Genomic DNA, 288,358 nt, shown 5'->3' with positions numbered 1-288,358 from the left:
TGTACCTTTCAATGCGCATGGAGACCTAGTGGATGTGTTTAAAAAGTATGTGAGGATGATGTTATTGAGCATGTGGAGTCATCTTTGTGGTTGTCTCCCTTGGTTATAGCCTGCTAGAAGAATGGCCAGCTGAGGGTATGTAAAGATCTCAGGGGTTTGAATAAAGTGGCTTCACTACTGCAGGCATATCTTATACTTTGTGGGTATTAAACCGTTTATTGTGAACCAGAAAGGCACCACAGCTTCCTAGGTTACTGAAATAAACAAACCCTTGTCATTTACTGAGGACAATACTACTTCAAACAGCCATATTGGAGTCAGATGGGGCTCAAGCAGATTTGATGTGAGTGGTCATCTTGGGCTGGGCTGGGCTGGGCTGGGCAGGGCTTGAGCTTGCACAACCCTTAGAGAAATAATATTTTGCCATCATTCAGTTTGCAGCCCAGAGTATGGGTAAAACATGTGGAGTTCAAAGGGGAAAGCTGCCTTTCCCTCCTCATACTACTATGAACGGCTCCACAGTTTACTCTTACACTAGAAATGCCCCCATGTTGGAGTTGGGTGACATAGAACACTATTGTTCGAGTGAACCAAAGGGGGAATGAACCAAAGGCAGAAAGGGCAAGAGGAGAACCATCTAGAAGGCTATTGGCTGATAGTGAGAGAGGGGAATCAGAGAGAGCAAAGAAGCAACACACTCTACGAAAGATAACACAAGAGCAGGAGAAGAAACAAGAAAGGGCATGAGTGAGTTCAGAGGTAGGACATGTAGGCAGCGAGTGAACTGAGAGGGGTCTAGACATCTTTGAATATCAACAAAAAAGTATGTGAAGAAGGTGGAAACAGGGCCTTGGAGAATGTCATTCACTGGTCAATCCATTGCTACGACAAGAGACTACAAGAGAGTTTCAGAACCAGCTACTCAGTCAAGAGACTACAAGGGAGCTTCACAGCTACTCAGTAATGAGACTACAAGAAAGCTTCAGCCTCAACTACTAAGTAATACGGCTACAAGAGAACTTCACAGCTACTCAGTAATTAGACTTCAAGAGAGCATCAACATCATCTACTCAGTAATGAGACCACAAGAGAGCTTCACAGCTACTCAGTAATGAGACTGCAAGAAAGCTTCAGCCTCAACTACTAAGTAATACGGCTACAAGAGAACTTCACAGCTACTCAGTAATTAGACTTCAAGAGAGCATCAACATCATCTACTCAGTAATGAGACCACAAGAGAGCTTCACAGCTACTCAGTAATGAGACTGCAAGAGAGCTTCAGAGATACTCAGCAATGAGACCACAAGAGAGCTTCATAATCAGATACTCAGTAATGAGACTACAAGAAAACTTCACAGCTACGCATCCAAGAAACTACAAGAGAGCTTCATCTCTACTTAGTTACAAGAGTGCAAGAGAGCTTCAAAATCAGCTACTCAACCAGGAGACTACAAGAGAGCGTCACAATCACTTACTCGACCAGGAGACCACAAGGTAGATTTATAATCACCTACTTAGTCAGAGTACAAGACAGCTTTACAGCTACTCCACAAGCACCACGTCAACCTCGTAAAACAGGGGAGTATTGTGCTCACTACACCCTGCTGCATCGCAAATGGTGATGCAGCGTGCGCCATGTAATTCGTTTTATTTATTTAGTTAGTTACTTAACTCTGTTCGGCCGTATGCCGTAGTTTACTACCCCCCACTCTGTCCCTCCCCTGCCCAGCTACACGGCCCCTCAGCACTCCCTCCAGGAACCGCTACTGATAAATTCGAAACAGTACAAGGGGGAGGTTGCTACTCTCTTGATCTGCACAATTACAAACAAGCAGAGGAAAGGCTTTTGTTGCAGAGTAACAAGTGCAAGCTGGACTTCACTCGACACACTCCTAGTTAGAGACAAGGGTCTCATTTAGAGCATGACGCACAGTCTGCAGGTCCACCATGACAGTGAAGGGCTGCTCTCCGCTGATCTCAAAGACGACCAACCGCCGAGCTTCCGCTTTGCCGAAGATATTGAAGAATTGCAGAGTGGACATCATGTTTAATGTGCCTGCTCAGCAAAAGATTTTGATTTTCAAAAACAAACTCTGAAAGTGGGAGCTATTGAAAAAACAAAGAGATGTTCCCTACATGCTGGAAATTCTTCCCATATGTCAGGGTCATTTCTTTGGCTTCCTGTTTGAGACCACCAGCTTTTTCCTGTCAGTGATGAACAGAAAAAATGTTGAACAGAAACAAAATGTATAGCGTAACAGCCGCATTAAATAGGTTGGGCGTTCCATCTATGGTGGTTGTCTGATGCCAACCTGTAGATGAGACCCAAGTCCTTTCGCTATATGAGAAACTCACAAGATGGTTCGGCAAGCAGCTCTTATGATGGACATCGGCAGAGACAATCCATGACTGGATGCAACCAGTGCAACAGTGCGCTTACAGCACCCAGCAGGCGTAGACCACTGTATTGACAATGTGGAGGGTCTCACTGCTGGGTCTCATGCCATGTATTGCCCCACATTTTCTCTGACCAGCTTTCATGGTCAAGGCTGCGTTTTTATCCTTTAATCATCACTCGGAGCAGTGCAAATCTCCTCCAGTTTTTGAGGTCTCCTCCCACTACTAAGGCGTGGATGACCCGACCATCCACTTGCCTTAAAGAGCAATTTGGGGTATATTTACAAGCCATGTGGTGCAAGAGCGACACAGCTCAAAAAGGAGATTCATGAAGCCGCGTGAGGCCACCTTGTGTGGCCCTGAGTTGGCTTCACAAATCTCGAGTAGGGAATTACTGCTCAAATCGCTGTGCTGCATTACTGAGCGCCAAGAAGGTGTTCTATGGGTGGAGCGTGGGTGTTTCCACACAACATCCATGGATTTTGATGCATTCCCAGATTTACCAGAAGAGGTAGGCCTGCAGCACACGTAGAAAGAGGAAAATGCCTCAGGGGGTTGTTTTTGTGCAGGAAGGCGCCCCTTCCTGCACAAAAACAACCCACCTTATGGCACACGCACCCGTGCACCATGGTACAAGAGTGCCTGCAATGGTGCTAGGCAGCCAAAATGGCACCAGTGCAGAGAATGGGAGGAATGTGTCCTATTCTTTTAAGTACAGCGCATTCCTGACCTTTCCCTGTCACGCAGTGCTGCTGCGCTGTACTGTGGGACAAACTCATAAATATGCCCCTTTGTCGCTCAGCCGTAATTCACTTAGGTGTAGTGTGACCAAGCACAGGCAGCAGTGGGGCATGGGGGTGTCTGCCTCTCACTACATTGTGAAATGTAGTATGGTGGCAGCAGTAGGCCCACGCCCCCTCTCTTGCATGCGGGGACACCCTGGGCCAGTCCTCGTCTCATACATGGGCTTTATCTCTGTAACCACATGGTCTCCCAGCCCCTCACACAGTGATATTCTAACACCAGTCCCAGGTCTCATCCTTACTGCACACTCAGCACTGATGACACAACTCATCATATCCTGGAGGGAGGGAGTGAAAGAGAACAACTGGCAGGAGCACAGAGGGAAATTCAATGTGAAAGGCAATAATAGTGTCTAGAATTGTAAAAGAAAGGATTCCACGGGTAACTTCACTCTTTCCGTTTTGCTAATATTCACACTCCTTGAACTCTCTCTTCCTATTCCATTTTGTATATGTTCTTCACTCAATGTGTCAGTCTCTCGCTCTGTGTCTCTCGATTTCTCTCACTGTATCTGTCTCTCTCTGTCTCTCTATCTCATACTCTGTCCCTTTCTCTGTCTCCCTTTGCCTATCTCTCAATGCCTGTGCCTCCCTGTCTCTCTCTCATCCTCACTTCTTGTCTTTGTGTCTCTTTACCTGTCTCTGGCTGTGTCTGTCTCGATTTGTGCTTGACTGTCTCTCTTTCTCCTTGTTTCTTCCTGTCCCTTTCCTTTTCTCTTTCAGTGTCTGACTCCCTGTCTCAAACTCTAGGTTCCTCGTTCTAGCTCTTTGTGTCTCACTGCCAGTGTGTCTGCCCCTCTCTGTCTCTCTATTTGCCTGTCCCTCAGTGGCTATGCCTTTGTGTCTCTCACTCTCCCTCACTCTCTGTGTCTCTTTATCTATTTCTGTCTATCTCTGCTGTTATCGGCTTCTCCCCCTCTTTCATGCTTTGTCTCTATATCGATCGATCGATCTTTAAATCTGTGTGTGTCTCCATAGCTGTCAGTACCTGGCTTTGAGCCTTATTAGAACTCAGTGGATAAGTCGCTCCCTCACAACGATGACGGACATCCAGTCCGCAGAAATGTAAATCCCATAGGATGTAATGGGATTTTTATTTTGCCGGACGAGATATCGTCACCGTTGTGACAGAGCGACCCGTCCGCCAAGTTTTAATCAGGCTCTCTATCTCTCTATCCCCCACTGCCTGCGTCTCTCTGCCTTTGTTTCTCTATTGCTGTTACTTTGCGGCTCTCTCACTCAAGCTTTCTTCTTCTCTCTTTTTCACTCTCTCTCCCTCTGTTCTTTTCTTTCCTCGCTTTCCTTCTCTTTTCCTCTTTCTCTCTATCTATCTATCTATCTATCTATCTATCTATCTATCTATCTATCTCGTATACAGACAAAATATCGACTCAAAAATATAGAATAGCACTAATATCGAAGTGAAAATATAGAATGGACAAAATATCGAATGGACAGAATATAGTCAACAAAAAAATCGAATTTAAGGTTAGTAATTTAATATCGATTTTCATAAATATAGAAAGTCAAAATATTGAAGAATATAATATAGGTATTAAATATATCGAATTTTTAATAATATTGAATTTTTTAAAGTGTTTTGTATGTTAGTATATGGGTGAAAAGTGTATATTTATTTTATAATTTATTTTAAGTAATGAATTTTATGGTATTTTATTTTTTGCGTAATTTAATTCTGTAGCGGGTTGTGGTTTTATAGGGGAATAGGGTGGGAAGTAATTAAATTATAATTAATTACATATTTAATTTTATTTATTGGTATTTATTTTGAATTACTTGTTAATTCATTTTCAATTGGTAAATATTCAATTTTAATTGGCAATTAATTTGACTTAATTGATTAATTGATAATTATGTTAATTTTATTAATTTATTTTCCGTAGTGGGTTGTGGGTTATAGGGGAATAGGGTGGGAAGTAATTTAATTATAATTAATTAAATATTTTAATTTATTTATTGGTATTTATCTTGAATTAATTGTTAAATAATTTTTAATTGGTAATTAATTAAATTTAAATTTGAAATGAATTTTTATTACTTGATTAATTGATAACTATGTTAATTTTATAAATTTATTTCCTGTAGCGGGTTGTGGGTTTATAGGGGAATAGGGTGGGAAGTAATTTAATTGTAATTAATTAAATATTTTAATTCATTTATTGGTATTTATTTTGAATTCATTGTTAATTCATTTTTAATGGCTAATTAATTGTTAATTGATAATTAATTTCTATTAATAGGTAATGAATGTTAATAATTAATTTTTATTTATATTTTTAATTCATTAATTATTATATTATATTAAGTTGGTAATTACTTTTAATTAATTTTTTATTGGTATTAATATTTAATTTATATTTATTAATATATGAAGTATTTACTTTCCCTACTGTTGCACTCGCTGGAGTGGGAATAGTAATTTTTACCCCTACGCTATCCAACGCTTTCCCTACTGTTGCACTCTCTGCAGTGGGAATAGATATTTTCACCCCCACACTATCCAACTCTTTCCCTACTGTTGCACTCACTGGAGTGGGAATAGTAATTTTTACCCCTACGCTATCCAACGCTTTCCCTACTGTTGCACTCTCTGGAGTGGGAATAGTAATTTTTTCCCCTACGCTATCCAACGCTTTCCCTACTGTTGCACTCTCTGGAGTGAGAATAGTAATTTTTATCCCTATGCTATCCAACGCTTTCCCTACTGTTGCACTCTCTGGAGTGGGAATAGTAATTTTTACCCCTACGCTATCCAATGCTTTCCCTACTGTTGCACTCATTGGAGTGGGAATAGTCATTTTTACCCCTACGCTATCCAACGCTTTCCCTACTGTTGCACTCACTGGAGTGGGAATAGTAATTTTTACCCCTACGCTATCCAACGTTTTCCCTACTGTTGCTGGAGTGGTAATAGTAAATGTTACCCTCCCGCTAACCTACAGTAAAAATATGGTATGTATATATATATATATGTATATATATATATATATATATATATATATATATATATATATATATATATATATGTGTGTGTTAAAAAATTAAATTGTATGTTTATTTTTTAAGTTAAATTAATTATTTAATACTTTTGAAGTTATTTATGTATTTTAAGTATGTTTTTTAGTTAATTATAGTTATTATTTCATTAATTTTAAATTACTGTTAAGACATTTAAAAAAATTCGATATTTTGACTAACTATATCTTTTTTTCTCGATATTTTTTATTCAATATTTTTGTACTTACCTGTTTGTAGACAGGACTTCGATTTTTTTGCTTTCTATATTTTTACTTCGATATTTTTAGTATTCTATATTTTTGCATTCTATATTTTGTCAGTGATCCGTCTATCTATCTATCTATCTATCTATCTATCTATCTATCTATCTATCTATCTATCTATCTATCTATCTATCTGTCTATCTGTCTATCTATCTATCGATCTATCTATCCATCTTCAATAAAAAAACAATGTTTAGAGCTTAGTTATAGTTAGTAAAACTTTTTTTTACCTATGAAAGCAAACTTAAACTACTCAAACCTTACAAATTCTAAAATTATATTTACAGCTTTCATTTGCAATTTATTCACCATCTTCAAATTATTATAAGTTGTGCAACTCATTACAGAAAGTTTTCAGCTCACTTACCAGACAACACTAACTATAACTCGCCACTCTACCATGCTGTCGCGATTGCTGGCCGGCAGAGAGGTAGAAGAGTAGGCAGATATCACACACACACCACTTTCTGCTCTGTTGTGAATGCGCACTTAAAACACTGCATAAACACCTGCAGGACTACAAATCCCAGAAGGCTTGGAGGTGCAGTACCGATATCAAACAGTGAGTGATTAACCTGAGAGCCTTTCTATAAAGCTCCGCCCCGAAGGGAAAATGGCGCTTGACAAACTTGTGAGTTCCTGACAAGCGGATGGTGCTTCCCCGCTGGAGGGAGTGTATTCGTGTTTCCTGGAGTTTCCTTACTTCACAAGCCTGCTGCAAGTACAGAGGATTACAGGGACGATTTCTTCGCCGTAACAGGTATTTCCCGAGCTGTCCCGAGAGTGGAAGACCGCTCCTGGAGGAGCTCTCCTCTCAGAGACAGCATCCAGTTACCTTGTTAGAGACCGCGGATAAGCCGGAGGAACGGGCTTCCGCGGCTCCTTGACTTCCGCATTTTTTGTGTTTATTGAATTAGCCGGGTATCAAACGGCTCTCGTAGCGCGCTACAAACCTTCCCCCAGGACTTTTGCAGGTTAGCGCAATACCGCTGGGTATCAGCGTATATTCGGGGTAGCGGAAGACGCTGCTCCCGCTGGGTACACTGACCCGGGAATTTTTGTTTATTATTAAAGCGACAGGCAGACGCTTACCGAACTTCCACATCTCTGATTATAGTGGTTTATTGATACCAGTTTCTGTACCTGATTTAGCCTCTCAACGGAACACTTTACTCCCTTTGGGACTTCACCAGAGGGCTGGTGTCCATTTAAGCTTGCCGAGTAGTACATTTGGGTTCGCAGGAGGAAAGGCTTTTATTTAAGTCTGACTCTTGGTGTTCTGTTCTATTGTTTTCAGTGTGCCTGTGTTATATGTTCTTTATACTCTTTTCTGCTCTACCTTATACATACAGATCGCCCGTGTAACGTCAGAACTCCTGACCAGACCTGTGACTCAACAGGATCATCTTTTTTATTTTATCCACTCCCCTTTTCCCTTGGGTACTCCCCATTACCCACAGTGTGTACTTTCATTGTGGGGTGGATAGTGTCTAGGGTAAGAGAGGGGCTTCTCTTCACGGCATCGTTCTTGCTGGCTGTTGTAGACAGGTTAGTGGCGTGCATCTTCTCTTGTGCTACTGACAATCCACGACAGTTTGTCAAGCACAAGTAAGACGTCCAGCCCGAACGATGGATACTAACGTAGTCTTGAATTCGTTGTTGGAGAGCATTACCGCTCTGCAGCAAGAGGTACAGACCTCACGCCTAGAAAACCAGGAACTAAGGAAGGAAATGGGCACCTTAAGACGAGAGGTAGCCGGTATCTCTAGACAGGGTAGGGGTTCCTATATAAAAGAAGCGACCTTGCCTCCCCCTACATTCGCTAAACACCCTTCACCTCCTGCTTCCACGGGGGGGTTTTTTGCACCTACTTACGCTCCTCCTTCACTGAGCGAAACGGTACCCACAGTACATGTTCTCCAAAACACTGGAATACCCCTGGCTCCGCCTGAGCGCTTCTATGGGGACCCTAAGAAATTCGAGACATTTCTGAATCAATGCCGATTGCACTTTCTCTGCAAACCCGCTGTATTTCAGGACAATGCAGCCAAAACTGCATTCATGATGTCATATATGGGAGGAAATGCGGCCAGTTGGACCATTCCCTTAATGGAACGCAACGACCCCGTTCTGCACAATTCTACAGACTTTTGCCTAGAAATGAGAAAATTGTTTGACGGTAAGTCTCACATGCTGACATTGGATCGTGAACTAATGACTTTACAGCAAGGTTCTCAAGACCTACTCACCTACATAACGACCTTCAATCGTTTGATAGTAGAAACCGACTGGCCCCAGGAAAAAAGGGCTTTGCTGTTTTACCAAGGCTTGAGGGGGGAACTGAAAGATACCCTATCTCCAGTGGTTCACTTGCCCCAAACAAGCAAAGAGCTCATAGATCTGACGGTTCAACTGGACCACAGGATCCAAGAAAGAAAAGGAGACCGAACCAAGGGAAAAAAACGTTATTTCCTCCCTAGACCCAAGCCGCAGACTGACGAAGGGTCACGGCATCTTGATAAACCTGAGCCCATGCAAATAGGAGGCATCAGAGGACCCATTACCCCGGAGGAAAGGGACAAAAGAAGGAAGCTGAAGCAGTGCCTTTATTGCGGCAAAGGGGGTCATTTTCTCCGAGAATGTCGTGCTCGTGCTCAGCTGCCAGAACGGAGTAATGTTGCAAGGGGACAAGCGTCCTTAGGATCCATAGAGCCGTCGGAAAACTGACAGGCCTGAGTCAGAAAGGGATCACTGGTTCATTAGGCTCTAGATCTACGATCTCATCATTACTTGCCAACACTCTCCAGGCCGCAGTCGCTCATATCACAGTCTGTGTTCGCTTACACCTGAGTGATGATCGAAGCATCACCGTGGCTGCCTTGCTGAACTCCGGGGCAACAGGAAACTTTATCGATCTTGCTTATTCCAAAGCCATAGGTATCGCATGGGAAAAGAAAAAGGCACCAACGAATGTGTGTGCTGTTGATGGAACGACTCTGACTTCTGGGCCGGTGCACTACCATACGGTCCCCCTTTGCATGCAATTCGGTGATGATCATTATGAACAGATACACTTCGATGTCATAGATGCACCCCAATTTCGCCTTATACTCGAAAGGCCTTGGCTTACCCTGCATGATCCTGTAGTTGGATGGGCGGATCGTACCGTGGTATTGGATTCACAGTACTGCAGGGATCATTGCACCAAGCAGGAAGTAGCCTCTACGTCTGTAATGGAGGAATCACAGGTCTATCTGATGGTGACAGCCAGTGCTACTCCTGAGTATTGCTGCTTAACCACGTTACCCTGTGAATACACAGAATACCAAAACCTTTTTGACAAACAAGAGGCCACTCAACTACCGCCTCATCGCGTCTACGACTGCCGTATCGAGTTACTTCCTGGAGCAGAAATCCCTTGCAGTCGGGTGTATGCCTTAACGGAACCAGAAGCACACTACTTACGGAACTATCTGGACGAAAACCTGGCTTCTGGTTTTATACGCCATTCGTCGTCCCCAGCGTCCTCGGCCCTCTTCTTTATCTCAAAAAAGGATTGTGACGAATCACGCACATGTATCGATTATAGAGCGATTAACCGGATAACCATAAAAAATCGCTACCCTTTGCCTTTGATACCTGTTTTACTAGATCAGTTAAAAGGGGCTCGTTATTACACCAAGTTGGACCTACGAGGAGCTTACCATTTGGTACGAGTAAAACAGGGCGACGAGTGGAAGACCGCTTTTCGTACGAAATATGGCCTCTTCGAGTACCGTATGATGCCTTTCGGGCTATGCAATGCCCCTGCTGCATTTCAGTACTTCATGGACTAAGTACTCCGGGGATTGCTAGAGACGATCTGTATCGTCTATATAGACGATATTCTAGTATATTCTTCCAGTCTACAGGAGCATATCACCCACGTGAAAACCGTTCTGGAACGACTTCGGCGTCATTCTCTATATGCTAAATTGGAAAAGTGCTTGTTCCATGTTCAGGAAGTGGCGTTCTTAGGATACATTATAAACGCCCAGGGATTCCAGATGGAAACAGGAAAAGTGGAGGCGATCACTCAATGGAAAACACCGCACAACGTGAAAACCATCCAAAGTTTCTTGGGATTCCCCAATTATTATAGGCGCTTTATCAAGGATTTTTCAAGAATCATTCACCCCATTTCCAGCTTGTTGCGAAAGAACACTCCCTTTCAGTGGGGTACTGAGGCGGAGAAGTCGTTTGCTGAACTCAAGGACCGATTTACAAAAGCCCCTATTTTACGACATCCGGATCCACAACTACCATTTATCATGAAAACCGATGCCTCACAACTCGCGCTGGGAGGAGTGTTGTCTCAACACCATCCTACTACGGGACAAATACACCCCGTGGCTTATTACTCCAAAAAGCTCACCCCTAGTGAAGTGAATTATTCAATCACCGATAAAGAACTCCTGGCAATTAAAAGAGGCTGCGAGGAATGGAGACATTATCTTCTGGGAGCACAGCATGTCATCGAAATATATACAGACCATCGTAATTTACTGTTTCTAAAAACAGCAAAGGCGTTGACACCCCGTCAGCTGAGATGGACTCTCTTCTTTTCAGACTATGACTTTGTCATAAAATACAAGCCAGGACCCCAGAACGGCAAAGCCGACGCCTTATTCCGCTTTTGTGATTCCGAAATCTCACCACCACCTGAAGATCCTGATCCCCCATCTATCCTTCCTCGTTCTTGTTTTCTTGATTCTTCTTTAGCCTTGATCGCCTCCCCAGACTTCCTTGAGAATCTGAAAGTGTCTTTGACAGGGATCGACACTCACACCTGGATCCAGGAGATGCCGCACTGTCGGTCTGAAAACGAGGACTTATTGTACCATTACCATGCGTTATATCTCCCTAACAGCAACCTCCAAAACCAGGTGTTGGGATGGGCGCATGACTCTACCCTGGGAGGACACTTGGGCCAGTACAAAAACATAGCCAACATCGAACGGTCCGTCTGGTGGCCTACGTTGAGAAAGGACACTTCCACGTACTTGAAGACCTGCGCTGTTTGTGCTCAAGGAAAGGCCAACCACCGCAAACCCTCGGGCTTTCTACAACCACTACCGATACCCCCAAAACCATGGCACACGCTGTCAATGGATTTCATCGTGGAAATGCCTCCTTGTAAGGGATATACCACTATCTTAGTAATCATTGACCATCTCTCCAAGATGGGACACTTCATACCTTTGAAACGGTTACCCACGTCAGCGGAATTGGCATTAGTGTTTTTACAGAACGTAATCAGGCTACATGGAATACCGAACATTCTCATCACAGACCGCGGATCACAGTTCATATCACGTTTCTGGAAGGTACTGTGTGACACCATGCACATCGATGCTCGCTTATCCAGCAGCTACCACCCTCAAACAGATGGGAAAACAGAACGGTTAAACCAAACCTTAGAACAATACCTTCGCTGTTTCACTCTCCAGAACACGACTGATTGGTATTCCTTGTTATGGACCGCTGAATTCACCTACAACAATTCAGAACATACTACACTAGGGTGTTCCCCTTTCTTTTGCATACATGGTTTCCATCCCAACATGCCCCCCTTTGAGTGGCCAGTTCGCACGAAGCTACCAAGCATCCAAGAACATCATGCTCACCTTAAGGCAGTCCTAGTAGATGCCAAAAAACACCTTATCACAGCACAACACACACAAAAACAATATGCCGACAAAAAGAGAACCCCAGAACCCAGGTATCAGGTGGGAGATAAAGTTTGGTTAGCCACCAAAAACATACGACTAAAAGGGGTGACTAAACTCAAGCCTAGATACATTGGTCCCTACAGCATTGAAGAAGTCATCAACCCTGTAGCGATGAGGTTGTCCTTACCAGAGGCATGGCATATACATCCTGTATTCCATGTATCACTGTTACAGCCCTGTCCACCCAGTATGAGGATCCCGGCACGACCCTCCCTGTGGAGATAAAGGGCCACGAAGAATACGAGGTTCAGGAGATACTCGATTCTAGATTAGTGAGAGGAACTGTGCACTATCTCGTGGGGTGGAAAGGCTATGGGGTTGAGGATAGGACATGGGAACCTGTACAGAACCTTCATTGTCCAGACTTGGTAGAACAGTTCCACCTTCGCCATCCGGGAAAACCGGGTCACCCGCCGAGTCGGCGGTCCTTGCGAGGGGTACTGTTGCGATTGCTGGCTGGCAGAGAGGTAGAAGAGTAGGCAGATATCACACACACACCACTTTCTGCTCTGTTGTGAATGCGCACTCAAAACACTGCATAAACACCTGCAGGACTACAAATCCCAGAAGGCTTGGAGGTGCAGTACCGATATCAAACAGTGAGTGATTAACCTGAGAGCCTTTCTATAAAGCTCCGCCCCGAAGGGAAAATGGCGCTTGACAAACTTGTGAGTTCCTGACAAGCGGATGGTGCTTCCCCGCTGGAGGGAGTGTCTTTGTGTTTCCTGTAGTTTCCTTACTTCACAAGCCTGCTGCAAGTACAGAGGATTACAGGGACGATTCCTTCGCCGTAACAGGTAGTTCCCGAGCTGTCCCGAGAGTGGAAGACCGCTCCTGGAGGAGCTCTCCTCTCAGAGACATCATCCAGTTACCTTGTTAGAGACCGCGGATAAGCCGGAGGAACGGGTTTCCACGGCTCCTTGACTTCCGCATTTTTTGTGTTTATTGAATTAGCCGCGTATCAAACGGCTCTCGCAGCGCGCTACGAACCTTCCCCCAGGACTTTTGCAGGTTAGCGCAATACCGCTGGGTTTCAGCGTATATTTGGGGTAGCGGAAGACGCTGCTCCCGCTGGGTACACTGAACCGGGACAGGCAGACGCTTACCGAACTTCCACATCTCTGATTATAGTGGTTTATTGATACCAGTTTCTGTACCTGATTTAGCCTCTCAACGGAACACTTTACTCCCTTTGGAACTTCACCAGAGGGCTGGTGTCCATTTAAGCTTGCCGAGTAGTACATTTGGGTTCGCAGGAGGAGAGGCTTTTATGTAAGTCTGACTCTTGGTGTTCTGTTCTATTGTTTTCAGTGTGCCTGTGTTATATGTTCTTTATACTCTTTTCTGCTCTACCTTATACATACAGATCGCCCGTGTAACGTCAGAACTCCTGACCAGACCTGTGACTCAACAGGATCATCTTTTTTATTTTATCCACTCCCCTTTTCCCTTGGGTACTCCCCATTACCCACAGTGTGTACTTTCATTGTGGGGTGGATAGTGTCTAGGGTAAGAGGGGGGCTTCTCTTCACAGCATCGTTCCTGCTGGCTGTTGTAGACAGGTAAGTGGCGTACATCTTCTCTTGTGCTACTGACAAGCCACGACACATGCACTGTGTTCTCACTAATAATGACACTCCAATGCACAACACTACAATTCACAAGACTCTCCACCAATCTACTGCACAACACTGCACCAGACAACATTGACCTGTATGACACGTTACTCTACTGGAGAGGTGTAGAGTGGAGTAGCGCACTGAGAAGTGACATAGTGTGGAATAGCGTGGATGGAGTGGCATACAGTGGAGTGGCATAGAGTGGAGTGTGGTGCAGTGGAGTGGGATAGAGTTTAGTAGCATACAAAGGAGTTGCGTAAAGTGGAGAAACAATCAATGGAATAATGTCGAATGGAGCGGCATAGAGTGGAGTGGCATAGAGTGGAGTTTTATAGAGTGGTGTTGGATAGAGTTTAGTAGCATACACTGGAGTGGGGTGAAGTGGTGTAGAGTGGAGCGGTGTATAGTAGAGCGGGATAGAGTTTAGTAGCGTACACAGGAGTGGCGTACAATGGAGTGACTTACAGTGCAGGGGCGCCCAATGAAATATTGTAGAATGGAGCGGCATAGAGTGTAGTGGCATAGTGTGTTGTGGCATAGAGTGAAGTGTTGTACAGTGGAGTGGGATAGAGTTTAGTAGCATACACTGGAGTGGGGTGGAGTGGTGTACTGTGGAGTGGGATAGAGCTTAGTAGCATACACTTTGTGTACACCTGAGGCGGAAAGCCGGGTGTTAGGCTACCTGTGTAACATTTTAAACTTTCATTTGGAAATGTTATTAAATACCTGATTTGCGCCGTGTTTTACCCATAATCCTGCAATCCCCTCGCATTGGAAAACAACTCCCACTGACCCCTGAATGAAGAGTGGTTTGTGGCGGCCATATTGGTGGAACAAGTAAGTCCCAGCGCTCTAGCGCTGTAGACTATAAAAGGAGGCAACGCGATAGCTCGCGAGACTTTGTGTACACCTGAGGTGGAAAGGCTACCTGTGTAACATTTTAAACTTTCATTTGGAAACGTTATTAAATACCTGATTTGCGCCGTGTTTTACCCATAATCCTGCAATCCCCTCGCATTGGGAAACAACTCCCACTGACACCTGAATGAAGAGTGGTTTGTGGCGGCCATATTGGTGGAACAAGTAAGTCCCAGCGCTCTAGCGCTGTAGACTATAAAAGGAGATGGCCAACTCTCCGCCCATCGGACGCGTGCAGCGGCGCCGAAAGCGCGCCGAAGTCGAGCCAAAGTCCTGCCCGTCTGCGCCCGTCCTTGCTAAGGACGAGCTTAGGGCCCAACACCCTACTCCATTAATTGTTTGGTCAAGAGAGGAGCTATTATCCCTGAATACCCACTCCAAATATTGCCAGCATACCATCAATGCGGACTCCTGGCAAGAACCGATAAGCTGTTCGAAGTGTAAGTCAACATTACTACCATTCTGCAAACCTAAATGTAATGCTAAATCCATATCTATAAAAGGTGGGCTAATAAATGCACGTTCAATGTGCAAAAATGCACTCCATATCTATGACCTTATCACAGAACACGCCTTGGACTGCCTATTTATCACAGAGACATGGCTACGCGAATGGTCGAATCCCGATATAGCCCATGCCCTTCCCACCGGCTATTCAATTCAGAGACAGGACAAGCCAGTCCACCATGGCGGTGGTTTGGCAATTATACATAGGGATCCGTTCAAATGCACTATAACAGAGCTGACTGATATTTCAGGTGCAGAAAGCCTAAGTTTTTGTATTACAATAGGAGACTTTTTTTCCTTTGCGGGTGTATTACTGTATAGGCCTCCAGGATATGCCAAGCAATTTCTGGAAACTATAGGGGAAGTACTAAGCGGTCAAACTCTCAGGTTTGCGAACTTTACTGTATTGGGAGATCTAAACCTCCATATGGACGACCCCAACGATAAACATGCCACAGATTTCAAAGAAATCATGCAGGTTTTAGGTCTGATGATGCACATCTCGGAACCTACTCATTCGGCAGGACATATACTTGACTGTGTTGGCACCAACATTGAGATGATGAATGTAAAACCCCTATTACAACAAACATGGACGGACCACAAATTTATTGAATTTAACTTTAGCACTAATGATACTGAGAGAAGGAAGAAAGTCTGGAATATCAAGGATAAACAGGTCCCTTGCTGGGGCAAAATCATTGAACACCCTGACCTGCTAAAATGGACTAATGATACCAAACCTATCCTTACAGGAAATATACACACCGACAATCAGAAATTCGAGGGTTGGATGAATATGATAGGAAATAAAATCACTTCCATAGGAGCAAGCCCCAAATCCAACAAAAAAAAGCTTTCGGCACCATGGTTCTCAGGCCAGCTTAAAGATATGTTAACCAATGTGAAAATCTTAGAGAGAAAGTGGCGACGCTACTATAAAATAGAGGATCAAAGAATTTATAAGACAGAGCGGAAACAATACCATACCGCCATAAAAAACGCTAAAACAGCGTATTATACGGCACAGATTGAAGCGACAGGAAATAAACAAAAAGAAATATTCAATATTGTGAACAGCTTAAGAAACCCTAAGGCATTAACGCAAGATATTCCACCGTCTCAGGATTTATGCGATAAGATAGCTGACTACTTCTCCCAGAAAATTGAAACTATTACAAAAGATTTTCCAATCTTTCAGCAACACAAATTTGACAGAGAGATCAATTTAAGCTCACAAAAATCTGGCTGGTCCACCTTTGATCCCATCAGTCTGGAAGACACGTATAAAGCAATATTAACTATGAAATCTGGGTCACCCTTTGATCCATGCCCTCCCACACTGCTGCAAGCAATAGTAAATGCAATTAATCCCGGAATAAATTCCATTATCAATGCCTCCCTCTCCTCAGGTGAGATCCCTTCTAACTGGAAAGTAGCAGCAGTGAGACCCCTACAAAAGAAAGCTATTAAAGATCCTACCACTCTTACCAACCTACGTCCCATCTCACTCCTCCCAACCCTATGTAAACTTACTGAATCCTGTGTAAATAAACAACTGATGACTTTTCTGGAAGAGAATGAAGTCCTACACCCATGCCAAGCGGGTTTCAGGAAACACCATTCGACTGAAACAGCATTACTTTCCACCACTGAAACCATTCGAGCTGCACTGGATCAGGGCAAGAAGGCGGTCCTGATCCTTTTAGATCTCTCTGCAGCTTTCGACACGGTATCCCATGCTATCCTTTTACAACGCCTAGCTAATGCAGGTATAGCAGAAACCGTGCTCGAATGGTTCAGAAATTTTCTGGCACATAGGCGGCAGGTCATTATGCTAGGTCAATTCCGCTCTAAGGAGAAAATGCTGAGTACAGGGGTTCCACAGGGCTCAAGCTTGAGCCCCACTCTATTCAATCTTTATATGGTTCCCCTGATCCATCTTATCTCCTCGTTTGGTATTGACTCTATAGCTTACGCTGACGATACCCAGTTAATTTTGACATTGGATAAAAATGTGGCGAATGCCGAAATCACCATCAAAGAATGCCTCTCGGCAGTATTTGCATGGATGACTAGTAATCATCTTAAATGTAACTCTGCCAAAACAGAAATAATACCTTTTGGCACCAATAACTGTTTTTCCCCTCAATCCTGGTGGCCAAAGAAGCAGAAGCGCCACCCAATACTATCAATGCAGCAAGAAATCTAGGGGTTAAATTTGACAACACATTGTCCTTTAACCAACAAACTAGAGAAGTAGCTGGTAACTGCTTTAATATTATCGGATCACTGACATATTATCGAAAGACACATTATCATGATACTAAAATATCGACACAAATATATCGGAAGCATTAATATCGACATCCTATACTTAACTATACATATACCAAAATATCGGAAACATAATATCGATATACATAAACACCGATGTCAAAATTATCGACTACATACATATCGAAGATCATAAATATCGATCACATTAAAATGTATACACAAGTACTAAAATATCGATTTCACTAATATCGCCAACAATAATATCGTAATTTAAAATATATCGATAATATTAAATATGTATATAAACATAATTGCTATCGCCAAAAATTATTATTTTCTATAAAATAAACACCTCTCATTTATTTATACATTTTAAATAATTTTTTTAATTCAACAACATATAATAATTATTATTTATATTTCCAAAATATTTAAAAATATTTATTTTATTTACTTGTAATCATAAATAAATTACATTAACCTTATCTAACAACATGAAAATCCTAACCGAAATTCAAATCTACTAACTAACCAATAAACACACAGAAATACAAAATAAACCAATAGCAAACTAATTGCTAATTACAATACTCTATATAAACAATTATCCATTAAACACAAACCACATGCTAAAAAAAACGAAAGGAGACACATCTATGGATGAATTGCACTACAACGACAAGAACATCAAAATTAGAAGAATTGATTCATGACTTTCAAGTAAGTAAATCAAATAATATAAATATATTTTACTACTAAAATGTAAATTAATTACTAAATATGCACTTTTCCATTTCTCAATTAACTACAGATTAGTATACTAAGATATACCACACAACTGATTTATAATTAAATAAAACGCTAACATTTGTAAATATATTGTCTATATTTAAAACACATTTAAATTTTTTTAATAACATACAAACCATATTATTAAAATCCTATACTTGTTTATTTCTCTTCTAACGCTGCAGATAACTATCCTAACAAATACAAGAATACAGAACTCAAACATAAAGATACAACTAAGAAAGTAAGTATAATGACTCACTAAATTAAAAGCTAAAATCCAAATAAATGAGGACATTTTGTAACTAATTATACATATCTCCTTTCTATGTTTTACTACCACTACAGACAATTCGACAGACAACAAACAGAGAAAAATACTCAGAGAACGAAAGATACACAAAGCTAAGTAAGTATATTCAACATCTTCATTAACTAGTAACATGTTTAAAATGAAACACTGGTTTACATTTCTAAAACATAGGAAAATTTGTATTTCAGAAACGACTACATAAGACTATACTACAAAAGAACAAACAACAACATTATACAATCAAAAAGAACACTTACAAAGTAAGTACCTCAAAATACAAAACTAAGAGTTAAAACGCCAAAAACAGCACATGTTCTAATTAATAACAAATGTCTACTTTTTTCCCTCCTAAAACTACAGAAAACTCTACTGTCAAAAACAAGAAAATAAATTACCAATTCACAAAGATATAACAAAGTAAGTGTGTATATATAATAACGAAAGTAACAGATAAAATGTTAAAAACCTAAAGACATGCTAACATTTCTAATAAATCTTTTTTTTTTCCAGATACTACTACAGAATACTCTACTAAGAAATAACAGACAACTCTACTCCAACGTCCTATCTAAAAGTAACAAAGTAAGTATATTCACACATTTTTTTAATATCCTAAAGTTATTAGCAGCCAATTTTATTGAAAAATTGGCCCTGAAACTCTAAAAATCTACAAAAGCAAATCATTAAAATTACTCTTATTTTTACCTTACAGTTCAGAGACAAACAGAAAACACAGTCAACAACCGAAGAATAAAGCATATCAAAATATTTCACAGATTTGAACAAATTGTAAGTATATACTAAAGTATTGTTTAATTAATTATTTTTATACACAAACATTACCATTTACATAACTAATAAATATATCTCTTGTAGATTTACAAACAACAAAATGACTGAGGGAGCAGAATTTGTGACCAGCCAGAAAGGAAAGCTATTACTCTGCTACATGGGTTACACTTATACCCAGGAGAAACAATATGGGTTGAAAGTAAATTGGAAATGTTGCAAATATTATTCTAACAAGTGTTATGGAAGGGCAACAACTAGAGAAGCAACTGTACTTTATACAAGGGAACACAACCACCCACCAAACATAACAGAAATAGAAGTTAGAACAGCATTAGAAAACATAAAAGAAGCAAGCACAGGTTCCCAAAAACCAACCAGTGTCATATTAAAAGAAGAAATTCCCAAAATTCCTAAAACAGCAACAACACAGATGCCAAATGTTCGTGCACTAAAAAGAACTATAGCATGAACAAAAAAAAGTACTACTACTACCACAACACCTCCAAGAACATATAGTGATATAAGTTTAAATCCCAACCAAACCATAACTCTAAACAAACAACCATTTATCATTTACGACAATGAAAGCAACGATAAAAGACTTATAATTTTTGGAACAAATCTTAACTTAATAAAACTTCAGCAAACTCAATATTGGATGATGGACGGGACTTTTAACATTTGTCCCAAACCATTTTTCCAATTATACACCATACATGGCCTATATAATAACTGCAACATACCTCTTCTTTATGCACTACTACCAAATAAAACTAATTCCACATATATGGAATTATTAAATATAATCAAACAAAAAACTAATGACTATTCCCCAGAAAAAATAATCCTAGATTTTGAACAAGCAATGCTTTCAAGCATATTGAAATTACACCCCCATACCTGCATTCAAGGCTGCTACTACCATTTAAACCAGTGTATATGGAGGCATCTACAAAAGACAACCTTAAGTATAGAATATGCAACAAACTCATCTTTTGCATATCAAATAAAAAAACTCATTGCACTAGCTTATGTCCCAGAAACAGACGTAGCAGAACACTACAACATTTTAATAGATAGCCCCTTTTATAAACAAAATGAAGCAAAACTGAGTCCATTTTTGGACTACTTTGAAGACACCTGGGTAGGCAGACTCCATAGATCTGGCCACAGAAGAAATCCTAAATTCCTAATACCCTGGTGGAACGTTTACAAAAGCACCTTAAACTGAGAATCTAAAACAAATAACGCAGTGGAAGGTTGGCACAATGCCTTTATAAAATCAACTGGCAGAACTAAACCAAGTTTAGAAACATTCATTAAATGCCTTCAAAAAGAACAAAGCTACCAGGAGTTTAGAATGTAACAATCCATTACTGAACTAGTCCCTAAAACATCTAAACAAACCAAACAAATGCACAAATACCTAGAACAACAAGTAAAGTTATACCCTAATACTAAAGGAATTGAATACCTAAACTTAATTGCCAAAACACTACTCTAAATAAATAATACCACCAAACAAGTACATAAAAATGGAACCTAAGCAATTAAAACAACATCAAAATCTTTATTTTCAAAACTCTTAAATGTATGCAATATATTTCATATTTTTTGACATAAATATGCACACATTACTTACAATGCATTACTATAACACAGAACCAAATGTATAAATACATTACCCACCCACAAAATATTAAAAAAAATAATAACTCACCATGCATGTCGACAATCCAGGAAATCCTTCTCCCCCAAAATAATCCAGGTAGTGTAAAATGTTCCCCAAAAAAAATGCAAAATTGCAAATGTACCAAAAATCGATAATCCATCCAACTAAGATCCTTTGGAAAACCATAAAAATCCCGAAAATTGTTCAAAAATAAAATAAACGCTCCAGGAAAACCAAAAAGTTTGAAGAAGTGTTAGAAATGCAGTAGTTAATAAAACTAAGAAATACTTCCTTAAAAAAAACGCTCCTTCCGAAATGGCAAACACCTAGAACAGAAATATATAAAACATACATTCCCACCCACATAAAACTACACATAAACAACTACTAACATTAGTATTAACATTATATTCCTAATACTTATACTTTAAACATCTATATAGTAACTCTCCAAACAAGCCTAAAAAACGGTAAAACTACGTGTACCTACCACACGTAAATAAACAATAATAAATCCTGTAATACCACTCACTTAAATCTAACAACAATAAATATCACCACACTAGTCTCAAAAATAACATTAAATACACATAAAACATATAAAACAAACCTTACCTTAAGCGACCTTAAGTTTCTCCCAACCGCGAGCTGCTCTCCATCCAAATGACACAAAACGACCTAAACCGGTTGTGAGAAGTTGGCCTGGTAGGGGATGTTTCCAATTCTGGAACCACCTACTACCTGACCAAACAATCCCCTTATGGTGTCTGGTTGTAAGTCAACCTTATTAGACAAGCTATCCTAGGGGTAGCATGGACTAAGCAGCCTAAAGGCTTAACTTAAGAGGTCGTGTTAAGCGAGCTGTTTTACCACATACAATCCTGTAATACCAAATGAAAGGACACCACACAAGTATATATTATAAAAATATATGTGTTTATTACTAAAAACAATCCCCAGTATTCTTTATGAATAAAGGGGCACAAGCGTTAAATTAAAAGCACTGTTTAAACATACAAGTTGCACAATTATGGATGAGGGCGGGTGGCCACTCAAACCATATACTAAACAAGTGGTATAAGAGATGCCACTCGAGCAGTGGTTAGGCCTAGGGCCTAGGGAATCGCTGGGAGCAGTCAGGACAAGCAATGCTGAAGTCGGGAATGGCCCTCGGGATTCGGGAGATGTGCGGAAAGCGCACGCATGCACCAATGTTAACCAATGGTGCGTAAAAGTCAAAGAGTTAAAGTTTAAGGACACTTCCGCTGAACCTAGAGGAACAAAACTTAACACACAGACCCTAGAGGTGTGCACCAGTGTGGGAACACCGGCGGAGCAAAGTTACCTCACCCACAGGAAGTGGGTGCACAGGGTCGAAGTGGCGTCGGGTTTTGACACGCAGGCTCTTGGTGCTTGAAGCTGAAAGGGCTGCAGGCAGGGTGAAGACGAAGTGTCCGGTGGAGTCCAAGGGTGGACTCAAGTTGTAGAGTACCTGAAAGCAGAGGGGACAGAGTCTGGGTCACTCAGCAGTGACCAGGGTGGAACCAGGACGGAACCAGGCAATGTCGGGCGCAATCAGGTGGTCGTCGAGGAGCTTCTCTCCGCTGTCACGTGGGCTCTGGGGCATCTGCGACGTCCAGGAGCAGGTCACGATCTGTCCCACGCAGGCTTCCACCGTTGGTGCAGTCGGCTTCGGGTTTGGAGCAAACAAGCCTTGGTAAGAGCAATCCACGCAGGATCAGAAGATTGCTTCTCACTCGGACCAGGAAGGTCAGAGTCGGGGCTCCTTTTCAGGGGAGCTGGTGTGGATCTGGAGCAACCAGAATCACAAGTCTTTTTAGGTAGTTCGTCGGCACAGGGACCACAAGCCAGCTGGCAAGTGACCGGGCCAACGCGTTGAGCCAAATCGTGCCAAAGGGCCCCACGCAGCACTCGTCGAGTGTGGAGGGCTGAACTTCGGCTCAGGAGTAGCTCAGGGTGGGGGCTTCTCAAACCCCGGTGTACAGCTTCGAGGGTCACTCGTGGGCTGCACGGTCAGCGTCTCGTGGTCACTTCAAGATGGCGTGCCCCACGCTTCCGGTCGCCTCCACGGGTCTCAGCTTTGCAGGGACTGTGGATCGGGCTGTTAGAAGCTGGGCAGGCTTGATCTCGTCGATCTCAGTCGCTCGAGTTCCGGCGGGAACTGCAACTAAGTAGACGTCGAGGGCTGGATGGTGCCTGCTGCTGCAGGGTGGTCACTCCTTGACCACAAGGGAGATTCTTCGGGCTTCCACGTTGAGATGGAGGGCGAAGGGTCCAGAATATCGTTTCAAATGTTTCTTCCAGGAAATCTGATGTGCATTGGCACTGCTCCCACTCTTATTCGAATCTGGTGGGCGTGATTACCTGCTAGGTCCCCTCCTATGGGTGGGACCCAGGAAGTGGGTGGATACACCCCCTTCCTTTGATCCAGGCCGCCCTGGCACGAGGGCTGGAGTGCCCCAGAACCGGTTTGGCCGGATTATGCAAGGGGCAGCCTGGTGCGCCCCAGGCAGTGTCTGGTTTCTTTCAAACCTCCCTGCTACAATACACTATCTCCTGTCTGGAGGGCGGTGACACCCTCCTGTGACAGGAAACCCTTTGTCCAGGACCCCCTTGACTGAGTTTCGGTCAGCTCCAGGGGTCCAGACATTTGTCTGTGGCAGAGGCATCCATTTTGTGGATCTTAAGGCCTTTGGAGAAATCAACCGCATTAAAGTGAAGTAACATGTCTTACCCCTCTAGAGGGGTGGAATGCCATCCCCGTCGCCAGAACTGGCGAGGGGATGGTATTCCAAAGCGTATGACACCTTACACGACATGTTTTGATAAAGCCAAACCAAAGTTGCTAAATAACCGCGAGGATTATAAGGCACTTAATAGTATATGGTATGGCATTATCCTGAAACAGCTTAGGGATTTGTTCCCGACGGCTGCAGACAGGCTCAGCTCATGCTAGAGCTCCATCTCACATAAAACCATGCACCCAGCCTCCAGGATTGGTGAGGCCTGACTATAGGAGTGGCTCACAGGTTTACATGGGTCCAGATATAGGTTTTAGACATAGGTATACTATATCTAAGCAAGGGGTGTGTACACCACCTTACCCCAGCTGAGTGATCAGCCAGTTGTGTCAATTTAAGAACCAGCCAGGGGTGGCAAAAGATATGCTGCAGCCCCTGGTAGGCCTTAGTGGCTCCTGTGCCCTGTGCACCTATAGTGCATTCTACAGGGGCTGACAAGGAGTCCATTTCCAATTGGTATGTGCCTATAGCACATGTGTCATTAATTTAGTGAGAGAACAGCAGGCTGGGGGTCTGATCAGCAGGCCCACAGCCTCAGTAGTCGAAAACCAGTGAAGCAAAAAGCAAAAATTTGGGGTGACCATAGGATAGCAGACCCTACTCTCCTACACAACCCCCCCCCAAACGCAGGGACATTAAACTAACCTTGACCAGATAAGTCTTCATGTTCTAAGTGGAAGTACCTGGAGAGACCATCTGCATTACCATGGTCAGTCCCTGGGCGGTGCTCCACTGTAAAGTCCATCCCCTGTAGGGAAATGGACCACCTGAGCAGTTTGGGATTTTCACCCTTCATCTGATTAAGCCATAAGAGGGGCTTATGGTCTGTTTGCACCAGGAAGTGAGTTCCAAACAAGTAGGACCTCAACTTCTTTAATGCCCAAACCACAGCAAAGGCCTCCCTCTCAATGGCTGACCAACGTTTTTCTCTTGGGGTTAGCCTCCTGCTAATGAAAGCAATTGGCTGGTCTTGACCATCTTGATTAAGTTGTGAGAGTACAGCTCCCACCCCCAACTCAGAAGCATCTGTCTGAACAATGAACTGTTTGGAGTAGTCAGGACTCTTTAGGATAGGTGCAGAGCACATGGCCTTCTTCAGGTCTTCAAATGCCTTCTGACAGCTAACTGTCCACTGAACCTTTTTTGGCATCTTCTTGGATGTCAAGTCATTTAATGGTGTCACTATAGACCCATAGTTTTTCACAAACTTTCTGTAATACCCAGTCAGGCCCAAGAAGGCTCTGACTTGTGTCTGGGTAACTGGAGGAGCCCAGTCCTGTATGGCCTGGATTTTGCTTTCCAGTGGCTGAACCTGGCCTCCACCTACTAGGTGGCCCAGGTATACAACCTTACTCTGCCCTATCTGGCACTTGGTGGCCTTGATAGTTAGGCCTGCCTTTTGCAGGGCCTCCAAAACTTTCTTCAGGTGGATCAGGTGATCCTCCCAGGTGGAGCTAAAGACAGCAATATCATCCAGATAAGCTGCACAAAAGTCATCCAACCCAGTAAGGACTTGGTTCACCAACCTTTGGAAAGTGGCAGGTGCATTCTTTAAACCAAAGGGCATTACCACAAACTGATAATGTCCACTAGGGGTAGAGAATGCTGTCTTGGCTTTTGACTCCTCAGCTAGTCTGATTTGCCAGTAGCCAGCTGTCAGATCAAATGTGCTCAGAAACTTGGCAGAAGCCAATCTGTCAATGAGCTCATCTGCTCTTGGAATGGGGTGAGCATCTGTCCTAGTGACAGCATTGAGACCCCTGTAATCCAGGCAAAACCTCATTTCTCTCTTACCATCTTGGGTATGAGGTTTTGGCACCAGGACTACTGGGCTGGCCCATGGGCTCTCTGATGGCTCAATCACTCCAAGCTCCAACATCTTTTGCACCTCAGCCCTGATGCAATCCCTGACATGATCAGGTTGCCTGTAGATCTTATTCTTGACAGGCAGACTGTCACCAGTGTCCACAACATGGGTACACCAGTCAGTTTGGCTGGGTGTGAGTGAAAACATTTGCCTGTGAGCCTGCAAAACTTGTCTGCAGTCCCTCTGTTGCTGGTCAGTGAGGCTGCCTGCCAAGGCTACTCCATCAACTGAACCATCATCAGGGTTCTGAGAAAGCAGGTCTGGGAGAGGGTCACTCTCTTCCTCCTGTTCCCCATCTGTGGCCATGAGCAAGCTCATGTCCTCCCTGTCTACAAATGCTTTCAAGCGATTCACATGGATTACCCTGTGAGGGCTCCTGGGTGTTCCAAAGTCTACCAAGTAGGTGACTTCCCCTTTCTTCTCAATAATAGGATAGGGTCCACTCCACTTGTCTTGGAGTGCTGCTGGAGCCACTGGCTCCAGTACCCATACCTTCTGTCCTGGTTGGAACTCTACCAGCACAGCCTTTTGGTCATGCCAAGCTTTCTGCAATTCTTGGCTGGCCTCCAGGTTTTTGGATGCTCTTTCCATGTACTCAGCCATCCTGGAGCGGAGACCAAGTACATAGTCCACTATGTCTAGTTTGGGCTTTTTGAGAGGTAACTCCCATCCTTCCTTCACCAAACACAATGGACCTCTCACAGGGTGGCCAAACAAAAGTTCAAAAGGGCTGTAGCCAACCCCCTTCTGTGGGACCTCTCTGTAAGCAAAGAGCAGGCAGGGTAAAAGAATGTCCCATTTCCGCCTGAGCTTCTCTGGTAATCCTTTTATCATGCCTTTAAGGGTCTTGTTAAATCTCTCCACAAGCCCATTGCATTGTGGATGATATGGGGTGGTAAACTTATAGTTTACTCCACATTCCTTCCACATTGCTTTTAGATAGCTGGACATAAAATTTGTCCCTCTATCTGATAGTACCTCCTTAGGAAAGCCCACTCTTGAGAAAACTGCAATGAGGGCTTTTGCCACCACAGGTGCTGTGGTGGTCCTTAGGGGAATAGCCTCTGGGTACCTGGTGGCATGATCCACTACCACCAGTATGAATCTGTTCCCAGATGCTGTTTGGGGGTCCATTGGACCCACAATATCAATTCCAACTCTCTCAAAGGGGACCCCCACCACAGGTAGTGGTATTAGGGGGGCCTTTGTTGTGCCACCTGACTTACCACTGGCTTGGCAAGTGACACAGGAGCGACAAAACTCCTTGACATCCTCTGACATGTGAGGCCAGTGAAAGTGTGGAACAAGCCTGTCCCACGTCTTGTTCTGGCCTAAGTGTCCTGCAAGGGGAATATCATGGGCCAAGGTAAGGAGGAATCCCCTAAACTGCAGAGGTATCACCAACCTCCTGGTCATGCCAGGCTTGGGGGCTCTAGCCTCTGAGTAAAGGAGTCCCTCATCCCAATACACAGTATGGGTACCTTGGGCATCCCCAGCAGCCTCAGCAGCAGCCTGCTGTCTGAGGGGTTCAAGGGAAGGGCAATCTAATTGAGCCTGCCTCAGGTCTGCCCTTGAGGGTCCCCCTGTCCCCAGAAACTCAACCTGGTCAGGTTCAAGCTCCTCAGAGACAGTCTCCTCTTGGACTGCAGAATCAGTTTCCTCTGAAACCTGATCCTCAACCTGGGGCAAGGTGGAAGGCGAGGCCTTTCCTCTCTTGCTCCTTCTCTTGGGCTGTGGCTGGTCTATTGTCTCAAGATCCACCACTGGTTCAGGAAGGCACTTCTTAGCCTGAGCCCTTGTCATGGCAAGGACATGCTCTGAAATCCCTAGCATTTCTGCATGAGTCCTGTACTCCACTTCTGACCATGCTGAGCTTTCAAGGTCATTGCCTAACAGACAGTCTACTGGTAGGTCTGCACTCACCACAACTTTCTTTAGGCCATCAACCCCTCCCCAGGAGAAGTTCACAACTGCCACACTATGGGAGGTAGTGGAGTTGCTTGCATTGGTTACTAGGTAGCTCTCTCCTAGTACAATCTGTCCAGGGTCCACAAAGCCAGGGGTCACCATGGTGACACTAGCACATGTGTCCCTGTAAGCTTGAGCCAGTTTCTCATTTATTAAGGGAGTCTGCCTGTATTTGCCCAGGTTAGTGGGGCTTACTGCAGTGGGCAACTCAATGTCCACATCATACAGGAGAACTGCCTGTGTAGGGACTCTGACTAGGCCAGATCCTACTTCAATACCCAGGGTCAACCCAGCTACACCCTTGGACTGTGTTCCACCACTGCTTACTGTACTTGGGGTTGCAGTTGCTTTAGGAGCTGTAGTGGTGGGAACTGGATTTGCCTTGGTGCACTCACTGCCCCAGTGTGAAACTGATTTGCAGGTATTGCACCAAGGTGTCTTTGGACCTTTGTTCTTCTTCTTCTTGTTACCGGTTTGGGAACCACCCTCCTTACTATTAGTTTGGGGGCCTGAAGACTTCTGGTCTTTTTCTTTATCTTTCTGATTCTGATTACCACCCTTCTGGTCTGTTTTCTTCTGGTCACCACCTTGGTTCTGGGGTTTCTGCTTAATCCTTGTTCTGACCCATTTGTCTGCCTTCTTTCCCAATTCTTGGGGAGAGGTCAGATCAGAGTCAATAAGGTATTGATGCAACAGCTGGTTTGTACAGTTATTAAGGATCTGTTCTCTCATCATAAGATTGTACAATCCTGTATAGTCTGAAACTTTACTTCCCTGCAACCAACCCTCCAAAGCCTTAGTGGCACACTCCACAAAATCAGTCCAGTCTTGAGTCTGTGCTTTCTGGGTGTCTCTGAACAACAACCTGTATTGCTCAGTGGTTAGGCCATACCCTTCAATGAGAGCACTCTTCAAAACAGAGTAGTTTTTGGCATCCTCAGGTCTAACTGTGAGGAGCCTGTCCCTCCCTTTCTCAGAAAAGGAGTACCACAAAATTGCAGCCCACTGATTCTCAGGAACCTGCTGTACCATGCAGGCTCTCTCAAGAGCAGTCATCCATTTGTGGATGTCATCCCCTTCTTTAAAGGGGGGCACCATTTTGGTCAGGTTTCTATTGTCATAGGCCCTGTCTTTTTCTCTTGGAAAATTGCTGCCACCAGTGACATCTAAGCCACTTAATTTCTGCTCTCTTGCCAAGGCAAGTCTAGCTTGAGCCAAGGCTACCTCCTCCCTCTCTATCTGGAGTTTGACAGCCCTCATTCTGGCCCTATGCTCTAACTTTTGAGAAGCATTCATGCCTCTCTGTGATTCTCTGGAGGCACTAGAAAGATGAGAGTCCCCTGAGGGAGATCTCACTCTTCTGTTGCCTGGGAGAATCATATGTTGGGTTCTGGGGAGGTGCTGGCCCTCTCCATTCCCCAGTAGGTCCAAGTTGGCCTGGCTAAGCCTACCAACTGGAACCTGGCTACCCTGATCCTGTACTCCTAAGTCCTCAACCTCTGAGTCCTCATCCAAGTCATCATCATCCTCCTCTTCAAGGGGATCAACTGCAGGGGGGTTCCCTCCAGTTCCTGTATCTAGGGAAGCTGCTTTTGCCTTCTCTAAGTCATCCTGTTCTAGGATTTCTACTAGGATTAGGCAGGTGGGGCTTCTGCCCCTTTTTAACCCTCTTGCTTTGCACAAGGCAATCAAGTCTCTGCGGGTTAGTTTGTCATATCCAAAAGTTGCCTGGGTAGGGTCAACTGTCACAGGACTAGACCCTGAGGCCTTTCCTGTGTCAGACATGGTTACTAGTGAGGTGTAAGTGGTGCACTTACCTACACTAAGTGTTTTCCTACTGGACCTTGCTAGTGAGTTGTAGTCAGGGGTGTGCTACTCCCTTCAACCTACAACTACTAAGTTCAGTAGAACTTAATATGCTAAGCTTTTGATTTTATATGTACCTAGAGGTACTTGATGTGATCTTTCAATTTGATATAAAGATTGCAATGGTAAAACAACAGCAAGCTCAAATCCGCACCGCTGCTCACCAATGTGAGAAGTTGGCCTGGTAGGGGATGTTTCCAATTCTGGAACCACCTACTACCTGACCAAACAATCCCCTTATGGTGTCTGGTTGTAAGTCAACCTTATTAGACAAGCTATCCTAGGGGTAGCATGGACTAAGCAGCCTAAAGGCTTAACTTAAGAGGTCGTGTTAAGCGAGCTGTTTTACCACATACAATCCTGTAATACCAAATGAAAGGACACCACACAAGTATATATTATAAAAATATATGTGTTTATTACTAAAAACAATCCCCAGTATTCTTTATGAATAAAGGGGCACAAGCGTTAAATCAAAAGCACTGTTTAAACATACAAGTTGCACAATTATGGATGAGGGCGGGTGGCCACTCAAACCATATACTAAACAAGTGGTATAAGAGATGCCACTCGAGCAGTGGTTAGGCCTAGGGCCTAGGGAATCGCTGGGAGCAGTCAGGACAAGCAATGCTGAAGTCGGGAATGGCCCTCGGGATTCGGGAGATGTGCGGAAAGCGCACGCATGCACCAATGTTAACCAATGGTGCGTAAAAGTCAAAGAGTTAAAGTTTAAGGACACTTCCGCTGAACCTAGAGGAACAAAACTTAACACACAGACCCTAGAGGTGTGCACCAGTGTGGGAACACCAGCGGAGCAAAGTTACCTCACCCACAGGAAGTGGGTGCACAGGGTCGAAGTGGTGTCGGGTTTTGACACGCAGGCTCTTGGTGCTTGAAGCTGAAAGGGCTGCAGGCAGGGTGAAGACGAAGTGTCCGGTGGAGTCCAAGGGTGGACTCAAGTTGTAGAGTACCTGAAAGCAGAGGGGACAGAGTCTGGGTCACTCAGCAGTGACCAGGGTGGAACCAGGACGGAACCAGGCAATGTCGGGCGCAATCAGGTGGTCGTCGAGGAGCTTCTCTCCGCTGTCACGTGGGCTCTGGGGCATCTGCGACGTCCAGGAGCAGGTCACGATCTGTCCCACGCAGGCTCTCACCGTCGGTGCAGTCGGCTTCGGGTTTGGAGCAAACAAGCCTTGGTAAGAGCAATCCACGCAGGATTGGAAGATTGCTTCTCACTCGGACCAGGAAGGTCAGAGTCGGGGCTCCTTTTCAGGGGAGCTGGTGTGGATCTGGAGCAACCAGAATCACAAGTCTTTTTAGGTAGTTCGTCGGCACAGGGACCACAAGCCAGCTGGCAAGTGACCGGGCCAACGCGTTGAGCCAAATCGTGCCAAAGGGCCCCACGCAGCACTCGTCGAGTGTGGAGGGCTGAACTTCGGCTCAGGAGTAGCTCAGGGTGGGGGCTTCTCAAACCCCGGTGTACAGCTTCGAGGGTCACTCGTAGGCTGCACGGTCAGCGTCTCGTGGTCACTTCAAGATGGCGTGTCCCACGCTTCCGGTCGCCTCCACGGGTCTCAGCTTTGCAGGGACTGTGGATCGGGCTGTTAGAAGCTGGGCAGGCTTGATCTCGTTGATCTCAGTCGCTCGAGTTCCGGCGGGAACTGCAACTAAGTAGACGTCGAGGGCTGGATGGTGCCTGCTGCTGCAGGGTGGTCACTCCTTGACCACAAGGGAGATTCTTCGGGCTTCCACGTTGAGATGGAGGGCGAAGGGTCCAGAATATCATTTCAAATGTTTCTTCCAGGAAATCTGATGTGCATTGGCACTGCTCCCACTCTTATTCGAATCTGGTGGGCGTGATTACCTGCTAGGTCCCCTCCTATGGGTGGGACCCAGGAAGTGGGTGGATACACCCCCTTCCTTTGATCCAGGCCGCCCTGGCACGAGGGCTGGAGTGCCCCAGAACCGGTTTGGCCGGATTATGCAAGGGGCAGCCTGGTGCGCCCCAGGCAGTGTCTGGTTTCTTTCAAACCTCCCTGCTACAATACACTATCTCCTGTCTGGAGGGCGGTGACACCCTCCTGTGACAGGAAACCCTTTGTCCAGGACCCCCTTGACTGAGTTTCGGTCAGCTCCAGGGGTCCAGACATTTGTCTGTGGCAGAGGCATCCATTTTGTGGATCTTAAGGCCTTTGGAGAAATCAACCGCATTAAAGTGAAGTAACATGTCTTACCCCTCTAGAGGGGTGGAATGCCATCCCCGTCGCCAGAACTGGTGAGGGGATGGTATTCCAAAGCGTATGACACCTTACACGACATGTTTTGATAAAGCCAAACCAAAGTTGCTAAATAACCGCGAGGATTATAAGGCACTTAATAGTATATGGTATGGCATTATCCTGAAACAGCTTAGGGATTTGTTCCCGACGGCTGCAGACAGGCTCAGCTCATGCTAGAGCTCCATCTCACATAAAACCATGCACCCAGCCTCCAGGATTGGTGAGGCCTGACTATAGGAGTGGCTCACAGGTTTACATGGGTCCAGATATAGGTTTTAGACATAGGTATACTATATCTAAGCAAGGGGTGTGTACACCACCTTACCCCAGCTGAGTGATCAGCCAGTTGTGTCAATTTAAGAACCAGCCAGGGGTGGCAAAAGATATGCTGCAGCCCCTGGTAGGCCTTAGTGGCTCCTGTGCCCTGTGCACCTATAGTGCATTCTACAGGGGCTGACAAGGAGTCCATTTCCAATTGGTATGTGCCTATAGCACATGTGTCATTAATTTAGTGAGAGAACAGCAGGCTGGGGGTCTGATCAGCAGGCCCACAGCCTCAGTAGTCGAAAACCAGTGAAGCAAAAAGCAAAAATTTGGGGTGACCATAGGATAGCAGACCCTACTCTCCTACACCGGTTACAAAATAAAAGACCCAAAAGCAACAAAATAGTCCATAATGACAAATATATTAATTAATCTGTGTAAAATGACCTTCAATATTTGCAAAATTAGTACAATATTTAACACAATGTTTTTTTTCTCCTTATATTAAATAATTGTGAAATATGTAGTAAAACTGTAAAAATAAATATAATAACAAAATGTTTAATATTAATTTAAACTATTTGAAAAATTTAATGTAATGTTACAAAATTTTGTTATGACAATTTTCAAAATGTATATAAAGAAACCTATGTTAAAAATAAAATGTATCGAAATACATTGTTTAAATAATTAATATTAATATATTAAATATTTATATTAATCCAATAATTGCATTTACTAAGAACATATGTAACACTATAAAAATGTGATATGGCATTAAACAATACTATGTTTTATTTTTCTCATATAATATGTTATTTTACATTTATATAATGTTTTTGTTTCAAAAATATAAATTTTTCACAAATGTCAATAATATATGTTGAAAATAATTTACTCAGCAAATTATACAATACCTAATAAATTTATGTTGTTTGAAAACATTTATTAAGTGTGTGTTTACTATTAATATCATAAAAATGTTTTTTTTCCCATACACAAAAATTATATATATTATTTTATTATACATAAATCAACAACTCTTCCCAAATTAATCCACATATATATCAATTAGTTACTGGACACTAAATAAATATAATTTACTATTCCCACTCCAGTCTACATTAAATTGAAGTAGGTGCTGGACACTAATTAAATATAATTTACTATTCCCACTCCAGTCTACATTAAATTGAAGTAGGTGCTGGACACTAATTAAATATAATTTACTATTCCCACTCCAGTCTACATAAAATAGAAGTATGTGCTGGACACTAATTAAATATAAGTTACTATTCCCACTCAAAACTGACCCAGAACCCTAAAAATACCCCTTTACCCAAAAACTGACCCTGAACCCTAAAAAGACCCCTATACCCAAAAACTGAAAACTGACCCTGAACCCTAAAAATAGCCCTTTACCCAAAAACTGAAAACTGACCCTGAAAATAGCCCTTTACCCAAAAACTGAAAACTGACCCTGAACCCTAAAAATAGCCCTTTACCCAAAAACTGAAAACTGACCCTGAACACAAAAACATACCCCTTTACCCGAAAAACTGAAAACTGACCCTGAACCCTAAAAATACCCCTTTACCCAAAAACAGAAAACTGACCCTGAACACTAAAAATACCCCTTTACCCAAAAACTGAAAACTGACCCTGAACCCTAAAAATACCCCTTTACCCAAAAACTGAAAATTGACCCTGAACACTAAAAATACCCCTTTATCCAAAAACTGAAAACTGACCCTGAACCCTAAAAATACCCCTTTACCCAAAAACAGAAAACTGACCCTGAACCCTAAAAATAGCCCTTTACCCAAAAACTGAAAACTGACCCTGAACACAAAAACATACCCCTTTACCCAAAAACTGAAAACTGACCCTGAACCCTAAAAATACCCCTTTACCCAAAAACAGAAAACTGACCCTGAACACTAAAAATACCCCTTTACCCAAAAACTGAAAACTGACCCTGAACCCTAAAAATACCCCTTTACCCAAAAACTGAAAACTGACCCTGAACACTAAAAATACCCCTTTACCCAAAAACTGAAAACTGACCCTGAACCCTAAAAATACCCCTTTACCCAAAAACTGAAAACTGACCCTGAACACAAAAACATACCCCTTTACCCAAAAACTGAAAACTGACCCTGAACCCTAAAAATACCCCTTTACCCAAAAACAGAAAACTGACCCTGAACACTAAAAATACCCCTTTACCCAAAAACTGAAAACTGACCATGAACCCTAAAAATACCCCTTTACCCAAAAACTGAAAACTGACCCTGAACCCTAAAAATACCCCTTTACCCAAAAACTGAAAATTGACCCTGAACACTAAAAATACCCCTTTATCCAAAAACTGAAAACTGACCCTGAACCCTAAAAATACCCCTTTACCCAAAAACAGAAAACTGACCGTGAACCCTAAAAATAGCCCTTTACCCAAAAACTGAAAACTGACCCTGAACACAAAAACATACCCCTTTACCCAAAAACTGAAAACTGACCCTGAACCCTAAAAATACCCCTTTACCCAAAAACAGAAAACTGACCCTGAACACTAAAAATACCCCTTTACCCAAAAACTGAAAACTGACCCTGAACCCTAAAAATACCCCTTTACCCAAAAACTGAAAACTGACCCTGAACACTAAAAATACCCCTTTACCCAAAAACTGAAAACTGACCCTGAACCCTAAAAATACCCCTTTACCCAAAAACTGAAAACTGACCCTGAACCCTAAAAATACCCCTTTACCCAAAAACTGAAAATTGACCCTGAACACTAAAAATACCCCTTTATCCAAAAACTGAAAACTGACCCTGAACCCGAAAAATAGCCCTTTACCCAAAAACTGAAAACTGACCCTGAACCCTAAAAATAGCCCTTTACCCAAAAACTGAAAACTGACCCTGAACACAAAAACATACCCCTTTACCCAAAAACTGAAAACTGACCCTGAACCCTAAAAATACCCCTTACCCAAAAACAGAAAACTGACCCTGAACACTAAAAATACCCTTTTACCCAAAAACTGAAAACTGACCCTGAACCCTAAAAATACCCATTTACCCAAAAACTGAAAACTGACCCTGAACACTAAAAATACCCCTTTACCCAAAAACAGAAAACTGACCCTGAACACTAAAAATACCCCTTTACCCAAAAACTGAAAACTGACCCTGAACCCTAAAAATACCCCTTTACCCAAAAACTGAAAACTGACCCTGAACACTAAAAATACCCCTTTACCCAAAAACTGAAAACTGACCCTGAACCCTAAAAATACCCCTTTACCCAAAAACTGAAAACTGACCCTGAACACAAAAACATACCCCTTTACCCAAAAACTGAAAACTGACCCTGAACCCTAAAAATACCCCTTTACCCAAAAACAGAAAACTGACCCTGAACACTAAAAATACCCCTTTACCCAAAAACTGAAAACTGACCATGAACCCTAAAAATACCCCTTTACCCAAAAACTGAAAACTGACCCTGAACCCTAAAAATACCCCTTTACCCAAAAACTGAAAATTGACCCTGAACACTAAAAATACCCCTTTATCCAAAAACTGAAAACTGACCCTGAACCCTAAAAATACCCCTTTACCCAAAAACAGAAAACTGACCCTGAACCCTAAAAATAGCCCTTTACCCAAAAACTGAAAACTGACCCTGAACACAAAAACATACCCCTTTACCCAAAAACTGAAAACTGACCCTGAACCCTAAAAATACCCCTTTACCCAAAAACAGAAAACTGACCCTGAACACTAAAAATACCCCTTTACCCAAAAACTGAAAACTGACCCTGAACCCTAAAAATACCCCTTTACCCAAAAACTGAAAACTGACCCTGAACACTAAAAATACCCCTTTACCCAAAAACTGAAAACTGACCCTGAACCCTAAAAATACCCCTTTACCCAAAAACTGAAAACTGACCCTGAACCCTAAAAATACCCCTTTACCCAAAAACTGAAAATTGACCCTGAACACTAAAAATACCCCTTTATCCAAAAACTGAAAACTGACCCTGAACCCGAAAAATAGCCCTTTACCCAAAAACTGAAAACTGACCCTGAACCCTAAAAATAGCCCTTTACCCAAAAACTGAAAACTGACCCTGAACACAAAAACATACCCCTTTACCCAAAAACTGAAAACTGACCCTGAACCCTAAAAATACCCCTTACCCAAAAACAGAAAACTGACCCTGAACACTAAAAATACCCTTTTACCCAAAAACTGAAAACTGACCCTGAACCCTAAAAATACCCATTTACCCAAAAACTGAAAACTGACCCTGAACACTAAAAATACCCCTTTACCCAAAAACTGAAAACTGACCCTGAACCCTAAAAATACCCCTTTACCCAAAAACTGAAAACTGACCCTGAACCCTAAAAATACCCCTTAAAAAAACAAAACCATATAATTTACTATTCCCACTCCAGTCTACATTAAATTGAAGTAGGTGCTGGACACTAATTACATATAATTTACTATTCCTACTCCAGTGTACATAAAATTGAAATAGGTGCTGGACACAAATTAAATATAATTTACTATTCCCACTCCAGTCTACATAAAATTGAAGTAGGTGCTGGACATAAATATAGGAAATGTTTAATTGTTATATATGAAAAAACTTCTAATATTATAACAGTTTTAAATTAAAACTAAAAGACTATAAAACAAAAAGATTTTTTAAAAATATTATATAAAATATATATATATATTTTAGCATTTTTATACAAATCTAAATATTTAATGTAGAAATTTAAAATTTACAATTCAAATATCAAAATGCGAAATTTAAAATTTTAAAAATAAAATTTAATAATATTTATAATTATTAATACATATATTTGTAAAATTGTTATATTTATTTAATAAAAATATATATATACATTTTTTTTAGATTTTTTAATTTGTTATATATTGTATTATATTTCTAATGATTATATATTTATTAATAAATATATAATCTATATTTTGGAAATTTTATGAATACATATATTTTTCAAAATCTTTACATATTTTATTTAAATTTCTAAATTCTAATTTGGATTTTTTATTTGTATTTTGTAAAATTAAAAAAAAATTATATTAATTATATAAATATTTAAATTATATAATAAATATTTAGCAATTTTTTTTAATACATATAATTTTCCAAATTTGTTAAATATTTTATTTAAATTTCGAATTTCTAAAATCGAAAACTTTTTAAAAATTTTAATATGGTTTTTTTTAAATTTTATGATCATTATATAAATATATAAATATTTAAATTATATAATCAATATTTCGAATTTTTTTTATACATATATTTTTCCAAATTAGTTAAATATTTTATTTAAATTTCGAATTTCTAAAATCGAAAAGAAATTTACATTTTTAAATTGTTTTTTTTAATTTTATTATCATGATATTAATATTTATAAAAATATATCATATTTTAGAAATAAATTTTTTTTTAAACATATATTTTTAAAACACTCCCCACCCTTATCCCCTATAAACCCAATAACCCGCTCCTAAAAATATATATGTATTTCTAATTATTATAATATTATCAATATTTCGAAAAAAAATTTAATACATATATTTTTCCAAATTTGTTAAATTATTTATTTAAATTTCGAATTTCTAAATTCGAAAATTTTTCCAAATTTGTTACATTTTTTATTTACATTTCGATTTTCTAAATTCGAAAAAATGTAAAAATTTAAAAATTGTTTTTTTAAATTTTATAATCATTATATTAATATTTAAAAATATATATCATATTTTAGAAATATAATTTTATTTAAACATATATTTTTAAAACACTCCCCACCCTTATCCCCTATAAACCCAATAACCCGCTCCTAAAAATATATATGTATTTATAATTATTATAAGATAAAAAAAATTTAAAATATTTTTTGTTCAATAACATTAACTGATTTCAATAAAATATTAACTTAATATGCATATTTTTTACTATTATTTACTATTATACGATATTGTTTTTTATTCGATATTTTTTCTTCCGATATAATTACTTTCGATATTATGATAAACATACTATTTACGATATTTTTGTATACGATATTTTTTAGTTCGATATTTTTGACCTACGATATTTAATGTTCGATATTATGTCGGTACGATATAATAATTTCAATATTATGTCTGATTACCAATATTATCAGAGGCTTGAGGACATTTTTCAAACTCCTCCCTCTGAATGCCAGACAGACTGTTGCAGTGGCACTTAATACATCGCGGTTAGACTACTGCAATGGTCTGTATGCTGGGCTAAATAAAGCTGCCCTCCACAAACTGCAGATGGTACAACATGCCGCAGCCAGGCTTGTTCTGGGTTGGACAAGAAGATCTTCAGCCTCTGCCGCGCTAAACGCATTACACTGGCTCCCAATACAAAAGCGTATTTTGTTCAAAGTTTTGACAATTTCCTTTAAAGCCTTTCACCATCAAAGCCCAGCCTACTTACAAAAATACTTTAAACAATACCATCCTGTACGTGAACTGAGATCTTCATCATCTAATCTGCTTATCGTCCCTAAATTCAGGCTGCTAACGAAAGGTGGCAAATCCTTATATGTGATCAGCACTAAAGCATGGAACAAACTTCCTCAATCCCTTCGTGCCGCTAACACAGAAGTTAGTTTCAGAAAACAACTAAAAACATGGATTTACTGATTACCAGACAAAGTATGCCAAACCTTAATATGATCCTTTCCCCTTTCTTGTACGGTCTAATTTTTCATCTGTTAGACTCAGGAAGTCTCAGCGCCAAGATACTCTTCGGAGTGATAGTGCGCTATACAAGAACCCATAACATGAACATGAACATGGGGTGGAGTGGGGTAGAGTGGAGTGGGGTACTATGGAGCGGGATAGAGCTTAGTAGCATACACCAGAGAGGGGTAGAGTGGAGTGGCATAGAGTGGAGCGTTGTACTGTGGAGTGGGATAGAGCTTAGTAGCATACACTGGAGTGGGGTAGAGCGGAGTGGGGTACTGTGAAGTGGGATAGAGCTTAGTAGCATACGGTGGAGTGGAGTGGCATAGAGTGTAGTGTTGTAGAGTGGAGTGGGATAGAGTTTAGTAGCATACCGCGGAGTGGCGTACAGTCAAGTGACGTCCAATGGAATAATGTAGAATGAAGTGGCATACAGTGGAGAGACGTCCAATCGAATGATGTAGAATGAAGTGGCATACAGTGGAGTGACGTCCAATGGAATGATGTAGAATGAAGTGCATACAGTGGAGTGCCGTCCAATGGAATGATGTAGATTGGAGTGTCATAGAGTGGAGTGACGTCCAATGGAATGATGTAGAATGAAGTGGCATATAGTGGAGTGACGTCCAATGGAATGGTGTAGAATGGAGTGGCATACAGTGGAGTGCCGTCCAATGGAATGATGTAGAATGAAGTGGCATACAGTGGAGTGACGTCCAATGTAATGATGTAGATTGGAGTGGCATACAGTGGAGTGACGTCCAATGGAATGATGTAGAATGGAGTGGCATTCAGTGGAGTGACGTCCAATGGAATGATGTAGATTGGAGTGGCATACAGTGAAGTGACGTCCAATGGAATGATGTAGATTGGAGTGGCATACGGTGGAGTGACGTCCAATGGAATGATGTAGAATGGAGTGGCATAGGGTGGAGTGACGTCCAATGGAATGATGTAGAATGGAGTGGCATACAGTGGAGGGACGTCCAATGGAATGATGTAGAATGGTTTGGCATACAGTGGAGTGATGTCCAACAGAATGATGTAGAATGGAGTGGCATACAGTGGAGTGACGTCCAATGAAATTATGTAGATTGGAGTGGCATACAGATGTCATACACTGGAGTGCCATAGAGTAGAATAGCATACTGTGTAGGGGCATACAGTGGAGTGCTGTACAGTGAAGTGGTATACAGTGGAATAGCCACTGTATGCCACTCTGAGAATAGGGCGATGCACAGTTGCATGGCGTAGAGTGGAATAGCATATAGTGGAGTAGCATAGACTAGAGTGGCATATACTGAAGTGGCATAGAATGGAGTTGTGTAAACTGTAATAGCATAGAGTGCAGCATTGTTCAGTGGTGTGGAGTAGCTTGTTTAGAAGTCGAATTGTGGGTGGTGGAGTAAAAGAATACAGGTCCAGGGCTGACCCTTGAAAGACTCCAGCAGGTTGGAGTGTAGATGACAATAATGTAGTTTCCCAGGCTTCTGGGAAGGAGTGGTCAAAGAAATATAGAGAGAACCAGTTGAGGGCAAAGACAATTGCAACTTGGTACTTACAGGATGCAGGTAAGAAACAGTGATATGAATGAAGACAAGTCGTGAAAGAAAGGACAGTGAGACTTGTGGCGGTAGCTGGAAGGCAAGGAAGGGTCAGCATAAGGTTAGTTTGTTTTAGAAAAGAAATGTCTCAACCTAATAACTTCCAGACACGAGGGAGTGGTTGAAGAGACAAGTTACGGATCCTTACATAAGCTCTGCAGGTTATGGGGTACTGGAAAGCGAAAGTAGCACAGATTGTAGTCGTGAGGGTAAGTAAGAAGCTAAATTATTAGCTGATGAGGGGTGTGTAACTAGCAATATGTAGTGCAAGGGCATGGTGGGAAGAGCAGGAGCTGTGTGTGTGTGTGTGTGAATCTATAACCCACGCTGTGAGGACCGGATTAGTACTCAGAGTCTGGGTAAGCCCTGACAGAAGGAGGCAAACATTATCTTTATAAGGACCAGAGTATTAGAAGGACCGGTTCCAGTAGTGTGTATAGGTACCTTTTAGAGAGTGCATCAAAAATCGAAAAGAGCAGTTAGATTTTCCTCGGTCTGCTTTATAACCTACCCTACTATTAAAGTGCATATGGAGTTAGAGTAGTAAATAAACACCTCATCAAACACCTCATCGCGGTCAATCGCCAGTCTTCATTATTGTAGGTATGTTATGATGTGTGTGTGTGTGGGCTGGCATTAACTACTCTGCCTGTAGATACACATTCCAGGGGTGTGGGCTGCCATTAGTAACTCTGCCTGTAGGTACACATTCCAATAGTGTGTGCTGGCATTATTAACTCTGCCTGTACATGCACATTCCAATAGTGTGGTCTGGCATTAGTAACTCTTCCTGTAGGTACACATTCCAATAGTGTGGGCTGGCATTAGTAACTGCCTGTAGATACACATTCCAATATAGTGGGCTGGCATTAGTAACTCTTCCTGTAGGTACACATTCCAATAGTGTGGGCTCGCATTAGTAACTCTGCCTGTATGCACATTCCAATAGTGTGGACTGGCATTATTTACTTTACCTGTACATACATGGTACAATAGTGTGGGCTGACATTAATTACTTTAACTAGACATACACATTCTGATAGTGTGGACTGGCATTATTAACTCTGCCTGGACATACACATGCCAATCGTGTGGACTGGCATTATTAACTCTGCCTGGACGTACACTTTCCACTCGCGTGGACTGGCATTGATAACGCTGCCTGTAGGTACATATTCCAATATTGTGGGCTGGCATTAGTAACTCTGCCGCAGGTACACAATCCGATAGTGTGAACTGGCATTAGTAACTCTGCCTATAGGTACATATTCCAATAGTGTGGACTGGCATTAGTAACTCTGCCTGTGGGTACACATTCCAATAGTGTGGGCTGGCATTAGAAACTCTGCCTGGACATTCACATTCCGATAGTGTGGGCTGGCATTAGTAGCTCTGCCTGAACACACACATTCTGATAGTGTGGGCTGGCATTAGTAACACTGCCTATAGGTACACATTCCAATAGTGTGGACTGGCATTAGTAACTCTGCCTGGACATACACATTCCAAAAGTGAGGGCTTACATTAGTAACTCTGCCTGTATATACATTCCAATAGTGTGGGCTGGCATTAGTAACTCTGCCTGTAGGTACACATTCCAATAGTGTGGGCTGGCATTAGTAACTCTGCCTGTAGGTACACATTCCAATAGTGTGGGCTGGCATTAGTAACTCTGCCTGGACATACACATTCCGATATTGTGGACTGGCTTTAGTAACTCTGCCTGTGGGTACACATTTCAATAGTGTGGACTGGCATTAGTAACTCTGCTGTAGGTACACATTCCAATAGTGTGGTCTGGCTTTAGTAACTGTGCCATAGGTACACATTCCAATAGTGTGGGTTGGCATTAGTAACTCTGCCTGCAGGTACACATTCCAAATATTGTGGGCTGACATTAGTAACTCTGCCTGTAGGAACACATTCCGATAGTGTGGGCTGGCATTAGTAACTATACCTCTATGTACACATTCCAATAGTGTGGGCTGGCATTAGTAACTCTGAATGGACATACACATTCCGGTAGTGTGGGCTGGCATTAGTAACTCTGCATGGACATACACATTCCGGTAGTGTGGGCTGGCATTAGTAACTCTGCTTGTAGGTACACATTCCAATATTGTGGGTTGGCAATAGTAACTATACCTGTAGGTACACATTCCAATAGTGTGGGCTGGCATTAGTAACTCTGCCTGTAGGAACACATTCCGATAGTGAGGGCTGGCATTGGTAACTCTGCCTGTAGGAACACATTCCGATAGTGTGGGCTGGCATTAGTAACTCTGCCTGTAGGTACACATTCCAAAATTGTGGGCTAGCATTAGTAACAATACCTGTAGGTACACATTCCAATAATGTGGGCTGGTATTAATAACTCTACCTTCCATGCACATTTCAATAGTGTTGGCTGGCATTAGTAACTCTGCCTGTACATGCACATTCCAATAGTGTGGGCTGGCATTAGTAACTCTGCCTGTAGTTACACATTCCAATAGTGAGGGCTGGCATTAGTAACTCTGCCTGTAGGTACACATTCCAATAGTGTGGGCTGGCATTAGTAACTCTGCCTGTACATTCACATTCAAACAGTGTGGGTTGGCATTAGTAACTCTGCCTGCAAATTCACATTCAAATAGTGTGGGCTGGCATTAGTAACTCTGCCTGTACATGCACATTCCAATAGTGTGGTCTGACATTAGTAACTCTGCCTGTAGGTACACATTCCTATAGTGTGTGCTGGCATTAGTAACACTGCCTGTACATGCACATTCCAATAGTGTGGTCTGGCATTAGTAACTCTGCCTGTAGGTACACATTCCAATAGTGTGGGCTGGCATTAGTAGCTCTGCCTGAACACACACATTCTGATAGTTTGGGCTGGCATTAGTAACTCTGCCTGTAGGTACACATTCCAATAGTGTGGGCTGGCATTAGTAACTCTGCCTGTAGGTACACACTCCAATAGTGTGGGCTGGCATTAGTATCTCTGCCTGGACATACACATTCCGATATTGTGGACTGGCTTTAGTAACTCGGCCTGTGGGTTCACATTCCAATAGTGTGGACTGGCATTAGTAACTCTGCTGTAGGTACACATTCCAATAGTGTGGGCTGGCTTTAGTAACTGTGCCATAGGTACACATTCCAATAGTGTGGGTTGGCATTAGTAACTCTGCCTGCAGGTACACATTCCAAATATTGTGGGCTGACATTAGTAAATCTGCATGTAGGAACACATTCCGATAGTGTGGGCTGACATTAGTAACTCTGCTTGCAGGTACACATTCCAATATTGTGGGTTGGCAATAGTAACTATACCTGTAGGTACACATTCCAATAGTGTGGGCTGGCATTAGTAACTCTGCCTGTAGGAACACATTCCGATAGTGAGGGCTGGCATTAGTAACTATACCTCTAGGTACACATTCCAATAGTGTGGGCTGGCATTAGTAACTCTGCATGGACATACACATTCCGATAGTGTGGGCTGGCATTAGTAACTCTGCCTGTAGGTACACATTCTAAATAGTGTGGGCTGACATTAGTAACTCTGCCTGTAGGAACACATTCCGATAGTGTGGGCTGACATTAGTAACTCTGCTTGCAGGTACACATTCCAATATTGTGGGTTGGCAATAGTAACTATACCTGTAGGTACACATTCCAACGGTGTGGGCTGGCATTAGTAACTCTGCCTGTAGGAACACAGTCCGATAGTGAGGGCTGGCATTAGTAACTCTGCCTGTAGGAACACATTCCGATAGTGTGGGCTGGCATTGGTAACTCTGCCTGTAGGTACACATTCCAAAATTGTGGGCTAGCATTAGTAACAATACCTGTAGGTACACATTCCAATAATGTGGGCAGGCATTAATAACTCTACCTTTCCATGCACATTTCAATAGTGTTAGCTGGCATTAGTAACTCTGCCTGTACATGCACATTCCAATAGTGTGGGCTGGCATTAGTAACTCTGCCTGTAGTTACACATTCCAATAGTGTGGGCTGGCATTAGTAACTCTGCCTGTAGGTACACATTCCAATAGTGTGAGCTGGCATTAGTAACTCTGCCTGTACATTCACATTCAAATAGTGTGGGCTTGCATTAATAACTCTGCCTGCACATTCACAATAAAATAGTGTGGGTTGGCATTAGTAACTCTGCCTGTACATGCGCATTCCAATAGTGTTGTCTGACATTAGTAACTCTGCCTCTAGGTACACATTCCTATAGTGTGTGCTGGCATTAGTAACACTGCCTGTACATGCACATTCCAATAGTGTGGTCTGGCATTAGTAACTCTGCCTGTAGGTACATATTCCAATAGTGTGGGCTGGCATTAGTAACTCTGCCTGTAGGTACACATTCCAATAGTGTGGGCTGGCATTAGTAACTCTGCCTGTACATTCACAATCCAATAGTGTGGGCCGGCATTAGTAACTCTGCCTGTACATTCACATTCCAATAGTGTGGGCTGGGATTAGTAACTCTGCCTGTAGGTACATATTCCAATAGTGTGGGCTGGCATTAGTAACTCTGCCTGTACATGCACATTCCAATAGTGTGGGCCGGCATTAGTAACTCTGCCTGTACATGCACATTCCAATAGTGTGGGCTGGCATTAGTAACTCTGCCTGCAGGTACATATTCCAATAGTGTGGGCTGGCATTAGCAACTCTGCCTGTACATGCACAATCGAATAGTGTGGGCCAGCATTAGCAACTCTGCCTGTGCATGCACATTCCAATAGTGTGGGCCGTCATTAGTAACTCTGCCTGCACATGCACATTCCAATAGTGTGGGCTGGCATTAGTAACTCTGCCTGTAGGTACATATTTCAATAGTGTGGGCTGGCATTCTGCCTGTACATGCACATTCCAATAGTGTTGGCTGGCATTAGTAACTCTGCCTGTACATGCACATTCCAATAGTGTGGGCTGGCATTAGTAACTCTGCCTGTAGGTACATATTCCAATAGTGTGGGCCGGCATTAGTAACTCTGCCTGTACAAGCACATTCCAATAGTGTGCGCCGGGATTAGTAACTCTGCCTGTACATACACATTCCAATAGTGTGGGCTAGCATTAGTAACTCTGCCTGTACATGCACATTCCAATAGTGTGGGCTGGCATTAGTAACTCTGCCTGTAGGTACATATTCCAATAGTGTGGGCCGGCATTAGTAACTCTGCCTGTACATGCACATTCCAATAGTGTGGGCCGGCATTAGTAACTCTGCCTGTACTTGCACATTCCAACAGTGTGGGCTGGCATTAGTAACTCTGCCTGTAGGTACATATTCCAATAGTGTGGGCCGGCATTAGTAACTCTGCCTGTACATGCACATTCCAATAGTGTGGGCCGGCATTAGTAACTCTGCATGTACATGCACATTCCAATAGTGTGGGCTGGCATTAGTAACTCTGCCTGTAGGTACATATTCCAATAGTGTGGGCCGGCATTAGTAACTCTGCCTGTACATGCACATTCCAATAGTGTGGGCCGGCATTAGTTACTCTGCCTGTACATGCACATTCAATAGTGTGGGCCGGCATTAGTAACTCTGCCTGTGCTTGCACATTCCAATAGTGTGGGCTGGCATTAGTAACTCTGCCTGTACTTGCACATTCCAATAGTGTGGGCTGGCATTAGTAACTCTGCCTGTAGGCACATATTCCAATAGTGTGGGCCGGCATTAGTAACTATACCTGTGGGTACACATTCCAATAGTGTGGGCTGGCATTAGTAACTCTGCCTGTAGGTACACATTCCAATAGTGTGGGCTGGCATTAGTAACTCTGCCTATAGGTACAAATACCAATAGTGTGCACTGGCATTAGTTTCTCTGCCTGTAGGTACACTTTCCAATAGTGTGGGCTGGCATTAGTAACTCTGCCTGTAGGTACACATTCCAATAGTGTGGTCTGGCATTAGTAACTCTGCCTGTACATTCACGTTCAAATAGTGTGGGCTGGCATTAGTAACTCTGCCTGCACATTCACATTCACATTCAAATAGTGTGGACTGGCATTAGTTACTCTGCCTGTGCATGCACATTCCAATAGTGTGGCCTGGCATTAGTAACTCTGCCTGTAGGAACACATTCCTATAGTGTGTGCTGGCATTAGTAACACTGCCTGTACATGCACATTCCAATAGTGTGTGCTGGCATTAGTAACTCTGCCTGTACATGCACATTCCAATAGTGTGGGCTGGCATTAGTAACTCTGCCTGTAGGTACACATTCCTATAGTGTGTGCTGGCATTAGTAACACTGCCTGTACATGCACATTCCAATAGTGTGGTCTGGCATTAGTAACTCTGCCTGTAGGTACACATTCCTATAGTGTGTGCTGGCATTAGTAACACTGCCTGTACATGCACATTCCAATAGTGTGGGCTGGCATTAGTAACTCTGCCTGTACATGCACATTCCAATAGTGTGGGCTGGCATTAGTAACTCTGCCTGTAGGTGCACATTCCAATAGTGTGGGCTGGCATTAGTAACTCTGCCTGTAGGTACACATTCCAATAGTGTGGGCTGGCATTAGTAACTCTGCCTATAGGTACACATTCCAATCGTGTGGGCTGGCATTAGTAACTCTGCCTGTACATTCACATTCCAATAGTGTGGGCCGGCATTCGTAACTCTGCCTGTACATTCACATTCCAATAGTGTGGGCTGGCATTAGTAACTCTGCCTGTAGGTATATATTCCAATAGTGTGGGCCGGCATTAGTAACTCTGCCTGTACATGCACATTCCAATAGTGTGGGCCGGCATTAGTAACTCTGCCTGTACATGCACATTCCAATAGTGTTGGCTGGCATTAGTAACTCTGCCTGTAGGTACATATTCCAATAGTGTGGGCCGGCATTAGTAACTCTGCATGTACATGCACCTTCCAATAGTGTGGGCCGGCATTATTAACTCTGCCTGTACATGCACATTCCAATAGTGTGGGCCGGCATTAGTAACTCTGCCTGTACATGTGATGGAGCAAGGATTCGCATATTACGCGACTTGCTTGGATTCATGAACCTCGAATAATTTATAACAATATAATTCAACCTGTTTGTCTTACTAATTTCCCTTTATTCAGACATTTGGGGTGTCCTAGAGACGCTTGCATATGTGTTTACTAACTCAATAACGTTTGTATCTAAAATGGCCGCTGCTTGGCGGGGTTCTTTCTGCGCATGCGTTAGTCACACTCACGTGACGTGACGTACTTGCAGTTCTGGTGGGAAACTTTGCGCTTGCGCACTTGCTTTTAAGATGGCTGTCTGTGTTCTCACATGGTGAAGCTTGCGCTAATGTTTTATGTTATTGTCTGTTTGCATTAATCTCTAACGCAATAGTATATTTTTGAGTAAAGGGATATAGAATAGCTCGTCATGGTACACAGTGTATTCATTTGTTTTCTGTGTTTAATTTGTTTTCGCTTACTTTTCATGTACCGCAATATCAAGGGTCTGATGGGATGCTCGAGACTCCATATTAAGATGCTTTACTGCGCATGACAGACTTTGGCCGGTGACATTGAACGACTGCCAACCAGAGGTGGCGGCCAAGATGTGCCTGGGAAGATGGACCTTCACCCAGCCGAGAAAGTCGAAATGTTCTACATTTGAAACATTTGTATATCTTTCTTTGTATTCTGTAGAATAGATCATGGGAACCCTAAAATCAATAGGCGGTCCCAGAATATGTAAAATCCGGCTAGTAGAAGTCAAATGTGATTGGTGTGTTGACCTATCCTACTTGGAGACCAATCGAAATTGGGGATTCTGACACTTGCAACATTTGGGGGGTGGTACACTGACCCGAAAACAGTATAACTAGCCTAGGTTTAGCTAGAGAAATTGTCCGACTTGCCCGAATAGCTGACCTGTCACTGACCCAACGCACTCAATAGGTGACTGAATACAGAGCGCTGCGGAGCACTCTGTCCGAAATATCCATAGACTCAGAGGTTTTACTAAACCTTAAGTGCTGGCGGAGCACTTTGCTGGAGAATTCGCTAACCCAATCGGGGTTCTGGCCGATAGCTGCAGAGAGGGTGGAGCGCAGGCGTTGCTTCCAATCTGTGGGTGCTGGTCGTTCCTTGGTGGTCCTGTCCTGATCCTAATCTGGGTTTCCTGTCCTGTCCTGGGGTGTCCATTCTGCACCTGCTGTCCCATTGATGACTGTCTTTCCTTGGGGTATTTTCTGTCCTTGACTGATCCGTGGCCAGGATTGGTCTTCACACCATTCTAGGTAAATATATAGTGCTGAAACTCTATACTGCACCTTCTATTTTCTGTCTTTTGCTTTAATAAAGACATACCTTTGCATATGTTGATTTTCCATGCTTTTGCAAAACTACTGAATAAAAGCTCATACGTTATTGCTGTTTCCTAGCATGTTCCTATGTTACCCTTCCTTTAAGTATAACTTTTCATACCGTTTATGAAATAATAGATGTGGTTTATAATCTTCCCTTTCCGAGTTGATTGAAGTAAGATTGTTAGAACTATAGCATGTACCCTGTTTTCCCTTTCCTATAGATGTATAGGATTTCCCAAACTCGTATCTAAACTTTGGAGTATTTCCCAGTAGTGAAATTCTAGTTAGTGTCTAAGATTGCCCATCTATAGTTAGTCAATCTCACATTTTCATCCCTGAAAGTTTGATTAAGCATGTTTCTTGTTCCTATCTTTCATTAAACTCATACATGGTTGCCCTGATATATTTCCTATATGGATATGTGCTCTTTGTTATCTTGATTATTGATTGCTTATTAGTTATAAACTGTATGCTTTCTGAATCTGAATTCTAGATAAAACCTTTAAAACTTCTTGAGTTTGTGGTCATTTACGAATACAAAGAAATATAAATGTTGGTATTTGGTTGTCTGCCTTCCTTTCACAGCTAGCTCCCTGATCCATTGTGGTCATAGGTACCCGTAACGGTGGATTGGTAAGTCGGGTACGCGAGAAATAAATAGGAAAGGAACCAGGGTTACTGGTAGTAGAGTGTAAGGCCACCTGATTAACGTATATAATAAAATTTGGTTATGGGCCCGATACGTATATGGTGAAATTGTTGGCCGGGTGACCTGCGCGCTCTATCAGTAATTTTCTGGTAGCAGAGCTATGGTTAGGGACTAGTTAAAGTTAGGTAGGACTAGTTAAGGTAGCTAGGTAGATCGGATTGCGCTATAAAAATAATTTGCTGCTAAAATTGTGAACATATTGTTGATAAGAATTTGATCGATCACGTGAAATGTTTTTGCTTTAAAAATTATTAAATGTTTTAAATTGTTTTTCTTATTGTTATATTGATAAATGTATTAACCCACTCGTTAGTAATTGTTTAGTGTTTGTCTGGAATTCCCCGGGGAATTGAATAGCGGGTGGTGAAGAGAATCCACGCCGTAGTGAGGTCACTTACTCTAGGAAAATTGGTGCAGGTTAGGTAGAACTGGAAGCACTAATTAGGGTTTTTCTGAATAGATACTTGTATAAATGATAGCAAAGAGTTCGCTGGCAAAACTTCCACTGTGGCATAACCTAGTGAGGGTCACACGGAAGGAGTAGCAAGTTCATCTGAGCTTGGGTGACAGCAAAGGGGTTCGCTAGTGAAACTTTAGACTTAGTATATATCCCGAAAAGAAGTGGATGAATCAAAGAAGTAGCAGGTTCCCTAATGCTTGAGTGAAGGGTAGGCAGAAGAGATCTATCCGTAGTGAATGAAAAGTAGACAGAGGAGGTTTACTTGCAGTGAAACATAATCTTTTCTTTCTAGACACTCGAGTACAGTGGCGAATGTGTTTTCGTTGTTAAATAACTAAAGCACTTGCACTTTAAGAGAGAAATTAAGTTTCCGTTACCTTGTGAGGGAGGGAGTCAGTCGCGGAGCTGCTCTGACGTCACTCTGTGCCGCGCTGGTATTGGTCGAAACAGCGGGTGTGTAGCGGAGCTAGAATTGTAAAGGAGGGGTGTGTGCCGAAGCGTGAGAACCTGTCTCGCGAAAGGCCGCGCACCCATTGGTCGAAATTTTTTAGCTCGTGCATTCTATTGGTTGCACGAAAATAAAAAGCGGTTTTGGATTGGGAGTGATTTGTAAACAAAGTCGCTCGCACAAATCGTATGTGGCACACGTATAGACCGAATACTAGACCTGATCCACGACATTTAGGGGTTGAAAACGATCAGTGGAAAGGGCATAACACCAGCATTATGTACGGGAACAAGAGAAAATTGTCCCTTGTAAATAAGGTGAAGAATTATTTCAAAAAGGACAAACCTATCAAAACTAGAGAAGGTGTTGTCATACCGCCACCTAATACCCCTGCATCGTTCATGATGTTTGATAAAGGGTACCACTCATGTGTATGGTTGGAAAATTGGGCGGAATACACAAAAGATGACGGAATTTTGGCTTTCCCGTTAGAAGGAACATTTAATGGCAGAATTCTATTTAATTTGAGAACCCGAATGAATGATTTACATCCCAGACCTAGATTAACGCAGTACGAAGCATTAGAGGAATGGGAGATCGAGGCTTTTGAGAGGGGGGACATCACTTACAACGAATTTTTTACAACGCACTACCATTACATCGCAACCATTACAACGCAAACCATTACAACGCAATGCGCTGGGGGGCGCTCTAGGATAGGGAATGTATTTAATATACTATCCAACACCTTCCCTGCTATCCACGGGGACTGGAGTTGGAATAGTAAATTAAATAATTCACTATCCAGCGCCTAAAAGCATTATGCGTTGTAATGGTATGCGATGTAAAAACCGCGTTGTAAAGGCATGCGATGTAAAAGCATGCGTTGTAGTGACACCAATCCTTTGAGAGAGACAAGCCCCACTTGGATAAAGGATTAACAAAATGTTATCCGAAATTAAAGCAGGAAACCCGAGATAAAAAAATGAAACAGTGGAGTCAGAATATGATTGTAGAAGGACTGTTTCCAATGATGCCAATGGGTGGTCCTACGGGAGAGAAAAAGACAGAAAAGTGCAAACATTGGGTGCCCCCTGGGGATTCGGATGATGATTTATTAGATGACATGTTTATGAAAAGTCCGCCTCCTTATAATGAAGGTCCCAGATCATCCAGTGTAGAGGATGCTTCCCAACGACCTCCGTGTCAGGAAGGGAATAGATCTGTAAACCCAAGAGATAGCTGTCAAATACCTTCCTATAGCGAGGGCCTAGGACTCATAGGTGCCGGAGACACCTGTCTAAGACCGCCATTTAGTGGAGAATCAAGATATTCAGGTGACAGAGATTTCGGTTCAAGACCTCCTTATGAGGGAGGACCGAGAGCCTTAAATACAGGAAGCTGTTTCCCAAAACCTAATTATGGTGAAGGACCAAGTATGACGCATCCAACTTCCCCAACTTTAAGTCCGCAAATAGTACCTGAAATAAGCCTGGAAAGAATGCTGCAGCAAAAAGAGCGAGAGGCTCTAGCCAAACAGAGAACTGAAATAATTCAGAAACTCTCCCAGTTAAATACAAGCCCCGAAGCCTTGACAATCCCAGTAACTATTGGACCCGTTGTTCCTTTGTATGGGAATAGACAAGTGAGTCCACAAGCCCCAATTATTACCCCGACTGTAGTACAGCCCCGAAGAGAGCCCTTAATTGTAGATGATCAGATGAGTGAATGTGAATCTGAAGCTTCTTTAATGGATTTACCAATTAGGAACTCAGGAAGGAGTCTGCAGAAGAGACATAATCCTTTCAATACGAGAGAGATGCAAATGGAATCAACTTCAGGTACCAAAAGTGTCACATTGGTAACACCTGAAGAAATTGAGAGATGGAGTCGAGAATTAGAGAAACAAACTCCTCAGACAAAACCATTGGATATTTATAAATTAAGAATTGAAATGGAAGAACTGACGGCTGGAAATGTGGGGTTAGACAGATTAAATACCTTTTCCGAGGAAGAGCTGCTGTTTATCTGCAAGAGTCTTACCCGTAATACCATAGTGCTCCATGAGAAACTAACAGACACTGCAGCCAGTATGGGAATAGATATTTCAAAATCAAAGCCATTACAAAAACCCTACAGAGCAGATTTCTCAGACAAAGATCTAGAGAATATGAATGTGTCAGGAAAGAAGGTTCAGATCAAAGAATTGTTGACCGTGTTGCAGAAATAGGAAGATGTAGACAAGTGGAAAGCCAGGTGGGCAAAGAAAAAGGAAGAGGTTAGGTCCAGACAGACGACTTCAGAGTTTGCTTTAAGGGAAGCAGACAAGCCCGAACAGTTATACCCCATGCGAGAGATGCCAGGTGGGAAGTACGTGCACGTTCCATGGTCCAGACAGGATATTGTGTCCTTTACCAATGACTTTCCAAAGTTGCGAGAAAAGCCCGTGGAGTGGTACAGACAGGTAGAAAGGTTTGTAAAAGTGCAAAAATGCCTATGGAAAGACCTGGATGGGTTTTTCGACATAGTGGTGCCTGTGGATTTATGGACCGAATGTAAAATCGCCGTTGATTGGCCTAATAAGGAATATACAAGGGACCCTGCTACAGGAGCTCCCTCTGATGAGGTGATGAGAAAATACGACCAGGTTATGTTACACCTAAAGAAAAAGGTGCCTGCAAAGGAAACTGATTGGACCAAGATAGATAGAACCACGCAGGAAAGGGATGAGACTGTGCACTCTTTTTAAGAAAGACTGTTACAGGTGTTTAAAACGTACAGTGGAATAGATAATATCGAGATGAAGGATATGACCCACTTCATTTACAGGTTTGTAAACGGTTTAAGACCTGAAATTTGTCAGTGGATCAAAGACAATAAAATCTGTTGGCAGTCTAAGAAAATAGACGAAGTCTTGCGATACGCAAAGTATTGCGAAGACGAGATGGCAGACAAGCGAAAGGCTCTGAAGGAAAAGGTTATGTGGGCACAAGTAAAACTAGCGGAACAGCAGGAAAAACAATTAGGTAAAATGAATAAAATTTCCCAAAATCAAGGTTCTGGGGGAGGAGGGAAGCCCAGAGTGAAAATGAGTCGAGAGGAAGCCAAAAAGAAATTTCCCTGTCACCAGTGCGGTGAGGTAGGGCACTGGAGAGACGAGTGTCCATATGCACAGCATAATAAACCTCAAAACCCTGATTTAAATCCACAGACGCAGAATGAAAGGCCAAGAAAGACCCAGCAACAGGTAACGGCAAGTCAGTTGCCCCGTGCACCTAAACCGAGTTATAAGGGAAAAACACCGCAGGGTGATGACATAGAGATCTGGGGAGGAAACGAAGATAGAAATGCAGCAACTTCGCAATTTCTGTTGAATGACACTTTTCTCTGTGATGAACCTTACTGACGGGGCCTGAGAGGGGAGGACGAGGGGTGCGTACTTGGCACCTCCTTGCCGGTAGACCAGTCAGGGCCATACATTGAAGGAAAGGTTGAAGGCAATGATGTCACCTTTCTGTTGGACACTGGTGCTACTCGTTCTACTGTGAGAACAGCGGATGTTCCAAACCTACCCCTCTCGGGAGAAGCAATCCAAGTAGTGGGTGTATCAAATCAATTGATTAGTACCCCAGTTACTGAGCCCATGGAGATTACAATAGGGAACTTCAAAGAAATGCATAGATTTATAGTTTGTGATACCAGTCCTGTAAACTTATTAGGACGTGATTTGTTGTGTAAAATGAACTGCACCATCTTTTGCACACCAAAAGGCGTCGAAATTCAGACCCCAGATGAAGATGGAATATACAAATTAATGTTAATCAAACCTGACTCAAAAATTAAACAATTGACTATACAAGACTTACCCGAAGAACTCCAAAAGACAGTGAATCCAGAAGTTCGGGACTTGCCATTGAAATAAAAAGATTATTAGAAGCAAACATCATACAGGAAGTGATGAGTAGCCCGTGTAACTCACCAATAATTGGAATCAAGAAACCTAGTGGCAAGTATAGGGTAGTACAGGACCTGAGAAAGGTAAACAAAATTGTCGTTCCCTGCTGTCCTATTGTTCCAAACCCAGCAGTGATCCTGTATCAGATCCCCTGGGATGCTGAGTGGTTCACTGTGATTGACCTATGTCACGCATTCTTTTCGATCCCTTTGCATCCAGAGAGCAAATTTATTTTCTCATTTGCTTTCGACAGTCACTTGCTTGTTTGGAATCGCGTCCCCCAAGGGTACACAGAAAGCCCCTCAATATTTAATCAGATTCTGAAAAAGTGCCTTGAATCTTTAGTCTTACCTGGAAGCTCAGTTTTGGTGCAATATATAGACGACCTCTTGGTGGCATCTAAGAGTCAGAAAGACTGTGTTGTTGACACCATTGCCCTACTGAACCATCTGGGTGAAGGAGGACATAAAGTGTCACCTGACAAACTGCAGTTCTGTACCAAATCAGTAAAATATCTGGGGCACCAGATAGAGAAAGGCATCAGGAAAGTTACTTCAGAAAGAATTAGGATAATTCAAAACATGCAGTTACCCAATACTCAGAAAGAAGTCAGAATGTTCCTTGGAGTTGTAGGTTACTGCAGGCAATGGATTGTGGGATTTGCAGTCCTAGCAAAACCTTTGATCAAAATGACAAAGAAAGGAGCAAAAGACCCAGTGGAATGGGATGAGGAAAGCGTGACAGCCTTTACAAAATTACGAGAATGTCTGTGTACAGCCCCTGCATTGGGGATGCCGGATTATTCAAAGGAGTTTGCACTGTTTTGTGATACACGAGACAATTGTGCACTGTCAGTCTTAACCCAAGCCCATGGGTTGACTAGACATCCAGTGGCATATTTTTCTGCCCCTTTGGATCCAGTGGCTGCTGGATTACCTGGATGTCTGAAAGCTGTAGTTGCAACCTGCACGAGTCTTGAACAAAGCGAGGCCATTATTATGGAACATCCTGTAACTGTGTATGTTCCACATGCAGTGGTAATCCTACTGACCAGAACGAAGACCCAGTATCTCACACCTAGTCGGCTGAGAGGATACTTGTAGGTGCTGCAAATGTGGTCATTGCTCGGTGTAACATACTGAATCCAGCTACCCTATTGCCAGACTCAATAATTGCAGAAGCAAAGGGAGAGGTCGAACATGATTGCATTGACCTGACAGAATTCTGTACTAAACCACGCCCAGACATCAAGGAAGTACCCCTGCCGGTAGAAGATAGTGAGCTGTTTGTGGATGGCTCATGTCTGAGACACGAACTTGTAGGCCTAAGTGCTGCTTATGCTGTAGTCACGGTAAAACGCACTATAGAAGCATCCTGTTTATTTGGAGTGAAGTCTGCACAAGTAGCCGAATTGATTGCATTGACAAGAGCCTGTAAAATTGGGAAAAATAAAAGAATAACAGTATATACTGACAGTCAATACTGTTATGGGGTTGTGCATGACTTCGGCCAATTGTGGCTACAAAGAGAGTTCCTGACTTCTTCAGGTACTCCTATCAGAAATGGAAAGGTTGTAGAAGAATTACTGGATGCAATCCAGTTACCAAAAGAATTGGCAGTGGTCAAATGTGCTGCTCACAAATCTGGCACCGATCATGCGACAGTAGGAAATCGATATGCTGACGAAGTGGCCCAACATTGTGCCAGACATCGAATGTCTGTTAATATTAAATTAGGGGGATATGGAAACAGCTGCCAACTTATGGTGTTTGAGGAGGTGCCTACATGGGAGGAATTGAGAGATTGGCAGTATGCTGCACCAACAAAGGAAAAGGAAAAATGGAGAAAGCTTGGTTGTCGACAGAGAAGTGAGGATGGTATCATTGTGGGCCCTGACAGTATGCCTGTGTTGCCTAGACGCTTGCTTGCTTCTATGGCCAGATTGATGCATGGAGATGCACACGTTGGCAAGGATGCCATGGTTCGGGTTTTCCAACAAACATAGTACAACCCGAAGTTCAGGAAGGTAGCAGAGTCACTCTGCCAGAGGTGCTTAACATGTCAGCAGTTCAATGCTGGGAAAGGAACTGTAGTCGAATTGGGAAAAATTGGGAAGTCAGGAGGTCCCTTTGTAAGATTGCAGGTAGACTTCATTCAATTGCCCCTTTGTAAAGGAATGAGATACGTCCTTGTCATTGTCTGCCTGTTTTCAAAATGGGTGGAAGCTTACCCAGCCAAAAAGAATGACGCCATGACTGTAGCCAAATTGTTACTGCGAGAGCTAATACCTAGGTACGGGGTTCCAGTCACATTTGAATCAGATAGAGGTGGGCATTTCCAGAATGAGGTAATCGATCAGCTCTGTAAAGCATTCAAGATTACACAAAAGCTGCACTGTGCATATCGTCCAGAGGCTTCTGGAGTAGTGGAACAAATAAATGGCACTATCAAGTCAATATTAGGGAAGATGTGTGAATCTACGGGCATGAACTGGATAGAGGCTTTACCTTTTGTTCTGATGGGAATCCGAAGTATTCCAGACCGAAAAACAGGCCTGAGTCCCCATGAAATCCTGATGGGAAGAGTGATGAGACAAGCATGGGTACCAGGATACAAACTGATAAGCATTTCTGATAATTTGGTACTTGAGTACTGCAAGCAACTGGGTGACCAAGTGCGTTCTATCTCTCGCCAGATTGGGGAAGATGCCGTCGCCAGTCCAACAACTCCAGTCCATAAATTGGTTCCAGGCGACTGAGTTGTACTCAAGAAGCATACTCGTTCAAATTGCCTTGCACCGAAGTGGGGAAAACAACGCCAAGTGATACTGGTAACCACGACAGCGGTGAAGTGTGCCGGCGTACCAAAGTGGATCCATGCCAGCCATACCAAGAAGGTGATCAGAGACGAGAAAACTGACGCTGAAGGTTGTCCAGCTGAGGGGTCTCCAGACGTTGGTCCTGAAGTAGCTGATGACGAACAGCCGAGCACCAGTCAAGATGAGTGGATACCCATAATCGACCTGACTGATGATCCAATCAGAACAAGAAGCCAAACCTACGCAGACAGAGAGTGGAATAGTGAGGATGAGACAGGAATAGGAGAAGAAAGTCAGATTATTGAAATCCATGTAAAATCTGAAGACGAAGAAAATCAGATAGGGACAGAACAGGTGATCGACACACCTCCAAGAACACCTGAAATCGAAAAGGGACAGACAGATATTAGGGCAAAAGTTCAAGCGGAAGAAAATCAAAGGTTCGAAGTGCTTGAACAGGATCAGATAGAAATAGACGAACGTGTTCAAGACACCGAAATTGAAACGCCCAAAAGTCAAATCCAGTATATCCCTGAACAAGGCCAGCTTAGTAACCAGGAAGAAGAAACAGATATAAGACCTGGGACTAGTCAGACAAGAAGAGAAGAAGCAGAAGCAGAAGTGCCACAAACAAGTGAGAATAAAAGAGCATTAGAAGAAAGCCAAACAACAGTGCCAGCTAAAAGACTCAAGAAAAAGAAAAATACTGAACCAAGGTTTATTAAAAGACTGAGACTGAGACTAAAAACAGTAGAAGAAAAACTTGAGCAAAGAAGACATAGTTCCCGTATAGCAGAGCAAGCTGGAAAAAGCTCCAAAAGAAGAAGTGATCGAATAAAAAGACTGAACGAAAAATACCAAGATCCTGAATGGACTTATTTGATATTGGAGGATTTTGAGGATCTTGATATAACTGACGAAAGTGACGAAGAACAGACAGCTGATCAGTCTGTCGAAGAAGACGAACCAACCTGAAGTTGCACAGTGTAAGCTACCTTTGCAAAGTTACAAAGAGGGGTTGAGAACTTCTTCTAAGCAAAAAAATGTCTGATTCGAATGTGAATGGAAGGCCTAGACGTAATTGTTGTAAAACATGCTGCAAAGTATGTATATGTAGTGTAGCTATAGTATTAATATTATGGATAGGACTAACAGTTTTTATTCCTTATATGGTGAGCAAAAATACTAATATTGACCCTACACAGACTGTGACAAAAGACATTGAAGAACTGACAACACGAAGTGTAGAAAGACGTGAGAAAACACTTAGCCTCAGACAAACAAAACGGGACTTAGAAGCATCAGATGAGGAAGGACTACATTATCACGGAGTTAAAAACCAGAGTCATTTAAATGTATTCGCAAACTTGTTAGTGCATTACGTAGAAACAATGGAAATAGAAGATTGCTATGTCTGCATGAAGCTACCTACTTCTGTGGCTGAAGGCGTGACTTATCATCACATGCCCTTGACGTATGGAATTTCCTGTAGTATTTTAGCTAGTTTGTTTTACAAAAGAGGACCGTTACAGTACTATTACTCAAACTCAGACGTGATATTTTCTGAACTCCCTATACGTGGAAATCTGAATCCTGTACATACTAAAAGTGACGTTACACGTTATATGGGAGAATACTTTCTGACTATAGGTACAATAGACTTAGGTGAAGCACACAGAGATAACTTGACCTGTTTATTACATGAACAGGAGAAAATGTTTTTAAACATTGCAGAGAAGAGAAGGGAAAGTTTCCAAAGAAAGGCAAATGATAAAAGACAGAAAACTCCTAAATGGGCTGAAAACATGGAAAGCACCTCAAATGGTGGGAGTGGTCCTGCTTTGTTGCTGGATTTCGAGAGGAAGGGAAAACTTTGTCTTCACCGCGAAAAGACTAGTTATTATAATAACATTTTCATTTGTTCCAGTCAATGTGAACACAATTACAAGGTAATTGGAGGTTGGGGTTTCAAAAATGGGTCAGCACCTGTGTTTCCCGGAATTTATTATATATGTGGAAACAAGGCTTATTTCAAATTGCCGGATCACTGGTATGGAAGCTGCTACTTTGGCATTGTCTTCCCGAAAATATACCATGTGAATGAAATTGCTGGAAGCAATGAAAACACTAATGGCTTAATGCGTAGTAAAAGAGAAAGCGTAGGTGAAATAATGGGTAGTATTTTTAGTGCACCGATACCTGGAGTGGGAGTGGTTCTGAACACACACAGAATTTGCAAATTGTCAACAATAGTGGATCTGTTGTCTACTGACACAGCTCATGGATTTCTGTTGGTCAATACCAAAATGGTTGCGATCAGATCTATGGTTTTGCAGAACAGACTTGCTCTTGACACCTTATTAGCAAAAGAGGGCGGAGTCTGCCGGATGTTGAAAGCGCAACATTGTTGCACTTACATACCGGACAAAAGTGTACAAATCAAAAAGTATGTAAGGAACATTACAAATTTGGAAAAGGAACTCAAACCACTGGAGGTTGATAGTGCCTGGAAGAGACTTACTGATGGTCTCTCCGCTGTAGGTCATTGATTTTCTAATTTAGGTAAAAGTTTCTTGTTTAAGGTTCTGATGCCAATTGGAGTAATAGGCTTCATCATATTCCTCATATTTGTCTGTTGCAAATGTCGCAAACACTAAAGTACACTGTGAATAAAAGAGGTGTGAAAAGGAGTGTGGATGAACTGGAATTAGAGGAACTAAATAATCAGATTTACAAAAGGGTGAAAAATTCTCACCCTAACAAAGAAGTTAAGGAAAAACTGAATTGAATGTTGGAAGAGATTGAAATGAACAAAGTGTGAAAAAGTTGGCATTTGATTTCATTAGTTATGATGAGAGTAAATATCATCAAAGAGTGGATTGATGGAGCAAGGATTCGCATATTACGCGACTTGCTTGGATTCATGAACCTCGAATAATTTATAACAATATAATTCAACCTGTTTGTCTTACTAATTTCCCTTTATTCAGACATTTGGGGTGTCCTAGAGACGCTTGCATATGTGTTTACTAACTCAATAACGTTTGTATCTAAAATGGCCGCTGCTTGGCGGGGTTCTTTCTGCGCATGAGTTAGTCACACTCACGTGACGTGATGTATTTGCAGTTCTGGTGGGAAACTTTGCGCTTGCGCACTTGCTTTTAAGATGGCTGTCTGTGTTCCCACATGGTGAAGCTTGCGCTAATGTTTTATGTTATTGTCTGTTTGCATTAATCTCTAACGCAATAGTATATTTTTAAGTAAAGGGGTATAGAATAGCTATTCATGGTATACAGTGTATTCATTTGTTTTCTGTGTTTAATTTGTTTTCGCTTACTTTTCATGCACCGCAATATCGAGGGTCTGATGGGATTCTCGAGACTCCATATTAAGATGCTTTTCTGCGCATGACAGACTTTGGCCAGTGACATTGAACGACTGCCAACCAGAGGTGGCGGCCAAGATGTGCCTGGGAAGATGCACCTTCACCCAGCCGAGAAAGTCGAAATGTTCTACATTTGAAACATTTGTATATCTTTCTTTGTATTCTGTAGAATAGATCATGGGAACCCTAAAATCAATAGGCGGTCCCAGAATATGTAAAATCCGGCTAGTAGAAGTCAAATGTGATTGGTGTGTTGACCTATCCTACTTGGGGACCAATCGAAATTGGGGATTCTGACACTTGCAACATTTGGGGGGTGGTACACTGACCCGAAAACAGTATAACTAGCCTAGGTTTAGCTAGAGAAATTGTCCGACTTGTCCGAATAGCTGACCTGTCACTGACCCAACGCACTCAATAGGTGACTGAATACAGAGCGCTGCTGAGCACTCTGTCCGAAATATCCATAGACTCAGAGGTTTTACTAAACCTTAAGTGCTGGTGGAGCACTTTGCTGGAGAATTCGCTAACCCAATCGGGGTTCTGGCCGATAGCTGCAGAGAGGGTGGAGCGCAGGCGTTGCTTCCAATCTGTGGGTGCTGGTCGTTCCTTGGTGGTCCTGTCCTGATCCTAATCTGGGTTTCCTGTCCTGTCCTGGGGTGTCCATTCTGCACCTGCTGTCCCATTGATGACTGTCTTTCCTTGGGGTATTTTCTGTCCTTGACTGATCCGTGGCCAGGATTGGTCTTCACACCATTCTAGGTAAATATATAGTGCTGAAACTCTATACTGCACCTTCTATTTTCTGTCTTTTGCTTTAATAAAGACATACCTTTGCATATGTTGATTTTCCATGCTTTAGCAAAACTACTGAATAAAAGCTCATACGTTATTGCTGTTTCCTAGCATGTTCCTATGATACCCTTCCTTTAAGTATAACTCTTCATACCGTTTATGAAATAATAGATGTGGTTTATAATCTTCCCTTTCCGAGTTGATTGAAGTAAGATTGTTAGAACTATAGCATGTACCCTGTTTTCCCTTTCCTATAGATGTATAGGATTTCCCAAACTCGTATCCAAACTTTGGAGTATTTCCCAGTAGTGAAATTCTAGTTAGTGTCTAAGATTGCCCATCTATAGTTAGTCAATCTCACATTTTCATCCCTGAAAGTTTGATTAAGCATGTTTCTTGTTCTTATCTTTCATTAAACTCATAAATGGTTGCCCTGATATATTTCCTATATGGATATGTACTCTCTGTTATCTTGATTATTGATTGCTTATTAGTTATAAACTGTATGCTTTCTGAATCTGAATTCTAGATAAAACCTTTAAAACTTCTTGAGTTTGTGGTCATTTACGAATACCAAGAAATATGAATGTTGGTATTTGGTTGTCTGCCTTCCTTTCACAGCTAGCTCCCTGATCCATTGTGGTCATAGGTACCCGTAACGGTGGATTGGTAAGTCGGGTACGCGAGAAATAAATAGGAAAGGAACCAGGGTTACTGGTAGTAGAGTGTAAGGTCACCTGATTAACGTATTTAATAAAATTTGGTTATGGGCCCGATACGTATATGGTGAAATTGTTGGCCGGGTGACCTGCGCGCTCTATCACATGCACATTCCAATAGTGTGGGCCAGCATTAGTAACTCTGGCTGTGCATGCACATTCCAATAGTGTGGGCTGGCATTAGTAACTCTGCCTGTAGATACATATTCCAATAGTGTGGGCCGGCATTAGTAACTCTGCCTGTACATGCACATTCCAATAGTGTGGGCTGGCATTAGTAACTCTGCCTGTAGGTACATATTCCAATAGTGTGGGCCGGCATTAGTAACTCTGCCTGTACATGCACATTCCAATAGTGTGGGCCGGCATTAGTAACTCTGCCTGTACATGCACATTCCAATAGTGTGGGCTGGCATTAGTAACTCTGCCTATAGGTACATATTCCAATAATGTGGGCCGGCATTAGTAACTCTGCCTGTACATGCACATTCCAATAGTGTGGTCTGACATTAGTAACTCTGCCTGTAAGTACACATTCCTATAGTGTGTGCTGGCATTAGTAACTCTGCCTGTACATGCACATTCCAATAGTGTGGGCTGGCATTAGTAACTCTGCCTGTAGGTACATATTCCAATAGTGTGGGCCGGCATTAATAACTCTGCCTGTACTTGCACATTCCAATAGTGTGGGCCGGCATTAGTAACTCTGCCTGTACATTCACATTCCAATAGTGTGGGCTGGCATTAGTAACTCTGCCTGTAGGTACACATTCCCATACTGTGGGCTGGCATTAGTAACTCTGCCTGTAGGTACATGTTCCAATAGTGTGGGCTGGCATTAGTAACTCTGCCTGTACTTGCACATTCCAATAGTGTGGGCCGGCATTTTGTAACTCTGCCTGTACTTGCACATTCCAATAGTGTGGGCCGGCATTAGTAACTCTATCTGTACTTGCACATTCCAATAGTGTGGGCTGGCATTAGTAACTCTGCCTGAAGGCACATATTCCAATAGTGTGGGCCGGCATTAGTAACTCTGCCTGTAGGTACATATTCCAATAGTGTGGGCCGGCATTAGTAACTCTGCCTGTACTTGCACATTCCAATAGTGCGGGCCGGCATTTTGTAACTCTGCCTGTACTTGCACATTCCAATAGTGTGGGCCGGCATTAGTAACTCTATCTGTACTTGCACATTCCAATAGTGTGGGCTGGCATTAGTAACTCTGCCTGTACTTGCACATTCCAATAGTGTGGGCTGGCATTAGTAACTCTGCCTGTACTTTCACATTCCAATAGTGTGGGCTGGCATTAGTAACTCTGCCTGTACTTGCACATTCCAATAGTGTGGGCTGGCATTAGTAACTCTGCCTGTACTTTCACATTCCAATAGTGTGAGCTGGCATTAGTAACTCTGCCTGTACTTTCACATTCCAATAGTGTGAGCTGGCATTAGTAACTCTGCCTGCAGCCATATAATACACAACATCTATGACTGGCATTAGTACTCCTGCCTGCAGATACATATTACATTGATGTGTATGGTTTGCACTAAAGTGCCAGCCCCAATCCTCTAAGACTGGTATTAATGCACACACATATTTTGGCACTGCTTGCCTCCTTCAGAGAAAGGGAAGCTGGGGTCAGATTTCCGTCAAGAGTGAAACAATGAAAGGAAACTCACATTAATACACAGCACAGAGCCCAGGTAGGCCCCTCCCCCCTGCCACTTCCTGCTGAGTGGTCAGACAGCAGGGGTGTCTGTCAGCATCACAGTGGAGGAGGGGGGGCTCAGTGCCAGGAAGGAGGGGACCCCTGCAGGAGAGGGAAGGAGTGAGGGAGTAATGGGAGGGGGTCTGTCTGTACTCGAGGGGGGAGAGTCTAAGGAGAGAAGCAGTGACTCTCTGGCAGGGCGGTGAGAATGATTTACACCAGCACAGGACTGGCTTTACAAGTGCAAGGCATTCACATGAGGTGACCTTGGATTGGTAAATGCATTTACTCCTGTACAATGTTACCCTACAATGGTGTGATTTTAAATGCGTACAACCTACTTCAGGGATGTTGAGTGGTAAAGCAGGAGTACACTATTGGGCGGTGAGTGGGTGAATCCATTTACTCCTGTATAATATTACCCAACAATGAGTACATCCTAATCCAGGGGTAGTGAGTGGGCAAAACCCTTTACGCCTGTACAAAATTATCCTGCTATGGTGTTATTTTACACATGAGTTCATCCTACTTCAGGGGTGGTGATGAGTTGGTAAAGGCAGGAGTACAATATTACCGTATGATTAGTACATCCTACTCCAGGGGGGTAAACGTTGTTTACAATGCGGTGTTTACACCGCACGACCTTTACCACGCTGCCATTACAACGCAAGTCGTTACTACGACTTACGCTAGATGGCGCTGTTGGTTAAGGAATATTGTAATTTTATATTCCAACACCTTCCCTACTGTTACGTGGACTGGTGTTGGAATATAAAATTATAAAAATCCACAATCCGCGCCCTCCATCGCAAGTCGTTGTAACGACTTGCGTTGTAAAATCCGCGATGTAAAGTACCGCGATCAAAATGATCGCATTGTGCTATCATACCCCCCTCCAGGGGTGGTGATGAGTTGGTAAAGGCAGGAGTACAATATTACCCTACGATGAGTAAATCCTACTCCAGGGGCTCTGAGTCGGTAAATGAATCCATTTACTCCTGTACAATATTACTCTCCGATGAGTGCACACGAGCAGCTCCAGACTTTTCCACAAGCTCAATTGTGCAGTGTTCACAGACACGTGGGCATGCCAAGGCACAGCCACACATTGAAATTGAGAAATGCTTCCCTGGTATCCTGGCAGAGGCGTTTCCAACCCCCTGCATTAGCGGCCAGAGCGTGGTGGGATCTTTATTAGCCTCTTCTATCTGCAACTCGTAGAATGAGTAGGTGGATGTTATGTTATGTTATGTTAAGTTAAATCATTTTATATAGAGGGAGGCTGCCTCAGCGCAGAGGCGTCCCAGCGCTAGAAACAATATAAATGAAGAAATACGGGATTAGGCCATGGGAAAAAGAAAGGTCTTGGCAGCCTTACGGAAACACACCAAGATATGCAGACAACGAATCTGTGTAGGCAGGGAATTCCACAATTTCGCTGCCAAACAGCGAAAAGATCGTCCACCAGCTTGGAGAAGCTTCACTCGAGGGACCATAGCTAGGTATTGCCCAGTTGATCATAGTTGGCGTGTAGTTACGTAGGGTACCAGTAAATTGGACAGGATCTCAGGGGAAGAAAATTTTAAGATTTTAAAAGTCAGGCACAGGGTTTTTGATTTCGATCCTTTTAGTCAAAGGCAGCCAATGCAGGCGACGGATCTCCCCAGTCGCAGAACAAGTTCTAGGAAGCCTCAGCCAGACACAAGCTGCTGCATTCTGAACACGCTGCAGATGATTAATTTCTGGCTAAAATAGGGAGACTAAATGACAGGATAGCATGAAACTCCTCCAGTTTCAATGTATGCCCCTGTTGTCGATAGGAAGCTGTTGAACCAACTGTGTACACAGGCTCGTGCAGCGGAACTGACATGGCGACCAAGAAATGTTCGGACCAGCACACTGGGCTGGGAGACTTGGCAGTAAGGAACGGGATGTTAGAAAGCACGGGATCAAGCAGGTGAACAGCACTATGGGTAGGGCCCACCACAAGCTGATTTAATTGACAAGCAGTGAAGTTAGCAAGTAGATTGTTGATTTCCGAGTCAGCAGGACAGTCAAAATGTAGATTTAAATCGCCTATGACACTAAAATTAGCGGCCGTCAAGGCCAGAGAGCCTACAACCTCAAGGATAGCAGTTTTAAACTCCGTGGCTGGCCCGGGGGGGGCGATATATTAACAGCCCTGTTAATAGACCTGGCACCATTGGCGTGGGTTTTCCTTCCATTTTTGCTGTTGCCTCATGTGTTTTTGCAGGTGTTAGATGCTTTGGGCACTGTGCCACTGCTGTACAGTGCCACAGTGCAAGCGCTCCCTACTGTAAATTAATGTATTGATTTGTGATTCCATGATTGGCTGATTTGGTTTACTTGTCAGACCCTAGTATAGTGCACTGAGTGTGCACATGGCGTGTAAATCCAAATGCTGCTGGTGGGCCTGCAGCACTGGTTGTGCCACCCACAGAAGCAGCCTTGTAAAATGTGTCTAAGGTCTGCCATTGCAGAGCCTGCCTGCAGTCTGGTACTGTCATGCTGACTGGGCAAGTGCACCCACTTGCGAGTCCCTAAACCCTCCCTTTTCTTCATATCAGACACCCCTATGGTAGGCCCAAAGGCAGAGTGCATTGTAAGTATAAGGTAGGACAAGCTCTGATGTTTGTGGCATGTCCTGATAGTGAATTACAACCGTTTTCGTTTTTCACTATTGCAAGGCTACCTTTTGTCCATAGGCCAGAATGGGCAGTTAGATTATTACATTCTTATAATCCTAACTGACTCAGAGAACTTGGTAGAAATTCGAGTTTAGTATGCCGGAACTCAGAATGATAAAATACATATTTTAGTGAAGTTGGTTTCAACATTCTGTGTTTGAAAATACCACTTTTAGAAAGTAGGTATTTTCTTGTCTAACTATCCAAAGCCTGCCTCTGCTAGGTTGTGTATTCCTTGTCTGGAGTTTTGAGTGACAGGGCTGGGGCATTCCAAGAGACAGAATGAGTCAACCCAGTGGTGAATAGAGAGATTTGCACCTAAATGGGTGGGAGGAGTTGCACCTGGGACCTGAATAGGGCTGTGCCTGCCTTCCACAATGCTGGCTCCACCTCCTTTGGTGTGTCTGATGTCTCTGCCCTGCACAGTGAACGAAGAGAAGGAATCATGTCAACAAAGTGCTCCAGGGCTGTGCTTTCTCTCCACAATGCTGGTTCCACCTCCTGTGGGGCGTCTGATGTTTCTGCTCTGCATTGTGAAAGGAAAGAAGGAATCTTGTGAACAGAGTGCTTCAGAACTGGTTTGGACTAGGCAAAGGCCCCTCTGCCCTCAGAGGACAAAGGATTTTGGGGTATAAATATTGGGACCCTAATCCCAAGAAATTAGATCACTTTTGGAATACAAGAAGAAAGCTCTGCTGAGGAGAGGAGCCTGAAGAAACGGAGTAGAGACTATTCCTAAGCTGAAGTGCTGCTTAGGGGATTGGCCTGCAGTGGTTGCCTGACTGCCAAAGAGAGTAGAAAGAACTTCGTCTACGCCTGATGTTGCTTTGGCGGAGTTCCCCTCTGTTTCCCCCGACGCTTCCTTTTCGCTTCTGGCCAGTCTCAAATCTGGCTCGCCACTAGACCCATGTCCGGCCAAATTTTTGGCCAGGATGGCGTCGGTGATGAACCCATGGGTGAATCCTCTCTTGAACTTGTCTTTGAGGGAGGGGAGGGTCCCGCGGTCCTGGAAAAGGGCCATGGTGATCCCTCTCCTCAAGAAGCCTGGTTTGGATGCTGAGGTCCTGGCCAACTATAGGTCAATTTCCCTTCTCCCGGCCCTGGCGAAGCTCACGGAGAAGCATGTGCATGGCGTTCTTTCTAGTTTCCTAGAATCTAATGACCTACTGCACCCCTCGCAATCCGGATTCCGGCCTAACCTAAGTACGGAGACGGCACTCCTCGAGGTGTCAGGGGTTATTCGGGAGACACTGGACGCAGGAGGTAAAGCCATGCTTGTCATGCTCGACCTGTCGGCGGCCTTCGACACCGTCCCCCATGAGGCGCTTCTCGCCAGACTCTACGACATCGGTCTAAGGGGGACGGTGCTCAAATGGTTTACATCTTTCCTTGAGGACCGCCGACAAACGGTCTGGGCCTCCACGAGCTCCGCTGAGATGCCGCCTTTGGGAGTCGGAGTTCCACAGGGCTCTGTGTTGAGTCCGACTCTTTTTAACATCTTTATGACCCCACTGGCGGCACTGGTGGAGGCTTTCGGGGCCCAGATCGTGTCTTACGCGGATGACACGCAACTGCTCTTCACGTGCAGGAAAGATCAGGCATTTGATGGAGAGAGTATCCGGGGGTGCCTGGGGATGGTCTTTGACTGGTTCCAGCGGAGCAGTCTTAAGGCCAACTCCAACAAATCGGAGGTTCTGCTCTTCGGCTGCGCCTCGGACCCGGATTGGCGAGAGTGGTGGCCATCGGACATGTGTCCTCCTGCTCAGGCATCGTTGGTGGCTAAAAACTTGGGAGTCAAGTTCGACAACAACCTCACGCTCAGATCGCACATTCTTGGTCTGACGGGTACCTGTTTTGGTATTTTAAAGATGCTCCGGAAGTTCCTACCTCTGCTTTCAGAGGAGCATAGAAAGGTCACTGTTCAAGCCTTAATAGGCTCTAGACTGGACTATGCCAATGCTCTATATTTAGGGCTCCCGGACTATCTTGTCCAGTGGCTGCAAGTGGTGCAGAACTCCGCGGCTCGTGCCATCTTTGGCCTTCATAGGCGAGCGAGAACATCCGGGTTGATGCAGTCGCTCCACTGGCTGCCCATCCGAAAGCGGATTATGTTTAAAACTCTGACCCTGGTGCATAAAGCACTTTCTGGCTCGGGAGCAAGGTATCTGCTGCGTAGGCTTGCCTTTTATCGCCCGGCCTCACTGCGGTCGGAATCTTTGTTCATGGCCGTGGTCCCTCGAGTGAGGACGGCCCGCACTGGGGGGCGCTCTTTCAGTTTCAGGGCCTCCAAGCTGTGGAACTCCTTGCCTCTCGCCCTTCGCAGTATTCCTAGTCTGCTCCTGTTTAGGAAGAGCCTTAAGACCTGGCTCTTTAACCTCTAGGGTGTTCCTTTTTTTTCCTCTATCTCTATCGTTGTTATGTTTTTTAATTGCTGAGCTGCCTACATAAAGCGCCGGGACACTCTTTTAGAGTAGCCGTGCGCTATATAAATAAAAGTATAACATAACATAACATAACATAACTTTGTGTGCTTTACTTTCAACTTGTGAAGGATCTCCAAGGGCTTGAAAAAGAGCTTGCCTCCTGCTAAAGTCTCAGAGACAACAGACTTCACCCCCCCCCAGCTCCCCGGAGTTCTTCGGAAGTGTCTGCTGCTGTTTTGGGCCATCTGAGGGACTGCGTGTCGCAAGGAGCTGGAAGCGCGACTCAATAAGGAAGAAGCGTGTCGCCGTCGCTGCTGCTGCCATCGCATCGTGAATGTCGCCGCTGTAGCTGTCGTATTGCACTGCATCAAGAGAAGTGTCTCGCAACGAGGAAGAAGCATATCGCCGTCGCTGTTGCTGCTGTCGCATCCTGAATGTCGGCGCTGTACCTGACGTATTGCAACGCATCGAGGAAAGCGCCTCGCATCCCCGGAGAAGCGCGCCACCATTGGAGCTGCTGCCGTCGCATCTTGGATGTTGCTTCTGTAGTTGTCGCATCGTGTGGAAGCTTCTCGCAACGTCGGAGAAGAGTGTCGCAGCCGAAGCTGTTGCCGTCATATCGTGGAACAAGGGTGTCGCCGCTGCAGCTGACGCATCAAACCGAGACTTCTCCCATCATCGGAGAAGCGTGCCGCATCTGAAGATCTTCACGTCTTTATTTCTTTGCACCGGAACTTTGCAACATTTCCATTGCTGCAACATTGCTAGTTGTGGAAGCGCAACGTATCGTACGGGACATTGACGCAAAGTGTCGCATCTTAAGAACTGAACTGAACTAAGCCGCAAGGGTCTTGTTCGCGCTATACAAAACTGTCAAAATAAAAATAAATAAAATACCATTTTTAAGTACAGTATTGTGGATTTTTGTTGTTTGTGGTCTTGTGTTAAGTCTATTTAAATAATACTTATTTTTAATATACATCTGTGTGGTGTCCATCTGTAGTGGTGTCACTGGGTTACTGTATGTGGTCACAAATGCTTTACACACTGCCTCTGATATAAGCCTGTCTGCTTGTGCCAAGCTACCAAGGGGGTGAGCAGGGGTTATTTTAGGAGTGTACTCCTTACCCTGACTAGAGGCAAGGGTCCCTATTTGTCACAAGTTCCTACCTGTGCCAACTAGAGACCCCCATATCTAATACCAGGATTAAGAGACCAAAGATCATCTGCTGATAGTTGTGACCTGCATTCTTTGAAGTACTGGCTGTGTGGTCCGCTGCAGTTATAAGCACTTATATCCAACCATAACAAGGACTGAAGGCTGCCAGCTCTCGCCTGTCTCAGCTTATGACAGAGGTATGAAAGGACCCCATGCTTTGCAAAGTATAGGTTGGGAGGCCAGGCTCCAATCAGATCTAGGAAGCAGACGAACTACTTGGCAGCCGAAGCACCGTTTTGTAGATTTTAATCGTATATTGATTGAGGATGGTAACGGCCGGACTGGCCATAGCGGGCACCGGGCAATCCCCCGGTGCGCCGCACGGGTGGGGGGCCGGTTTTGGGCCCCTGGAGGCCGTTTTTGTTTCAGGGCGTTTTTTCAGCATAGCTGGAAAATCGGCCCTGTAACAAAATCGTCCGAAAACCGGCCCCGGCAAAGTGCTCGGCGGCACCTCCAACCCCCCCCCCCCCCGAGTGGGGAGGGGCCGGCCGAGCACTTTGCCTGGGCCGGTTGTGGTTCCCAGTCCGGCCCTGGATGGTAATGAACTTGCCGAGAGAGATCTCAAAACCGTACAACAGGGTGGTTCCTATCTTGGCTCGCAAGACTTCCAACATTGCAGCTAGATTCGGGCCAGTCAGTTTTTTTGAGAGCTTGGAGAGGCTAATCTGAAGAGCCGTGGCTTTAATAACAATTTCGTGGCGGTGTTTCCTTAGAGTGCCCCTTGAGTCGATATGGAGCCCCAGGCACCCGTAGGTTTTGCCAGCAGTGATTTGAGTGTTGTCGTACATCCAGCCGCCACTTCTGTACTGCTACCTTCCAATAAGGCCACTTGGGTTTTCTTAAGATTTACCTCCAATTTCTTGTGATGGCGTGCACACGCAGGAAGTTAAACAACGTAGCAATCCAACTCTTGTGGGACTACAAAGAGCAAGGTCGTCAGTGTATAAGAGATTGCTGGTCTGTGCGCCGCCAATCCCGGGGGGGACGGCTATTTGTTGAGTCCAAGTCTGCTGAGAGATCGGCTAGGAAAAGATTAAAAAGCAGCGGGGCTAGCACACATCCCTGTTTCACTCCCCTTGTCGTCTGAATGTTTCCAGAGCGGTGCAGTCCAATGCTAATTTTGACTTGGATCCTGGTGTTAGTGCAGCTGCAGAAGTGGCTTCAATTATTTAGCCGGTATCCCCAGCTGTACAGCTGAGCCCAAAAAGACTCCCTTGGAACATGATTAAACGCGGCCTTAAAGTCCACAAAGCAGCAAAACGCTGTCGAGGCGGATCCGATAGCTTTGTCAGTGAGGATGGATACAGCTGAAAGGTTGGTCAATGTGCCTGAGTTTGCCACAAACCCGGTTTGGTTCTTAGGTAACAGCCCTCTTGCATCATTGTCCAAAAGCGCCATCAGACTAAAGCTACTTGGGACTGATTTCAGGCCAGCTTTGTGGATTGGCTGCACGATGGCGCCGCGCCAAGAATCTGGAATGGTTGACCTCCGTGAGGAATGATCGAACTATACCTGCTTGGACCAGAGGGGCACCTGTTTGAACAGGGCCTGGGGCAAGCCGTGTGGGCGCGGAGCTTCGTCCGGACTAGCTTCAGATGGAATCTGTGCCAGCTTTGAGGGGGGGGGGGGGCACCTCTTCCATCGATGCTTCCTGCACACCTTGTATTGTCGCTGGTGATGCTTTCCACTCCTCCACCTGGAAGTGACCGCGGGAAAGGTGCTCAGTCACTCTCAGCGAGGTTTGCGCTTCCCAGGCCGCGGTTTACATTGCATAGATCGTAGACTCAGTGTCAGGGTGTCTTGGCGCTATACACTGCCAGGTATAATACATAACCTGGTGTTCAGCGGTGTGCTTTGCTGTGCTTTGCTATGTATTTGCAGAGCACACCTCACAGACTCTAGTATACAGGGTGTCTTGGCGCTTTTTACTGACATAGACAATACATATGACTAGTTGTGCGGTGGCGTAGTTTGCTGTCCCTTGTTATCCTATTTGCATATATCAGCTTCTGGATTGCAGAGCGCAGGATCTCTTGGCGCTATTCATTGGCAGACTGAATGCATAACCAGATGTGGCGCAGAAGTGTGCCCTGCTGTCTTACGCTGTCTATAGAGTGCAGCTCGTAGACTGCAGTGCCAGGGTGTCTAGGCGCTGCCAGGTATAATGCATAACCTAGTGTTCAGCGGTGTGCTTTGCTGTGCTCTGCTATGTATATACAGAGCATAGCTCGTAGACTGCAGTGTGCAGGGTGTCTAGGCGCTATAAAGCAGAAAATAAACCACAGAGGGCTCGAACACACAGAATGAACTTAAGACTCAATCCTAAACGTACTACTATTTTGGTATTCACAGAATGAACCTACTACTTTTGGTATTCACAGAAGTTAGGATTTTGTCTTAAGTTTGTCTTAGACTTAAGACAGACTTAAGACAAAATCCTAACTTAAGTCTGTCTTAAGTTTGTCTTAAGACAAACTTAAGACAAAATCCTAACTTCTGTGAATACCAAAAGTAGTAAGTGCATTCTGCGAATGCCAAAAGTAGTAAGTTCATTCTGTGAATACCAAAAGTAGTAAGTGCATTCTGCGAATGCCAAAAGTAGTAAGTGCATTCTGTGAATAGCAAAATAGTAGTAAGTTTAGGATTGAGTCTTAAATTCATTCTGTGAATCGGGCCTACCGCTAGGTGTAGTAGAGTGGTGTGCATTGCTGTGCTATGTTATAATGTTTGTAAACAGTAGTCTGCAGTGCTTGTGGACTCTAGGCGCTACAGGCCGACAGTCTTGGGCAGGAGTCTTGTTTTCAGAGATGTCCTGAGCTCTCTGGTCACCCCTGCACCCTCGCAGCTGAGCCCGGCCCAGTGTGAGCTCGTGTGAGTGCGTCATGGGCAGAGGGGCACAGGTGGCATAATATAGGAGCTGTTTGCCAACAGGAAGATGCCAGCCCCGCAAACACCATTCACAGCCAGCGGGTACGTCTACGGCTGCCCCTGACTGACACAATGATGTATGGATTAATAACAGCGGGTGCCAGCCTCCCTGGCACCGGGCATTGGCACTGCTGACATTCATAGCACCTCGGGGTCTGTGAGGCTCTGGCAAGCACGGCTCCGGGCAGGTACCTCTATCAAGAGAGGTCCTTCCACGCTCCATCCAAACCTCTGCTGGTGACTCCTGTTTCCCCACAGTGCTTGTTGCTATGGTAATGGACCAGTGCGTTACAGAACAGCTGAATGGGCTCAGATTCACACTTTTGTTACTTCAACAAAGACCCAGGGATGTGGACAAAATAGTTGCACGCAATGAGCAATTCTCCAATGCATAAGGTTGCAGACAGAAATTTAAACAAGCATTGGCAAAGCCAAAAAGGTCTCCTCGGATTTGAGACTATTGCCTCTGCCATTGCCTTTTTGTTCATGCTGTACAGCATGGGCACTGCCGACTTTGGCAATGGTTTGCAGCGATTTAGGTAATCGCAATTTTAGCGATTACTTAAATAGCGATTTCTGCATTTGGGATAATGCATCCCAGATGCAAAAATTGTGGTCACAAAGGGGCAGATTCTGCGGATCTGCCCCATTGAGACCGCAATTTACAATGATGCACGAGGCCCATACAGCCTGATTCATCATTCTCCCGTTTTGCGAGCCCTTAATAGCGATTCATAAGGAATCGCTATTAAGGACTTGCAAAACAGGATTCATGTAGAAATTGCATGAAGAAATGCGATTCCTACACATTCCTTATTTGCGATTAGCAAATTGCTAATCGCAAATAAGGAATAACTCCCCATTCATTCCTATGGGCCAAAAGGCCCATAGGAATGAATGGGGAGTATTCCTTATTTGCGAATAGCAATTAGCTAATCGCAAATAAGATAGCGATTTAAAGGGTGCCAGGGGTGTCCAAAGGACACCCTGTAGCACCCCTTAAATGCAAATTGAAACAGGTGTTGCGCACACACATGTCCAAAGGACATGTGTGTGTGCAACATGCAACTTAGAAAAATGCTTTTAAAAGCATTTTTCTAAGTTTTCGCTATTTACCACGAGGTTTGACCTCGCGGTAAATAGCGGGCCGAAATTGCGAATTCGCAATTTTTAAATGGATGATGAATTGCATTTAAGGAATCTCAAATAGAGATTCCTTAAATGTAATTCCTCGCAAAATAGCGAAATCGCCATTACCGATTTTTGCATTTGGGATGATGAATCCCAAATGCAAAAATAGCGCTCGCAAAGGGCAAGATTCTCAGAATCTGGCACGTTGCGAGCCGATTTCGGCTTGATGAATCAGGCTGTTAGTCTCTTAATATTGAAGTGCCTTTATCTATTTAGCTAAAGGGAAGTTCATTAGACACTGGGATCGGATTTATTTATTTCGTTTCTGTTTACTTGTTAGAATTTCAAAAGTAGAGTCTAAATATGGACACTGATCTTGCAGGTTTGTTTTGTGTTATATACAGTACACGCTTAATGTTTGAAATAATTTTGTTTAATTCATGAATAATCGCTCTGCTCCCCCAGTACTGTTTAATTGGACATTAAACCACTATCCGTTTTATTTATAGAACTGCCCACAAAATCCTTCCAACCAATAAATACGAAAATTCTTTTTGGCGAGACGAAGGGTATCACCGCTGGCAAACTGGTGCATGTTTTTTGGTGGGTCCCCTCTCGGAACTAAAGCCGATAGGTATTTATCACTGAAATCTGTATGAAAGAATTACATTTTTTTAATTTCTAGGATAAAAGGTATATGTTGCTGCAACAAAGTCCATATAGTTGAGCCACCAACCAAGCGGGTCGCACCAAAGCAGCCGGAATATCACTTGTACCCGCCTGTTAAAGTGGCACATCCCAGGAGAGGTAATTGCAGACTAAACGGTTGACTCCTCTCTGCTTTCCTAGTTTGTAGGCAAAAGTCAGGGGTCACGTGCTTGTAGTAAGTCGCTGTCTTCAAGCGTTGACCATATACTATTTGAAATGTTGTTATTAAAACCTTCAACCCATATCAGATAAAAAATGTATTTTCTCTGCTCGCTGATTTCTTTACCAATTTCATTAAATAAGTAGTCATTTTGTCTCAGATGGCTGGTACATATTACATTAGCTCCTAATTTATCTGGCATAATGATAAAACTTTCCGGGATGTAATTTGGATTTAGTAGAGTAAACAATGTACCCACAAAAAATCGGATCTCATATGAAGCGGCCACCACCCCTCGGCCCTCCTTAGAAGGAACAGCTGATTTGTGAATGATGTAAAAGAAAGAGCAAAATTAACCTCTCGGCCACACCGTCACCAGGACCATGAATGGTTCTGAACCCATTTTTCCCTCGTCAAAATGAATGTTGGAGTTATTTCTCTGTTTTCAGCTGCTCTGAGCTGAGGAATTGAATGAAATTGTAGGGTAACCTTGACAGATTAAAATGCACATTGAATCTCTGAAAAGTTTTTGAAATTCTAGGCTGATAGAAAGTTTTGTGCTGACACAATAGGTTTTGCCTATGCTTGTTTAGAAAATAATAGGAGTGCAGCGTGCTGCACTCCACGCTGTTATGGGAATATTTGATGATCTATGTGTTTATAAATGACCTGTGGTGACTTGTGTTTTATTCTATCATCTGTTGCATTTCATGCCCTGATGTAGGAATGTATATCATTTTGATTCTTGTACTCTCAGGACTGGCATAGTATGCACAGTATTTATGATTCATGTTCTTTTGGTTTATAGTTGTTTATGCATAATATAAAATATATATATTGATATCATTCTGTTTGTGGTGCATTCATTGTGTCACTGCTGTGAGTGTGTTGCAGAAGTGCCTTAGACATTGCCGCTGATGATAAGGCTGCCTGCTCTGCGCCAAGCTACCAGAGGGTGAGCACAGATTATCTTTGGGTTTTAACTCCCTTGCCCTGACAAGACTGATGGGTTCTGCATGGCCTAGGTGCATACCCTAGCCAACCATAAACCCTATTTCTAACACAGGTGACTGGAAATTGTGCTAAGCGAGGCAAGCTTTTAAAATAAAGCTGACTAGTTCGTGCATTCTCCGTCTGGCTTTTTGAAGACATTGTTTTTATTCTTTCTGGAAAGACTTTTTGAGCTATACTACTTTATGAATCAGATTTCCTAGACATTGCTATCAACTTCATTATCAATATTGTAAGAAATTAGACAGTCAGGGGTAGTAAGTGCTATATGAATACAATTAAAATTAAGGCTCCCAGTTTTCAGTTTTACTGATTTTTACATATAAATACAGACAGGATGCAATGTGTTTCTATGTGTATTTTTTTTAAAAGCGGAAAAATACTGAATATTGTGCTTCTGTTTTTTGACTCACCATGCTGTTTTTCGTGAATTTTAGGCCAACAGCCGAGCAGGCAGACACCAGGGGCAGTTAGTAAACAGGATGAAATTTGCTTAAATACAAGCATATGGGGCGTGGCCAAGATGGCGGAGTGAGCGGACGTGTCTCGCCAAAGCTCCTGCCAACGGCCTGATCTCAGCACCGGTTCCGGCGCCTTTTCCGACCGAAGTCGGTGCCCAAGGCTGTCGGAACCGTCCTAGCAACAGAGCGGACCCGCTGGGGGCGTCTGATGGCGCCGCGGACGGCGGTGGCGGACTGTAGCGGCCCGGAGGCACGAGGTGCCCATCCCCCCTCCGACCTGGAAGCGAGGCCGACGTGGAGAAGCGGACGCGGCCGAGCAGAGCGGCCCTGACGCGGCGCCTTTGCTTGGCCTGGGACGGGACTCGCCCGCGAGCGCTTGTCGGCTGCCCCGAGGTGCCTGGAGTCCGGCGGATAGCCGGTCCGACGGGCGGAGGAGGCACACGAAGGCGCCGCGAGGCGCAGATGACAACGGAGGCCGCCATCGGAGAGACAGGAGGTGAGGGCGGCGGACCTCTCGGCGGGCACACCGGCCCGGGGTAGGTCGCGCCCTGCATGCCTGCCTCTATTGAATTGCCTAAGCCCGTGCTGGGGGCCTAGCGGGAAGGTGTCCCCAACCCCCTCCAGCAGAGACTGCAGCCAAAGAGGTCGACCAGGCCACCTCCCTCCCTGCGAAATAGGTGGCATCCACCGAGGGACAGCGTTTGGGGGCCCTCCCAGACACAAGGGGTGTCCACGTCCAAAGCTGCCGTGCCCCTTCTGGTCCCAGGGAGCTGAAGACGGCCGTCGTGGGGCCGCGAAACCTGACCGCGCTACACGGTCCCCAAACCCCGTGGCCTACGAACCCACCCGACGGCGCACCGGCCCAGAACCCGGCGGACCACAGAACGCCGACGGTGGCGTGCAGTGACAGTGATCGTCGCCCCTCACAGGCACGGATTTCTCCACACTCCGAAGCCCCTGACTCCCACAGCTTGGACACTGCGAAAGGCGCACTACAACCAGTTGAACGTGGGGTGAGAGGGACGCGCTGCCATTCCAGTCCAGGATCCCCAGGGGGGCACTCGTGAAGGGGAGGCCTGGAGCGTGCATTGGCCGCGGTGGGGCCCTTCACCCGTTGGCAAGCTCACTGAGACGCACGACCGGTCGCCCGAAAGGAGGCCACTGAGGTGGGAGTGCTCGGGCCGCCGGGGCAGAGGGATGTCCGCGGGCAGGCCACCCCGAGGCAAAACCGTGAAGGAGATGTTTGCTAAGTCGCACTCCCCTACGCAGAAGGACGTGACAGAGGAAGTAATACAGAGAGAGAGGAAGACAGAGGGAGTAAGACAGAGAGGGAGGGAGACAGAGGGAGTAAGACAGCGAGAGAGGGAGACAGAGGGAGCTAGAGGGAGTAATACAGAGAGAGAGGGAGACAGAGGGAGTAAGACAGAGAGAGAGGGAGACAGAGGGAGCTAGAGGGAGTAATACAAAGAGAGAGGGAGACAGAGGGAGTAAGACAGAGAGAATGGGAGACAGAGGGAGCTAGAGGGAGTAATACAGAGAGAGAGGGAGACAGAGGGAGTAAGACATAGAGAGAGGGAGACAGAGGGAGCTAGAGGGAGTAGTACAGAGAGAGAGGGAGACAGAGGGAGTAAGACAGCGAGAGAGGGAGACAGAGGGAGCTAGAGGGAGTAAGACAGAGAGAGTGGGAGACAGAGGGAGCTAGAGGGAGTAAGACAGAGAGAGAGGGAGCTAGACAGAGAGAGGGGGCTAGAGGGAGTAAGACACAGAGAGAGGGAGCTAGAGGAAGTAAGACATAGAGAGAGGGAGCTAGAGGGAGCAAGACAGTACCTAGCGCCGTACATTTCCGACAGAGGTGGTCCATGTGGTAAGTCGTGAGGGGGTGACACCATGAGTTACTCGCACCGGGTGACACCAACCCCAGTGACGCCACTGTGCCACTGCGCTGAAGTATAAAAACGCCTCTCTTTTTTACTATCAATGTTACAGTTATCATTAATATGAATTTTACTGCCAACATATATCCTCGACAGGGAAATGACCCTACGCAGACCATGAATGTAAAAGCGCCCCCAGGCTTCAGCAAAATAGATCAAAACCTACAGTAAACGTGTCGTAGCATTACTACACATGGTTATAACACAATTATCAATATCTCCCTTTTGTGTTCAGAATGTCACAAGCATTGAAACAAAACCTTTTCATCAAAGCGCGCTCGAGGAAACAAGGATACAACGGAAGAGCAGCTGTTCACGCCAAACACACGCTCAATGTACACAAAGCAGCGCCGTGAGTCACTGAAGCAAAGTGCAGCGCCAACGAGGCGCCTCGCGGAGGAAACGACAATGCGCAGCACTTCAGAGCAGGGCTCGACGAGCACTTCACGCTTTTCCTACTGTGAACACATTTAGAGCACGCCACTTAAGTGGTACTTGTCCCCTTCACACACACCTTTCCTTCTGCCTTCTTCTGTTGTCTAGAGCTTTGGCCCCTCACACACCTGTGTCCCTTTTATTACCCTGATGCCACACCCACTGGGCACATTCGGCCATAGTGAGGCGCGAGCCTGCAATGCGCAGCACAGCGCCTCGGGAGGGGCGGTTTCAATCGCAGCCCATTAAAAATAAGGTGAACCTTCTTAGTAATAATGTAAAGACTAATTAAAGAGGCTTCTTTTTATGATATGCTAATTCGTCAGTTCTTGATTGTAAACATTATAACAGAGAGGGCTTTAACTGGGATGGAAAAACTGGGAGGGGGGTCCCATTAAGGGGCGTGGCCAATGTAATTAAGGGCGTGGCATAAAACACATACGTTATAAATCTGTGTTTAGCAAAGTGTGCCGCCCGACTTGTATTTTGCTGTTTCTGTCATTGTATCCAAATATATGATACAGCATGTAGCATCATACCTACAATAAGTCAGAACTATTGGCTTTGTCAGTGGTTGTTAGTTGCATAAGATAAATAAGCAGCACCTATGGCTTCTTATATACAATATTGAAAAAGCTTGTAGTTGAAGCCCTGGTGACACCACGACAATGTTGCTGCTCCTGAGTTTCAAAAAGAGAAGGAAATCCAGAGAGAAAATGACTCTTTAAAGGATTTCCCTTTCCCAACAGGGCTCACCTGGCATGACGTCATGCCGTAACTTCTCCACTAGTGAGAAGTGAGCAGTGTGAGCAGCGAGCATCCATGAGCCTGCTGTCACTGCAGTCCAGAAAAAAACGCACTGCCTGTGCCAGGGCACAAAACAGAGCCCGGTAGAGACGCGTTTCGAGGCTCCCTTTACAAGATTGCCAGTGCTCAGATCCGGTGAGACCCGGCCCACTTAAAGCCCTGGTTACAGACTTGATCCAACACACCGTTCCTAAATTTAGCAGCTGAGACCAGAAATTACCCCACAGTTAATGGGTAAGAGGAGTGCCGTGAGTAAGAGGATTGCCGTGCATCCGTGCTGGTGATAAAAGATGCAGAAAAGCTGGCCTGGAGCAGAATCTACAGAAAATAATAATTCACAGTGGTACCTGGTGTGACATTTCGAGCTCAACTGTTCTTTTTGGAACCAAGGCTGACTTGCAAATGGTAGCTCTCAATGGAGAGTCGCATAGTGTGTGAAAAACAATGGAATGGAATGTGGCCTAAACAATTACCAGTGGGTGAGATTTATTCAAGAATCCCTTCCATCACTTTGTTCTGGGTAATATTCCCAGGAAAATGTGAGGATAGACTTGACACTCTCTGAGAAAGAGGCTGAATCCTATGACCTCATGAAGGGTACCCTGATTGAGAGATTTGGATTTACTACTGAGGAATATAGAATCGGGTTCGGGGGGCTCAAAAACCCAGAGCCAGTCCTGGATTGATTTTGTGGAGTACTCAGTGAAATCACTAGGAGGCGGGATAGAAGGTAACTACATGACTTTGAAGAGCTGTATCATTTGATAATGAAGGAGCATCTTTTAAATAATTGTCATCAGGGGAAACTACATCAATTCCTGGTAGACCTCCGTCTACTTTCTCCTCAAAAATTGGGGAAGAAGGCAGACCACTGGGTCAACACAAGGGTGACCAAGACTACCGCTGGTGGGGGAGATCAAAAAAAGAGGCCAAGGGAAAGAGGGTAACTTTTAAAACAAGGATTCTTCTTAAGCCCCCCAAAAAACCTGTTCTGGAGGGTGGGCCCAGAGACTCTTCACAGCCAAAGAGTTGGTACCAGGGACCAAACTGGGATCCCAAGAAGTCTTGGTGCCATGACTGTGGGTCACTAGGACACCGAACTGGAGATTATGGTTGTAAAAACAAGAAAAATGCCTCTAGCACACCTGCAGTAAATGCAGTGTCCAGTCTTCAGATGGGATCTCAGGAGAGCTCTGGCCATGCCAAAGAGCTCACTGACTCTAGGAGGGAAGAGGACTTAGCCACCTTAGCTGCTGACCCACTAACATGCAAAAATGCAGACAGCATCCTTTTATTAATGGGGTTAGGGTGGAGGCGTTGAGGGATATAGGTGCAGGCATCACCATGATGGCTGAGCAGGTGATGACCTGGGAACAGTATCTGCTGGAGTGGCCTATCTAGTCACCAATGTTACAAAAACCCTTTTGACATGGGCGGGATTGCTTGAAATAAAGAAGTAGCAGTTGCGTCATCCATAGCAGTTGATTGTTTGCCTGGCAATGATTAGGAGTCTTCAGCCTGGGCTGAGGCTGAACTGAGCATCAATATAGAAATGCTTGGAATCCCACACTGTGTGTGTGTAAAAACCAAAGCACAGAGCATGGCCCAGGATGAAAAAGAGGAGCTGGAGTCTATAATAATGGCTCAGCCCTCCAAGAGAAAAGGCAGGAAAACTCGGGAACCAGCTTCCAATCAGAAACCAGGCCCTTCTCCTCAGGAGGATGAAGAGTCAGCCCCAGAGGGAACTGGGCCTCAGGAGCTGAAGCCTTACCAAGCTGAGGTTTTGGGCCCTGGGGGAACAGACTCTCTAGGGAAGAGCTGTGCCAGGGGCAGAAAACCTGTTTTACTCTTGGAAACCTGGGACAGCAAGCTGCTGCACTGGAAGGATGTGATGTTAGTGGTTCCCACGAGACCTACTAGGAGGAGGGAATCCGTCACACTTAGGCCAGAGACCCCAAATCTGGGACCACCAGGAGAGCGGTAGTGCCTGAGGCGTTTAGGGAGTTCCTCCTCAGTTTGGCCCATCACATCCCCCTAGCTGGACATCTTGGCCAGACCAAAACTTGGAGTAGACTAGTTAGCCACTAATACTGGCCATGGATGTATCAGAAGGGAAGAGATGTGGCGCAGCGGCCAGGGCGACTGACGACGGATGCTGGGGATCACGGTTCGATCCCTGCACCGGCGGCAGGGGTCTGCCCAGCACCATGTGACTCTGGGCAATAGCTCGCTTAATCTTCCCAACAGCCCCCAGCACCGGGATGCCTACGGGTAACTGTGCACTTTACAAATACTGGATTTACGTTTTAGAAGGTGAAGGAGTTTTGTTACTCCTGTCCCACCTGTCAAGCCAGTGGCAAGACAGGTGGGCATCGAAAGACCTCCTTAATACCACTTTCATGGTGGGGTTCCCTGTGAAAGGGTATGGATCAACATTGTTGGTCTCCTTAACCCTCCTACAGCATCAGGAAACAGGTATATTCTGGGGGTAGTAGATCATGCCCCTAGGTATCCTGAGCTATTTCCCTTAGTGCTACCACTGCCCCTGCAGTGGCTAAGACCCTCGTTGGTAGCGTTACCAGGGTGTGCTTCACTAAGGAGGTGGTGTCACACAGAGGTACACACTTCATGTCTGGCTACCTGAAACACATGTGGAGGGAGTGTGGAGTGACTTACTGGTTCACTACCCCCTACCACCCACAGAGTAATGGCCTTGTGGAAAGATTCAACAAGACCATGAACGGCATGATTGGTAGACTACCTGAAAAATTCAACAGGAGATGGTATGTCTTACTTCCATGCCTGTTTTTTTGCCCACAGAGAAGTGCCCCAGAAGGGAGAGGGGTTCTCCCACTTGGAACCTCTGTTTCGTCAGCCTGTCAGGGGACCACTGTGCTTTGTGAAGGAGAAATTGGAGAAACTGAGGAGCGACCAGCACGGATCAGTGGCTTGGGGGCACGGGGTAGAGGAGGAAAGGGGGGGTGTAAATAGAAGAAGAAAAAAAATACTCCTTTGCCTCGCCTCTCCTCCATCCTCCCACCGCTGTGTCTCCCGGCCAGTGCTACAGGAACAGAAAGCACACAGGCTGAGGCTCCCCAGAGCCAATCACAACACTACAATGCAGCTTTGTGATTAGACTGAGTTTCTTGGTTCAGCGCTCAATGAAAGAATGGGATCCTGGGCACGTTCTCTCCTCAGGCTGTAATGCAATCTGAGTGGAAAACATGCAAAGTGTGCATGACTGTTTGGCCGGCCCAAGATGGCCGGCCAAACATTCATGTGCACTTAGGGAGCGCAACCCACATCTCCCCTGCTCTGTCAGCAGAGCAGCCCCACCCACAAAGCTGCTCAATCAGGAGAAAAAATAAAATGATAATAACCTCGAGTTATTATCATTTTATTTTTCCTTTATTTCACTGCTGTAAAGCAGTAGGGCGATGTTACTCCGCCTTAGCCGAGGAGCCACCACCGGAGAAACCTCTCACTTAACCTAAGTCGGATATAGTGGACTATGTGTTGGGTCTCCCATCCAGGATGGCTGAATACATGGAAAAAGCATTTGAGGCCAGCCAGAAGCTCTAGAAACAAGGTTATGACAAAAAGGTGCACATGGTTGAGTGCCAACCAGGGCAGAAGGTGTGGGTTTTGGAACCTGTGGCTTCTGGGGCTTTCCAAGAGAAGTGGAGTGGAACCTGCCCTATCCTAGTGTGGTAAATAAAAACTAATTATTTACGCTGTCGGAATTTCTATAATTACCCAAGAAATGGTAATACATAAAATGAGGAGCAGAGTCCGTGGTCTTCGAGTTGAAAGGGTTTTATTCCAGAACTCGAGTTAAGGGAGAGCTCCTTCACCAAGCGGGTTCAGGAGTAGTCTGCTTTACTTGGAACATAACAGCACTTATATACATTATGAGTACAATCAAAAGAAGGAGTTCCCCCGGACTTGATTCAATCATTCATGATGTAATCATACGGAAGACATAGCATGCTTGTTCTCGTTTAAAGAATAACTTGGATTACATTTACACATAGACAAACATATTGCATTGGAGTGATTGTGGTGACAAGTTACAGAGTTACTAGTGTCTGGGGACAGAGAATCGAGGCATTGTTACAGGGTCGTTTCTGTCGGAAAGGTAAAGAGGATGAGGCATTGTGCGTTCTTTACTTCTTACACAAGGGCGGTGATGTCTCACAATGGTATAGCTGGGAGGAAGGAGAATGGGCTGTGGTTAACTATTCTTCTTCATGGCTGTCTCATGTGCTTGATCAGGTTTTCCCTTGATTGTTGACCCAACCCGTGGCTGCCCCCACAAGCTGAGAGATCATTGACGAGCGAGAGCTGCTCGTTCTGTGACAGAGTTGGAGAGGGGGAGGTTTTGGCGAGCCAACCATCTTAACTGACTCCGTTCTGGTCTAAGGGAAAATATCGAACGGGACGGAAACCCGTAAGATACACGATGGCTGGCCATTATTTTCTTTGCATGTGCCAGTACAACGAAGAGAAAAATAGGCAAGAGGGGGTATAACAGGATCTGTGCTTGAAGTAGGAAAATCGGCTTGCCTGGTCGGTGTTAGGGTGAATAGGGTGCATGATGGGACACCAGGCGGAAAAGGGAGTTTTTAGTCAACTTCCACATTCCCTCCTTGTCCCATAGAAACCCTATTACAGAAATTCTTAATCAATTTCTATATTCATTAGGTCGTATACTTGTTCTTGCAACATGATCTTTTCATTTTTCTTTCCTCTGTTTCGTGGACGAGGAGTACAGGAAGTGGCACTCAGTCCACAAAGGGCGGGGCCACACTGGACACAGAGGCAGCAGGTGAAAATAGTGGCTAAGAGTAACTGATATTTTCGTGATCTTCGGCCCTCCCCCAGGTTACAGTAAGACCCACCATTTTAGAAACAGCCTTTACTATTTTAGTCTTTACTTCGTTCCAATTACTCTAGTTTTTCAATTTTGTCGGGGGGATGTTTCTGACTGAGGCAGAAAATATCATGGCTAATGCATAGGCGGACCCTGAATAACCGAACGGGAGAGAGAAAAAGGGCATTCCCTTATGTACGGAATGTGGCATCAAGCCACAAACCCAACAGTTCGTCTTGTTGACTATGAGTTGGTGTTTATGGAGGGTGGAAATGAAGGTATTATTTATAAACTCCTTTCTTCTGTCCTCGAGGTGTGGGGGAAGATCAACATGGGAATGCATAGTGGTATTCTTTACCAGTGTGGAAGAATGCGGAGGGAAAACTGTACATAAGATCCAACCCAGACAAGCTGCTACACAGCAAACAAGTAACATTATCAGTAGGAAAATCGAGAACCTGTTATGCAGTAATTTTACATAATTAGTCTTTTTCCATTTGCGCATCATGTCATTTCTCCTCATTATGTCTATGAATTTAATATCAAAATGTCTCTGTACACGAGATCAAAACGTCTCCCAGCAGCCGCTTCACCAAGAGCTTGTTCCTGGGCTTAATTAGCTACCGGTGCGTTACGATCAGGTGTAATGTCTTTAGTCTATTTTTGGTGAGATCGCAGCCGCGATCTGTATTCCTTTTGAGGAGTGAGTTCTGGAAGTGGGGAAATTATATCCGGGGCGTTTATAGCCGTTGAACAGGGCACAGTGTCTGTTGGTCCAAAAAATTTTCTGCAGTGGCTAGCGTGGAGCCATCCCTTGCGTCCTTCTACTTTGACGGCCGTCCTCGTAGTCAAGAGTACTAATTTCGGAGCCGTCCACCTTTTCTCCAGGGGGCTGGTATGATCGAAGTTTCGTACAAGTATCCAATCTCCGGGCTTTATGGAGTGTTCCTCAGGCGTGGTGTGGTCTGGAAAAGCTGCTGCAACCTGCGAACGACAAGATTGGAGTGCAGACATCAAGGAAGCCAGGTAATCTGTCAACATGTTAGAATCAATTTCAGTCAGTTTCCTAGGAGAAGGGACACCCCAGATGTTAGGAGGTCTCCCGAATGTTATTTCGAAAGGGGACAGTCCCGTCCGGGAATGTGCCACCATCCGCATGTAAAAGAGAGCGACCGGGAGGGCAGTGACCCAGTCTATCCCTTTTTCTGCACATACTTTGGCTAGTTTCGTTTTCAAGGTCTGGTTGTGTCGCTCTACCAGGCCCGCTGCTTAAGGGTGTCGGACACAATGAAATCTCCAGGAATATCCCAGTAGTAGAGAAACAGCCTCCATTAGTTTGGAAGAGAAAGGCTGTCCATTGTCTGAATAGATGACCCTTGGTAACCCATACCTGGGGAAGAATTCTCTCACTAGTTGCTTAGCGGTTGTCTGGGCACCATAGTATGGGACGGGGTATGCTTCAGTCCATCGTGTCAGTGTACACACTACCACCAGTACATATTTGTACCCTCTACATCTGTCCATCTGGATATAATCCATTTGGAGGACTTCGAAAGGATGATCAGGAGGCTGGAATCCACCCTGTTCTACTGGTACTCCTTTACCAGGGTTAAATTGGCAACATATCATACAAGTTTTTACCTTTTGTTTGGCTGCAGCTCTTAGGTGTTTGTTAAACCAGATGTTCCGTAAACTATCCAGCATACCTTTCTCGCCTAGGTGGGCGGGGCTATGGACTGTGTCAATTATGACCTGTACCATGGAGTCAGGGAGAAACCACACTGTTCGGTTTTTGGTCATCCAACCCTGATCAGTCTGGACCCCTCCTTGTTCAGTCCATTTCTTTATTTCATCTGCGGTGGCATGTGTCTGTATGTCTTGCACATCTTTCAAGGGGTCCCTCACTATCATAGTGACAGTCTGTGTGGGTAACTGAGAGTCTGTGGTATTCGCTGGATTCTGGGCTGTCTGTTTAGCAGTCCGGTCCGCTAAGTCATTTCCTTTAGATATAGAGTCTGTAGCTTTGGTATGTGCTTTGCACTTCAGAATAGCTATGGCTGTAGGCAGGTGTATGGCATCTAGTAAGGCTTGAATCAGGGGACCATGTTGTATTTTGGCCCCATGTGAGGTAAGAAAACCTCTTTCTCGCCACAACACTCCAAAATTATGAACTACACCAAATGCATATTGGGAATCGGTGCAGATGTTCACTTTCAATTGTTTTGCCCATATGCAGGCCTGTGTCAGGGCGATGAGCTCTGCTGCTTGGGCTGACAGGATGTCTATTCTTTGGGTCTCTATAATTTTACAGTCCGTTGTTACTGCATAGGCTGCCACTAACTCTCCAGCGCTTGTCCTCATGCACGATCCATCCACATAAAGTGTTACATCAGGATCTGGGAGTGCAACATCTGTTAGGTCTTGTCTTGGTTTTGTCACTACATCGATCATCTCCACACAGTCATGTTGTGTCGTGTCACCTGAGCTTGAGGGCAAAAGGGTAGCGGGGTTCAATATATTGCACCGTCTGATTTCTATGTGTGGCTGAAAGAGCGTTAGTTCGTATCCTGTCAGTCTTGCTACAGTCAGGTGTTGAGTCTGCGTTCTGTTTAGAAGGACTTCCACAGCATGTGGCACTTGTACTATCAGGGGATGTCCTAACACTATTGAATCGCTTTGTCTTATGGCCAGGGCTGTAGCCGCAACGGATTTCAGACATGCAGGCAAAGCTTGTGCTACGGGGTCCAATGTGCTAGAGAAATAAGCACAGGGTCTATTTCTTCCTGCTTGGTCTTGTGTGAGGACAGATAGTGCTGTTCCGTCACGTTCTGTCATGAACAGGGTAAAATGCTTGCTGTAATTCGGGGTGGCCAAAACTGGTGCTTGACACAGAGCTAGTTTCAGAGCTTCAAATGCTTGGGAGTGTTCTGATGTCCAAGGGAGAGTTGTATGAGTGGCTGCTTCCACTGTAGTTAACTGTATGAGTGGCTTAACTATGTGGGCATACTGAGGGATCCATTGTCTGCAATATGAAGTGAGACCAATGAATGCACGCACTTCTTTTTGTGACTTTGGCTGTGAAATTGTCGAGATCAATTGGATTCGTTCTTGTGTCAGTTGCCTACCCTCCTTGGACAGCAAATGTCCTAAGTAAGCCACTTGCTGTGCGCAGAACTGCAATTTTGAGGGAGACACCGTGTGACCTTTGTCTGTTAGGAAGTGTAGAACGGTGAGAGATGCTTTTTCACAGTCTGGTTCTGTCCTTGCTGTGATGAGAATGTCATCTACATACTGTATTAATGCTGTGTTGGTAGGCATATTGATACTGTCAAGTTGTCTTTTTAGTGCTTGGCTGTAGATGCTTGGACTTTCTGTATAGCCTTGGGGAGCTCTAGTGAACCTGAAACTTCGTCCTTTTAAACTGAATCCGAATAGATATTGACTGTCGGGATGTATAGGAATGCTGAAAAACGCATTCTTCAAGTCGATGACTGTGAAAAATGCAGCTTCGGGGTCTATGGCAGTCAGTAGTGAGGAAATATCTGGGACCACTGGATATTGTGGGATCACACATTTGTTCAGTTCTCGAAGATCAACCACCAGTCGGTAGACCGGGGGTGCCTGAGGGTCAGTCCTTTTGAGGACTGGAAGAACTGGAGAATTGCAAACATTTGAATCCGTCTCTATCACCACTCCAAGTTCTATGAGTTCTTGGATTATCTTGAGTAAGGCTTGTTCAGCCTCGGGTGGAATCTTATATTGTCGTATACGGGGTAGGACTACACCCTCCTTGAGTGTGACTTGATGTGGGGTGATATCCATGTATCCGACATCAGTCGAGTTTTTGCCCACAAATGTTGTGGGATGTCATTTAGTCTGGGGTCGAATTCTTTGACTGTGAAATGTCCTTTGAAATCTCGTAGAAACAATTTTACTCCTTCCGGTGAACAGCATATTACTGCTCCTCGTTCTTTGAGTGTCTTGATTCCTAGTAAATTCTCTGGGCACGTTTCCATAAGGACTAGATCAGTAGTACGTGTCAGAGGACCTACTCCTAAACAAGACTTGTTCAGACACTTTGTTTATGATCGGTTTTCCTGAAAAGCCCAGAGATATATTATGTGAGCCAGAGAGAGGAACCTCTGGGACTTCCTTATGACTTATGGTAGTCCTACTCGCCCCCGTGTCTATGAGGAATTTTCTGTCTTGTCCCAGTAAGTGAGCTTGTACATATGGACCTTTCTGATCCACTGGAACTGGGATAAGGGGCAAGTCACTTTCTCTCTCTAGTCTGTCTCATGCATATGGTTCAAACTCCGGGTAATCTGACTGTGCGTACTGGTACATCTGTGTGGCAGCAGCAGCAGGCGTCTGAACCTGTGGAGGGGTAATGGTCTGAGGCTGCTGAGTGTTACCTGGTCTGGGAGTGTGAGGGCGTTCTTTTGTCTTTCCTGTCGCTATGTTATGTTTCAGGACTGGGCATTCCCTCACAAAATGGCCTGGTTGCTTGCAGTAGTTGCAAGTACCTTTATTGGCCCCCACATTACCTTTGGGGTCCGTGTTTACTGGTGCCGTCTGTGCAACCAGTACCTTCATTTTTGTGTCTTTTACTCGTTTCTTTTCTTGTTCCTGTTCTTCCCTTATTCTGTTGTGGTGGTACTGTAACATTTGTAACATTTGTGAAGGACTATTTGCTTGCCAGGTACTCTCAATTTTCAACACTCTATTTCTGATGGGGGGTAAGGCGTTGTCCACCAATTTGGACACAAAAAGATGAGGATATGCCTCGCTACTATGTGCGAGTCCACTATTTATAGAGAAACATTTCTCCAATCTGGTGTAATAATCACCCGTATCCTCGTCTGGCTTTTGTTTACAGGCAGAAATGGCATCCCAATCTTCCTTTTTTTGTTGCCAATAACTGAGGCAAGACCTGTATGAGGAAACTGGGTAATTCCTTTACACATTCACCTAGACCTTCACCTGGTTTTCGGTCTGTCTCTTCTTTTTCTAGGGCAGTCCACGTAATCTTTTTACCACCCACCTCCCAGTCCTTTTCCTTCAATTTGTCAAATATGCCTGTAGTAGAATTACTTTAAGTAGTATGATTATATCTGGATATGTAAAACTACCCATTTGGAGGATATCCTTCAACTCTCTATGAAATCCTCCGGGATCTTTTTCGTGAGAGGGCACCATCTTTTTCATTTCCAATATTTCTAACTTGGTAAGGGGAGTATACACATGTACTCGTTGCAGTGTACCATCTGGCTGGGGTATGGGGTGGACTTCTCGTAAGGGGTATTGGCCTATACTGTAAGGTTCATGGTCTGATGAAGCTAAGGTAAGTTGGAGGTAACGGAGGCGCAGGTCCAGAATGGTATTGATCAATTCCGGTCCCCGAGACCTCCATCTTTCTGTCACTACTTCTTGTAACAGTTTGTATAGCTTATCTGATCGGTGGAAGTTATTCTCGTATAAGGTAGCCAGGTGTTGGATCATATAAATACCTGCTAGCCGTTGTTCTGCTCAGGGAAGAGCCAGAAACATTTGTGCTACTATATCTGGGCCGTATACCCGGTGCTGTGATATCCAATGGGTGGCAGACCGGGCCAATTCCTTTTCTTGTTGAGTAAGGGGAGGCTTATTGTCCATCCATTCATCTAGGGCTCTTTCTGTGGACTGAAAAAGGTCTTCCGGAGAAGGATCTAATCTTTTAACTTTCCGCGACACTCGCGGGGTTCGCCACTTGGAGCCAGGACAATGTCGCGCTACACCCAGGAAATTTATTCTACCTAGTGTCGGACCCTCATCTTCCTCTGAGTCGTCCTCCTGTGTGACTTTCTCAGAGTGGATGGTGACAATTTTCTTAACCAGTCTTTTAGTTATTTTGTCGATCTGATGTCCCAGATCGTGTGCTCCCCTGTGTACCTGATCACTAAGGTCTATTAACTCAGAGTCTACGCTTCCATTACCCGGGTCTTGTTCCCGGATCAGACAATTTATGATGAACCGCAGGAGCAGTCCTCTGATGGGAACTTTTCTATTTTTCATGACCTGGACCAGAGTATCCGGACCTTCACCTGTTCGTATGAACTCATAAACTCTATCCAAATTCTTCGTTATATCAGGGACCTTCTGGAGTTGACCCAGGGCTTGTCTTAATCTCTCTGACATCGTGGCCATTGGGCCACTACCGGGTTCGGGGTCGTAAGGACACTCAAGAGGCGGGACATCGTCTTTATCCTCAGCCCCGTTCCCGGACACTCCTAAATCAGAGGTGGAACCACCGGCTACTAGTTCAGGAGCACGTGTAGACGGGCGTGTTCTAGGCATGTTAACATAAGCGGGGGTGGTTCCGACAGATAGGCAGGGAGAAAATTGTCGGGAGCAGTGGGAATTACTTTCACTGGGGATTTGGGATGTTCTTCTATAATTTCTTCTGACAAAACGGGATAAATGCCAGTAACAAGGGCGCTTCTTTCTCTATCTGCCTGTTCAGCTAAAACCTTCTCACCTTCTTCCTGTAATTGCTTTTCTTTAGCCTGTTCCGACATTCTCTTACTTTTCTCGACTTTCCCTAGTTCTTTCTGGGCCCTCGTATGTGCTTCCTTACGCCATAACTCAATGGCTTCTGTCTGTGAGGGCCTGCCTTTCGTTTCCATAACTCTTCTTCTACTCTCATAATACATTCTATGTCCCAGGTACCTGCGGCGGGCCATCTATGCACCATTTCTAATTTTTCGGTATAGTCTACCCAAAGGTCTAAGAATAATATGGCACTCAATCCATGTTTGTTATACATGAAATGTCCAGGTGTCTCTCTAGGCGGGATTTTAACTGGTTTCTCTAATAGATTCTTTTTGGTGCCGATCGTACGTAATTTGGAAAACAGAGGCATTCTTAAACTCAACTAATTACGGTTAAAAAGACTTGGAATATACAAAAACAAAACAAACACTTTATACACTAGAATATAGTGCAACTGTACCGGTCTCACGAATGAGACACGTCTTTACCGTTTTCCAAAAATGGAAGCCGTCTTTATACCTTCCCAGTGGTACTCAAAAAGAAGCAAAACTTGAAGACCTGGTCATCGGACTCTTGACGCTTGCGCAGGAATATCGGGGCTCCAAAGACCTCGGACTCGGCGTTCTCACTGGTCGGGCTCTGGGTTGGGACGCTCCGCTATCTTCTTCACCGCCTCGTGTGGATGATCAGTCGCAGTCTGTCTCCTCCTTGTCTCGAGGGAGTTAGCGGGAACACCCCGCTGTTGTGCACTTGAAGTCCGTCGAAAGTATGGAAGGGACAAGGACCCGACTTACATCGCCGGCGCGTAGGGAAGAGGGAGCGATCCTGTTCGGGCGCCAATTAATGTGGTAAATAAAAACTAATTATTTACGCTGTCGGAATTTCTATAATTACCCAAGAAATGGTAATAGATAAAATGAGGAGCAGAGTCCGTGGTCTTCGAGTTGAAAGGGTTTTATTCCAGAACTCGAGTTAAGGGAGAGCTCCTTCACCAAGCGGGTTCAGGAGTAGTCTGCTTTACTTGGAACATAACAGCACTTGTTATGTTATGTTATGTTATGTTACATTTTATTTGTATAGCGCACAGCGACTCAGAAAAAGAGTATCCTGGCGCTTTCACAGCGAGACCTACAGAAAGTAACACAACACGACAATAAAACAGCAAGGGAATGTAATAAACAAAAGAAAAAACCTATAAAGTAAACAACCAGGTCTTAAGACCTTTCCTGAAAGCCAGCAGGCTAGTGGCGCCACGAAGTGTCAACGGCAAAGCATTCCACAACTGGGGGGCACGCAAACCAAAGGAGCGACCCCCAATGCGGGCTTTTTGAACACGCGGCACAACAGCCAAAAACTGTGACTCTGATCTAAGCGCCCGGGCCGGATGATAAAAGGACACTCTCCTTTGGAGGTACTTTGCACCTCCAGAGTGTAGGGCCTTATAGGTCAGAGTCAGCGTCTTAAAGATAATGCGCTTACGAATAGGCAGCCAGTGCAGGGCCTGCAAGAGGCCCGACACCCTAGCTCGCCTATTAAGGCCGTAGATGGCTCTCGCCGCCGCGTTCTGTGTCACCTGAAGGCGCTGTAGCAGATACTCCGGCAGGCCCAGGTATAGGACGTTAGCATAGTCCAACCTGGACCCGATCAGAGCCTGCACAGTCAGTTTCCGATGTTCTTCCGACAACAGGGGTAGAAACTTTCTTAACACCTTCAGGAGACCGAAGCAGGTGCCCGTCACTCCCAGAATCTGGGCTCTCATCGACAGACCCTTGTCCATCTTGACACCCAGATTCTTGGCAACTGCAGATGGAACGGAAGGGGGAGACATGTCCATAGGCCACCAGCCATGCCAGTCAGGGTCAGACGCACACCCAAAGAAGAGCACCTCAGACTTCTCGGGGTTGCACTTGAGGCCACTCAAATGAAACCATCTGAAAACAGCCCCAAGGCAATCCCGGATGCTCTCCCCATTAAAATCTCCTCCCCTCTCACAGGAGAAGAGGAGCTGAGTGTCGTCTGCATAGGACACGATCCGGGCCCCGCAAGACTCCGCCAGAGCCGCCAAAGGGGTCATAAAGATGTTAAAGAGGGCCGGGCTCAAAATGGAGCCCTGAGGGACCCCAACACCCAGTGGCGGCATCACAGCAGAATCCGGCGTGGTCCAGACCGTTTGTCGGCGGTCGGCTAGAAATGAAGAAAACCAGCTGAGCACCGTCCCCCTGAGGCCTATCTCGAAAAGTCTCGAGAGCAGGCGATCTTGGGGGACGGTGTCAAATGCCGCCGACAAGTCCAACATGACCAGCATGGCCCTGCCTCCGGAGTCCAAAACTCCTTTGATGTCTTCTGACACCTCCAGAAGTGCAGTCTCAGTACTGAGATTAGGGCGGAAGCCTGATTGGGAGGGATGCAGAAGCTCATGCCCTTCCAAAAAATTGGAGAGCACCATTTGAATGTGCTTCTCCAGAATTTTCATCAAGGCAGGCAAGAGAGAAATTGGTCTATAATTGACCAACGCCTCCGGGTCAAGGCCAGGCTTTTTCAATAAAGGGATCACCATAGCCTGTTTCCAGGCTAGTGGGACCAAGCCCTGGCTCAATGAAACGTTGAGCAGAGGGTTGACCAAAGGATTTAAGACTTCCGCCATTCTAGCAAGAAACTTTGCCGGACAGGGGTCCAGAGGCGAGCCAGACTTAAGAGCGCCCATGAGTCCTAACGACTCAGCGGCCGACAGGGGAGGAAAAGCTGCCAGCAATGGGCCAGATGTGGCGGCGAGGTGGAGGTCCTCCCTTATCCAGGTTACACCCGCAGGCACCACCAGGTGGAGAGAGTCTTGGATAAGCTTAATCTTGTCCGTGAAGAACTTGGCAAGGTCCGCCGCCCAGGACTTTGAGGGCATATCGTGGGCGACATTCGAGCGAGGAGCTGTAATTTCCTTCACTATGGAAAAGATTTCCTTGCAGGAGTTAGAGGCAGCCTCTATTCTCCCGGCAAGGTAAACCCTTTTCCCAGAACGAATGTCCCGTTGGTAGGCCTTCACCGCAGATCTATACAGCAGTTTAGCCTCAGGATCGTATTGGGCACGCCAAGCTCTTTCCGCCGCCCTGCACGACTGCCGGGCCGACGCCAGTGTCGCCGTAAACCACGGGGCCGAGACCCGTTTCATCGCAGAACGGGGGGCCATCACTGGGGCAAGATCATTAAGTCTATCCACTAACCAGCCCTGCAGAGCTTCCAGGTCCTTCTCAAGATCCCCCGTGCAAAGGCACGGGTGCTCAAGAGCAGCCTGCGCGAGCATTGCCGGTGTTACGGAGTGGTAAGCCCGGAGGGCGCGTCGCTGTTGCTGAGACCCCATGTTAACAGGTCTCATCACGCCTTTGACCAAAAATTTGGCCAACCAATGATCAGACCACAACACCGGAATTATCTCCTTCACCTCAAGGGGAAAGGTAGAAAAAACCTGATCCAGGGTATGCCCCTTCACATGGGTGGGCCCCACGAGAAACGGCGTTAAACCCAAGGGGGCGGTGGCCTCCAAGAGTTTGATGGTATCTGAGTCTGATGGAATATCCATGTGAAGATTGAAGTCTCCAGCCACAATACACTGAGCCGCTTTCAACGCCAACCCAGATAGGACAGACTCAAAGTCTTCAAAAAAAGTGCCCAAAGGGCCAGGTGGTCTGTACACCAGCAAACCCTTAAAGGATTGGTGAGGGGCCAGGGAGATGGAGAAAGCAAGGGACTCAGAGCCCCGGATGTCATCAATCGGCAAGATGGAGCAAACCACGCTTTCCTGCACCACCAGGGCCACTCCTCCGCCCCTACCCCTGGGTCTATCCTGCCTGTAGATACTGTAGCCAGGAGGGATAGCCGCCGCCACATCAGGGTTGGAAAACTCCCCCAACCAAGTCTCAGTTAACATGAGACAGAGGGGCCTTTCCAGCTCTAAAAGGTCAAAAATCTCCTGCGCATGTCTGGTGAGAGATCTGGTGTTAAGCAGCATGCAAAGGTGGCCAGCATGCGTGATTGGTTTAATGGAGGAAGAAGAAACAGCACGGCTCGGACGCCAGCCGCATCCAGGGCAACAGCACTTACCCCAGAACCGACCAGGATAAACGGTGCGGCAGCCCCCTTGAGGGGGGGGGAATGGGCGAAGCGAGCGTAGCTCCCCAGATGTATAGTGAAGCCAAAACGACTCCCTACCGGAGTCAGATGGTGGAAGAGTCCCGTCCGCCGCCCCGCCCGCCTCCGGGACGCTGACGGGCGCAGACGGGCTGGACTCTGGCGTGACTCCGGCGGTGATCCGGCGTACCCGCTGCGCGTAACCGCTGCGCGTAAGCATGACTACCTTATATACATTATGAGTACAATCAAAAGAAGGAGTTCCCCCGGACTTGATTCAATCATTCATGATGTAATCATACGGAAGACATAGCATGCTTGTTCTCGTTTAAAGAATAACTTGGATTACATTTACACATAGACAAACATATTGCATTGGAGTGATTGTGGTGACAAGTTACAGAGTTACTAGTGTCTGGGGACAGAGAATCGAGGCATTGTTACAGGGTCGTTTCTGTCGGAAAGGTAAAGAGGACGAGGCATTGTGCGTTCTTTACTTCTTACACAAGGGCGGTGATGTCTCACAATGGTATAGCTGGGAGGAAGGAGAATGGGCTGTGGTTAACTATTCTTCTTCATGGCAGTCTCATGTGCTTGATCAGGTTTTCCCTTGATTGTTGACCCAACCCGTGGCTGCCCCCGCAAGCTGAGAGATCATTGACGAGCGAGAGCTGCTCGTTCTGTGACAGAGTTGGAGAGGGGGGGGGGTTTGGCGAGCCAACCATCTTAACTGACTCCGTTCTGGTCTAAGGGAAAATATCGAACGGGACGGAAACCCGTAAGATACACGATGGCTGGCCATTATTTTCTTTGCATGTGCCAGTACAACGAAGAGAAAAATAGGCAAGAGGGGGTATAACAGGATCTGTGCTTGAAGTAGGAAAATCGGCTTGCCTGGTCGGTATTAGGGTGAATAGGGTGCATGATGGGACACCAGGCGGAAAAGAGAGTTTTTAGTCAACTTCCACACTAGAAAGAAAAGAGGAGGTCAACTATCTGGTGGACGTTGGCTCTGACAGGAATCCCAAGAGGGTCATCCATGTCAACTGCCTTAAACCCTGTTATGACAGGGCAGATGTGACCATTATCATGGTTACAGATAAGGATAAGGCAGTAAAGAGTGAATCTCTCCCTAACCTCTGTCCAACATTCCAAAAGATGGGTCAGTGGAAGGGGTAGTCTTGTCAGACACCCTCACTGCCCAACAGCAGACTGATTGCAGGAATGTCCTAATTCAGTTTGCTGAACTCTTCTTTTCGACCCCTGCTCAAACTAGCTGGTGTGTACCCATGATGTGGGTGCTGGTAAAGGCATAAGAATAAAATGTACAGGCAGTCTGATCATGTGAAAGAGAGCATCAAAGCTGAAGTAAGCAAGATGCTGGAATTGGGAGTCCTAGAGCCCCCTGAAAGCCCCTGGGCCAGCCCAGTTGTCTTAGTCCCTGAACCTCATACCCAGGATGGTAAAAAAGAAAGGAAGTTTTGTGTGGACTATATGGGCCTCAATGCAGTGACCAAAACTGATTGACAGGTTGGGAGCAGCCAAATATCTGAGTACTGTTGATCTCACATCTGGGTACCAGCAGATAGGTCTGACCCCAGCAAAAGAAAGATCTCCATTGTCAATCCCAGATGGGCATTATCAGTTCACTGTGATGCCCTTTGGTGTGAAGAATGCACCTGACACTTTTAAAAGGTTGGTGAACAAAGTCCTAACAGGCCTGGAAGAATATAGAGCAGCATATCTAGATGATATTGCTGTCTTTAGCTCCACCTGGCAGGATTAACTGATCCACCTTAGGAAAGTACTTGAGGCTCTAAGACGTGCAGGCTTCACTATCAAGGCAAGCAAGTGCAGATAGGGCAGAGAAAGGTTGTATACTTGGACCAAGTTCAAGCCGTACAACCGAAGATCCAAACCATTCTGGACTGGGTGGCTCCAACAATCCAGACTCACGTCAGGGCCTTCCTTGACTTAAATTAAATAAACCCATATTTATAAAGCACAAACATATCACCCCTTAGGGTTTCAAGGTGTTGGTGGCCCTCAGGAGATTAAGTGAGCTATTGTCCAGAGTCACATGGTCCTGAGCTGAGCTGCTGCAAAGGATCGAACTGTGAGTCCTGTGCTCCAGAGTCAGCCGCTTTGGCCGCTGCGCCACACCTCTCCTACCTCCCCTGTTTTGACTGAGTACTACAGGAGGTTTGTGAAGCATTATGGTACCAATGTGACACCCCTTACAGAAGTGACCTACACATGACTGCCCAAAAAGGTGAACTAGACAGTGGGCTGTCAAAGTGTTTTTGACACTCTGAAGAAAGCAATGTATTCTGCACCTGTTCTGAAAGCTCCAAAATATGCCAAGCAGTTCATTATGCAGACTGAAGCCTCTGAACATGGGATAGCAGTGGTCCTATCTCTAATAAATGACCAAGGTTAAGACCAGCCAGTGGCTTTCATCAATAGAAGACTACCCCCCAGGCAACATTTTGAAGTGTTTTTGAGAGGGAAGCATTTGCTGTGGTTTGGTCCTGTAAGAAGCTGAGGCCATGCCTATTTGGTTCTCACTTTATTGTTCAAACCGACCACGGGCCTCTCTGATGGTTAATGCAAATGAAAGGTGAAATTCCCGAACTGCTAAGGTGGTCCATCTCCCTACAGGGAATGGACTTAAGTCGAACACTGACCTGGGACTGCCCATGCCAATGCAGGTGACCTTCCCAGGTTTTTCCACTTAGACAAGGAAGACTCTCTAGGGAAAGGTTAGTCTCATCCTCTTTCGTTTGGGGTGGCGGGCAATGTATGAAAGTGCCTCTTTTGGACATGGTTAGCCCCCACTTTTTTTCCTGGAAAATTTTGACTGGGAGTTCATGCGAACCAGGCTCCCTGTGCCAAAGCTTCTTCCTTAAACTATGCCTTTTCTTTTCCCAATTGTCACCACTCAGTACCCTTTGTAAGTCCCTACTAAATGACACCCCTTGTACCTAGAGCATTGGCACTGAAGAGGGACCCTAAGGCTAGCAGCACAAATTGAGTCAACATAGGGTCCTTTCCCTAAGGCCCTGCACTCTGCCATTTCAGACTGCATGCAGACAAAACCGTAGGGTCTACATGGCGCAAATCCCTGTGTGCCACGCCCACAGACACTGAATAAGATAAAGGTAAGACACCCCTGTGCGATGGTCTTAGACCTAAGGCAGGGTGCACTTATCTCCTGTGAGGGCATATCTGCATGAGCAGGTATGCCCCTGCAATGTCCTTGTTGATTCCTGGGTTTGTAAGTGACCGGGGAAGCCATAGTAAGTGCATGGGCTGGACACTCATCATTACGAGTTCCCTAGCTCCATGATGGCATCACTGAAGTATATGATGTTTGGGACCAAATATCTCATGATAATAAACCTGTACTGGTTCCAGAGGCAGACTTATTAAAAGTTGCACACAGATGACCCCTTAGAGGGGTCCCCTGAAACCTACCAACACTTATTGTGGTCACTGACTGGCCTAAGCCAGCCTGCTACCACCAGACAGTGTTCTGTCCTCATAAAGAGGGTGCCTGTGCACTCTAAGACGAGAACAATGCCTTTCCCAGGTGGAGGTGTTCACACCTATCCCTGGTCAGGAAGACTCGTCTGTGGCAAGGAGCTTCAAAGGCCTTGCTGCCTTTGTAATGTGACCTTAGCCTTTTTTGTGGGAGGACAGGACGGAAAGCTTAATAAGAATAGGAGGTGTGCCCCAGACCCCTTTACCAATCCCCCTTTCAGGTGTTGAATGCGGTGGGACTTATCAAATCCAGGCTAGGGCAATGTTCCCCTTTCACAGGAGGTGGGTATAATAGAGAGTGTACAAGCCCAAGGTAAGGGGCCCATTGGCCACGACCTGTCACTACCTTGTAACACCCCTAAATCTAGTATTAGGTGGCATCCCAGACCCAGAACTTCAGCTCCTGGTGATGTAAGAAGAGCCGGACACTACAGAGTCGCACCAGGAGAGAACACTGCAGAGAACTATTGACTTGGCCCGCGCCCTACCAGCCTGTCTAAAGCCCTCAATGATCCTGTGCCAAAAGACGTTTCATCCTGCAGCCTAGTGACCTCTAAAACCTTGGAAGGACTGCCTGCCTTTGACAAAGATCAAGATCTCCTGAGAACAGCGGATCTGTTCACCAGCAACTACTTCTAAGTAAAGGCATCTGTGACCTAAAGATCCGCAAAAACCTGCTCCCTGTTCCACCTCTGCACCCGACGCCTCCGGCCCGAGTCCAAGTGGCCCTCTAGTCCCAGTGAGATTCTCCAGAGCTCCAGACCAAGGGTCGGTAGACCCCATAACTGCGACCTGCTACTGTAAGTAGTTTCTGATGCACAAAGCCAACCCTGCACCCGCTCACCTTGGGCCTTGGTGAAGAAGATCAAAGGTATCTCTATGTCCCTGAGCATTGCAACTTACCTCTCCAGATGTTGGTTGCTTCGACCGGCCTCCTGGCCTGAGCCTGCAGCCCTTTTCCAATTTGACCTTTCTCTATTGCTTTTCAGTGCGCACCTGCTGCTGTGTTGATGCCCTGCACCCGGCCGCCCCTGTGCTGCTGGTGGTGGTGTGCTGTTGCTGCTGCTTCGGACCCTGCCCAGTGCTTGCTTCAATTACTGGAAACTGGTCCACCAAGTCATTGCTACTTACCTGTAAGCAGTCTCTGTCTGAAGGCCCATTCTTCATTGAGTTGCATTCAGTGGCGGCTCCTCTGCTAAGGTGGCAGGGCGTCGCCCCACTGCGAGGAACTGCAAAGAAAGGAAGTGGTAGACACTCCTGTGCTCAGCGACAGTTTGGACGGCCCTCTTGGGCAGCCCAAACCAGTCATGCGCACTTCCCTGTTTTCCATGCAGGCTCCATCACAGCCTGCATGGAGAACATGCCCACCCCTATAGCATGGCTGAGCGCCTTGACAACGCTCCATTGGAGCATTGTGATTGGCTTAGGGGTGGGAGACTGGCTGCCTGCTTCCTGGTCCTACCTGTAGTCGGACACAGGTGAGCAGGAGAGAAGATGCAGGACCCGGTGGCGGCAAGGTAAGGATTTTTTAATAATTTTTTTTTATAAAGTAGCCCGTGAGCAAACCTTTACCCCCCGCACTCAACCCCCACCCCACCCGCGAATCATGCTGGCTGCCCCTAGTTGCATTGGGCTCCCGACCTTGCACTCTGCACCCAGCCATCCCTTTGCCTGTGGGTGGTGTACTGTTGGTGCTGAACTTGACCATGTTCAATATTGACCGTAACGCTGAAAGACTGGTCTTGTAAGTCGATGTTACCTATACGTATGCTGAAGGGTTTCTTCCTCCTATAGATTAACATTGCAAAGTCTGAAAATTGCACTAAGTGTCCACTTTTGATATTTAACAGTATTTCTATTACAAAACTTATTTACCTAAGATGAAGTTCTGTGGTTCTGCAAAATAAACATAATCAAGTATTATTTTTATAAATGGATCTCATATTTTTTTATGCAGTGTGTCTCATTTCTTGCCTGAGTGCGTACAACAAATGGTCAGTACTACTCTCTGATAAACCTAACAGCTCGCCCACACTACCACAAATAGAGCATTAGTGTCATCTATTTGAGCCTCTGTAAGCCTCTGGGGATCCAACAAACTCTGCACACTAAACCTCTTTTTGGTATACTATATAGAGAGCCAGCTTTCTACAATATGGTCGTGGTGCCTGTACATCATAATACTGATGATCTAACACAGAATACTTCAAAGCCCGATAAGAAATATTCTGCCTGTCATAGTTCAAATATTGCTGCATCAAGTGTGCCCGTAGCCCGGGGCACAGCGCCAGATCTCTCTCCGGCAAGGACAATGCTGAAGATGACGGACTTCCCATAAAATGTAAAATTCGGCAGGACCCCTGAACATATTTTGATGTGGTCAAAGGTTCCAGACTCCGGGTGGCCTCCAGCTATCTTTTATGTTATGTTATGTTACAATAATTTGTAGAGCGCACATACACCGAACTGTTTCTTGGCGATTCTCCGAATACCCAAGCCAGGGGTTGTAGGTAAGTTGATCCTCACAGCTCCTGAAGGCGACTGGTAGGTGCACCTACGCTTCGGTGCGGACGGCCAGGGACCAAGACACTTCATCCTGAGCAGCACAGCGGCGGCGCTCTTCTCCAGGGCCCGGGTGGGGATGGCCGGTGGATGAGGGAACCTCATGCTCCAGATGTGGCCCTCCACCACAACAGCCCTCACTGTTATCCTTGGTACAGCAGGGCCTGGCAGGCAAACCCTTCTCCTGAAAATTAGTATTTAATTGTCTTCTTCCTCCCAAAGACGATCAAAGCAGCATTTCTTCTTGAGTGTCTTGGGTGGAAGATGATTCCCAGAAAGGAAGGCAGCCAATAGGAAAGCGCCGTCTCTGGAACACAAGACTTCTCTGCTAAACTGGTGTGGGCCTCCGCCCTGGAGTAGGGTCTCCTGGTGCAGGTCACAAGGGTGGATCCTCGAGTGGAGATCTGCATGGACATCATTTATGGGTCTCCAGGGGTCACCCCTGCGACCCGTGACTTGCTCTTTACAACCTCTGGGACTGCCTTTGCGATCCCTGGGACTGCCTTTGCGACGCCTGGGACTGCCTTTGCGACGCCTGGGACTGCCTTTGCGATCCCTGGGACTGCCTTTGCGACCCCTGAGACTGTTTTTGCGATCCCTGGGACTGCCTTTGCGACCCCTGCAACTACCTTTGCGACCCCTGGGACTGCCTTTGCGACCCCTGTGACTGCCTTTGCGACCCCTGAGACTGCCTTTGTGACCCCTGGGACTGCCTTTGCGACCCCTGGGACTGCCTTTGTGACCCCTGGGACTGCCTTTGCGACCCCTGCGACTGCCTTTGCGATCACTGGGTCTGCCTTTGGAACCCGTGCGACTGCCTTTGCGACCCCTGGGACAGCCTTGGAGAACCCTGGGACTGCCTTTGCGACCCCTGGGACTGCCTTTACGACCCCTGGGTCTGCCTTTGCGACCCCTGGGACTGCCTTTGCGACCCCTGGGTCTGCCTTTGGAACCCCTGGGACTGCCTTTGGAACCCCTGGGACTGCCTTTGCGACCACTGGTCTTAAAAGTATCAAAAGCAGTCAATGTTGGCCCCATGGTAGGGTGGCACACACACGCCCCTGGTCTCAGGAGGTTTTAGTGCACTTTCTATTTTTAAATCATCTAAATTGCAATATTTTGCCTTTCAAGCACAGCAGCAAGAAGGCAGAATTAGCTATAATCCTTCAGAGCGCTATGAAGCCAGACAGCGCCTCATTTCAGGTTATGGTCGTAATCACGTAAAGCATGACGTCATCCATTATATAGCTTCTAACATTGAATCATGACCAGACAAGTAAAATACTTTGTTTTCACTTTTGTCTTTAATATGTTTAATGTTTTCGCTTTTGCTAGAGGCTGTTGTGAGTGACAGCAGGGGAGGAGCCAGAACATTAAAGTAGCCCCCACTCTATCCATACGTCAGATGCGCAGTGAGTAGGCCCTACACACCTTAGATGAGGTCCCTTCATCCCACCTTCCGTCCATCTATCTTACCAACTTTTAAACCTTCCATGCAACAATCCATCCATCCATCATTTCATGCTTCCATCCATCCATCCATCATTTCATTCTTCCATCCATCCATCTGTCCGTCCATCAATCCATCCATTCATCCATCCATCCATCCATCCATCCATCCATCTATCTATCTATCTATCCACCCATCCATCCATCGTTTCATGCTTCCATCCATCCATCGTTTCATGCTTCCATCCATCCATCCATCTTTTCATTCTTCCATCCATCCATCCATCTTTTCATTCTTCCATCCTTCCATCCGTCCATCTGTCCATCCATCCATCTATTCATCGTTTCATGCTTCCATACATCCATCTATCCATCTTTTCATTCTTCCATCCATCCACCCGTCCGTCCATCCATCGATTCATCCATTTATTTATTTATGCACTTTATAAAGCGCACAAATACCCGAAGGTGTCTCGGCGTTGCAGAACAACAAAAGCAGAGGGGACAAGATGGATCATTGATTAAAGAGCCAAGTCTTTATCTGTTTCCTGAAAACGAGCAGGGAAGGGCTAGTTTTAATGTTAGACGGAAGCCTGTTCCAAAGTTTGGTGGTGGCGTGTAGGAACGATCTGTCACCCCATGAAGCCTTTTTTGTACGTGGAACAATAAGAAGATTGGTGCTGGATGATCGTAGTTGTCTGGGGGGAATATAGGGGCAGAGAGACTGCTTGAGAAAGTTGTGGCCAGTTGTGTGGATGGATTTATAGGCAATGCAGAGCGCCTTGAACTTGGCTCTGCTTCTAATCGGTAGCCAGTGAAGTTGGCGAACTACTTTGGAAATAGGTTTAAATTTGGGGGTGCCTGTCAGGAGTCTAGCTGCCGCGTTTTGAATTAGCTGGAGTTTATTGAGAGCTTTTTCTTGTGCATTGACCAAGAGTCCATTTCAGTAATCTACTTTGGACATTACTAATGTGCTGATCTGTATTTTGGCAGCTGAGGCTGGGAGGTATGGACGAAGCTTTTTTATGATTTTGATAGAATGAAATGCGGATGAGACTACCGAGTTGGCATGGTGCATAAAGGAAAGTTTGGTGTCGAAGATGACTCCTAGATTTCTTACTTTAGTAACTGGGAGAGGGGTGTTCCCAGATCGGGTGGCCACCAAAGAGCTGACCAGGCCGGGGTCAGATTACCGAAAATCAAGACCTCTGTCTTACTAGAGGTCAGCCTCAAGGAATTATCCGCCATCCAGGAGCTTATAGCAAGCATTTCTTTCTGAAAGTTGGCTGCAACCCTGGCACCATCGTTGTGTATAGCTAACACAAGCTGGGTGTCGTCAGCATAGGAGGTAAGGCCCAGATTGTAGGATTTGATGACCCTCGCCAAGTCCAACACATAGATATTGAATAGAGTTGGACTTAGTGAGGATCCTTGAGGGACCCCACATGGAAATGAGAATGGGGGAGATGTGAAAGTGCCTAGCATAACAGATTGTGAGCGATTGGCCAGGAAAGACGCTAGCAGGGCCCTGGCCATATGTTCGATTCCTAAGGCAGTAACACGGTCGATCAAAGTAGCATGATCGACCGTGTCAAATGCTGCTGAAAGGTCAAGCAAGCCAAGAACCTCCATTATCCATTATTTTTCAAATCTCATTGAGGCTTTGATAAGGGCGGTTTCTGTACCATGTCCCTTTCTGAAACCGAATTGCGTATCATCAAGTAAATGATGTTGTTCATCACCTTCTCAGCAATTGTTGCTGGGAGGAGCAGAGAGGCAATGGGTCTATAGCTAGCTGTTGCAGCTGGATCCTAGTTAGGTTTTTTGATGAGAGGATTGATAATTGTCTTTTTCCATACAGTAGGGAAAAGTCCAGTCTTGAACATAGAGTTGATTATGGTAGCCAGATTGGCTCCAATAATATCCGGGTTAAGTTTGAGGATAGCAGGGGGCAAGGATCCTCAAGTGATCCTGATTTTGATGATTATATGAGGGGTAGGATGATGTCGGCGGAAACTGAGGTAAATTCATCAAAGGTCGGAGTTTGGAAAGCCAGCGGGGTGATATCCCTTTAATAGACAGAAGATGTGGCAGGATCACTAGAATCCACTGAGGATATGGAAGAGGGCTTGGTATTTGCAAAATCATTGTAGATGGAACATACTTTCTCTTGGAAATATATAGCTTGAGAGTTGCAGAGTTTCTGCGTAGCGATGGTAGGCGGTGTTGAACCCTGCCCTGCAAGTTTAGATGCCACTTGGTATAGTTGTTTAGCAGAATTTTGTGCAGAGTTAATTTGGTGACAGTAGAATTGACTTTTAGCTGTGATTAAAAGACATTTGTAGATGACAGGAGATTGTTTGTAGATTGATTTCTTGGAGGGGGTCATAATTTAAACGCCAGCTGCGTTCAAGGTTTTGACGTTTTTGCTTTTCACACCTAAAGGAATCATTAAACCATGGCGCAGAAGGCGTGATTCTGTTATTAGATCTGTGTTTAATGGGTATCGCCTTATTGACTGCATCTTTTATCCAATTAGTATATGAAATGGCTGCTAAGTCAGGGTCAATAGGGGAACGGTCAGGTTGATTAGTGAGTAACGAGGTGTGGAATTCAAGGGAATCAATGTTGCTGCATGCTTTAAACTGTTTAGGGAGTGGGGTGATAGGGCAGGCAGCCTGATTACTTTTATAATAGATGTAAAAAAATACTGCATGATGGTCAGTCAAGGGTAGAGGTATAATATTTCCTACAGTCAGATTTTAGTTATTAGAGAAAATTCCATCAAGAATTTCTGATTTAAGGGAGTAGCTATTCCAGTATATTATGGCAAGGCCTCCACCTTGTTTCCCTTGTCTGTCGTGTCTATAAACTGAGGATCCGTCGGGGTTGCTGTATGAAAATCAGGGGCAGCAGTTGCATCGCCCAAAGTTTTGGTTATCATAAGAATATCGAGTTTGTAGCTCTCAATAAAATCCTGAATGTCGTATTTATGTTTAGGAAGGGAGCGGGCATTTATCAGAGCAGCATGTATGTTGTTTCCTAAGGAATAGGATGATTTATGATTAACTGTGTGAACATAGCAGTTGGAATGGCAGGGCGTGAATGGATAGCTAAGAGTTCTACGGTCTAAGGTGTGGTAGTTGGTAGGCAAATTACCGTAGGCTCGAATGTTCTTGAGTTGAGCAGGAGAGTATACCAGTGGCTTGTCGCCACCTATTTGGCCGGGGGGACCATGGGGGTGGGCCTAGGCTTGGTTCAGGCGCGGACGGGTGCAGACGGTAGCCCGCAGCGCCTTTGGAAAATCATCCTTTTTTAGGTTTTTGCCTAGCCAATGCGTACGAAGTACGCATGCGCTAGCAAAATCTTATGTTTTTCTCTGTGGGGTCGGGTATCCGCCCCCTCCTCCCATTGGCTAGCTCCATAAATGGAGGCTAGCCATTGGGAGAAGGCTCTGTCCGTCAATCTCGGACCAGATTCGGGGGCGTTCCCGAGAATTTTTCCCTTTTGGCTACGTCACGCTACGTCAGCCGAAAGCCGATTCTCGGGAACGCCCCTGAATCTGGTCCGGCATTGCCGGCAACTGCCTTCTGTTACTAGATCCCTTGTTTTAATGGGAGTTGTGCTTGTCTTTTTTTAAAGACCTGGCAACTAGACAGCTACAACGAAAACCAGCCTCAGCCACAAACAAATATAATGTAAATTCTATAATTAAAAATGAGCCACAAAGAAAACAACAAAAAATGAACCAGTGGCAGCAAGGATCGAACCAAGAAAGCCTCGAAGATTGGGCAGAAGCGTTGTTCTTGAACTCACAGCGATATAACAGCGACCACTGTAAAACTGATTTGTCCATGAGCATGGCGCTCAATTTAGCACATATAAATGATAAATTCCGCATTCTAGTTTTTTGTCAGAACTCTGTGGGCGTGACCAACCGCCCATTGATGTACAAGCATGTTTAATTGTTTCTAGAGATTTCCGAAAGCACCTAAGGCAGGAGCACGACAGAGAGCGCAGACACTGAAAAGGGACACTCTGCATTGTTTACGTGGTGGCCCTCTTAGAAAGACTGTTCTCTTTCACAACCTACGCTGTCCGGGAGGAAATACCGAATTAATTCAGTTGAATCTCGCTCATAATTTTAAAGGGAAGTTGCGAGGACCAAATTAGGTTGATTGAAGGGAAAATTTTAAATTCTAAGAACAAAAAGTAATGACATTTGAAAATGGTTCGTAGTGAAAATAATAAATCACGGCCCTTTTGATTGTTGCCTGAAGGAAACACGGTCATGTTATCGACAAAGAGTGGTGTCTTTCTGTTAATTCCATGTTGAAAACGTATTTTTTTTACAAAAACGTTTAATATAATACTTCGTGTTTTAATGTTTTTTAAAATTTATTTTACACATTTCTAGGTTTGTTTGGCGTTGGGCTTGTTTGGTAGACCACTCACTTGTTTTGGGCTTCTTTTCTCGGCGGATTGTGCGTGTTTTTTACTTCAGACGTAACAACTAGAGCCCCGGGAGGAGAAGGAGGGGGGTGGGAGCTGCCATCGCCACCGCGAGTCTGTGTTGAAAAAAAAAAGAAAATAATGTGACTGTCCCCAGCCTTCGGGCCTCGGAGGACGGTACCAAAAAAAGAGCATTTCCGTTTGTTTTTTTCTAATCTGTATCCCCCGGAGCGCGGGCGGCCATCGCGGCCATGGCTTTTGAGAGCCTGTTCTCCAGCCCCCCCAACCCCGCGCTAGACAAGCGCAGCCCCGGCTCTGAGCGCGATGCAGGGGAGGACGAAAGGTCGAGTAACATTCTTCTATCAGCTTGTAATGTGTGTGGGGACCGAGGGGGAGGGTAGAGGGAGATCCCCCATGTTTATGACTGCAAACGCAACTTTCACGTGAAAAAAAGATGAACGCCCCGACCTTTTGTAATCCTGTAGTTTGAGGGTGGGAGTCTATAGGTATAAATGTGTGTATCAGTTTATACTGTAACAGTAAGATTGCATGCATGAAGGGTGCCACAAAAAACCCTCATCGGAAATCACTGGTCAAACGCAGACGTCCTTTCATTAATCCATTATCCCTTTCCCATGGCCTACTTAAGAAAGATCTCGCTGTACGGTGACAGTGTTGCTAAATGAGCACCGAATAGGAAAACTTTTGGAAATGAAGTTAATTCGGTGTAGTGAAATAATATTTCACTGGGCATATATGCCTGTAAGGTATGTTAATTAGACCTTACGTTACAACCCCCGCCCCTCAGTTCTGCTTATTTTTTATAATGGGGGTATTCAAATTATCTAACTACTTTCGTTGTTGACATCTTCACAGACCTTACGTTACAACCCCCGCCCCTCAGTTCGGCTTATTTTTATAATGGGGGTATTCAAATTATCTAACTACTTTCGTTGTTGACATCTTCACCCCACAAAGCAAAAACGTAAATAAAAAATATTATTCGTACATATTAACTGTAATGTATTTACATTTTTAAGTTAATTTCAAAACATCGTTTAGTTGTAACACATCTACACCTTCACATCAGTTATGTTTGTATTTATGTTTTAGAACTTCTGTGGTGTGAACCAAGCTAACAAGTGATTGAATGGTGTAAATAGCCCAGTACTCACATAAAACCCTCTTTAGTTTGATGGCCCGTGTGTGGGGGTGCTCGCAGTGTGTGGGGGGGGGGCTCTGTGTGGGTGTGTGTTGGGGGGCTCTCTGTAGGTGTTTGTGGGTGTCATTTGCGAAAGATAAAGCTAGTGGCATTGCAAATGACAATGCCATTTATTTATGTCAAAAAAAATATATAAAAATAATGTCAAGAGCATTGCCAATAGCTCAAACTTTAACAAAGGCAAAACCATTGCATTGTAAATGCTTGTTATACTTAGGTAACCAACTAACCTGCCCGCCGAAATGAGGCGGAATCACTTCCGGGGCGTGCTGCAGATCCGTCTTCCCTCCACAACAATCTGACAGAGTCAGCGGTGGACCGGGGAAGCGGAGAAAATAGGTGAGAATGTGCAATTTAAAAGCAGATTTAAAATACAGAAAACAATGCTCCCAAATAAACTAATAAAGCCCTTCGCTCGGCGCTTAGGTAATTAGCGCTACGAAAAAACGTCTACCTTGCTTTGTGGATCAATCCATCCATCCATTCATTCATCCATCCATCCATTTATCCTTTCACCATTACATCTATCCTTCATTTACCATTCCGTCTATCCTCCTTTCATCATTACACTCTTCCCATCCATCCTTCCATCTTTCCACTCACATGTCCAGCAATTTACTCCATCCATGCATCAATTCTTTTTCATCCGTCATTGCACCCTCCTTTTCTCAATTTAAACATTCACCCATTCGTCCAGGCTTTCACCATTCCAGCCGTGATTTCTTTCACCCACTCCTACAAATGTTTTTACGTTCCATCCATTCAGTCATTTCAACCTTGCAACCATGTCTTCGTGCTTTTTGGCACTTTCATCTTGTCACTGTTTCTTTTTTCTTTTCATATGTCTTTCTTTTCACTCTTTCTTCCAGCCCCCCCCCCTCTTAAACACTTTTTAAGGTCTTTGACCATTTAAGATAAAATAGTGAGCTGTGGTGAAGATCCTTTCCCTCCCCTCAGTGTGAATAAGTGAACAGACCCCTCAGCGTCCTCAAGTGACATTGTGTACCCTACCCTATAAAAAAGAAAAAAATTGTTTCTACCCTATAAAAAAGACGAAATGAGCGACATAACAATAAAACGGGGTACTTCGGGGAGGGGAGGGGGTGCTAGACGATGTGTCCAAAGCAGGTCTGTTGGGGTGAACGAGGAAGTTTCAAGGTTTAACCCGGAAATAAAAGGAACAACGGAGACAAATATCATCAAAAAAGGCAACGGGCTCTTGGTACCCGAGTTGAGAATTTTTTTTTCAAAACTGGCTTTCATGACCAAAATGAGGTCTGAACGATAAATATCTGACGAAAAGAATATCCGGATTTTTTTTGCAATAAAGGCAGACTCTGAAGGAGTCTATCATCATGACATATTCGATCAAGGATACACAGCTCGAAGACGAGTCGGAAGACTGAAGAATTTATCCCCAGTCCTCTTAGGGTTCAAAAAACGTAACCACAGTCCTCTTAGGGTTCAAAAAACGTATCCCCAGTCCTCTTAAGGTTCAAAGAATTTAACCACAGTCCTCTTGGTTCAAAGAATTTAACCACAGTCCTGATAGGGTTCAAAGAATTTAACCACAGTCCTCTTAGGATTCAAAGAATTTAACCACAGTCCTCTAAGTGTTCAAAGAACGTAACCACAGTCCTCTTAGGGTTCAAATAACGTAACCACAGTCCTCTTAGGGTTCAAAGAACTTAACCACAGTCCTCTAAGTGTTCAAAGAATTTAACCACAGTCCTCTTAGGGTTCAAAGAACTTAACCACAGTCCTCTTAGGGTTCAAAGAACTTAACCACAGTCTTCCAAGTGTTCAAAGAACCTAACCACAGTCCTCTTAGGGTAAAGGAACCTATCCACAGTCCTCTTAGAGTTCAAAGACTTAACCACAGTACTCTTAGTGTTCCAAGAACTTAACAACAGTCCTCTAAGTGTTCAAAGAACGTAACCACACAGTTCTCTTAGGGTTCAAAGAACTTAATCATAGCCCTCCAAGTGTTCAAAGAACCTAATCACAGTCCTCTTAGGTTAAAGGAACCTATCCACAGTCCTCTTAGGGTTCAAAGACTTAGCAATGTTCCTCTTAGTGTTCCAAGAACTTAACCAAAGTCCTGTAAGTGTTCAAAGAACGTAACCACAGTCCTCTTAGGGTTCAAAGAACTTCACCACAGTCCTCTTTGTGTTCAAAGAACTTAACCAAAGTCCTCTTAGTGTTCAAATAACTTAACAAAAGTCCTCTAAGTGTTCACAGAACGTAACCTCAGTCCTCTTGGGGTTCAAATAACTTATCCCCAGTCCTCTTAGGGCTCAAAGAACTTAACCACAGTCCTCTCAGGCAGTGGCGGCTGGTGGAATTTTAAACTGGTGTGTGTTATGAAGTAGGAATGAACGTACGGGAGCGAGCCCGACAGCAGTAAGGCGGGTTCGGGGGGGTTCTCCCCCGTGAAGACATTTTTTAAAAATTGCAATTTTTTGGTGCAATTTTCAGCACTATTTCTGTGATAAATGGACTGAAAAATCAGTTCTTCTAGGCATTCATAAAAGAAAACTCATACATTATTTCAGAGAATTTCTGTGTTGCCAAGCAAGTCTGACTTCTGAAGAGGGCTAGGGTACTAAGCAAGACTGCTTTGTCTCTACCCATTCCAATAGAAAACACCTAACATAGGTGCATAAACATTCACAAAGAAACACACTTGTAATTCTTTGGGCTAGATGTAGGTAAATCATTTTTACCAATTCTAAAATACCGAATTTTACCGATTCGGTATTTTAGAATCGGTAAATCTGATGTAGGTACATTTTCGCTATTTTTTACCGAATCGGTCAGATTGGGTAATTGCCGAATTGGTATTTACCGATTCGGTAATTGCCATTCATTCCTATGGGCCTGGAGGCCCATAGGAATGAATGTCAATTACCGAATCGGTAATTACCGATTCGGTAAATACCGAATCATTCAAGAGTGACAGGGTGTCACTTTGACACCCTGTTGCACCCCCTGATTAGGGCTTGTGTGCCATGTGGCACACATACATGCCCTTAGGGGCATGTATGTGTGCCCTTAGCGCATGTATGTGTGCCACATGGCACAGGTGTACATGCACAGATTTGCATATACACAGGTATTCGTTATTTACCACCAACTAACAGTTGGTGGTAAATAACGAATCCTTGAAGCCCTGTGACACTGTTTACAGTGCCACCTACATCTTAAAATACAGATTCGGTAATTTTACAGAATCGGTAATTTTACCGATTCGGTAAAATTACCGATTCGGTAAAATTACCGAATCTGTATTTTAAGATGCCCTACATCTCAGTATCCAGTATCCAAATACCGGTCGGTAACGGCTGAAAATTGGTATTTTCGGCCGTTACTGACCGGTATTTGGATACCTACATCTGGCCCAATGTTCCTACCAGAAATGAAGGCTGCCCACTTCCTTTTCTGCATCAGCTATTCAATGTTGATTGCCCAGTAATCTTCATGACATATTAAATAGCTACAAGTATAAGAAATATCCATTCGAAACAAACATTTCATTTTTAGGACGTCAGCAAAAGCTTTGCATTTTTGAGCAAGGCAATTTTGCAAAATAAAAAATGAAGTAAATATTGTACTTAAAATAGTTCATATAGGGCTCTGAAGCCCTTGGGTCCATCAGTATTTTAGAAAACCACTAAATAATACTACGTTATGAAGCATTGCTTAAAATATAAGAAATATCCATTAAAAATCTTTCATTTATTTTAAAAAGAAACAACAACAATTTTATATATAGAAGCAGGCTAGGTAAAAACATTTGACTTTATTTTTAAATACTTTGCATGCCACTCTCACGCCCTTGTGCCTGTCAGTACAGTAGAAAATGGCTACATAAAAATAGAATATGAAAATAAATAAATGTATATTTATATATGTATATCCCTTCAAAACCAATATGATATTTGTAAACACAAACAAAATTATTTTAAATAATACTATGTAAATACTTTGCATGCCACTCTTAGGTCCTTGTGACCTTCATCCAGCACAGCAGAAAAAGTGCAACAAAAAGAAATTATGGAAATAAATAAATGTACATTTTAACAACTTTCAAAACCAATATGATATTTTTAAACACAATTTAAAAAATAGTATTTAAATACTTTACATGTCAATCTCAGGTAGACTTCCGTCTGCCGCGGAACCATTGTGATTCCCACCGCCATCCGAATTTGGCGGTGGGAATTTTCAGTATGATGGCAGTCCTTCAGCCATCATAATGAGCCCCTAAGTCCTCATCCAGGAATCCATCCCTCAGTGCTGCCACCCCCTCTGCCTGGGACGAGCCTGGTGGCCCAGGCAGATGGAGCCTACAGCACTTGGAACTGCCGCTCCTATCCACTGACTACATGCAAAACCTTGGCATCTTCCTGGACTCCTCGCTCTCAATAAACCACCAAATCAACGCTGTTTCAGCCTCCTATTTCCACATGCTTCAGCTACTTCATAAGATCTTGCAGTGCATCCCCACCATGATGCAGAGATCCAGGACAAGGCCCTCTCCGGCAGAACTCAGTGGGTCAGACTAACACCCTTCCTCTCTGACCCTACACCAACCACCTGCAGAGTCCCCCAGAGGTCCTCCCTCAGCCCCAGGTTCTTCAACGTTTACATGGCACCACTCGCCCCATCGTCAGAACCCATGGACTCAACATTGTTTCATACGCAGACAACACCCAACTCATTCTCTCCCTATCCAGTGAACCCAATGCAGCCAAACACAACTTTCAAGAAGGCATGGAAGCTGTCTCAAAATGGATGAAAAGCAGCTGCCCACAGCTCAACACTGAAAAAACAGAAGTACTCATCATGGGCCCATACCTCAATGCCTGGAACGACACCTGGTGGCCCCGCATTCAACCTTGGTATCATCCTGGACTCCGAGCTCAGAATGGACTGCCAGATCAACTCCGTCGCATCCTCCTGCTTTCACACCCTCTGCCTCCTACGTAAGACCTTCAAATGGATCCCCCTCGAACAAAGAAAGACCGACACTCACACCCTTGTCACCAGCAAACTCTACTACGGCAACGCACTCTACACTGGAATAAACAAAAACCTTACCCGCAAGCTATAAAACATCCAGAACGCCGCTGCACGATTGCTCCTCAACCTTCCAAGACACTGCCATATCTCCCAGCAGCTGCGCACACTCCACTGTCTCCCCAATGAGGCTAGAATCACCCTCAAGATTCTCACCCACGCACACAAAGCCCGCCACAACACCGGGCCAGCATACCTAAACAGCCGACTCCAATTCCACACACTCCAAAGGTCCCTATGATCAGCCCAGATCTAATACGCCATGATCCCCTGCACCAGGAAGTCCAGATCGGAGGCCGCTCCTTCTCCTTCCTCACTACCAGAGCCTGGAACACCCTACCGCTCCACCTCAGACAGACAACATCACTCCCCATCTTCACGCAAAACCTCAAAACTTAGCTTTTCGACAGACCCCCTCCATGATGGACTGGAACCTGCACTTCCCCTCCTCCCCAGCGCCTTGAGACCCTTACGGGTGAGTAGTCGCGCTTAACAAACACATGATTGATTGATACCTCACCACCACTTCTCCTTCTACACGTACACCAGACAGCTCCACTCCGTTCAACTGGCCCAGGCCACCATCCCATGTATCAGCAAGACCACTGCTGGAGAAAGATCCTTCTCCTAACTCCTGGACCTCCCTGCCTCTCCACCTCAGGCAATCACCATTACGTCCACATTTCAGGAAGGACCTCAAGACCTGGCTCTTCGACTGAACTGCAGATCCCCTCACCCGCTCCCCTCACCCCCACATTGCTTGAAACCCTTACGGATAAGGAGTTGCGCTTTATAAAAATGAGTGTGTAACTTAATGTTCAGGTTGTGTTACATAAGTAAGTGAGGGATACAAGGTGTAAGAGTTGCATGTTGTTTATAGCTCACTGTGCTATATTAGAACTATCTCTGTGTTCAAAGCAGTGACCCACTTATCTGGCTACATAAAGTAAAAATATTGTCATCTGCATATTACATGATCTGCTTTGCATCAGACATATTAGAGTGCATTTAAAAAAACTTGCAAGGGTTAATATCATATTAACCCATGCAAAAAAAAGTTATGCACTCATGAGGCATTATACTAGACCTGATAAACCAACTTGGCAATATGCTAAAATAATTTTAAAGCAGCATATTTAACAACAAATTGCACAAAAAATTAAAAGTACAATTTATTATTTCACACTTACCTTATCGGGCAGCTGCTTCTGTCTTAGTCAGCTAGTTGATGGCCTCGATGCTGGTTGCTGTGTGCTTTGTGCTTCTCCTGAAGTCTCCCGACCTGCCCCTGCCACCTTTAATTCAGAGATGCTGCTGGTTCAGAGGAGCTGAAAGGGAAAGCTCTACTCTGTGCAGCATGTAGCATGTGACTCCACCTTACAGGGTCATGAGTTAAGTCTCATAACTCTGTAACATAAGGAAATGTGTGTGGATTTTTTTTATTCTGAGTCTGTAAAGTTATTACAATAATGCTTGAAATCATTACTGTAATAACGGGAAAAAAACCCTACCTTTCCCAACTCGCCATAGATATTGGTTGGGGTCAGTTATGCTTGACCCCACACCTTCTTGTGACGACTGGTGAAAGGGAGGGATGAGGCAGGGCAGTGTGGTGGTTTAATGCAGCCTCGGGCTTATACAGTACCCACCCGAGGCTGCCCTAGAATATTGAGGCTTCCTGGCGTCATAATTGGGCGGGCCCTAACAGGGCTTTCAACTTAACTACCGGGCTGACACCATGTCCGCCCGGTAGATCTAAAGTTTCTGTAGTAATTACATCCGTAATATAGTTGAGGTTGAAACAGGATGTGTTTATTTCTTTGGCACAAGGGCTGCGCAGCAGCCAACAGCAAGTACAGCAACTGTAAAACACTCCTTCAAAACCAGGTTCCATTCAGAACACTAAGGTGGAACCCACAAGGAACATTCCAAAAACACTAGAACACTACATTATCCCCTCCCTTCCAATACAACAACATAAAGAGGCGGAAAACAGATACAAAGAAGAAAAGGAGCAATAAAAAGAGTAAAAGAAAGAAAAGGGAACCAGGAAAGGAAGAAGAGGAAGAACAGAGACATAAACTAGAAAGACGTAACACCAGAAACAAACATCAATAATATCTTGCAGGAACACGACACTGACGCGTACTCCTGCGCAAACCATTGGCAGAATGCGGCTCAACATTTCGAGAAGAAGAAGAAGATGAAACCCCCCCAGTACCAGGACCAGGAAAACAGGAAAAATCCTTCTCAGCAAAAATAGAATCAACAGGTTGCCTATTGACCTTAACAACTCTTGAGACATTCCACCAGTTCTTACCATCCACTCTCACAGCATTCCCACATACCTTGTCCACCACAAAAACTTCAGAAAATTTAAAATCACCTTTGCTTCTATGAGTAGGTATCTTAATGCGAACCTTATCCCCCACAAAAAACTGTTGTGAAATAGCTCTTTTTCTAGAGTCAAAAACCAATTTCTGTTTGAACTGTGCCTGAGACACATCGTGCCTCACTTCTTCATCCATATTCTCTAAGGAATTAGTTTTCACCCAATGCGACATCCATCCCGGACAAATTTTTAAACACGGTTTTCTCCCACGAAGAAGCTCATACGGAGAAACTTTAGTTGAGGAATGTGGTGTGGTGCGATAGAACCATAACATGGATCTGACTGCATTTTGAATATTACATTTCTGAGACAAGGCCCATTGCACACAGTTGTTGAGCACCCTATTCATTCGCTCAACCAAACCATTGGTTTGGGGATGGTAAAGAGCACTTCTGAGGTGATTAATGCCACCTTGTTTTAAAAATAAACTGAACTCATGACTCACAAACTGCACCCCATTATCACTCACCAAGGAAGAAGGAAAACCCTCACGCAAAAGCAAATCTTTCAGAAAGTCTATCACATTCTTAGAATTGGGTTCACCAATGAACCGTACCTCTGGCCACTTTGAATAATAGTCAATAGCCACAATGGCATATCTAGAGGTAGAAGGCAATGCATACAATGGACCAACCAAATCAACACCTAACTTCTACCAGGGTCTTGTAGGAAGAGGAATAGGTTGCAGTGGCGGAGACCGTATCTTAAAATTTTTCTCTGCACTTGAACACACCACACATTCATCAATGAGCAGATCAATGTCTTTATCCATTTGCGGCCACCAGAAATACTCACGGACCCTTCTCTTGGTTAAAGTTTTACCCAAATGCCCTTCATGTGCACCTTTCACAATCCTTGTTCTAAGCACATCCGGAGGTATCAACTTGTCACTACGAACTAAAAGTCCGCCCTCAACTGAAAGTTCATCTCCAACCTTCACAAAAGTTTGAAGAGAATAATGGACACTATTCTCCCTTGGCCAGCCATGCCTAATGCAATTGATAACCTCACTAAGAAGAACATTCTTCGAGAGAGCTTCTCTCCATTCATCTTCACTGATAGCACACATGTCATCCAAACCTAAGTATGCTACAAAACAATCCTCATCTTCATAGTCTTCTACACGGTCATTTTCAGACTCAGAAGATAGTGGATGCCTTGAAAGATAGTCAGCCCTAACATTCTCTTTGCCAGGGATATACACTATGTCAAAGTCATATTGTAACAACTTCGTGGAAATACGAGCAATTCTGGGAGTGTGCTCTTTCACCTTGTTGCCAGAAAGGATTGAAACTAAAGGGCTGTGATCAGTTCTTAACTGAAAATGATTTCCCCAAATGTATGGGCTGAACTTCCTTATAGCCCACCAGCATGCTAAGAGTTCCCTCTCAATAACGGCAAAATTGAACTCCGCACCACGCAAAACTCTTGAAGCATAGCCCAACGTATGCTCAACCCCATTGACCTTCTGTGTGAGCACAGCTCCCAACCAACCCCACTTGCATCAACAGTAATAGTGCACATAGCATTCGGAACAAAAGGTTTAAGTACTCTCGAACCAACAAGTTGCTCTTTAAACCAATTGAAAACAGAGTGACACTTCTCATCCCAAAGAAACGGAACATCCCTTTTGAGCATATTAGAAAGGGGTTGCACTTTTGATGCGTAATTAGGTATAAACCGTGAATAAAATTCACACAACCGAATAAAAGATTTAAGTCCGACTTTGTCTATTGGAGAAGAACTGTCCACAATAGCTTTAACCAGTCCTGGTCTCGGTTTCACACCCTGCTCCGACAAAATATGACCAAGATACTCCACTTTCCGAACTCTAAAAACACATTTCTCTTTTTTTAAGAACAACGCCCCCATCATGCAATGCCTCCATGACCTTTAGCATAGTATAATCATGTGATTCGCAGGAGGAACCATGAATCAAAACATCACCTTGAAAGACAACGACCCCCTTGATATTTCTTAACAAGTTAGACATAATCCTTTGAAAGACTGCTGCCGCAGAGGCCAATCCAAATGGCATGCGGCAGTACTGAAAGGACCCAAGAGGAGAAATGAAAGCTGTGAGATGCCTAGAAGACGGATCAAGAACAACCTGATGGTAGGCTGAGGCTAAATCTAATTTACTAAACCACTTGGAACCATTTATCAAGGACAACATGTCAGGGAATTTCGGCAGGGGATGCGAGTCCACCCAGGATATTTTTATTTAGACAACGCAGGTGCACACAAACGCGAATATCGCCATTTTTCTTTTTCGCGACGACAAGTGGCGAAAGCCAAAGAGAAGACTCAATTGGCTCAATGATGCCCTTCTTACACAAGCCATTAAGCTCCTCTTCCAGCTGACTCCTAACACTGAAAGGTACATTCCTAAGCCTATGCTTAATAGGAATAGCATTATCCTTAACCTTTATGGTATGCATGAATCCTTTAACTTGTCCAAGTTCATCACCAAAGACAGATGGAAACTGATCAACCAATTTGTCAACAAAGTCATCAGTTTGAACAATAGAAATAGGATCTTTAGTTCCGGGCCTAAGCACCATCTTGAACAAACCCTGATAGAACCATCCAAGAATATTCAATCCTTTGATGGATACATAAATCTTACCAAATATTTTCCTCCCTCTGAACTCTAACGTGTCCTCAAAATAGCCTACGTGCTCAATTTTCCTACCCTCGTAGGAGACAGGAGATCTATCAGGTGGTTGCAATTCACGACCACTCCAAACTTCATCAAATAATTCTTGAGTCAACATCGTAATTCTCGCCCCAGAGTCAACCAATAAACACACAACCTTATCACCTGTACCTATGTTGGTATACGGATCCACACATTCTGTAGACAAGTCAGAGCCACCATGCAAATCCCCGACAACAACAACCATGTCTCGCAAATCATCTTGAATATTACCTAATTCCTCTTGTTTGTAGTCAGTCACACTCACATTTGCCACAGCAGTAGAAGAAGAAGAAGAAGGGGAACCCTGTTTGTTGTCTTGAAAGTAAGAAACATTTCGCTTCACATTCTGACACACCTTAGCAAAATGTCCTACCCTCCCGCATGACCTACATGTCACATTTTTAGCCGGACAAGGACGTCCAGACTTCACATGTGGATAATATCCACACTTGAAACAGATATTTGTTTGCCTAAAAAACTTGTTCTCCGTGCGTATGGGCACACTATTTTTAATTTCTCTAAATGTGACAACATTCACACTATCTTCCTTAGTAGTGGCAGAAGGAAGCTTTTCTTCCAACTCTTTCACAGAAAGCTTAGAGATTTCAATGCTCTTTGCAACACGCACTGTTTCCTCAAGAGTGGGATTTCCTAAAGAAAGCAATTTTTGTTGTATACTTTTGTCAACACATTTACAGATATACTGATCTCTGATCATTTGATCTCTAAAATTCTCAAACTGGCATTCTGCACTCAACATGCGTAGTGCAGAAATAAAATCTTCAACTTTTTCCCCATGCCTCTGCTCTCTTTTAAAGAACTTGTGTCTGATAACAACCAAACTCGGTTGAACAGTTTCCACAAATTCATCAATGTCCTCCTCTTCTTGAGCACGCACTAAAGGGAGAAGATGTTTGAAAATGAAGCGTCCCTCAAACCCAAGTGTATTTAACAACAGACATTTCTTCCTTTCCGCTCTGTAACGAGAAGCTCCAATCGCCCCAAGATAATTAGTGAAAGCATCATACCACTTCTTCCAAGTAATGGGGGGTTCTCCTGGTACTTCTAAAAAAGGTGGTGGAGGAGTAACAGATTGCATACTTCCTGTATAATGTATAGTGAAGAATAAAGAAACCACCCTAAAAGTCTTACTATAATTCCTATGGTGTTAACTCTAAAATAAAAAATTAAAATAAAAAAACTATATATATATATATATATTCACTGAAAAAACCATAGGTTATAGACCATATATAGTTAGGAATTAGCATTTAAAAAACCTTATTTTACTCACACAAAACCATTGAAATTCCATATATAGTTAGTTGCACTAACTATATATTGCGCACCCGCAATCCACTGCTGATCATGTCACATATTACATCATTCATGACATGGTCAGTGACATCACTGATGACATCACTGATGACAACATCCAGTGATTATGTGTTTCTGTAAAGTTTAAATATGTTTTACATATTGAAGAATGAGTGGATGTATAAGTGTCTGAATGAAGGTTTTAGTAGGTGCGTGATTGACTGTATGAGTGAGTGATTAAATGCGTCTTACTGAATGCACGGGTTAGTGACTAAACTGTCTGAAAGTGTGCATCAGTATGTCTGTTGTTGTGCAAGCTGCTTCATGTGTTGATCAGTAGCTATATAAGTAGCTATATGGGTTATTGATTGGTTGCACAAGTATTTGTATGGGAGACTGAGTGTGTGTATGGCTGGCTGGGAGGTGTGTGACTCTGTGCAGATCAATGTGTACTTGTATCAGTGATTCTATAAGAGAGTAAGTATGTGTTAGTATATGTTTAAAAAATGTAAGGTGTTCTGTGTTTAACTGTATAGATGAGAAAATGGAAGTGTGATTGATTCTTTTCAGGACTGACTAGGTGTGTGAGTAACTCCATGGATGAGTGGCAGAGTGTGAGTGTCTGTATAGGTGTATGAGTGCATATGATAGTGTTGTCAAGATGAGTGATTGTATGTATGAATGATTGTATGAGTGAATGTGTGTGTAGACATAGGAATCAGTGAGTGCGTATGTAGTAACTAGTATTGGTGTGTCAATGGTTTCAAAAATTATACTCTGTATTTAACACTGGGTGTAACGGAGGTTATATTAGAGTGTGAGGAGATGCATTGTATTATCACATGAATGATATCATCAGTGATGTGATCATTGATGTCAAGTGAGATGTCATCAGTGATGTCATTTGAGATGTCATCAGTGATGTCATCAGTGATGTCACTGACCATGTCATGAATGATGTAATATGTGACATGATCAGCAGTGGATTGCGGGTGCGCAATATATAGTTAGTGCAACTAACTATATATGGAATTTCAATGGTTTTGTGTGAGTAAAATAAGGTTTTTTAAATGCTAATTCCTAACTATATATGGTCTATAACCTATGGTTTTTTCAGTGAATTTTCAAGGTTTTGTAAATGCTAATTCCTAACTATATATGGTCTATAACCTATGGTTTTTTCAGTGAATTTCAATGGTTTTTTAATAGCAAATATCATAAGCTGTCGAATGTCAAGTACGTGGTAAGTGAAAACATTTTCGTGTTTATGCACACTGATCTGCTTTGAATGGTGCCCCCCCCCCTCATTTCTATTAGGAGTACTCTCTCTTTGCAGATAGTGAAAGGTAGTTAACGCAGGCCTTTGCCCCCGTTGTAATCCGTCGTGCCTGCTTCTCTCTCCATTTGATTGATTGTTATCCAAGTATTTACTGTTTTAGAATTAGTTCTCTTTGGTTCATTCTCTATTTACAAACAAACACAGAGTCGCAATACTCTGTTTAGTCTTTGCAGATAACGAAAAATCGTGTAAAAAAAAAGAAAAGGAATCGAGCAAAATCAGTAGGCCACTAATGGGATCTCTTTTTGACCTCGCTAAAATAGAAACATTAGGAACAACCCCTCATGACAAATACAAAACTAGTGAGATGAACTGAACTCCACACAATGATGGCTGCAAAACAGCTCGGCTCCGCCACCCACCCCGCCCAAAATAACGATAAAGAGCGGCTGCCATGATTGGTTGCGGAATGGCCACGACGGAGCTACGAAATGATGCTGCTCTCATGCTAACCCCAGCTTCAGTCTGAAACATCCAGAAACACTGTAGACTACCAATTCGATCAGTTCCGGTAGCGCCCCAATGTAACCCGGTAGAGAAGAACTAGCCCTCCCCTCTTTCACTGATGGTTCTTGTTGCCTGTCCCTTCTGTTCTCATTTAACAGAACTATTTAGCCTGCTGAAAGGGGTTGTGTTCCGACCGCTGGTTGGTGGAGACATTTTGACTATATTCTGGACCTGCGTTGTCGCGTAATGCGTCATATGACGCGCCGCGTTAGCGCATCCGGAAGTCATCCGGGGCGCGCAGCGCGTAACGTAAGCATAACAAGTCATGTGACTTGTTAATAAAACTTTTCATTGGTTCATTTTACTTTTCTTATTGTAATGATGAAAGGCTTGGTCATATGACCTAAAAATTACGCTTTTCATTACTTCCGAACATTATTTTTTCTTAAATATATGTTATAATGTTCCAGGCTAATGTACTTTCCCGGAAATTTTACAACTGTCCTGCAAGTAAAATATATTCTTTTTTCGAGAAAAAGAGCGTTTCTTCGTCCCATGATGGAGCCGTTGAGCAAAAGAGGGTCGACCTGCTGTCTTAGTCGCCGATACGCCTGAATATGAGATTCTTATCGATCACTTTATGTTGCAGGAATAGAAAACACAACAGCCCTTGACCATTTATCTTTACTGCGTTCCTTCGTATTATACCTTTTACCCTTCATGTAATTGGTCTGCTTTATTTCACTTGCCTTTTAATGATTCTAAAACAGTGACTATTATTACAAACTTTACCAATGTATATACTACTACCATGTTTTCTTTTAAAAACCTTTATTGTGAAAATTTCATTATACAAATACGAGCCTATAACCACGTGGGCCGGCCACGGAGCAAACTGTAATCGTATGTGATGAGTAGACATTTACACTGTAGAGGAACGTAACGGGCGGGCCATTAGGTTGCAAGAACTAAGGTGTCTAACAGTTACGGAATCGGTGGACGTACATTTTATAATTAAAATACGACAGGGCCAGTTACAATAAAATTATCTAGATATACATTTGCGGGCAAGTACCATGGGTGACGTTAATTCGAACTTTCAACAGTACAGTAATCAATAACACATCAGAACTTAATATCAATAGGGATGTCGAAATATTCAATCAATTCTCGTCCCCGCCCGCCATGTGCTTCAAAACTGCATACGTATCTCGTGATTTCAAGGTTCTGCAACCAGTACACAACAAGGAGTTACGAGTCCCATTTATTCCGGCGCCATTTTGGGCGAGGACGGGCAGGTCCAGGATATAGTCAAAATGTCTCTACCAACCATCGACTATGATGATGTTCATATGCTGTATTTATTAGAGTAACACTCATCTGTCCACATGAAATTAATTTGCCACAATCTAAACATGTCATTTTAATCTTTCCAAAGTTCTTCTAAATATTTGGGACCGTTTCCCTTGCCTCTGAAGCTCTCAGTGCCACTTCTTTGATGAATGTACTAGCAGGTCAGGGGTTCTCCTCCAAATCTCTCTTTTATGCAGCACTATAATTAATTGGTGCCACCTCTCCATATGACGATGCATGGTATAGTTACCACAACTATATTTTTTTTCGGTTCCTCTGGAGAGTTCATCGTGGCAGATGAAGCGTGTAACGTACCGGGCATTTACCTTTTTTTGCATGTACAGGAAAGGAAAAAAAAATCGAGCGTCCGAGTTCTAAGGTGTCCCAGGGCCATTTTAGTGGAGGACATGATACAGCGATAATGCCCTGGATAAGGACACTTCCTTCGGGCACCCCACGCCGTCTTTCGGCGCAGCATTGTAGGATGGCCACACCAGTGCGGCAACTTGCTAGACACCACCTCGGTGCCATCCGGATCTCGGCGCCCCACTGCAGATGAACTGCCTCCACATGGAGAAGAGGGAGAGGCTCGTTTGCGCCGCCTCCCCCCCCCCCCTTCGGGCACCCCACGCCGACTTTCGGCGCAGCATTGTAGGATGGCCACACCAGTGCGGCAACTTGCTGGACACCACCTCGGTGCCAACCGAATCTCAGCGCCTTGTGTTGTCTTCCATTCCGAAAATATTGTTGGCAGCATTTTGAAAGGAAAGACAAACAGCCGTTTGTGGCCCTCACTACACCGTTCTCCTAGTGAGTCTCACATTGTTACATTTAGGAAGAATGTTGAAGAGTAGTATGTTGAAAATCTGAAGCCATTGTTATACAAACTCTCAACCAGCCTTGGATGGAAAAATCCTGAAGAATGTACAAACTGAAAACCAGTTTTTCTCTGTATAGCATCAGCAGCAACGCTTGAGTCAGCTTTGTGTGAAGCCGCCATTTTGATTCAATCAATAGCGTCCCCCTGCACACATTCAGGGACCTGGTCGTGTCTTCAGGTCAAACGGATTGTGGGACAAGATGCACAAAGGAAAAGGAAAAAAGTTCCGCCGGACCCCGGGAGGTGGCCGCCTATGTCATGGGCGATCTTAGGCCACACCAGGGCAATAGTGAAGCTGCAGCAGGTGCAAATAAGCTTCAGACAGTGTTACAAGCGCTGCTCAGAACTCTCAACTATGACACCACCTCGGTGCCATCCGGATCTTGGCGCCTTGTGCTGGTTCCGGCCTATTCACACATCGGTCCGCTACTGACGCCACCTCACAGGCCAACGGGGCACCCCACGCCGACTTTCGGCGCAGCATTGTAGGATGGCCACACCAGTGCGGCAAATTGCTGGACAACACCTCGGTGCCATCCAGATCTCGGCGCGTTGTGCTGCCTTCGGCCTATTCGCCACAAGTGCGCACGCAACTCAGCTGCATAGCGAGTGAAACACCAAGGGGCGCCCCACTGCAGCCGAGGAACCTCCATCTTGGGGGCGACGCACAGCATCACATTGCTTTCCAATGCAGTCAGATCCTCAAACAGCCCCCACTGACTGACGCGAACTCACAGGCCAACGGGGCGCCCCACGCCGACTTTCGGCGCAGCATTGTAGGATGGCCACACCAGTGCGGCAAGTTGCTGGACACCACCTCGGTGCCATCCGGATCTTGGCGCGTTGTGCTGCCTTTGGCCCCATTCGCACATCAGTCCGCTACTGACGCCATCTCACAGGCTAATGGGGCACCCCACGCCGACTTTCAGCATTGTAGGATGACCACACCAGTACAGCAACTTGCTAGACATCACCTCGGTGCCATCCGGATCTCGGCGCCCCACTGCAGATGAAGTGCCTCTCAACTATGAAACCACCACTGTGACATCCGGATCTTGGCGCGTTGTGCTGCCTTCAGCCTATTCGCACATCGGTCCGCTACTGACGCCATCTCACAGGCTAATGGGGCGACCCACGCCGAGTTTCAGCATTGTAGGATGACCACACCAGTGCAGCAACTTGCTAGACATCACCTCGGTGCCATCCGAATCTTGGCATCTCAACGCCTAGTGGTATCTTCCATACAGAAAATATTGTTACGCTACCTTTGGCCCCATTCGCACATCAGTCCGCAACTTAGACATCACCTCGGTGCCATCCGGATCTTGGCATCTCAGCGCCTTGTGGTGTCAGTCAGAAAATATTGTTGCGCTGCCTTTGGCCCCATTCGCACATCAGTCCGCTACTGACACCATCTCACAGGCCAACAGGGCGCCCCACGCCGACTTTCAGCATTGTAGGATGGCCACACCAGTGCGGCAACTTACTAGACACCACCTCGGTGCCATCCGGATCTTGGCGCGTTGTGCTGCCTTCGGCCTATTCGCACATCGGTCCGCTACTGACGCAAACTCACAGGCCAACGGGGCGCCCCACGCCGACTTTCAACATTGTAGGATGGCCACACCAGTGCTGCAACTTGCTGGACACCACCTCGGTGCCATCCGGATCTTGGCGCGCTGTGTTGCCTTCGGCCTATTCGCACATCGGTCCGCTACTGACGCCGCCTCACGTGCCAACGTATTTTCTCCGCATTTTATACCCTATGCCGCATAACAGGTCATGTGACTTGTTTATAAAACTTTTCATTGGTTCATTTTACTTTTGGTTTCCTAATGATGGAAGGCTTGATCATATGATCTAAAAACAACACTTTTCATTGGATGAAAATTTTTTTTTTTTCCAAACGATGAAAGCCCCACCTTGTTTCTGGATGTTTCAGACTGAAGCTGGCGTCAGCATGAGAGCACCACCATCTCGTAGCTCCGTCGTAGTCATTCCGCGAGCAATCATGGCAGCCGCTCCCCACCAGAAGCCTGCAGGAGTCGGGGCCCCCAAAACTTTTGATGAATTCTCAAGGCGGAGGGGACGCTTTCGAGAATGGGGTCCAAGACCTAGCAGACAAGCGTCCGATTTCCAAGGTGTCCCAGGGCCATTTCAGTGGACCAGGCCCAAAAAGGAAAGAGCCTGCCGCCATTTTGAGAGTCCTGTGACAGCCGCCTATCGCTGCACCGCAAGAGTGGGCGCAACTCAGCTGAATTGCGGCTTTTGACACAGTGGACCAAAAACGGACGGAATGGCAACTGAAACGGTAAAGGGGCGCCCCACTACAACAGATGACACTCCACCTGGAGAGGCCCGTTCACGCCGCCTCCCCCGGGGCGCCCCACGCCGTTATTCGGAGCAGCATTGTAGGATACCAAAACCAGTGCGGCAACTTACTGGACATCACCTTGGTGCCATCGTTCTGCTGCCTTGGAACTATTCGCACAACAGTTTGCTACTGAAGACCCACCCCCCGCGACGCCCCACACCGTTATTTGCTGGGTGGCAACTTACTAGACATCACTTTCGTGTCATCTAGATTTCAGCGCGTTCTGCTGCCTTGGAACTATTCGCACAACAGTTTGCTACTGATGACCCGCCCCACGCCGGAAATCTGGACGTTGTGCTGCGTTGGGACTATTCGCACAGCCGACCGCTACTTCGTTGTTTTTCCCTAAAAATGTTTATATGTTATTACTATTTTTGTTTTCTTGTATATATTTATAAATTATTAAAGTTTTATAATCTTACTACTTTGTCGGAGTGCTATATATTTTTAATGTGACACATAATTGTAAAAACTTTGATGTACAAAGAGTCATCCCTGGAATCTTCCGCTTCACGCTCGGTCCCCTCCCCAATCACAATACAGGATAGTTTTCAGATAATAGCAACGCTTCTGCTGTGACGGATCTCATCGAGTGTGGGCCTTGATCTACTATAACTCCTTTGAAGAGGGGTGAATCTTTACAGCTGTGGCCATAAACTACATCTGCAGGGCTAGCTGATACCCTAGGACCAGCCTGGACAATCGGACACAGAGGAAAAGGAGTGTCAGAGGGTGCAGTAGTGAATAGGGCGAAAGGGAGGTGTCGGGCGGGCACAGGGTGTGATTCTCAGGAAAGAGCAGCGCAGATGGGGGGAGGTTTATTACCCATGCATAAGACAGAGAGCGGGGGTGACCACTGCCTGGGGGAGATGCTTGCGAGGGTGGGGAGCCATGCTAAGGATCGACAGCGTGCACAGAGTGGGTCTGGTCAAGGCATCTAAAATGGCTGCCGTGCACGACAAAAGTGTGGCATTTGAAAAAAGACAAGATGGCGCAGACAATGTTTTTCAACACTTCCTGATTTCCTTCGAATCGAACGTTAACAGACGTTGGGGCATATTACCAAAGTTAAGCGATATTTATCCCTAACGATGCATTGCAAAGATTTTTTTACCGTCAGAAATTATCGCAGATAAACCTTGCTATTATCAAAGTTTATCGCAAATACGATAAAAACCGACCGCAATGCATTAATATCGCTGAAAACTCAGCGATATTCATGCATTACCGAGCTAATCCTCTTAGCCATGTTATCCACCTCCCATAGGATAACATGGCTAAGAACTGCTCAGGGCAGCTGTTACTTTTTGGAGATATTCGCGCTTATCTCGAATATTTCCAAAAGTTGATAATAGGAGATAGCGATGTTAGCGACTGTTTCCAGTCGCTAACATCTTGGCATGCCCACTTTGCATGTCATTAGTGATAAATATCACTCACATGCAAAGTGGGGCCCAAGATGGTCGCTATCTCCTACTAGCCGTCGCTAACTGGTGTTAGCAACAGCTAGGTAATACAGATATAATTTTATCTCCGCGAAGCGGAGCGCTGTTACAGATATATATCTTGTTTTTGAACGTTAATTTCTCAAAATGCACTGAAGCACATATATTGAGACCTAGCAAAGGCACATCGGGCTACCAGTCCCTAATATTTTACCAAGTTTCGTGCAAATCCATTCAGCCGTTCGATTATTATTATTATTTATTTTTTTTGCCCCGCGGGGCCCTTTTAAAACCTCCACATCAAACCTAGGGGATCAGCGAGGATCTACTATGCCCCCTTATGGTCATTTGCCCCTTCGCTTTGGCCTCCTCTTGTCTCTCGATCCTACCGAGAGACAAGATGGCGGCCGCTACGGACTGTTTGGAATGTTTACAGACACCGGAGAGCCAATCAGCTTCGCTTCGCAAAGCTCCGTAACGCGAAAAGTACGCGAAGCGGTGCGCTGTTACAGATATATATCTTTTTTTGAACGTTAATTTCTCAAAATCCACTGAAGCACATATATTGAGACCTAGCAAAGGCACATCGGGCTACCAGTCCCTACAATTTTGCCAAGTTTCGTGCAAATCCATTCAGCCGTAAGATTATTATTATAATTTTTTTTTTTTGCCCCGCGGGGCCCTTTTAAAACCTCCACATCAAACCTAGGGGGTCAGCGAGGATCTACTATTCCCCCTTATGGTCATTTGCCCCTTCGCTTTCGCCTCCCCTTGTCTCTCGATCCTACCGAGAGACAAGATGGCGGCCGCTACGGACTGTTTGGAATGTTGACAGACGCCGGAGAACCAATCAGCTTCGCTTCACAAAGCTCCGTTGCGCGAAAAGTACGCGTCCTAGGCCGCTGCCCGGTCCGCGCTTACAGATATATATCTTTTTTTAAACGTTAATTTCTCAAAATCCACTGGAGCACATATATTGAGACCTACAAAAGGCACATCGGGCTACCAGTCCCTACAATTTTGCCAAGTTTCGTGCAAATCCATTCAGCCGTTCGGGCTAAAAGTGAGGCCAACCGCCCTATGGAAATTAACATGGGAAAAACGCGTTTTGGGACCCCCCTTTTTTCTCGGCCCCCCCTTGACGAACCCCCCCCAAATTTTCAAAGGCTGCTCAGAAACAAAATGTGCCATTTTCCTGAAAATTGCAGCCAATTCCGTCCACAAACGGCAAAGTTATTAGACATAGAATTTTCAAAAATCCCATAGAGAAAAAATCCTAACTATATATACCTACTGGCGACCGCCAGTAGGTAATATATATATATATATATGTATTAACACAACTTATTGCCAATCAACATAAAATGAATTGTCTCTGGTGTGCACATCACCGTTGAAACGCATCAGCTCTGTGTTGCTTCGACATGCACTTCACCGTAAATAAGTAAGAATAGGTGTTGTTTTCACTCTTCACTCTTCGATTCTTACTTCATATTTGTCTTGTTCTCCAAGGAGAGGCAAAAATTACTTCGTTACAGGTGTGCGTGTCACCGTGTACACGCTCCGTCTCTGCGTCATTTGCCAAAACGTCTCATTCCAATTAAATAATCATCATCCTCGCGTTGTGTCCTTCGTTAATGCGGCTTTTTTTTTTTTTTACACAAGATGGCATCCACGTTAAGTACGTCATACGTACTTGCGTAATGCCGCTCTGACTAGTCTCTTTTTTGTACTAAGTACACACAAGATGGCGCCCTCGTCCAATGCGTCACACGCGCGTTGCGTAGATCCACTTGCAAGACGCCAATAACTACTTCAAATATGTCCGCGGGTGGAAGACTGGTGTGCTGACTTTTATGTTGCGCGCGCAGCAATTACAGTCTTTTCCTTTTCAACGGTTGCGCTGCTGCTAGTCCTGCTGCCGCGAAAATCTTAAATATTTTTCCACAGTACCTTGCTTTTTATTCATCTGCCATTTCTGCAACTTCTCCGTCGTCCACCTCAATTTCCAACGACGTCGTCGCAGATTTCTGCTCGTAGAAACAGGTAACCTCTTCTCTCTCTATTTCGTGGGTTCAGCAGACACTTGTGCCCTCGTATCGTCGCCACGTATTTTTGTCGTAATTACATCCGTAATATAGTTGAGGTTGAAACAGGATGTGTTTATTTCTTTGGCACAAGTGCTGCGCAGCAGCCAACAGCAAGTAAAGCAACTGTAAAACACTCCTTCAAAACCAGGTTCCATTCAGAACACTAAGGTGGAACCCACAAGGAACATTCCAAAACCACTAGAACACTACAGTTTCCTTTTGTAACACATGCGCAAAGCGTATTTGTCACAGACTTGCCCTCAAACTGCCTTCCTTTGTGCCTTCCCTGCCTGGCCTGCGTGACTTAATGACGCTGGAGTCTGACTCCGAACGTTGCAGGCAGGCAGCAGTAGCAGGCTCATGATAGCGAGTCAGCGCTCGTCTTAAGCAAATAAATAATGCAAGGTGAGGCTGGGCGCCGCATTTGATTAAAATTGCTGTTACTTATCATTTTAAATCCAAATCGTGTGCGGCTGTGCGCGGCTCGGCTGCAGTCAGTGGGTGATGGCATGCATACACTGCATACCGAGGCTGAGCGAGGTGAGCAGCGGCGGACAGCAAAGGGAGGGCGCCGCCCATTGCGGAAAACCAACGTGTGTACATGTAAAAGGTCATAACCAAGGAGCAAGCTTCCCTTGATGGCGCAGGTCTTGTGACACACACACAATACAGCACACTTTCGTTGGGGCTGTCCGATGTACAGGACACTGGTGCGGCTGTGGAGTGTGCTGTACCAGTTTCTTTTGTACCTTTTGTGGCATCTTGAGTTACCATGATTCCTCTTGTGTTGCTTCTTGTGTTGCCTCTTGATGTAGCGTCGTTTCGTAGTTGTCTGCGCTAGTAAGACCTGTGGCTCCTTCTCAGCCTGTGGACTGGTTAAAGATGTCATCTTCTGCTTCCTTGACCAATTGTGGAGATCAGTAGGCAAGTGGGAAAATCTCCAACTCGTCACTCGTCGCCAAAAATATGTTGTTCTTCGTGGCACAAGTAAACGCTGGTAGCCAAGTAGAGTACATGTGTACCTTTATTTAGTAGCTGGTCCAAGTACATCAAGATGGTATACAAGTACATCAGATAGGTAGTCCAGGTAAACAGGTGATGAGGATGTAGGTTAGCCTGTAGTCAGCCCTTAGTCCGATGTAACAGCAACCCCACCAGGAGCAGCCTGCCTGCTGCTCAGCCCATCTCTATCTGTCGTTCCTCACTCACACAGGCACCCAACATTCCGTGCATCACTGAATTCCCAACATTCTACACTACACACACTGAGCAGCAGGAAGATTGGCAAACCAAAAGATATAAGTAAACTATGCAGGGTATGACAAATACATTTAATAAAATTTTTAATAAAATATAAGAAATAACCTTAATACAAAAATAAACACACAAATATAATAATGTATATGTATATATTTACTTTAAAACAATTAATAAACTATTATTTGTAATTTATGTAAAAATTTAGAATAATATAAAAAACTAAAATATACATTAATGATTTAAAATATATATTTTTTAAATCTATTAGAAACATATTTAAACTTACATTTCACAATACAATCAGTGCAACAGTAGGGAAGTTATTGGATAGCAAAAGGGTAAAAAAAACTATTCCCTCTCCAGAGAGTGCAAAATAAGGGTACGTTTTTGATAGCGGAGGAATTACATTTACTATTCAAACTAAAATGTGTGCAACAGCAGGGACAGTGTTGGATAGCGGAGGGAAAACATGACTATTCCCACTCCAGTGAGTGCAACATTCGGAAAAGTGTTGGATAGTGGAGGGGTAAAAATTAATATTCCCACTCCAGTGAGTGCAACAGTACTGAAAGTGCTGGATAGCTGAGGGGTAAAAATTACTATTCCCAGACCAGAGAGTGCGGAGGAATTACATTTACTATTCCAACTAAAATGTGTGCAACAGCAGGGAAAGTGTTGAATAGCGGAGGGGTACAAATTACAATTCCACTCCAGTAAGAGCAATAGTAGGGAAAGTGTTCGATAGCTGAGGGGGAAAAAACGGCTATTCCCACTCCAGTGAGTGCAACAGTAGAAAAAGTGCTGGATAGCGGAGGGGTAAAAATTACTATTCCCACTCCAGTGAGTGCAACAGTACTGAAAGTGCTGGATAGCAGAGGGGTAAAAATTACTATTCCAACTCCAGTGAGTGCAACAGTAGGTAAAGTGCTGGATAGCAGAGGGGTAAAAATTATTATTCCAACTCCAGTGAGTGCAACAGTAGGTAAAGTGCTGGATAGCAGAGGGGTAAAAATTATTACTCCAAATCCAGTGAGTGCAACAGTAGGGAAATTGTTGGATAGCGGAGAAGTAAAAATTCCTATTCCCACCCCAGTGAGTGCAACATTAGAGAAAGTGTTGGATGGCTGAGGGGTAAAAATTAATAATCCCACACCAGAAAGTGCAACAGTACTGAAAGTGCTGGATAGCAGAGGGGTAAAAATTACGATTCCAACTCCAGTGAGTGCAACAATAGGGAAAGTGTTGGATAGCGGAGGAGTACATTTTTATTCTCACTCTGATGAGTGCAACAGTAGGGAAAGTATTGGATAGCTGAGGGGTAAAAATTACTATTACCAGACCAGAGAGTGCAACAGCAGGGAAAGTGTTGGATAGCAGAGAGGTAAAAATTACTATTGCAACTCCAGTGAGTGCAACAGTAGGGAAGTTGTTGGATAGCAAAAGGGTAAAAAAAACTATTCCCACTCCAGAGAGTGCAAAAGAAGCGTACGTTTTTGATATTGGAGGAATTACATGTACAAATTACAATTCCACTCCAGTAGGAGCAATAGCAGGGAAAGTGTTCTATAGCTGAGGGGAAAAAAACGACTATTCCCAGTCCAGTGAGTGCAACAGTAGGAAAAGTGCCTGATAGCGGAGGGGTAAAAATTACTATTCCCACTCCAGTGAGTGCAACAGTACTGAAAGTGCTGGATAGCAGAGGGGTAAAAATTACTATTCCAACTCCAGTGAGTGCAATAGTAGGGAAAGTGTTCGATAGAGGAGGAGTACATTTTTTATATCAAACTCTGATGAGTGCAACAGTAGGGAAAGTATTGGATAGCTGAGGGGTAAACATTATATTCCCAGACCAGAGAGTGCAACTTTAGGGAAAGTGTTGGCTAGCAGAGAGGTAAAAATTACTATTCGCACTCCAGTGAGTGCAACAGTAGGGAAAGTGCTGGATAGCAGCGGGGTAAAAATTATAATTCCAACTCCAGTGAGTGCAACAGTAGGGAAATTGTTGGATAGAGGAGAAGTAAAAATTCCTATTTCCACTCCAGTGAGTACAACAGTAGGGAAAGTGTTGGAAAGCAGAGAGGTAAAAAAAATCCTATTCCACTCCAGTGAGTGCAACATTAGGGAAAGTGTTGGATAGAGGAGAAACAAAAATTACTATTCACACTCAAACAGTAAAAAAAAAAAATATATATAAAACATTTGAAAAAATCATAAAATTAAATAAACAATATTTAAAAAATAAAAAGTCAATTATATTAAGCATATACAAAAACATATTATAATATTATTTACATGTAACAAAAACCTAGAAATATTATATAAAATAAAATAATAAATACATTTATTAAGAATAATTCTTTTAAACTAAAAATATTTACAAACAAAAAAGTTAATGAAACATAAATTCATTTATTTTATTTCCTACCCTATAACACACCACCAGTAACAAAACCCTTCAGCATTTTTAATTACATTTATTTCCATAATTAACATAATTACTAATCAACAAAAAAATATTATTGATAAATAAAAACTAATAAACATTAATTGACTACACACACTTTAACGCTATAATATCCACAACACTCATCTAATTTAAATTATAAAATAATAAAACACAATTAAAACTTATTTTTAAATTAAAAACTATTACTATTATATTAACAACTAATAATTAAATAAATGTATTTAATAGCCACCCTTTATCCCTTTAAAAGTAAAAACAACACACACAAAATAAACGATTACCCAAAATAAATATCAAACAATTAACATTAATTAACAACTATATATCAATTAATTAAACACAAATTACTTCCCACCCTTTGCTCCTATTACACCACAAAACACACCTATAATTAATTACACAATTAACATAATTAATTACCAATTAACTAATTAAAATGAATTGACAACCAATTATAAATTCATAAATTAAAAATAAATTACTTCCCACCCTTTACACCTATAAACACACAACATACACCTAAAATTAATTACATAATTACCTAATTAATTAATTAAAATTAATTAAAACCAATTATTAATTAATACATAATAAATTACTTTACACATGCAAGACTTAACATCTTTATTAAACAATATTATTAAATAAAAAATAATCAATACATTTTATATAAATAAATTACTTCCCACCTTATTCCCCTATAAACCCACAACCCACTACGGAACTAAAAACGCAAAATCCAAAGATTTTTTTTTATAACTACTAAAAATGTATTACATATATTAAAAATACAAAAAATTCTTATACAAAAACATACATCACATACATATACAATATATACTAAAATACATACCATTAATTAAAAAAGATGCTTTTAACAACTACATTGTTGCAAACGTTATTGAACACTTCAATATTTTTAAAATCTATATTACATACCTTATTCTTGGCCACGATATTAATGACTCGATATTTGTGCAACTTGATATTTTTTACTCAATATTCTGTCCCTGCACCCTTAGGGTTCAAAGAACTTAACCACAGACCTCTTAGGGTTCAAAGAACTTAACCACAGACCTCTTAGGGTTCAAATAACTTAACCACAGTCCTCTTAGGGTAAAATAACTTATTCACAGTCCTCTTAAGGTTCAAATAACTTATCCACAGTCCTCCTAGGGTTCCAAGAACTTAACTACAGTCTTCTAAGTGTTCAAAGAACTTATCCATAGTCCTCTTGGGTTTAAAAGAACATAACCACAGTTCTCTAAGGTTTAAAAGAACTTTCCCGCAGTCCTCCTAGGGTTCAAAGAAATTAACCACAGTCCTCTTAGGTTTAAAAGAACGTAACCACAGTCCTCTTAGGTTTAAAAGAACATAACCTCAGTCCTCTTAGGTTTAAAATAACATACCTACAGACCTCTTAGGTTTAAAAGAACATAACCACAGTCCTCTTAGGTTTAAAAGAACTTTCCCGCAGCCCTCCTAGGGTTCAAAGAAATTACCCACAGTCCTCTTAGGTTTAAAAGAACATAACCACAGTCCTCTTAGGTTTAAAAGAACTTTCCCGCAGTCCTCCTAGGGTTCAAAGAAATTAACCACAGTCCTCTTAGGTTTAAAAGAACGTAACCACCGTCCTCTTAGGTTTAAAAGAACATAACCACAGTCCTCTTAGGTTTAAAAGAACATAACCACAGTCTTAGGTTTAAAAGAACGTAACCACAGTCCTCTTAGGGTTAAACAAACGTAACCACAGTCCTCTTAGTGTTAAAAGAACATAACCACAGTCCTCTTAGGGCTCAAATAACTTAACCACTGTCCTCCAAGTGTTCAAGGAACTTAACCACAGTCCTCTAAGTGTTCAAATAACTTAACCACAGTCCTCTTAGGTTTAAAAGAAGATAACCACAGTCCTCTTAGGGTTAAAAGAACGTAACCACAGTCCTCTTAGGGTTAAAAGAACATAACCACAGTCCTCTTAGGGCTCAAATAACTTAACCACTGTCCTCCAAGTGTTCATAGAAATTAACCACAGTCCTCTAAGTGTTCAAAGAACTTAACCACAGTCCTCTTAGGTTTAAAAGAACATAACCACCGTCCTCTTAGGTTTAAAAGAACATAACCACAGTTCTCTAAGGTTTAAAAGAACTTTCCCGCAGTCCTCCTAGGGTTCAAAGAAATTAACCACAGTCCTCTTAGGTTTAAAAGAACGTAACCACAGTCCTCTTAGGTTTAAAAGAACATAACCTCAGTCCTCTTAGGTTTAAAATAACATACCTACAGACCTCTTAGGTTTAAAAGAACATAACCACAGTCCTCTTAGGTTTAAAAGAACTTTCCCGCAGTCCTCCTAGGGTTCAAAGAAATTACCCACAGTCCTCTTAGGTTTAAAAGAACATAACCACAGTCCTCTTAGGTTTAAAAGAACTTTCCCGCAGTCCTCCTAGGGTTCAAAGAAATTAACCACAGTCCTCTTAGGTTTAAAAGAACGTAACCACAGTCCTCTTAGGTTTAAAAGAACATAACCACAGTCCTCTTAGGTTTAAAAGAACATAACCACAGTCTTAGGTTTAAAAGAACGTAACCACAGTCCTCTTAGGGTTAAACGAACGTAACCACAGTCCTCTTAGGGCTCAAATAACTTAACCACTGTCCTCCAAGTGTTCAAGGAACTTAACCACAGTCCTCTAAGTGTTCAAATAACTTAACCACAGTCCTCTTAGGTTTAAAAGAAGATAACCACAGTCCTCTTAGGGTTAAAAGAACGTAACCACAGTCCTCTTAGGGTTAAAAGAACATAACCACAGTCCTCTTAGGGCTCAAATAACTTAACCACTGTCCTCCAAGTGTTCATAGAAATTAACCACAGTCCTCTAAGTGTTCAAAGAACTTAACCACAGTCCTCTTAGGTTTAAAAGAACATAACCACAGTCCTCTTAGGTTTAAAAGAACATAACCACAGTCTTCTTAGGTTTCAAAAGAACTTTCCCGCAGTCCTCCTAGGGTTCAACAAAATTAACCACAGTCCTCTTAGGTTTAAAAGAACTTTCCCGCAGTCCTCCTAGGGTTCAAAGAAATTAACCACAGTCCTCTTAGATTTAAAAGAACGTAACCACAGTTCTCTTAGGTTTAAAAGAACGAAACCACAGTCCTCTTAGGGTTACAAGAACGTAACCACAGTCCTCTTAGGGTTAAAATAACATAACCACAGTCCTCTTAGGGTTAAAAGAACATAACCACAGTCCTCTTAGGATTAAAAGAGCATAACCACAGTCCTCTTAGGTTTAAAAGAACATAACCACAGTCCTCTTAGGTTTAAAGAACTTTCCCGCAGTCCTCCTAGGGTTCAAAGAAATTAACCACAGTCCTCTAAGGTTTAAAAGATCCTAACCACAGTCCTCTTAGGATTAAAAGAGCATAACCACAGTCCTCTTAGGTTTAAAAGAACATAACCACAGTCCTCTTAGGTTTAAAGAACTTTCCCGCAGTCCTCCTAGGGTTCAAAGAAATTAACCACAGTCCTCTAAGGTTTAAAAGATCCTAACCACAGTCCTCTTAGGGTTAAAGTTTAGATGAGTTTAACACTGACCACCGCTCAGCAGGTAATTGCAGAGTGGATAGGATCAGGTCTTTTCCCCTCATCGTATCAGCATGAGCTGGTGTCACCCTAGAGGTTGTAAGAGGTCAGCATGTAAGCCCACATAAGGCCTGCAATAAGTTCAATATGGCTATTAAAAACAAGGCAACAGAAGTGACCCTAGCGGGTTACCATAGCAACCAACTGCTCAACAGTGTGCTGGGCCGCCATCGCATTCGATTTGGCACTCCTGTAGGAAGCTGGCTCTCTATGTAGTGTTCTCAAATGAAGGACACTGTGCAGAGAGTCAAGTGAGTCTCAGATTGGTTTATAGAGGCTAAAGTAGATAATACTGATGCTCTATTTGTGATAGTGTGGGGCGAGCAGTTAGATTTATTAAAGGGTAGTGCTAAGCATTTGTTGTACTCACAGAGGCAATAAATGAGACACACTCAAGAATAAATCTGAGACCACTTTGAAAAAATAACCTTTATTTGTATATATATTTTCAAACCAAGAACTTAATTCACAGGTAAGTACTTATTTTCTTATGAATTATTAAAGTTCGAAAAATAGATCACTATCGTCCACAATTACAATGAATTCCTTTGGGAGAAATTTCAAAAATGCCTATTTAATCGTACAGTGAGCTCTAGGGACAGACCACGCACGGAACTTAGGCATCATACTGGACTCTTCACTCTCAATGAATAGACAAGTCAGCGCCGTATCCTCTTCCTGCTTCAACATTCTTCGCATGCTGAGAAAAACATTTCGCTGGATCCCCACCGAAACAAGGAAAACAGTCACCCATGCTCTGGTCACGAGCCGACTAGACTACGGAAACACCCTCTACGCAGGCATTACCGCCAAACTCCAGAAGAAACTCCAACGAATCCAAAACGCCTCAGCCAGGATCATATTAGACCTCCCACGCAACGAACACATCTCCGGTCACCTTAAAGACCTCCACTGGCTACCCGTCAATAAGAGGATCACTTTCCGACTGCTAACCCACGCACACAAATCACTCTACGACATCGGACCAGAATGCCTCAACTCACGACTGTCCTTCTACACCCCCTCCCGCCAACTACGCTCTTCCAGCCAAGCCCTCGCCACTGTACCTCGCATCAACAAGACCACCATGGGCGGCAGATCCTTCTCATACCTGGCTGCTAAAACATGGAACTCACTCCCCGCTTACATTCGACTCACCCAGAACCACCTAGCATTCAGAAAGCAGCTTAAAACGTGGATATTTGACAAGTAATCTTCCTCCCCTCTCTAAGCGCCTTGGGACCCTCTGGGTATGTAGTGCGCTATATAAATTCTCTGACTTGACTTGACTTGACTAGGGGTTCATCTTCTAAGTTTGGGGTAGCAGCAGGCCAAGATCCAATGTTCCACCAGCAGATCATCAGGAGCGTCCCGAATTTGTCTGGGCGCAGGGCGCTGAAGTCTTTGGTAGCTGGTGCGCTATGAAGAAGGGGGTTCATCTAGAAACACGCTGCCCAGGGGGACCTGTAGACAAGTCTGATGGCTCTCAAGCAGGGCCTTACGTAGCAAGGGCCACAGGAGCACAGCTGGATCATCGAAATCCAGTCTGGGCTGGCTGAATGCAGAGCAGGGTGGTCAGCCGGGGTCTCTACCTCCAGATGGTCATCGTGGTCAGGAGCAAAAAGATTGCAGGGACAGTTGCAGGACAGCTGGGCCACTCACGAAGTGGGTCTTAGGAGTTTTGTTGTCCCTCGATGGGTGCTTGCTTCCTGGGCAGCTGGAGTCTGGAGTGGACTCTCATGGTCGGTGTTTGTCTCAGGTGGTCCGGTAGCCCAGGGATTGGTACGGCTCAGGTAGGTTCTAGTTTCTTCACACTCGGTGGGGAGACAGATGTGATGCCCCAGAGCATGAGTACCTCTTCCTGGGTGGCCGCAGTGCCGATCAGGCTGGGAAGCTGCAAGTAGACAATCTCGACTTTGTGGGTTTGATGCCTGTAGTCTGCAGGGGAGTAGATCCTCTACTCCAAGGGAGTTATTGGGCAAATTTCGAAGGTCTGGAGATGCTCTGGGTTCCTAGAGCCCTCACAGTGGCAAAATGAGACAGCTCACCATGATGGTTAGGTCTGGCAGCAGCAGGCAAGGTTTTGCACCTAAAGACCACTTCAGGTACTCGGTTCTCAGGTTTCCACAGCTGTTCTTTGTCCATTTTCTGCTTAGGTCCATCAAATCTGAAGTTCTGGGTCAAGGGGTGCCACTGAAATACCAAATTTAGAAGCAATAAAGGGAGTGCCAGGTAGTAGCCAATGGGCTACCAACCTTTAGGGTGACTACACCCTCATATGGCCACTTCCGTTGGGAAGTGGGCATAGACCTCACCCTGGGTGACTAATTCTCTCCAACACAAGATGGAGGAATATGAAAAGTGGGGTCGACATCACCTGCCCCACCTTAGCTGGGGTGCTGGCTTAATCTGGGCACACCTCCTAATTTAACTAATCTTAGTTTGACCAGACTTCTTTTTCTCTGTCTGGATAGAATGTGTTTTACTGATCCCTCTTTTGTATAAAGTTCTGCTGTTCTGGGAGCCCCAGACCTTTACACTGACAAGCTGTGTGTGTCGAGTGTGTTTATGTGCAGTGGGTGTGTGATGAGTGCATGACAGTAGGACCGTGTGTCATGAGAGCCTGAGTACTAGTACCAGTGGGATTGATCTCGGATGCTCCCTGTAATGCGTATAAATATTGAATACAAACAACTCCACTTTGTTCCAGCTCCAGGTTCTTCATGACCAAAGAAGAGCACTCAAAGGACAGTTGTGTGGCCAGGGCTGGTATTTGCATGACACCCAGTCTCCTAGAAGGACAGGGACATTGCCTGAAATCACACTTTCTGTTTGAGAAGATGAGGATATGCGTAGAGCGTAAAGCCAACCTGCCTGCTGAGAGAGGGGAATAGCATGCCAGGCCCTTCAGGGTTCAGACTGTCCAGGAGAAAAAGCCCAATGCATTTCCAATATGAGGGACTATCAGAGAAGGCGAGCAATGATGAGGGAGCAAAGCCATGAGGGACCTGTGTGTGGTGGGGTTCCTTGTTTCTCTGAGCGGTTCTTGCCATTTCCTGCATAAGATTTCTAACAAGCGCCAAGTGTTGTGTGGGTGGAAGCCTGCTGTGTGGCTCAGAATCAGGCATCTCATTGCCAAGGGGGGACCCTTGAATAGCCTGGAGGCTGCAACTGCTGAAGACACGTACATGGCCAAGATCAGCCTGCATGCCACACGTATTAGACCTATTGGCTGCGTTCGACACCATCAATAATACGGTGTTTAATGGCCTTCTCGAGCAACTAGGGATTAGAAACATGGCAATGGGTTTGGTAACCTCTTTTCTCTGAGATGGAAAACAATCTGTTTCCTTGAATACTTTGACTTCTAAGACCTTTCTCTCCCGCATGGAGTTCCGCAGGGTTCTTCCCTCATCCCCACCTCATTTAACATGTATGTCACGCCACTAGCCAAGCTCATTTGATCCGAAGGAAACGTAGCGAGCAAGTTTCACCACTGTGTGGTGGTAATCGGAAGGTGAATGAAAAGCAATTGTTTAAAACTGAATGCTGAGAGGCCAGAGGTTTTACTGTGCGGCAGTAATACCTCCTTCTGGACTCCTTCATGGTAGCCGCAGCAGATTGGGCATTCTTCGTACCCCTACCAAAAAGGCAAGGACTTTGGATGAGCCACTGGGTGATAAACCTACTTTTTCTGATCAAATCAATCAGGTAACTCCCTCATGCTTCCACATTTTAAGAATACTTTAAAAAATATTTCCTTTTATTCCGTCCTATTAGTGGCCTTGATTCTATCACAGATGACCTACTGCAACGCCTTATATCTGAATCTTCACAAATAATCTCTGAACAAAATTCAAATCTTGCAAAATGCAGCAACCCATCTGCTTCTTAATATTCCTAAATATCAGTCTGTTTCCCAGGCTTTACCCACATGGGCTTGGCATCTTATAATGATAATGGGTATCATCTTCACAGCCTTGTGCTAGACACAAGGCTGTGAAGACGCGACCCCTCATCAGAGCTTTATCTACAGCTAGACCATCGGAGCTAAGCTTCGGTGGTATACACACCTCAGATCATCTTTGGGCAGTAATCGAGTGGTCCCCTGAGTGAAACTTTCTTCTTAGGGCGGTAGGAGCAGCGCTTGTCGTGAAGCAGAGAAACCACTACCAGGATTTGTTGAATTTGCAAATCTAGCAGAGCAGGCAAAAACCAAAAGACACCCAAAAGGCAGCTTATCAACCTACATAACAACTAGCAAAATCTTTAACATCAATCAACTGAATCTGAAGACCAACCACATGCTGGCAATCATTCTCACAAACTCGAGCTTAGGATCGCAGGCAACTTCGCTCATGATAGTTAACATCTACATCAATCCTAACCATGCAAAGAAACATAACCTAATTAAATCTACAGAAAACAAACTATTAGAATTACAAGCTACCCACAGGGAAATACCAAGGATCATTACAGGGGACTTCAATCTAACCATGGCAAACCACTTCAAGAGAAGCACTCGAGAACAGTCCGATACACGAGGTTGGAAATTGCAAATGTAGGTATCACAATTTACGAACATCGACAAAAGCGATCACATCCTCCTGTGAGCCATAGAGGCTCTTGGTCTGTGGGCCCTCAATGGTGGAACCCCAGCCGACTGACCAATGGCAGTGACACACAAGTCAAGGAATTCTGAGGCCACCTTGGACGATCCCTTCATATCTTTCACGACACGCGAAAGCGACCACCATCCTCAATCAGGAAAATATCAAGCAACAACCAGCTCATCCACCAGAAGAAAACTCTCTGTGCAGAAGAGCCAGGTAGCCACCGGTGGAGAATAAGATGGACCAACTTAAACTTGAAAAACAAGGAGAAATGCAAGGCAAGCTTACCAACTGAGCAAGAGGAGGAACCAGACTCAATCACTCAAAGGAAAACTATGCAGGAATCACTAAAAACAGCTGGGTCCTCGACAACGTGGGGCCTGGTTTACACAAAAAAGAAATGGAACACCCAGGACTTAAGGCAACAGAGGCAGCAAATTAACAGAGCAGCCAGAATTCTGAAGTCTCAACATTTGGTAGGTGCCTATCCTAAAACTTTCCATGAAATAAGAAAAGCACACAAGAAGGTAGTATGGGAAGCCAAGCATGCCCAAATTGACCAGGAGAGCATAGGATTTGTGAAGGCCTGCAAGGCATAAAAAAGCAAGCCACTATGGTCTATCATTAGACAGGTCAAGCCTAGGGCCACAGGAGCACTAGGAAACACAGTGCCCGAAAAAAAGTGGGTAGAGCTCATCTCCAAATACATCTGAACCCGGGGGCATATTAGCAAGAACCTTGGTACAATTATCGCCGTTTTAGCAGCAAGAAACTGCTGATGAAACGGCGATACTGGGCTTGCTAATATGCGTTATAAAATTCCAAAAGAAGCCCAGGTTAGCTGTCCTGCACATCTAACCAGGGTTTCTTTTGGATTAATTATCGTCCAGCACATCCAGTGTTGCTCACCACCTAAACTTTACAGAGCAAAAGATAGAATCTAGAATAGAGCCCTGCAGAAGCAACGGGCTCCAGGCACAAATGGCCGGCCCGCAGTACTATTAAAAAATGATCGGGTGTTTTGGAGCAGCCATCAAGGAGGAAAAATCAATTCCTGCCTATGGTAAAATAGGGTTCCACACTCGGGGATTGAGGCTAAAAATACATCCCATCCACAAGAAAGCCCCTTGTGGGAACCCTGATAGTCACCATATGATCGAACTCCTCGATACTGATGCAAAGATATTTGCAAGCCTACTGCTTGAGGAACTTGAATCCTGGGCAACAAAATTAAAGTTAATACCCCTAAACCAAACAGATTTACAACCACCATCAACAATTTGACAGCCTTCAACATGTAGGCAGAAAAAGATATCTTCTGCCGTGATCTGTTGTTCTAGATCATTTCTGGCTTTTGCTGTGATCTGTTGTTCTAGAATATCTCTGGGTGATGTAGTGCTCTTGTTCTAGGACATGTCTTGGTGGTACAGTGAGTAACCAAAAGATGTACAAAGTTCCCCAAGGGGTTAGTATGGCTGAATGGTCTCTCTCTCTCTCTGAGTGAAGGTGTATATAAGCGTCAGGGAAAAAAAGTCCCTTGTCGGAACTAGGGATGCCTCACACAACTTACTAGCTTCATGACCGCTGTCATTTTGCCAGAAGGTTGTCTCGTCTCATCATCGGCTTCCTGCTCCGGCGTCAGGCCGGCGCTGCAATGCCTGACGGGTAGCACTGAGTGCTACGCTTTTGTGGAGTTCTTTTGTTCCTGGCCGTTGATCGAGTGTGTGTGAGGGGCCTAAGTGGTGGAGTAGTGAGCGTGAGGGGGTGTGTGTTTAAAAAAGGTTAGTATAATCTACTCAGACACCTTTATTCATGTAGCTAACTACCTTGTTAAAATAAGTGAAGGGAGGGGTACCGGGACTCAAAAACTATTGAGGTTGGTCTCGTTCAACCCTCGCCTATGATCAGGTCAACATGTTTCATGCCCTATCGGCAATTCTTCAGGACCTTAGTTGTGCTCATAAACTCATATTAAGCCCGCAAAGGGCTAGGGAGTGCGTAATATACAACCTGAGGGGTCACAGACCGAAGCAAGTAGGTGTCCTGCGTAGGAATCCACCCTAAAATGAAGGAAAATAAATAAATAAATATCCTCCATAGACACATACATGCTGAAGGTCAATGTTGTATATATAGAGAGCGAAACACAAGGCCCCTTAAGTGAGGCGTTAATTTTCGCCCAATGGGGGCATGCGAATCGGCTATGAGAGAGAGTAAAGAGATTATACACACCTTTAGTATTTAAAGGCGGTCAGCTATGTCCACATTGGGCGTCTAACAAATATTCCGTAACTCATGCGTATGTCAGATAATATATGTTAGTATTATGAGGAATGTGGCGCCATATGAGCACAAAGAATAGGCAGGGGGGGGGCAAAAAAAGTACAGGCAGAGGGGACAAAAAAGGTATTCGTTGTCGATCTTACCCTCAGTCTCTGATGCTGGTCCCCACAGTCTGTTCTCGTGGGACCTGCGCTGTAAGGTAAGTATCTGCCAAAGATAAACAGGGGAAGGGGGGGGAGGGAAGGGAAGATGGAGTAGGGAGGAGGAAAACGGGTTTAGGATGGCGGGTGATTCTCCCGAGGGGTAGGAATGTGTGAAGATGGCAGAAACGACCAACAATCCATCTGTGGTCTCGCCCACCACCCGTCGGTACCCGTAAAAACATACCACTCAGGGCAGGCTACAGCGGGAGCGGAAACCCAGCGGGAACCGATCGGGCCCCCAAACCAACCACAGCGCCATCCCAGGAATGAATCACGGTCCATCCCAATGGAGTTGTTACCTCCATGTCTCAGAATCGAGGGAAAGGGGCCGAGAAACTGAGACGACCCTCTAGAAGTGGCCATCGCGGTGTTCGGGGACCCGGGTGCGCCACTGGTGTCGCGCCCACGCCACACACCCGGGTGAGGGCAGTTTCCAAGAACCCCTGAGTGGTGGGGAACCAAGATCCAAATGGCCTCGTTCGGCGGTCCAATAAGCCCGAGAAAGTCTCAGGGTCTTGGGCTTACTGCATAACACCCCCCTACTACATTACACCCCCTTACCTTGGCAGCGTGAGGACTTAACCTCTCAGCACCTAAACCCACACACCGGCGTGTCGCTCGGCACGTAGAACAGCTGGCAGAGTTCAACGGTGCCTGACGCCGTTAAGAGTCGTTGTCTGGGGGCGTGTACCGCCGTTGGTTGCTTAGAAACGCGGCCACGCTGGTCCGGGGACGTGGTGCAGGGTTATGACGTGTATGCGTCGGTGCTTTGGATTAGCGCGCCATCTTGGAATGGGGTACTAACTCTAAGGGAGCCTGTGATCTCAGTGTTGTCCCTTCTGTTGTTAATATGGAAATCGGAAGGTTAAATGGTAACTTGTGATTAAATCCATAGAGATCCACAATGATGGATATTACGGCAGGGTCGGCCGCAGCGATCATTGTTATGGTGGAGGAGGGGCTTATCGGCAGGGGCGAGTAATGCTGGGATTGAGGCGTGTTAGTAGCCGTTTTAGTGAGCGACAATCCCATCGTTGAAAGCATAATAGCTGCAAGGGTGAACTGAGGGTAGGGTAACGTATAATAGTGTGTCACATCAGCCCCATCTTAGCGGGTGATAAAATCTGTGGAAGCTGTCAGTGTTTGGAAACCATGTCATGCAGGTTTAATGCATATGGATGTGGTTGGCTTCAAACAGGAAGTCTGTCACACTGGCATTAGTTTATTTGGCTAGCATATTCCAGGGAACGGAATCATTCAGTCCCTGGGTGTCTAATTGTAAACGGTGCACCCATCTCTGTTCAATTCTGAATAGGGCCTGTTGGTTTGATGAGGGATGCCATTCCAAAATCACCCATTGCATGCTCTCAGCGGCGTGGCCTTGTTGCTTGCAATGTTCATATAGCCGGGTATGAGTCTTGGTACAGCGAATATTGCTGTTATGTTCCATAATGCGAACCTTGACTATGCGCATCGTCATTCCAATGTACTTCAACCCACACGGGCAGGTCAGCATATAAATGCACTTGCTACTGTTACAATTCGTGTGTCTGTTCAGCTGCCATGTAAAGGTGTCAGATAGTTGGACTGCTTTTGTTTGTGTTGTTTGGAGACAGACAACACAATTGCCACAACGAAAATGTCCCACAACTGGGGGCAGGTCCCAAAGGGTGTTCTGAGGGCGGATACTTGTCTTCTTTGGTCGGGTATGGACTAATTGGTCCTAGAGATTGGTAGTTCTTTTGAAGGCAAAACGAGGGCGGGGGATGTCCAAGTTCACAGAATTCAAGATACCCCAGTGAGTGTTCACTGTTTTTTTGATGAACGAGGAATTTTTTGTGTAAGAGGTTACACAGGTGATGATATCCTCTTTCTCTTTTGTGTGCGTCTCCAGGAGAGATTCTCTGTTATTATTGAGTGCTCTCTTCACCGATTGTTTCAGTAGTCTTGTCGGGTAACCTCGATCCTGGAGTTTATATTGTAAGATGTTTGCCTCCCGTTGGTAGTCTATGGACGAGGTACAATTCCTGCGTAGTCTGAGAAATTGGCCAAACGGTAGGTTATCCCTCAGGGCCCTGGTGTGGTGGCTGTTGTAGAGGAGGAGGCTGTTTCTGTCGGTCTCTTTTTTGTAGAGGGTAGTGGTGATTCCTGTCGGGCCCAGCATGATAGTCAGGTCCAAGAAGGGTATTGCATTTTCAGAGATGGTCCCTGTGAATTTCAGGAACGGATCCTGGTGGTTGATCCACGTACAGAAGGCATTACAACTAATCCGATCCCCTTTCCAAAAAATCAGGATATCGTCAATGTAACGACGCCATAGGGTGAGGTTCTCAAGGAATGGGTTAGGTTCTGGAGAATAGATGAAATATTTCTCAGAGGCGGCCATATATATGCAAGCCACGCTCGGCGTGAAGGTTGAACCCATAGAGGTTCCACGGATCTGATGGTATAATTGTGACTCGTATTTGAAGAAATTCTCCGTTAGGGCTATGTTGGCTAATGCCATGACAAAAGAGATCGGGTGGAGGATGTCCATTCTTCCGACCTCAGGGTGGATTCCACTGCCTCTAGGGTTGCCTGTTGGGGGATGTTCGTATATAGGGCTTCCACATCTAGGGTCAATAGGAGATCGACGTCTTTTCTACCGTCCACATCGTCGATCAGGCGAAGGACATCTCTGGTGTCCTGGAGGTAGGAGGGAATTTTCTTTACTACTGGTTGTAAAAAGACGTCACAAAATTGGGACAGTGGTTCCAGTAGGGACCCTATTCCAGAGACGATTGGTCTTCCGGGGACAGGAGTGACACCTTTATGGATTTTAGGAAGCGTGTAAAAGTAAGGTGTTACTGGTTCCGTTGTTATGAGGAAATCAGCTTCCTTTTTAGTTATCCATTCATTTGTCTCACCTTCGATCACTAAACTCATGATGGTGGTGGTCAAACGTTTAGTTGGATCCGCAGCGAGGGGCCTGTAATGGGTGTTGTTGGATAACTGCCGTCTGCATTCTAGGTCGTAGTCATAGCGGTCCTGTATGACCGTGGCTCCCCCCTTGTCTGCTTGCTTAATGACAATGGTGTCGTCATTGCCCAGGGTGATCGAGGCTTGTCTTTCAGCATTCGTCAAGTTGTGGAATTGTTTGATATGGGGTTTGTTATCGAGGCTGGCAAGGACTGCTCGCTCAAAAGTCAGGACCTCTGGGGGGACCATACCATCCGTCGGAGTGAAGGTGGAAGGTTTCTTTAGACCGGTATCTAGGCTCGTAGGTTCAGGTTTGCCGTCAAAGAAGGCTCGTAACTGTACCTTTCTGAAGAGGTGTTTGATTTCGATCATCTCTTGGAAGCTGTCTGGGATGGGAGTAGGGACAAATCCCAGTCCTCTTTCCAAGACGCTCTTTTCAGTAGGGGTCAGAATTCTCGAGGAGTGGTTGACAATTAAACTCTCCTCCCTCTGGTGGTGGAGCTCCTGGTTTCCATCGTGGTCTGTGGTGTCGACTGGTCTGGCCACTGGACACCTTTCTGTCCTCCTCGTTTTCGCCTCTTTCCTCTGCCCCAACCTCTGCCTTGAAAAGGTGGCGGATTCAAAGGGTAAAATTGTGGTGGGCCTTGTGGGAAGAAGGGGTATTGCCAGGGGGGTGTCATATGAGGAGGGCCATGGAACATTGGTCCTTGTTGGTATCCTTGTTGCCAATTGGGGCGATGTGGGATCCAGTTGTTTCTAGCAGGATATCCTCCACTAGGGTCACTGCTCGCGGAACCTCGTCTATTGTTATCGTCTGAGTTGTCATCTGAGGAGTAGTTGGTCTTTTTTCCTTTGGAATCGTCCTTGAGGTAAGGATATACCTTCTCCTTCTCGAATTTGGAAATATCTTTCTGCAATTTAGCTGTTTTTTGTTTCAAGAGGTAATCATGATGGTCCGCCATTTCCTGGTTAATATCAGCTAGCTTGGTGGTGAAGGCGGCTTTGTTGTTTTTATTGACAGCGCCCTTCATCGTGGCTTCTATAGCCGAGATTTTTTCCAACAAGGCATCTGCGAGTCGTTTCGCTGTTTGCGTTATTAGGAAGAGCAAGTCTTTGGTGCATTTCCATGACACCTGGCACCAGTCAACCTTGAATTGTTTATCGTCCAGGAACAGTCTTGGTATAATATTGACGACTAATCCCTGTGGGGCTATGTTGTTTCTGAGGTATTCTGTCATCATCACCCCATGTATGGTGATCCTTATCAGTTCTTTTTTCATCTCCGTTAGAATCACCCAATCATCATTGGAGGTGCCTGAGGCAGAGGCTGTTGGATTATTAAGTAGGGGTGGAGCTGTTCTTAGAGCTTCGGCAATGGCATCCTCATCAAAACTAAGACCCGGTATATCCTCCATGTTGATTGGAGGGTGGACGGGGTAGAAAAAAGTAAATTAACCACAAGGGGGTCCAGCTGTGATAGTGGTGTTCTCAGCTTTATTATGGTTAAATAGTGGGCCAATACAGTGAAATATCTTAATCAGTAACCAAAAGATGGTCTCTCTCTCTCTCTCTGAGTGAAGGTGTATATACGCGCTTATATACACCTTCACTCAGAGAGAGAGAGAGACCATTCAGCCATATTAACCCCTTGGGGAACTTTGTACATCTTTTGGTTACTGATTAAGATAGGACACGTACACTGGACCCCTATAAATATTGTCCTTTTCAAAATCCCTCCCTGTTGCTTATTTGACTAGCGTGGGTAGCCCCCACGGGACCCCTAAGGTTACCAACGGGGACACTGTTTCACTGAACCTACGAGCCTAGATACCAGTCTAAAGAAACCTTCCACCTTCACTCCGACGGATGGTATGGTCCCCCCAGAGGTCCTGACTTTTGCGCGAGCAGTCCTTGCCAGCCTCGATAACAAACCCCATATCAAACAATTCCACAACTTGACGAATGCTGAAAGACAAGCCTCGATCACCCTGGGCAATGACGACACCATTGTCATCAAGCAAGCAGACAAGGGGGGAGCCACGGTCATACAGGACCGCTATGACTACGACCTAGAATGCAGACGGCAGTTATCCAACAACACCCATTACAGGCCCCTCGCTGCGGATCCAACTAAACGTTTGACCACCACCATCATGAGTTTAGTGATCGAAGGTGAGACAAATGAATGGATAACTAAAAAGGAAGCTGATTTCCTGATAACAACGGAACCAGTAACACCTTACTTTTACACGCTTCCTAAAATCCATAAAGGTGTCACTCCTGTCCCCGGAAGACCAATCGTCTCTGGAATAGGGTCCCTACTGGAACCACTGTCCCAATTTTGTGACGTCTTTTTACAACCAGTAGTAAAGAAAATTCCCTCCTACCTCCAGGACACCAGAGATGTCCTTCGCCTGATCGACGATGTGGACGGTAGAGAAGACGTCGATCTCCTATTGACCCTAGATGTGGAAGCCCTATATATGAACATCCCCCAACAGGCAACCCTAGAGGCAGTGGAATCCACCCTGATCTCTTTTGTCATGGCATTAGCCAACATAGCCCTAACGGAGAATTTCTTCAAATACGAGTCACAATTATACCATCAGATCCGTGGAACCTCTATGGGTTCAACCTTCGCGCCGAGCGTGGCTTGCATATATATGGCCGCCTTTGAGAAATATTTCATCTATTCTCCAGAACATAACCCATTCCTTGAGAACCTCACCCTATGGCGTCGTTACATTGACGATATCCTGATTTTTTGGAAAGGGGATCGGATTAGTTGTAATGCCTTCTGTACGTGGATCAACTACCAGGATCCGTTCCTGAAATTCACAGGGACCATCTCTGAAAATGCAATACCCTTCTTGGACCTGACTATCTTGCTGGGCCCGACAGGAATCACCACTACCCTCTACAAAAAAGAGACCGACAGAAACAGTCTCCTCCTCTACAACAGCCACCACACAGGGCCCTGAGGGATAACCTACCGTTTGGCCAATTTCTCAGACTACGCAGGAATTGTACCTCGTCCATAGACTACCAACGGGAGGCAAACATCTTACAACATAAACTCCAGGATCGAGGTTACCCGACAAGACTACTGAAACAATCGGTGAAGAGAGCACTCAATAATAACAGAGAATCTCTCCTGGAGACGCACACAAAAGAGAAAGAGGATATCATCACCTGTGTAACCTCTTACACAAAAAATTCCTTGTTCATCAAAAAAACAGTGAACACTCACTGGGGTATCTTGAATTCTGTGAACTTGGACATCCCCGCCCTCGTTTTGCCTTCAAAAGAACTACCAATCTCAAGGACCAATTAGTCCATACCCGACCAAAGAAGACAAGTATCCGCCCTCAGAACACCCTTTGGGACCTGCCCCCAGTTGTGGGACATTTTCGATGTGGCAATTGTGTTGTCTGTCCCCAAACAACACAAACAAAAGCAGTCCAACTATCTGACACCTTTACATGGCAGCTGAACAGACACACAAATTGTAGCAAGTGCATTTATATGCTGACCTGCCCGTGTGGGTTGAAGTACATTGGAATGACGATGCGCATAGTCAAGGTTCGCATTATGGAACATAACAGCAATATTCGCTGTACCAAGACTCATACCTGGCTATATGAACATTGCAAGCAACAAGGCCACGCCGCTGAGAGCATGCAATGGGTGATTTTGGAATGGCATCCCTCATCAAACCAACAGGCCCTATACAGAATTGAACAGAGATGGGTGCACCGTTTACAATTAGACACCCAGGGACTGAATGATTCCGTTCCCTGGAATATGCTAGCCAAATAAACTAATGCCAGTGTGACAGACTTCCTGTTTGAAGCCAACCACATCCATATGCATTAAACCTGCATGACATGGTTTCCAAACACTGACAGCTTCCACAGATTTTATCACCCGCTAAGATGGGGCTGATGTGACACACTATTATACGTTACCCTACCCTCAGTTCACCCTTGCAGCTATTATGCTTTCAACTATGGGATTGTCGCTCACAAAAAACGGCTACTAACACGCCTCAATCCCAGCATTACTCGCCCCTGCCGATAAGCCCCTCCTCCACCATCACAATGATCGCTGCGGCCGACCCTGCCGTAATATCCATCATTGTGGATCTCTATGGATTTAATCACAAGTTACCATTTAACCTTCCGATTTCCATATTACCAACAGAAGGGACAACACTGAGATCACAGGCTCCCTTAGAGTTACTACCCCATTCCAAGATGGCGCGCTAATCCAAAGCACCGACGCATACACGTCATAACCCTGCACCACGTCCCCGGACCAGCGTGGCCGCGTTGCTAAGCAACCAACGGCGGTACACGCCCCCAGACAACGACTCTTAATGACGTCAGGCACCGTTGAACTCTGCCAGCTGTTCTACGTGCCGAGCGACACGCCGGTGTGTGGGTGTAGGTGCCGAGAGGTTAAGTCCTCGCGCTGCCAAGGTAAGGGGGTGTAATGTAGTAGGGGGGGTGTTATGCAGTAAGCCCAAGACCCTGAGACTTTCTCGGGCTTATTGGACCGCCGAACGAGGCCATTTGGATCTTGGTTCCCCGCCACTCAGGGGTTCTTGGAAACTGCCCTCACCCGGGTTTGTGGCGTGGGCGCGACACGCGTGGCGCACCCGGGTCCCCGAACACCGCGGTGGCCACTTCTAGAGGGTCGTCTCAGTTTCTCGGCCCCTTTCCCTCGATTCTGAGACATGGAGGTAACAACTCCATTGGGATGGACCGTGATTCATTCCTGGGATGGCGCTGTGGTTGGTTTGGGGGCTCAATCGGTTCCCGCTGGGTTTCCGCTCCCGCTGCAGCCTGCCCTGAGTGGTATGTTTTTACGGGTACCGACGGGTGGTGGGCGAGACCACAGATGGATTGTTGGTTGTTTCCGCCCTCTTCACACATTCCTACCCCTCGGGAGAATCACCCGCCATCCTAAACCCGTATTCCTCCTCCCTCCTCCATCTTCCCTTCCCCCCCCCCTTCCCCTGTTTATCTTTGGCAGATACTTACCTTACAGCGCAGGTACCACGGGAACAGACTGTGGGGACCAGCATCAGAGACTGAGGGTAAGATCGACAACAAATACCTTTTTTGTCCCCTCTGCCTGTACTTTTTTGCCCCCCCTGCCTATTCTTTGAGCTCATATGGCGCCACATTCCTCATAATACTAACATATATTATCTGACATACGCATGAGTTACGGAATATTTGTTAGACGCCCAATGTGGACATAGCTGACCGCCTTTAAATACTAAAGGTGTGTATAATCTCTTTACTCTCTCTCATAGCCGATTCACATGCCCCCATTGGGCGAAAATTAATGCCTCACTTAAGGGGCCTTGTGTTTCGCTCTCTATATATACAACATTGACCTTCAGCATGTATGTGTCTATGGAGGGTTTTTATTTATTTATTTTCCTTCATTTTAGGGTGGATTCCTACGCAGGACACCTACCTGCTTCGGTCTGTGACCCCTCAGGTTGTATATTACGCACTCCCTAGCCCTTTGCGGGCTTAATATGAGTTTATGAGCACAACTAAGGTCCTGAAGAATTGCCGATAGGGCATGAAACATGTTGACCTGATCATAGGCGAGGGTTGAACGAGACCAACCTCAATAGTTTTTGAGTCCCGGTACCCCTCCCTTCACTTATTTTAACAAGGTAGTTAGCTACATGAATAAAGGTGTCTCAGTAGACTATACTAACCTTTTTTAAACACACACCCCCTCACGCTCACTACTCCACCACTTAGGCCCCTCACACACACTCGATCAACGGCCAGGAACAAAAGAACTCCACAAAAGCGTAGCACTCAGTGCTACACGTCAGGCATTGCAGCGCCGGCCTGACGCCGGAGCAGGAAGCCGATGATGAGACGAGACAACCTTCTGGCAAAATGACAGCGGTCATGAAGCTAGTAAGTTGTGTGAGGCATCCCTAGTTCCGACAAGGGACTTTTTTTCCCTGACGCTTATATACACCTTCACTCAGAGAGAGAGAGAGAGACCATTCAGCAATACTAACCCCTTGGGGAACTTTGTACATCTTTTGGTTACTGATTAAGATAGGACACGTACACTGGACCCCTATAAATATTGTCCTTTTCAAAATCCCTCCCTGTTGCTTATTTGGTGGTACAGTGATCTGGTGTTCTAGAATGTCTATGGGTACTGCAGTGATCTGTTCTAGAATATCTCTGGGCTCTGTAGTGATCTTGCTCTGGAACATCTCTGGATGCTGTTGTGATCTGTTGTTCTAGACCATCTCTGGGTGTTGCAGTGATCTGTTGTTCTAGACCATCTCTGGGTGCTGCAGTGATCTGTTGTTCTAGACCATCTCTGGGTGCTGCAGTGATCGGTTGTTCTAGAACATCTCTGGATGCTGCAGTGATCTGTGGTTCTAGAACATCTCTGGGTGCTGCAGTGATCTGTTATTCTAGACCATCTCTGGGTGCTGCAGTGATCTGTTGTTCTAGAACATCTTTGGGTGCAGTAGTGCTCTGTTATTCTAGAACATCTCTGGGTGCTGCAGTGATCTGTTGTTCTAGAATATTTCTGGGCGCAGCAGTGCTCTTTTGTTCTAGAACATCTCTGGGTGCTGCAGTGATCTGTTGTTCTAGAACATCTCTTGGTACAACAGAGATCTGTTGTTCTAGAACATCTCTGGGTGCAGCAGTGATCTGTTGTTCTAGAACATATCTGAGTGCAGCAGTACTCTGTTATTCTATAACATCTCTGGGTGCTGCAGTGATCTGTTGTTCTAGAACATCTCTGGGTGCAGCAGTGCTCTTTTCTTCTAGAACATCTCTGGGTGTTCCAGTGAGCTGTTGTTCTAGAAGATCTCAGGGCACAATAGAGATCTGTTGTTCTAGAACCTCTCTGGGTGCTGCAGTGATCTGTTGATCTAGAACATCTCTGGGTGCTGCAGTGATCTGTTGTTCTAGAACATCTCTGGATGCTGCAGTGATCTGTTATTCTAGAACATCTCTGGGTGCAGCAGTGCTCTGTTATTCTAGAACATCTCTGGGTGCTGCAGTGATCTGTTGTTCTAGAATATCTCTGGGCACAACAGAGATTTCTTGTTCTAGAAGATCTGTGGGTTCTGCAATGATCTGTTGTTCTAGAACATCTCTGGTTGCTGCAGTGATCTGTTGTTCTAACGAATCATTGGGTGCTGCAATGAATTTTTGTTCTAGAACATCTCTAGGTGCTACAGTGCTCATTTGATCTAGAACATCTCTGGTGCTGCATGGATCTGTTGTTCTAGGACATCTTTGCGTGCTGCAGTGATCTGTTGTTCTAGAACATCTTTGGGTGCTGCAGTGATCTGTTGTTCTAAATATCTCTGGGCACAACAGAGATTTCTTCTTCTAGAAGATCTGTGGGTTCTGCAATGAATTTTTGTTCTAGAACATCTCTGGGTGCTGCAGTGCTCATTTGTTCTAGAATATCTCTGGTGCTGCAGGGATATGTTGTTCTAGAACATCTTTGGGTGCTGCAGTGATGTGTTGTTCTAGAACATCTCTGGGTGCTGCAATAATCTGTAGTTCTAAAGGATCTCTGAGTGCTGCAATGAATTTTTGTTCTAGAAGATCTGTGGGTGCTGCAGTGCTCTTTTGTTCTAGAGCATCTCTGGGTTCTGTAGTGATATTGTTCTAGAAGATCTGTGGGTGCTACAGTGCTGTTTTGTTCTAGAGGATCTCTGGATGCTGCAGTACTCTTTTGTTCTAGAAGATCTGTGGGTGCTGCAGTGCTCTTTTGTTCTAGAAGATCTGTGGGTGCTGCAGTGCTCTTTTGTTCTAGAGCATCTCTAGGTTCTGTAGTGATCTTGTTGTAGAAGATCTGTGGGTGCTGCAGTGCTCTTTTGTTCTAGAGCATCTCTTGGTTCTGTAGTGATCTTGTTGTAGAACATCTGTGCGTGCTGCAGTGCTCTTTTGTTCTAGAAGTTCTGTGGGTGCTGCAGTTCTCTTTTGTTCTAGAAGCTCTGTGGATGCTGCAGTGCTCTTTTGGTCTAGAAGCTCTGTGGGTGCAGCAGTGCTCTTTTGTTCTAGAAGCTCTGTGGGTGCTCTGGTGCTCTTTTGTTCTAGAAGATCTGTGGTGCTGCAGTGCTCTTTTGTTCTAGAGCATCTCTGGGTTCTGTAGTGATCTTGTTGTAGAGGATCTGTGGGTGCTGCAGTGATGTTTTGTTCTAGAGGATCTGTGGGTGCTGCAGTGCTCTTTTGTTCTAGAAGTTCTGTGGGTGCTGCAGTTCTCTTTTGTTCTAGAAGCTCTGTTGGTGCTGCTGTGCTCTTTAGTTTTGGAAGCTCTGTGGGAGCTGCTGTGCTCTTTTGTTCTAGAAGATCTGTGGGTGCTGCAGTGCTCTTTTGTTCTAGAGGATCTGTGGGTGCTCCAGTGCTCTTTTGTTCTAGAAGATCTGTGGGTGCTGCAGTGCTCTTTTGTTCTAGAACATCTCTGGGTTCTGTAGTGATCTTGTTGTAGAAGATCTGTGGGTGCTGCAGTGCTCTTTTGTTCTAGAGCATCTCTGAGTTCTGTAGTGATCTTGTTATAGAAGATCTGTAGGTGTTGCAGTGCTCTTTTGTTCTAGAAGCTCTGTGGGTGCTGCAGTTCTCTTTTTTTCTAGAAGCTCTGTGGGTGCTGCTGTGCTCTTTTGTTCTAGAAGCTCTGTGGGTGCTGCAGTGCTCTTTTGTTCTAGAAGATCTGTGGGTGCTGCAGTGCTCTTTTGTTCTAGAAGATCTGTGGGTGCTGCTGTGCTCTTTTGTTCTAAAAGATCTGTGGGTGCTGAAGTGCTCTTTTGTTCTAGAGCATCTCTTTTGTTCTAGAGCATCTCTGGGTTCTGTAGTGATCTTGTTGTAGACGATCTGTGGGTGCTGCAGTAATGTTTTGTTATAGAGGATCTGTGGATGCTGCAGTGCTCTTTTGTTCTAGAAGATCTGTGGGTGCTGCAGTGCTCTTTTGTTCTAGAGCATCTCCGGGTTCTGTAGTGATCTTGTTGTAGAAGATCTGTGGGTGCTGCAGTGCTCTTTTGTTCTAGAGCATCTCTGGGTTCTGTAGTGATCTTGTTGTAGAACATCTGTGGGTGCTGCAGTGCACTTTTGTTCTAGAGCATCTCTGGGTTCTGTAGTGATCTTGTTGTAGAAGATTTGTGGGTGTTGCAGTGATGTTTTGTTCTAGAAGATCTGTGGGTGCTGCAGTGCTCTTTTGTTCTAGAGCATCTCTGGGTTCTGTAGTGATCTTGTTGTAGAAGATCTGTGGGTGCTGCAGTGATGTTTTGTTCTAGAGGATCTGTGGGTGCTGCAGTGCTCTTTTGTTCTAGAAGCTCTGTGGGTGCTACAGTTCTCTTTTGTTCTAGCAGCTCTGTTGGTGCTGCTGTGCTCTTTTGTTTTGGAAGCTCTGTGGGTGCTGCAGTGATCTTTTGTTCTAGAAGCTCTGTGGGTGCTGCTGTGCTCTTTTGTTCTAGAAGATATGTGGGTGCTGCAGTGCTCTTTTGTTCTAGAGGATCTGTGGGTGCTGCAGTGCTCTTTTGTTCTAGAAGATCTGTGGGTGCTGCAGTGCTCTTTTGTTCTAGAGCATCTCGGGGTTCTGTAGTGATCTTGTTGTAGAAGATCTGTGGGTGCTGCAGTGCTCTTTTGTTCTAGAGCATCTCTGGGTTCTGTAGTGATCTTGTTGTAGAAGATCTGTGGGTGCTGCAGTGCTCTTTTGTTCTAGAAGCTCTGTGGGTGCTGCAGTTCTCTTTTGTTCTAGAAGATCTGTGGGTGCTGCAGTGCTCTTTTGTTCTAGAAGATCTGTGGGTGCTGCAGTGCTCTGTTGTTTTAGAACATCTGTGGGTGCTGCAGTGCACTTTTGTTCTAGAGCATCTCTGGGTTCTGTTGTGATCTTGTTGTAGAAGATTTGAGGGTGTTGCAGTGATGTTTTGTTCTAGAGGATCTGTGGGTGCTGCAGTGCACTTTTGTTCTAGAAGCTCTGTGGGTGCTGTAGTTCGCTTTTGTTCTAGGAGCTTTGTGGGTGCTGCTGTGCTCTTTTGTTTTGGAAGCTATGTGGGTGCTGCAGTGCTCTTTTGTTCTAGAACATCTCTGGTGCTGCATGGATCTGTTGTTTGTAACATCTTTGGGTGCCGCAGTAATCTGTTGTTCTAGAATATCTCTGAGCACAACAGAGATTTCTTGTTCTAGATGATCTGTGGGTTCTGCAATGATCTGTTGTTCTAGAACATCTCGGGTGCTGCAGTGATCTGTTGTTCTAACAGATCATTGGGTGCTACAATGAGTTTTTGTTCTAGAACATCTCTGGGTGCCGCAGTGCTCTTTTGTTTTAGAACATCTCTGGTGCCGCATGGATCTGTTGTTCTAGAACATCTTTGGGTGCTGCAGTGATCTGTTGCTCTAGAATATCTCTGGGCACAATAAAGTTTGCTTGTTCTAGAAGATCTGTGGGTTCTGCAATGATCTGTTGTTCTCGAACATCTCTGGGTGCTACAATGCTCTTTTGTTCTAGAACATCTCTGGTGCTGCAGTGATCTGTTGTTCTAACGGATCATTGGGTGCTGCAATTATTTTTTTTCTAGAACATCTTTGGGTGCTGCAGTGCTCTTTTGTTCTAGAACATCTCTGGTGCTGCATGGATCTGTTGTTCTAGAACATCTTTGGGTGCTGCTGTGATCTGTTGTTCTAGAATATCTGTGGGCACAACAGAGATGTCTTGTTCTAGAAGATCTGTGGGTTCTGCAATGATCTGTTCTTCTAGAACATCTCTGGGTGCTGCAGTGATCTGTTGTTCTCATGGATCATTTGGTGCTACAATGAATTTTTGTACTAGACCGCCTCTGGGTGTCGCAGTGCTCTTTAGTTCTAGAACATCTCTGGTGCTGCATGGATCTGTTCTTCTAGTACATCGTTGGGTGCTACAGTTATCTGTTGTTCTAGAATATTTCTGGGCACAACAGAGATTGCTTATTCTATAAGATCTGTGGGTTCTGCAATGATCTGTTGTTCTAGAAGATCTCGGAGTGCTGCAGTGATCTGTTGTTCTAGAACATCTCTGGGGGCTGCAGTGATCTGCTGTTCTAACGGATCATAGGGTGCTGCAGTGATCTGTTGTTCTAGAACATCCCTGGGTGCTGCAGTGCTATTTTGTTCTAGAACATCTCTTGTGCTGCATGGATCGGTTGTTCTAGACCATCTTTGGGTGCTGCAGTGATCTGTTTTTCTAGAATATCTCTGGGCACAGCAGAGATGTCTTGTTCTAGAAGATATGTGGGTTCTGCAATGATCTGTTGTTCTAGAACATCTTTGGGGGCTGCAGTGATCTGTTTTTCTAGAACATCCCTGGGTGCTGCATGGATCTGTTGTTCTAGAACATCTTTGGGTGCTGCAGTCATCTGTTGTTCTAGAATATCTCTGGGCACAACAGAGATGCCTTGTTCTAGAAGATCTGTGGGTTCTGCAATGATCTGCTGTTCTAGAAGATCTCTGGGTGCTGCAGTGATCTGTTGTTCTAGAACACATCTGGGTGCTGCAGTGTTCTTTTGTTCTAGAGCATCTCTTGTGCTGCATGGATCTGTTGTTCTAGAACATCTTTGGGTGCTGCAGTGATCTGTTGTTCTAGAATATCTCTGGGCACAACAGAGATTTCTTGTTCTAGATAATCTGTGGGTTCTACAATGATTTGTTGTTCTAGAACATCTCTGGGGGCTGCAGTGATTTGCTGTTCTAACGGATCATTGGGTGCTGCAATGCTCTTTTGTTCTAGAACATCTCTGGTGATGCATGGATCTGTTGTTCTAGAACATCTTTGGGTGCTGCAGTGATCTATTGTTCTAGAATATCTTTGGGTGCTGCAGTGATCTGTTCTAGAATATCTCCGGGCACAACAGAGATTTCTTCTTCTAGAAGATCTGTGGGCTCTGCAATGATCTGTTGTTCTAGAACATCTCTGGTTGCTGCAGTGATCTGTTGTTCTAACGAATCATTGGGTGCTGCAATGAATTTTTGTTCTAGAACATCTCTGGGTGCTACAGTGCTCATTTGATCTAGAATATCTCTGGTGCTGCAGGGATCTGTTGTTCTAGAACATCTTTGTGTGCTGCAGTGATGTGTTGTTCTAGAACATCTCTGGGTGCTGCAATACTCTGTAGTTCTAAAGGATCTGTGGGTGCTGCAATTAAGTTTTGCGCTAGAAGATCTGTGGGTGCTGGAGTGCTCTTTTGTTCTAGAGCATCTCTGGGTTCTGTTGTGATCTTGGTGTAGACAATTTGTGAGTGCTGCAGTGCTGTTTTGTTCTAGAGGATCTCTGGGTGCTGCAGTACTCTTTTGTTCTAGAAGATCTGTGGGTGCTGCAGTGCTCTTTTGTTCTAGAGCATCTCTGGGTTCTGTAGTGATCTTGTTGTAGAAGATATGTGGGTGCTGCAGTGATGTTTTGTTCTAGAGGATCTGTGGGTGCTGCAGTGCTCTTTTGTTCTAGAAGATCTGTGAATGCTGCAGTGCTCTTTTGTTCTAGAGCATCTCTGGGTTCTGTAGTGATCTTGTTGTAGAAGATATGTGAGTGCTGCAGTGCTCTTTTGTTCTAGAGCATCTCTGGGTTCTGTAGTGATCTTGTTGTAGAACATATGTGGGTGCTGCAGTGCGCTTGTGTTCTAGAAGCTCTGTGGGTGCTGCAGTTCTCTTTTGTTTTAGAAGCTCTGTGGGTGCTGCAGTGCTCTTTTGTTCTAGAAGCTCTGTGGGTGCTGCAGTGCTCTTTTGTTCTAGAAGCTCTGTGGGTGCTGCAGTGCTCTTTTGTTCTAGAAGATCTGTGGGTGCTGCAGTGCTCTTTTGTTCTAGAGGATCTGTGGGTGCTGCAGTGCTCTTTTGTTCTAGAAGATCTGTGGGTGCTGCAGTGCTCTTTTGTTCTAGAGCATCTCTGGGTTCTGTGGTGATCTTGTTGTAGAAGATCTGTGGGTGCTGGAGTGCTCTTTTGTTCTAGAGCATCTCTAGGTTCCGTAGTGATCTTGTTGTAGAAGATCTGTGGATGCTGCAGTGATCTTTTGTTCTAAAAGCTCTGTGGGTGCTGCAGTTCTCTTTTGTTCTAGAAGCTCTGTGGGCGCTGCTGTGCTCTTTTGTTCTAGAAGCTCTGTGGGTGCTGCAGTGCTCTTTTGTTCTAGAAGGTCTGTGGGTGCTGCGGTGCTCTTTTGTTCTAGAAGATCTGTAGGTGCTGCAGTGCTCTTTTGTTCTAGAAGATCTGTGGGTGCTGCAGTGCTCTGTTGTTTTAGAAGATCTGTGGGTGCTGCAGTGCTCTTTTGTTCTAGAGCATCTCTGGGTTCTGTAGTGATCTTGTTGTAGAAGATCTGTGGGTGCTGCATTGCTCTTTTGTTCTAGAAGCTCTGTTGTAGAACATCTGTGGGTGCTGCAGTGCTCTTTTGTTCTAGAAGCTCTGTGGGTGCTGCAGTTCTCTTTTGTTCTAGAAGGTCTGTGGGTGCTGCAGTGCTCTTTTGTTCTAGAAGATCTGTGGGTGCTCTGGTGCTCTTTTGTTCTAGAAGATCTGTGGGTGCTGCAGTGATGTTTTGTTCTAGAGGATCTGTGGGTGCTGCAGTGCTCTTTTGTTCTAGAAGCTCTGTGGGTGCTGCAGTTCTCTTTTGTTCTAGAAGCTCTGTTGGTGCTGCTGTGCTCTTTTGTTTTGGAAGCTCTGTGGGTGCTGCAGTGATCTTTTGTTCTAGAAGCTCTGTGGGTGCTGTTGTGCTCTTTTGGTCTAGAAGATCTGTGGGTGCTGCAGTGCTCTTTTGTTCTATAGGATGTTTGGGTGCTGCAGTGCTCTTTTGTTCTAGAAGATCCGTGGGTGCTGTAGTGCTCTTTTGTTCTAGAGCGTCTCTGGGTTCTGTAGTGATCTTGTTGTAGAAGATCTGTGGGTGCTGCAGTGCTCTTTTGTTCTAGAAGCTCTGTGGGTGCTGCTGTGCTCTTTTGTTCTAGAAGCTCTGTGGGTGCTGCAGTGCTCTTTTGTTCTAGAAGATCTGTGGGTGCTGAGGTGCTCTTTTGTTCTAGAAAATCTGTGGGTGCTGCAGTGCTCTTTTGTTCTAGAAGATCTGTGGGTGCTGCAGTGCTCTGTTGTTTTAGAAGATCTGTGGGTGCTGCAGTGCACTTTTGTTCTAGAGCATCTCTGGGTTCTGTAGTGATCTTGTTGTAGAAGATTTGTGGGTGTTGCAGTGATGTTTTGTTCTAGAGGATCTGTGGGTGCTGCAGTGCTCTTTTGTTCTAGAAGCTCCAGAAAGTGGAGAAGTGTGGCTCAATGGTTAGAGCGGCAGACCCTGATGCAGAGGTCTGTGGGTGCTGCTGTGCTCTTTTGTTTTGGAAGCTCTGTGGGTGCTGCAGTGATCTTTTGTTCTAGAAGCTCTGTGGGTGCTGTTGTGCTCTTTTGGTCTAGAAGATCTGTGGGTGCTGCAGTGCTCTTTTGTTCTAGAGGATGTTTGGGTGCTGCAGTGCTCTTTTGTTCTAGAAGATCTGTGGGTGCTGTAGTGCTCTTTTGTTCTAGAGTGTCTCTGGGTTCTGTAGTGATCTTGTTGTAGAAGATCTGTGGGTGCTGCAGTGCTCTTTTGTTCTAGAAGTTCTGTGGGTGCTGCTGTGCTCTTTTGTTCTAGAAGCTCTGTGGGTGCTGCAGTGCTCTTTTGTTCTAGAAGATCTGTGGGTGCTGAGGTGCTCTTTTGTTCTAGAAAATCTGTGGGTGCTGCAGTGCTCTTTTGTTCTAGAAGATCTGTGGGTGCTGCAGTGCTCTGTTGTTTTAGAAGATATGTGGGTGCTGCAGTGCTCTTTTGTTCTAGAGCATCTCTGGGTTCTGTAGTGATCTTGTTGTAGAAGATTTGTGGGTGTTGCAGTGATGTTTTGTTCTAGAGGATCTGTGGGTGCTGCAGTGCTCTTTTGTTCTAGAAGCTCCAGAGAGTGGAGAAGTGTGGCTCAATGGTTAGAGCGGCAGACCCTGATGCAGAGGTCTGTGGGTGCTGCTGTGCTCTTTTGTTTTGGAAGCTCTGTGGGTGCTGCAGTGATCTTTTGTTCTAGAAGCTCTGTGGGTGCTGTTGTGCTCTTTTGGTCTAGAAGATCTGTGGGTGCTGCAGTGCTCTTTTGTTCTAGAGGATGTTTGGGTGCTGCAGTGCTCTTTTGTTCTAGAAGATCTGTGGGTGCTGTAGTGCTCTTTTGTTCTAGAGTGTCTCTGGGTTCTGTAGTGATCTTGTTGTAGAAGATCTGTGGGTGCTGCAGTGCTCTTTTGTTCTAGAAGCTCTGTGGGTGCTGCTGTGCTCTTTTGTTCTAGAAGCTCTGTGGGTGCTACAGTTCTCTTTTGTTCTAGCAGCTCTGTTGGTGCTGCTGTGCTCTTTTGTTTTGGAAGCTCTGTGGGTGCTGCAGTGATCTTTTGTTCTAGAAGCTCTGTGGGTGCTGTTGTGCTCTTTTGGTCTAGAAGATCTGTGGGTGCTGCAGTGCTCTTTTGTTCTAGAGGATGTTTGGGTGCTGCAGTGCTCTTTTGTTCTAGAAGATCTGTGGGTGCTGTAGTGCTCTTTTGTTCTAGAGCGTCTCTGGGTTCTGTAGTGATCTTGTTGTAGAAGATCTGTGGGTGCTGCAGTGCTCTTTTGTTCTAGAAGCTCTGTGGGTGCTGCTGTGCTCTTTTGTTCTAGAAGCTCTGTGGGTGCTGCAGTGCTCTTTTGTTCTAGAAGATCTGTGGGTGCTGAGGTGCTCTTTTGTTCTAGAAAATCTGTGGGTACTGCAGTGCTCTTTTGTTCTAGAAGATCTGTGGGTGCTGCAGTGCTCTGTTGTTTTAGAAGATCTGTGGGTGCTGCAGTGCTCTTTTGTTCTAGAGCATCTCTGGGTTCTGTAGTGATCTTGTTGTAGAAGATTTGTGGGTGTTGCAGTGATGTTTTGTTCTAGAGGATCTGTGGGTGCTGCAGTGCTCTTTTGTTCTAGAAGCTCCAGAAAGTGGAGAAGTGTGGCTCAATGGTTAGAGCGGCAGACCCTGATGCAGAGGTCTAGCCCGGGACCAGGGTTCAATTCCCCGCCTCGGCGGGTCTTGGGCTAAAAAATTCCACTGACCTGATAATTCTTGCATCGGTGCCTATTCCAATCATGGAGTCCCACTCTGCAACTCTGGGCAATAGCTTGCTTAATCTCCACAACGGCCCCCACAATGCTAAGGATGCCTGGCCTCCACCTTGGGGGTGCCCAGGAGTGGACACCTCACAGGGAAAGTCAGGATGGGTTCCACAGCGGTATTCGTACAAGCGCCTTGAGACCCTTGCGGGTGAGTAGTGCGCTATACAAGTATCAATTTTACATTTACATGGCTCTGTCCTCTCCCTGAGAGCAGCTCCTGCTCCTCAGACCTACATGGCTCTGTCCTCTCCCCCAGAGCAGCTCCACCCTCTTCTTCTGAATTCCACAGCTCTGCAGCCCTTCACGCAGAGCTTGTTTTTCTTCATTTCCTGCCCCTTCCATTATTGCCATTTAAAGTAATGATGTCCAGCTTGTTTAAGGCTTAGATAATAAACCGTGGCCTTTGCAGGAGAAGAGCACATTATGCTCTGTCCTCCGCCAACCTCCCCTGTCCTTTGTCCAGGAGCTGCCTTGTTCCTGCAGCAAGGGAGGGAAGTGAGGAGACTAAATGTAAATCTGTGATCAGGACTTGACATACAGAGCAAGTCACAAACACCAGCAGGTGAAGCCCTCGAGACACCATGAGTCCAGGCGCTAAACAGGCGGAGCAGAGACCAAGAGCAGTGCATTACTGCTGCAGGAAGCATGGGTCCAGAGAGGCATGCAGAGCACTGCAGCACTCACAGATCCTCTAGAACAAAAGAGCACTGCAGCACCCACAGATCCTCTACAACAAGATCACTACAGAACCCAGAGATGCTCTAGAACAAAAGAGCACTGCAGCACCCACAGATCTTCTAGAACAAAAGAGCACCACAGCACCCACAGAGCTTCTAGAACAAAAGAGCACTGCAGCACCCACAGAGCTTCTAGACCAAAAGAGCACTGCAGCATCCACAGAGCTTCTAGAACAAAAGAGCACTGCAGCATCCACAGATCTTCTAGAACAAAAGAGCACCTCAGCACCCACAGATCTTCTAGAACAAAAGAGCACTGCAGCACCCACAGAGCTTCTAGAACAAAAGAGCACTGCAGCACCCACAGAGCTTCTAGACCAAAAGAGCACTGCAGCATCCACAGAGCTTCTAGAACAAAAGAGCACTGCAGCACCCACAGATCTTCTAGAACAAAAGAGCACAGCAGCTCCCACAGAGCTTCCAAAACTAAAGAGCACAGCAGCACCAACAGAGCTTCTAGAACAAAAGAGAACTGCAGCACCCACAGAACTTCTAGAACAAAAGAGCACTGCAGCACCCACAGATCCTCTAGAACAAAAGAGCACTGCAGCACCCACAGATCCTCTAGAACAAAAGAGCACTGCAGCACCCAGAGATGTTCTAGAACAAAAGAGAACTGCAGCACCCAGAGATCCTCTAGAACAAAAGAGCACAGCAGCACCCACAGAGCTTCTAGAACAAAAGAGCACAGCAGCACCCACAGAGCTTCTAGACCAAAAGAGCACTGCAGCACCCACAGAGCTTCTAGAACAAAAGAGCACTGCAGCACCCACAGATCCTCTAGAACAAAAGAGCACTGCAGCACCCACAGATCCTCTAGAACAAAAGAGCACTGCAGCACCCAGAGATGTTCTAAGAGCACTGCAGCACCCAGAGATGTTCTAGAACAAAAGAGCACTGCAGCACCCAGAGATGTTCTAGAACAAGAGCACTGCAGCACTCACAGATCCTCTAGAACAAAGAGCACAGCAGCACCCACAGAGCTTCTAGAACAAAAGAGCACTGCAGCACCCACAGAGCTTCCAAAACAAAAGAGCACAGCAGCACCCACAGAGCTTCCAAAACAAAAGAGCACAGCAGCACCAACAGAGCTTCTAGAACAAAAGAGAACTGCAGCACCCACAGAGCTTCTAGAACAAAAGAGCACTGCAGCACCCACAGATCCTCTAGAACAAAACATCACTGCAACACCCACAAATCTTCTACAACAAGATCACTACAGAACCCAGAGATGCTCTAGAACAAGAGAGCACTGCAGCACCCACAGATCTTCTAAAACAACAGAGCACTTCAGCACCCACAGATCTTCTAGAACAGAAGAGCACTGCTGCACCCACAGATCTTCTAGATCAAAAGAGCACCTCAGCACTCACAGATCTTCTAGAACAAAAGAGCACTGCAGCACCCACAGAGCTTCTAGAACAAAAGAGCACAGCAGCACCCACAGAGCTTCTAGAACAAAAGAGAACTGCAGCACCCACAGAGCTTTTAGAACAAAAGAGCACAGCAGCACCCACAGATCTTCTACAACAAGATCACTACAGACCCCAGAGATGCTCTAGAACAAAAGAGCACTGCAGCACTGTTGGACTTGGGCCCTTAGGGCAGGTTCACCCCTAGACTTTTTGCTTGAAATGGTGACCTGGCAATGGTGATTTTTGGGATTCTGCGCACTTTCACTGTGTCCCAGTGGAAAGTGCGTGCGCACTCTGAGTGCATGTGCTGAGCTAGGCCTGCCCGCCCATAGGAATGCATGGGGAATGTATGTGTCCCTGGTAGTTCCTGATGCGTGGGGTGTACAGGCTTGAGTCTGGTATGTGTGAACTCGTGAGAGTGAATGCTGCGAGATGGTGTATGCAGCATGTATGTGTCTAGAAGGGAAGCGCCATTTCTAGACATGGCTGTACGTGTGCAGTGAGGGTGCTGGAGTGTGATTGGCTGGAGCTGGCTGGCATGCCAGGCTCCAGGAAGTCTGGATGGGTCTGCCCGGTGGTGAGTGGGAGATTAGCATGAGTGATGTGTGGGAGGAGTGTACCTGTGTCCTGGATGGGCTGGGTTTTCCCCACACAATGCTGGCTCCGCCCCCCTGTGGTGTGTCTATTATTATTATTATTATTATTATTATTTAATTTTGTAGAGCGCGTAGTCACCCGTAGGTATCTCAGCGCTAGAATCAGTACGTCTTGGGAGTCAGTGGGGGCAGGGGGGAGCAATTTTAAGGAAAGAGGTGTGTTTTCAGTTGCTTCCTGAACCTTAAGTAGTTGGATTCCGTTCTCAGGTAATGAGGAAGGGCATTCCAGAGGCGTGCGGTATGGACCGAAAAACGCCTTCCTCCAGTTCGGGCCTTCTTGACTCTGGGTATGACGATGAGATGTTCCTGATCGGAGCGGAGGGATCTAGGGGCTTTATAAGGTTTGATGAATTTTTTTAGACTTGGGGGGCCATTGTTTTGGAGCAGTCTGTGTGCCAGGCAGAGAGCCTTGAACATCACCCGTTCTCTCACCGGAAGCCAATGGAGACGCTTCAAAGCTGGTTTGGCTGAGGCTCTGGCAGGGGTATTTGTGAGGATCCGGGCAGCAGCATTTTGGACCCTGTGTAATTTGTTCAGTGTAGCCTCCGGGGCCCCTAAGTAGATGGAGTTACTAAAGTCAAGCCTAGATAGAATCAGGCCTTGGATCAAAAGTTTTTGGGAATTGTGGGGGAGTAAGGGCAGAATCTTTCGAATTGACCTGAGCAGTCCAAAGCACAACCCGGCTACCTTATTTGCCTGTGGGCTGAATGATAGTTCCTTGTCGAGCCACACGCCCAGGCTCTTTACTTCAGGTTTCGGGTCTGGGAGCGAGCCTAGACAAAGAGGCCAGATGTTATGCAGTGAGGTGGGCCCCTTCTGACCAAGGAGGAGAATGTCGGTCTTAGACCCGTTGAGTTTCAGAGACGATCTATTCATCCACCCTTGTATCTGTGTCAGACAGTTGTAAAGGTCCGCAGGTTGTTGTTTAGGATGAGAAAGGGACACCACTAACTGTGTGTCGTCAGCGTAGCTGACGATGCTCACTCCGAACGGGTTAACAACCTCCTCCAATGGGGACATGTAGATGTTGAATAATGTGGGGCTCAGGGAGGAGCCCTGAGGTACACCACATTGGAGGGGAGTTTCGGAGGAGCAGGTGTTATTCTCCCAGATTTGAAAGGAGCGTTGACTCAGAAAGGACGATATCCAAGACAGAGCCGTTCCTCCAACACCGACATTCCTGAGACGTTGAATGAGGAGCTGGTGGTTGACGGTGTTGAAGGCCGCACTAAGGTCGTGGAGGATCACTGCCACTGATCCTCCTTCGTCTAAGAGTGCTCTGGCCTCCTCCACCGCCGTGAGAAGGGCAATGTCGGTGCCTTGCCCGGGACGGAATCCCGTCTGCGAGCTTTTTAGACGGTTGTTGTTCTCCAGGTATTGTGAGAGTTTTCTGTTCACAAGTTTTTCCGCTATTTTGCTAGTTCCCGGGAGGAGGGAGATAGGTCTGTAGTTTGCCAGGTCGGCCGGGTCAAGGGAAGGTTTTTTTAATAGTGCCTTGACGACCGCCGCCTTCCAGCTGGGGGGAACGACTCCTTGTTGCAGAGAGGCGTTAATAAGTTGGGTGAGGAGGGGAGCGATCGTGGGTGCTACCTTTTTAAGGAAGCGTAAAGGGGCAGGGTCCCTGGGAGATCCGCTTTTAATGACTTGCAGTGTGTCTTCGACCTCTGCTGCCGTCACTTGTTCCCAGAAAGTGAGACAGGGGGGGGAGAGAGACTTGCTGGTTTCTTCTTCCTCGCTCGAACTCATAGATGGAATAGAGTCGAGGATATTTTGGATTTTCTCCTTGAAGAAATTGGCCAGCTTGTGGCATTTTTCCTCATCGGCTGAGGGGTCTGGGGGATCTCTTGGTCCCGGGTCAGGGATTTTGAGGAGTTCTTTTAAAATGATAAAAGATTCTTTACTGGAACTCGTGGATTGTTCTATTCTTTCTTGGAAGAATAGGCTTTTGGTTTTATGGAGAGCCGTTTTGTAGTTTTGCAATGCCATGTGATAAGCTTCCTTATTATCCTTAGATTTGTCCTTCCTCCAAGAGCGTTCAGTTCTCTTACATTCCTGACGCAGAGATTTGAGCGCTGGAGTGTACCAGGGAGCAGGAGCCACTCTTTTCATATGTATGAGAGTGGTGGTATTGGGAAGGAGTTTATCCAGTGAGGATGTAACCCAGGAGTTGAACTGTTCGTCGGCCGTGGTCGGGTCCGTGGATAGGACAGGTGTGGAGTCTGAGAGCACGTTGGTCCATTCAACCGGATCGAGCTTGTGCCAACGTCGGCCAGTCGCTCGAATTTTGGGGGGGGGGGGTGCTGTGGCACGGTGCCAGAAAAAGGGGACAAGGAAGTGGTCTGACCACGGGAGAGGGATGGGGGGATCTGAAGTGATATCCTCGATGTTGGTCAAAACAGGGTCCAAGATGTGACCCTTATCATGAGTAGGTTCATTGTTGACCAGTCGGATATTAAATGACCTGAGGTCCTTAAGGAGATCAGACGCAGAGGAATCTGTGGGGTCATTGAGGTGAAGGTTAAGATCACCCACGAGGAGAAAGTTAGACGCAGAGGAGGCTAATTGAGACACTACGTCAGTGAGGGCGTTGAGGCGTTGTCTAACGACCCTAGCCCTGCCAGTGAATAGAGAGGGTGGTTGAGGTAAACAGAGTACTCAAGAACCAGCTGCGACTGGTTCCGCCCCCACCCTGCACCTTCAGACAAAGGAATATGGTGTATAAAAATGGGGCTGTGTCCCCACAGAAGTTGTTCTCTTCCAGGATCCTGAGGGGGCTGTTGCTGCTGCTGGGCCAGAGGACCGCCACTTGGACTGTCTCCCTGCTTGGAGACCCAGTGTGCTGGCTCTGGGCCCAGCCTTGTCCCCCCTGCCTGCCCAAGGACTGCTGGGACTCTGCCCTGCTTGCTGAGGGCACCTGGGAGCGCTTTATCTTACTTATAGCGCTTAAGAGTGCTTTCTTGTGGCTTGTAGCGCTGGGGAGCGCTTTATTTGAAGAGGCCGGTGCCCACCCAGCATTGGCCGCCCCAAGCGAGTGCCACCTCGCTTATTCTCTAGTGTTTTGTCGCCTGGCAGGTGCCCACCCTGCCAGGGACCTTGACGCCCGTTTTTGCATTTTCTTCGAGGGTGCCGACCCCTCAGTAAATTCATCCCCCGCCTAGAAGCACCGGAGACGGGGGCCGCCGCGCTGCCCGCGACGACCCGGAAGTGTTCCTGCCGGCCGGCCAATCAGGGAGCAGGCTGACCGGAAGTCCCGCCCCGCAGCCGCGACCTGGAAGTCAGGCAGGCCGGGGGCAGGAGAGAGGCAACCGGAAGCAGCCGGGAGGCCACCCCGTGCTCCGGTAAGGGGAGAAGCCGGCGTCTTTCCTTGTCCCCCCCAGGCTCCCAAAGCGAGGGAGAGCCCAGGGGAGAAGTCTGCAGAGAGCCCCGAGGAGAGGGAGCTCTCGTGAAGAAGACCGCCGCCTCGAGACCGGTGAGTGTGCCTCGGGGGATACGCGACTCACGCGAGATGCGTGAGATTTGGTAGGGGCGGTCGATTTCTCCCTGCTGAAGCGCACAGAAGGGCTACGAAGCGTCCAGGGGGTATTTTTGTGTTGAGCCCGAGAGGCTCTGGGGGCATCTTGCTTTTGCAGAGCCAGGAGAGGCTCCAGGTGCCCCACTTGTGCTTCGAGTCCCCAGGAGGGGGACTCCAACGGCGGCCATTGTTGCTTCAGAGCCCAGAGGGGTTGCATTGATTTACTTGGAGCCCTGAGAGGCTCAGGGGGCCAATTTATTTCTTGAGAGCCCAGCGAGGCTCCCACATTGGCCCCATTGTTGTTTTAGAGCCCTGAGAGGCTCTCCCTTGTTGCCCACATTGTTCTAGCCAGAGCCTGCGAGGTTCCAGCAGTGGTCCAACAGTGATTCAGCTGCCCAGCACTTCGTGGGCAGCTGCCACGTTTAGGACCCTGACACTGGACACAGGGCGTCCTAGCCCCAACAAGGCCAGGTGGCCTAGGGACAGTCACAGGTGGTGACTTACGTGAGTTTGGCGCAATTGTACTTTCTGCACCTCTGAATGTGTTTTTATGCATCATGTGCCTTACACCTCTGAATGTATTGTGATGCATCATGTGTTTTCCTCCCTTACACCTCTGAATGAATGTTATGCAGTTTCAGTTTCAGTTTTTAACGTCTTTATTGCGAATTGTTATTCATAAAAGACACACATACATTACAAACAGTACAAATTGATTTAACAGAATTATAAAGTATCAAAGCAATACTAACAATCAAATAAAAAGTAACAGTAATTAATTAGATAAAAATTCCCAATTAAACATACATTTATAGACGTCAAAAAGGAAAATTACTAAAAATATAAAAAACTTACAAATATACATTTGTATATGAAAGAAAACTGGACATCAGTTCTGATCAGTCCATAGTATAATGCAAAAGCGTACTATTCAAAGTTATTCAAGACGATAAGTTTCGAACTGACTTGATCCTGATTAGCCAAGCCCATCCAAGAAATTTAGCCATTCCAATGGATAGCCATTCAGCAGTATTTGTTCTCAGAATGTACAAAGCTTCGCTACTCACTCGGGTATTAAGTCTGGAGCATACTGGTTTCAACCATTTACATCGTGGTTTACTGTAAGCAGTACATACAAATAAAAAGTGACCTAATGTTTCTCTGCAGTCAGTACAACAGGGGCAAAGGGATGATTCAGTCTTCTGCCAACCATTAGTAAAAACCCTCAGTGGAAGTGTTCCTACACGAAACTGATGGTATAATTTTCTATCTGTTGGAAATGGGATCCCCGGCTGGCCAGGGCTTTCGCCAAAGTCAGTCAGAGACCACCACACCCAAGTCAGGGCAAGGGAGTTACACGCCAAGATAACCCCTACTCACCCTCTAGGTAACGTGGCGCGAGCAGCAAGGCTAAACTTGGAGGCGATGTAGGCTAAGTATTTGCGCACGCACCCCAGCAACAACAACCAAAGGCCCACCACAAAGGAAACTCCACACAAGGTTATATAAAAATAGCCTTTGTATTACACCAAAACACATTAGATAAAACACACACTTTACAATGTGCCAGAGGCACGGGCAGAATTTACAAGGGATTATTTACAAGACAGGGCCACCTGGACCCCTGTCAGGAATCAGAAGTAGCACTTTCAGAAATAGCACTTAATACATAGAATCTAGCACAAAATAGCACACAACCAGTAATTACTGGTAACCAGGACCTCACTAGTACCACCTGTACTAGGGAGAAAACAACCACCTATGTATTACAATACCTGTAGGGGTGTAAGAGGAAAACACATGATGCAATGCATGACATTCATTCAGAGGTGTAAAGGCACATGACGCATAAACAATACATTCAGAGGTGCATAGAACAGCAACACAATATAACAATAGAGCGCACAACCAGTAATTACTGGTAACCAGGATCTCACTAGCACCACCTGTACTAGGGAGAAAACAACCACCTATGTATTACAATACCTGTAGGGGTGTAAGAGGAAAACACATGATGCAATGCATGACATTCATTCAGAGGTGTAAAAGGCACATGACGCATAAACAATACATTCAGAGGTGCATAGAAAGTACAATTGCGCCAAACTCACGTAAGTCACCACCTGTGACTGTCCCTAGGCCCTCTGGCCTCTCTGGGGCTAGGACGCCCTGTGTCCAGTGTCCTAAACGGAGCAGTCGCCCACAAAGTGCTGGGCAACTGGATAGCACAATGATGGGGCCAATGTAGATGGAGGAGCCTCGCTGGGCTCTTAAAGGATTGACCGGGCCCTCAGGAGCTTCTCGTAAATAAATGGCCCCTGAGCCTCTCACAGGGCTCTCAACAGAACACTGTGGGCTGCCACTGAGCCTCAGGGCTCTGCACGACGAAATGCCCCCACGAGCCTCTCTGGGCTCGCAACACAAGGTGGGCACTTGGAGCCTCTCAGGGCTCAAATACTCAATTATGCCCCCGGAGCCTCGCAGGCTCCAACAAACAAATTGAAGGGAGAAGGGGGCCCAGGTCACGGGGGCGGCACCGAAAGCGTGCCCGACACACCCCCCAACCGCCTCCCTCAGAGCCCCACTCACCGGTCTGGCAGGCGGCTGCTTCAAGAGAGCTCCCGCCTCTCGGGGCTCTCTGCAGACTTCTGTCCTCCCTCTCCTGGGCTCTCCCTCGCTTTGGGAGCCCGGGGGGGGACAAGGGAAGACGCCGGCTTCTCTCTCTCCTGTTCCCCGGATCCCGGGGTCGGCTCCCGGCAGCTTCTAGCTTCCTCCTTCCTGTCCCGGGCCGGCAGCCAATCAGAGCGCGGCCCGGGGAATGACGAGTGTCCCGGAGTACCGCCCCCGGCCTGCCTGACTTCCTGGTCGCGGCCGGGCGGCCACGGGGACAATCTCCGCGGTAATGCCGGGTGGGCACCGGCCTTAGAGATAAATGAAGCGCTCCCACAGCGCTAGTGGCAGTGTACAGCGCAAGATCCTTGGCAGGGTGGGCACCTGCCAGGGGACTGCAAACTCGGCGTGGGCAGCCGCAAAAAGGAAAAGTAAAGCGCTCTCAGCGCTAGGGTGAAGGCACAGCGCTCCCAAGCGCTACAAGCCAAAGAAAGCGCTTTTAAGCGCTATAAGTGAAATAAAGCGCTCCCAGGTGCCCTCAGCAAGCAGGGCAGAGTCCCAGCAGTCCTTGGGCAGGCAGGGGGGGGGCAAGGCTGGGCCCAGAGCCAGCTCACTGGGTCTCCAGGCAGGGAGACACCCCAAGTGGCGGTCCTCTGGCCCAGCAGCAGCAACAGCCCCCTCAGGATCCTGGAAGAGAACAACTTCAGTGGGGACACAGCCCCATTTTTATACAGTGCATTCCTTTGTCTGAGGGTGCAGAGTGGGGGCGGAACCAGTCGCAGCTGGTTCTTGAGTACTCTGTTTACCTCAACCACCCTCTCTATTCACTGGCAGGGCTTGGGTCATTAGACACACCACAGGGGGGCGGAGCCAGCATTGTGTGGGGAAAACCCAGCCCATCCAGGACACAGGTACACTCCTCCCACACATTACTCATGCAGATCTCCCACTCACCACCGGGCAGACCCATCCAGACTTCCTGGAGCCTGGCATGCCAGCCAGCTCCAGCCAATCACACGCCAGCACCCTCACAGCACACGTACAGCCATGTCTAGAAATGGCGCTTCGCTACTAGACACATACATGCTGCATACACCGTTGCGCAGCATTCACTCACACGAGTTCACACATACCAGACTCAAGCCTGTACACCCCACGCATCAGGAACTACCAGGGACACATACATTCCCCATGCATTCCTATGGGCGGGCAGGCCTAGCTCAGCACATGCACTCAGAGTGCGCACGCACTTTCCACTGGGACACAGTGAAAGTGCGCAGAATCCAAAAATCACCATCTCCAGGTCACCATTTCAAGCAAAAAGTCTCGGGGTGAACCTGCCCTAAGGGCCAAAGTCCAACATAACCCCCTTCCAGCCAAAACGCAGGGGAGACCAATCACCACCGTGATGGACTTCCCTGCTTGGGGCGATAGAACACGGACGCGGGCCCACAACTGCAGGGACACCCTCCTGTTCTACGCCACGGTGAACCCATGGGATTCCTTCTAAACACACTGTCTGGACCAACTGGGCTACCCCACTGGTACTCCCAAGTTGTCCGCGGCCAGGACCAGGCCCTGGGCCACCCAGGTGCCACTGGTCCATGCCAATTCGCAGAGCGGGGGGTAGTAACCCCTGGCAAATAGGAGCCATTCTCCACTCTTCCTGTCTGCAAGACAGGACTAGACTGCCACTGGTTCTCCAGCCTAAGGCCTACAACCTCAGGCGGACCAGGAGTCTCAGGGAAGGCTCTCCTCCCCCTACCTCTTCTCCTAGGGTTCCTCCTCCCTCTGCGAGGGGTACCCCTAGAACGCCATTCCAACCCAGGGCTTATCCACTCAGGTTGCACCGGGGTCAGAGGTGGGCTCTCCCACCCTCTGCACCCCCTTCCAGAGGTCTGCCCTCTCCCACCTGGAGAAGTTCCTCTGGAAGAAGAACCGGTCAGGACACTGGTTACAGTCGTCCTACCCTTCAGGTCAGGCTGATCCTGAACCTGGCCTTCCAACCTCTGGTCTAAAACCTTCGGTGGAACAATTGCCTGGCACTCCAGGACTTCTGGGGATTCACACGCAATCCCCCTGAGGCTAACACATGGCCCATGTGTTGTGTGACTGTCTGTCTGGCGCAGATCTCCCGCTCCCTGTCCACCTGACAGTGCGCGAAGATCCCCCAGACCAGAAGTGGTGTCACCATGGTCACTACACGGGAACCTAGCCCAACTGGGTAGTCCCTGACCCACTGGTCCAGCCACTGGGGAACTCCCCCAATCACTCCTCACTCTGGACTCCTGTACCCTCCCTACCGGAGCGGTACTGCCAGCCTCTAGAACCACAGGAGCTCTGGTTACAGACGCTCCAGGTCCTCTACTCACTAGGAGATCCTCCTCAAATGGGTTAACAGGACAGCCTAGGTCCCCAACCTGGTGTTCCCTCAAGAAACCACCCAGGTTCTGAGACAGGGCTTCGGGCCTCTGGGGGCTCTCAGCCACCCACTGACTCCTGCTCCACTGAGCCAGGCAGTCAGCCCCTACACCCTTCTCACTAACCAGGGACCTAGCTGGGCTACACTGAGCCTCTTCCACCACGCTGGGCTGGAAGATCCCTGACCCACTACTTTTGGAGTCACTCACCAATGACTCTACAGAACCTCTGGTCCCTTCCCAGCGGTCTGCTTCCTCTGCCAGCTCACATGGTTCAGACAATCCACACCCTAACAGGTGTTGGCGCAACCCTGGTGAACAACAACTGAGCAACTGCTCTCTGAGAAACATATCGAACAATAGGTCCCAATCACATTTCGTGGGCTCCCGTACCCAATCACACAGGGCTTCACAACAATCATCCTCAAAGTCTGCCCAAGACTGATGAGACGGTTTCCTAAGGTTCCTAAACCTCAACCTATTCTCCTCCTCTGGGGAAACAGGAACCATACTCTGGGAACTGGGACTTTCTAGACTGAGATTTAAATAGCTGCCACCACTGGACCCAACCCTCCCTGGGGGATCCAGAAACTCAACACTGCGCGCAGGGGATAGTCTACCCTCCAGAGCTACTTCGCCTCTGGTGGAGGCCCTCTCAGCCTCCTCTATCCTTTCCTGCGCTAAGACCCTCTCGGTCTCTAGCTGTTGCTTCTTAACCTCCAGCTGTTGCTTTCTAATGCCCAGCTGTGCCATAGCCTGGGCATGCTCCAACCTGAGCCTCTCTAAAGCCAGCTGGTGCTCCCTTTCTCTCCTCCTATCTTCCAGCTCCTCTGGGGACAGGGAAAGGGATGAGGCGCTGCCTCCTAAACTGGACCCAGCAAGGGACTCCCTATCTATGGGGTCCTCACTATCTGCTGGCGTCCCTGTGCTATCATCTTCTTCCTCCTCCTCAGACTCTTCAGGGCTCCCCTCTGACCCACCACCCTCATGGTGTGAGACCCGGGCCCTCTCCTCACTGTGCTCACGCTCCCAGTCCTCCTTCTGCCATTGGATCAGGTTACCCCTAAGTTGGGACTGGGCGTCTGACTCATTCACTTCAATGTCTCTCTCTTCGCAAAACTCTCTCAGCTCATGCAAAAACAGACCCCAGACATTAAAAGCAGACTCCATCTTGGCAAGATGCTCACAGACACGTGCAACACAGGGGACTTAACAATCTGAAGTAAGAGGACACAATTCCAAAACTTCAACAATCTCCTTATCAAAGAGAACTCATACTCATGCGTCCAGGAAAACACACCATTCATCCACACACACCCTCCCCTCGGATCGGTAAGGCAGTTTCTACCACCCCTGACTTCTCAACCTGACCAAAAGCGACACAGGTACCAAACTCTGGAAGCAGGGCGGGGGACAAATGTACTGAACACAATCAAATGACACTCTTCAGGAGAAGAAACAATGGAATTTCAAAAACAATCCCCTAAAATGTGGTCATCTAAAATGCAGAGTTTTGTGGTATGGCCAGTTACTACTAAGGTACAACGCAAACACAAATCCTTATCCCACCGCTTGCCGCCAATGTTGGAAATGGGATCCCCGGCTGGCCAAGGCTTTCGCCAAAGTCAGTCAGAGACCACCACACCCAAGTCAGGGCAAGGGAGTTACACGCCAAGATAACCCCTACTCACCCTCTAGGTAACGTGGCGCGAGCAGCAAGGCTAAACTTGGAGGCGATGTAGGCTAAGTATTTGCGCACGCACCCCAGCAACAACAACCAAAGGCCCACCACAAAGGAAACTCCACACAAGGTTATATAAAAATAGCCTTTGTATTACACCAAAACACATTAGATAAAACACACACTTTACAATGTGCCAGAGGCACGGGCAGAATTTACAAGGGATTATTTACAAGACAGGGCCACCTGGACCCCTGTCAGGAATCAGAAGTAGCACTTTCAGAAATAGCACTTAATACATAGAATCTAGCACAAAATAGCACACAACCAGTAATTACTGGTAACCAGGACCTCACTAGTACCACCTGTACTAGGGAGAAAACAACCACCTATGTATTACAATACCTGTAGGGGTGTAAGAGGAAAACACATGATGCAATGCATAACATTCATTCAGAGGTGTAAAGGCACATGACGCATAAACAATACATTCAGAGGTGCATAGAACAGCAACACAATATAACAATAGAGCGCACAACCAGTAATTACTGGTAACCAGGATCTCACTAGCACCACCTGTACTAGGGAGAAAACAACCACCTATGTATTACAATACCTGTAGGGGTGTAAGAGGAAAACACATGATGCAATGCATGACATTCATTCAGAGGTGTAAAAGGCACATGACGCATAAACAATACATTCAGAGGTGCATAGAAAGTACAATTGCGCCAAACTCACGTAAGTCACCACCTGTGACTGTCCCTAGGCCCTCTGGCCTCTCTGGGGCTAGGACGCCCTGTGTCCAGTGTCCTAAACGGAGCAGTCGCCCACAAAGTGCTGGGCAACTGGATAGCACAATGATGGGGCCAATGTAGATGGAGGAGCCTCGCTGGGCTCTCAAAGGATTGACCGGGCCCTCAGGAGCTTCTCGTAAATAAATGGCCCCTGAGCCTCTCACAGGGCTCTCAACAGAACACTGTGGGCTGCCACTGAGCCTCAGGGCTCTGCACGACGAAATGCCCCCACGAGCCTCTCTGGGCTCGCAACACAAGGTGGGCACTTGGAGCCTCTCAGGGCTCAAATACTCAATTATGCCCCCGGAGCCTCGCAGGCTCCAACAAACAAATTGAAGGGAGAAGGGGGCCCAGGTCACGGGGGCGGCACCGAAAGCGTGCCCGACACACCCCCCAACCGCCTCCCTCAGAGCCCCACTCACCGGTCTGGCAGGCGGCTGCTTCAAGAGAGCTCCCGCCTCTCGGGGCTCTCTGCAGACTTCTGTCCTCCCTCTCCTGGGCTCTCCCTCGCTTTGGGAGCCCGGGGGGGGACAAGGGAAGACGCCGGCTTCTCTCTCTCCTGTTCCCCGGATCCCGGGGTCGGCTCCCGGCAGCTTCTAGCTTCCTCCTTCCTGTCCCGGGCCGGCAGCCAATCAGAGCGCGGCCCGGGGAATGACGAGTGTCCCGGAGTACCGCCCCCGGCCTGCCTGACTTCCTGGTCGCGGCCGGGCGGCCACGGGGACAATCTCCGCGGTAATGCCGGGTGGGCACCGGCCTTAGAGATAAATGAAGCGCTCCCACAGCGCTAGTGGCAGTGTACAGCGCAAGATCCTTGGCAGGGTGGGCACCTGCCAGGGGACTGCAAACTCGGCGTGGGCAGCCGCAAAAAGGAAAAGTAAAGCGCTCTCAGCGCTAGGGTGAAGGCACAGCGCTCCCAAGCGCTACAAGCCAAAGAAAGCGCTTTTAAGCGCTATAAGTGAAATAAAGCGCTCCCAGGTGCCCTCAGCAAGCAGGGCAGAGTCCCAGCAGTCCTTGGGCAGGCAGGGGGGGCAAGGCTGGGCCCAGAGCCAGCTCACTGGGTCTCCAGGCAGGGAGACACCCCAAGTGGCGGTCCTCTGGCCCAGCAGAAGCAACAGCCCCTCAGGATCCTGGAAGAGAACAACTTCAGTGGGGACACAGCCCCATTTTTATACAGTGCATTCCTTTGTCTGAGGGTGCAGAGTGGGGGCGGAACCAGTCGCAGCTGGTTCTTGAGTACTCTGTTTACCTCAACCACCCTCTCTATTCACTGGCAGGGCTTGGGTCATTAGACACACCACAGGGGGGCGGAGCCAGCATTGTGTGGGGAAAACCCAGCCCATCCAGGACACAGGTACACTCCTCCCACACATTACTCATGCAGATCTCCCACTCACCACCGGGCAGACCCATCCAGACTTCCTGGAGCCTGGCATGCCAGCCAGCTCCAGCCAATCACACGCCAGCACCCTCACAGCACACGTACAGCCATGTCTAGAAATGGCGCTTCGCTACTAGACACATACATGCTGCATACACCGTTGCGCAGCATTCACTCACACGAGTTCACACATACCAGACTCAAGCCTGTACACCCCACGCATCAGGAACTACCAGGGACACATACATTCCCCATGCATTCCTATGGGCGGGCAGGCCTAGCTCAGCACATGCACTCAGAGTGCGCACGCACTTTCCACTGGGACACAGTGAAAGTGCGCAGAATCCAAAAATCACCATCTCCAGGTCACCATTTCAAGCAAAAAGTCTCGGGGTGAACCTGCCCTAAGGGCCAAAGTCCAACACTATCTAATGTTTTAGGAATAACATCCCAATAGATCTCTATATGAGGGACTATTTTGTGAAGCAGAAACTGACCTGTCAAGTTCTGTTTCTCCGTAAGAACAACATGTTCTACTTTTACCGTTGACCAGAAAAGCAGCTTGAAGTCTTTTTTTGTAGGGAAAGTATTAGAACCCGGCTCAGACCAGAGCAAAGGAAGACCCATTTTGATCAAAGTGATCTTAATTTGCTTGAACCACGGTATGTCACCTGCCCCCTGCTGCATTCTCACATCCTGTATTTCTCGGGCAAACATGGCAAGTTCTGGAGTAGACCATATGCGCCTCCACAGTGCCACCATCCTGTAGAGGGCTTGATGTTTAATAGAATGCAAGCCCATATCCATTAATAATGGTAGGACTGGTGTAGAAGGGGGCAGGCTGACAAGGTTTCGAAGGAATTTGCTCTGTATCCTATCTAGGACAGACAGATCCACACAGCCCCAAATATCGGCCCCATATAAAATGGCTGAACTAATTTTGGCACTATAGATTTTAAGAGCCGGTAAAACTCTTTCAGTAAGAGAACATCGCTGCTCCTTTACTAAACAACCGGACAAGCGAGCAAATTTCAAACTAAGCGCAGCCACTTGTTCTTTCCATCTTAATCTATAGTCTATTGAAACACCAAGGTATGTCATTGCTTCAACCTGCTCCAAGCTAGACCCATTCATGGTAACATGACCCCTCTTCGGTTTATTTTTTGTCAGGACCATGAACTTAGTTTTATTGATGTTAATTTCCAGGTCATTCTCATTACAGAAGTCCACAAATTTATTTATAGCCACTTGCAGACCCTTCTGTGTTTTAGCCAGTATAAGAGTATCGTCTGCAAATATTAAAAGAGGAAATTTAGTCCCACCCAATGAAGGGGCATCAGTCGGAATGTCTGTGAGGAATTTCACCACTTGGTTAATAAAGAGTATAAACAGGGTAGGAGCCAGGACACAGCCCTGCCTCACTCCACGTGTCACGGGGAAGGTGTCTGTGACCTGACCCTGCCGCCCCCATCTAACTCTGGCAAAATTTCCCCCGTGCATCCTGATGGTGAGATCAAGGAGTGCAGCAGGCACACCCATCCTTCTCAGGGCTGACCACATCTTTGCTCTTGGGACCAAATCAAATGCTGATTTGAGGTCCACAAATGCAGCATATATCGTGCCACCTCTCAGGAATACAGTTTTCCAAAAGATCATGACAAATCTTAATATCTGGTCAACTGTGCTTGTATATTCCCTAAAACCCGCCTGCATAGGAGACAGAATGTCAGCTTCGGACATCCATGAGTGAATTTTTCCTAACAACATTCGAGCTACAACCTTTTGAAGGGCATCAATAAGACTGATGGGTCTATAATTCCCTGCATCAGTTCTGTCCCCTTTTTTATACACGGGCAGAATCTCTGCCCCTTTCCATGAAATGGGAATCTCAGTCCCTCTAGCTATTGCATTTGCCAAAAGTGTTATATACGGGACCCAATGCAATTGATCATACTTAAAAAGGTCCGCAGGGATGCAGTCCATACCTGGGGCTTTACCATTCTGCACTTGGTTTAGGGCGGTGATCGCTTCTGATTTAGTAAAGACAATGTGATCATGAGATGGCACAGGAAACTGTACGCTGGCATCTTCCCTATTGTTATGGGAGATCCGTTCCGCGACACTAAACTGTGCCTCAAAATGCTTGACCCATTGCTCAACTGGAACATAATTAACAGGAACATGCATATCACCCGTCCCACCCCATTTTACAACCTCCCAGAATTTTTGTTGGTTGGATGAGGTGCTTGCCTGATATAAATCCAACCAACGCTGGTCATCCCATTTGGTTTTTGCCTCTTTAAGTACTTTCTTGTAGTTTGCCCTAGCCAACCTTATATCCCTGGCTATTTTAGATTTAATAGCAGATAACAAAGAGCTATGGGCGGCACGACAAGATTTGTCGTACCACTTTGACTTAGTTTGCACTTTTATCCTTCCTTTAACTGGTTCGATAAAAAGAGATTTAATTTTATTAAAAAGAGACTCGTGAATCATCCCAATTTGATCAGGTGAGATCCCTTCATCAAATAAGGGTACTATCAGGTTTGTAGCAGTTATGACCTCATCGGCAACTTTATTGATAATAGAGGGGTTGTCTAGTAACCTGGCCCATCTTACCCTTCTGCAGTCATTCGTAAGACCCGCATCTGCTGTGAGGATGCTGGTTGCAGGATCCAAAAACAAACCCTCCTGCAATAATAGTTTTATGGCCAGGGGGTTGTGATCACTTTCAGATCTGGTGACCACCACCATATCCTCCAATAATTTCCAGTATTCTAATCTTAACAAGAAATAGTCAATGCGACTCGAGTGCAGGGAATTGTCAAATGTAACCATACCCATTGTGTCTGATTTGGTCCTGCCATTTGCTGCACGCAAATTCCAATCAAGGCAAAGACCTAACCACTGCATAGCAGCCTCAGTGACTTTTTTAACTGGTGGAATAGTTAAATGAGGAATATTCCATAACTGGTCAATCTCCCCATAACCCCCATCAACAAGGCTAGGAAAAGGTTCGAATGAACAATTAAAATCTCCTGCCACCATAACACATTTATCTCTACTAATACTATTCAAAACAGATTCTAATTCAGCTACCACTCTCGCGGGCTTCCCTCCTGGTAGCCCTCTTGCATAAATATTAATAAGGAAAAAAACCTGTTTATTTTTACCACATAATTTCAGGGCCAGAATATCAGTGCTTGCGGTGGGGAGGTCTGTTATCGCGAAAGCTAGAGATTGTTTTATCCAGATAACCAGGCCACCCGAGGGACGTCCCTTCAATCCTTTGCAGGCTAATTTATAATAGTTAAGATAGCCAACTCGGTAAATGGGCTCTGTTGACCAACTTTCCTGCAAAACAATTATATCGTATAAATCTATAAAGGAACACCACTCAGCCTCTGACATTTTCCCCCTCAATCCCGCTATATTCCATGATAAAACTGTCAAAATATGAGGTGGTTTCTCTCCCATAAATACCGTTGGACTCATAGTTTCTACTGTATTCAAAGCACTAGGTGTACAATTAGGGTGTATATCCCTTTCTATCTCCCTCTGTACTACATCAATGGACCCTAAAACAATCTCCATTTCAGGGGTTTTCAAATTATTTAGGGGCTGGGTTACTACATCTTCAGGTACCCCAATATCTAAAGATTCAACATCTTGTCAATCTACACCTTCCAGCCCTGACAATGGTGCAAACCGATTTGCAAGGCGAGGATAAAACATTGGGTAGATCGGAGTTTCGGGTTGAAATCTGCCTCTAAACCTATCCCTTCTTGTGTGGCGGAATGGAGATTGGGGTCTAGTTGCGTATAAAGCAGGATAAAAATAATGCAGTGATAATGTTTGCACATCTCCAACTCTTCCAAATCTTGCTTCCCTACTAATAAATTCAGTTACCCATGGTTCTCTAAAGCTAATAACCACAGAATCACCCTCAAGGTCTTTTTTCTCAAAGCCTACCCAGTCCACCCTCCTTACATTAAGGATTTCGGGTTTTAGATCAGGGGGAAGCGGACGGTTTTTATTAAGCCAAAATATGACCTTATTGTAAAGATCCTTGTGTGTTTTTCTCGTGCCACTACTAAGGGGAGCCACACCAGTTAGAATAATAGTATAAGGCACTGATTCTGGGGGGAGATTCACACAATGCTTCCTTGGGATAGATTTGGGATGATAACTTAAAGCCTTATTCTGTGTAGAAGTTGGGTTTCTCTGATTCTGCGGGTTTATAGCAGGCTTTAGCCCAGTTGAATTCTCCATGGTTACTTTTTTGGGAACAGGTACTGTTATATTTTGTGCTGGTTTGGGAATAGATAACCCCGCTTTAGAGGTATTTTTGGTATTATTACCATGATTATTATTGACCCCTATATTATTAACCATAGTAGTAGGCAATTTAGTGGGAAGGGCAGGGGGGTTCAATCCTTTTGGCACTAAGCTAGCAAGGATTTTATTCGATGACGCTATATTATCTTTAACCAACTTATCTAAGGCATCCATTTTATCGTTTAACAATCTAGTCCTTTCGAAAAGTGGTAAAAGAAGTGATTTGAGTAGTAACTCAGTCCTGGCCAGGAAAATTTCTTCTGAAATACTAATTGTAGGATTACATTCCTCAGGATGGACAATCAGATTAGTATTAGGTGGCTGCGAGGGGGATGGAATAAAATTTCCCGCACCCTCGATTTGTACATCTGTATCAGGTGAATCTACCCTTTTACGCTTCCCACGGTTATGGGAAGATGTATGTTGTGAACTAAAAGTGGAATCCATATGTTCAGTACTGACATTAAAATTAGGCGAGTCTGAAAGGCCAGATTTCTCACTAACCAGGTCTAAATCGATAGTCCCACCATTCGATAGGTTGCCCTGTGCAGTATTAAATACACTTTCTTGGTTTGTCCCCACTACCTCCACAGAATAATTATCGGGAGCAGTTAACAATAACGACTCCACATTAGTATCGTTACTGTTTGTAGTCAACAATGTAAGTGGGACAGGAGAGACAACCGTGCTAATTTTACCAAGAGAGGAACGCTTGCCAGTAATAATATCAAGCGAAAGGCGTTTTTCAACTAAGGCTATCTCCTTTTCCAAAACGGCAGTAGAGTGTGTAAAAAATTGATCAATAGTCCCGGTAAAAGTGCCATTTGAGGTGGAAACCTGAACATGTCTTTCTTTACCCGACCTTAGGGGCATGTTTTTAAAGAGATTACAAGAATCTAAAATGTCACGGGTCTCGATAAACAATTAATAAATATACATGATATATACTTCAAAATATAAAATGCCAAATATTAAGACCAAGTAAAAGCCACAGTTAGGAAGGAATAAATGTTAGATGGGTGGCCCTGCCCGGCCTCCTGCGGCCCCGGACGGCCACAGACGGTCCCGCCCTTGTCCCGGGCTTCTCCCGCGCGCTCTCCCGCGCTGCGGGAGTGGTATTGGATTAATGTAGAAAGAGGTGGAAGGGGTGGGAGGGGTCGGGGAGAGCGGCCCAGGTGTTGGTCCTCCGGGCTGGCAGGCGCTCCTGGGAGTTGAAGTCCCTCCGTGAGCGCACGCCGCTCGCAGCCCCGTCAGTAATCTCCCCCAGCTGACCCTCCAATCTCCAGGCTGCAGAAGTTCACACAGCGCGATGCGGGACCCGCGGAGCGGGTTCCGCAAGCAGTGGGTCGACAGGCAAGACAAGTAGGTCCCAAGCAGAGTGCTCTCTAATCAGCAAAGCGTCCCACTCGCTTACAGGGAAGTGCTGTTTAAAAACGGTCGGTGGAAGGGTGGGAGGGGTCGGGGAGAGCGGCCCAGGTGTTGGTCCTCCGGGCTGGCAGGCGCTCCTGGGAGTTGAAGTCCCTCCGTGAGCGCACGCCGCTCGCAGCCCCGTCAGTAATCTCCCCCAGCTGACCCTCCAATCTCCAGGCTGCAGAAGTTCACACAGCGCGATGCGGGACCCGCGGAGCGGGTTCCGCAAGCAGTGGGTCGACAGGCAAGACAAGTAGGTCCCAAGCAGAGTGCTCTCTAATCAGCAAAGCGTCCCACTCGCTTACAGGGAAGTGCTGTTTAAAAACGGTCGGTGGAAGGGTGGGAGGGGTCGGGGAGAGCGGCCCAGGTGTTGGTCCTCCGGGCTGGCAGGCGCTCCTGGGAGTTGAAGTCCCTCCGTGAGCGCACGCCGCTCGCAGCCCCGTCAGTAATCTCCCCCAGCTGACCCTCCAATCTCCAGGCTGCAGAAGTTCACACAGCGCGATGCGGGACCCGCGGAGCGGGTTCCGCAAGCAGTGGGTCGACAGGCAAGACAAGTAGGTCCCAAGCAGAGTGCTCTCTAATCAGCAAAGCGTCATTGCATCATGTGTTATGTGCTTCTACCCCCACAGGTATTGTGATGTGTAGGTGGTTGTTTTCTCCCTAGTACAGGTGGTGCTGGTGAGGTCCTGGTTACCAGTGATTACTGGTTGTGTGCTATTTTGTGCTAAAGTAATTTTACATTGAAAGTGCTACTTCTGATTCCTGACAGTGGTCCAGGTGGCCCTGTCTTGTACATATCCCCTGTAAATTCTGCCCGTGCCTCTGGCACATTGTAAAGTGTGTGTTTTATCTATTGTGTTTTGGTGCAATACAAAGGCTATTTTTATATAACCTTGTGTGGAGTTTCCTTTGTGGTGGGCCTTTGGTTGTTGTTGCTGGGGTGCGTGCGCAAATACTTAACTTACATCGCCTCCGAGTTTAGCCTTGCTGCTCGCGCCACGTTACCTAGAGGGTGAGTAGGGGTTATCTTGGCGTGTAACTCCCTTGCCCTGACTTGGGAGTGGTGGTCTCTGACTGACTTTGGCGAAAGCCCTGGCCAGCCGGGGATCCCATTTCCAACATTGGCGGCAAGCGGTGAGGATAAGGATTTGTGTTTGCGTTGTACCTTAGTGGCAGCTGGCTGCACCACAAAACTCTGCATTTTAGATGACCACATTTTAGGGGATTGTTGTTTTTGGAAGTTTCATATTTTCTTCTCCTAAAGGTATCATTGTGCAATTGTGTCCAGTACATTTGTCCCCCTCCTGCGCCCAGAGTCGGTACCTGTGTCACTTGTGGTCAGGTTGAGAAATCAGGGGTAGTAGAAACTGCCTTACCAGTCCGAGGGGAGGGTTGTGTGTGGATGAATGGTGTGTGGCACTAGGCAAGTGAGTGTGAGTTCTCTGGGGTAGAGAGCTCGCTGATACCTTTGTGAATTGTGTACTCCTGTGTTAGCTCAGACCCCTAGGTTCCCTGTGTAATCTCTTCTCTAGAACGTCCGCCAGAATGGAGCCTGCTTTTGATGTCTGTGATCTGTTTAGATACAGTATGGGAGAGTTGGTAAGGTTCTGTGAAGAGAGAGACATAGGGGTGGATGAGTTAGACACTCAGTCCGAACTTAGGAGCAGCCTGATCCTATGGCAAAAGTGTCAGTGGGACCTTGAGCGCAGTGAGGAAAGGGCCCGGGCTTCACACCAGGAGGGTGGTTGGTCTGTGGGGAGCCCTGAAGATTCAGAAGAGGAGGAAGAAGATGACAGCACAGGGACGCCAGCAGATAGTGAGGACCCCATAGATAGGGAGTCCCTTGCTGGGTCCAGTTTAGGAGGCAGCGCCTCATCCCTTTCCCTGTCCCCAGAGGAGCTGGAAGATAGGAGGAGAGAAAGGGAGCACCAGCTGGCTTTAGAGAAGCTCAGGTTGGAGCATGCCCAGGCTATGGCACAGCTGGGCGTTAGAAAGCAACAGCTAGAGACCGAGAGGGTCTTAGCGCAGGAAAGGATAGAGGAGGCTGAGAGGGCCGCCACCAGAGGCAAAGTAGCTCTGGAGGGTAGACTATCCCCTGCGCGCAGTATTGAGTTTCTGGATCCCCCAGGGAGGGTTGGGTCCAGTGGTGGCAGCTATTTAGATTTCAGTGTAGGAAATCCCAGTCCCAGTTCCCCCAGTCTGGTACCTGTTTCCCCAGAGGAGGAGTTAAGGGTGAAGTTCAGGGACAGTAGGAAACTGTCCCACCAGTCTTGGGAGGAATTTGAGGATGAATGTTGTGATACCCTGTGGGCTTGGGTGCAAGTTCACACAAAAGATGATTTTGACGTATTGTTTGGTCTGATTGTCAAAGAGCATCTGCTCAGTTGTTGCTCACCAGGGTTGCGCACACACCTGTTGGGGTGTGGATTGTCTGAGGCATGTGAGCTTGCAGATGAAGCAGACCGCTGGGAAAGGACCAGAGGTTCTTTAGAGTCATTAGTGAGTGAGTCCAACAGTAGTGGTTCAGGTATCCTCCAGCCCAGCGTGGTGGAGGAGGCTCAGTGTAGCCCAGCTAGGTCCCAGGATAGCGAGGAGGGTGTAGGGGCTCACTGCCTGGCTCAGTGGAGCAGGAGTGAGGGGGAGACCGAGGTTCCCCAGACGCCCGAAGCCCTGCCTCAGGACTTGGATGGTTTCTTGAGGGAACACCAGGTTGGGGACCTAGGCTGTCCTGTTAGTCCATTTGAGGAGGATCTCCTAGTGAGTAGAGGACCTGGAGCGTCTGTAACCAGAGCTCCTGTGGTTCTAGAGGCTGGCAGTACCGCTCCGGTAGGGAGGGTACAGGAGTCCAGAGTGAGGAGTGATTGGGGGATGAGTTCCCCAGTGGAAGGACCAGTGGGTCAGGGACTACCCAGTTGGGCTAGGTTCCTGTGTAGTGACCATGGTAACAACACTTCTGGTCTGGGGGATCGTCACGCACTGTCAGGTGGACAGAGGGCGGGAGATCTGCGCCAGACAGACAGTCACACAACAGATGTGTCATTTGTTAGCCTCAGGGGGATTGTGTGTGAGTCCCCAGAAGTCCTGGAGTGCCAGGCAATTGTTGCACCGAAGGTTTTAGACCAGAGGTTGGAAGGCCAGGTTCAGGATCAGCCTGACCTGAAGGGTAGGACGACTGTAACCAGTGTCCTGACCGGTTCTTCTTCCAGAGGAACTTCTCCAGGTGGGAGAGGGCAGACCTCTGGAAGGGGGTGCAGAGGGTGGGAGAGCCCACCTCTGACCCCGGTGCAACCTGAGTGGATCAGCCCTGGGTTGGAATGGCGTTCTAGGTGTACCCCTCGCTGGAGGAGGAGGAACCCTAGAAGAAGAGGTAGGGGGAGGAGAGCCTTCCCCGAGACTCCTGGTCCGCCTGAGGTTGTAGACCCTAGGCTGGAGAACCAGTGGCAGTCTAGTCCTGTCTTGCAGACAGGAAGAGTGGAGAATGGCTCCTATGTGCCAGGGGTTACTACCCCCGCTCTGCGAATTGGCATGGACCAGTGGCACCTGGGTGGCCCAGGGCCTGGTCCTGGCCGCGGACAACTTGGGAGTACCAGTGGGGTAGCCCAGTTGGTCCAGACAGTGTGTTGAGAAGGAATCCCATGGGTTCACCGTGGCGTAGAACAGGAGGGTATCCCTGCAGTTGCGTGCCCGCGTCCGTGTTCTATCGCCCCAAGCAGGGAAGTCCATCACGGTGGTGATTGGTCTACCCTGCGTTTTGGCTGGAAGGGGGTTGTGTTGGACTTGGGCCCTTAGGGCAGGTTCACCCCTAGACTTTTTGCTTGAAAGGGTGACCTGGCAATGGTGATTTTTGGGATTCTGCGCACTTTCACTGTGTCCCAGTGGAAAGTGCGTGCGCACTCTGAGTGCATGTGCTGAGCTAGGCCTGCCCGCCCATAGGAATGCATGGGGAATGTATGTGTCCCTGGTAGTTCCTGATGCGTGGGGTGTACAGGCTTGAGTCTGGTATGTGTGAACTCGTGAGAGTGAATGCTGCGAGATGGTGTATGCAGCATGTATGTGTCTAGAAGGGAAGCGCCATTTCTAGACATGGCTGTACGTGTGCAGTGAGGGTGCTGGAGTGTGATTGGCTGGAGCTGGCTGGCATGCCAGGCTCCAGGAAGTCTGGATGGGTCTGCCCGGTGGTGAGTGGGAGATTAGCATGAGTGATGTGTGGGAGGATTGTACCTGTGTCCTGGATGGGCTGGGTTTTCCCCACACAATGCTGGCTCCGCCCCCCTGTGGTGTGTCTAACGACCCTAGCCCTGCCAGTGAATAGAGAGGGTGGTTGAGGTAAACAGAGTACTCAAGAACCAGCTGCGACTGGTTCCGCCCCCACCCTGCACCTTCAGACAAAGGAATATGGTGTATAAAAATGGGGCTGTGTCCCCACAGAAGTTGTTCTCTTCCAGGATCCTGAGGGGGCTGTTGCTGCTGCTGGGCCAGAGGACCGCCACTTGGACTGTCTCCCTGCCTGGAGACCCAGTGTGCTGGCTCTGGGCCCAGCCTTGTCCCCCCTGCCTGCCCAAGGACTGCTGGGACTCTGCCCTGCTTGCTGAGGGCACCTGGGAGCGCTTTATCTTACTTATAGCGCTTAAGAGCGCTTTCTTGTGGCTTGTAGCGCTGGGGAGCGCTTTATTTGTAGAGGCCGGTGCCCACCCGGCATTGGCCGCCCCAAGCGAGTGCCACCTCGCTTATTCTCGAGTGTTTTGTCGCCTGGCAGGTGCCCACCCTGCCAGGGACCTTGCCGCCCGTTTTCGCATTTTCTTCGAGGGTGCCGACCCCTCGGTAAATTCATCCCCCGCCTAGAAGCACCGGAGACGGGCCGCCGCGCTGCCCGCGACGACCCGGAAGTGTTCCTGCCGGCCGGCCAATCAGGGAGCAGGCCGACCGGAAGTCCCGCCCCGCAGCCGCAACCTGGAAGTCAGGCAGGCCGGGGGCAGGAGAGAGGCAACCGGAAGCAGACGGGAGGCCACCCCGTGCTCCGGTAAGGGGAGAAGCCGGCGTCTTTCCTTGTCCCCCCCAGGCTCCCAAAGCGAGGGAGAGCCCAGGGGAGAAGTCTGCAGAGAGCCCCGAGGAGCGGGAGCTCTCGTGAAGAAGACCGCCGCCTCGAGCCCGGTGAGTGTGCCTCGGGGGATACGCGACTCACGCGAGATGCGTGAGATTTGGTAGGGGCGGTCGATTTCTCCCTGCTGAAGCGCACAGAAGCGCTACGAAGCGTCCAGGGGGCATTTTTGTGTTGAGCCCGAGAGGCTCAGGGGGCATCTTGCTTATGCAGAGCCAGGAGAGGCTCCAGGTGCCCCACTTGTGCTTCGGGTCCCCAGGAGGGGGACTCCAACGGCGGCCATTGTTGCTTCAGAGCCCAGAGGGGTTGCATTGATTTACTTGGAGCCCTGAGAGGCTCAGGGGCCAATTTATTTCTTGAGAGCCCAGCGAGGCTCCCACATTGGCCCCATTGTTGTTTTAGAGCCCTGAGAGGGTCTCCCTTGTTGCCCACATTGTTCTGGCCAGAGCCTGCGAGGTTCCAGCAGTGGCCCAACAGTGATTCAGCTGCCCAGCACTTCGTGGGCAGCTGCCACGTTTAGGACCCTGACACTGGACACAGGGCGTCCTAGCCCCAACAAGGCCAGGTGGCCTAGGGACAGTCACAGGTGGTGACTTACGTGAGTTTGGCGCAATTGTACTTTCTGCACCTCTGAATGTGTTTTTATGCATCATGTGCCTTACACCTCTGAATGTATTGTGATGCATCATGTGTTTTCCTCCCTTACACCTCTGAATGAATGTTATGCATTGCATCATGTGTTATGTGCTTCCACCCCCACAGGTATTGTGATGTGTAGGTGGTTGTTTTCTCCCTAGTACAGGTGGTGCTAGTGAGGTCCTGGTTACCAGTGATTACTGGTTGTGTGCTATTTTGTGCTAAAGTAATTTTACATTGAAAGTGCTACTTCTGATTCCTGACAGTGGTCCAGGTGGCCCTGTCTTGTACATATCCCCTGTAAATTCTGCCCGTGCCTCTGGCACATTGTAAAGTGTGTGTTTTATCTATTGTGTTTTGGTGCAATACAAAGGCTATTTTTATATAACCTTGTGTGGAGTTTCCTTTGTGGTGGGCCTTTGGTTGTTGTTGCTGGGGTGCGTGCGCAAATACTTAACTTACATCGCCTCCGAGTTTAGCCTTGCTGCTCGCGCCACGTTACCTAGAGGGTGAGTAGGGGTTATCTTGGCGTGTAACTCCCTTGCCCTGACTTGGGAGTGGTGGTCTCTGACTGACTTTGGCGAAAGCCCTGGCCAGCCGGGAATCCCATTTCCAACAAGCACCCACAGATCTTCTAGAACAAAAGCGCACTGCAGCACCCAAAGATCCACTAGAACAAAAGAGCACTGCAGCACCCACAGATCTTCTGGAACAAAAGAGCACAGCAGCACCCACAGAGCTTCTAGAACAAAAGAGAACTGCAGCACCCACAGAGCTTCTAGAACAAAAGAGCACTACAGCACCCACAGATGCTCTAGAATAAAACATCACTGCAGCACCCACAGATCGTCTACAACAAGATCACTACAGAACCCAGAGATGTTCTAGAACAAAAGAGCACTGCAGCACCCACAGATCTTCTAGAACAAAAGAGCACTGCAGCACCCACAGATCTTCTAGAACAAAAGTGCACTGCAGCACCCACAGATCTTCTAGAACAAAAGAGCACTGCAGCACCCACAGATCTTCTAGAACAAAAGAGCACTGCAGCACCCACAGAGCTTCTAGAATAAAAGAGAACTGCAGCACCCGCAGAGCTTCTAGAACAAAAAAGCACTGCAGCACCCACAGATCTTCTACAACAAGATCACTACAGAACCCGGAGATGCTCTAGAACAAAAGAGCACTGCAGCACCCACAGATCTTCTAGAACAAAAGAGCACTGGAGTACCCACAGATCTTCTAGAACAAAAGAGCACTGCAGCACCCACAGATCTTCTAGAACAAAAGAGCACCGCAGCACCCACAGATCTTCTAGAACAAAAGAGCACTGCAGCACCCACAGAGCTTCTAGAATAAAAGAGAACTGCAGCACCCGAGGAGCTTCTAGAACAAAAGAGCACTGCAGCACCCACAGATGTTCTACAACAAGATCACTACAGAACCCAGTGATGCTCTAGAACAAAAGAGCACCGCAGCACCCACAGATCTTCTACAATAAGATCACTACAGAACCCAGAGATGCTCTAAAACAAAAGAGAAGTGGAGGTGGAGGCCATGGAGGTCTGAGGAGAAGGAGCTGCTCTGGGGGGAGAGGGCAGAGCCATGGAGGTCTGAGGAACAGGAGCTGCTCTGGGGGACAGGACAGAGCCATGGAGGTCTGAGGAACAGGAGCTGCTCAGGGGGAGAGGACAGAGCCATGGAGGTGTGAGGAGCAGGAGCTACTCTGGGGGAGAGGACAGAGCCATGGAGGTCTGAGAGCAGGAGCTGCTCTGGGGGAGAGGGCAGAGCCATGGAGGTCTGAGGAGCAGGAACTGCTCTGGGGGAGAGGACAGAGCCATGGAGGTCTGAGAGCAGGAGCTGTTCACGGGGAGAGGACAGAGTCATGGAGGTCTGAGGAGCAGGAGCTGCTCTGGGGGGAGAGAGCTGAGCCAAGGGGGTCTGAGGAGCAGGAGCTGCTCTGGGGGGAGAGAGCTGAGCCATGGAGGTCTGAGGAGCAGGAGCTGCTCTGGGGGCAGGGGGCTGAGCCATGGAGGTCTGAGGAACAGGAGCTGCTCTGGGGGAGAGGACAGAGCCATGGAGGTCTGAGGAGCAGGAGCTGCTCTGGGGCAGAGGGCTGAGCCATGAAGGTCTTAGGAGCAGGAGCTGCTCTGGGGGAGAGGACAGAGCCATGGAGGTCTGAGGAGCAGGAGCTGCTCTGGGGGAGAGAGGACAGAGCCATGGAGGTCTGAGGAGCAGGAGCTACTCTGGGGGAGAGAGGACAGAGCCATGGAGGTCTGAGGAGCAGGAGCTGCTCTGGAGGGAGAGGGCAGAGTCATGGAGGTCTGAGGAGCAGGAGCTGCTCTGGGGGAGAGGACAGAGCCATGGAGGTCTGAGGAACAGGACCGGCTCTGGGGGAGAGGACAGAGCCATGGAGATCTGAGGAGCAGGAGCTGCTCTGGAGGAGAGGACAGAGCCATGGAGGTCTGAGGAGCAGGAGCTGCTCTGGGGGGAGAGGACAGAGCCATGGAGGTCTGAGGAGCAGGAGCTGCTCTGGGGGGGAGGATAGAGCCATGGAGGTCTGAGGAGCAGGAGCTGCTCTGGGGGAGAGGACAGAGCCATGGAGGTCTGAGGAGCAGGAGCTGCTCTGGGGGGTGGAGGACAGAGCAATGGAGGTCTGAGGAGCAGGAGCTGCACTGGGGGGGAGGACAGAGCCATGGAGGTCTGAGGAGCAGGAGCTGCTCTGGAGGGAGAGGGCTGAGCCATGGAGGTCTGAGGAGCCGGAGCTGCTCTGGGGGAGAGGACAGAGCCATGGAAGTCTGAGGAGCAGGAGCTGCTCTGGGGGGAGAGGGCAGAGCCATGGAGGTCTGAGGAGCCGGAGCTGCTCTCGGGGAGAGGACAGAGCCATGGAGGTCTGAGGAGCAGAAGCTGCTCACGGGGAGAGGACAGAGCCATGGAGATCTGAGAGCAGGAGCTGCTCTGGGGGAGAGGACAGAGCCATGGAGGTCTGAGGAGCAGGAGCTGCTCTGGGGGAGAGGGCAGAGCCATGGAGGTCTGAGGAGCAGGAGCTGCTCTGGGGGGAGGACAGAGCCATGGAGGTCTGAGGAGCAGGAGCTGCTCTGGGGGAGAGGGCTGAGCCATGGAGGTCTGAGGAGCAGGAGCTGCTCTGGGGGAGAGGACAGAGCCATGGAGGTCTGAGGAGCAGGAGCTGCTCTGGGGCAGAGGGCTGAGCCATGAAGGTCTCAGGAACAGGAGCTGCTCTGGAGGAGAGGACAGAGCCATGGAGGTCTGAGAGCAGGAGCTGCTCTGGGGGAGAGGGCTGAGCCATGGAGGTCTGAGGAGCAGGAGCTGCTCTGGGGAGAGGACAGAGCAATGGAGGTCTGAGAGCAGGAGCTGCTCTGGGGGAGAGGGCTGAGCCATGGAGGTCTGAGGAGCAGGGGCTGCTCTGGGGGAGAGGGCTGAGCCATGGAGGTCTGAGGAGCAGGAGCTGCTCTGGGGAGAGGACAGAGCCATGGAGGTCTGAGGAGCAGGATCTGCTCTGGGGGGAGGGGGCTGAGCCATGGAGGTCTGAGGAGCAGGAGCTGCTCTGGGGGGAGAGGACAGAGCCATGGAGGTATGAGGAGCAGGAGCTGCTCTGGGGGGGAGAGGACAGAGCCATGGAGGTCTGAGGAGCAGGAGCTGCTCTGGGGGGAGGACAGAGCCATGAAGGTCTGAGGAGCAGTGTTGGACCTGACCCTCTTGGCAGGGTCATCCCTAAACTTTTTGCCTTCCTCCAATACTCTCGCTGACCTGTTTTTGTTGGTTTAATGACTCTGGGCACTTTACCACTGCTGACCAGTGCCAAAGTGCATATGCTCTCCCTGTGTAAATTGTTACTAGGATTGATTTCCATGCTTGGTTCATTGGATTTACTGTCAGTCCCTAGTAAAGTGCACTAGGAGTGCCAGGGCTTGTGAATGCCAATACTGCTAGTGGGCCTGCAGCGCTGGTTGCGCCACCCACAGAAGCAGCCTTAAAATGTGTCTAGGGTCTGCCATTGCAGAACCTGCGTGCAGTCTGGTACTGTCATGCTGGCTGGGCAAGTGCACACACTTGCCAGCCCCTAAACCTTCCCTTAACTTCATATTAGTCACCCCTATGGTAGGCCTGAGGGCAGGGTGCATTGTAAGTATAAGGTAGGACATGCTCTGGTCTGTGTGGCATGTTCTAATAGTGAATTACTGCCAAATTCGTTTTTCACTATTGTAAGGCTACCAGTTCCCTTCTAGGCCAGATGGGCTGCTGGAATTATTACACTCTATAATCCCAGCAGGCTCAGGGAACATGGTAGAAATTAATGTTTAGTATGCCTGAACTCAGAATAATAAAATACTTCTTTTAGTAAAGTTTATTTTAATATCCTGTGTTTGCAAATGCTACTTTTAGAAAGCTAGCATTTGCTTGTCTAACCATTTCAGCCCGCCTCTGCTTTTGTGTGTATCTGACTGTCTGAGTGTGTGAGTGACAGGGCTGGGAGTTGACAGGTGGTGAATAGCAGGATGACACCTTAGTGGGGGGTGGGAGTTTCCCCTGAATGATGCATCAGGCTGTGCTCTGCCTCCACAATGCTGGCTCCGCCCTCCTGGGGAGCGACTGATGACTCAGCCTGCACCTGGCCCAGGAAGGACCGAAGCTTGTCAACAAAGTGCTCAGGCTGCCCCTGTCCTCACAATGCCGGCTCCGCCCCCCTGGGGAGCGGCTGATGTGCCTGCCCTCACACTGAATGCAGAAGCAGAAGTACCCACCACAAGTGCTCAGGAGCTGAGAGCAGTTATGCAGAGGCCCCCCTGGCCAGTGAAAACAAAAGAAACTGTGTATAAAAGTAGGAGCCCTGCTCCTTGTAAATCAGAATCCTGTTTTACCACAAAGAACCTCTGCCCGAATAGAAGGAGAAGAAGACGCTGGAAGGACTGGCCTGCTGCTTGCCTTGCTGAGGAAGGAGAGGAGAAGACTTTGCTAAAAGACTTTGCTGATTTGTGCTTGAAACTTTTCTCCAAGGGCTTGATTGAGCTTGCCCCCTGAACTGAACCCCAGGACCAGTGGGTTCTCCTGTGCTTTGGCTCGTCCCCTGCCTGAGGCCGAGTATTTCCTCCCGCCGGAGGTGAAGTCTGCCCCCTCTCGCCCCCTCCTAGGGCCGTGGTACCTGGGAGCCAGCCTGCCCTCTTGCCCTTGAGAGCCTCGCTCCACCGGAGTCGCTCTCTGCCCCAGGGCTAAGGCCGGCTGCTCCTCTACCCCTGCCTGCTTCACGGAGCCCTTGAGGAGACTTCAGCCCCTCCCGCCGGAATCCCGGGGACTCGAGCAGCCTGGACCCCGTGCATCTGATTGCACCCGGCTGCCCTGCCTTGCTCTGCCCCCCCAGGAGAGGCTGCACCCCGCACTGTGAAGGGTGCCTTGCCTCCCGGAGATCCTCCGCTGTCAGAAGGGACCCCTCTGCACTGACAATTCCTGAAAGAAAGCATTCCTGAAGGTGCCTTAGCCCCAGAGGCTCCTCTCACCCCTCCCTGCTCCTCACTGCAGCTGAGAGCCCCCACCTCTGGAAAAGGTCCGGGGCTCCTCTGATCGCCTGCTTGCTGCTCTGCTCCGAGCTCAGCCCCCACCTCTGGAAAAGGCCCAGGGTTTCTTCGAGGCCCTCTCTGGTATCCATTCCAAGCATACCGCGAGATGCGTGAGAGTTGGTAGGGGCTGTGTCAGTTTCACCCTTGAAGGCAGGAGAGGCGCTCCGAAGGCCCGGGGAGGGTCCCAAAGCCCCAGGACAGAGAGAGACTCTCCTTTGAAAGGGGATAACACGGAGAGAACACTTACAGAACTATTTTTCTGAAGGAAACCAATTGAATTATTTTCGTGGAACAAACAAACAACCATTGAAAGCTACAACTAAGAGCCTTTGCCTATTTACAACCTGTGGTGCAACAAAAACGTTATTTGGTCTTGTGATAAGTCTGTTGAGTTACATATATATATTTTTACATAAAGAAGCGTATTTTTATATATTTACAGCCTGGTGTCCATTTGTGGGGGGATTGGTATATTTTACTGTGTGTGTGATTACAAATGCTTAACTAACTAACGCCTGAAGATTAGCCTTGGCTGCTCACGCCACGCACCTAGAGGGTGAGCAAGGGTAATTCTAAGGGGTCATCCTTCGCCCTGACTTAGAGGAGAGGGTCCCTGCTTGTCACAAGTGCATACTTGCGCCAACCAGAGACCCCCAATTCTAACATTGGACGCAGCGGTGAGGATTTGCGAATTTGCATTTGTAGTTGACATACAGTGAATTGCTGATCACCACATAGGGAGAGCAGACCTATAACGCAGCCACAGGTTTCCATTTTTATAATTTTGCTGGGAGATCTCCATGTGCTTGTGAAACGTCATGCCTGGTTCAGTGAGGATGGAAAAGGCAGCAACCAGATGCCTGTCGCCAGAGGAGTTGGCAGACAGGGCAGCAACCAGGGCGCATGAAATAGAGATGGCGAAATTAAAAGGACAAATGGAAATGGACAAGCACAAATTGGCAATGGAAAGCCAAAAATTAGCCATGGAGGCGCTAAAACGCCAAAGAGATCACTACTTGAGGATGAAAGAACTTGATTTGGAGCTTGAAGCCAGGAGGGCCTCAGCCCAACATCCAGAGATTTGTGTAGCTCGCAGATTGAGCTTTGCTGAGTTGGAGGTGGAGTCCAGCTCAGCTGGTGGCAGCAACATTCAGGTATCTAGTGCTGACAGCATAGCGTGCGCACCTAGAGATATGGCACCTGACTTGGAGGGGGTTAACATACACCAGGAGGTTCAAGGGCATGAGGTAGCTCCAGTAGTGCGCAGCGTCCCTGAAGGGAATAGGGTGGCTGGCATAGGAGTTCATGGTCCTAGTGGTGGGAGGGATTCCCCCATGGTTGAGGTCCTGGTGGGTGAGTGTAAAGACCGCCCAGAAGAGTGTGGGTTGTGTGACAGAGACAGTCCGCTACTGCCTGGCCAGTCTCAGAAGAATGGTGTGGAGTATGTGTGTGAGGCGCTGGATGGTGAGGTGAAGGATAGTTTGGTTAACCCTGCTAGGGGGCTGTGTAATCCAATTGTGGGAGAGCATACTTTAAGTCCCAGTTTTCCAGAGCTATGCCAACACCTGTTTGAGAGTGAGTTCTCTGACCCCAGGGAGCTCACATTGGAGGCAGACCTTGTGGGGGATTCCAGAGGGTCTGGAGAGGCATTGGGGTGTGATCCTGTGGGGAGTGGCTCAGGTATCTTCCAGCCCAGAGTGGTGGAAGTGGCGCAGAGTAGCCCAGCTAGGTCCTGTAATAGTGAGAGGGGTGTAGGGCCTCACGTCCTGTCCTTAAGGGGAAGGAGTGAGAATGGGTTTTGTCCCGGTAGTGCCCAACCTCAGTCTCAGAGCCTGGATGGTTCTTTAAGGGATCACCAGGTGGGGAGCCTAGGCTGTCCGGATGAGTCACCCTTTGAGGGGGATCCCCCAGTGGCTAGAGAATGTGGAGGCTCTGTAAACAGAGGTCCAGTAGTTCTGGTATCTGGCAGTACCGCTCCAGTTGGGAGGGTGCAGAGGTCCAGATGGAGGGGCGAGAGGGGGAAAGAGTCCCCAGTGGAAGAACCAGTGGGTCAGGGGCCAGCCAGCAGGGCTGCGTCCCCAGTGAATGACCAGGGGGACACCACTTCTGTCCTGGGGGATCTTCCCGCACTGTCAGAGGGACAGGGGTTGGGAGATCGGCGCCAGGCAGACTGTTGTATGACACATGAGTTATGTGCCACCCTCAGGGGGGGCATGCGTGCTCCCCGGGAAGTCCTGGTGCGCCAGGCAATTGTTCAACTGCAGGGTTGGGTCCCTGAGTTGGAGAGCCAGGTTCAGGTGTTGTCTGACCTGGAGGGTGGGACCACTGTAATCAGTGTCCTGACCCATGTCACTTCTAGGGGTACCACTCCAGTTGGGAGTGGGCCGGACCCTGGAAGGGGGTGCAGAGGGAGGGAGTCCTTGCCTCTGACCCCGGTGCAACTTGAGGGTTTAGACCCTAGGTTTAAGGGCCAGGTGCAGGGTGTCCCCCCTGACCTGGTGCCCCAGTTGCAGGATAGCACCCCTGAACTGGTGGGCGAATTGTGCAGGTCACCTGTCCCAGGTGCCCTGACAATTCTGGAAGGGGGTACCACTCCAGGTGGGAGGGTACAGAGCCCCAAGGAGGAGGACCGGGTGTGGGAGAGGCCACCCCAGTCTTTGGTCCAGCCGCCAGGTACAGGCCTGAGGCTGGTGGGTCAGGGCCAGGATGTCATACCTGACCTGACAGGAGGGAGAGTGGACAAAGGGTGCCCAGCACCTGGGGTTACTGCCCCCCACTCTTTAAGTTTCAAGAAACAAGGGAACCCTAAAGGTATAGCGTAGGGACCTTGGGCATTACATATTACAAAGAACAATGGTCCCTATGTGCATTAAATATACAGTCCAAAATAATCATATACCCAATCAGTAATATGTCTTCTGTCCGTCCGGACAGGATTTAATGAATTCCAAATCAAAAAGATAAAATATTTTACGAAAAAGAATGTCAAGTGGGCACAGCCGTGACCATCAACATACAAGACAAAACAACAGAAAAGCAATGTAAACAAGGCAAGGGAATAAGTCTGCGTACCTGTACTTCAGTAAGGCAGGCATAAGTTACAGGAAAACACTCCATTGCATTTTGTAATTTTAGACACAGATAATATGCATATGGGGTTTAGAGCTCTTTAAGGCCACAGAGGTTTGAGAGCCCTGAGAGGCGTAAGGCTTGGGTCTCATTCCTGGCTACTGTCAGTGGCCACTGTGACATTTTTCTGTCTGCCTGTTGGGACACACCTGTGAGCGAATTAAGGTTCAAGGCTGCACAGGTGGTGTCCACAGGTGTAGAGAAGGGTTTCCCATGGATTGGCTTTGTGGACCCTGAGAGCATACCCAGAGGAATTGAAAAAGGTTCAGTTTGGCGTAGAACTGGAGTCTGCCCCTGCAGTTGCGGGCCAGGTCCTTGTTCTATCGCCCAAAGCAGTGAAGACCATCAAGGTAGTGATTGGTCTACCCTGCGTTTTGGCTGGAAGGGGGTTGTGTTGGACCTGACCCTCTTGGCAGGGTCATCCCTAAACTTTTTGCCTTCCTCCAATACTCTCGCTGACCTGTTTTTGTTGGTTTAATGACTCTGGGCACTTTACCACTGCTGACCAGTGCCAAAGTGCATATGCTCTCCCTGTGTAAATTGTTACTAGGATTGATTTCCATGCTTGGTTCATTGGATTTACTGTCAGTCCCTAGTAAAGTGCACTAGGAGTGCCAGGGCTTGTGAATGCCAATACTGCTAGTGGGCCTGCAGCGCTGGTTGCGCCACCCACAGAAGCAGCCTTAAAATGTGTCTAGGGTCTGCCATTGCAGAACCTGCGTGCAGTCTGGTACTGTCATGCTGGCTGGGCAAGTGCACACACTTGCCAGCCCCTAAACCTTCCCTTAACTTCACATTAGTCACCCCTATGGTAGGCCTGAGGGCAGGGTGCATTGTAAGTATAAGGTAGGACATGCTCTGGTGTGTGTGGCATGTTCTAATAGTGAATTACTGCCAAATTCGTTTTTCACTATTGTAAGGCTACCAGTTCCCTTCTAGGCCAGATGGGCTGCTGGAATTATTACACTCTATAATCCCAGCAGGCTCAGGGAACATGGTAGAAATTAATGTTTAGTATGCCTGAACTCAGAATAATAAAATACTTCTTTTAGTAAAGTTTATTTTAATATCCTGTGTTTGCAAATGCTACTTTTAGAAAGCTAGCATTTGCTTGTCTAACCATTTCAGCCCGCCTCTGCTTTTGTGTGTATCTGACTGTCTGAGTGTGTGAGTGACAGGGCTGGGAGTTGACAGGTGGTGAATAGCAGGATGACACCTTAGTGGGGGGTGGGAGTTTCCCCTGAATGATGCATCAGGCTGTGCTCTGCCACCACAATGCTGGCTCCGCCCTCCTGGGGAGCGACTGATGACTCAGCCTGCACCTGGCCCAGGAAGGACCGAAGCTTGTCAACAAAGTGCTCAGGCTGCCCCTGTCCTCACAATGCCGGCTCCGCCCCCCTGGGGAGCGGCTGATGTGCCTGCCCTCACACTGAATGCAGAAGCAGAAGTACCCACCACAAGTGCTCAGGAGCTGAGAGCAGTTATGCAGAGGCCCCCCTGGCCAGTGAGAACAAAAGAAACTGTGTATAAAAGTAGGAGCCCTGCTCCTTGTAAATCAGAATCCTGTTTTACCACAAAGAACCTCTGCCCGAATAGAAGGAGAGAAGACGCTGGAAGGACTGGCCTGCTGCTTGCCTTGCTGAGGAAGGAGAGGAGAAGACTTTGCTAAAAGACTTTGCTGATTTGTGCTTGAAACTTTTCTCCAAGGGCTTGATTGAGCTTGCCCCCTGAACTGAACCCCAGGACCAGTGGGTTCTCCTGTGCTTTGGCTCGTCCCCTGCCTGAGGCCGAGTATTTCCTCCCGCCGGAGGTGAAGTCTGCCCCCTCTCGCCCCCTCCTAGGGCCGTGGTACCCGGGAGCCAGCCTGCCCTCTTGCCCTTGAGAGCCTCGCTCCACGGCCGGCTGCTCCTCTACCCCTGCCTGCTTCACGGAGCCCTTGAGGAGACTTCAGCCCCTCCCGCTGGAATCCCGGGGACTCGAGCAGCCTGGACCCCATGCATCTGATTGCACCCAGCTGCCCTGCCTTGCTCTGCCCCCCCAGGAGAGGCTGCACCCCGCACTGTGAAGGGTGCCTTGCCTCCCGGAGATCCTCCGCTGTGAGAAGGGACCCCTCTGCACTGACAATTCCTGAAAGAAAGCATTCCTGAAGGTGCCTTAGCCCCAGAGGCTCCTCTCACCCCTCCCTGCTCCTCACTGCAGCTGAGAGCCCCCACCTCTGGAAAAGGTCCGGGGCTCCTCTGATCGCCTGCTTGCTGCTCTGCTCCGAGCTCAGCCCCCACCTCTGGAAAAGGCCCAGGGTTTCTTCGAGGCCCTCTCTGGTATCCATTCCAAGCATACCACGAGATGCGTGAGAGTTGGTAGGGGCTGTGTCAGTTTCACCCTTGAAGGCAGGAGAGGCGCTCCAAGGCCCGGGGAGGGTCCCAAAGCCCCAGGACAGAGAGAGACTCTCCTTTGAAAGGGGATAACACGGAGAGAACACTTACAGAACTATTTTTCTGAAGGAAACCAATTGAATTATTTTCATGGAACAAACAAACAACCATTGAAAGCTACAACTAAGAGCCTTTGCCTATTTACAACCTGTGGTGCAACAAAAACGTTATTTGGTCTTGTGATAAGTCTGTTGAGTTACATATATATATTTTTACATAAAGAAGCGTATTTTTATATATTTACAGCCTGGTGTCCATTTGTGGGGGGATTGGTATATTTTACTGTGTGTGTGATTACAAATGCTTAACTAACTAACGCCTGAAGATTAGCCTTGGCTGCTCACGCCACGCACCTAGAGGGTGAGCAAGGGTAATTCTAAGGGGTCATCCTTCGCCCTGACTTAGAGGAGAGGGTCCCTGCTTGTCACAAGTGCATACTTGCGCCAACCAGAGACCCCCAATTCTAACAAGCAGGAGCTGCTCTGGGGAGAGAGGGCAGAGCCATGGAGGTCTGAGGAGCAGGAGCTGCTCTGGAGGAGAGGACAGAGCCATGGAGGTCTGAGGAGCAGGAGCTGCTCTGGGGGGAGAGGACAGAGCCATGGAGGTCTGAGGAGCAGGAGCTGCTCTGGGGGGAGAGACAGAGCCATGGAGGTCTGAGGAGCAGGAGCTGCTCTGGGGGAGAGGGCAGAGCCAGGGAGGTCTGAGGAGCAGGAGCTGCTCTGGGGAGAGGACAGCGCCATGGAGGTCTGAGGAGCAGGAGCTGCTCTGGGGGAGAGGACAGAGCCATGGAGGTCTGAGAGCAAGAGCTGCTCTGGGGGGAGAGGACAGAGCCATGGAGGTCTGAGGAGCAGGAGCTGCTCTGGGGGAGAGGACAGAGCCATGGAGGTATGAGGAACAGGAGCTGCTCTGGGGGAGAGGACAGAGCCATGGAGGTCTGAGGAGCAGGAGCTGCTCTGGGGGAGAGGGCTGAGCCATGGAGGTCTGAGGAGCAGGAGCTGCTCTGGGGGGAGAGGACAGAGCCATGGAGGTTTGAGGAGCAGGAGCTGCTCTGGGGGAGAGGGCTGAGCCATGGAGGTCTGAGGAGCAGGAGCTGCTCTGGGGGGAGAGGACAGAGCCATGGAGGTCTGAGGAGCAGGAGCTGCTCTGGGGGGGAGGACAGAGCCATGGAGGTCTGAGGAGCAGGAGCTACTCTGGGGGGAGAGGACAGAGCCATGGAGGTCTGAGGAGCAGGAGCTGCTCTTGGGGAGAGAGCAGAGCCATGGAGGTCTGAGGAGCAGGAGCTGCTCTGGGGGAGAGGGCAGAGCCATGGAGGTCTGAGGAGCAGGAGCTGCTCTGGGGGGAGGGGGCTGAGCCATGGAGGTCTGAGGAGCAGGAGCTGCTCTGGGGGAGAGGGCAGAGCCATGGAGGTCTGAGGAGCAGGAGCTGCTCTGGGGGAGAGGACAGAGCCATGGAGGTCTGAGAAGCAGGAGCTGCTCTGGGGGGAGAGGACAGAGCCATGGAGGTCTGAGGAGCAGGAGCTGCTCTGGGGGAGAGGACAGAGCCATGGAGGTCTGAGGAGCAGGAGCTGCTCTGGGGGAGAGGACAGAGCCATGGAGGTCTGAGGAGCAGGAGCTGCTCTGGGGGGAGAGGGCTGAGCCATGGAGGTCTGAGAGCAGGAGCTGCTCTGGGGGAGAGGACAGAGCCATGGAGGTCTGAGAGGTCTGAGGAGCAGGAGCTGCTCTGGGGGGGGGGGGGAGGACAGAGCAATGGAGGTCTGAGGAGCAGGAGCTGCTCTGGGGGAGAGGACAGAGCCATGGAGGTCTGAGGAGCAGGAGCTGCTCTGCGGGGAGAGGGCAGAGCCATGGAGGTCTGAGGAGCAGGAGCTGCTCTGGGGGGAGGACAGAGCCATGGAGGTCTGAGGAGCAGGAGCTGCTCTGGGGCAGAGGGCTGAGCCATGAAGGTCTTAGGAGCAGGAGCTGCTCAGGAGGAGAGGACAGAGCCATGGAGGTCTGAGGAGCAGGAGCTGCTCTGGGGGAGAGGACAGAGCCATGGAGGTCTGAGGAGCAGGAGCTGCTCACGGGGAGAGGACAGAGCCATGGAGGTCTGAGGAGCAGGAGCTGCTCTGGGGGGAGGACAGAGCCATGGAGGTTTGAGGAGCAGGAGCTGCTCGGGAGAGGGCAGAGCCATGGAGGTCTGAGGAGCAGGAGCTGCTCTGAGGGGGAGGACAGAGCCATGGAGGTCTGAGGAGCAGGAGCTGCTCTGGGGGGAGGACAGATTCATGGAGGTCTGAGGAGCAGGAGCTGCTCTGGGGGGAGGATAGAGCCATGGAGGTCTGAGGAGCAGGAGCTGCTCTGGGGGAGAGGACAGAGCCATGGAGGTCTGAGGAGCAGGAGCTGCTCAGGGGGAGAGGACAGAGCCATGGAGGTCTGAGGAGCAGGAGCTGCTCTGGGGGAGAGGGCAGAGCCATGGAGGTCTGAGTAGCAGGAGCTGCTCTGGAGGGAGAGGACAGAGCCATGGAGGTCTGAGGAGCAGGAGCTGCTCACGGGGAGAGGACAGAGCCATGGAGGTCTGAGGAGCAGGAGCTACTCTGGAGGGAGAGGACAGAGCCATGGAGGTCTGAGGAGCAGGAGCTGCTCTGGGGGAGAGGACAGAGCCATGGAGGTCTGAGGAGCAGGAGCTGCTCAGGGGGAGAGACAGAGCCATGGAGGTCTGAGGAGCAGGAGCTGCTCTGGGGGAGAGGACAGAGCCATGGAGGTCTGAGGAGCAGGAGCTGCTCTGGGGGGGAGAGGGCAGAGCCATGGAGGTCTGAGAGCAGGAGCTTCTCTGGGGGGAGAGGGCAGAGCTATGGAGGTCTGAGGAGCAGGAGATGCTCACGGGGAGAGGACAGAGCCAGGGAGGTCTGAGGAGCAGGAGCTGCTCTGGGGGGAGAGGGCTGAGCCATGGAGGTCTGAGGAGCAGGAGCTGCTCTGGGGGAGAGGACAGAGCCATGGAGGTCTGAGGAACAGGAGCTGCTCTGGGGGGAGAGGACAGAGCCATGGAGGTCTGAGGAACAGGAGCTGCTCTGGGGGAGAGGACAGAGCCATGGAGGTCTGAGGAACAGGATCTGCTCTGGGGAGAGGACAGAGCCATGGAGGTCTGAGGAGCAGGAGCTGCTCTGGGGGGGAGGACAGAGCCATGGAGGTCTGAGGAGCAGGAGCTGCTCTGGGGGAGGACAGAGCCATGGAGGTCTGAGGAGCAGGAGCTGCTCTGGGGGAGAGGACAGAGCCATGGAGGTCTGAGGAGCAGGAGCTGCTCTGGGGGGAGGACAGAGCCATGGAGGTCTGAGGAGCAGGAGCTGCTCTGGGGAGAGGACAGAGTAATGGAGGTCTGAGAGAAGGAGCTGCTCTGGGGGAGAGGGCTGAGCCATGGAGGTCTGAGGAGCAGGAGCTGCTCTGGGGGAGAGGGCTGAGCCATGGAGGTCTGAGGAGCAGGAGCTGCTCTGGGGAGAGGACAGAGCCATGGAGGTCTGAGGAACAGGAGCTGCTCTGGGGGAAAGGACAGAGACATGGAGGTCTGAGGAGCAGGAGCTGCTCTGGGGGAGAGGACAGAGCCATGGAGGTCTGAGGAGCAGGAGCTGCTCAGGGGGAGAGACAGAGCCATGGAGGTCTGAGGAGCAGGAGCTGCTCTGGGGGAGAGGACAGAGCCATGGAGGTCTGAGGAGCAGGAGCTGCTCTGGGGGGGAGAGGGCAGAGCCATGGAGGTCTGAGAGCAGGAGCTTCTCTGGGGGGAGAGGGCAGAGCTATGGAGGTCTGAGGAGCAGGAGCTGCTCACGGGGAGAGGACAGAGCCATGGAGGTCTGAGGAACAGGAGCTGCTCTGGGGGAGAGGACAGAGCCTTGGAGGTCTGAGGAGCAGGAGCTGCTCTGGGGGGAGAAGGCAGAGTCATGGAGGTCTGAGGAGCAGGAGCTGCTCTGGGGGGAGAGGACAGAGCCATGGAGGTCTGAGGAGCAGGAGCTGCTCTGGGGGAGAGGACAGAACCATGGAGGTCTGAGGAACAGGAGCTGCTTAGGGGGAGAGGACAGAGCCATGGAGGTCTGAGGAGCAGGAGCTGCTCTGGGGGGAGACGGCTGAGCCATGGAGGTCTGAGGAGCAGGAGCTGCTCTGGGGAGAGGACAGAGCCATGGAGGTCTGAGGAGCAGGAGCTGCTCTGGGGGGGGGGGGGGAAGGACAGAGCAATGGAGGTCTGAGGAGCAGGAGCTACTCTGGGGGGAGAGGACAGAGCCATGGAGGTCTGAGAGCAGGAGCTGCTCTGGGGGAGAGGACAGAGCCATGGAGGTCTGAGGAGCAGGAGCTGCTCAGGGGGAGAGGGCTGAGCCATGGAGGTCTGAGGAGCAGGAGCTGCTCAGGGGGAGAGGACAGAGCCATGGAGATCTGAGGAGCAGGAGCTGCTCTGGGGGGAGGACAGAGCCATGGAGGTCTGAGGAGCAGGAGCTGCTCTGGGGAGAGGACAGAGCCATGGAGGTCTGAGGAGCAGGAGCTGCTCTGGGGGGAGAGGACAGAGCCATGAAGGTCTGAGGAGCAGGAGCTGCTCTGGGGGAGAGGACAGAGCCATGGAGGTCTGAGAGCAGGAGCTGCTCTGGGGAGAGGGCTGAGCAATGGAGGTCTGAGGAGCAGGAGCTGCTCTGGGGGAGAGGACAGAGCCATGGAGGTCTGAGGAGCAGGAGCTGCTCTGGGGAGAGGGCTGAGCCATGGAGGTCTGAGGAGCAGGAGCTACTCTGGGGGGAGAGGACAGAGCCATGGAGGTCTGAGGAGCAGGAGCTGCTCTCGGGGAGAGGACAGAGCCATGGAGGTATGAGGAGCAGGAGCTGCTCTGGGGGGAGAGGGCAGAGCCATGGAGGTCTGAGAGCAGGAGCTGCTCTGGGGGAGAGGGCTGAGCCATTGAGGTCTGAGGAGCAGGAGCTGCTCTGGGGGAGAGGACAGAGCCATGGAGGTCTGAGGAGCCGGAGCTACTCTGGGGGGAGAGGACAGAGCCATGGAGGTCTGAGAGCAGGAGCTGCTCTGGGGGGAGAGGACAGAGTCATGGAGGTATGAGGAGCAGGAGCTGCTCTGGGGGAGAGGGCTGAGCCATTGAGGTCTGAGGAGCAGGAGCTGCTCTGGGGGAGAGGGCAGAGTTATGGAGGTCTGAGGAGCAGGAGCTGCTCTGGGAGGGAGGACAGAGCCATGGAGGTCTCAGGAGCAGGAGCTGCTCTGGGGGAGAGGGACAGAGCCATGGAGGTCTGAGGAGCAGGAGCTGCTCTGGGGGAGAGGACAGAGCCATGGAGGTCTGAGGAGCAGGAGCTGCTCAGGAGGAGAGGACAGAGCCATGGAGGTCTGAGGAGCAGGAGCTGCTCTGGGGGGGAGAGGACAGAGCCATGGAGGTCTGAGGAGCAGGAGCTGCTCTGGGGGAGAGGACAGAACCATGGAGGTCTGAGGAGCAGGAGCTGCTCTGGGGGGAGACGGCTGAGCCATGGAGGTCTGAGGAGCAGGAGCTGCTCACGGGGAGAGGACAGAGCCATGGAGGTCTGAGGAGCAGGAGCTGCTCTGGGGGGAGACGGCAGAGCTATGGAGGTCTGAGGAGCAGGAGCTGCTCACGGGGAGAGGACAGAGCCATGGAGGTCTGAGGAACAGGAGCTGCTCTGGGGGAGAGGACAGAGCCTTGGAGGTCTGAGGAGCAGGAGCTGCTCTGGGGGGAGAAGGCAGAGTCATGGAGGTCTGAGGAGCAGGAGCTGCTCTGGGGGGAGAGGACAGAGCCATGGAGGTCTGAGGAGCAGGAGCTGCTCTGGGGGAGAGGACAGAACCATGGAGGTCTGAGGAGCAGGAGCTGCTCTGGGGGGAGACGGCTGAGCCATGGAGGTCTGAGGAGCAGGAGCTGCTCTGGGGAGAGGACAGAGCCATGGAGGTCTGAGGAGCAGGAGCTGCTCTGGGGGGGGGAAGGACAGAGCAATGGAGGTCTGAGGAGCAGGAGCTACTCTGGGGGGAGAGGACAGAGCCATGGAGGTCTGAGAGCAGGAGCTGCTCTGGGGGAGAGGACAGAGCCATGGAGGTCTGAGGAGCAGGAGCTGCTCAGGGGGAGAGGGCTGAGCCATGGAGGTCTGAGGAGCAGGAGCTGCTCAGGGGGAGAGGACAGAGCCATGGAGATCTGAGGAGCAGGAGCTGCTCTGGGGGGAGGACAGAGCCATGGAGGTCTGAGGAGCAGGAGCTGCTCTGGGGAGAGGACAGAGCCATGGAGGTCTGAGGAGCAGGAGCTGCTCTGGGGGGAGAGGACAGAGCCATGAAGGTCTGAGGAGCAGGAGCTGCTCTGGGGGAGAGGACAGAGCCATGGAGGTCTGAGAGCAGGAGCTGCTCTGGGGAGAGGGCTGAGCCATGGAGGTCTGAGGAGCAGGAGCTGCTCTGGGGGAGAGGGCAGCCCCATGGAGGTCTGAGGAGCAGGAGCTGCTCTGGGGGAGAGGGCTGAGCAATGGAGGTCTGAGGAGCAGGAGCTACTCTGGGGGGAGAGGACAGAGCCATGGAGGTCTGAGGAGCAGGAGCTGCTCTGGGGGAGAGGACAGAGCCATGGAGGTCTGAGGAGCAGGAGCTGCTCTGGGGAGAAGGCTGAGCCATGGAGGTCTGAGGAGCAGGAGCTACTCTGGGGGGAGAGGACAGAGCCATGGAGGTCTGAGGAGCAGGAGCTGCTCTCGGGGAGAGGACAGAGCCATGGAGGTATGAGGAGCAGGAGCTGCTCTGGGGGGAGAGGGCAGAGCCATGGAGGTCTGAGAGCAGGAGCTGCTCTGGGGGAGAGGGCTGAGCCATTGAGGTCTGAGGAGCAGGAGCTGCTCTGGGGGAGAGGACAGAGCCATGGAGGTCTGAGGAGCCGGAGCTACTCTGGGGGGAGAGGACAGAGCCATGGAGGTCTGAGAGCAGGAGCTGCTCTGGGGGGAGAGGACAGAGTCATGGAGGTATGAGGAGCAGGAGCTGCTCTGGGGGAGAGGGCAGAGTTATGGAGGTCTGAGGAGCAGGAGCTGCTCTGGGAGGGAGGACAGAGCCATGGAGGTCTGAGGAGCAGGAGCTGCTCTGGGGGAGAGGGACAGAGCCATGGAGGTCTGAGGAGCAGGAGCTGCTCTGGGGGAGAGGACAGAGCCATGGAGGTCTGAGGAGCAGGAGCTGCTCAGGAGGAGAGGACAGAGCCATGGAGGTCTGAGGGGCAGGAGCTGCTCTGGGGGAGAGGACAGAGCTATGGAGGTCTGAGGAGCAGGAGCTGCTCTGGGGGGGAGAGGACAGAGCCATGGAGGTCTGAGGAGCAGGAGCTGCTCTGGGGGAGAGGACAGAACCATGGAGGTCTGAGGAGCAGGAGCTGCTCTGGGGGGAGACGGCTGAGCCATGGAGGTCTGAGGAGCAGGAGCTGCTCTGGAGAGAGGACAGAGCCATGGAGGTCTGAGGAGCAGGAGCTGCTCTGGGGGGGGGGGGGGGGAGGACAGAGCAATGGAGGTCTGAGGAGCAGGAGCTGCTATGGGGGAGAGGACAGAGCCATGGAGGTCTGAGGAGCAGGAGCTGCTCAGGGGGAGAGGGCTGAGCCATGGAGGTCTGAGGAGCAGGAGCTGCTCAGGGGGAGAGGACAGAGCCATGGAGATCTGAGGAGCAGGAGCTGCTCTGGGGGGAGGACAGAGCCATGGAGGTCTGAGGAGCAGGAGCTGCTCTGGGGAGAGGACAGAGCCATGGAGGTCTGAGGAGCAGGAGCTGCTCTGGGGGGAGAGGACAGAGCCATGAAGGTCTGAGGAGCAGGAGCTGCTCTGGGGGAGAGGACAGAGCCATGGAGGTCTGAGAGCAGGAGCTGCTCTGGGGAGAGGGCTGAGCAATGGAGGTCTGAGGAGCAGGAGCTGCTCTGGGGGAGAGGACAGAGCCATGGAGGTCTGAGGAGCAGGAGCTGCTCTGGGGAGAGGGCTGAGCCATGGAGGTCTGCGGAGCAGGAGCTACTCTGGGGGGAGAGGACAGAGCCATGGAGGTCTGAGGAGCAGGAGCTGCTCTCGGGGAGAGGACAGAGCCATGGAGGTATGAGGAGCAGGAGCTGCTCTGGGGGGAGAGGGCAGAGCCATGGAGGTCTGAGAGCAGGAGCTGCTCTGGGGGAGAGGGCTGAGCCATTGAGGTCTGAGGAGCAGGAGCTGCTCTGGGGGAGAGGACAGAGCCATGGAGGTCTGAGGAGCCGGAGCTACTCTGGGAGGAGAGGACAGAGCCATGGAGGTCTGAGAGCAGGAGCTGCTCTGGGGGGAGAGGACAGAGTCATGGAGGTATGAGGAGCAGGAGCTGCTCTGGGGGAGAGGGCTGAGCCATTGAGGTCTGAGGAGCAGGAGCTGCTCTGGGGGAGAGGGCAGAGTTATGGAGGTCTGAGGAGCAGGAGCTGCTCTGGGAGGGAGGACAGAGCCATGGAGGTCTGAGGAGCAGGAGCTGCTCTGGGGGAGAGGGACAGAGCCATGGAGGTCTGAGGAGCAGGAGCTGCTCTGGGGGAGAGGACAGAGCCATGGAGGTCTGAGGAGCAGGAGCTGCTCAGGAGGATAGGACAGAGCCATGGAGGTCTGAGGAGCAGGAGCTGCTCTGGGGGAGAGGACAGAGCTTTGGATGTCTGAGGAGCAGGAGCTGCTCTGGGGGGAGAGGACAGAGCCATGGATGTCTGAGGAGCAGGAGCTGCTCTGGGGAGAGGACAGAGCCATGGATGTCTGAGGAGCAGGAGTTGCTCTGGGGGAGGACAGAGCCATGGAGGTCTGAGGAGCAGGAGCTGCTCACGGGGAGAGGACAGAGCCATGGAGGTCTGAGGAGCAGGAGCTGCTCTGGGGGAGAGAGCAGAGCCATGGAGGTCTGAGGAGCAGGAGCTGCTCTGGGGTGGAGGACAGAGCCATTGAGGTCTGAGAGCAGGAGCTGCTCTGGGGGGAGAGGACAGAGCCATGGAGGTCTGAGGAGCAGGAGCTGCTCTGGGGAGAGGGCTGAGCCATGGAGGTCTGAGGAGCTAGAGCTGCTCTGGGGGAGAGGACAGAGCCATGGAGGTCTGAGGAGCAGGAGCTGCTCTGGGGGAGGGCAGAGTCATGGAGGTATGAGGAGCAGGAGCTGTTCTGGGGGAGGACAGAGCCATGGAGGTCTGAGGAGCAGGAGCTGCTCTGGGGAGAGGGCAGAGCCATGGAGGTCTGAGGAGCAGGAGCTGCTCTGGGGGAGAGGACAGAGCCATGGAGGTCTGAGGAGCAGCATCTGCTCTGGGGGAGAGGACAGAGCCATGGAGGTCTGAGGAGCAGGAGCTGCTCTGGGGGAGAGACAGAGCCATGGAGGTCTGAGGAGCAGGAGCTGCTCTGGGGGAGAGGACAGAGCCATGGAGGTCTGAGGAGCAGGAGCTTATCTGGGGAGAGGGCAGAGCCATGGAGGTCTGAGGAGCAGGAGCTGCTCTGGGGGAGAGGACAGAGCCATGGAGGTCTGAGGAGCAGCATCTGCTCTGGGGGAGAGGACAGAGCCATGGAGGTCTGAGGAGCAGGAGCTGCTCTGGGGGAGAGACAGAGCCATGGAGGTCTGAGGAGCAGGAGCTGCTCTGGGGGAGAGGGCAGAGCCATGGAGGTCTGAGGAGCATGAGCTGCTGTGGGGAGAGGACAGAGCCATGGAGGTCTGAGGAGCAGGAGCTGCTCCCGGGGAAAGGACAGAGCCATGGAGGTCTGAGGAGCAGGAGCTGCTCTGGGGAGAGGACAGAGCAATGGAGGTCTGAGGAGCAGGAGCTGCTCTGGGGGAGAGAGGACAGAGCCATGGAGGTCTGAGGAGCAGGAGCTGCTCTGGGGGGAGGACAGAGCCATGGAGGTCTGAGGAGCAGGAGCTGCTCTCGGGGGAGAGGGCAGAGCCATGGAGGTCTGAGGAGCAGGAGCTGCTCTGGGGGGAGGACAGAGCCATGGAGGTCTGAGGAGCAGGAGCTGATCAGGGGGAGAGACAGAGCCATGGAGGTCTGAGGAGCAGGAGCTGCTCTGGGGGGGAGGACAGAGCCATGGAGGTCTGAGGAGCAGGAGCTGCTCTGGGGGAGAGGACAGAGCCATGGAGGTCTGAGGAGCAGGAGCTGCTCTGGGGGGAGAGACAGAGCCATGGAGGTCTGAGGAGCAGGAGCTGTTCTGGGGGAGAGGACAGAGCCATGGAGGTCTGAGGAGCAGGAGCTGCTCTGGGGGAGAGGGCTGAGCCATGGAGGTCTCAGGAGCAGGAGATGCTCTGGGGGCAGAGGGCAGAGCCATGGAGGTCTGAGGAGCAGGAGCTGCTCTGGGGGGAGGACAGAGCCATGGAGGTCTGAGGAGCAGGAGCTGCTCTGGGGGAGAGGACAGAGTCATGGAGGTCTGAGGAGCAGGAGCTGCTCTGGGGAGAGAGCTGAGCCATGGAGGTCTGAGGAGCAGGAGCTGCTCTGGGGGAGAGGACAGAGCCATGGAGGTCTGAGGAGCAGGAGCTGCTCTGGGGGGAGGACAGAGCCATGGAGGTCTGAGGAGCAGGAGCTGCTCTGGGGGAGAGGACAGAGCCATGGAGGTCTGAGGAGCAAGAGCTGCTCTGGGGGGAGGACAGAGCCATGGAGGTCTGAGGAGCAGGAGCTGCCCCGGGGAGAGGACAGAGCAATGGAGGTCTGAGGAGCAGGAGCTGCTCTGGGGGGGAGGGCTGAGCCATGGAGGTCTGAGGAGCAGGAGCTGCTCTGGGGTGGAGGACAGAGCCATTGAGGTCTGAGAGCAGGAGCTGCTCTGGGGGGAGAGGACAGAGCCATGGAGGTCTGAGGAGCAGGAGCTGCTCTGGGGAGAGGGCTGAGCCATGGAGGTCTGAGGAGCTAGAGCTGCTCTGGGGGAGAGGACAGAGCCATGGAGGTCTGAGGAGCAGGAGCTGCTCTGGGGGAGGGCAGAGTCATGGAGGTATGAGGAGCAGGAGCTGTTCTGGGGGAGGACAGAGCCATGGAGGTCTGAGGAGCAGGAGCTGCTCTGGGGAGAGGGCAGAGCCATGGAGGTCTGAGGAGCAGGAGCTGCTCTGGGGGGAGGACAGAGCCATGGAGGTCTGAGGAGCAGGAGCTGCTCTGGGGGGAGAGGGCAGATCAATGGAGGTCTGAGGAGCAGGAGCTGCTCTGGGGGGAGAGGGCAGAGCTATGGAGGTCTGAGGAGCAGGAGATGCTCACGGGGAGAGGACAGAGCCATGGAGGTCTGAGGAGCAGGAGCTGCTCTGGGGGGAGAGGACAGGGCCATGGAGGTCTGAGGAGCAGGAGCTGCTCTGGGGGGAGAGGACAGAGCCATGGAGGTCTGAGGAGCAGGAGCTGCTCTGGGGGGGAGAGGGCAGAGCCATGGAGGACTGAGGAGCAGGAGCTGCTCTGGAGGGAGAGGGCTGAGCCATGGAGGTCTGAGGAGCAGGAGCTGCTCTGGGGGGGAGGACAGAGCCATGGAGGTCTGAGGAGCAGGAGCTGCTCTGGGGGAGAGGACAGAGCCATGGAGGTCTGAGGAGCAGAATCTGCTCTGGGGGAGAGGACAGAGCCATGGAGGTCTGAGGAGCAGGAGCTGCTCTGGGGGGAGGACAGAGCCATGGAGGTCTGAGGAGCAGGAGCTGCTCTCGGGGGAGAGGGCAGAGCCATGGAGGTCTGAGGAGCAGGAGCTGCTCTGGGGGGAGGACAGAGCCATGGAGGTCTGAGGAGCAGGAGCTGATCAGGGGGAGAGACAGAGCCATGGAGGTCTGAGGAGCAGGAGCTGCTCTGGGGGGGAGGACAGAGCCATGGAGGTCTGAGGAGCAGGAGCTGCTCTGGGGGAGAGGACAGAGCCATGGAGGTCTGAGGAGCAGGAGCTGCTCTGGGGGGAGAGACAGAGCCATGGAGGTCTGAGGAGCAGGAGCTGCTCTGGGGGAGAGGGCTGAGCCATGGAGGTCTCAGGAGCAGGAGATGCTCTGGGGGGAGAGGGCAGAGCCATGGAGGTCTGAGGAGCAGGAGCTGCTCTGGGGGGAGGACAGAGCCATGGAGGTCTGAGGAGCAGGAGCTGCTCTGGGGGAGAGGACAGAGTCATGGAGGTCTGAGGAGCAGGAGCTGCTCTGGGGAGAGGGCTGAGCCATGGAGGTCTGAGGAGCAGGAGCTGCTCTGGGGGAGAGGACAGAGCCATGGAGGTCTGAGGAGCAGGAGCTGCTCTGGGGGGAGGACAGAGCCATGGAGGTCTGAGGAGCAGGAGCTGCTCTGGGGGAGAGGACAGAGCCATGGAGGTCTGAGGAGCAGGAGCTGCTCTGGGGGGAGGACAGAGCCATGGAGGTCTGAGGAGCAGGAGCTGCCCCGGGGAGAGGACAGAGCAATGGAGGTCTGAGGAGCAGGAGCTGCTCTGGGGGGGAGGGCTGAGCCATGGAGGTCTGAGGAGCAGGAGCTGCTCTGGAGAGAGGACAGAGCCATGGAGGTCTGAGGAGCAGGAGCTGCTCTGGGGAGAGGATAGAGCCATGAAGGTCTGAGGAGCAGGAGCTGCTCTGGGGGAGAGGACAGAGCCATGGAGGTCTGAGGAGCAGGAGCTACTCTGGGGGAGAGAGGACAGAGCCATGAAGGTCTGAGTGCAGGAGCTGCTCTGGGGGAGAGAGGGCAGAGCCATGGAGGTCTGAGGAGCAGGAGCTGCTCTGGCGGGGAGGACAGAGCCATTGAGGTCTGAGAGCAGGAGCTGCTCTGGGGGAGAGGACAGAGCCATGGAGGTCTGAGGAGCAGGAGCTGCTCTGGGGGGGAGGACAGAGCCATGGAGGTGTGAGAGCAGGAGCTGCTCTGGGGGAGAGGACAAAGCCATGGAGGTCTGAGGAGCAGGAGCTGCTCTGGGGGAGAGACAGAGCCATGGAGGTCTGAGGAGCAGGAGCTGCTCTGGGGGAGAGGACAGAGCCATGGAGGTCTGAGGAGCAGGAGCTGCTCTGGGGGGAGAGGGCAGAGCCATGGAGGTCTGAGGAGCAGGATCTGCTCTGGGGGAGAGGACAGAGCCATGGAGGTCTGAGGAGCAGGAGCTGCTCTGGGGGAGAGGGCTGAGCCATGGAGGTCTGAGGAGCAGGAGCTGCTCTGGGGGAGAGGACAGAGCCATGGAGGTCTGAGGAGCAGGAGCTGCTCTGGGGGGGGAGGACAGAGCCATGGAGGTTTGAGGAGCAGGAGCTGCTCCAGGGGAGAGGACAGAGCCATGGAGGTTTGAGGAGCAGGAGCTGCTCTGGGGAGAGAGGGCAGAGCCATGGAGGTCTGAGAGCAGGAGCTGCTCTGGGGGGAGAGGACAGAGCCATGGAGGTCTGAGGAGCAGGAGCTACTCTGGGGGAGAGAGGACAGAGCCATGAAGGTCTGAGAGCAGGAGCTGCTCTGGGGGAGAGGACAGAGCCATGGAGGTCTGAGGAGCAGGAGCTGCTCTGGGGGAGAGGACAGAGTCATGGAGGTCTGAGGAGCAGGAGCTGCTCTGGGGGAGAGGACAGAGCCATGGAGGTCTGAGGAGCAGGAGCTACTCTGGGGGAGAGAGGACAGAGCCATGGAGGTCTGAGAGCAGGAGCTGCTCTGGGGGAGAGGACAGAGCCATGGAGGTCTGAGGAGCAGGAGCTGCTCTGAGGGGAGAGGACAGAGCCATGGAGGTCTGAGGAGCAGGAGCTGCTCTGGGGAGAGGACAGAGCCATGGAGGTCCGAGGAGCAGGAGTTGCTCTGGGGGAGGACAGAGCCATGGAGGTCTGAGGAGCAGGAGCTGCTCACGGGGAGAGGACAGAGCCATGGAGGTCTGAGGAGCAGGAGCTGCTCTGGGGGGGAGGACAGAGCCATGGAGGTCTGAGGAGCAGGAGCTGCTCTGAGGGGAGAGGACAGAGCCATGGAGGTCTGAGGAGCAGGAGCTGCTCTGGGGGGAGAGGGCTGAGCCATGGAGGTCTGAGGAGCAGGAGCTGCTGTGGGGAGAGGACAGAGCCATGGAGGTCTGAGGAGCAGGAGCTGCTCTGGGGGGAGAGGGCAGAGCCATGGAGGTCTGAGGAGCAGGAGCTGCTCTGGCGGGGAGGACAGAGCCATTGAGGTCTGAGAGCAGGAGCTGCTCTGGGGGAGAGGACAGAGCCATGGAGGTCTGAGGAGCAGGAGCTGCTCTGGGGGGGAGGACAGAGCCATGGAGGTCTGAGAGCAGGAGCTGCTCTGGGGGAGAGGACAGAGCCATGGAGGTCTGAGGAGCAGGAGCTGCTCTGGGGGAGAGACAGAGCCATGGAGGTCTGAGGAGCAGGAGCTGCTCTGGGGGAGAGGACAGAGCCATGGAGGTCTGAGGAGCAGGAGCTGCTCTGGGGTGAGAGGGCAGAGCCATGGAGGTCTGAGGAGCAGTATCTGCTCTGGGGGAGAGGACAGAGCCATGGAGGTCTGAGGAGCAGGAGCTGCTCTGGGGGAGAGGGCTGAGCCATGGAGGTCTGAGGAGCAGGAGCTGCTCTGGGGGAGAGGACAGAGCCATGGAGGTCTGAGGAGCAGGAGCTGCTCTGGGGGGGAGGACAGAGCCATGGAGGTCTGAGGAGCAGGAGCTGCTCCGGGGGAGAGGACAGAGCCATGGAGGTTTGATGAGCAGGAGCTGCTCTGGGGAGAGAGGGCAGAGCCATGGAGGTCTGAGAGCAGGAGCTGCTCTGGGGGGAGAGGGCTGAGCCATGGAGGTCTGAGGAGCAGGAGCTGCTCTGGGGGAGAGACAGAACCATGGAGGTCTGAGGAGCAGGAGCTGCTCTGGGGGAGAGACAGAACCATGGAGGTCTGAGGAGCAGGAGCTGCTCTGGGGGAGAGGACAGAGCCATGGAGGTCTGAGGAGCAGGAGCTGCTCTGGGGGAGAGGACAGAGCCATGGAGGTATGAGGAGCAGGAGTTGCTCTGGGGGAGAGGACAGAGCCATGGAGGTCTGAGGAGCAGGAGCTGCTCTGGGGGAGAGGACAGAGCCATGGAGGTCTGAGGAGCAGGAGCTGCTCTGGGGGAGAGGGCAGAGCCAGGGAGGTCTGAGGAGCAGGAGCTGCTCTGGGGGGAGGACAGAGCCATGGAGGTCTGAGGAGCAGGAGCTGCTCTGGGGGGCGAGGACAGAGCCATGAAGGTCTGAGGAGCAGGAGCTGCTCTGGGGGAGAGGACAGAGCCATGGAGGTCTGAGAGCAGGAGCTGCTCTGGGGGAGAGGACAGAGCCATGGAGGTCTGAGGAGCAGGAGCTGCTCTGGGGGGAGAGGACAGAGCCATGGAGGTCTGAGGAGCAGGAGTTGCTCTGGGGAGAGGACAGAGCCATGGAGGTCCGAGGAGCAGGAGTTGCTCTGGGGGAGGACAGAGCCATGGAGGTCTGAGGAGCAGGAGCTGCTCACGGGGAGAGGACAGAGCCATGGAGGTCTGAGGAGCAGGAGCTGCTCTTGGGGAGAGAGCAGAGCCATGGAGGTCTGAGGAGCAGGAGCTGCTCTGGGGGAGAGGGCAGAGCCCTGGAGGTCTGAGGAGCAGGAGCTGTGTAGGGATTGTACATATTTGCACACGAGCTGTGTCACGAGCACTCAGCTGTGTCTGGCGGCTCGTGACACAGACGTGATCATGGGGACGTTGTGTTGTGTTTTGAAACATGTAGAATGTGAAACAGTTAAAGTATAAATTGTGACTGTCATTACTGACTTGGACTTAATGGCGGAAGGAACAGAATAAACCTTGCCTACATATAACTATCTTCCGTGTGATTTCCTGACTTCCCTACACTGGCGACGGGCGGGAGCTATACCTGCATAAGGAACCTCGGAGGAACAGGAGAATTTCAACTAATTTCAGATTTCAACCTTCTTTGAATTCACCAGCGCTATCAATGAACAGTACTGGAATATACCAACATTAAAGGAAGCGGAAACGGAAGATATCACTTTCAATTCAAGAGAAGCGGAAACCGAAATCATTCTCTTACAAGGAAACTGCGGTGGAATTACTCACATTTTCACCGGCGTCTTTTGAAAATTGACACCAACCACCAGACTTCACACACGCGCAAGAGCTCGCGCATGAATATTCAATCACCGCTGATCACGTGAACAGTGAGGTCATCGCGCAACGCCACAAAACAGAAAAGACGGATTCCCGGAAACTGTTTTCCATAATAAGGACCCGGTCTACAAACTCTGAATTTTAAAGGCACAGCGCACAAATAATGAACGATCATTTCACACCACTTCAAAAGACATCGCATTGAAGATCTCATCTAATACAAGGTTTTCAGTGACACGCACACTGCGTGTCTCACAAATTGAAAATTGATAACTTTGATAATTATTAATTTAAAACATTTTAGTCATAATTTCTTCTTAATGAGCCTGCATTAACCTATATTCAATATACATATAACTTATATAGCATTAAGCCTATAATTGTGTGTTGATTTGACTTATAGATAGTGTAATTAACATGTCAGGCATTGTACCTCCACCTTCATTTTTGTCTTCACCTGGTGAACCACCCATGGCTTGGGAAATTTGGGAACCTGTTTTCTTGGCTTATGTTGATGTATTAGAAGAAGGGGAGTGTGAGCCAGAAAGAAAACTATCACTTCTCAAACATTGCTTGGGCGGCATAGCTTTAAAAGAATTCAAAACATTGCCAGCTTTAGTGAACCCAGGGAACATCAATGTATATGAATATGCCTCTTTACAACTAAGTCTAAGGTATGGAAAGAAAAAGAATGTAGTCATGGAAAGGTTTATATTTTATTCTCGCAAACAGCGAAATGATGAACCAGTAGAGGATTTTGTATCAGCCTTAAGATCATTAGCTGTCACATGTGATTTCGAACACATATCATATGAACAAGTGTTAAGAGACCAGATTTTAATGCGAACTAACAACAAAAAAGTACAGGAACGTCTTTGGACAACGTCTGATATGTCACTTAATAATGCTATAGACATTGCTAAATCTATAGAACATTCAGAAAAATTTGTCAAAGAGATTAGAGGCAATGATAAAAGTGATGTTTTTAACATAACTAAAGATGCAGATAGACCTAAGAAAAGTTTTTATCAAAGGAGTGAATATAACTCTAGGGGTGATAACAAATACAAGAATCAGAAATATGAAAGAAAAACTTCCAAACTGCTATGCTTTAGATGCGGCAGTGATGGTCACTTAGCAGATTATAAGAATTGTCCTGCTTTAGGGAAAATATGTTTAAAATGCAACAAAAAAGGCCATTTCACAAAATGCTGCAGATCAGCACAAGGAAAAATGAACTGTATAAATGAATATTATGATGATTACCAATCAGATAATGAAGAAAAGTTTCAAGTCAATACAGTTATCAACGCATGTGGGGACGAAGATTGCAAAAAATTCCCATCATGCATCATAAATATTGATAAAATGAGTTTAGAAATATTCGTAGACTCATGCGCATGGTATACAATAATTTCCTTAAATGTATTTAAAGACAAATTTCCAAACAGAAAATTACAAGAATCTGATGTCTCTCCTGGTGGATACACAGGCCACAAAATTGACTTAATTGGTTACTTTATAGCAAACATACAATTCGCCAACCGACACATAACAGGGAAAATCTATGTATCAAGATCTGGATTGTCACTCCTAAGTTGGCCACACCAGTACGAATTAGGGATGAAAATTGATCCCAGAGCCGATCCACCTGTATACGTTGAACAAATATTAAGTGTTCCGAGTGTCACTGAGAACAGTTCAATAATAGTAGAGAAATTGCGTGATTCTTTCCCTACAGTTTTTAGTGGTAAATTAGGCCAGTATAAGGGATTTGAACACACCATCAAGTTAAAAGAAAACACCATTCCCGTGAGACATAGAGTAAGGAATGTCCCATTATCATACAGAATCAAACTTAAAGAAATGTTAAAAGATCTATGTACAAAAAACATTATTGAACCTATAGAGTCATCACCTTGGGTTTCCCCCATTGTGATTTCGGTTAAGTCCAATGGGGAACTCAGATTATGCATTGACCTCCGCAGCGTCAATGCAGCAATTTGGGTTGATTCACATCCCTTACCCAACCTACATGAGATGGTCTCAACACTGGCTGGCGCACAAGTATTCTCATGTGTTGATTTAGCCAGCGCATACCATCAAGTTGTTTTGGCTGATGAATCCAAAAACATAACGGCATTTATCACACCTGAAGGATTATACAGGTTTTGTCGCATGCCTTTTGGTTTAGCGAGTGCGGCCTCAGTGTTCCAAAGATTAATGAGAGATACTTTGGAAGGTTTAAACGGGGCCATAGCATTTCAAGATGACATATTAGTATATGGTAAAGATGACACTGAACATGACAACAATTTAAAATGTGTGATTGCTGCATTAGCAAACAAAGGATTAACACTACGCATTGACAAATGCAAATTTAAACAAAAGGAAGTAGAGTACCTTGGACATACTATAAGTAGAGAGGGAATCAAACCAAAAAAAAATCATATCAAGAGCATCATAAATGCTCCTATACCTACTTCAAAAGAACAACTTGTAGCATTTTTAGGCCTTATCGAATTTTATGCCAAATTTATACCGAATTTTTCAGTAAAAGTTGATCCATTCAGGTGCCTACTAAAGAAAAACGTAAAGTATAACTGGACTGAAGAAATGACAAAGGCTTTTCAAAATCTAAAAATGTTTATTATAAAAGCACCGTGTCTCAAACCTTTTGTAATTGGCATGAAATGTATCATCATGGTAGATGCTAGTTCTTCTGGTTTAGGTGGAGTACTCCTCCAGAAAGACAATGAAAGAGAATGGGTTGTTGCTTATGCATCTAGAGCTCTGAGAGATGCAGAAAAGAATTATTCTGTAATAGAGAGAGAGTTACTAGCGTGTGTTTGGGGAGCTGAACACTTTAGACCTTTTTTATGGGGTACAAAATTTTTGATAAAGACTGATCACAAACCTTTAGTGTATCTCATGGCTCCAGGTGGAGGCAGAACCATGTCGGCACGTCTGGCAAGATTAGCATCAAGATTACAATCTTTTCAATACACTATTGAATATGTTCAAGGAAAGGCGAATATGCACGCCGATTGCATGTCCAGATTGATTTCTGATTCAGGGACACACGCAACAATTGAGGAAGAAGAATGTGAAGTGGCTTTTACTTTTCATGACATTAACCTGGTATGTGGTGAACAAATATCATTAAAGGAAAAAGATTGGATGGAAGAGATGAATAAGGATTTAGAATTGTGCAGTGTCAAAAAGTACCTTATTCATGGCTGGCCAGAACAGAGGAAGTTAACAGGGAATTTGATGGGTTTTTATAAAATTCAAGAAGAACTTGCAATAGAAAATGAAATAATCCTTCGTGGCGATAAAATTGTACCACCTTTTCCTATTAGGAACTCTATTCTTAAGATTGCCCATGAGGGACATTTGGGGATATCTTTCACCAGAAGGCGTTTGAAGGAGTCATTTTGGTGGCCAGGCATTGACTCATGTGTAGAACAATTTGTACGTTCTTGTTCTTATTGCTCAAATAGTGACAAGACAGCAGTCGCTTTACGCCCTGAACCATGTCCTGTTGAATTACCTTCAAGTCCCTGGCGAAAACTTGGAATAGATATCATAGGACCTTTTAATTGTTTACCTAGACAAGAAGCTTTTGGCATAGTACTTATAGACTATTTTTCTAAATGGCCAGAGGTCAAAATGGTAAGGGAAGTCACTTCATGTCAAATAATAGAATTCCTAGATGAAATTTTTTGCAGGGAAGGTATTCCTCAGGAGATTGTGACTGATAATGGGCCGCAATTTGTGAGCAAGGAAATAGAACAATTTTTTGTTAAGTGCGGTATTATCCATAGGAAAATTGCTGTTTTCCATCCAGAAGCCAATGGCCAGGTTGAGAGATTCAACCGTGTAATTAAGGAAGCTATACAACTCTCTATCAAGGGCAATTTGAATTGGAGAAATGCATTGCAATCCATGTTGTTAGCTTATAGGACATCACCTAATTCAGTAACTTTAGTCACACCTTTTGAGCTACTAAGAGGAAGGAAGCCTAGTACAAAATTAGTTCCATGGTGGTTAAAAGGAAATCTAGCTGGTACTGAAAATTGTATGAAAGTAGATTTTGAAGCAGTTAAAAACAGAGTTCAATTGTATAAAGACAAAATGAAACATAATATGGTCAAGAGAATTGGTTCTACGTCTTGTTGTTCCATTAAAGTAGGTGATTATGTCCGTGTAAAAAGGAAGGAAGGTGTAAATAAAGGTTTACCAAATTGGTCAAATCCTAAGAAGGTTATCGAAGTCTTCAGAAACGCAGTCAGGGTGGATGGAGGTTCTGTGTGGAACTTAAGCAGAATTTCATTGTTTAAAGGTCCCACTCAAATTGTAAATGAAGATGACAGCAATATATTTTTTGATGTGGGGAAACAAAATGACAATGTGGAACATCCACGAGAAGAAAATAGCACCAATAATCCCAGAACAACACGTTATCATCGTTTACCAGTTAGATTTAATGACTTTGTGATGAACTAGAATTTTAAAATTGTGTTTTTTTTATAAAGGGGGAAGGTGTGTAGGGATTGTACATATTAGCACACAAGCTGTGTCACGAGCACTCAGCTGTGTCTGGCGGCTCGTGACACAGACGTGATCATGGGGACGTTGTGTTGTGTTTTGAAACATGTAGAATGTGAAACAGTTAAAGTATAAATTGTGACTGTCATTACTGACTTGGACTTAATGGCGGAAGGAACAGAATAAACCTTGCCTACATATAACTATCTTCCGTGTGATTTCCTGACTTCCCTACAAGCTGCTCTGGGGGGGAGGACAGAGCCATGGAGGTCTGAGGAGCAGGAGCTGCTCTGGGGGGGAGGACAGAGCCATGGAGGTCTGAGGAGCAGGAGCTGCTTGTTGTACAATAGAAGATGACTCCACAAGCAGGTAGATGAAGTAGAAGCTTTATTGCAGCACAGGTATAGGTAGGTCAGCCCTCCGTCCAACCAGAGCTCCAACTGCCAACAGGGCGAAGGAGAACTCCAGAACCCTGAACCTAGGGAGAGATCTAGAGTGCTGGCCAAAGAAAGAAGCAAAGCACTGTACAACATATCTCCCCTCCTTGCAAGGAAAGAAAACACAGGAAAAGGAAAGAACACTAATGCACATAGTCATTTAAGTACGAGGGAGGGCGACGAGAGCGAGAGCTCCTTAAACCAACATTAACTAAGGAAGAGGAGGCAGGAACGGGAACAGAAGTGGGAACAAGTGAAGCAGGAGCAGAATTAACTACAGAACTACTATGATAAGTACATAAGGATGTAGAGGCATCGCCACTACCCACCTCCCCCCGTTCGGTTGACAAGGGAATGGGTAGACGAGAACAACCAGAAGACAGTAAATAACCATTACAACCATCACTATGAGCAGGAAGCAGGTCATCAGAAGAAGAATCTTTACATTTCTGGTAGAGGGCCACCCTCCGGTAATTCCAACTTTCACCATTGGCCAAGACAATGAAGTGAGGAAAAACCCTCTTGACTCTGTAGGGACCCCTAAACTTGCTAAGACCTTTAGCAAATCTTCCCGGCTTAACTTTAACTAGGTCACCCACAGAAATGGGCATGGAAGCACTGTCATGAATTAAAGGAACATCGCTACTCGAACCCTTCAACCAAGCAGGGGTCAATTTGCTTACAGGCGTGCAACCACGCATAAGTTCAAAGGGAGACTTTTCCCCACACTTATGGGGTGTGGAGCGGTAAGCCCAGACCAGTTCCTGGACACGCTCTGTTGAAAAACAGCCAGTCTCAACGAACAACTGAATCACGCCCTTGACGAGGCGATTCACCCTTTCACAAAGGCCATTCCCTTGTGGATTGTAAAGACTAGTCTTCTGATGCCTGATACCACATTCATTTACAAATGAAGTCATCTTCAAAGACGTGAGTTGAGTCCCATTGTCTGAAATGAGAACAGAAGGGTACCCCTCGTTGATAAAAGTACTCTTCAAAAACTTAATGGTGGCTTCAGTGGTGATTTCTTTAACAAATTGTACACACAGCCATTTAGAAAAACAATCGATTAAAACAATTGCAAAACGGTGATCAATAGGTAGTTCATTCATAGGTCCTATGAAGTCAATACAGACACTATGCCAGGGAGTATTCTCATACACAATTTTTTGTGTAGACCGAGAGCCCAAGATTTTGAGGCGCTTCTCCCCTTCCCTACAGAAACTACACTTCGTAACACAATCAATTGCATCATTATCAATAGAGGGCCACCAAAAGTTCAGTTTGACACGGCGTTGAGTGAGACTTTGACCCAAGTGTCCCTCATGGGCCAAGTCTAAAATCCTTTTCCTTAATGAACAGGGAGGGACAAAACGGTCACCTCGCATCAAAACATCTTTATCCTCTAAAGAAAGTTCATCTAAGATTTTCAGAAAGGGCCTGACTGAAGGACTAACAGAACTTTCCCTCCTAGAACCATTGGAAACAAGACTGATGACAGCCTTCAAGGTCAAATCTTCAGCCATTCCCTTGGACCATTCAACATGGGAAAATGAACCACCGCCCACCGACACAACATCCTCCATTACAGCAACCGCAAGATCATCAGACGGGATCTCAGAACTAGAACAAGTGGAAGGAATAGGGAGCCTAGACAGGCAATCCGCTTGAATATTCTTCCACCCATGGACAAATTCGATCTCACACTGATAATCTTGCAAGCGAGAAGCCAGTCTCGCCAACCTTGGAGAACCTTTACCAGCCCCACCAGGAGCTAACACATTTAAAAGGGGTTTGTGGTCTGTACGTAAAACAAACTTGTAACCCCACAAGTAGGTTCGAAAGTAACTCGTTCCCCAGACCGCAGCAAGAGCCTCACGCTCTATTACCGAGTAGTTTGACTCAGAGGTGGACAGAGGCCTAGACGCGAATGCAATGGTTTTCTCCACACCACCTTGTCTTTGTAAGAGAACTGCACCAAGGCCAATGGCACTGGCGTCAACCATGAGGATGGAGGACCGAGTAGTGTCAAAAGGGGTGAGGACATTTGCAGCTTTAAGTTCTCCTTTGATTAATCTAAAACAGGATTCATGCTCAGAGGTCCAACTAAATTTGATACCTTTTTTGAGTAAGGATCTCAGAGGAGCAGTCTTGGATGAGAAATCTCTTACAAATTTCGAGTAGAACTCAACCAAGCCCATAAATGATCGAAGCTGATCCTTATCGACCGGGGAGGGCGCCAACTCAATAGCTTCAAGTAAGTTTTTCTTAGGTTTGATGCCTTCTTCTGATAAACAAAATCCTAAATACTCTATTTCTCTCAACAGAAAAGCACACTTCTCCTTTCTTAGAGTCAAACCAGCCTCATCCACTCTAACTAACACATCTTGTAAGATTTTGTTGTGTTCTTGTAGAGAATTGCCATAAATCAAAATATCGTCTTGAAAGTACAGCACCTTATCAAGACCCTTAAAGACCTCAGAGACAAGTCTCTGGAACACGCTAGCCGCTGAGACTAGCCCAAAGGGTAGCCTGGTGAATTGAAATGTGCCCTCGCTGGTAATAAAGGCAGTTAAATGCTTTGAGCTTTCGTCTAAGCAAATTTGATGGTAGGCGTGTTTGAGGTCTAGCTTACTGAAGAACCTTGCTCCCTTAAGGGTTGATACTAATTCGCCAATGTTGGGTAGAGGGAATACATCTGCTACAACACATTTGTTAAGGGAACGAAGATCCACACAGAACCTGATCTTGTTGTCTGGTTTCTGCGATATCACAACAGGCGAAACCCAAGGAGACGCCTCGATGGGTTCTGTTGGACAGGCCACATGAAGGGCCGCTCTCCCCCGGCCCAACCAGGCCCGAGCCAGCCACGCAAGTACCACACACCACCATTGCACGTCCACCGTCCCCGCAGGGACCCCTACACTCGAACCTGTTGACCGCGTAGGCCGACCCACTACCGGCCTGCGCGCCCATCCTGGGCGCCATCTTGGACACTCCACCACGAGGCCGCCTGGCCCCCGATCGACCTCAACCCTGGGCCTGGCCAGGCCTCAGACATTCCGGCACCAACATCCACCCAGGAGGTGAGCGGGCTACTTGGTCAGTCAATGGGAGCAAGAGGTGTCGATGGCTCTCCCCCGCCAAGTACCGCTCGCCCATCGCCTCCCCGGGCGCTGGCTCCACCCCCCTGCTGGGTGTCTGAACTCCCTCATCCCGGACCTCCCGACCTCCAAGTGCGAGGGTCCGGACATCAAAGCACACCAGCCCTATAACTGGGGCAGCTCCAGAGCAGGACGGGAGTTGTATCTTGGAGTCGAGAGACGCAAAGAAGAACTCATCCTTGACGGACTACTGGCGCTGCCGTAGCTCTGTCTTGTGCACCCTCGTCTTGCCTGCTGGCGCTGCCGCGGCTTTTGGAACTACCCTATCCTTCATCGTCGTCGGGTCCTGCTGGTGTGGCCGCGGACCGTTTGTAACCACCACCTTCATCGGGACCTGCTGGCTCTGCCGCGGACCGTCGTCTTCCTTCATCCATCTCGGGACCTGCTGGCTCCGCCGCGGCCCGTTCATCTACACCCCCGAGCTCGAGGATTGAGAGCTATTGCCATCTTTTTGGTAACAAGACTGTCCCGCTACCCTCTTCCCAAACAGAGACCAGAATAGAGGGGACCCCTGAGTCCAGACCTCCTTGTACCATTCTACCGTACTTGAAGAATTGCCTATAAAGTATTGTTGAACTTTCTCCTTGTGTGGTGTCCGTCTGTGGGGGGGAAGTTACTTATCTGTACGATTCGCTGGAGACGGCTCTCCCCGGAGACCTCTCCCCTTATCCTCGGCCGACCCTCCCGGTCCGTCTAACATTGGTGGCCAGCGACGGGATCCGAATCACCGCATAAACCGTACAGAGAGTAGCTCACCCCACGGCGAATCACGATGTCAACTAAAGACAGCGGATCAACGGAGAAATTCCAGATGGAGAAATTGGACGAGTACAGCCATCGTGAACTTAAACAGTTCTGTATCGAATTAGGTATCGCTACCACCGGACTAAATACCAAAGATGACTTTAAGCAGGCCCTAGAATCTTGGGCAGAAACCGGGGCTGCCGGAACCCCCGATCAAGACATCGCAGCACAAACCCCCATGGCCCCTGAAGAACGAAGAACGGGTCTCTCACCAGACGAGATCCAGGAACGAGAAAGAACCCGACTACACGAGCTGGAAATGGCCCGGCTCAAAATGGACGTTGAACTAAAGTTGGCCGAACAGAAAATCAACTTAGAGCACCTGCGTCTCCGAGAAGAAAGAGAGGAGAAACAGAGACAAAGGGAGCTCGAGGAAAAGAAACTGGCATATGAACATGAGCGGAAATTAGCTGAAATCGACCTACGCAAACAGAATAAAGAAGCAGGGGTGCCCGAGCAACCCCACGCTCCAGGGGCAACAGAGAAGAAGGTACACATCCCCAAGGATGTCGTTCGAGAATACTTCCGAGAGGACGACATCCAGCAATGGTTTAAGGCCTATGAAATCGCTATGACTGCCCACCGGATCGATAGAAGCGATTGGGGGGCCGGTCTGTGGGGGAGATTCCTCAATGAGGGCCGCGACGCCCTGCTGCAACTCCCGGACCACCAGATGACCTCCTATGACCATATGAAAGCTGCACTCCTCACCCGCTATGGCCTCACACCCGAAATGTACCGTCAGAGGTTCCGAGACTGCACCCGCATCCCGGGTACAACTTGGGTGGACTATGTCAATTACTTTAGCCGAGCCTTCGAGGGCTGGATCAAAGGAAGCAAGGTCACAACCTACGAACAACTGTTCAACCTTATGGTATGGGAGCATCTGTCGAACAATTGCTTCATTGAACTTCGCCAGCACCTCCTCGACAGCAAGTTAACGGATCCCCGACAGCTCGCAGCCGAAGCTGACCGGTGGGAGATCACCAGAGTGGGTCGAAATGGGTCCTACGAACAGAACCGGAACAACAATGGTCAGCACCGTCCCCGAGGAGGTGGAGGCCAAGGACGCGGAAGAAGCAACGCTCCGGTCACCCCCACTACCAGCCCCACCCCCCCGGCCAACCGGGGCAGCACCCCAGCGCGACCGGGACATCGAGCCAATGTTACCTGCCATCGATGCCAACGAGTCGGACACTATGCAAACGACCCAAACTGCCCTCAGTACCAGAGCCCAAGACCCCGCCAAGTAGCCGCTGCTGCTCTGGGGGAGGAACAGATCTCGGAGGAACAAGAAGAATATGAACAGGAACACCAAGAATGGGAGCCAGCCGCCATGGCTCTCGCCTGCCTAGGGGGGAGAGACATGGTCCCGCGGGTCCCCCTACCCGCTAATACCCAGAAGTACAGCCTATGGGTGGGCATCAATGGACGCCGGGCTGAAGCCCTTCGTGACACTGGGGCCAGTGTAACAGCCGTCCGCTGTCACCTGGTGACCCCCGAACAATACTTACCAAACATTCTCTGCCCTGTACGTTCAGCCGATAACTCAGAAAGTCTGTGTCGGATGGCCTGCGTCCCCTTCGAATGGGGAGGGGTCTCCGGCATGTTGAAGGTGACGGTCCGAGATGATGCCCCCGTAGACTGCCTCCTGGGTAATGACCTAGAAAGCTCTCCATGGGCAGCAGTCGAACGAAAAGAGCACCTGGGGATGCTGGGCGTCCCGGACTGGGCGTGCGTCACCACCCGGTCCATGACCGCCCGTGCCAACACCCGCCCAGAGGAACTCGAATGGCCGGCGCCACCGCCTCCGGTCGCCCCCGCTGAAACCACCGACCGTGACGTCCCCCCCGAACCGGCTCAACCTCCAGACCTCGCTAACCTCGACCAGTGGCCTCAAGAGGGGGGGCCCACGCAAGAACAATTTCGCCAAGAACAAAAGACCTGTCCCTCCCTCGAGGGACTCCGCCAGCAAGCGCTAGCTCAAAGCGCAGGGGATACCTCCGGAACTCACTGGGTCTACTGGGACAATGATCTGCTGTACAGTGAGCAAAGAATCGCGGAGCTGGGGGCCAGCCGAGTCCTAGTGGTACCCCTCCGTTTTAGAGACTTTCTGCTAAACCTGGCCCACGATGTCCCCCTGGCAGGACACTTGGGTCAAGACAAAACCTATAGCCGCCTGGTGACCCACTTCTTCTGGCCCAAAATGAGGGACAATGTACACCAGCATTGCCGATCTTGCCCCACGTGCCAAGCCAGTGGGAAGAGCGGCCGCAAACTGAAAGCCCCCCTGCAACCTTTTCCCGTGGTCACCACCCCATTCGAGAGGGTCGGAATCGATATCGTAGGGCCCCTGGACCCGCGCACAAAACAAGGCCATCGATTCATCCTGGTGCTAGTGGACCACGCCACCCGCTACCCGGAGGCTGTTCCCCTGCGGACTGTGACAGCCCCGGTAGTCGGCCGGGCTCTGATGGGGATCTTCTCCCGGGTGGGCTTCCCCCGTGAGGTCGTCAGTGACAGAGGCACGAACTTTATTTCGAAATATATGAAATCTCTCTGGCAACAGTGCGGGGTTACCTACCGGTTCACGACCCCCTATCACCCTCAAGGAAACGGACTCGTTGAGCGGTTCAACCGCACGCTCAAAGGGATGATCGGGGGGTTGGAAGAGCCCCTCCGTCGCCAGTGGGATGTGCTGCTGCCGTGCCTCCTCTTCGCATATCGAGAGGTTCCCCAGAAGTCCCTGGGCTTCAGCCCATTTGAACTGCTATATGGACACCCCGTGCGCGGGCCGCTCAGCCTAGTTAAGGAAGGCTGGGAGATGCCCCCTCTAAAGAACCCACCAGTTGTTTTCCGCTACCTCCTAACACTCCGCAACCAGACCCGGCGATTCCGAGAACTAGCAAAAGCCAACCTAGAGGCCAGTCAAGAGGACATGAAAAGGTGGTATGACCGGAATGCCTCCTCCATCGAATTTGAACCTGGGCAACAGGTATGGGTAATGTCCCCCACCGAACCCTGCGCCCTACAAGACAAGTGGACAGGGCCCTTCAAAGTGGTCGAGCGCAAGGGTCCGGCTACCTATCTCATCGACTTAGAATCTTCCCGGAACCCCCTCCGGGTCCTCCACGCTAACAGACTGAAACCGCACTTTGTACGGACAGAACTCAGCCTCCTGATGGCCACAGACAATGGGGCTGAAGAGGACTCCGAGCCCCTCCCGGACCTCCTACGAACGCGGGAGAAAGACGGCTCCGTAGATGGGGTCCGACTCTCAGAGGCCCTCACCCGAGAGCAACGCCAGGAGTGCCAAGTTCTCCTGTCACAATTCGCCAACCTGTTCTCCCTCACCCCAGGTGTCACTTCCTGGTGTACGCACGATGTGGACACGGGGGACAGCCCCCCTATCCGCCACCGGGCCTACCGCGTGCCAGATCGGGTACGGGCCTGCATCCAGGAGGAAGTAGCCAAAATGCTCACGCTCGGGGTCATCGAGCCCTCAGACAGCCCCTGGGCCAGCCCTGTAGTACTGGTCCCCAAAGCAGCTGCCCCCGGCACCACACCAGAACTCCGGTTCTGCGTCGACTACCGGGGCTTGAATGCGGTCACCAGGACAGACGCACATCCCATCCCCCGGGCAGATGAACTAATCGACCGCATGGGAGCTGCCCGCTACCTCAGTATCTTCGACCTGACGGCGGGCTACTGGCAAATCGGCCTCACACCCCGGGCACAAGAACGTTCTGCCTTTTCCACTCCCGATGGCCATTACCATTTCACAGTCATGCCCTTCGGCATGAAGAATGCCCCAGCAACATTCCAACGGCTCGTCAATCAGGTCCTGGCGGGGCTCGAAGGATTCAGCGCCGCCTACCTAGACGACATCGCTGTATACAGCAACCAGTGGTCCGAGCACCTCCACCACCTCCGAGCAGTGCTGCACGCCCTTCAGCGAGCTGGCCTCACGATCAAGGCCAGCAAATGTCAAATTGGGCAAGGGTCTGTAACCTACCTCGGGCACCAGGTGGGAAGCGGCCTGGTGGCCCCTCTGCAGCTAAAAATTGCCGCCATCCAGTCCTGGCAGCCCCCCATTACCCAGACCGAGGTACGAGCCTTCCTGGGCCTCACGGGCTATTACCGAAGGTTCGTGAAAGACTATGGTACTATCGTGAGGCCCCTCACAGAACTCACGTCAAAAAATCAGCCCCAGAAAGTCAACTGGACCCCAGAGTGTCAAGCTGCATTTGAACAATTGAAAGCCGCCATGTGCTCCGCCCCTGTGCTCCAGGCCCCCGACTACAGCCGGGGGTTCATCGTCCAGACGGATGCCTCCGACCATGGTATTGGGGCAGTCCTGTCTCAAGTGAACACCGAAGGCCGTGATCAACCGGTGGCCTTCATCAGCCGGCGACTCCTACCACGGGAACAACGCTGGAGCACCATAGAGAGGGAGGCCTTCGCGGTGGTATGGGCCCTCAAGAAGCTCCGGCCCTACCTTTTTGGCACACCCTTTCGGGTACAGACCGACCACCGACCCCTGCAGTGGCTGATGCAGATGCGGGGGGAAAACCCGAAGTTACTACGCTGGTCCATCTCCCTACAAGGGATGGACTTCACAGTTGAACATCGGCCTGGGCCAGATCACGCCAACGCAGATGGCCTGTCCCGGTTCTTCCGCCTCGACGAGAAGAGTCCCCAAGAGAATGGGTAACTCTCCCCGCCTTCAGCTGGGGGGGACGCATGTTGGACAGGCCACATGAAGGGCCGCTCTCCCCCGGCCCAACCAGGCCCGAGCCAGCCACGCAAGTACCACACACCACCATTGCACGTCCACCGTCCCCGCAGGGACCCCTACACTCGAACCTGTTGACCGCGTAGGCCGACCCACTACCGGCCTGCGCGCCCATCCTGGGCGCCATCTTGGACACTCCACCACGAGGCCGCCTGGCCCCCGATCGACCTCAACCCTGGGCCTGGCCAGGCCTCAGACATTCCGGCACCAACATCCACCCAGGAGGTGAGCGGGCTACTTGGTCAGTCAATGGGAGCAAGAGGTGTCGATGGCTCTCCCCCGCCAAGTACCGCTCGCCCATCGCCTCCCCGGGCGCTGGCTCCACCCCCCTGCTGGGTGTCTGAACTCCCTCATCCCGGACCTCCCGACCTCCAAGTGCGAGGGTCCGGACATCAAAGCACACCAGCCCTATAACTGGGGCAGCTCCAGAGCAGGACGGGAGTTGTATCTTGGAGTCGAGAGACGCAAAGAAGAACTCATCCTTGACGGACTACTGGCGCTGCCGTAGCTCTGTCTTGTGCACCCTCGTCTTGCCTGCTGGCGCTGCCGCGGCTTTTGGAACTACCCTATCCTTCATCGTCGTCGGGTCCTGCTGGTGTGGCCGCGGACCGTTTGTAACCACCACCTTCATCGGGACCTGCTGGCTCTGCCGCGGACCGTCGTCTTCCTTCATCCATCTCGGGACCTGCTGGCTCCGCCGCGGCCCGTTCATCTACACCCCCGAGCTCGAGGATTGAGAGCTATTGCCATCTTTTTGGTAACAAGACTGTCCCGCTACCCTCTTCCCAAACAGAGACCAGAATAGAGGGGACCCCTGAGTCCAGACCTCCTTGTACCATTCTACCGTACTTGAAGAATTGCCTATAAAGTATCGTTGAACTTTCTCCTTGTGTGGTGTCCGTCTGTGGGGGGGAAGTTACTTATCTGTACGATTCGCTGGAGACGGCTCTCCCCGGAGACCTCTCCCCTTATCCTCGGCCGACCCTCCCGGTCCGTCTAACAGGTTCAATAATACCCCCTTGGAGCATCTCTTCAAGGGTAGCCTTGACCTCATCTCGCAAAGCAAAGGGCACCCTCCTTACTTTGTGTTGTACAGGTGAACTGCCTTCCTTGAGGACTATACGATGTGAATAGCCAATAAGTTCGCCCAACTGATCTCTAAAAACATTTTTATATTTAGCTAATATAACTTCTAAGGATGGGTTTTCAACAATAGAAATAGGATTATCAGATCTAGGATCAACCACTATGTGCAGATCATATTGATGGTGACGGCCTAAGATTGCTGGACCATCAGCAGATATGTAGATTTTACCACGAGCCAATCTTCCCTTGAAACCAATTTCAGCTTCAAAGAAACCCAGTATGTCAATTTTCTCCCCTTGGTAGCCAGACGGGAAGATGTCACACATCTTCAACACTCTTTCACCCCACACACTTTTCATCAACGAATTGGGAATTATAGTCCACTTGGAACCTGTGTCAACCATGAGTGTAATGACTTTCCCATCAATGACAAAATCATCCTTAAAAGGGTTACCTCTCTGGTTATCACACGCACACACAGTGTCAGTCAGAACTAAGATTTTGTTGACATCACGTCTCAAATCATCACTCTCGTTAACAACTGTGATTCTCGAATTATTCTTATTCTTACACATTTTAGCGAAGTGTCCTGTCTTACCACACCTCAGACACTCTTTGTTGTTTGCATAACAAAATTTACTATCTGAAGGATGGGAAAAGCTACCACATCTAAAACAAATCTTTTGATTATTCTTACTAAAAGAAGTTTGTTGTACATTCTTTTTCTGAAGGACATAGCCTTTCTTCCTGTAGGAAATGGGACCCCCGGCCAGCCAGGGCTTGCGCCCCAGCCAGTCAGAGACCGCCACTCCTATATAAGGTCGACCCCTGCTCGCCCTCTAGGTAACGCGGCGCGGGCAGTCAGGCCTATCTCGGAGGACATGTGTGAAGCATTTGCGCACGCACCCACCAACAGCAACATCCCCGGCCCCCCACAAAAGGAACTCCACACGAAGTATATATGAAAATAGTCGTTGTATTAGACAGGACACATAGGGATATACACTTTACAAGGGGTTCAAGGCACGGCAGGGGTTACCAGGGAAAAGGTACAGGGCAGGGCCAAGGGACCACTGCCAGTGGTACGCATCTGATGGAACTGGCATTAGAACACATATCTCCTGGGAGCTTCCTAGAACTAGCAGTAGAACTCACTCTGACCAGGGATCACATACATGAGACATCGGGTACTCAGGCGGGAAGGGACAAGGTACATAACACAGCAGAGGCCCCCATCAGCAGGGCAACACATAGTAAATCAGCATCACATTGATATTAGTCAGTAGCACCCCCTAGGCCAGATGACCGTCCTGGGGCAGGGGCGCCTTAGAGTCTCGGTGTCCAAAGTGGCCTGAAAGGGCTCAGGCAAACCTAAACGTGGCAGTGGCCCACGAAGGGCTGGGCCGCTGAGGGACTTGGGTGGAGCCTTACAGGCTCAGGTGGACAGGAGGGCGATGGTGGAGCCTCTCGGGGCTCAGGGAAAGATGGTGGGGCCTCTCGGGGCCCAGGCAAAGATGGTGGGGCCTCTCGGGGCCCAGGCAGGGCCGGGGCACGTTGGAGCCTCCTCGGGGCTCAGGGAAACATGGTGGGGCCTCTCAGGGCCCCGGCAGGGCCAGGGACACGTGGTGGGGCCTCTCGGGGCCCAGGCAGGGTCGGGGGCACGTTGTGGAGCCTCTCGGGGCTCAGGACGAGAACTGTGGGCAGGTGGGGACCCCCCTCAAGGGGCCCGGCATCACTGGGGCCCCACGGGCCATGAAGGAGCCCCTCGGGCCCGAGGAGGGGGGTGACAGGCGGAGCCTTTCAGGGCTCATGGGGGTGAGGGCCAACCGAGCCCTGCCAGGCTCGAGAAATGCAGGGGCCCACGGGGGAGCCTCTCAGGGCTCAGTCTAGTTGTGGGCGGGCATCGTTGGAGTCCTTCCCGGACTCGTGGACGAAGGGCGGGCCCTCGGTGGCCTCGTGGGCACACGGCACCCCTTGGGGCAGAGGAGCGCCACGGAGCCCGCCCGCACTCACCGATCTCCACGTGCGGCGGCTCCTCGTGGCGTCAGCTTCCCTCGGCTTCCCCACGGCGGGGCGGTGGCGGAGCTCTCCCTCTCTCCTCGGGGGAAGCCTCGCTGCAGGGCAGGCGGGGACGCCCTAGAGCCGGGCCAATCCCTGCGCGGCTCCGTGATGACGTCCTGGGAGTCCCGGCGGCCAGGACCAATCAGTGGGCAGCAATGCCTTCTCCGGGGCCGCCAATGGCAGCGCGGCCCTGGAAGGGGAGGCGGGTGCAGCGCCTCCACAGCCGACTCCGGGCTGCAGCGGTGAACTCGGGGAGGCAGCGAGGAGTAGGCTCCCTCGTAAATAGGCCACGCGAAGGGGGTAGGCGAGGTAGGCACTCGCTGGGCGTCTGGCACCTCCGTGGAGCAGGGCAGATGCCGGGTGGCACCGGCTCGATGAATCCAGCGCTCCCCAAGCGCTAGGGGTTAGATGCAGCGCTCCCAGCGCTATAGGGGGAAGTAGAGCGCTCCCAGAGCGGGAGAGGGTGAAGGGAAGCAGCAAGGTCCAGCAAAGAGTCCAGGGGCTGGGCAGGGCCCAGGGAGGCCAGCCAATCCTGAGCCCAACCAGCAGCACGCCCCTGGCAGGCTTCCAGTCAGGACCAGCAGGAAGAAGAAGAGAGAGAGAAAAGGGCCCACCCCCCTTTTATACAGGAGCGCCCTTTGTCTCCAAAAAGGGGCAGGCAGGGAGAGAACCAGCTGGAACTGGTTACAAGGAATTTCTTGGTGCTGGCCAGGCCAGGGACACTGGACGCACCCCCGGGGGGGTGGGGCCAGCCTGGTGGGGGAAGGCCCAGCCGGCTTCAGCCAATCAAGCGCCAGCACATCTACTGCACACACACACCAAGGTCTAGAAGGGGCCCTTCCCTTCTAGCCACACGCATGCCGCAGACATCATCTTGTAGCATTCAACCTCACGAGCGCACACATACCAACCACGGCCCGGCACGCCCCACGCATCAGGAACTACCAGAGCCACATACATCCCCCATGCATTCCTATGGGCGGCAGGTCTCTCTCACCACGCACACACTCAGGAGGGGACTCACCATCCCCCGGTCACATATACTAAGCACAAACTTCAGGGATGGACCTGCCAGACGGGCCAAGTCCAACACATGCCCCCCCCAGCCCAAACGCAGGGCAGACCAATCACTACCGGGATGGACTTCCCTGCTGCAGGGCGGTAGGACGTGGACGCGGCATATTAAAAATAATAAAAGTTAAAAAACCCAAAAACAACCAACAACAAAAAAAATAAAAAATGAAGACATAGGTCCAACCAGGCTACCCACCTGGTACTCCTTAGTTGCCCATGACTAGGACCAGGCCCTAAGCCATCCAGATACCACTGGTCCCTGCTAATCCGAAGTGGGGGGGCGGTACCCCTGGCCCCCAACAGCCATTCTCCACTCCCTTTCTCAGTGTAGCCACGACTACCACGGTTCCTTCCACCTAGGGTCCGCACCCTCAGGTTTACCAGAGGTCACGGGCAAGAATGCCCCACCCTACCTCTACTTCTGAGGTTCCGCGTTCTCCCTGGAGAAACACCCTCAGAACACACCTTCCTACCAGTCTTGGAACTTCCTCCCTCCACTGGTCTTCCACCTGGGAACTAAGCGTTCAGCTCTCCCCAAGGCAAGCCGCGGCCGAGCCAGCAGGTCTTCCTTATCCGGGATACAACGTAACATGAATTCCGCCAGGGCGACACCTGACACCTAAAACACCACAAGATGAGCCGCGGCAGCGCCAGCAGGTCTCAGTACAACACAACATAAATTCAGCCAGGGCGACACCTGACACCTAGAACACAACAAGATGAGCCGCGGCAGCGCCAGCAGGTCTCAGTACAACGAACACAACAAGATGAGCCGCGGCAGCGCCAGCAGGTCTCAGTACAACGCAACCTAAATTCAGCCAGGGCGACACCTGACACCTAGAACACAACACGATGAGCCGCGGCAGCGCCAGCAGGTCTCAGTACAACGAACACAACAAGATGAGCCGCGGCAGCGCCAGCAGGTCTCAGTACAACGCAACCTAAATTCAGCCAGGGCGACACCTGACACCTAGAACACAACAAGATGAGCCGCAGCAGCGCCAGCAGGTCTCAGTACAACGCAACCTAAATTCAGCCAGGGCGACACCTGACACCTAGAACACAACACGATGAGCCGCGGCAGCGCCAGCAGGTCTCAGTACAACGAACACAACAAGATGAGCCGCGGCAGCGCCAGCAGGTCTCAGTACAACGCAACCTAAATTCAGCCAGGGCGACACCTGACACCTAGAACACAACAAGATGAGCCGCGGCAGCGCCAGCAGGTCTCAGTGCAACGAACACAACAAGATGAGCCGCGGCAGCGCCAGCAGGTCTCAGTACAACGCAACCTAAATTCAGCCAGGGCGACACCTGACACCTAGAACACAACACGATGAGCCGCGGCAGCGCCAGCAGGTCTCAGTACAACGCAACATAAATTCAGCCAGGGCGACACCTGACATCTAGAACACAACCAGCGGGGTAAGGGGACCTGATGCATCCAACACATTCAGCGGGGTAAGGAAGGACATTATTATCGTTGATTCAGCAAGCTCCCCCTCCCAGAGAACTTACACCCCATTACTCAGCACACCTCAACATTCATCCACACATCGTCCCTTAGACTGGTAAGACAGTTTTCTACCGCCCAGATTCCTCAACCTGACCCTGGTGGCACAGGTACCATTACTCTAGGGGAGGGACAAGGATCATACACATTTGAACACAGCTACGCAGACACCACTGGATCCCACCCTTCTGGGGAATCCAGAAAACCATATTGTACTAGGGAGAGGATTTACCCTCCCAAGCTAGGGGCAACTAACTAACAGGGTACACAGACACTTTTTCCACAGAACAGACATTTCCATTGATCATTAAACATTTCCATAGGGCAGACATTTTTAGCAACCTGACCTGACCCCATGTGGGGCAGGTATCATTACTCCAGGGAAGGAACAGGGACCATCCACATTGAACACAATTACGCTGCCACCACTGGATCCCACCCTTCTGGTGAATCCAGAAAACGCATCGCACTAGGGGGTTGATCTACCCTCCCGGGCTAGGGTCACCTAACCAGAACACATTTTTCACAGAACGGACATTTAAGTAACCTCCTAAAAACAATAATCTCCTTTCTTTGCGACCAGTTACAATACAGAGTTTTTGTAGGGAGGCCAGTTATCGTTGGGGTACTTGCGCAAACACCAGTCCGGGTCCCACCGCTGCCACCAGTGTAGGAAATGGGACCCCCGGCCAGCCAGGGCTTGCGCCCCAGCCAGTCAGAGACCGCCACTCCTATATAAGGTCGACCCCTGCTCGCCCTCTAGGTTTTCGCTATAGGTATTCTTATGAGAGATTTCTGCCACTTTAGTCTCCAAACTACTTTTCTGTAGTTCTCTCATACACTTTTCGCTTTCTTCCACAACTTTGGCAAGATCTATAGCATCTTTCAAACTTGGGTTCTTTGCCGCCCACAATCGTTCTTGTACTTTTCTATTGTTGGCTTGAACAACTAGCTGGTCTCTAATTAGCTCGTCCGCCATCTGCCCAAAGTTACATTTGATTGATAGTTCGCGCAGTCTCGCTACAAACTCATCAATGCTCTCTTCCGGTAATTGTCTATTCTTATAAAACTTATATCTTTGAAGGATAAGGTTCTCCTCTTTGCCAAAACGGGTTTCTAATCTTGTTATCGCTTCTTTAAACTCATCAAAGTCAGCTTGTGACCCTACAGGTAGTACTTGAGGTAAATATCTGAATAAACGCTGTCCCTCTTTACCCAATGTGGTCATTAGTAATGCTTTTTTCCGTTTAGGTGAATACTCCTCACCGTCCAGAGCCTCAATATAGTTATAGAACATGACTACCCAGTCTTCCCAGGCTATTGGAGGAATGCCTGGTTCCGATAAGAATTGAGGAGGAAGAGCGACATTGATCGCTTGAGCCATGTTCAAGGACCACTAATAGGGTAAAGAAATAAGTACACCAAATAATAAGATAAAATGAGTTTAAAATAAATGTTCACACTTATCACAGAGGAGAATTGGGGCGAAGAACCGATGCTTAGCGCTCAAATACGAGTGTTTCCATGGAGATCCGGAGTAAATATGCAAATATCTGTAAAATGGCCAAAAACGTCATGCGTATGACGTTAAACGTTGTAACTACAGCGAGAGTCCATGCGCAAGTGAAATGCGCTTCAAGAATGAGATGGGAACGCTGCTTCTGTGTAGTTGTGCGTTCTAGTGACGCTTGTGTTTGCGTTCCAATGACGCTGATTCCTGTTTGTAAAATGTCACTTCCGCCGCTTGCGTTAGACTGACGTAGACGCTGTCTTAGCTTGCGCTTCAGTGATGCCGTCGCTGCTGCAGTTAGCGTTCTAATGACGCACTCGCCTGGCTCAAAGTTGTGAACGCGCAGCGTGAGTTAGCGTTGCTAAGCGACTCACCGCGATACTGACTCGACGGTAGAGATGACGTCAATCACTGTATCAGAAGTCCTCCGACGATGAAAACATCGGGAAAGTGCACTTTTGGCAAGCGGTCATCGTTGAGATGGAAAATGATGTCAGCGTCCTCGCTCCTCGCTGTCCACACGGGGTTCTTGGGGTTTCTTGAACTCTACCGCACTGTTGTAGTTTCTTTGGCTGCAGCAACACGCGGAGAAGAAATGGTTGGACACTCCACTAGTCCAAGTCGCCAAATGTTGTACAATAGAAGATGACTCCACAAGCAGGTAGATGAAGTAGAAGCTTTATTGCAGTACAGGTATAGGTAGGTCAGTCCCCCGTCCAACTAGAGCTCCAACTGCCAACAGGGCGAAGGAGAACTCCAGAACCCTGAACCTAGGGAGAGATCTAGAGTGCTGGCCAAAGAAAGAAGCAAAGCACTGTACAACACTGCTCTGGGGGAGAGGGCAGAGCCATGGAGGTCTGAGGAGCAGGAGCTGCTCTGGGGGAGAGGACAGAGCCATGGAGGTCTGAGGAGCAGGAGCTGCTCTGGGGGGAGAGGGCAGAGTCATGGAGGTCTGAGGAGCAGGAGCTGCTCTGGGGGGAGAGGACAGAGCCATGGAGGTCTGAGGAGCAGGAGCTGCTCTGGGGGAGAGGACAGAGCCATGGAGGTCTGAGGAGCAGGAGCTGCTCTGGGTGAGAGGACAGAGCCATGGAGGTCTGAGGAGCAGGAGCTGCTCTGGGGGGAGAGGACAGAGCCATGGAGGTCTGAGGAGCAGGAGCTGCTCTGGGGGAGAGGACAGAGCCATGGAGGTCTGAGAGCAGGAGCTGCTCCGGGGGAGAGGACAGAGCCATGGAGGTCTGAGGACCAAGAGCTGCTCTGGGGGAGAGACAGAGCCATGGAGGTCTGAGGAGCAGGAGCTGCTCTGGGGGAGAGGACAGAGCCATGGAGGTCTGAGGAGCAGGAGCTGCTCTGGGGGGAGAGGGCAGAGCCATGGAGGTCTGAGGAGCAGGAGCTGCTCTGGGGGAGAGGACAGAGCCATGGAGGTCTGAGGAGCAGGAGCTGCTCTGGGGGAGAGGGCTGAGCCATGGAGGTCTGAGGAGCAGGAGCTGCTCTGGGGGGAGAGGACAGAGCCATGGAGGTCTGAGGAGCAGGAGCTGCTCTGGAGGAGAGGATAGAGCCATGGAGGTCTGAGGAGCAGGAGCTGCTCTGGGGTAGAGGGAGGACAGAGCCATGGAGGTCTGAGGAGCAGTAGCTGCTCTGGGGGGGAGGACAGAGCCATGGAGGTTTGAGGAGCAGGAGCTGCTCTGGGGGAGAGGACAGAGCCATGGAGGTTTGAGGAGCAGGAGCTGCTCTGGGGAGAGAGGGCAGGGCCAAGGGGGTCTGAGGAGCAGGAGCTGCTCACGGGGAGAGGACAGAGCCATGGAGGTCTGAGGAGCAGGAGCTGCTCTGGGGGAGAGGACAGAGCCATGGAGGTCTGAGGAGCAGGAGCTGCTCTGGGGGGGAGGACAGAGCCATGGAGGTCTGAGGAGCAGGAGCTGCTCTGGGGGGAGAGGGCAGAGCCATGGAGGTCTGAGGAGCAGGAGCTGCTCTGGGGGGAGAGGACAGAGCCATGGAGGTCTGAGGAGCAGGAGCTGCTCTGGGGGGAGAGGACAGAGCCATGGAGGTCTGAGGAGCAGGAGCTGCTCTGGGGGGGGAGGACAGAGCCATGGAGGTCTGAGGAGCAGGAGCTGCTCTGGTGGAGAGGACAGAGCCATGGAGGTCTGAGGAGCAGGAGCTGCTCTGGGGGAGAGGGCAGAGCCAGGGAGGTCTGAGGAGCAGGAGCTGCTCTGGGGAGAGGACAGAGCCATGGAGGTCTGAGGAACAGGAGCTGCTCTGGGGGAGAGGACAGAGCCATGGAGGTCTGAGGAACAGGATCTGCTCTGGGTAGAGGACAGAGCCATGGAGGTCTGAGGAGCAGGAGCTGCTCTGGGGGGAGGACAGAGCCATGGAGGTCTGAGGAGCAGGAGCTGCTCTGGGGGGAGGACAGAGCCATGGAGGTCTGAGGAGCAGGAGCTGCTCTGGGGGGAGAAGACAGAGCCATGGAGGTCTGAGGAGCAGGAGCTGCTCTGGGGGGGAGGGTAGAGCCATGGAGGTCTGAGGAGCAGGAGCTGCTCTGGGGGAGAGGACAGAGCCATGGAGGTATGAGGAGCAGGAGTTGCTCTGGGGGAGAGGACAGAGCCATGGAGGTCTGAGGAGCAGGAGCTGCTCTGGGGGAGAGGACAGAGCCATGGAGGTCTGAGGAGCAGGAGCTGCTCACGGGGAGAGGGCAGAGCCATGGAGGTCTGAGGAGCAGGAGCTGCTCTGGGGGGAGAGGACAGAGCCATGGAGGTCTGAGGAGCAGGAGCTACTCTGGGGGGAGAGGACAGAGCCATAGAGGTCTGATGAGCAGGAGCTGCTCTGGGGGAGAGGACAGAGCAATGGAGGTCTGAGGAGCAGGAGCTGCTCTGGGGGGAGGACAGAGCAATGGAGGTCTGAGGAGCTAGAGCTGCTCTGGGGGGAGGATAGAGCCATGGAGGTCTGAGGAGCAGGAGCTGCTCTGGAGGAGAGGACAGAGCCATGGAGGTCTGAGGAGCAGGAGCTGCTCTGGGGGGAGGACAGAGCCATGAAGGTCTGAGGAGCAGGAGCTGCTCTGGGGGGAGAGAGCAGAGCCATGGAGGTGTGAGGAGCAGGAGCTACTCTGGGGGGAGAGGACAGAGCCATAGAGGTCTGATGAGCAGGAGCTGCTCTGGGGGAGAGGACAGAGCCATGGAGGTCTGAGGAGCAGGAGCTGCTCTGGGGGGGAGGACAGAGCCATGGAGGTCTGAGGAGCAGGAGCTGCTCTGGGGGGAGGACAGAGCCATGGAGGTCTGAGGAGCAGGAGCTGCTCTGGGGGGGAGGACAGAGCAATGGAGGTCTGAGGAGCAGGAGCTGCTCTGGGGGGAGGACAGAGCAATGGAGGTCTGAGGAGCTAGAGCTGCTCTGGGGGGAGGATAGAGCCATGGAGGTCTGAGGAGCAGGAGCTGCTCTGGAGGAGAGGACAGAGCCATGGAGGTCTGAGGAGCAGGAGCTGCTCTGGGGGGAGGACAGAGCCATGAAGGTCTGAGGAGCAGGAGCTGCTCTGGGGGGAGAGAGCAGAGCCATGGAGGTCTGAGGAGCAGGAGCTGCTCTGGGGCAGAGGGCTGAGCCATGGAGGTCTGAGGAGCAGGAGCTGCTCTGGGGGAGAGGGCTGAGCCATGGAGGTCTGAGGAGCAGGAGCTGCTCTGGGGGAGAGGACAGAGCCATGGAGGTTTGAGGAGCAGGAGCTGCTCATGGGGAGAGGACAGAGCCATGGAGGTCTGAGAGCAGGAGCTGCTCTGGGGGAGAGGACAGAGCCATGGAGGTATGAGGAGCAGGAGCTGCTCTGGGGGAGAGGACAGAGCCATGGAGGTCTGAGGAGCAGGAGCTGCTCTGGGGGAGAGGACAGATCCATGGAGGTCTGAGGAACAGGAGCTGCTCTGGGGGAGAGGATAGAGCCATGGAGGTCTGAGGAGCAGGAGCTGCTCTGGGGGAGAGGGCTGAGCCATGGAGGTCTGAGGAGCAGGAGCTGCTCTGGGGGAGAGGACAGAGCCATGGAGGTCTGAGGAGCAGGAGCTGCTCTGGGGGGGAGGACAGAGCCATGGAGGTCTGAGAGCAGGAGCTGCTCTGGGGAGAGGGCTGAGCCATGGAGGTCTGAGGAGCAGGAGCTGCTCTGGGGGAGAGGACAGAGCCATGGAGGTCTGAGAAGCAGGAGCTGCTCTGGGGGGAGAGGACAGAGCCATGGAGGTCTGAGGAGCAGGAGCTGCTCAGGGGGAGAGACAGAGCCATGGAGGTCTGAGGAGCAGGAGCTGCTCTGGGGGGGAGGACAGAGCCATGGAGGTCTGAGGAGCAGGAGCTGCTCTGGGGGGAGAGGACAGAGTCATGGAGGTATGAGGAGCAGGAGCTGCTCTGGGGGAGAGGGCTGAGCCATTGAGGTCTGAGGAGCAGGATCTGCTCTGGGGGGAGGACAGAGCCATGGAGGTCTGAGGAGCAGGAGCTGCTCTGGGGGAGAGGACAGAGCCATGGAGGTCTGAGGAGCAGGAGCTGCTCTGGGGGGAGGACAGAGCCATGGAGGTCTGAGGACCAGGAGCTGCTCTGGGGGGGAGGACAGAGCCATGGAGGTCTGAGGAGCAGGAGCTGCTCAGGGGGAGAGACAGAGCCATGGAGGTCAGGGGAGCAGGAGCTGCTCACGGGGAGAGGACAGAGCCATGGAGGTCTGAGGAGCAGGAGCTGCTCAGGGGGAGAGACAGAGCCATGGAGGTCTGAGGAGCAGGAGCTGCTCTGGGGGGGAGGACAGAGCCATGGAGGTCTGAGGAGCAGGAGCTGCTCTGGGGGAGAGGACAGAGCCATGGAGGTCTGAGGAGCAGGAGCTGCTCTGGGGGAGAGGACAGAGCCATGGAGGTCTGAGGAGCAGGAGCTGCTCAGGGGGAGAGAAAGAGCCATGTTGGTCTGAAGAGCAGGAGCTGCTCTGGGGGGAGAGGACAGAGCCATGGAGGTCTGAGGAGCAGGAGCTGCTCTGGGGGGAGGGGGCTGAGCCATGGAGGTCTGAGGAGCAGGAGCTGCTCTGGGGGGGAGGACAGAGCCATGGAGGTCTGAGGAGCAGGAGCTGCTCTGGGGGAGAGGACAGAGCCATGGAGGTCTGAGGAGCAGGAGCTGCTCTGGGGGAGAGGACAGAGCCATGGAGGTCTGAGGAGCAGGAGCTGCTCTGGGGGAGAGGACAGAGCCATGGAGGTCTGAGGAGCAGGAGCTGCTCTGGGGAGAGGGCAGAGCCATGGAGGTCTGAGGAGCAGGAGCTGCTCTGGAGGGAGGGGGCTGAGCCATGGAGGTCTGAGGAGCAGTTGCTGCTCTGGGGGAGAGGACAGAGCTATGGAGGTCTGAGGAGCAGGAGCTGCTCTGGGGGAGAGACAGAGCCATGGAGGTATGAGGAACAGGAGCTGCTCTGGGGGGAGAGGACAGAGCCATGGAGGTCTGAGGAGCAGGAGCTGCTCTGGGGGAGAGGGCTGAGCCATGGAGGTCTGAGGAGCAGGAGCTGCTCTGGGGGAGAGAGGACAGAGCCATGGAGGTCTGAGGAGCAGGAGCTACTCTGGGGGAGAGAGGACAGAGCCATGGAGGTCTGATGAGCAGGAGCTGCTCTGGGGAGAGGGCAGAGCCATGGAGGTCTGAGGAGCAGGAGCTGCTCTGGGGGGGAGGACAGAGCCATGGAGGTCTGAGGAGCAGGAGCTGCGCTGAGGGAGAGGACAGAGCCATGGAGGTCTGAGGAGCAGGAGCTGCTCTGGGGGAGAGGACAGAGCCATGGAGGTCTGAGGAGCAGGAGCTGCTCTGGGGGGAGAGGACAGAGCCATGGAGGTCTGAGGAACAGGAGCTGCTCTGGGGGGAGAGGGCAGAGCCATGGAGGTCTGAGGAGCAGGAGCTGCTCTGGGGGAGAGGACAGAGCCATGTAGGTCTGAGGAGCAGGAGCTGCTCACGGGGAGAGGACAGAGCAATGGAGGTCTGAGAGCAGGAGCTGCTCTGGGGGGGAGGACAGAGCCATGGAGGTCTGAGGAGCAGGAGCTGCTCACGGGGAGAGGGCTGAGCCATGGAAGTCTGAGGAGCAGGAGCTGCTCTGGGGGAGAGGACAGAGCCATGGAGGTCTGAGGAGCAGGAGCTGCTCTGGGGGAAGAGGACAGAGCCATGGAGGTCTGAGGAGCAGGAGCTGCTCTGGGGGAGAGGACAGAGCCATGGAGGTCTGAGGAGCAGGAGCTGCTCTGGGGGAGAGGGCTGAGCCATGGAGGTCTGAGGAGCAGGAGCTGCTCTGGGGGAGAGGACAGAGCCATGGAGGTCTGAGGAGCAGGAGCTGCTCTGGGGGAGAGGGCTGAGACATGGAGGTCTGAGGAGCAGGAGCTGCTCTGGGGGAGAGGACAGAGCCATGGAGGTTTGAGGAGCAGGAGCTGCTCTGGAGGGGAGGACAGAGCCATGGAGGTCTGAGGAACAGGAGCTGCTCTGGGGAGAGGACAGAGCCATGGAGGTCTGAGGAGCAGGAGCTGCTCTGGGGGAGAGGACAGAGCCATGGAGGTCTGAGGAGCAGGAGCTGCTCTGGGGGAGAGAGGACAGAGCCATGGAGGTCTGAGGAGCAGGAGCTGGCCTCGGGGGAGAGGGCTGAGCCATGGAGGTCTGAGGAGCAGGAGCTGCTCTGGGGGAGAGGACAGAGCCATGGAGGTTTGAGGAGCAGGAGCTGCTCATGGGGAGAGGACAGAGCCATGGAGGTCTGAGAGCAGGAGCTGCTCTGGGGGAGAGGACAGAGCCATGGAGGTATGAGGAGCAGGAGCTGCTCTGGGGGAGAGGACAGAGCCATGGAGGTCTGAGGAGCAGGAGCTGCTCTGGGGGAGAGGACAGATCCATGGAGGTCTGAGGAACAGGAGCTGCTCTGGGGGAGAGGATAGAGCCATGGAGGTCTGAGGAGCAGGAGCTGCTCTGGGGGAGAGGGCTGAGCCATGGAGGTCTGAGGAGCAGGAGCTGCTCTGGGGGAGAGGACAGAGCCATGGAGGTCTGAGGAGCAGGAGCTGCTCTGGGGGGGAGGACAGAGCCATGGAGGTCTGAGAGCAGGAGCTGCTCTGGGGAGAGGGCTGAGCCATGGAGGTCTGAGGAGCAGGAGCTGCTCTGGGGGAGAGGACAGAGCCATGGAGGTCTGAGAAGCAGGAGCTGCTCTGGGGGGAGAGGACAGAGCCATGGAGTTCTGAGGAACAGGAGCTGCTCAGGGGGAGAGACAGAGCCATGGAGGTCTGAGGAGCAGGAGCTGCTCTGGGGGGGAGGACAGAGCCATGGAGGTCTGAGGAGCAGGAGCTGCTCTGGGGGGAGAGGACAGAGTCATGGAGGTCTGAGGAGCAGGAGCTGCTCTGGGGGGAGGACAGAGCCATGGAGGTCTGAGGAGCAGGAGCTGCTCTGGGGGAGAGGACAGAGCCAAGAAGGTCTGAGGAGCAGGAGCTGCTCTGGGGGGAGGACAGAGCATGGAGGTCTGAGGACCAGGAGCTGCTCTGGGGGGGAGGACAGAGCCATGGAGGTCTGAGGAGCAGGAGCTGCTCAGGGGGAGAGACAGAGCCATGGAGGTCAGGGGAGCAGGAGCTGCTCTGGGGGAGAGGACAGAGCCATGGAGGTCTGAGAGCAGGAGCTGCTCTGGGGAGAGAGGGCAGGGCCAAGGAGGTCTGAGGAGCAGGAGCTGCTCTGGGGGAGAGGACAGAGCCATGGAGGTCTGAGGAGCAGGAACTGCTCTGGGGGAGAGGGCAGAGCCATGGAGGTCTGAGGAGCAGGAGCTGCTCTGGGAGAGAGGACAGAGCCATGGAGGTTTGAGGAGCAGGAGCTGCCCTGGGGAGAGGACAGAGCCATGGAGGTCTGAGGAGCAGGAGCTGCTCTGGGGGGAGGATAGAGCCATGGAGGTCTGAGGAGCAGGAGCTGCTCTGGGGGGGAGGACAGAGCAATGGAGGTCTGAGAGCAGGAGCTGCTCTGGGGGGGAGGACAGAGCCATGGAGGTCTGAGGAGCAGGAGCTGCTCTGGAGGGAGAGGGCAGAGCCATGGAGGTCTGAGAGCAGGAGCTGCTCCCGGGGAGAGGACAGAGCCAAGGAGGTCTGAGGAGCAGGAGCTGCTCTGGGGGAGAGGGCAGAGCCATGGAGGTCTGAGGAGCAGGAGCTGCTCTGGGGGGGGAGGACAGAGCCATGGAGGTGTGAGGAGCAGGAGCTGCTCTGGGGGAGAGGGCAGAGCCATGGAGGTGTGAGGAGCAGGAGCTGCTCTGGGGGGGAGGACAGAGCCATGGAGGTCTGAGGAGCAGGAGCTGCTCTGGGGGAGAGGACAGAGCCATGGAGGTTTGAGGAGCAGGAGCTGCTCATGGGGAGAGGACAGAGCCATGGAGGTCTGAGGAGCAGGAGCTGCTCTGGAGGGAGAGGGCAGAGCCATGGAGGTCAGGGGAGCAGGAGCTGCTCTGGGGGAGAGGACAGAGCCATGGAGGTCTGAGGAGCCGGAGCTACTCTGGGGGGGAGAGGACAGAGCCATGGAGGTCTGAGGAGCAGGAGCTGCTATGGGGGAGAGGACAGAGCAATGGAGGTCTGAGAGCAGGAGCTGCTCTGGGGGAGAGGACAGAGCCATGGAGGTCTGAGGAACAGGAGCTGCTCAGGGGGGGGGGGGGGCAGAGCCATGGAGGTCTGAGGAGCAGGAGCTGCTCTGGGGTGGGAGGACAGAGCCATGGAGGTCTGAGGAGCAGGAGCTGCTCTGGGGGGGAGGACAGAGCCATGGAGGTCTGAGGAGCAGGAGCTGCTCTGGGGGAGAGGACAGAGCTATGGAGGTCTGAGGAGCAGGAGCTGCTCTGGGGGAGAGGACAGAGCCATGGAGGTCTGAGGAGCAGGAGCTGCTCTGGGGGAGAGAGGACAGAGCCATGGAGGTCTGAGGAGCAGGAGCTGCTCTGGGGGGAGGACAGAGCCATGGAGGTCTGAGGAGCAGGAGCTGCTCACGGGGAGAGGACAGAGCCATGGAGGTCTGAGGAGCAGGAGCTGCTCTGGGGGAGAGGGCTGAGCCATGGAGGTCTGAGGAGCAGGAGCTGCTCTGGGGCAGAGGACAGAGCCATGGAGGTCTGAGGAGCAGGAGCTGCTCTGGGGGGAGAGAGCAGAGCCATGGAGGTCTGAGGAGCAGGAGCTGCTCTGGGGGGAGGGGACTGAGCCATGGAGGTCTGAGGAGCAGGAGCTGCTCTGGGGGGAGGGGGCTGAGCCATGGAGGTCTGAGGAGCAGGAGCTGCTCTGGGGGAGAGGGCAGAGCCATGGAGGTCTGAGGAGCAGGAGCTGCTCACGGGGAGAGGGCAGAGCCATGGAGGTCTGAGGAGCAGGAGCTGCACTGGGGGAGAGGAGAGAGCCATGGAGGTCTGAGGAGCAGGAGCTGCTCTGGGGGGAGAGGGCTGAGCCATGGAGGTCTGAGGAGCAGGAGCTGCTCTGGGGGAGAGGACAGAGCCATGGAGGTCTGAGGAGCAGGAGCTGCTCTGGGGGGGAGGACAGAGCCATGGAGGTCTGAGGAGCAGGAGCTGCTCTGGGGGGAGGACAGAGCCATGGAGGTCTGAGGAGCAGGAGCTGCTCTGGGGGGGAGGACAGAGCAATGGAGGTCTGAGGAGCAGGAGCTGCTCTGGGGGGAGGACAGAGCAATGGAGGTCTGAGGAGCTAGAGCTGCACTGGGGGGAGGATAGAGCCATGGAGGTCTGAGGAGCAGGAGCTGCTCTGGAGGAGAGGACAGAGCCATGGAGGTCTGAGGAGCAGGAGCTGCTCTGGGGGGAGGACAGAGCCATGAAGGTCTGAGGAGCTGGAGCTGCTCAGGGGGAGAGACAGAGCCATGGAGGTTTGAGGAGCAGGAGCTGCTCAGGGGGAGAGACAGAGCCATGGAGGTCTGAGGAGCAGGAGCTGCTCTGGGGCAGAGGGCTGAGCCATGGAGGTCTGAGGAGCAGGAGCTGCTCTGGGGGAGAGGGCTGAGCCATGGAGGTTTGAGGAGCAGGAGCTGCTCTGGGGGAGAGGACAGAGCCATGGAGGTTTGAGGAGCAGGAGCTGCTCATGGGGAGAGGACAGAGCCATGGAGGTCTGAGAGCAGGAGCTGCTCTGGGGGAGAGGACAGAGCCATGGAGGTATGAGGAGCAGGAGCTGCTCTGGGGGAGAGGGCTGAGCCATGGAGGTCTGAGGAGCAGGAGCTGCTCTGGGGGAGAGGACAGAGCCATGGAGGTCTGAGGAGCAGGAGCTGCTCTGGGGGGGAGGACAGAGCCATGGAGATCTGAGGAGCAGGAGCTGCTCTGGGGGAGAGGACAGAGCCATGGAGGTCTGAGGAGCAGGAGCTGCGCTGAGGGAGAGGGCAGCCCAATGGAGGTCTGAGAGCAGGAGCTGCTCTGGGGGGAGAGGACAGAGCCATGGAGGTCTGAGGAACAGGAGCTGCTCTGGGGGAGAGGACAGAGCCATGGAGGTCTGAGAGCAGGAGCTGCTCTGGGGAGAGAGGGCAGAGCCATGGAGGTCTGAGGAGCAGGAGCTGCTCTGGGGGAGAGGACAGAGCCATGGAGGTCTGAGGAGCAGGAACTGCTCTGGGGGAGAGGGCAGAGCCATGGAGGTCTGAGAAGCAGGAGCTGCTCTGGGGGAGAGGACAGAGCCATGGAGGTTTGAGGAGCAGGAGCTGCTCTGGGGAGAGGACAGAGCCATGGAGGTCTGAGGAGCAGGAGCTGCTCTGGGGGGAGGATAGAGCCATGGAGGTCTGAGGAGCAGGAGCTGCTCTGGGGGGAGAGGGCAGAGCCATGGAGGTCTGAGGAGCAGGAGCTGCTCTGGGGGGGAGGACAGAGCAATGGAGGTCTGAGAGCAGGAGCTGCTCTGGGGGGGAGGACAGAGCCATGGAGGTCTGAGGAGCAGGAGCTGCTCTGGAGGGAGAGGGCAGAGCCATGGAGGTCTGAGAGCAGGAGCTGCTCCCGGGGAGAGGACAGAGCCATGGAGGTCTGAGGAGCAGGAGCTGCTCTGGGGGAGAGGGCAGAGCCATGGAGGTCTGAGGAGCAGGAGCTGCTCTGGGGGGGAGGACAGAGCCATGGAGGTCTGAGGAGCAGGAGCTGCTCTGGGGGAGAGGGCAGAGCCATGGAGGTCTGAGGAGCAGGAGGTGCTCTGGGGGGGAGGACAGAGCCATGGAGGTCTGAGGAGCAGGACCTGTTCTGGGGGAGAGGACAGAGCCATGGAGGTTTGAGGAGCAGGAGCTGCTCATGGGGAGAGGACAGAGCCATGGAGGTCTGAGGAGCAGGAGCTGCTCTGGAGGGAGAGGGCAGAGCCATGGAGGTCAGGGGAGCAGGAGCTGCTCTGGGGGAGAGGACAGAGCCATGGAGGTCTGAGTAGCCGGAGCTACTCTGGGGGGAGAGGACAGAGCCATGGAGGTCTGAGGAGCAGGAGCTGCTCTGGGGGAGAGGACAGAGCAATGGAGGTCTGAGAGCAGGAGCTGCTCTGGGGGAGAGGACAGAGCCATGGAGGTCTGAGGAACAGGAGCTGCTCAGGGGGAGAGGACAGAGCCATGGAGGTCTGAGGAGCAGGAGCTGCTCTGGGGGGGAGGACAGAGCCATGGAGGTCTGAGGAGCAGGAGCTGCTCTGGGGGGGAGGACAGAGCCATGGAGGTCTGAGGAGCAGGAGCTGCTCTGGGGGAGAGGACAGAGCCATGGAGGTTTGAGGAGCAGGAGCTGCTCATGGGGAGAGGACAGAGCCATGGAGGTCTGAGGAGCAGGAGCTGCTCTGGGGGAGAGGACAGAGCCATGGAGGTCTGAGGAGCAGGAGCTGCTCTGGGGGAGAGGACAGAGCCATGGAGGTTTGAGGAGCAGGAGCTGCTCATGGGGAGAGGGCAGAGCCATGGAGGTCTGAGGAGCAGGAGCTGCTCTGGGGGAGAGGACAGAGCCATGGAGGTCTGAGGAGCAGGAGCTGCTCTGGGGGAGAGGACAGAGCCATGGAGGTTTGAGGAGCAGGAGCTGCTCACGGGGAGAGGACAGAGCAATGGAGGTCTGAGGAGCAGGAGCTGCTCATGGGGAGAGGACAGAGCCATGGAGGTCTGAGGAGCAGGAGCTGCTCTGGAGGGAGAGGACAGAGCCATGGAGGACTGAGGAGCAGGAGCTGCTCTCGGGAGAGGACAGAGCCATGGAGGTCTGAGGAGCAGGAGCTGCTCTGGGGGGAGGACAGAGCCATGGAGGTCTGAGGAGCAGGAGCTGCTCTGGGGGGAGGACAGAGCCATGGAGGTCTGAGGAACAGGAGCTGCTCTGGGGGAGAGGACAGAACCATGGAGGTCTGAGGAGCAGGAGCTGCTCTGAGGGAGAGGGCTCACCCATGGAGGTCTGAGGAACAGGAGCTGCTCTGGGGGAGAGGACAGAGCCATGGAGGTCTGAGGAGCAGGAGCTGCTCATGGGGAGAGGACAGAGCCATGGAGGTCTGAGGAGCAGGAGCTGCTCTGGGGGGAGAGGACAGAGCCATGGAGGTCTGAGGAGCAGGAGCTGCTCTGGGGGGAGGATAGAGTCATGGAGGTCTGAGAGCAGGAGCTGCTCCCGGGGAGAGGACAGAGCCATGGAGGTCTGAGGAGCAGGAGCTGCTCTGGGGGAGAGGGCAGAGCCATGGAGGTCTGAGGAGCAGGAGCTGCTCCGGGGGGGAGGACAGAGCCATGGAGGTCTGAGGAGCAGGAGCTGCTCTGGGGGAGAGGGCAGAGCCATGGAGGTCTGAGGAGCAGGAGCTGCTCCGGGGGGGGAGGACAGAGCCATGGAGGTCTGAGGAGCAGGAGCTGCTCTGGGGGGGAGGACAGAGCCATGGAGGTCTGAGGAGCAGGAGCTGCTCTGGGGGAGAGGACAGAGCCATGGAGGTTTGAGGAGCAGGAGCTGCTCATGGGGAGAGGACAGAGCCATGGAGGTCTGAGGAGCAGGAGCTGCTCTGGAGGGAGAGGGCAGAGCCAAGGAGGTCATGGGAGCAGGAGCTGCTCTGGGGGAGAGGACAGAGCCATGGAGGTCTGAGGAGCCGGAGCTACTCTGGGGGGAGAGGACAGAGCCATGGAGGTCTGAGGAGCAGGACCTGCTCTGGGGGAGAGGACAGAGCAATGGAGGTCTGAGAGCAGGAGCTGCTCTGGGGGAGAGGACAGAGCCATGGAGGTCTGAGGAACAGGAGCTGCTCAGGGGGAGAGGACAGAGCCATGGAGGTCTGAGGAGCAGGAGCTGCTCTGGGGGGGAGGACAGAGCCATGGAGGTCTGAGGAGCAGGAGCTGCTCATGGGGAGAGGACAGAGCCATGGAGGTCTGAGGAGCAGGAGCTGCTCTGGGGGGGGAGGACAGAGCCATGGAGGTCTGAGGAGCAGGAGCTGCTCTGGGGGGGAGGACAGAGCCATGGAGGTCTGAGGAGCAGGAGCTGCTCTGGGGGAGAGGACAGAGCCATGGAGGTTTGAGGAGCAGGAGCTGCTCATGGGGAGAGGACAGAGCCATGGAGGTCTGAGGAGCAGGAGCTGCTCTGGGGGAGAGGACAGAGCCATGGAGGTCTGAGGAGCAGGAGCTGCTCTGGGGGAGAGGACAGAGCCATGGAGGTTTGAGGAGCAGGAGCTGCTCATGGGGAGAGGGCAGAGCCATGGAGGTCTGAGGAGCAGGAGCTGCTCTGGGCGAGAGGACAGAGCCATGGAGGTCTGAGGAGCAGGAGCTGCTCTGGGGGAGAGGACAGAGCCATGGAGGTTTGAGGAGCAGGAGCTGCTCACGGGGAGAGGACAGAGCAATGGAGGTCTGAGGAGCAGGAGCTGCTCATGGGGAGAGGACAGAGCCATGGAGGTCTGAGGAGCAGGAGCTGCTCTGGAGGGAGATGACAGAGCCATGGAGGACTGAGGAGCAGGAGCTGCTCTCGGGAGAGGACAGAGCCATGGAGGTCTGAGGAGCAGGAGCTGCTCTGGGGGGAGGACAGAGCCATGGAGGTCTGAGGAGCAGGAGCTGCTCTGGGGGGAGGACAGAGCCATGGAGGTCTGAGGAACAGGAGCTGCTCTGGGGGAGAGGACAGAACCATGGAGGTCTGAGGAGCAGGAGCTGCTCTGAGGGAGAGGGCTCACCCATGGAGGTCTGAGGAACAGGAGCTGCTCTGGGGGAGAGGACAGAGCCATGGAGGTCTGAGGAGCAGGAGCTGCTCATGGGGAGAGGACAGAGCCATGGAGGTCTGAGGAGCAGGAGCTGCTCTGGGGGGAGAGGACAGAGCCATGGAGGTCTGAGGAGCAGGAGCTGCTCTGGGGGGAGGATAGAGTCATGGAGGTCTGAGGAGCAGGAGCTGCTCTGGGGGGAGGACAGAGCCATGGAGGTCTGAGGAGCAGGAGCTGCTCTGGAGGAGAGGATAGAGCCATGGAGGTCTGAGGAGCAGGAGCTGCTCTGGGGAGAGGACAGAGCCATGGAGGTCTGAGGAGCAGGAGCTGCTCTGGGGAGAGGACAGAGCCATGGAGGTCTGAGGAGCAGGAGCTGCTCTGGAGGAGAGGACAGAGCCATGGAGGTCTGAGGAGCAGGAGCTGCTCTGGGGGGGAGGACAGAGCCATGGAGGTCTGAGGAGCAGGAGCTGCTCTGATGGAGAGGACAGAACCATGGAGGTCTGAGGAACAGGAGGGCTAGAGCTGCTCTGGGGGAGAGGGCAGAGCCATGGAGGTCTGAGGAGCAGGAGCTGCTCACGGGGAGAGGACAGAGCCATGGAGGTCTGAGGAGCAGGAGCTGCTCTGGGGGAGAGGGACAGAGCCATGGAGGTCTGAGAAGCAGGAGCTGCTCTGGAGGGAGAGGGCAGAGCCATGGAGGTCTGAGGAGCAGGAGCTGCTCTGGGGGAGAGGACAGAGCCATGGAGTTCTGAGGAGCAGGAGCTGCTCTGGGGGGAGGACAGAGCCATGAAGGTCTGAGGAGCAGGAGCTGCTCTGGGGAGAGAGGGCAGAGCCATGGAGGTCTGAGGAACAGGAGCTGCTCTGGGGGAGAGGGCAGAGCCATGGAGGTCTGAGGAGCAGGAGCTGCTCTGGGGAGAGAGGGCAGAGCCATGGAGGTCTGAGGAGCAGGAGCTGCTCTGGGGGAGAGGGCAGACCCATGCAGGTCTGAGGAGCAGGAGCTGCTCTGGGGGAGAGGACAGAGCCATGGAGGTCTGAGAGCAGGAGCTGCTCTGGGGAGAGAGGGCAGGGCCAAGGAGGTCTGAGGAGCAGGAGCTGCTCTGGGGGAGAGGACAGAGCCATGGAGGTCTGAGAAGCAGGAACTGCTCTGGGGGAGAGGGCAGAGCCATGGAGGTCTGAGGAGCAGGAGCTGCTCTGGGGGAGAGGACAGAGCCATGGAGGTTTGAGGAGCAGGAGCTGCTCTGGGGAGAGGACAGAGCCATGGAGGTCTGAGGAGCAGGAGCTGCTCTGGGGGGAGGATAGAGCCATGGAGGTCTGAGGAGCAGGAGCTGCTCTGGGGGGAGAGGGCAGAGCCATGGAGGTCTGAGGAGCAGGAGCTGCTCTGGGGGGGAGGACAGAGCAATGGAGGTCTGAGAGCAGGAGTTGCTCTGGGGGGAGGACAGAGCCATGGAGGTCTGAGGAGCAGGAGCTGCTCTGGAGGGAGAGGGCAGAGCCATGGAGGTCTGAGAGCAGGAGCTGCTCCCGGGGAGAGGACAGAGCCATGGAGGTCTGAGGAGCAGGAGCTGCTCTGGGGGAGAGGGCAGAGCCATGGAGGTCTGAGGAGCAGGAGCTGCTCTGGGGGGGAGGACAGAGCCATGGAGGTCTGAGGAGCAGGAGCTGCTCTGGGGGAGAGGGCAGAGCCATGGAGGTCTGAGGAGCAGGAGCTGCTCTGGGGGGGAGGACAGAGCCATGGAGGTCTGAGGAGCAGGAGCTGCTCTGGGGGAGAGGACAGAGCCATGGAGGTTTGAGGAGCAGGAGCTGCTCATGGGGAGAGGACAGAGCCATGGAGGTCTGAGGAGCAGGAGCTGCTCTGGAGGGAGTGGGCAGAGCCATGGAGGTCAGGGGAGCAGGAGCTGCTCTGGGGGAGAGGACAGAGCCATGGAGGTCTGAGGAGCCGGAGCTACTCTGGGGGAGAGGACAGAGCCATGGAGGTCTGAGGAGCAGGAGCTGCTCTGGGGGAGAGGACAGAGCAATGGAGGTCTGAGAGCAGGAGCTGCTCTGGGGGAGAGGACAGAGCCATGGAGGTCTGAGGAACAGGAGCTGCTCAGGGGGAGAGGACAGAGCCATGGAGGTCTGAGGAGCAGGAGCTGCTCTGGGGGGGAGGACAGAGCCATGGAGGTCTGAGGAGCAGGAGCTGCTCTGGGGGGGAGGACAGAGCCATGGAGGTCTGAGGAGCAGGAGCTGCTCTGGGGGAGAGGACAGAGCCATGGAGGTTTGAGGAGCAGGAGCTGCTCATGGGGAGAGGACAGAGCCATGGAGGTCTGAGGAGCAGGAGCTGCTCTGGGGGAGAGGACAGAGCCATGGAGGTCTGAGGAGCAGGAGCTGCTCTGGGGGAGAGGACAGAGCCATGGAGGTTTGAGGAGCAGGAGCTGCTCATGGGGAGAGGGCAGAGCCATGGAGGTCTGAGGAGCAGGAGCTGCTCTGGGGGAGAGGACAGAGCCATGGAGGTCTGAGGAGCAGGTGCTGCTCTGGGGTAGAGGACAGAGCCATGGAGGTTTGAGGAGCAGGAGCTGCTCACGGGGAGAGGACAGAGCCATGGAGGTCTGAGGAGCAGGAGCTGCTCTGGAGGGAGAGGACAGAGCCATGGAGGACTGAGGAGCAGGAGCTGCTCTCGGGAGAGGACAGAGCCATGGAGGTCTGAGGAGCAGGAGCTGCTCTGGGGGGAGGACAGAGCCATGGAGGTCTGAGGAGCAGGAGCTGCTCTGGGGGGAGAGGACAAAGCCATGGAGGTTGTTGGAAATGGGATCCCCGGCTGGCCAGGGCTTTCGCCAAAGTCAGTCAGAGACCACCACACCCAAGTCAGGGCAAGGGAGTTACACGCCAAGATAACCCCTGCTCACCCTCTAGGTAACGTGGCGCGAGCAGCAAGGCTAAACCTGGAGGCGATGTAAGTTAAGTATTTGCGCACGCACCCCAGCAACAACAACCAAAGGCCCACCACAAAGGAAACTCCACACAAGGTTATATAAAAATAGCCTTTGTATTACACCAAAACACATTAGATAAAACACACACTTTACAGTGTGCCAGAGGCACGGGCAGAATTTACAAGGGGATATTTACAAGACAGGGCCACCTGGACCACTGTCAGGAATCAGAAGTAGCACTTTCAGAAATAGCACTTAGAAGGTAAAATATAAATGTACTTTAGCACAAAATAGCACACAACCAGTATCTACTGGTAACAGGACCTCACTAGCACCACCTGTACTAGGGAGAAAACAACCACCTATGTATCACAATACCTGTAGGGGTGTAAAGGAGGAAAACACATGATGCATCAACAATACATTCAGAGGTGCATAACAATAACAATGGCGCCAAACTCACAAGTCACCACCTGTGACTGTCCATAGGCAGGAACACCAGAACTGTCCCAATGTCAGGGGGCCTAAACGTGGCAGTTGCCCACAAAGTGCTGGGCAACTGGTGCAATGCTGGTGGGGAAACGTTGGAGCCTCTCAGGCTCTGGACAAAGCACTTGTGTCCCCCAAGAGCCTCGTGGCTCTAAACAAACAGAATGGCCCCCTGAGCCTCTCTAGGCTCGAAATCAATAATGGCCGCCGTTGGAGTCCCCCTCCTGGGGACTCGAAGCAAAATTGGGGCACCTAGAGCCTCTCTGGGGCTCTTAAAATAATAGTGGGCACTTTGGAGCCTCTCGGGCTCAACTAACAAATTATGCCCCCGGAGCCTCGGGGCTCGAACACACGATATGCCCCCTGAGCCTCTCGGGCTCACATACAGTAAATGCCCCCGCCTTTACGAGCCTCTCGGGGCTCTAAATCACAAAGCGCGAGGTCGCGCTACGGGGGAGGGGCGGACACCGACAATGTGTCCCGACGCCCCTCTCCCTTTCCAGGCACTCACCGGGTCTGGCTGCGGAGGTCCGGGGCTCTCCTCACAGGGGCTGCTCCTCGGCTTTGGGCGGCTCTGCACGGGAGCTCCCGCTCCTCGGGGGCTCCCTCTCCTTCAGGCCGGTCACCACGGGGCTCTCCCTCACTCCTGGGAGCCCCGTGGAAGGTGCCGGTTGCGGGCAAATTCTCTTGCCGGAGCGCGGGGTGGCCTCCCGTCCGCTTCCGGTTGTCCCGCAGTCCCGCCCACAGGTTGCCTGGCTTCCGGCCGGGCAGCCAATTGCAGCGCGGCTTCTCGCAGGGAGGCGGGCACTTCCGGGTCGCACTTGGCAGCGGCCCGGCAACGTTTTTAAACACCCCGGGCTGCGGCGGTGAATCTCGAGGGGCAATGTCCCGGGCAGGGTGGGCACCTGCCAGGGGACAAATTAATCCCAAATAAGCGAGGTGGCACTCGCGAATGCAGTAGCGACCGGGGCAAATGCCGGGTGGGCACCGGCTCTGAACCATAAAGCGCCCCGAGGCGCTTGCAGGAAATAGAGCGCGCTCTCAGCGCTAGGGGGTCGCAATAAAGCGCGCTCAGCGCTATAAGCAAAACAAAGCGCTCCCAGGCGCTAGGAAAATCAGGAAGCGCTCACCAGCGCTAGGGACAATAGAGTCCAGCAAAAGTCCTTCAGGGCAGGCAGGGGGCAAGGCTGGGCCCAGAGCCAGCACACTGGGTCTCCAGGCAGGGAGACACCCCAAGTGGCGGTCCTCTGGCCCAGCAGCAGCAGCAACAGCCCCCTCAGGATCCTAGAAGAGAACAACTTCTGTGGGGACACAGCCCCATTTTTATACAGTGCATTCCTTTGTTCAAGGGTGCAGAGTGGGGGCGGAACCAGTCGCAGCTGGTTCTTGAGTACTCTGTTTACCTCAACCACCCTCTCTATTCACTGGCAGGGCTTGGGTCATTAGACACACCACAGGGGGGCGGAGCCAGCATTGTGTGGGGAAAACCCAGCCCATCCAGGACACAGGTACACTCCTCCCACACATCACTCATGCTAATCTCCCACTCACCACCGGGCAGACCCATCCAGACTTCCTGGAGCCTGGCATGCCAGCCAGCTCCAGCCAATCACACGCCAGCACCCTCACAGCACACGTACAGCCATGTCTGGAAATGGCACTTTGCTACTAGACACATACATGCTGCATACACCATCTCGCAGCATTCACTCTCACGAGTTCACACATACCAGACTCAAGCCTGTACACCCCACGCATCAGGAACTACCAGGGACACATACATTCCCCATGCATTCCTATGGGCGGGCAGGCCTAGCTCAGCACATGCACTCAGAGTGCGCACGCACTTTCCACTGGGACACAGTGAAAGTGCGCAGAATCCAAAAATCACCATCTCCAGGTCACCATTTCAAGCAAAAAGTCTAGGGGTGAACCTGCCCTAAGGGCCAAAGTCCAACATAACCCCCTTCCAGCCAAAACGCAGGGGAGACCAATCACCACCGTGATGGACTTCCCTGCTTGGGGCGATAGAACACGGACGCGGGCCCGCAACTGCAGGGACACCCTCCTGTTCTATGCCACGGTGAACCCATGGGATTCCTTCTCAACACACTGTCTGGACCAACTGGGCTACCCCACTGGTACTCCCAAGTTGTCCGCGGCCAGGACCAGGCCCTGGGCCACCCAGGTGCCACTGGTCCTTGCCAATTCGCAGAGCGGGGGGTAGTAACCCCTGGCACATAGCGGCCATTTTCCACTCTTCCTGTCTGCAAGACAGGACTAGACTGCCACTGGTTCTCCAGCCTAGGGTCTACACCCTCAGGCGGACCAGGAGTCTCAGGGAAGGCTCTCCTCCCCCTACCTCTTCTTCTAGGGTTCCTCCTCCCTCTGCGAGGGGTACCCTTACAACGCCACTCCAACCCAGGGTTCAACCCCTCAGGTTGCACCGGGGTCAGAGGTGGGCTCTCCCACCCTCTGCACCCCCTTCCAGAGGTCTGCCCTCTCCCACCTGGAGAAGTTCCTCTGGAAGAAGAACCGGTCAGGACACTGGTTACAGTCATACTACCCTTCAGGTCAGGCTGATCCTGAACCTGGCCTTCCAACCTCTGGTCTAAAACCTTCGGTGGAACAATTGCCTGGCACTCCAGGACTTCTGGGGACTTACACTCCATCCCCCTGAGGCTAACAAATGATACATATGTTGTGTGACTGTCTGTCTGGCGCAGATCTCCCGCCCTCTGTCCACCTGACAGTGCGTGACGATCCCCCAGACCAGAAGTGGCGCCACCCGGGTCCCCCCAAGAAGATCTAGCCCAACTGGCTAGTCCCTGGTCCACTGGTGCATCCACTGGGGAACTCAGCCCCCTATCACTCCTCACGCTGGACTCCTGTACCCTCCCTACCGGAGCGGTACTGCCAGCCTCTAGAACCACAGGAGCTCTGGTTACAGACGCTCCAGGTCCTCTACTCACTAAGAGATCTTCCTCAAGTGGACTAACAGGACAGCCTAGGTCCCCAACCTGGTGTTCCCTACAGAAACCATCCAAGTCCTGAGGCAGGGCTTCGGGCGTCCGGGGAACCTCGGTCTCCCCCTCACTCCTGCTCCACTGAGCCAGGCAGTGAGCCCCTACACCCTCCTCGCTATCCTGGGACCTAGCTGGGCTACACTGAGCCTCTTCCACCATGCTGGGCTGGAAGATACCTGAACCACTACTTTTGGAGTCACTCCCTAATGACTCTAGAGAACCTCTAGCACTCTCCAATCTGTCTGCTTCCTTTGCCAGCTCCCAAGGATCAAAGGTCTCCAACCTCAACAGGTGTTGCCGCAACTCCGGCCAACAACAACTGAGCACCTGCTCCTTGAGAATAAGATCAAACAGCTTGTCAAAATCAGGTCCCGTGGGAACCTCTAACCACTCAATCAGTGCACACTGACAGTCCCCTGCAAACTCCTCCCAAGACTGGTGAGACAGTTTCCTACTGTCCCTGAACTTCAACCTATACTCCTCCTCTGGGGAAACAGGTACCAGACTGTGGGAACTGGGGATGGGACTTCTTGCACTGGGCTCTATATAGCTGCCACCACTGGACTCAACCCTCCCCGGGGAATCCAGAAAATTAAAACTGCGCGCAGGGGATAGTCTATCCTCCAGAGCTACTTTGCCCCTGGTGGAGGCCCTCTCAGCCTCCTCTATCCTTTCCTGCGCTAAGACCATCTCGGTCTCTAGCTGTTGCTTCCTAAGCTCCAGCTGCGCCATAGCCTGGGCATGCTCCAACCTGAGCCTCTCTAAAGCCAGCTGGTGTTCCCTTTCTCTCCTCCTATCTTCCAGCTCCTCTGGGGACAGGGAAAGGGATGAGGCGCTGCCTCCTACGCTGGACCCAGCAAGGGACTCCCTATCTATGGGGTCCTCACTCTCTACTGGCATCCAGGTGCTGTCATCTTCTTCCTCCTCTTCTGAATCTTCAGGGCTCCCCACAGACCCACCACCCTCCTGGTGTGAAGCCCGGGCCCTTTCCTCACTGCGCTCAAGATCCCATTGATCCTCTTGCCATTTGACCATGCATCTCCTAAGTGCATACCATCCTGACTGATCCGCCCCTATGCCTCTCTCTTCACAGAACTTTCTCAACTCCCACACACCGTATGTGGCTAGATCATTGAAATCAAAAACCAGCTCCATTCTGGCAGACGTTCTGGAGACAAGATCACACTGGGAACCTAGGGGTCTGAGCTAACACAGGAGTACACAATTCACAAGGTATCAGCAAGCTCTCTACCCGAGAGAACTCACACTCACTTGCCTAGTGCCACACACCATTCATCCACACACAACCCTCCCCTCGGACTGGTAAGGCAGTTTCTACCACCCCTGATTCCTCAACCTGACCACAAGTGACACAGGTACCGACTCTGGGCGCAGGGTAGGGGACAAATGTACTGACACAATTGCACAATGATACCTTCAGGAGAAGAAAATATGAAACTTCCAAAAACAACAATCCCCTAAAATGTGGTCATCTAAAATGCAGAGTTTTGTGGTGCAGCCAGCTGCTACCAAGGTACAACGCAAACACAAATCCTTATCCCACCGCTTGCCGCCAATGTTGGAAATGGGATCCCCGGCTGGCCAGGGCTTTCGCCAAAGTCAGTCAGAGACCACCACACCCAAGTCAGGGCAAGGGAGTTACACGCCAAGATAACCCCTGCTCACCCTCTAGGTAACGTGGCGCGAGCAGCAAGGCTAAACCTGGAGGCGATGTAAGTTAAGTATTTGCGCACGCACCCCAGCAACAACAACCAAAGGCCCACCACAAAGGAAACTCCACACAAGGTTATATAAAAATAGCCTTTGTATTACACCAAAACACATTAGATAAAACACACACTTTACAATGTGCCAGAGGCACGGGCAGAATTTACAAGGGGATATTTACAAGACAGGGCCACCTGGACCACTGTCAGGAATCAGAAGTAGCACTTTCAGAAACAGCACTTAGAAGGTAAAATATAAATGTACTTTAGCACAAAATAGCACACAACCAGTATCTACTGGTAACAGGACCTCACTAGCACCACCTGTACTAGGGAGAAAACAACCACCTATGTATCACAATACCTGTAGGGGTGTAAAGGAGGAAAACACATGATGCATCAACAATACATTCAGAGGTGCATAACAATAACAATGGCGCCAAACTCACAAGTCACCACCTGTGACTGTCCATAGGCAGGAACACCAGAACTGTCCCAATGTCAGGGGGCCTAAACGTGGCAGTTGCCCACAAAGTGCTGGGCAACTGGTGCAATGCTGGTGGGGAAACGATGGAGCCTCTCAGGCTCTGGACAAAGCACTTGTGTCCCCCAAGAGCCTCGTGGCTCTAAACAAACAGAATGGCCCCCTGAGCCTCTCTAGGCTCGAAATCAATAATGGCCGCCGTTGGAGTCCCCCTCCTGGGGACTCGAAGCAAAATTGGGGGACCTAGAGCCTCTCTGGGGCTCTTAAAATAATAGTGGGCACTTTGGAGCCTCTCGGGCTCAACTAACAAATTATGCCCCCGGAGCCTCGGGGCTCGAACACACGATATGCCCCCTGAGCCTCTCGGGCTCACATACAGTAAATGCCCCCGCCTTTACGAGCCTCTCGGGGCTCTAAATCACAAAGCGCGAGGTCGCGCTACGGGGGAGGGGCGGACACCGACAATGTGTCCCGACGCCCCTCTCCCTTTCCAGGCACTCACCGGGTCTGGCTGCGGAGGTCCGGGGCTCTCCTCACAGGGGCTGCTCCTCGGCTTTGGGCGGCTCTGCACGGGAGCTCCCGCTCCTCGGGGGCTCCCTCTCCTTCAGGCCGGTCACCACGGGGCTCTCCCTCACTCCTGGGAGCCCCGTGGAAGGTGCCGGTTGCGGGCAAATTCTCTTGCCGGAGCGCGGGGTGGCCTCCCGTCCGCTTCCGGTTGTCCCGCAGTCCCGCCCACAGGTTGCCTGGCTTCCGGCCGGGCAGCCAATTGCAGCGCGGCTCCTCGCAGGGAGGCTGTTGGACTTTGGCCCTTAGGGCAGGTTCACCCCTAGACTTTTTGCGTGAAATTGCGTGAAATGGTGACCTGGCAATGGTGATTTTTGGGATTCTGCGCACTTTCACTGTGTCCCAGTGGAAAGTGCGTGCGCACTCTGAGTGCATGTGCTGAGCTAGGCCTGCCCGCCCATAGGAATGCATGGGGAATGTATGTGTCCCTGGTAGTTCCTGATGCGTGGGGTGTACAGGCTTGAGTCTGGTATGTGTGAACTCGTGAGAGTGAATGCTGCGAGATGGAGTATGCAGCATGTATGTGTCTAGTAGGGAAGCATCATTTCTAGACATGGCTGTACGTGTGCTGTGAGGGTGCTGTCGTGTGATTGGCTGGAGCTGGCTGGCATGCCAGGCTCCAGGAAGTCTGGATGGGTCTGCCCGGTGGTGAGTGGGAGATTAGCATGAGTGATGTGTGGGAGGAGTGTACCTGTGTCCTGAATGGGCTGGGTTTTCCCCACACAATGCTGGCTCCGCCCCCCTGTGGTGTGTCTAATGACCCAAGCCCTGCCAGTGAATAGAGAGGGTGGTTGAGGTAAACAGAGTACTCAAGAACCAGCTGCGACTGGTTCCGCCCCCACTCTGCACCCTCAGACAAAGGAATGCACTGTATAAAAATGGGGCTGTGTCCCCACTGAAGTTGTTCTGCTTTTGGATCCTGCCAGAGGGGGCTGTTGCTGCTGCTGGGGCCAGGAGGACCGCCACTTGGGGTGTCTCCCTGCCTGGAGACCCAGTGTGCTGGCTCTGGCCCAGCCTTGCCCCCCTGCCTGCCTCCAGCCCCTGCTGGAGCCTTGTCCTGTCCTCCAGTGCTGGGAAGCACTGAGGACTCCTTGCCTGCAGCCTGAGAGCGCTGCTCTCTGCCCTTTAGCGCTGTGGAGCGCTGAAATCGCCTGCCTAGCGCTTGAAAGCGCTCGATTTTGGCCATAGCGCTGTGGGCGCTGTGTTTTGTCCTGTAGGCGCTTGGGAGCGCCTACCCTTCGTTTCTAGCGCTGCTAGCGCTGGGTGTGCACAGCCGGTGCCCACCCGGCACCTAATTGCCCCGTGTGGCGATTTGGCGGCGCGGGTGCCACCCCGCTCATTGCCGCTTCGTTGTGCCCGTTGTTGTGGATTCACGAGGGAGCCCACTCCTCGGATCCTGGGAAGCCGCCTGCCTGCCTAGGAAGCGGGCCGCCGCGCTGCCCGCGGCGACCCGGAAGTGGTAAAGCGGCCCGGCCAATCGCAGCGCGGCCCAGGAAAGGCCGACCGGAAGTCCCGCCTCCTCCGACGAGCCGGGGAGAGAGAAGCTGCCGGCCGGGTCCCCGAGGCTCCCCGAGTGAAGAGGAGAGCCCCGGGACGAGAGGAGCCGCACTGCAGCCCGAGCCGGTGAGTGTTGCCAAGAAGCGAGGGGAGGGGCGCCGGGACACGTTGTCGGTGTCCGCCCCCCCCCCCCCCCCCCCCCTGCCCCCCTCAGCAGCGCGACCTCGCACCCTTGTGTCTAGAGCCAGAGAGGCTCTTAGGGGGCATCTCTCGTCCTGAGTCCCCAGAGGGGGGACTCCAAGCGGCCCCAAGTGTTCGAGGGTCCCCCGTGAGGGGCCCTGACGCCCGCATTATTGTTGAGGAGCCCAGAGAGGCTCCTGGGGGCCATTTTTGTTCGTGGAGCCCAGAGAGGCTCTGGGGCAGTAGTTCTGGAAAGAAGCGCCTGAGAGAGGCTCAGGGCGCCATTTCTTGTCTGGAGCCCAGTGAGGCCCCACAGTGCCACAGGGGTGGTTCTTGAGCCCAGAGAGGCTCCAACGTTGCCCTAACTTTCCCTGAACCAGTTGCCCAGCACTTTGTGGGCAACTGCTACGTTTAGGCCCTGACATTGGGACACAGGGACTGTCACCGGTGGTGACTTACGTGAGTTTGGCGCAATTGTACTTTCTATGCACCTCTGAATGTATTGTTTATGCGTCATGTGCCTTTACTCCTCTGAATGAATGTTATGCATTGCATCATGTGTTTTCCTCTTACACCCCTACAGGTATTGTAATACATAGGTGGTTGTTTTCTCCCTAGTACAGGTGGTGCTAGTGAGATCCTGGTTACCAGTAGATACTGGTTGTGTGCTATTTTGTGCTAAAGATTTTACCTGCAAAAGTGCTATTTCTGAAAGTGCTACTTCTGATTCCTGACAGTGGTCCAGGTGGCCCTGTCTTGTAAATAATCCCTTGTAAATTCTGCCCGTGCCTCTGGCACATTGTAAAGTGTGTGTTTTATCTAATGTGTTTTGGTGTAATACAAAGGCTATTTTTTATATAACCTTGTGTGGAGTTTCCTTTGTGGTGGGCCTTTGGGTGTTGTTGCTGGGGTGCGTGCGCAAATACTTAACTTACATCGCCTCCAAGTTAGCCTTGCTGCTCGCGCCACGTTACCTAGAGGGTGAGTAGGGGTTATCTTGGCGTGTAACTCCCTTGCCCTGACTTGGGTGTGGTGGTCTCTGACTGACTTTGGCGAAAGCCCTGGCCAGCCGGGGATCCCATTTCCAACATTGGCGGCAGCGGTGGGATAAGGATTTGTGTTTGCCTTGTACCTTAGTGGCAACTGGCCATACCACAAAACTCTGCATTTTAGATGACCACATTTTAGGGGATTGTATTGTTTTTGAAATTCCATTGTTTCTTCTCCTGAAGAGTGTCATTTGATGGTGTTCAGTACATTTGTCCCCCGGCCCTGCTTCCAGAGTTTGGTACCTGTGTCGCTTTTGGTCAGGTTGAGAAGTCAGGGGTGGTAGAAACTGCCTTACCGATCCGAGGGGAGGGTGTGTGTGGATGAATGGTGTGTTTTCCTGGACGCATGAGTATGAGTTCTCTTTGATAAGGAGATTGTTGAAGTTTTGGAATTGTGTCCTCTTACTTCAGATTGTTCAGTCCCCCTGTGTTGCACGTGTCTGTGATCATCTTGCCAAGATGGAGTCTGCTTTTAATGTCTGGGGTCTGTTTTTGCATGAACTGAGAGAGTTTTGCGAAGAGAGAGACATTGCAGTGAATGAGTCAGACACCCAGTCCCAACTTAGGGGTAACCTGATCCAATGGCAGAAGGATGACTTGGAGCGTGAGCACAGTGCGGAGAGGGCCCGGGTCTCACACCATGAGGGTGGTGGGTCAGAGGGGAGCCCTGAAGAGTCTGAGGAGGAGGAAGAAGATGATAGCACAGGGACGCCAGCAGATAGTGAGGACCCCATAGATAGGGAGTCCCTTGCTGGGTCCAGTTTAGGAGGCAGCGCCTCATCCCTTTCCCTGTCCCCAGAGGAGCTGGAAGATAGGAGGAGAGGAAGGGAGCACCAGCTGGCTTTAGAGAGGCTCAGGTTGGAGCATGCCCAGGCTATGGCACAGCTGGGCATTAGAAAGCAACAGCTGGAGGTTAAGAAGCAACAGCTAGAGACCGAGAGGGTCTTAGCGCAGGAAAGGATAGAGGAGGCTGAGAGGGCCTCCACCAGAGGCGAAGTAGCTCTGGAGGGTAGACTATCCCTGCGCGCAGTGTTGAGTTTCTGGATCCCCCAGGGAGGGTTGGGTCCAGTGGTGGCAGCTATTTAGATTTCAGTGTAGGAAATCCCAGTTCCAGTTCCCCAGTCTGGAACCTGTTTCCCAAGAGGAGGAGAACAGGTTGAAGTTCAGGAACCATAGGAAACCGCCTCACCAGAAGTGGGGGTATTTTGTGGATGACTGTTCTGATGCAATGGAGGATTGGCTGGCGGCTAACCCGGACGATGAGAGGGACGGAGTAGTGAATATGTTCCTCAAAGAGCAGTTGCTCAGTGTTGTGTGTCCAGAGTTGCGCCAGCACCTGCTGAAGTTGAAATGTTTTTGTCCTTGGGACCTTGCAGAGGAAGCAGACCGCTGGGAAGGTACCAGGGGTTCTGTAGAGTCATTAGGGAGTGACTCCAAAAGTAGTGGGTCAGGGATCTTCCAGCCCAGCGTGGTGGAAGAGGCTCAGTGTAGCCCAGCTAGGTCCCTGGTTAGTGAGAAGGGTGTAGGGGCTGACTGCCTGGCTCAGTGGAGCAGGAGTCAGTGGGTGGCTGAGAGCCCCCAGAGGCCCGAAGCCCTGTCTCAGAACCTGGGTGGTTTCTTGAGGGAACACCAGGTTGGGGACCTAGGCTGTCCTGTTAACCCAGTTGAGGAGGATCTCCTAGTGAGTAGAGGACCTGGAGTGTCTGTAACCAGAGCTCCTGTGGTTCTAGAGTCTGGCAGTACCGGCCCGGTAGGGAGGGTACAGGAGTCCAGAGTGAGGAGTGATTGGGGGAGTTCCCCAGTGGAAGGACCAGTGGGTCAGGGACTACCCAGTTGCGCTAGGTTCCCGTGTAGTGACCATGGTAACAACACTTCTGGTCTGGGGATCGTCACGCACTGTCAGGTGGACAGAGGGCGGGAGATCTGCGCCAGACAGACAGTCACGCAACAGATGTGGCATTTGTTAGCCTCAGGGGGATTGCGTGTGAATCCCCAGAAGTCCTGGAGTGCCAGGCAATGGTTCCACCAAAGGTTTAGACCGGAGGTTGGATGGCCAGGTTCAGGATCAGCCTGACCTGAAGGGTAGGACGACTGTAACCAGTGTCCTGACCGGTTCTTCTTCCAGAGGAACTTCTCCAAGTGGGAGAGGGCAGACCTCTGGAAGGGGGTGCAGAGGGTGGGAGAGCCCACCTCTGACCCCGGTGCAACCTGAGTGGATAAGCCCTGGGTTTGGAATGGCGTTCTAGGGGTACCCCTCGCAGAGGGAGGAGGAACCCTAGAAGAAGAGGTAAGGGGAGGAGAGCCTTCCCTGAGACTCCTGGTCCGCCTGAGGTTGTAGGCCTTAGGCTGGAGAACCAGTGGCAGTCTAGTCCTGTCTTGCAGACAGGAAGAGTGGAGAATGGCTCCTATGTGCCAGGGGTTACTACCCCCCGCTCTGCGAATTGGCATGGACCAGTGGCACCTGGGTGGCCCAGGGCCTGGTCCTGGCCGCGGACAACTTGGGAGTACCAGTGGGGTAGCCCAGTTGGTCCAGACAGTGTGTTTAGAAGGAATCCCCTGGGTTCACCATGGCGTAGAACAGGAGGGTGTCCCTGCAGTTGCGGGCCCGCGTCCGTGTTCTATCGCCCCAAGCAGGGAAGTCCATCACGGTGGTGATTGGTCTCCCCTGCGTTTTGGCTGGAAGGGGGTTATGTTGGACTTTGGCCCTTAGGGCAGGTTCACCCCTAGACTTTTTGCGTGAAATTGCGTGAAATGGTGACCTGGCAATGGTGATTTTTGGGATTCTGCGCACTTTCACTGTGTCCCAGTGGAAAGTGCGTGCGCACTCTGAGTGCATGTGCTGAGCTAGGCCTGCCCGCCCATAGGAATGCATGGGGAATGTATGTGTCCCTGGTAGTTCCTGATGCGTGGGGTGTACAGGCTTGAGTCTGGTATGTGTGAACTCGTGAGAGTGAATGCTGCGAGATGGTGTATGCAGCATGTATGTGTCTAGTAGGGAAGCACCATTTCTAGACATGGCTGTACGTGTGCTGTGAGGGTGCTGTCGTGTGATTGGCTGGAGCTGGCTGGCATGCCAGGCTCCAGGAAGTCTGGATGGGTCTGCCCGGTGGTGAGTGGGAGATTAGCATGAGTGATGTGTGGGAGAGTGTACCTGTGTCCTGAATGGGCTGGTTTTCCCCACACAATGCTGGCTCCGCCCCCCTGTGGTGTGTCTAATGACCCAAGCCCTGCCAGTGAATAGAGAGGGTGGTTGAGGTAAACAGAGTACTCAAGAACCAGCTGCGACTGGTTCCGCCCCCACTCTGCACCCTCAGACAAAGGAATGCACTGTATAAAAATGGGGCTGTGTCCCCACTGAAGTTGTTCTGCTTTTGGATCCTGCCAGAGGGGGCTGTTGCTGCTGCTGGGGCCAGGAGGACCCCCACTTGGGGTGTCTCCCTGCCTGGAGACCCAGTGTGCTGGCTCTGGCGCAGCCTTGCCCCCCTGCCTGCCTCCAGCCCCTGCTGGAGCCTTGTCCTGTCCTCCAGTGCTGGGAAGCACTGAGGACTCCTTGCCTGCAGCCTGAGAGCGCTGCTCTCTGCCCTTTAGCGCTGTGGAGCGCTGAAATCGCCTGCCTAGCGCTTGAAAGCGCTCGATTTTGGCCATAGCGCTGTGGGCGCTGTGTTTTGTCCTGTAGGCGCTTGGGAGCGCCTACCCTTCGTTTCTAGCGCTGCTAGCGCTGGGTGTGCACAGCCGGTGCCCACCCGGCACCTAATTGCCCCGTGTGGCGATTTGGCGGCGCGGGTGCCACCCCGCTCATTGCCGCTTCGTTGTGCCCCGTTGTTGTGGATTCACGAGGGGAGCCCACTCCTCGGATCCTGGGAAGCCGCCTGCCTGCCTAGGAAGCGGGCCGCCGCGCTGCCCGCGGCGACCCGGAAGTGGTAAAGCGGCACGGTCAATCGCAGCGCGGCCCAGGAAAGGCCGACCGGAAGTCCCGCCTCCTCCGACGAGCCGGGGAGAGAGAAGCTGCCGGCCGGGTCCCCGAGGCTCCCCGAGTGAAGAGGAGAGCCCCGGGGACGAGAGGAGCCACACTGCAGCCCGAGCCGGTGAGTGTTGCCAAGAAGCGAGGGGAGGGGCGCCGGGACACGTTGTCGGTGTCCGCCCCCCCCCCCTGCCCCCCTCAGCAGCGCGACCTCGCACCCTTGTGTCTAGAGCCAGAGAGGCTCTTAGGGGGCATCTCTCGTCCTGAGTCCCCAGAGGGGGGACTCCAAGCGGCCCCAAGTGTTCGAGGGTCCCCCGTGAGGGGCCCTGACGCCCGCATTATTGTTGAGGAGCCCAGAGAGGCTCCTGGGGGCCATTTTTGTTCGTGGAGCCCAGAGAGGCTCTGGGGCAGTAGTTCTGGAAAGAAGCGCCTGAGAGAGGCTCAGGGCGCCATTTCTTGTCTGGAGCCCAGTGAGGCCCCACAGTGCCACAGGGGTGGTTCTTGAGCCCAGAGAGGCTCCAACGTTGCCCTAACTTTCCCTGAACCAGTTGCCCAGCACTTTGTGGGCAACTGCTACGTTTAGGCCCTGACATTGGGACACAGGGACTGTCACCGGTGGTGACTTACGTGAGTTTGGCGCAATTGTACTTTCTATGCACCTCTGAATGTATTGTTTATGCGTCATGTGCCTTTACTCCTCTGAATGAATGTTATGCATTGCATCATGTGTTTTCCTCTTACACCCCTACAGGTATTGTAATACATAGGTGGTTGTTTTCTCCCTAGTACAGGTGGTGCTAGTGAGATCCTGGTTACCAGTAGATACTGGTTGTGTGCTATTTTGTGCTAAAGATTTTACCTGCAAAAGTGCTATTTCTGAAAGTGCTACTTCTGATTCCTGACAGTGGTCCAGGTGGCCCTGTCTTGTAAATAATCCCTTGTAAATTCTGCCCGTGCCTCTGGCACATTGTAAAGTGTGTGTTTTATCTAATGTGTTTTGGTGTAATACAAAGGCTATTTTTTATATAACCTTGTGTGGAGTTTCCTTTGTGGTGGGCCTTTGGGTGTTGTTGCTGGGGTGCGTGCGCAAATACTTAACTTACATCGCCTCCAAGTTAGCCTTGCTGCTCGCGCCACGTTACCTAGAGGGTGAGTAGGGGTTATCTTGGCGTGTAACTCCCTTGCCCTGACTTGGGTGTGGTGGTCTCTGACTGACTTTGGCGAAAGCCCTGGCCAGCCGGGGATCCCATTTCCAACAGAGGCGGGCACTTCCGGGTCGCACTTGGCAGCGGCCCGGCAACGTTTTTAAACACCCCGGGCTGCGGCGGTGAATCTCGAGGGGCAATGTCCCGGGCAGGGTGGGCACCTGCCAGGGGACAAATTAATCCCAAATAAGCGAGGTGGCACTCGCGAATGCAATAGCGACCGGGGCAAATGCCGGGTGGGCACCGGCTCTAAACCATAAAGCGCCCCGAGGCGCTTGCAGGAAATAGAGCGCGCTCTCAGCGCTAGGGGGTCGCAATAAAGCGCGCTCAGCGCTATAAGCAAAACAAAGCGCTCCCAGGCGCCAGGAAAATCAGGAAGCGCTCACCAGCGCTAGGGACAATAGAGTCCAGCAAAAGTCCTTCAGGGCAGGCAGGGGGCAAGGCTGGGCCCAGAGCCAGCACACTGGGTCTCCAGGCAGGGAGACACCCCAAGTGGCGGTCCTCTGGCCCAGCAGCAGCAGCAACAGCCCCCTCAGGATCCTAGAAGAGAACAACTTCTGTGGGGACACAGCCCCACTTTTTATACAGTGCATTCCTTTGTTCAAGGGTGCAGAGTGGGGGCGGAACCAGTCGCAGCTGGTTCTTGAGTACTCTGTTTACCTCAATCACCCTCTCTATTCACTGGCAGGGCTTGGGTCATTAGACACACCACAGGGGGGCGGAGCCAGCATTGTGTGGGGAAAACCCAGCCCATCCAGGACACAGGTACACTCCTCCCACACATCACTCATGCTAATCTCCCACTCACCACCGGGCAGACCCATCCAGACTTCCTGGAGCCTGGCATGCCAGCCAGCTCCAGCCAATCACACGCCAGCACCCTCAAAGGCACAAGTACAGCCATGTCTGGAAATGGCGCTTCGCTACTAGACACATACATGCTGCATACACCATCTCGCAGCATTCACTCTTACGAGTTCACACATACCAGACTCAAGCCTGTACACCCCACGCATCAGGAACTACCAGGGACACATACATTCCCCATGCATTCCTATGGGCGGGCAGGCCTAGCTCAGCACATGCACTCAGAGTGCGCACGCACTTTCCACTGGGACACAGTGAAAGTGCGCAGAATCCAAAAATCACCATCTCCAGGTCACCATTTCAAGCAAAAAGTCTAGGGGTGAACCTGCCCTAAGGGCCAAAGTCCAACAGAGGTCTGAGGAGCAGGAGCTGCTCTGGGGGAGAGACAGAACCATGGAGGTCTGAGGAGCAGGAGCTGCTCTGGGGGAGAGGACAGAGCCATGGAGGTTTGAGGAGCAGGAGCTGCTCTGGGGAGAGAGGGCAGGGCCAAGGAGGTCTGAGGAGCAGGAGCTGCTCTGGGGGAGAGGACAGAGCCATGGAGGTCTGAGGAGCAGGAGCTGCTCTGGGGGAGAGGACAGAGCCATGGAGGTTTGAGGAGCAGGAGCTGCTCTGGGGGGAGAGGGCAGAGCCATGGAGGTCTGAGGAGCAGGAGCTGCTCTGGGGGGAGAGGACAGAGCCATGGAGGTCTGAGGAACAGGAGCTGCTCTGGGGGAGAGGACAGAGCCATGGAGGTCTGAGGAGCAGGAGCTGCTCATGGGGAGAGGACAGAGCCATGGAGGTCTGAGGAGCAGGAGCTGCTCTGGGGGGAGAGGACAGAGCCATGGAGGTCTGAGGAGCAGGAGCTGCTCTGGGGGGAGGATAGAGTCATGGAGGTCTGAGGAGCAGGAGCTGCTCTGGGGGGAGGACAGAGCCATGGAGGTCTGAGGAGCGGGAGCTGCTCTGGAGGAGAGGATAGAGCCATGGAGGTCTGAGGAGCAGGAGCTGCTCTGGGGAGAGGACAGAGCCATGGAGGTCTGAGGAGCAGGAGCTGCTCTGGGGAGAGGACAGAGCCATGGAGGTCTGAGGAGCAGGAGCTGCTCTGGAGGAGAGGACAGAGCCATGGAGGTCTGAGGAGCAGGAGCTGCTCTGGGGGGGAGGACAGAGCCATGTAGGTCTGAGGAGCAGGAGCTGCTCTGGGGGGAGGACAGAGCCATGGAGGTCTGAGGAGCAGGAGCTGCTCTGATGGAGAGGACAGAACCATGGAGGTCTGAGGAACAGGAGGGCTAGAGCTGCTCTGGGGGAGAGGGCAGAGCCATGGAGGTCTGAGGAGCAGGAGCTGCTCACGGGGAGAGGACAGAGCCATGGAGGTCTGAGGAGCAGGAGCTGCTCTGGGGGAGAGGACAGAGCCAAGGGGGTCTGTGGAGCAGGAGCTGCTCTGGGGGAGAGGACAGAGCCATGGAGGTCTGAGGAGCAGGAGCTGCTCTGGAGGGAGAGGACAGAGCCATGGAGGACTGAGGAGCAGGAGCTGCTCTCGGGAGAGGACAGAGCCATGGAGGTCTGAGAGCAGGAGCTGCTCTGGAGGGAGAGGGAAGAGCCATGGAGGTCTGAGGAGCAGGAGCTGCTCTGGGGGGGAGGACAGAGCCGTGGAGGTCTGAGGAGCAGGAGCTGCTCTGGGGGAGAGGACAGAGCCATGGAGGTCTGAGGAGCAGGAGCTGCTCTGGAGGGAGAGGACAGAGCCATGGAGGACTGAGGAGCAGGAGCTGCTCTCGGGAGAGGACAGAGCCATGGAGGTCTGAGAGCAGGAGCTGCTCTGGAGGGAGAGGGAAGAGCCATGGAGGTCTGAGGAGCAGGAGCTGCTCTGGGGGGAGAGGACAGAGCCATGGAGGACTGAGGAGCAGGAGCTGCTCTGGGGGGAGAGGGCAGAGCCATGGAGGTCTGAGGAGCAGGAGCTGCTCTGGGGGAGAGGGCTGAGCCATGGAGGTTTGAGGAGCAGGAGCTGCTCTGGGGGGAGAGGACAGAGCCATGGAGGTCTAAGGAGCAGGAACTGCTCTGGGGGGAGGACAGAGCCATGGAGGTCTGAGGAACAGGAGCTGCTCTGGGGGGAGAGGACAGAGCCATGGAGGTCTGAGGAGCAGGAGCTGCTCTGGGGGAGAGGACAGAGCCATGGAGGTTTGAGGAGCAGGAGCTGCTCATGGGGAGAGGGCAGAGCCATGGAGGTCTGAGGAGCAGGAGCTGCTCTGGGGGAGAGGACAGAGCCATGGAGGTCTGAGGAGCAGGTGCTGCTCTGGGGTAGAGGACAGAGCCATGGAGGTTTGAGGAGCAGGAGCTGCTCACGGGGAGAGGACAGAGCAATGGAGGTCTGAGGAGCAGGAGCTGCTCATGGGGAGAGGACAGAGCCATGGAGGTCTGAGGAGTAGGAGCTGCTCTGGAGGGAGAGGACAGAGCCATGGAGGACTGAGGAGCAGGAGCTGCTCTCGGGAGAGGACAGAGCCATGGAGGTCTGAGGAGCAGGAGCTGCTCTGGGGGGAGGACAGAGCCATGGAGGTCTGAGGAGCAGGAGCTGCTCTGGGGGGAGAGGACAAAGCCATGGAGGTCTGAGGAGCAGGAGCTGCTCTGGGGGAGAGGACAGAGCCATGGAGGTTTGAGGAGCAGGAGCTGCTCTGGGGAGAGAGGGCAGGGCCAAGGAGGTCTGAGGAGCAGGAGCTGCTCTGGGGGAGAGGACGGAGCCATGGAGGTCTGAGGAGCAGGAGCTGCTCTGGGGGAGAGGACAGAGCCATGGAGGTTTGAGGAGCAGGAGCTGCTCTGGGGGGAGAGGGCAGAGCCATGGAGGTCTGAGGAGCAGGAGCTGCTCTGGGGGGAGAGGACAGAGCCATGGAGGTCTGAGGAACAGGAGCTGCTCTGGGGGAGAGGACAGAGCCATGGAGGTCTGAGGAGCAGGAGCTGCTCATGGGGAGAGGACAGAGCCATGGAGGTCAGAGGAGCAGGAGCTGCTCTGGGGGGAGAGGACAGAGCCATGGAGGTCTGAGGAGCAGGAGCTGCTCTGGGGGGAGGATAGAGTCATGGAGGTCTGAGGAGCAGGAGCTGCTCTGGGGGGAGGACAGAGCCATGGAGGTCTGAGGAGCGGGAGCTGCTCTGGAGGAGAGGATAGAGCCATGGAGGTCTGAGGAGCAGGAGCTGCTCTGGGGAGAGGACAGAGCCATGGAGGTCTGAGGAGCAGGAGCTGCTCTGGGGAGAGGACAGAGCCATGGAGGTCTGAGGAGCAGGAGCTGCTCTGGAGGAGAGGACAGAGCCATGGAGGTCTGAGGAGCAGGAGCTGCTCTGGGGGGGAGGACAGAGCCATGGAGGTCTGAGGAGCAGGAGCTGCTCTGGGGGGAGGACAGAGCCATGGAGGTCTGAGGAGCAGGAGCTGCTCTGATGGAGAGGACAGAACCATGGAGGTCTGAGGAACAGGAGGGCTAGAGCTGCTCTGGGGGAGAGGGCAGAGCCATGGAGGTCTGAGGAGCAGGAGCTGCTCACGGGGAGAGGACAGAGCCATGGAGGTCTGAGGAGCAGGAGCTGCTCTGGGGGAGAGGACAGAGCCAAGGGGGTCTGTGGAGCAGGAGCTGCTCTGGGGGAGAGGACAGAGCCATGGAGGTCTGAGGAGCAGGAGCTGCTCTGGAGGGAGAGGACAGAGCCATGGAGGACTGAGGAGCAGGAGCTGCTCTCGGGAGAGGACAGAGCCATGGAGGTCTGAGAGCAGGAGCTGCTCTGGAGGGAGAGGGAAGAGCCATGGAGGTCTGAGGAGCAGGAGCTGCTCTGGGGGGGAGGACAGAGCCATGGAGGTCTGAGGAGCAGGAGCTGCTCTGGGGGAGAGGACAGAGCCATGGAGGTCTGAGGAGCAGGAGCTGCTCTGGAGGGAGAGGACAGAGCCATGGAGGACTGAGGAGCAGGAGCTGCTCTCGGGAGAGGACAGAGCCATGGAGGTCTGAGAGCAGGAGCTGCTCTGGAGGGAGAGGGAAGAGCCATGGAGGTCTGAGGAGCAGGAGCTGCTCTGGGGGGAGAGGACAGAGCCATGGAGGACTGAGGAGCAGGAGCTGCTCTGGGGGGAGAGGGCAGAGCCATGGAGGTCTGAGGAGCAGGAGCTGCTCTGGGGGAGAGGGCTGAGCCATGGAGGTTTGAGGAGCAGGAGCTGCTCTGGGGGGAGAGGACAGAGCCATGGAGGTCTAAGGAGCAGGAACTGCTCTGGGGGGAGGACAGAGCCATGGAGGTCTGAGGAACAGGAGCTGCTCTGGGGGGAGAGAGCTGAGCCATGGAGGTCTGAGGAGCAGGAGCTGCTCTGGGGGAGAGGGCAGTCCCATGGAGGTCTGAGGAGCAGGAGCTGCTCAGGAGGAGAGGACAGAGCCATGGAGGTCTGAGGAGCAGGAGCTGCTCTGGAGGAGAGGATAGAGCCATGAAGGTCTGAGGAGCAGGAGCTGCTCTGGGGGAGAGGACAGAGCCATGGAGGTCTGAGAGCAGGAGCTGCTCTGGGGGAGAGACAGAGCCATGGAGGTCTGAGGAGCAGGAGCTGCTCTGGGGGGAGAGGACAGAGCCACGGAGGTCTGAGGAGCAGGAGCTGCTTAGGGGGAGAGGACAGAGCCATGGAGGTCTGAGGAGCAGGAGCTGCTCTGGGGGGGAGGACAGAGCCATGGAGGTCTGAGGAGCAGGAGCTGCTCTGGGGGAGAGGACAGAGCGATGGAGGTCTGAGGAGCAGGAGCTGCTCTGGGGCAGAGGGCTGAGCCATGAAGGTCTTAGGAGCAGGAGCTGCTCTGGGGGAGAGGACAGAGCCATGGAGGTTTGAGGAGCAGGAGCTACTCTGGGGGAGAGGACAGAGCCATGGAGGTCTGAGGAGCAGGAGCTGCTCTGGGGGGAGAGGACACAGCCATGGAGGACTGAGGAGCAGGAGCTGCTCTGGGGGGAGAGGGCAGAGCCATGGAGGTCTGAGGAGCAGGAGCTGCTCTGGGGGAGAGGGCTGAGCCATGGAGGTTTGAGGAGCAGGAGCTGCTCTGGGGGGAGAGGACAGAGCCATGGAGGTCTAAGGAGCAGGAACTGCTCTGGGGGGAGGACAGAGCCATGGAGGTCTGAGGAGCAGGAGCTGCTCAGGAGGAGAGGACAGAGCCATGGAGGTCTGAGGAACAGGAGCTGCTCAGGAGGAGAGGACAGAGCCATGGAGGTCTGAGGAGCAGGAGCTGCTCTGGGGGAGAGGGCAGAGCCAGGGAGGTCTGAGGAGCAGGAGCTGCTCTGGGGGGAGGACAGAGCCATGGAGGTCTGAGAGCAGGAGCTGCTCTGGGGGGAGAGGACAGAGCCATGCAGGTCTGAGGAGCAGGAGCTGCTCTGGGGAGAGAGGGCAGAGCCATGGAGGTCTGAGGAGCAGGAGCTGCTCTGGGGGAGAGGACAGAGCCATGGAGGTCTGAGGAGCAGGAGCTGCTCTGGGGGAGAGACAGAGCCATGGAGGTCTGAGGAGCAGGAGCTGCTCTGGGGGAGAGGGCAGAGCCATGGAGGTCTGACGAGCAGGAGCTGCTGTGGGGAGAGGACAGAGCTATGGAGGTCTGAGGAGCAGGAGCTGCTCTGATGGAGAGGACAGAACCATGGAGGTCTGAGGAGCAGGAGCTGCTCTGGGGGGAGGACAGAGCCATGGAGGTCTGAGGAGCAGGAGCTGCTCTGGGGGAGAGGGCAGAGCCATGGAGGTCTGAGGAGCAGGAGCTGCTCTGGGGGGAGAGGACAGAGCCATGGAGGTCTGAGGAGCAGGAGCTGCTTAGGGGGAGAGGACAGAGCCATGGAGGTCTGAGGAGCAGGAGCTGCTCTGGGGGGGAGGACAGAGCCATGGAGGTCTGAGGAGCAGGAGCTGCTCTGGGGGAGAGGACAGAGCCATGGAGGTCTGAGGAGCAGGAGCTGCTCTGGGGCAGAGAGCTGAGCCATGAAGGTCTTAGGAGCAGGAGCCGCTCTGGGGGAGAGGACAGAGCCATGGAGGTTTGAGGAGCAGGAGCTACTCTGGGGGAGAGGACAGAGCCATGGAGGTCTGAGGAGCAGGAGCTGCTCTGGGGGGAGAGGACAGAGCCATGGAGGACTGAGGAGCAGGAGCTGCTCTGGGGGGAGAGGGCAGAGCCATGGAGGTCTGAGGAGCAGGAGCTGCTCCGGGGGAGAGGGCTGAGCCATGGAGGTTTGAGGAGCAGGAGCTGCTCTGGGGGGAGAGGACAGAGCCATGGAGGTCTAAGGAGCAGGAACTGCTCTGGGGGGAGGACAGAGCCATGGAGGTCTGAGGAACAGGAGCTGCTCTGGGGGGAGAGAGCTGAGCCATGGAGGTCTGAGGAGCAGGAGCTGCTCTGGGGGAGAGGGCAGCCCCATGGAGGTCTGAGGAGCAGGAGCTGCTCAGGAGGAGAGGACAGAGCCATGGAGGTCTGAGGAGCAGGAGCTGCTCTGGAGGAGAGGATAGAGCCATGAAGGTCTGAGGAGCAGGAGCTGCTCTGGGGGAGAGGACAGAGCCATGGAGGTCTGAGGAGCAGGAGCTGCTCTGGGGGAGAGACAGAGCCATGGAGGTCTGAGGAGCAGGAGCTGCTCTGGGGGAGAGGGCAGAGCCATGGAGGTCTGAGGAGCATGAACTGCTGTGGGGAGAGGACAGAGCCATGGAGGTCTGAGGAGCAGGAGCTGCTCTGGGGCAGAGGGCTGAGCCATGAAGGTCTTAGGAGCAGGAGCTGCTCTGGGGGAGAGGACAGAGCCATGGAGGTTTGAGGAGCAGGAGCTACTCTGGGGGAGAGGACATAGCCATGGAGGTCTGAGGAGCAAGAGCTGCTCAGGAGGAGAGGACAGAGCCATGGAGGTCTGAGGAACAGGACCTGCTCAGGAGGAGAGGACAGAGCCATGGAGGTCTGAGGAGCAGGAGCTGCTCTGGGGGAGAGGACAGAGCCATGGAGGTCTGGGGAGCAGGAGCTGCTCTGGGGGGAGAGGACAGAGCCATTGAGGTCTGAGGAACAGGAGCTGCTCACGGGGAGAGGGCTGAGCCATGGAGGTCTGAGGAGCAGGAGCTGCTCTGGGGGAGAGGACAGAGCCATGGAGGTCTAAGGAGCAGGAGCTGCTCTGGGGGAGAGACAGAGCCATGGAGGTCTGAGGAGCAGGAGCTGCTCTGGGGGAGAGGGCAGAGCCATGGAGGTCTGAGGAGCAGGAGCTGCTGTGGGGAGAGGACAGAGCCATGGAGGTCTGAGGAGCAGGAGCTGCTCTGATGGAGAGGACAGAACCATGGAGGTCTGAGGAGCAGGAGCTGCTCAGGAGGAGAGGACAGAACCATGGAGGTCTGAGGAGCAGGAGCTGCTCTGGGGGGGAGGACAGAGCCATGGAGGTCTGAGGAGCAGGAGCTGCTCTGGGGGAGAGGGCAGAGCCATGGAGGTCTGAGGAGCAGGAGCTGCTCTGGGGAGAGAGGGTAGAGCCATGGAGGTCTGAGGAGCAGGAGCTGCTCTGGGGAGAGGACAGAGCCATGGAGGTCTGAGGAGCAGGAGCTGCTCTGGGGGAGAGGGCTGAGCCATGGAGGTCTGAGGAGCAGGAGCTGCTCTGGGGGAGAGGACAGAGCCATGGAGGTCTGAGGAGCAAGAGCTGCTCTGGGGGAGAGGACAGAGCCATGGAGGTCTGAGGAGCAGGAGCTGCTCACGGGGAGAGGACAGAGCCATGGAGGTCTGAGGAGCAGGAGCTGTTCTGGGGGAGAGGACAGAGCCATGGAGGTCTGAGGAGCAGGAGCTGCTCTAGGGGAGAGGGCTGAGCCATGGAGGTCTGAGGAGCAGGAGCTGCTCTGGGGGAGAGGACAGAGCCATGGAGGTCTGAGGAGCAGGAGCTGCTCTGGGGGAGAGACAGAGCCATGGAGGTCTGAGGAGCAGGAGCTGCTCTGGGGGAGAGGGCAGAGCCATGGAGGTCTGAGGAGCAGGAGCTGCTGTGGGGAGAGGACAGAGCCATGGAGGTCTGAGGAGCAGGAGCTGCTCTGATGGAGAGGACAGAACCATGGAGGTCTGAGGAGCAGGAGCTGCTCTGGGGGGGAGGACAGAGCCATGGAGGTCTGAGGAGCAGGAGCTGCTCTGGGGGAGAGGGCAGAGCCATGGAGGTCTGAGGAGCAGGAGCTGCTCTGGGGGGAGAGGACAGAGCCACGGAGGTCTGAGGAGCAGGAGCTGCTTAGGGGGAGAGGACAGAGCCATGGAGGTCTGAGGAGCAGGAGCTGCTCTGGGGGGGAGGACAGAGCCATGGAGGTCTGAGGAGCAGGAGCTGCTCTGGGGGAGAGGACAGAGCCATGGAGGTCTGAGGAGCAGGAGCTGCTCTGGGGCAGAGGGCTGAGCCATGAAGGTCTTAGGAGCAGGAGCTGCTCTGGGGGAGAGGACAGAGCCATGGAGGTTTGAGGAGCAGGAGCTACTCTGGGGGAGAGGACAGAGCCATGGAGGTCTGAGGAGCAGGAGCTGCTCTGGGGGGAGAGGACACAGCCATGGAGGACTGAGGAGCAGGAGCTGCTCTGGGGGGAGAGGGCAGAGCCATGGAGGTCTGAGGAGCAGGAGCTGCTCTGGGGGAGAGGGCTGAGCCATGGAGGTTTGAGGAGCAGGAGCTGCTCTGGGGGGAGAGGACAGAGCCATGGAGGTCTAAGGAGCAGGAACTGCTCTGGGGGGAGGACAGAGCCATGGAGGTCTGAGGAGCAGGAGCTGCTCAGGAGGAGAGGACAGAGCCATGGAGGTCTGAGGAACAGGAGCTGCTCAGGAGGAGAGGACAGAGCCATGGAGGTCTGAGGAGCAGGAGCTGCTCTGGGGGAGAGGGCAGAGCCAGGGAGGTCTGAGGAGCAGGAGCTGCTCTGGGGGAGGACAGAGCCATGGAGGTCTGAGAGCAGGAGCTGCTCTGGGGGGAGAGGACAGAGCCATGCAGGTCTGAGGAGCAGGAGCTGCTCTGGGGAGAGAGGGCAGAGCCATGGAGGTCTGAGGAGCAGGAGCTGCTCTGGGGGAGAGGACAGAGCCATGGAGGTCTGAGGAGCAGGAGCTGCTCTGGGGGAGAGGGCTGAGCCATGGAGGTCTGAGGAGCAGGAGATGCTCTGGGGGAGAGGACAGAGCCATGGAGGTCTGAGGAGCAGGAGCTGCTCTGGGGGAGAGGGCTGAGCCATGGAGGTCTGAGGAGCAGGAGCTGCTCTGGGGGAGAGGACAGAGCCATGGAGGTCTGAGGAGCAGGAGCTGCTCTGGGGGAGAGACAGAGCCATGGAGGTCTGAGGAGCAGGAGCTGCTCTGGGGGAGAGGGCAGAGCCATGGAGGTCTGAGGAGCAGGAGCTGCTGTGGGGAGAGGACAGAGCCATGGAGGTCTGAGGAGCAGGAGCTGCTCTGATGGAGAGGACAGAACCATGGAGGTCTGAGGAGCAGGAGCTGCTCTGGGGGGGAGGACAGATGTAGGAAGGTGGCTACCTGACTATGGTTACCCCAGATTTTTTGCCTGTGTTTAGCTGGTTTTTTGACTTAGTTGACCTGGTTCCCTGCTAATCAGGGCCCCAGGCCGTCTGCTCTCTCTGTAAAATGGATTCCATGTACCCTAGGTACATACCACATTTGGAAATGGACTCCTTGTCAGCCCCTGTATAATGCACTATAGGTGCCCAGGGCATAGGGGCCACCAAGGCCTACCAGGGGCTGCAGCATATCTTTTGCCACCCCTGGCTGGTTCTTAAATTGACACAACTGGCTGATCACTCAGCTGGGGTAAGGTGGTGTAATCACCCCTTGCTTAGATATAGTATACCTATATCTAAACCTATATCTGGACACATGTAAACCTGTGAGCCACTCCTATGGAAGGCCTCATCAATCCTGGAGGCAGGGTGCGTGGTTTTATGTGAGATGGAGCTCTAGCATGAGCTGAGCCTGTCTGCAGCTGTCGGGAACAACTCCCTAAGCTGTTTCAGGATAATGCCATACCATATACTCTTAAGTGCCTTATAATCCTCGCGGTTAAATAGCAACTTTGGTTTGGCTTTATCAAAACATGTCGTGTAAGGTGTCATACGATTTGGAATACCATCCCCTCGCCAGTTCTGGCGACGGGGATGGCATTCCACCCCTCTAGAGGGGTAAGACATGTTCCTTTACTAAATGCGGTTAATTTCTCCAAAGACCTTAAGATCCACAAAATGGATGCCTCTGCCACAGACAAATGTCTGGACCCCTGCAGTTGACCGAAACTCAGCAGATGGGGCCTGGACAAAGGGTTTCCTGTCACAGGAGGGTGTCACCACCCTCCAGACAGGAGATAGTGGATTGTAGCAGGGAGGTTTGAAAGAAACCAGACACTGCCTGGGGCGCACAAGGCTGCCCCTTGCATAATCCGGCCAAACCGGTTCTGGGCCACTCCAGCCCTCGTGCCAGGGCGGCCTGGATCAAAGGAAGGGGGTGTATCCACCCACTTCCTGGGTCCCACCCATAGGAGGGGACCTAGCAGGTAATCACGCCCCACAGATTGGAATAAGAGTGGGAGCAGTGCCAATGCACATCAGATTTCCTGGAAGAAACATTTGAAACGAAACTCTGGACCCTTGGACCTCCATCTCAACGTGGAAGCCCGAAGAATCTCCCTTGTGGTCAAGGAGTGACCACCCTGCAGCAGCAGGCACCATCCAGCCCTCGACGTCTACTTAGTTGCAGTTCCCGCCGGAACTCGAGCGACTGAGATCGACGAGATCAAGCTTGCCTGCCTTCCAACAGCCCGATCCACAGTCCCTGCAGAGCTGAGACCCGTGGAGGCGACCGGAAGCGTGGGGCACGCCATCTTGAATTGACCACGAGACGCTGACCGTGCAGCCCACGAGTGACCCTCGAAGCTGTGCACCGGGGTTTGAGAAGCCCCCGCCCTGAGCTACTCCTGAGCCGAAGTTCAGCCCTCCACACTCGACGAGTGCTGCGTGGGGCCCTTTGGCACTATTTGGCTCAACGCGTTGGCCCGGTCACTTGCCAGCTGGCTAGTGGTCCCTGTGCCGACAAGCTACCTAAGAAGACTCGTGAATCTGGTTGCTCCAGATCCACACCAGCTCCCCTGAAAAGGAGCCCCGACTCTGACCTTCCTGGTCCGAGTGAGAAGCAATCTTCCGATCCTGCGTGGATTGCTCTTACCAAGGCTTGTTTGCTCCAAACTTGAAGCCGACTGCACCGACGGTGAGAGCCTGCGTGGGACAGATCGTGACCTGCTCCTGGACGTCGCAGATGCCCCAGAGCCCACGTGACAGCGGAGAGAAGCTCCTCGACGACCACCTGATTGCGCCCGACATTGCCTGGTTCCATCCTGGTTCCACCCTGGTCACTGCTGAGTGACCCAGACTCTGTCCCCTCTGCTTTCAGGTACTCTACAACTTGAGTCCACCCTTGGACTCCACCGGACACTTCATCTTCAACCTGCCTGCAGCCCTTTCAGCTTCAAGCACCAAGAGCCTGCGTGTCAAAACCCGACGCCACTTCGACCCTGTGCACCCACTTCCTGTGGGTGCGGTAACTTTGCTCCGCCGGTGTTCCCACACTGGTGCACACCTCTAGGGTCTGTGTGTTAAGTTTTGTTCCTCTAGGTTCAGCGGAAGTGTCCTTAAACTTTAACTCTTTGACTTTTACGCACCATTGGTTAACATTGGTGCATGCGTGCGCTTTCCGCACATCTCCCGAATCCCGAGGGCCATTCCCGACTTCAGCATTGCTTGTCCTGACTGCTCCCAGCGATTCCCTAGGCCCTAGGCCTAACCACTGTTCGAGTGGCCTCTCTTATACCACTTGTTTAGTGTATGGTTTGAGTGGCCACCCGCCCTCATCCATAATTGTGCAACTTGTATGTTTAAACAGTGCTTTTGATTTAACGCTTGTGCCCCTTTATTCATAAAGAATACTGGGGATTGTTTTTAGTAATAAACACATATATTTTTATAATATATACTTGTGTGGTGTCCTTTCATTTGGTATTACAGGATTGTATGTGGTAGAACAACTCGCTTAACACGACCTCTTAAGTTAAGCCTTTAGGCTGCTTAGTCCATGCTACCCCTAGGATAGCTTGTCTAATAAGGTTGACTTACAACCAGACACCATAAGGGATTGTTTGGTCAGGTAGTAGGTGGTTCCAGAATTGGAAACATCCCCTACCAGGCCAACTTCTCACATTGGTGAGCAGCGGTGCGGATTTGAGCTTGCTGTTGTTTTACCATTGCAATCTTTGTATCAAATTGAAAGATCACATCAAGTACCTCTAGGTACATATAAAATCAAAAGCTTAGCATATTAAGTTCTACTGAACTTAGTAGTTGTAGGTTGAAGGGAGTAGCACACCCTGACTACAACTCACTAGTAAGGTACAGTAGGAAAACACTTAGTGTAGGTAGGTGCATCACTTACACCACACTAGAGTCATGTCTGACACAGGAAAAGCCTCAGGGTCTACTCCTGTGACAGTTGACCTTACCCAGGCAACTTCCAGCTATGACAAGCTAACCCGAAAGGACTTGGTTGCCTTGTGCAAATCAAGAGGGTTAAAAAGGGGCAGAAGCCCCACCTGTCCAATCCTGATAGCCATTCTAGAACAGGATGACTTAGAAAGGGCGAAAGGAATTCCCCTAAGGTCAGGAAATGGAGGGAACCCCCCTGTAACTGATCCCCCTCAGGAGGAGGATGATGATGATGACTTAGATGAGGACTCAGATGTTGAGGACTTAGAAGTTCAGGATCAGGGTAGCCAGGTTCCAGTTGCCAGGCTTAGCCAGGCCAACTTGGACCTACTGGGGAATGGAGAGGGCCAGCACCTCCCCAGAACCCAACATGTTATTCTCCCAGGCAACAGAAGAGTGAGATCTCCCTCAGGGGACTCTCATGTTTCTAGTGCCTCCAGAGAATCACAGAGAGGCATGAGTGCTTCTCAAAAGCTAGAGCATAGGGCCAGAATGAGGGCTGTCAAACTCCAGATAGAGAGGGAGGAGGTAGCCTTGGCTCAAGCTAGACTTGCCTTGGCAAGAGAGCAGAAATTAAGTGGCTTAGATGCCACTGGTGGCAGCAATATTCCTAAAGAGAAACCCAGGTCCTATGATAGTAGAAACCTGATAAAGATTGTGCCCCCCTACAAGGAAGGGGATGATATCCACAAGTGGATAACTGCTCTTGAGAGAGCCTGCATGGTACAGCAGGTTCCTGAGGAACAGTGGGCAGCAATCTTATGGTACTCCTTTTCAGAGAAAGGGAGAGATAAGCTCCTCACTGTTAGACATGAGGATGCAAACAATTACAAAGTCCTGAAGAGTGTTCTGATAGATGGGTTTGGCTTAACCACTGAACAGTACAGGTTGAAGTTCAGAGATACCCAGAAGACACAGACTCAGGACTGGACTGATTTTGTAGATTGTGCTACTAAGGCTCTGGAGGGTTGGCTACATGGCAGCAAAGTACATGACTTTACAGGATTGTATAATTTGATTATGAGGGAGCAGATCCTAAGTAATTGTCAGAACCAGCTCTTACACCAGCACCTGGTGGACTCTGATCTGACCTCTCCCCAAGAATTGGGAAAGAAGGCAGACAAATGGGTCAGAACCAGGATTAGGCCTAAGAATCAGGACAGTAACCAGAAGAAGGAGTCTACCAAGCCTCAAGATAAGGGTGGGGATAAAAATAAAGAAAAGACTTCCCCAGGGCCCCAAAACTCCAAGAATGGGGGTGGGTCCCAAGACACTTCTTCAACTGAGAAAAAGCCTTATTGTTATGCCTGTAAACAGGTTGGGCATTACAAAACAGACAACTGTTGTCCCAAGAATAACAATAAAGAAAATATACCTCCAAAGCCAGCTTCAACACCTCCTGTTACTGTCAGCAGTAATCCCCCAGGAAGTGGAAGCACACCCAGGAATCTGGGTGGGTTTACTATTGGAGCTCAGGTGGACCCTGGCCTATCCAGGTCCCCATCACCCAATGATATTGTTTATGAGACTGGCATGGGGTTTGCCAACTTCTCTGCTTGCCCAAATACTTTGAGCAAGTATAGACAAGAACCCATCATCAATGGTTTGAAAGTTGAAGCTTTTAGAGACACAGGGGCTAGCATCACCATGGTGGCTGATGGCATAGTCCCCTCTAAGCAACTTTTACCTGGTGCCACATACCAGGTTACAAACATTGATGGAATCCAAACAAATCATCCCATGGCAGTAGTAAGTCTCAGCTGGGGAGGTGTCATTGGCCCAAAGAGAGTGGCAGTGTCACCAAACTTGCCTGTAGACTGCCTACTTGGTAATGATTTGGAGATCTCAGCCTGGGCTGAGGTTGAACAGGAAACCCATTCTAGAATGGTGAATTCCAATGGAAAGGTTAGTGGGGCTGTAATGGCTACTGCCCCAATTCAAGATGTCCTTCCTGAAAAGGTTGGTAGGGCTGAGAAACTCTCTGCCCCCTCTTTAGCAAAAGCTCTTCCTGAACAGAATAGCAAAGCTGTTATGATAACAGCAGAAACCAAAACTGAGTCTCCTCCTGAAAAGGTTGGTGGGGCTGTGATGGCCACAGCCCAAACTCAAACTGAGATGTGTGTTGTGAAACCTGAAATGATGGATAACTCCACACAAACTGAGAGCATGGAGGAGGAAGAGAAATCTCCCCCTCACCAGACTTTAGGACAGGATCAGCCTCCTCAGGGAACTGATCTTACCCCCGATGAAGGAACTGCCCCAGAGGTGGTTGGGCCTAGCCTGACAGAACCCCTGATGTCAGTGGACCCTTCTCAGGTGGGACCCAGTCTGGAGCAGGTAACCTGCCCCTCTCTCCCTTGCCTTAGCCAGCCCAGGGCTGCAGAGGACAAGAAGGACAGTGAGACCCAGAGGGCCCCCTGTCAAATAAAGCACCCCCATCAAAAGATTAGGTGCACCAAAACTAGTAGCCCTAGTAAGGTGAAAACTTTAAAAACTCCTGAGGGAGCCCCCTTAAAAACAGTTAGGGACCTCCCACAGATGGATTCTGTTGGGCACAGCCAAATCTGGGACCCAAGGGGCCCAAACCTGAACTGTCCCTCCAGCAAGCCAAACAGAGGGACCCAGCCTCCAGCTTTAGGTAGCCAGAGGTTGACCCTGAGAGCACAGTGCAACTCAGTTAAAGAGAGAAAGGCACCCCTGGTGGAAGATAATTGGAGGAAGCTAAGCCCTAAATTAGTAGAGCCTCTCTTCAATACTCCATATCCAAACCAGCCTTTAACTTTGCATAAACACACCCAAGGTAGTGATTCCCTATGGTGGAGACCCTCTAATACCCAAAGGGTGAGGGACTGCTTAGTGGACCATGAGACAGGGGGTACCCATGCTAGTGCAGGTACTTCCTTATATGGCCACTCAGGCAATATAGGCTTACCTGGCCAAGGATAGCCTTATCTCCTTTCGTTTGGGGGGGGGGTTATGTAGGAAGGTGGCTACCTGACTATGGTTACCCCAGATTTTTTGCCTGTGTTTAGCTGGTTTTTTGACTTAGTTGACCTGGTTCCCTGCTAATCAGGGCCCCAGGCCATCTGCTCTCTCTGTAAAATGGATTCCATGTACCCTAGGTACATACCACATTTGGAAATGGACTCCTTGTCAGCCCCTGTATAATGCACTATAGGTGCCCAGGGCATAGGGGCCACCAAGGCTTACCAGGGGCTGCAGCATATCTTTTGCCACCCCTGGCTGGTTCTTAAATTGACACAACTGGCTGATCACTCAGCTGGGGTAAGGTGGTGTAATCACCCCTTGCTTAGATATAGTATACCTATATCTAAACCTATATCTGGACACATGTAAACCTGTGAGCCACTCCTATGGAAGGCCTCATCAATCCTGGAGGCAGGGTGCGTGGTTTTATGTGAGATGGAGCTCTAGCATGAGCTGAGCCTGTGTGCAGCTGTCGGGAACAACTCCCTAAGCTGTTTCAGGATAATGCCATACCATATACTCTTAAGTGCCTTATAATCCTCGCGGTTAAATAGCAACTTTGGTTTGGCTTTATCAAAACATGTCGTGTAAGGTGTCATACGATTTGGAATACCATCCCCTCGCCAGTTCTGGCGACGGGGATGGCATTCCACCCCTCTAGAGGGGTAAGACATGTTCCTTTACTAAATGCGGTTAATTTCTCCAAAGACCTTAAGATCCACAAAATGGATGCCTCTGCCACAGACAAATGTCTGGACCCCTGCAGTTGACCGAAACTCAGCAGATGGGGCCTGGACAAAGGGTTTCCTGTCACAGGAGGGTGTCACCACCCTCCAGACAGGAGATAGTGGATTGTAGCAGGGAGGTTTGAAAGAAACCAGACACTGCCTGGGGCGCACAAGGCTGCCCCTTGCATAATCCGGCCAAACCGGTTCTGGGGCACTCCAGCCCTCGTGCCAGGGCGGCCTGGATCAAAGGAAGGGGGTGTATCCACCCACTTCCTGGGTCCCACCCATAGGAGGGGACCTAGCAGGTAATCACGCCCCCCAGATTGGAATAAGAGTGGGAGCAGTGCCAATGCACATCAGATTTCCTGGAAGAAACATTTGAAACGAAACTCTGGACCCTTGGACCTCCATCTCAACGTGGAAGCCCGAAGAATCTCCCTTGTGGTCAAGGAGTGACCACCCTGCAGCAGCAGGCACCATCCAGCCCTCGACGTCTACTTAGTTGCAGTTCCCGCCGGAACTCGAGCGACTGAGATCGACGAGATCAAGCTTGCCTGCCTTCCAACAGCCCGATCCACAGTCCCTGCAGAGCTGAGACCCGTGGAGGCGACCGGAAGCGTGGGGCACGCCATCTTGAATTGACCACGAGACGCTGACCGTGCAGCCCACGAGTGACCCTCGAAGATGTGCACCGGGGTTTGAGAAGCCCCCACCCTGAGCTACTCCTGAGCCGAAGTTCAGCCCTCCACACTCGACGAGTGCTGCGTGGGGCCCTTTGGCACTATTTGGCTCAACGCGTTGGCCCGGTCACTTGCCAGCTGGCTAGTGGTCCCTGTGCCGACGAACTACCTAAGAAGACTCGTGAATCTGGTTGCTCCAGATCCACACCAGCTCCCCTGAAAAGGAGCCCCGACTCTGACCTTCCTGGTCCGAGTGAGAAGCAATCTTCTGATCCTGCGTGGATTGCTCTTACCAAGGCTTGTTTGCTCCAAACTTGAAGCCGACTGCACCGACGGTGAGAGCCTGCGTGGGACAGATCGTGACCTGCTCCTGGACGTCGCAGATGCCCCAGAGCCCACGTGACAGCGGAGAGAAGCTCCTCGACGACCACCTGATTGCGCCCGACATTGCCTGGTTCCATCCTGGTTCCACCCTGGTCACTGCTGAGTGACCCAGACTCTGTCCCCTCTGCTTTCAGGTACTCTACAACTTGAGTCCACCCTTGGACTCCACCGGACACTTCATCTTCAACCTGCCTGCAGCCCTTTCAGCTTCAAGCACCAAGAGCCTGCGTGTCAAAACCCGACGCCACTTCGACCCTGTGCACCCACTTCCTGTGGGTGAGGTAACTTTGTTCCGCCGGTGTTCCCACACTGGTGCACACCTCTAGGGTCTGTGTGTTAAGTTTTGTTCCTCTAGGTTCAGCGGAAGTGTCCTTAAACTTTAACTCTTTGACTTTTACGCACCATTGGTTAACATTGGTGCATGCGTGCGCTTTCCGCACATCTCCCGAATCCCGAGGGCCATTCCCGACTTCAGCATTGCTTGTCCTGACTGCTCCCAGCGATTCCCTAGGCCCTAGGCCTAACCACTGTTCGAGTGGCCTCTCTTATACCACTTGTTTAGTATATGGTTTGAGTGGCCACCCGCCCTCATCCATAATTGTGCAACTTGTATGTTTAAACAGTGCTTTTGATTTAACGCTTGTGCCCCTTTATTCATAAAGAATACTGGGGATTGTTTTTAGTAATAAACACATATATTTTTATAATATATACTTGTGTGGTGTCCTTTCATTTGGTATTACAGGATTGTATGTGGTAGAACAGCTCGCTTAACACGACCTCTTTAGTTAAGCCTTTAGGCTGCTTAGTCCATGCTACCCCTAGGATAGCTTGTCTAATAAGGTTGACTTACAACCAGACACCATAAGGGATTGTTTGGTCAGG

Source organism: Lissotriton helveticus, chromosome 1_2 (assembly GCF_964261635.1).
Source record: "Lissotriton helveticus chromosome 1_2, aLisHel1.1, whole genome shotgun sequence".
In the NCBI taxonomy this organism is placed as follows: Eukaryota; Metazoa; Chordata; class Amphibia; order Caudata; family Salamandridae; genus Lissotriton; species Lissotriton helveticus.
This window is presented reverse-complemented; position numbering follows the sequence as displayed.